This window comes from Schistocerca cancellata, unplaced genomic scaffold (genome assembly GCF_023864275.1).
Source record: "Schistocerca cancellata isolate TAMUIC-IGC-003103 unplaced genomic scaffold, iqSchCanc2.1 HiC_scaffold_1106, whole genome shotgun sequence".
Lineage (NCBI taxonomy): Eukaryota > Metazoa > Arthropoda > Insecta > Orthoptera > Acrididae > Schistocerca > Schistocerca cancellata.
In genome coordinates, this window is record NW_026047105.1 from 414254 (window position 1) to 702611 (window position 288358).

Sequence of the window (288358 nt, forward strand, 5' to 3'; positions counted from 1 at the left end):
ACCAATGTCCTCATATGACGAACGGACCACCTTCAACAGTGTCACCTGCCATCACTCCATGAGACACTACGGAGAGGTTTGGAATGTAACCGAGGAAATTGGCGCAACGTTTAGAGTCAGGAACTGTATGCCATCACCTTCCCTCCCCTTAGCGACCAGATACTGGTGGTGAAAACTACTTCAAGCACCAAGAACCGAACTGGATATCTCCATGCCGATGTCCCGTCTACGAGCGTTGAATAAACGACAGGTTAAAAAATTTTTCAAGTTACAATAACATGTCTTAGATCTAAAAATCTTTCTTCATAAGACTGATACATGCTATTTTGTTGAGTGACAACAAAGCAAAAATTGATGTTGAAGAGCAGCACATTTAACATACATTGACTTTCAAGGATAATTCATAGAACGTTTCATATGAATGTTGTGTAATCAACAATCGTTCTGTCCGAGAATCAACATGCAGTGTTTACAAATTGTTTCCTGACGTTGCTGAAACTTGTGACAGAGGTGTTTTGTTTTCTGTTAAATTATCTATACATTTGGTTCTTTCCTGTGAAAATATGTACGTAAATAATTAATTTGAAGTTTTGTTGGCGATGTGTGTAGACTGTGTGACGAGAGAGGGGTAGGGGTGGGAGGGAAGATGCACACCTAACCTAATCTAACCTAGAGGAGGGCAGAGGGACTGTCTTTGTGTCTTTTAGTTTCAGGAGTGCATTCCACAGATCTCACACCAGAGCGTGATCACGTTATGCAGTGTCCTGATTAGCGAACCATCGACTGTGGAGTGGCCTTCTGCATAAAGTCGAGGAAATTACACATTTACTCAGTTTCAAAATTAAACTTACTGCTCATTCTTGAAATAATTATAGCTCTTCATTTACTTCTCATTCAGTGTCTTGACATTTTTTAACACCCTGCTTCCCATTTTTTTTTCAATTTCTCGTTTTTGAATGATTTATTACTACCTGCAAGTGTTAATTTTCGGTTTGTTTTCCCTGCTACTGTACAATTCCTGCTTTAAGCCATTTTCAGCTTCCTAGATACATTTACTAGCCGCTGATCGTAAAAAAATCTGCGATGGAAATTATTGCCATACGTTTCCTTGTACGTGTTGTAAATTAAGCACGCCAATAGACAACCACTTCTGAGCGCAGATGTCACAGACACGATTAAAACATTGTTAACGATCACCACTGGTATGGTTGCGTGTAGCATGGAATCATTCAAAAATCTCTTACCAACTGTGGACCCTGGTTCAAAGAAAATCGTCCTTTTCTTCTATTTCCTTCTCTTTGCAAGTTCCTGTTTTCTACGAGGGCAGTTCAATAAGTAATGCAACACATTTTTTTCTCGGCCAATTTTGGTTGAAAAAATCTGAAATTTCTTGTGGAATATTTTCAAACATTCCCGCTTCGTCTCGTATAGTTTCATTGACTTCCGACAGGTGGCAGCGCTGTACGGAGCTGTTAAAATGGCGTCTGTAACGGATGTGCGTTGCAAACAATGGGCAGCGATCGAGTTTCTTTTGGCGGAAAACCAGGGCATCTCAGATATTCATAGGCGCTTGCAGAATGTCTACGGTGATCTGGCAGTGGACAAAAGCACGGTGAGTCGTTGGGCAAACCGTGTGTCATCATCGCTGCAAGGTCAAGCAAGACTGTCTGATCTCCCGCGTGCGGGCCGGCCGTGCACAGCTGTGACTTCAGTGGACTGTTCTTTCTCATGCACCCTACAGCCCCGATCTCGCACCGTCGGATTTCCATGTTTGGCCCAATGAAGGACGCAATCCGTGGGACGCACTAAGCGGATGATGAAGTTATTGATGCAGTACGACGTTGGCTCCGACATCGACCAGTGGAATGGTACCGTGCAGGCATACAGGCCCTCATTTCAAGGTGGCATAAAGCCGTAGCATTGAATGGAGATTACATTGAAAATTAGTGTTGTGTAGCTAAAAGATTGGGGAATAACGTGGTGTATTTCAATGCTGAATAAAACAACCCCTGTTTCAGAAAAAAAAATGTGTTGCATTACTTATTGAACTGCCCTCGTATTAATAAAAAATCTTTTATAATATATATATCGATTACATATTCTCATGTAGTCATTTAGTGTTATGTAAAGTATTTATGTCTACGTTGTAAAATGTTCAGTGCCTGCGCTAAGGGCAAGTACACTCTTATTTGGCTAGTACGCGCAACAGAATAAGCGAAGAACTAAATCTCGTGTTGCTTAACTACACCGTGAAATATGATGTCTCGGGTGACATGTTGTGTAACAGTATTACCCGAAAATCACTAGCAAAATAAATTAGAGCGTGAATCTTTACGAAGGAAATATCCCTAAAGACTTGCAAATTTGAGCTGCTTTTCTGCCCGGAATGTCCAGTTCGTTACCCATCAGGAGATTTGTTGAAGCTTTGGGGCCCTCTCTCTCTCTCTCTCTCTCTCTCTCTCTCTCTCCGTGTTACCCGAGACTCCCTTCCATTTATTCACATCATGTACAGTATTGTGTTTAGACGCTAATTCCAGTAGACAGATATAAAGCAAGAAATGAAACGCTAAAGGCATTACCTGGATTTCCTGAGAAATTATAATGTGCTTCATAACGAAGGAGTCTGCATCGGAGCGTAATGCTCTAGATGACTGTCTCATAAGGCGTAACGAAGTAACTAAAACGAAATACAGCACACAGGACTGCTTATAAGCCGAGTGATAAACTACACATAAGGAAAGAAATGACAACTCGAATCTGGTAAAATTTGTTGCGAGATTCATGGCCCACAACAAAGGAAACAAAAGGAACAATTTGTTTTGCTACAGATTCTACTAACGATGGTCCATGCCCGTAGTTCTACATAACCTTACTGTAGTAACAAAAGATTCTGCCCCCAACCGACAGAAAAATCGTACATACACGCCTAGCCTTCAGGAGATATAAACTTCAAGTGTGTGCTCAGGGAAGTGTGTTACTACCTTCGTTGTTCATATTGTATATTAATCATCTGGCAAACAATATTAATAGTAAACACGGACTTTGTGCAGATGATGCAATTATCTATAATGGAATAATGTGTGAAAGAAGATGCATAGTTGGCTGATGCATAGGCAGCTGCCTGAGTGTTGGCTTTAGGTGGCTTTCCATGCTTGTTTAGGCAACTACTGGGCTGGTCTCCATAGTCCGCCTTACGATGTTGTTGTTATTGTTGTGGTTTTCAGTACAAAAATTGGTTTGATGCAGCTGTCCATGTTACTATATCCAGTGCAAGCCTTCTCATCTCCGAATAACTGCTACAACTCATATCCATTTGAAGCTGTTTGCGGTAATCCTCTTTTTGTCTACCTCTGCAAGTTTTGCCCCCTTATTTCCCTCGAATACTAAATTGACGATTCCTTGATGTCTCAGAATCTGTCGTATCAACAGGTCAAGTTACGCCACAAATTTCCTTGTGACACAACTCTGTTCAGTAGCTCCTCACTACTTTCGTGATCTGGCCATCTAATCTTCAGCATTCTTCTGTAGCGCCACATTCCGGAAACTTTTATTCTTTTTTAAACTGCTAATTGTCCACGTTTCACTTCCATCCAAGGGTAGACTCCAAGCAGACACCTTCAGAAGAGACTTCCTGAGAATTAAATTTATATTCGATGTTAACAAAATTCTCTTCTTCAGAAAAGCTCTTTTGCCTTTGAAGCTGTACATTTCATATCCTTTCTACTTTGACAGTCATCAGTTATTTTACTCCCCAAACAGCAAAACTCATCCACTATTTTTAGTGTCTCATTTCCTAATTCCTTCGGCATCGTCTTGTTTACTTTAACTGTATTCCATTACCCTCGTTCTGCATATGTTTATGTTCATCTTCTATCCTATTTTCAGGACACTGACCATTCTGTTCGACTTCTCTTCTAAGTTCTTTGCTGCCTGTGACAGAATGGCGCCATCTGCAATCTTAAGAGTTTTTGTTACTTCTCCCTGTATTTTAATGCTAACGTCGACTTTTTATTTCTATTCCATTTTCTGGAGTTGGCAGCAGTCGCAGCTTCCGAGCGAGTGCACCAAATATTTTATTGTTGCGCGCTGTGTAGGTATAGTCTGTTTCGCAACTTCTTGCATTAGATACACTCTGTTCGCAGTTCTCTTGGAAAGGCTCTGCGTGTTCTTATTACCACGTCTTTAAGCTACTGTACGGAGAACATCCTTTCATTCTATGTAAAATTTTCAGCACTCTAGGAGCGTCTTTGAGTTCACTGATACACGTCATTCAATGTGGTTAATCAGTCACTCACATGTTTTGCACTGCACTGGGTAACACATAATTTGAGGTACACTTCAGTGTTCGTACTTCAATGTACTTATAGTACATATATGCCGATATTTTAGTCAGTTCATTTCATTGTTTCGATCCTGTATACGTCTTAGAAATTCTTATTGTAGATGCATATTGTTAACAAGAATTGACTTATGCAGTCTCTGTAAAATAACAACCTTCTATCAGTTATTGTCAATTGTCCATTACCGGACGACAACTGCCATGTATGTTTTACATAGATGTTTCATTCATTCTCATTCATACCGTTATTTAGTTGACATATGATATGAATGATGGCATTTATGCATGTATTTTCACCTTAGCTAAAAACAGCAAACGGGAAAATTGACAGAAATCGCAGTCTTACAGTGTCCTAAAAAAGAAAATACTCACAGCAAAAATTGGACTCTAAAAGTCCTGATATATGAATTTAAAATCCGGTCTCATTAAGTACGAGTATCAGCGTACCTGGCATGCAAGTATCTTAACCGATAACGTTCTCTCTCTCTTTTTGTTTTTTTCGTTTTTTTTCCCTTAATAGCTGAGAACATGTTGCACGGTTTAAATATGACATCACATATATCCGTACACATTAAATAAACATTTACATAGAAAGAATAAACACTTGCCCTAATTAACAATTAGTGAATAATTGTTCTCATTTCAAATATGACATCTGAGGGTAATTTCAAATCAGGGCTCTTATTCGTTGCAGTTAATGTTCTGCCAGAAACAATGAAAGTAATGCTACACTAATCACTAAAAATGTACGTAAAAATTAACGCAAAAAACTTAACGACTACTATGTACAAAGAAAAGTATTTAACTTATATTCCAGGAGGATGGTTCAGTTTAGGTATAAAACTTCTTAATGTCAACATGTGGCTACAAGACTTTTACTTCGTCATTGTCGGGATTTCCCAGTGCAGAGCACCCTCATGTGGCTAGGGTGACCAGATGCAATTGTTTAAAAAGGAGGACAATGGAAGAAAAAAGAGGACACATCAAATGGGTCAACTGCAGATGAGGATACCACCCGTGACTGCCAGGAATTACCGGTAAAACTAGTAGTTAATTGTTACTGGTGGTCAGGTGGTGATTCCCAGAGCAATATTTCTTTATTTTTAACTAAAAACATTGAATGTGGTGACAGTGTGGCATCAATTGTTTTTATATTTACTCGTAGTTTTAAGATTTAACAACGACAGTTGCCTAAATGCCACTCCTGATTGGCTACTATCATGTGACTTGTCCAAAGCTGTCGGGTGGTATCCTCATCTGCAGTATTCCCCATCAAACATACGTTCAATTTTAATAAACGAGTTTATTATTTACAGACATAACATACATAAATTCCTTAACAATTATTGATACTTCTCGGAGGAACCAAGTTTTTGCACAAGTTTAGGCTTACTTAACAGATAATTGTAAAATGACACACATGAAAATTCTTTTAAATTATATTGGACCATCAACAGACCTTTCACTGATTCAAGGTTTAATCTATTCCTCTCATCAGTCCACTGTGTGGTAATTAGAGAAAATATTCTTTCGGCATTAGCATTATGCCCTGAAATACTGAAAACGTTTTCAGCAAGTTTCAGCAACTCTGAGAGACAGTCAACTGACTTAGTCACAAAAAAACTTTGCCCATTTTTTACTGCAATATGAAGTCCTAAATTCTGGATCATCATTATTCCTTTTTAGAAACAGCCTGAAATTGCAGAACTGATCAAAACATTTTACATCTTCAATTACAAAGGCTTTATGTTTCTCCTGCAAATGCACAAGGCTTTTCTCAACATCACTGTAACAAAAATCATTTTTAAGTGACATCTAAAACATGAGAAGTCCTCAAACATACAGAGCCACCGTTTCAGATATTCATGGCATGATTGATAAAGTAAAATAGCTTTCTCCATAAAAAGTTTGACGTCTTTCTCGAAGCCTTCCTCTGTTGCAATCTTCAGGATCTGCATGACCTTAAGGCAAATGAATTTTTCACTTAATCGGTCTTCAAGCACCTTACATACTGACTCTAAAATTTCTATGACATCAACCACAGAGTTTTCCTCCTTTTCTAATTCCAGAATACTTGTACTGAACAAAGACATCAATGAATGCAAATACCATAAGTAAGCTTCACTCAACCTTTTCTCAAAAAATTGAAACAAAATCTTTGGTGGTTTGCTTTCAGAGAGAAAGTAAGCTTTAAGAGCAGCAGACATTTCCAGTACCCTTTCAATGGCTGGAAAAAGAGACAGCCACCTAGTCTTCACATGAGACAGGACTTGTTTGTAATTAACTTCAACAAATTCACAGAAAGATCGCAACTGTTCTGTTCTAACTGTGTAAATAGAAAAATAATTATGTATTTTTACAATAATGCACTCTGAATCAATAGAAAGACAATCAGCTCCATGCTGAATTGTATTGTGTAAAATGTGAGTTGGATATCCCACTTCAATTAAATGCTCATTTTTCAGAGATGTCTTTAATCTGCTGTATGTATTATTGCCTTCCTTGCGGTTAATACCATCAAAGTTTGTGTTTGCATTATCACCAGTAAATGACACACACTTATTAACAATACCCAAATGCTGTAAAGTTTCTGTAATGTACTCTGCAGCTGTCTTAGACGTTCCATTTGGAGTAGATTTTAGCTCGATTATATTTGTTTTTAAACCACCCTGTTTGTAGTCAAAATATTGTATAAAAATCCGAAACATTTTTATATTGCCATGGTTACTTCCATCAGTAGAGACACCAAAACTAGATATGCCACTCAAATCTTCCATTGTTACAGTCAAGGCATGCGGAGCAATCACATTATTTACAATACTTTGAGTTTTTTTCTGGCTGAAAAAATCTTTTTAGCAACATCCGAGTCAAAATAAATTGCTTCATTTAATTTTGGCGTACAATCCATTGATCTGTAGCTAAAATGATGCCTAACATTATGGAATACTAATGCTCCTTTTCCAGCATGAGCTCTGGGGCTTATAGCAGAAGTAGATTGTTGTTGCTGAAATAAAGTCTGTATCCTAGATATTGAACTGGATGCCTGAAGGTTTTTTTTATGCTTCTGAGCGGCAATGTGATGTTCAAGATCTTGGCCACCTGTGCAAGAAATTTAACATTTCAGTGACAAAGCAACATGCATTTCGTTTTATAGCGTTCAGGCAGCCAATAAGATTTCGTGTTTCTGCCGGGAATTTAGTTGTCAATTGTTACTGTTGGTCAGGTGGTGGTTAACTGAGCAATATAAAAAAATTAAAAACATTGATTGTGGTGACAGTGTGGCGTCAATTGTTTTGTCATGTCAACAACACGAAAATGTTTACAAAGCGAAAAACGTAAGACCATTCACCTCCCTTCATTCGACTCATCGCTACCAACATCTACTATTCAAGCAGCAGCTGACGACATGTAAACTGCACTTTAACCTTCCGAATACAGATAAATTGAATGACTATGAAACAATGAAATAAAAACATGACAGTTAATTTGTCGAGTTATTTCTTACCTTTATTGGCCACTGAGACGTACGTTCCAGCTCCACGTATCTTACACTCCGCTTCAAATTCATTTCTCCCTTTCTTAAAAGCCGGATATTTGCAGGAAAGGACATCAGAAAACGTACACTTTCGTTTAGGCATAGCCAAATATCATACGTAACGCACTCAGTTAAAAATTACACTCACAAATCACACATGCGCTACAGGAAGCCAAACCAATACAAAGCGATGATACGAAACGAAAATTTTAAATAATCGATACTTGCTTTCGCTTATAGGTCGATCAACGATAACATCGACGATCCTGGTGCCACCTACTAACACCGCCTTCATGCGTGTTTCTCACGATGGCTGTGCCAATAGTTAAAGTACTTAAGAAAAGATCAATAGAACGGGACGAATTGTAAATTTAACTGTATTACGCTCAACTTTGGGAAAAAGCCGGACACTGTAAAAATCCGCCCGGACCTCGGACAAAGAGCTAAAAAGAAGGACATGTCCGGATTAATCCGGACGTCTGGTCACCCTACATGTGGTATACTCAGAATTTTGTATGGTCCATTATGTAACAGATGCCATTTCTTTATGAGTTAGGCAGCTTTTTGTAAATTGTTTCTTGCGGAGCCTCTCTCTCTTCGCAAGAGTGACTACAGCTTGGTTTATTTTGTCTTCCTGACTTGCTTCCTGATCAACAATCTGAGAAAGGTGGTCTACCCATTCGCTATGCTCAGTGGTTGTGAACATTAGTTCATCAGGTGTAAAGCCTGTGGGCGTGTGTGACAGGTTATTATAATACACTGTCTCAATCGGAGCTTCGTATTCGATCCATTATGTTTGGTTGCCATGAGCATATATTGTGATAAAAAGGTTCAGTTCCCAAGATATCTTCTTAATTGGATTAATACTCGGACTGAAGCATGATATTAAAATATGCTTTATGCCCTGCGTTTGCATAAAGCCATTTCCTACTGGCAAAGTATGAAGCGTTTTCTAACAAGGTGGATATGGGTTTGCCTACCATTGGTAGATAATCAGAGATGATCTTATTTATAATTGAGGTGGATGTTACAGCTTTTGCTGGTTACATTTTTACGTTATTTGCTGAGTATGTCACACACAGCCACTACACAGGGCTGTCCATTGATCGTGACCGGGCCAAATATCTCACGAAATAAGCGTCAAACGAAAAAACTACAAAGAACGAAGCTCGTCTAGCTTGAAGGGGGAAACCAGATGGCGCTATGTCTGGCCCGCTAGATGGCGTTGCCATAGGTCAAACGGATATCAACTGCGTTTTTTTAAAAATAGGAACCCCCATTTTTTATTACATATTCGTGTAGTACGTAAAGAAATATGAATGTTTTAGTTGGACCACTTTTTTCGCTTTGTGATAGATGGCGCTGTAATAGTCACAAACATATGGCTCACAATTTTAGACGAACAGTTGGTAGTAGGTACGTTTTTTAAATTAAAATATACAACGTAGGTACGTTTGAACATTTTATTTCGATTGTTACAATGCGATGCATGTACCTTTGTGAACTCGTCATTTCTGAGAACACATGCTGTTTCAGCGTGATTACCTATAAATACCACGTTAATGCAATAAATGCTCAAAATGATGTCCGTCAACCTCAATGCATTTGGCAATACGTATAACGACATTCTTCTCAACAGCGAGTAGTTCGCCTTCCGTAATGTTCGCACATGCATTGACAATGCGCTGACGCATGTTGTCAGGCATTGTCGGTGGATCACGATAGCAAATATCCAACTTTCCCCACAGAAAGAAATCCGAGGACGTCAGATCCGGGGAACGAGCAAGCCATGGTATGGTGCTTCGACGACCAATCCGCCTGTCATGAAATATGCTATTCAATACCGCTACAACCGCATGTGAGCTGTGGGCCGGATATCCATCATGTTGGAAGTACATCGCCATTCTGTCATGCAGTGAAACATCTTGTAGTAACATCGGTAGAACATTACGTAGGAAATCAGAATACATTGCACCATTTAGATTGCCATCGATAAAATGGGGGCCCATTATCCTTCCTCCCATTTATTTATTTTATTTAGCGTATGGCTCATAACATCACAGTAAAAATTACAGAAACAACACGATTTAAAAAATATGTATAAACAGAGCAATAAATAACAGTTTGTATGTAAGGGTACACCAATTGTATATTTACACCATACATTAACCCGCCAAGGTCGCTGATGTTCCACTTGTCGCAGCCATCGTGGATTTTCCGTTGCCCAATAGTGCATATTATGCCAGTTTACGTTACCGCTGTTTGCGAATGACGCTTATCGCTAAATAGAACGCGTGCAAAAAATCTGTCATCGTCCCGTAATTTTTCTTGTGCCCAGTGGCAGAATTGTACACGACGTTCAAAGTCGTCGCCATGCAATTCCTGGTGCATAGAAATATGGTACGGGTGCAATCGATGCAGCAATCGATGTACCATTCTCAACACCGAGGTTTTTGAAATGCCCGATTCTCGCGCAACTTGTCTGCTACTGATGTGCGGATTAGCCGCGACAGCAGCTAAAACACCTACTTGGGCGTCATCATTTGTTGCAGGTCGCGGTCGACGTTTCACATGTGGCTGAACGCTTCCTGTTTCCTTAAATAACGTAACTATCCGGTGAACGGTCCGGGCACTTGGATGATGTCGTCCGGGATACCGAGTAGCATACATAGCACATGCCCGTTGGGCATTTTTATCACAATAGCCGTACATCAGCACGATATCGACCTTTTCCGCAACTGGTAAACGGTCCATTTTAACACGGGTAATGTATCACCAAACAAATACCGTCCACACTGGCGGAATGTTACGTGATACCACGTACTTAAATACAGCGGAAAAAGTGGTCCAACTAAAACATTTATATTTCTTTATGTACTACACGAATATTTAAGAAAACGCAGTTGATATCCGTTTGACCTATGGCAGCGCCATCTAGCGGGCCAACCATAGCGCCATCTGGTTTCCCGCTTCAAGCTAGACGAGTTTCGTTCTTTATAGTTCTTTCGTTTGATGTTTATTTCGTGAGATATTTGGCCCGGTCACTATCAATGGGCCACCCAGTAAACTTACACCACTTCTTGCTGTTGGGTGGGGTCCTGTTACGTCCACTGCAGTGACTTGCAGTGGCTTCACAGGTAATATCGAATGTAATTCAGTTTTGTTGCATACGTTCGTTGGCTTTGCGTTTGGCAAATGAGACAAGTTCTCAGTTCGCGTTGTATCTGTTTCTTTAGATTTGGGTAGTGACGATATTGCGCTATTTTGTCAGTATACTTTTTAATCTCAAAATATCGCTAGGTGTTATGGGTATACCAAATAAAATCTTCTAGGTAACTTGGAGGCACACAAGCACGCCATTTACCTTGGTCAGACCTGTGTTTATAGAACAATACTTCGTTCTGAAGTTGGTAATGCCGACTTAGGACATGTTCAGGGTCACCCTTTCACGTTTCCTTAACATTTGACCAAGTGGGATCTGCAGCTTGGAATTGCCATATATCTTTATACATACTCAGACATCTCTGCCTATAAGTAAGGTCTTTTATCAGGAGTACCTTGGAGGATTTTTCTACAAAGTCGGCGAAGTCCGATTTCCCTTGGGGCACGCGACTGCTACGGTCGCAGGTTCAATCCTGCCTCGGGCATGGATGTGTGTGATGTCCTTAGGTTAGTTAGGTTTAAGTAGTTCTAAGTGCTAGGGGACTGATGACCACAGAGGTTAAGTCCCATAGTGTTCAGAGCCATTTGAACCATTTGCCAACCTTGGGGCAGCCTGGATAAAACATCAGCCACGATGTTATCCTGTCCCTTGTCCCTTTTTGTAATGGAGCTCAAAGTCATATTCTTACAGCACTAATGTCCATTGAGTCAACTGAGGATGCACCAACTTGCATGACAGCAGAAACCTGAGCGCCTGGTGGTCGCAGAATACCTTAACGTGTTTTCCGTAAATGTAATAATGGTATTTACTTAAGCCCCACACAACTGATAATGCCTCAAGCTCTGTCACTGAGTATGACCGTTCACACACTGACAGGCGTCTACTTGCGAATCCAGTGATTCGAATCTCTGTCTTCCCAGATGTTTCATCTATCTGGAAAAGGCAGGCCCCCAAGCCATTGCTCAAAGCGGCCGTCGCCAGGCAGAAATCGTTACTCATATCTGGATGATGTAACGTCTCTAAATTTACTAGCACCTACTTAATATTATCGAATGCGACCTTGCATTCTTCTGTCCAGTGCCAATGAGCGTTTGTTTCTCAAGAGGCACATAAGGCATCGTTGTTCAGCAGTTGCGCCGGTACAAAGAGGCGAAAAAATGAAGCAACCCCTAAGATGCTTTTAATAGTTTTTTGGTCTTAGGGTAAGACCAATCGCATCCACCTTCCCTGGCTCAGGTACATTCCCTTCAGGTGATATGATATGCCCAAGAACTTTATCCTTTGTTGACAGAATTGAGATTTTTTCAGGTTGACAGTTAGTCCAGCATTCGAAAACTTATTCAGTACTCTCTCCACTAATTCCACATGCTCTTGCCATGTACTGGTGGCAACAAGTAAGTTATCAACGTAAACATTAACATTGTCTAGCACCTCAGGCTCTAACACAGCATCAAGACAGCAGTAAACACACCTGCACTTACATTAAGACCAAACGGTAGTACCTTAAATTGCTAACTACGTCCTGTTAGTGTATATTCTGGACGATTCAGATTATGCTGTTTGCCAATACGATGACAGAACATCAATCGAGGTGAGAGATTCCATACCAAAAAACTTTTGTAACTGTTCCTCTAAATTCTTGGATCTAGTCCGCACCAGGATTATTTATATTCCGAGCGTCGAGTACCAAGCGAATGCTACCATCTAATTTCATAACAGCCAGTAATAGGCTACTATATGAGGAAAATGACAATTCTGCTATACGCCAAGCCAGCATTTTCCTTATCTCCTTCATGACAGCTTCTTTTCGGGTCCACAGCACCGTGTAGGCTGGTCGACAATACGTTTGATGCTCGTAAACTTGTATGTCATATATGTATCCCCGAACAACGCCTGGTATTTTCCAAGAATACGGCTTCATATTGTTTCAAAAGGTGTGATAATTCACCTTGCTGTGCCGGTCTTAGGTACTGAGATTCTTTAACCTTCATTTCTATTAAGTCAGGTATTTCCTGTGCTTCTGGCGCTTGATCATTCCCAACATGACAATAACCCTCTTGTGATTGATTATTGTCTAACCACAATATTTTCGTTCGGATCTGTTGGATACGAACTGCCTGATAAAACTTGATATGACTTTCTACGGTTTTCACCATCTCCAGGATCAATTATGTATCATGGTCCCTGAGGCTAATGAGTCCATGGGAGAGGTCAATTTGTGTGTTTCTCTCTTGTATAATATCCGAACCTAGGATCACTAAAAGAAAAGTGCACAATATTGTTCCTTTTCCGAAAACCACCTCGGTCTGCACCTGGTCCTTAATTACTTGACTCTTCGCTCCAGCCGGCCGAAGTGACCGTGCGGTTAAAGGCGCTGCAGTCTGGAACCGCAAGACCGCTACGGTCGCAGGTTCGAATCCTGCCTCGGGCACGGATGTTTGTGATGTCCTTAGGTTAGTTAGGTTTAACTAGTTCTAAGTTCTAGGGGACTAATGACCTCAGCAGTTGAGTCCCATAGTGCTCAGAGCCATTTGAACCATTTTCTTCGCTCCAATAACACCCACTATTTTTCAATTCTGTAGCGGCAGGGAGGGTAGCCTCTTAACTTGGTTCATACTTCTGTAGAAATTGTTATCTATAACCGAAACCGATGCGCTGGTATCGATTACTAAGTTCACTTGAATACCATTTTAATTGCCGATTTTCGCAGCTTGTACCTTTTCGACACATTCCATTTTGCATTTGCGGTTTTCCTCGGACAACTCTTGCCTGAGGTCTTCGCCGTCATTATATCTAACCATGTTGATGAGATTATACTGTGTGCCTTCACGTTGCGCCGTGACCTCCTGCCGAAGGGACAGCGCATAGTTTGACGTATGTGAATGATGATTTTGATTGTTTTTCGTTGCCTGCACAATATGTATACTATGCAGCTGTATTTAATTTTGTTCGCTGCAGTGCGAAGGGTGCCAATGCGACTGATATGTCGCAGGCATGGTTTAGCAGTAACATAGTTTATCAGTACAGTTTGTTGTTGTTGTTGTTGTTGTTGTTGATGTCCTGAATTAGGGTTCCAGCGACTGGGTCGGGGATTCTGCCAAGACCCGTTTGAAGTGCGCGTGCTCTTATTCCAGTTGGAATTAAATCTATTGTCACTTCGTCTTCTGCGATTTGGATTGATGTAACTGTTTTGGTAGTTCCCATTATTGGGATTGTCTTTTTGAACTCATTAAATGTCTGGAATTGCCAGCGCTTAGTCAAGCTCTCCTACTGCATCAAACTGGTCAATGTTTATACTACTGGGCCTAAGCTAGCAGTCATTCTGTTTACGTCGGGGAAGTGTGTACTCACACGACCTGCATCTCCATGAAACACAGTTTAAATGGTGATGTATCTAAAGGTGTGTCTCGTGCTGAGATGGTGAACGAAACACGTTCCTTTTTTTGTAATGTCTTTCACATTTTATTTCTTGTTCAGGTTCTCTGACCTGCTTTCTACTTTGATTCTGCCACGCTGCAAATTTGGACTGAATTAAATTCTTAAGACTATCAAATTCCTCTCGCAGTCCTTGGCTGGTATCATCCTTGCCAGACGCTACGTCTGATGCTACATTCGCCACTTCTAACTTAACCTCCTCCTTAATTATCTCTTTCACGTCTTTGTTTTATTTCGTCTAACGATGGGTTCAGCTTTTTCATCTTTTCTTCTAACTGGTCGTGATTCAGATGCAAACTTGCCACATCATCAATAAGTTGTCCCACAGTTTATGGTAGGTCTTTGCAACTTGTTTGCAAAGCGCTAATGTCACTACGTATACGCGACAAATCTTTCTTGATACTATCCGCGACAGCCTTGTCGCGAGCATCAGCACTTCATTTAGCCTTACTACAATCTCTTCGTCACGCTTAACTAAAGCTTCATTGAGCTATATTACCTTTTGTTTTTCTCTAAGGATTTGTTTCTCTTCTCGCTGTTTTCAAACTCAGCAAGAAGTCTCCCTGTTTTACTTTGCATTCCTGTACTGAGATTTTCTGTTTTTCTTCGCGTTCACGTTCTACGATTTTCTGTTTTTCTTCGCGTTACTGTTCTAAGATTCTTTGTTTCTCTTCTCGTATCCGTTCTCGTATCCGTCCGCTTTCCTTTTCACGCAATTCTAACTTCCGTAGCAATACAGAAATTAGATTCTGTTCCTGCCGTTACTGGTAAAGGATCAGTCATGGCTGCCCCCTGCCCCGAAACATCGACAGCGTTATTATTACATAACACCGTACGTACACTCACTTTTACTAGACAGGTTTCCGTGTTCGGGATTTAGTGTCTCAAAACGTTCTCCACGTCCTTTCCCACATATCTGGGCTTCAGAAGGCCTTCTGTCCATGTTAAGATCACTGTGTAAATCTGATAAACTGTAGCGGTGTTCCGCACTGGTAATTCCTTCCACGTCAGTTCTGTCTTTTCTCTTTAGCCTAACCATAATGATAGCCAATGACAACACAGTACACACGATCACACAATATTGTCTAGTAAAACTAACTACACACAAATACATAGACAAAATTCTTTCTCTGCTATGTGAAAATTATGCTCTTGCCGTTAATTAACAGTCAAACAGTTGATGCTACGTAGATTATTTAAGAATTGTCTACGCAAATCTGTTTAGCTACATGCCCTCCAGTCTCACTGATGCGTGACCTGTAAATTGCAAAAACATCCACACAGCTCCCTTTCTTGTGTAGACAACTGACTCTGTTTCTATCGTTTAATTTTACTGGTTCTGTTTTCTGAATGGTTGCTTGTTTTGTCTTTCTCGTTCAAAGTTCTCGATAGCTGTACATGAAAGAGAAATTACAATCCCATTAACACACAGAAAAAGCCGTATACATTTACAAAAGTTCAGTTATCTTCAAATATTGTAAAATGTTAATTATTGTACACATAAAGATTATGATTCTCGGGCCCCAAAGTTGGGCGCCACTGTAATATATCGTAACTTATTAAAAATGTGTATGATAAGAATGAAGGCTAAACAATTGTTGTCCTTTCATTTCCCTAAACTTGATGGAAAATATAAAAGGAGAATGGTTATTGTTAATCTTTAAAGGTGTGCTTTGAAAGTTCCTTAGGCTTCCTTAAGGTTCATATAAGTTGGATTATACAACACGGTTAAGAGAACGATGTCCATTTCACGTAATAGTGCACGTAGTTAAAGTCGAACGTCTCACGATAATTATGGTGTTTGTGTTGTCCTCATCATCATTCGGGTAGTGGCGACACTGGAAATGAAAAGACCATAACTTATACGGGCGCAGGTTTCGTCATTATCATTATCATCATCATCATAATCATCATTACGATCTGCTTAAGGGGCTCCGGAAAGGCTCAAAATCATGAAAAGTTCAATTTTTACTTTTTTGCGTTTACTGAATCTGCAGACTATTACCTTTTAGTAGATATATAATTTATTCAATTCCGAAGACTACAACTATTTTTAAATTTTTTTGAAATGTGTTCTACATGGGCGTGACCCACTGTGGCGCTGTTAAACTGCTGTCAAATGGTGTTATTATTAACGTCCGTGTTCATCAGGTACATTTTAGTGATGTGAGATAAAGTATGTGTTGTGGCTAACCTGTGATGGTTCAATATATATCGCTGGTGTGATTGTCGATTGTTTCATGTTTATTTACTCTGTCGTTATCTCGAAAATATTCGTAATTAATTCTGTTTCTTGAGTCTCTGTTCTGTTGAGTAAAAGTAATAATGAGTAAAAGTAAAGTTATTAGAAATCCTCTGAAGGCTTTTAAGAAAAGGAGAAATGTTGGAAAGTCAAAGGTATGTGTTATTACTGTAAATAATAACATTCTAACATGGTACGAGCGATGCTTGCTTTAGACAAGGAACGCCTTCGGGCTGCAGACAGGGCTGTAAAGAGTCTAGAAATACAAGCAAGAGTAAACAGGAGGAGGAACAAGAGGAAGCTGGAGGAGGAGTTTGCAGAGGATGAAGATAATCCATCCTATGAACCTGGAATGCACTAAAAAGTTAATCCAATCTTTGTCGCTCGAGTCCCAAAACTTTTATTTTCTCATACTAATTACGTGTTTTCTAAGGATCTTCCAAACATATTTGTTTCAAACTTTCAGTAAATGTTACACAGTACCTTCTGCATAATTTAACACAGCCTTTTTCCAAAAAACTGTATATTTTTGAATATATAAATAAAAAATTGCAAAAAAATGTTGTGAATTTTCATTACAATTGAAAAAAAAATCATCTTTAATAACTGAACTAAAATTTTGTAAAATCCTTGTGTTAAGTTGTAGTCCATATTCCAATAAATAATCTGTAAAAAGTTCAACTTCCTACCTCAAATACTTTGTGAGGAAAGATGTAATTTATAAGCGTTATTTTAACATTGCAAGTATAGGGCGTTCCGGAGCCCCTTAAAGATGTGGCTAGCTTCTCAAGAGTGTGGCGACGGCTATTCTCTTAAACAGGAGAACATGAGCTATCGTATTTTCAGGCTAAATGTGGTTTCTGCATGCAGGATTGCTGATGACTTAGGAAACATTTATAAGTAGCTGCAAACAGTACAAGAAAATGAACTGCATCGTTGTTTAGCATATGCATATGCGGCTGGCTGCGTCCTGGTGTACATCTAATAATTTAAAATTCTGACTATATGCGCTTTTATTCCTTGCACATTTTGCTTCTGTTGATTAATGAAGCCAGTTTTTAGCGTAAAAGTGGGCGCCGCGCCCAGCTTAAGGAGAATTTAGAGAATGTTGCAGCACTGGCGGCCGACAATTGACGTGTATCTGCTACACTGAAAATTGCAGTAACTCGGAGGATAGGTGCTTTACACACATGTGGACATTAAATAAAATCAGTTATGTTGTATTAACGAACGATAATTATATTCTGAGATAACAAAAAGAAATTATCGCATCACAGACCTTTCCACCCAAGTAATAAACTGTTAACGTGCAAGTTTTCGTCTTATTTTTCCAAGGACTCGAACAGAAGTAAGTTTTACTAGTATCACAATAAACGTCGTATTTCTGATGTTTTGCATCGCAGATACGACTATTATCTTAGTTTATCGGATTTTGCGTTTAAGTCATTTCGTGTCTTTTCACACTCAAGAAAATATTTATTTAGCACATTTTCCTTTTCTATGCGACGATACAACGTGCTCTTCATAACATTCTGTACTCGACATTGGATCGTATAACTCATCCTTCGTTATAACGCCCCTATTCCATTCCGCCACCGATATCCGGGAGCAGGATAGGATCGCTTTTAGTTTGACGCCTGATTTCATTGTTGAGGTAGCTAATCGGTAACCTCAACTATTTGTACTGGTTGGTTATTATATCCGGCTTGATGCTGCTGGTCTTGCCAGCCAGGAGGCGGCTGTGAAATATTTGCTGGCGGTGGCCGCCGAAAATTGGGCTGACAGTGAACCCCCGTTTTGGTTTTAGTTTTGCCCTCAGCATGCCTGATTTTACGAGTGTCTGTTCTTCTGATACCCGGGATGATGTTGTTGTTGTGGTCTTCAGTCCTGAGACTGGTTTGATGCAGCTCTCCATGCTACTCTATCCTGTGCAAGTTTCTTCATCTCCCAGTACCTACTGCAACCTACATCCTTCTGAATCTGCTTGGTGTATTCATCTCTTGGTCTCCCCCTACGATTTTTACCCTCCATGCTGCCCTCCAATACTAAATTGGTGATCCCTTGATGCCTCAGAACATGTCCTACCAACCGGTTCGTTCTTCTGGTCAAGTTGTGCCACAAACTTCTCTTCTCCCCAATCCTATTCAATACTTCCTCATTCGTTATGTGATCTACCCATCTAATCTTCAGCATTCTTCTGTAGCACCACGTTTCGAAAGCTTCTATTCTCTTCTTGTCCAAACTATTTACCGTCCATGTTTCACTTCCAAACATGGCTACACTCCATACAAATACTTTCAGAAATGACTTCCTGACATTTAAATCTATACTCGATGTTAACAAATTTCTCTTCTTCAGAAACGCTTTCCTTGCCATTGCCAGTCTACATTTTATATCCTCTCTACTTCGACCATCATCAGTTATTTTGCTCCCCAAATAACAAAACTCCTTTACTACTTTAAGTGTCTCATTTCCTAATCTAATACCCTCAACATCACCCGACTTAATTCGACTACATTCCAATATCCTCGTTTTGCTTTTGTTGATGTTCGTCTTATATCCTCCTTTCAAGGCACCATCCATTCCGTTCAACTGCTCTTCCAAAACCTTTGGTGTCTCTGACAGAATTACAATGTCATCGGCGAACCTCAAAGTTTTTATTTCTTCTCCATGGATTTTAATACCTACTCTGAATTTTTTTTGTTTCCTTTATTGCTTGCTCAATATACAGATTGAATAACATCGGGGAGAGGCTACAACCCTGTCTTACTCCCTTCCCAACCACTGCTTCTCTTTCATATCCCTCGACTCTTACAACTGCCATCTGGTTTCTGTACAAATTGTAAATAGCCTTTCGCTCCCTGTATTTTACCCCTGCCACCTTTAGAATTTGAAAGAGAGTATTCCAGTCAACATTGTCAAAAGCCTTCTCCAAGTCTACAAATGCTAGAAACGTAGGTTTGCCTTTCCTTAATCTTTCTTCTAAGATAAGTCGTAAGGTCAGTATTGCCTCACATGTTCCCATTTTTCTACGGAATCCAAACTGATCTTCCCCGAGGTCGGCTTCTACTAGTTTTTCCATTCGTCTGTAAAGAATTCGTGTTAGTATTTGGCAGTTGTGGCTTATTAAACTGATTGTTCGGTAATTTTCACCTCTGTCAACACCCGCTTTCTTTGGGATTGGAATTATTATATTCTTCCTGAAGTCTGAGGGTACCTCGCCTGTTTCATACATCTTGCTCACCAGATGGTAGAGTTTTGTCAGGACTGGCTCTCCCAAGGCCGTCAGTAGTTACAATGGAATGTTGTCTACTCCGGGGGCCTTGTTTCGACTCAGGTCTTTCAGTGCTCTGTCAAACTCTTCACGCAGTATCGTATCTCCCATTTCATCTTCATCTACATCCTCTTCCATTTCCATAATATTGTCCTCAAGTACATCACCCTTGTATAGACCCTCTATATACTCCTTCCACCTTTCTGCTTTCCCTTCTTTGCTTAGAACTGGGTTTCCATCTGAGCTCTTGATGTTCATGCAAGTGGTTCTCTTATCTCCAAAGGTCTCTTTAATTTTCCTGTAGGCAGTATCTATCTTACCTCTAGTGAGATAAGCCTCTACATCCTTACATTTGTCCTCTAGCCATCCCTGCTTAGCCATCTTGCACTTCCTGTCGATCTCATTTTTGAGACGTTTGTATTCCTTTTTGCCTGCCTCATTTACTGCATTTTTATATTTTTTCCTTTCATCAATTAAATTCAATATTCCTTGTGTTACCCAAGGATTTCTACTAGCCCTCGTCTTTTTACCTACTTGATCCTCTGCTGCCTTCACTACTTCATCCCTCAAAGCTACCCATTCTTCTTCTACTGTATTTCTTTCCCCCATTCCTGTCAATTGTTCCCTTATGCTCTCCCTGAAACTCTGTACAACCTCTGGTTCTTTCAGTTTATCCAGGTCCCATCTCCTTAAATTCCCACCTTTTTGCAGTTTCTTCAGTTTTAATCTACAGGTCATAACCAATAGATTGTGGTCAGAGTCCACATCTGCCCCTGGAAATGTCTTACAATTTAAAACCTGGTTCCTAAATCTCTGTCTTACCATTATATAATCTATCTGATACCTTTTAGTATCTCCAGGGTTCTTCCATGTATACAACCTTCTATCGTGAGTCTTAAACCAAGTGTTAGCTATGATTAAGTTGTGCTCTGTGCAAAATTCTACCAGGCGGCTTCCTCTTTCATTTCTTAGCCCCAATCCATATTCACCTACTACGTTTCCTTCTCTCCCTTTTCCTACACTCGAATTCCAGTCACCCATGACTATTAAATTTTCGTCTCCCTTCACTATCTGAATAATTTCTTTTATTTCATTATACATTTCTTCAATTTCTTCGTCATCTGCAGAGGTAGTTGGCATATAAACTTGTACTATTGTAGTAGGTGTGGGCTTCGTATCTATCTTGGCCACAATAATGCGTTCACTATGCTGTTTGTAGTAGCTTACCCGCATTCCTATTTTCCTATTCATTATTAAACCTACTCCTGCATTACCCCTATTTGACTTTGTATTTATAACCCTGTATTCGCCTGACCAGAAGTCTTGTTCCTCCTGCCACCGAACTTCACTAATTCCCACTATATCTAACTTTAACCTATCCATTTCCCTTTTTAAATTTTCTAACCTACCTGCCCGATTAAGTGATCTGACATTCCACGCTCCGATCCGTAGAACGCCAGTTTTCTTTCTCCTGATAACGACGTCCTCCTGAGTAGTCCCCGCCCGGAGATCCGAATGGGGGACTATTTTACCTCCGGAATATTTTACCCAAGAGGACGCCATCATCATTTAATCATACAGTAAAGCTGCATGCCCTCGGGAAAAATTACGGCCGTAGTTTCCCCTTGCTTTCAGCCGTTCGCAGTACCAGCACAGCAAGGCCGTTTTGGTTATTGTTACAAGGCCAGATCAGTCAATCATCCAGACTGTTGCCCTTGCAACTACTGAAAAGGCTGCTGCCCCTCTTCAGGAACCACACGTTTGTCTGGCCTCTCAACAGATACCCCTCCGTTGTGGTTGTACCTACGGTACGGCTATCTGTATCGCTGAGGCACGCAAGCCTCCCCACCAACGACAAGGTCCATGGTTCATGGGGGGGGGGGGGGCCCTTGATGATATCTACGCACAAATCCGGCGATTCCTACCATTGCTGTTGTTCGCGTTATGTTGGGGCCGTCACTACGGCTGCCATTCATACTTTTCACGTCTTCTTGAATTAAATAAGTTGAATCTACCACAGGTAAAAAGTTTTCCAAGGTGTCTTCGTGCGCATGAATTAGCTTTTGCTGAATACTGATTGGCAATTTATCTCTTAAAATTCATACCACATCTTTGTCTGATGTGGGATTGTCCCAATACTGTCTTTCCAACTTATTTTTAAAATATTTCCAAAGATTTCCTTGCTTGGCATTGTAAGTCACCCACCTGGTTGAATACTTCACGTCTTAGACGTGCTTGAATATGTGGTGACCAATATTTGTTTAAAAATGTCTGTTCCAACAGTTCATACGTCGATAAGAATTCTGCTGTTGCCGCTGTCCATAACGTGGATTCGCTCTGCATGAACGAGGCGGCAAACTGAATTTTCTGATGTTCGTTCCACGTCTTTGGCAGTATGCCTTTAAAACTGCGTATAAATATCACCGGATGTGGCAACCTTTTTGTGCAATAAACACCTGAAACTGGCTGCGCTTAAGAAGGCTTTCTGCCAGAAGGACGGCTGCAAATGGCGGTGTTGCTTCCGCAGAGTCGTAACTGCATCCTGCGCCAATACCATAAGATCTTTATTCAGTTTTGCACTTGCGGGGTTGTACTTCGGTACATTTCCGTGCGTTTGCGACATGTGTTTGGGCGCCTGTATTGTGTCACGCGGCATGTTCACAACTCTTTCGACCTGTTGTTTGAGGTCGGTTGTTTGAGCGAGCCGTTGGGGTAAATCTTCTACTAAAATTTTCCACTGTGCGAATAGTTTCGTCTGCAGTTCGTGGCTCGGACACAATTTGAGGGCTTACAACTTGCATCGCAGCACGTATTACTTGTTCAGCCTTATTCGTTATTTCGGTGTCTCTTTTAGAAACCCATCACTGAAATGTTTTATAATATTTCTCTACCTGAGCAGTTAGCTCTTGTGTCACCTTCTGACCCCGTTCAAGAGACAACTTATTTATCTCGCTGGTGAGGTCCCAGCTTTTAGTCTCTATTTCGTATTGCTTGTTTTTTTATTTTTATGACATCATTTGATAATATATTTACGGTACCGGGTATCTCGCATTGCGTCTTAATCCGATTTGAAATTTCTGTTTTGACTACGCCCAATGTCGTAGTGATCCGCGTATTTATATCTTCCACTACGCCATAGAACTGTGTATCCAATGTTTTGCACTGATGTTTAGCGATTGAGATATTTTTCTGTTTTAAATTTTCCGATTGTTGTCCGAATTTATTTTCATGGCTTTTAGTTTGTTATCTGAATTTATTTTCAATGATTTGATATTGTTTTCTGGCAAAATCTAAACCTTGTTCTTTGACAGCTGACTAACTGGTTTCACCCAGTTCGCCGTATTTGCTCTGCTGTACATTCTCCTCATCTTATGCTGTCTTTTTGCATTTTTACAAAATATCTGCCTTTAGAAAGTGATACACTTTTGTGCACTTTAATTTTGCAAATCCTGCAAAAGGGTTTAACGTTTTGTTTTGAAATTCCAACTGTTTCCCGGAGGAAAAAGTTTACAGCACACAGCACAAGGCCGTCTGTAAGACGACGGGGTGGCTGGAGTGAGGCGATAAGCCTCTGAGAACTTTACAGTAGCAGCTCGGCTTATTATGGGCTTATCATGACGTATTCACGAGATAGACAGCGGTATTTCATTTTCACCACGGAACTGTGCTTACTGCGTCAGTATAACCATGCAGCATAGAGGTGAAGAGTTTCCATTTTACGTGTTTATCTTTGAGACTGTGTTTCCTGTTCTTTGAAATGTGGAAACAAAACATGATGATCTCATAGAGGTGGTGAGACAACACCTAAATTTTACATAGCGTCACATTTCCCTTGATTATGCATCTCTGAAGGACACATATGTCCGAGATCATGTTCTTTGAAATGTGGCAGCGAAATATGAGGCATAAGGTAAGACAAAACTGATTGTAGTTTGCTGGCTAATGGCTTTTATGTCTTTTAGAACAGGTTTGAACATGTCTGGAACTGATGGGACTTGCAGACTAGGCATTTCACATAAGATGCAAATCTTTCATTTGGCTTGCGTTCACAGACTCTCTCCTTACCATTTGCTCAGGCAGCAGTAATGCGTGTTATAAAAGACTCTACGCAAGGTATTGATGTCATGTCATAATAACTGTAATTGTCGTTCGACGTTTTCCTTTCAAGGACACATGTGCAACCCTCAAAAAAAAAAAAAAAAAAAAAAAAAAAAGAAATAAAAAGTGAGAGTGACATCTACACTCTAAGATACAAAAAGGACGAACCACGAAGGAATTATCAGAAAGGGGCCGAAATCAGTAGATGTGATGTACATGAACAGAGAGACAAATGATTACAGTTCCCAAAAAAATGGATAATTTGTTCAAGAGAAATAACTTCAGAAATTCAGCAAGTCAATAACCCGTTGGTCCACCTGTGCCCCTTATGCATCGTGCCAAATTCTGTCTAACTAGTGCGTTAGAACATCAAAACATTGAGATGTTTGGATGACCTTGCTTATAATGTTGCTTGGTCATCGGGGCTTAATTCGGAGCGGGACGAATCACTGAAGACAATACTTCTCCAGTCAATGAGGTTCCAGGCCGAAAACGTGCATGGAGAAGCCTACAAGCCCCTGACGGTGGTCGAATTCCACCCTGACTGTTGCCCGTCACACACCCCAACAACCAGAAGTAATGGTCTCAGGTGTCATTACTTTTCATAGCACGACCCATTTGGTTGTCACCCTTGGGATCCTTAACAACATTGCGGTACGTTGACGATATTTTACGCTCCGTTCTGTTGCCCTTCATGGCAAGCCATCATGATATTGCATTTCAAAAAAAATAATTCCCGCCCGCAAATGGCAAGAGTTTTTATTGCTTGTCTCCGTGCTTGCCAAACCCTACCTTGGCCAGAAAAGTCCTTGGATCTATCCCCAGTTGAGAACATTCGCAGCGGAATGAGCAAGGCCTTTCAACAAGATATCCCTAAAGAGGCCATCCAATAACATCAATGCCAAGCAGAATAACAGCTTGCATAATGGGCAGACGTGGACCAACGCCTTACTGACTTGGTCAAATTGTGAAGCTCTTCCTCTTGAATAAATTATCCAATTTTTCTGAAACCGTAATTATTCATTTGTCTGTATATGTTCATCCATCTACCGGTTTTCGTTCCATTCGGATAATTCCTTCGTTGTGCGTAGTTTTTTTTCCCTTAGAGTGTGTATTACTAGTAACAGTTTTACATCTTTCAATTACAATGATGCGTCAAAGGAACTAGTGTAGGCATGCGGATTCAAATACCGAGATATGTAAACAGGCAGAAAACGGCGCTGCGATCGACAACGCCTATATGAGACAAGTGTATGGCGCAGTTGTTAGATCGATTGCTGCTGCTAGAACGGCAGGTTGTCAAGATTTACTTGAGTTTGAACTTGATTTTATGGTCGGTGCAAGATTAATGGGACACAGCATCTCTGAGGTAGCGATGAGATGGGTATTTTTCCGTACGACCATTTCACGAGTGTACAGTTAATATCAAGACATCGGTAAAACATCAGATCTCCGACGTCGCTGCGGCCGCAAGAAGATCCTGCAAGAACGGGACCAACGACGACTGAAGAGAATTACTCAGTGTGACAGAAGTGCAACCCTTCCTCAAATTGCTGCAGATTTCAATGCTGTGCCATCAACAAGTGTCGGCGTGAGAGCCATTCAACGAAACATCGTCGATATGGGCTTTCGGCGCCGAAGGCCCGCACGTGTACTCTTGATGACGACACAAAGTTTTACCCCTCGCCGGGGCCCATCAACACCGGAATTGGACTGTTGATGACTGGAAACATGCTGATATGGTATCCAACAGTCTCACTATGAATGGATGATTGTAGACGACAAGAGAGATAAGAATGAGTTTCGGGTTGTGCAAAGCACCATCATGAGAAACACGTAATACTATTAATTTTGCATGTTGCTGATACAGGTACATATCGTTTCTAATTCATAAAAAGACTGGTTGAGGGTGGCACATGGTAGCATTGCTGCTTAAGAGCATTCAGTTTTAATATGTGATAGTTGTAGGTGCTATTCTGATTCCAAAGAAGTGTTAGATGTGCTATAGTTGGCAGCACATGTTATATGTTAGCCAGCAGTCTCATGCCTAGTAGCAAGAACGAGTATGAAAAATTTAGCAAGTTTAGCAGCACACTGAAGCTGTAGTTTATGTTGATGCAAAATGAGGAAGGTGATATTAAATACAGAGACAAATGCCAGTTCATTGTCGCATATCAGGGCACTGCACATACCGACTACGACGTGAACTACACTGTACAGCACCAGTTGTAATCCACAATTTGTGCAATTACGACGGTCATTTCTTGATCATGAACATGAGGATACAATCGACGACAGGCGACGATGAAAAAGTTGAACTAAAAGCAGGTCTCGTTTCTCTCCTGCCATCTAATATGGAAAAATTTAAATCGTTTATTAAGAGTATCGCACCAATGCCGCCAAGAGGCGAAGTAATATAATTTTCCAGTTTATCGATTCCCTTAATATCTTGATGTGCTCCCTTGAAGAGTATTGATTAAGAGTATTGGTTATTCTGGAAATCAGACGAATGCAAGATGAAGAGGACAAAAATTCTTGATGATCACGAGCCTAATCTAATTAATACGAAGGGAATTTGTCTATATCAATAAGTGAGCAGTGTATCAATTTTATTGGATGATCATTAGACCCCTATTGAAAAGTTTGAAAAATTTCAGCAGGTTTGAAAGATTTTAACGAGGGGAGTACCAAACAATGTATTCAAGTTTCTACATCTACATCTACATCCATACTCCGCAAGCCACCTGACGGTGTGTGGCGGAGGGTACCTTGAGTACCTCTATCGGTTCTCCCTTCTATTCCAGTCTCGTATTGTTCGTGGAAAGAAGGATTGTCGGTATGCCTCTGTGTGGGCTCTAATCTCTCTGATTTTATACTCATGGTCTCTTCGCGAGATATACGTAGGAGGATATATATACTGCTTGACTCTTCGGTGAAGGTATGTTCTCGAAACTTTGACAACAGCCCGTACCGAGCTACTGAGCGTCTCTCCTGCAGAGTCTTCCACTGGAGTTTATCTATCATCTCCGTAACGCTTTCGCGATTACTAAATGATTCTGTAACGAAGCGCGCTGCTCTCCGTTGGATCTTCTCTATATCTTCTATCAATCCTATCTGGTACGGATCCCACACTGCTGAGCAGTATTCAAGCAGCGGCCGAACAAGCGTACTGTAACCTACTTCCTTTGTTTTCGGATTGTATTTCCTTAGGATTCTTCCAATGAATCTGTCTGGCATCTGCTTTATCGACGATCAACATTATATGATCATTCCATTTTAAATCACTCCTAATGCGTACTCCCAGATAATTTATGGTATTAACTGCTTCCAGTTGCTGACCTGCTATTTTGTAGCTAAATTATAAAGGATCTATCTTTCTGTGTATTCGCAGCACATTACACTTGTCTACATTGAGATTCAATTGCCATTCCCTGCACCATGCGTCAATTCGCTGCAGATCCTCCTGCATTTCAGTACAATTTTCCATTGTTACAACCTCTCGATACACCACAGCATCATCTGCAAAAAGCCTCAGTGAACTTCCGATGTCATCCACCAGGTCATGTATGTATATTGTGAATAGCAACGGTCCTATGACACCCCCCTGCGGCACACCTGAAATCACTCTTACTTCGGAAGACTTCTCTCCATTGAGAATGACATGCTGCGTCCTGTTATCTAGGAACTCCTCAATCCAATCACACAATTGGTCTGATAGTCCATATGCTCTTACTTTGTTCATTAAACGACTGTGGGGAACTGTAGCGAACGCCTTGCGGAAGTCAAGAAACACGGCATCTACCTGTGAACGCGTGTCTATGGCCCTCTGAGTCTCGTGGACGAATAGCGCGAGCTGGGTTTCACATGACCGTCTTTTTCGAAACCCATGCTGATTCCTACAGAGTAGATTTCTAGTCCCCAGAAAAGTCATTGTACTCGAACACAATACGTGTTCCAACACAAAACACAAAACTGACATACTACCCCTTCCTGACGTGTTCGAAAACTTTCGTGGTCTGTGCCTTATAAGTTATGAACCAATCCTACTCATTACATTCCTTCAGCTCGCTTGGCATTACATGCTTCGCAGAAAAATTACTATATCAGAACTGTAGCTTGTTACCAAACTTGAGCAACACCATTTATCAAAAGTGGCTTTTAGACGGACATCCAGACATGCTGCCGGAAGCAACAGATTTATTGAACAATTTGATCCAAAAATCGACGAATCTTACGTTATATGTCGCGTTGCGAGTTTGCAGAGGAGCGATGGTACAGTATCTTTCGATGTCCAATTTTGAATGGCTTTCTCCAGAGAGTGTTGAAACTTCTGACGTGAGAAACATGGCGGATGATTTTGACATAGGGTATATTTTAGAAGTGATTCTTGTATAAACTGAATTCACGATTTTCATTAAGATTTGGCCTTATTTCCTGTGGTAATGTTATCACCATCTAATACTAAGAAACCAAAGAAATTAATTTCGGGAATATATGAGTAGGAAAACTATTCTATTCAGAATAGTAACACACCATGCTATTCAGAACAGAAATCTGGAACATTGTTTGTAACATAAATTAGTTTTGAAATAGATTCACAGAATTTTATCATTTAGGCTAACTACTTGATGGAGCTCAAAGTTGAGAGTGATGCACAAAATCGTAGGAGTGCAAACAATGATTTCGAGAAAATTCCTTTCTACTGAATAATAACAGTAAGTTTGGAAAATGATGTGGGACGTAAGACTAGCGACATCATGGGAACAGGGAGATGGAAAAGCTGCATTAATTACCAAACCAAATCGTCAAAGAAGTGTTATCTTTAACGCAATTTTATTGAATTGAACAGGCTTACAGTAATCTTTGACAAACGCACTCCAGTAAAAATTGGTATTTTGAATATTTCAAAAGCCCTGCCTATAGAATTTCATTATGGACATATATTACAGAAGGCCGGCCGGAGTGGCTGAGCGGTTCTAGGCGCTACAGTCTGGAACCGCGCGACCGCTACGGTCGCAGGTTCGAATCCTGCCTCGGGCATGGATGTGTGTGATGTCCTTAGGTTGGTTAGGTTTCAGTAGTTCTAAGTTCTAGGGAACTGATGACCTGAGAAGTTAAGTCCCATAGTGCTCAGAGCTATATTACAGAAGGTTCATCAAAGAAGTGTTATTGTTATCGAAATTCTATGAAACTGAAGAGGTGTAACGTAATCTTTGATAAACTCACTGTACCAGGAATCGGTATTTCGAATATTTCAAAAACCCTGCGTACAGAGTTTCTATATGAATATATATTAAATAAGTTTCCCGAAAGTTACATAAAAGTGTGCCACGCAGACACCGATAGCTTAGCATTAGAATGGCAGAAGGAATCAAAATGACCAATGTCATAGTTTTTCCTTCGATGTTACATCCAGTCCTTTTACTTCTTTCATAAAATCACATACATTTCCTTAATTTCTTATCCTCTTAGAATGATGAAATAGGACTAGACAATATTTATATTTTCTTGGGCATTTCGTTCGATACACCTAGAACGGTGGAAGGGGTCAGTTTGAGAATGCTGTTATTTCTCTTCTTCATATCTACAGATTATCCAATAATGAAGTGGCAATAATCAGTAACCATGCAGAGTTGTTACTGATTCTTACATCTAGGCACAGGCACATCTTAGTCTGTTACAGTTTATCTCGTTTATTCAGAAGTATACTTTGTCTATGAACAATGTTTCCGAATATATCATATCTGCGTGGACTGTTATGAAGAAATTTTACGTCTCGTAGAAAAATTCGACGTTGAATGAATGAAGATGAGGATTGAGGAAATTGAAGATGGAGATGAATTGAAGATGAAAGTGTGAACAAGAAGAGATTGTGGGATTAGTGCGCCAGACTGGCAACACAGACTGTACCATTATTGTATACAAATCAAAGAAAAATGAAAACATTACTGTTCTGAGTACATTACATGCTGAAACAGCAATAAGCAAAGATGGAAAGAAGAAACCTGAAACCATAAAGTTCTATAATGCAACCAAGTATGGTGTGGATGTGGTTGATCAAATAGCTGTAAAAAAACCATGAAGATAACATGTAGGTGACGGCCGATGCATGTCTTCTACATCTTTGACATGGTGGAAATAAATGGAGAGGCCTTATATATACTATTATGGCCTTCATAAGAATGTTGTGTATGTATTTTAAAAGAATCAGGTTTAATTTAATTATTGTTATATTTATATTTATGAAAGTAGTTTGCTTCTTTACTAACATTATAATCTTTATGAGCTTACGTAATGCTCTGGGTAAAATGTTGTCTACACTGCGGCTACAAATTACTTGAATAAAATGTCAGAATTGACATCATACGTAAACCAGAGCAGTACAGAACTATGGATGGAGGGAAAGCTACACACTGTGATGGCATAGCACAATCATTGGCTAATGGCCAGCAACAGTCGTGTTGTATTTTAAGAATTTAAATGTAAATTTTCCCAAATATGGTTATATCTAAAGCGGAGGTTCTAGTCGCTGATACACTTTCCAAACATGCACCCGACCCGTTAGCTGCACATACTTAGGAACATGCATCGGGATAATGGTAATAAGAAATCGTCGAAGTAATGACCTCACCTCGACATTTGTTTTGGAGAAAATACAATGTTCCTATAACACAATTTCAGGGACTTCACTGGTATGAAACGTATTTGATTTCAGGTATACAGGGTGAGTCACCTAACGTTACCGCTGGATATATTTCGTAAACCACATCAAATACTAACGAATCGATTCCACAGACCGAACGTGAGGAGAGGGGCTAGTGTAATTGGTTAATACAAACCATAAAAAAATGCAAGGAAGTATGTTTTCTAACACAAATCTACGTTTTTTTGAATGGAACCCCGTTAGTTTTGTTAGCGCATCTGAACATATAAACAAATACGTAATCAGTGCCGTTTGTTGCATTGTAAAATGTTAATTACATCCGGAGATATTGTAACCTAAAGTTGACGCTTGAGTACCACTCCTCCGCTGTTCGATCGTGTGTATCGGAGAGCACCGAATTACATAGGGATCCAAAGAGAACGGTGATGGACCTTAGGTACAAAAGAGACTGGAACAGCACATTACGTCCACATGCTAACACCTTTTTATTGGTCTTTTTCACTGACGCACATGTACATTACCATGAGGGGTGAGGTACACGTACACACGTGGTTTCCGTTTTCAATTACGGAGTGGAATAGAGTGTGTCCCGACATGTCAGGCCAATAGATGTTTAATGTGGTGGCCATCATTTGCTGCACACAACTGCAATCTCTGGCGTAATGAATGTCGTACACGCCGCAGTACATCTGGTGTAATGTCGTCGCAGGCTGCCACAATACGTTGTTTCATATCCTCTGGGGTTGTAGACACATCACGGTACACATTCTCCTTTAACGTACCCCACAGAAAGAAGTCCAGAGGTGTAAGATCAGGAGAACGGGCTGGCCAATTTATGCGTCCTCCACGTCCTACGAAACGCCCGTCGAACATCCTGTCAAGGGTCAGCCTAGTGTTAATTGCGGAATGTGCAGGTGCACCATCATGCTGATACCACATACGTCTACGCGTTTCCAGTGGGACATTTTCGAGCAACGTTGGCAGATCATTCTGTAGAAACGCGATGTATGTTGCAGCTGTTTGGGCCCCTGCAATGAAGTGAGGACCAATGAGGTGGTCGCCAATGATTCCGTACTATACATTTACAGTCCACGGTCGCTGTCGCTCTACGTGTCTGAGCCAGCGAGGAGTGTCCACGGACCAGTAATGCATGTTCCGTAGATTCACTGCCCCGTGGTTTGTGAAACCCGCTTCATCGGTAAACAGGTAGAACTGCAGCGCATTTTCTGTTAATGCCCATTGACAGAATTGCACTCGATGATTAAAGTCATCACCATGTAATTGCTGATGTAGCGACACATGAAACGGGTGAAAGCGGTGACGATTCAGTATGCGCATGACACTACTTTGACTCAGTCCATCGGCTCTCGTAATGTCCCGTGTACTCATGTGTGGGTTCATGGCAACAGCAGCTAACACACCAACTGCACCCACTTCTCCTGTGACGGGCCTGTTACGGACCCGTCTGCGTGCTACGACCATACCTGTTGCATACAGTTGGCGGTAGATGTTTTGCAATGTGCGGTACGTTGGATGCTCTCTGTCCGGGTACCGTTCTGCATACACCCTGCAGGCTTCAGCTGCATTTCGTCGACACTCGCCATAGATGAGTATCATCTCCGCCTTTTCAGAGTTCGAATACACCATGGTCACAGTTCCTACAACACTACACTATCACAGACGTCTGGTAACACGATGTACTACAGTTGGTCTGCGTGCGGACACGAATGCAGAATAACAATAGCAGCAAGCGCTACATGCGGACACTGCGACAGCTAGACCAAACCACAACAATGCACTACAGCCACACTCGTAAACACGGTCGTCATCGTAAACATGTCCCTGCAGATGCTGCTCGCCGACCGTGGCCCGTGTTTGTTACAACACGCAACTGAACGTCGGAGGTTTCAAGCGTCAACTTTAGGTTACAATATCTCCGGATGTAATTAACATTTTACAATGCAACAAACGGCACTGATTACGTATTTGTGTATATGTTCAGATGTGCTGACAAAACTAACGTGGTTCCATTTAAAAAAACGTAGGTTTGTGTTAAAAAACATACTTCCGTGCATTTTTGTATGGTTTATATTAAACAATTACACTAGCCCCTCTCCTCACGTTCGGTCTGTGGAATCGGTTCGTCGGTATTTGATGTGGTTTACGAAATATATCCAGCGGTAACGTTAGGTGGCTCACCCTGTATAGACTGAAACGGCAAGTGAAAATTTGTAACAAGGCTAGGGATCGAATCTGGGTCTTCTGCTTACCAGGTAGGTGAGTTAGCCACTAAGCCACCTTGGCGCGGCATTTCACACAACTATACGGATTATTCTGGCGGGCCTTCCTCCTTGATCCAAATTTTCCCTGCTACCCCAGTTTACCTTCAATTCTCCGTTACACACGAACAGAATTGCGGTGGCTCACCCTGTTCTCCAATAGCACCTTGACATCGAACGTAAATGTGGAATGCAGCCTGAAACCCAGTACAGGCTAATGCACCTGCCTAGTAAACAGGAGTCCTGTGTTCGATCTGCCGGGTCTTATAACGACCATCTGATTTCTCATATACAAGCCATAGATAGCCTTTCGCTCCCTGTTTCTTATCCCTGCTACCTTCAGAGTTTCAAAGCGTGTATTCCAGTCAGCATCGTCAAAAGCTTTCTGCACGTCCTCAAATGCAATAAATGTAGGTTCGCCTTTCTTAAACTTAAATTCTAAGATAAATCGTAGGGTCAGCATTGCGTAGCGTGTTTCTGCATTTCTCTGGAAACTGAACTGATCTTCCCTGAGGCCGGCTTCTGCCAGTTTTTCCATTCTTCTGTAGGGAACTCGTGATAGTGTTTTGCAAATATGGCTTAACAAACTGATAATTCGGTAATTTTCATACGAGGCAGCACCTGCTTTCCTTGAAAGTGGAATTATTACATTCTTCTTGAAGTCTGAGGGTATTTAGTCTGTCTCATACCTCTTGCAGAACCAGATGGAGGAGTTTTGTCGTTTCTGGTTCTCCCGAGGCTCTGAGTAGTTCTGATGGAATGTCGTCTACACCTGGGCCTTGCTTTGACTTAGCCCTTTCAGTGCTCTGTCAGACTCTTCTTGCAGTATCATATCTCCCATCCCGTCTTTATCTACGTGCTTCTCCAATTCTGTATGTTGCCTTCGAGTTCACCTTCCTCGTACTCCTTCCACCTTTCATCTTTCTCTTGTTTGCTTAGGACTGGTTTACCATATAAGCTCCTGATATTTATTCATACGCTTCTCTTTTCTCCAGAGACCTCTTCAGTTTTCCTGTAGGTGGAATCTATATTTGCCCTAGCGCAATATGATTCTAAGTCCATTGCTGCTTAGCCATTTTGCACTTCGTGTCACTCTCAGTTTTTAGGTGTTCGCCTACTTCATTTGCCGCATTTTTATATTTCCTCCTTTCATCAGTTAAATTCAGTATCTCCGGGCTTATCCAAGGATTTCTGCAAGGCCTTGCCTTCCTATCTATTTGATCTTCTGCTACCTTCACTATTTCATCTCTTTAAGGTATCAATTAATGTTTCACTGTCCGTAGGCGTTCCATAAGTTGTTTGCATGGAGTTGTCCAGGTAATAAGTGAGTTCATATAGGCTAAAATTGATAGATCAACAGTATTGCAATAATACAAATTACATCTCTGAAATTAAAATCTATAAATATTAAGTGTTCACTAATAATTAATTAAGCAAAATTCTCACAGGCAGATTGTGTGCCTGCAACCAGTAATTAACTGTAAGAATAGGGATACTATTTTGATGAGGTAAGGTAACAAAGCCACATAGCACTGTCAAAGACAATTTTTCTTTTCTTGAGGCTTAGATCATAAATACAATTAAGATTAGTAAGTCGTCTTTAAGGCCTGAAAAGAATTACTCATTTGTACGGAGAATGACTTAGAGATTGTAATTCTTAATGACTGTAAATAATTAATATTCAAAGAGACATTTGTTCTGTAATATCGAATTAAGAGAACAGTCCCTGTATGAAGTAATGGGACATGGTGTAACTGATGTGATATGATAAGTAGACAGAACGTATGTTTCTAAATATGTAAATTTACATGCAAACATTTGTGTCTATGTATCTAGTTGCTGGGTAATATAAGAAGGAATTTGTGAGAGACTTAATTGGCTCTGAGCACTATGGGACTCAACATCTTAGGTCATAAGTCCCTTAGAACTTAGAACTACTTAAACCTAACTAACCTAAGGACATCACACACACCCATGCCCGAGGCAGGATTCGAACCTGCGACCGTAGCAGTCCCGCGGTTCCGGACTGCAGCGCCAGAACCGCTAGACCACCGCGGCCCCTTAATTAACAAAGTTTTAGTTAATACATATTTTCTGTTCCAAGAGGAAAAGTATTTGTCTCTAGGTGTATTAAATAATTTGTACACAATTAATTAAAGTAAATAAATTTCTTTTTGTGTTACAAGAGCAACTGATTTCCTCTTCATGTATTCCAGGCTAAGTCAACAGTGGGACCAGTGTATGTGAAAGATTAGTTGGGAAACCTTCCATTACACCAAAGTATTTAAACTACAAGATAAAGCATAGTGAATTTCCTATTAGTTATTACTTTATGCACAATAGGTTTAAGAACAAGGAATAGTGGACTGTTTTAAGAGCCACTGAAATTACAAAATAGGAGTAGTTCTTAATATAAAGAAAAAATACATGGCTTTTATCTGTTACGTAAAAATCGTATTCTTCTTTTTCTTCTGCTGCTGCTTATCCATTAATGGATGTTGACGACCACATGCTGCATCTTTCTTTTGTGAACTGCAGTATGTAATAGCTGGTCTACACTTTGCAGTCCTGTCCACTGCTTTATATTGTCCAACCAGGATGTTTTCTTCGCCCTTGTCTTCTTTTTCCTTCAATCTTCCCTTCTATTATTAACTGCAGGAGCATATATTTGGTGTTCCATATTATACGTCCTAGGTATGCAGTTTTCCTTCTTTTAAGCACTGTCAACATTTCTCGCTGCTTGTTCATTCGTTCCAGTACTTCAGTGTTGGTCATTCTTGCAGTACACGGTATTTTAAGCATTATGCGATAAATCCACATTTCAAACGCCTCTAACCTCTTCGTTGTTGTCACATTTAGTGTCCATCCTTCAGAGCTATATAGAAGCATGAGCCAGATGTAGCATTTTACAAATCGGACTCTAAGGTTTAGGTCTAGGTCTGTGCGTGTAAGAATATTCTTAAATTTAATGAAGGCATTTCGGGCGTTCTCTATTCGAAAAGTTATTTTCAAGTCTGTTCGCCAGTCTTCACAAAGCCAGGTTCCGAGGTATTTAAACTTGTTGACTCTTTGTATTATAGGCCCTTGAAATCGTAGATTTGCATCTTTAAATGAGTCGGACTCTCGTGTCACAATCATAAAATTAGTCTTTTTGATGTTAATATTCAGACCTAGAGTAGTGCTCTAACCTCCCACTATGTTGACTAGTTGTTGAAGGTCATCTAAATTATCACCTATCAATACCATGTCATCAGCATAGCGAATGTTGTTGATATACACTCAGTTAACCTTTATGCCTTTTTCTACATCATCAAGTGCCTCCTGAAAAATACTCGCAGAGTATAAGTTACATAACAGGGTTGACAGTATGCATCATATTCAGTTACTGTTAATTGTTCATACTGTATCATGTGATGCTGTACCACTGTCTTAGTTTGCCTCATCCATGATGTATGGTGAAGTCAGCTTTACAATTTCTTTTTTGTGCATGTTAAGGAATTCTGTGTTGCTAATTGTTAATGACAAAGAGCTACGAAATGTTTGTCAGTGCATTTTAATTGTTTACATGCTCAACATGAAAACTAAGTATAAGTAGAGGGATCTTCTGTGCATGGTATGGAGGTTATTTTTTATTTATTTATTTATTTTTTTTGAGTCATTGGTTACTAGATTGCAGCGCTTGCTTGGGAGAGCTTCCCAAAGTTTTTCTTAGTTAAATTTAGAAATGTTAGTAAATCTATGTGATATCTGTATGGATTCTGATTGATCCACAGTTGCTTTTTCATAAGTGTTATAATTGGAATTAAAGTTTTTAATATAGGGTGTATATTGTACACAGTCATGAAATTAGACGAACTTGGATTTGTAAACTGAAAAAAAAATTGTATTACTGAGTGATTTGTGCTGAAAATAATCAAGTGAAATCAAACGAAAATTTGTGTACTGGTTGGGTACATCATCAAACTGATGTTAACAAACTAAAACTAAAAATAATACTCGATGCCAAACTGAAATAATTCAATGATCTCTGGCATTGATACATTATGAATGTCCTCTTCCCCTCTCTAACATCATCTCCTCAACCCCTCTAAGTGAATCCCTCTGTCTCTTCAGCTCGTCCTCACTCTCTCTCTATCAATCTCCTCATCACCCCTCTCTCCGTCCTTTTCACATCCTTCCTTCTCTCTCTATCTCATTCGCTTCCCTTTTTCAGTCCATTTCTTCCTGCCCTCCCTGTCCACCTCTTTCTCCGCCTATCTGTGTCCATCTGCTCCTCTCCCCTATCTATCTCCTCCTCCTGACCTTCTTTCTCCATTATCGAGTTATCATTCCTGCCCCAACAGTAGATTCTCATCCACACAGTATTTCTTTACAGATAGATATGTAATATTTCCCCCAACTTCAGTCGAAAACGACCCTGGGATTTAGGAGGAGGTTTTTACCCACGGATTCGCCAGAGTACACGTATGCCACATGTATTTCACGCATATTTAACATATTTCAGACATACTTGCATACATATTTCACATGTGTGTGTAGTGACTTTCGTCCCGCAGTTACGTTTTCGTGCAGTTCAATCTTTGTGTTGTATTATCTCCTGAACTACCTTTAGTACAATAATACAATTTTGCAGGTACATCAGTGTGGTGTCACAGCCAGACACCACACTTGCTAGGTGGTAGCCTTTAAATCGGCCGCGGTCCGTTAGTATACGTCGGACCCGCGTGTCGCCACTATCAGTGATTGCAGACCGAGCGCCGCCACACGGCAGGTCTAGAGAGACTTTCTAGCACTCGCCCAGTTGTACAACCGACTTTGCTAGCGATGGTTCACTGACAAAATACGCTCTCATTTGCCGAGACGATAGTGAGCATAGCCTTCAGCTACGTCATTTTCTACGACCTAGCAAGGCGCCATTACCAGTTACTATTGATGCTAAGTCATGTACAGTCAAGAGCGACTTTCTCCATTAATGGATTAAAGTTAAGTATTCCACCAGCTGCGTCCGTTTTTCTAAAGTCTAATTTCCTTGTCCTGTTCCAGACCTCACGCCAGCCTGCGTGAGCTAAAACGCGTGCCTTTCGGCTTCCTCTAGTACCCGGTGTTGGCTCTCCTGCCAACCCACAACAATCAGTGCTACATGTCACTACTGTCTACGAAAAGTGGTTGAAATAGATCTGGTAATAAAGAAGTAGTAAATTAAAACGTCATGCATGATGTGGCAATTTGTAACGCATCTCGGTTTTTATGACGTCATAGCTCCTGATTCATGTGTCATACCATGGTACGAGGGAGGAACAGAAAGTAATGCACAATAACTTTTTCTCTTCTGGTACCGCACTTGGAATGTTGAAATTTCACAGCGGTATAGTTTGAAGTTTGCGCTACAGAAGGTACTTTGTTTTCAAGTGCACCTCTAGCGGGAGAAGTCTGCACTACGAAAGAAATACGGTACATGTGTTACTGCTGTCAACATGTCAAGAGCAGTGAAGAGTAGTCAGATATTTTTGGGCTAAAGGGCAGAAACCGAATGAAATTCACAGGGACATGCTTGACGTGTATGGGGACAATAGTATGGACTGTAGCAATATCTCCAGGAGGTGTGCATTCTTTCAGGGGGGTCGTGTGAATCTTAGTGATTCGCCACGCTCTTGGCGGCAGGTAACAGGTACAACCCCACAGGATGTCAGAGGCATTGAGGCAGCAATTTTAAACGACCAGTATGTGTAACTGCGAATCTTGAACCTGACAGACAACCACAAGACCAGTGAATGATGACAAGGTCGGATCACTTAACAAGTTACACCGCAGAAGGACATGACTTTCTGAAAGGAAATGTTACTGGTGATGAGTCGTGGTCGTAACTCTACACGACCGAAAGCCAACAGGTCTGTACCGAATGGAAAACACCCGGATTCCCCAGAACGAAAACATTCAGACACAGTCTGCTAGGAAAGCGCTTGTGAGAGTCTTCTGGGATATGCATCGTATGTTATTGGTGGACATTGCTGAACACGGGACCACTGCGAATGATGCAGTCTACATTAAATCATTGGTTAAGTTGCGTCTTGCGCTTCGTGACAAACGCCATAACATTTATGCTGACGGTGTCAAACTTCTTCATGACAATGCTCGCGCCAAAATTGCTGCTCCTGTTGGTGAAAAAATCAAGTTTGGGTGGGAGATGTTCCTGCATTTACCATACAGTCCTGACCTTACACTATCAGAGTTTCATCTGTTTGGTCCCTTGGAGAAATTCCTGACCAGCCAACACTTTGAGACAGATGCAGAAGTGAATTCAGCAGTCTGCGAATGCCTGTACTCCGACCAAGCGGACTTCTACGAACAGGACATACTGAAAGTGGTACCACAATGGGATAAATATGTTGAGAACGTTGGCGACAAAGTAGAAAAGGGGGTAAGAGAAGTAAGTTCATTTGTGACTTTTTTGTTTTGTTACCTATTAAACGTTTAGGTAATAACATCATTGTACGTTACTTTCCGATCTTCCCTCGTATAATTTTGCTGGCTTATTGAGTGGTATATGTGAATATTGTCTACAAAACGTGTCGCGAATGCAGCTGGTAGTAAAGAAGTAATAAATTCAAGTCGCATGCGGTAATTTTACTGTATGAACAGCGAAAATAAGGTAAGTGATAAACTTTTCCCCTTTCATTAATTTATGGGCATTTCAGGGAGAAAAAGTTTCGTTAGAGTTTGAAGTTAAGTGTAAAGGTTGTTACATGTCACAGAGTCCTCTCATTCTCAAATTCTGGATGAATAAATTGTGAGTATTCTCTCGTCGTAGGCTACAGTGCTTTTCCACTTCCACCCACGAACCTCTGATAGGTGGTTCTTATCGTCACAGAGATTCTTTGCGGACAGTAAGTGCTACGTGAACCAAGTATGGTGAAAGGCAGTTCATTAGTTTATGCTAAGATGTGGAACATACATGTATACATACATTTTTGTAACGCATATGAATTATCTTATAATTTCTGGAAATAAAAGAGCTTCCAGGTAATATTTTTCTTAATAAACTGGATAGTGATTAGAGTGAGAAAAATCGCTAAATAAGTCTGAGTGTAGTCGAAACTACAATGAAGCGCCAAAGAAACTGGTATAGACATGCGTATTCAAATACAGAGATATTTAAACACGCAGAATACGGCGCTGCGGTCGGAAACACCTATATAAAACAACAAGTTTCTGGCGCAGTTGTTAGATCGGTTACTGCTGCTACAATGGCAGGTTAACAAGATTTAAGTGAGTTTGAACGTGGAGTTATAGTCGGCTCACGAGCGATGGGACACAGCATCTCCGAGGTAGTGATGAAGTGGTGTTTTGGCGTACGACCATTTCACGACTGTACCGTGAAAATCAGGAATCCGGTAAAACATCAATTCTCCGACATCGCTGCGGCCGGAAAAATATCCTGCAAGAACGGGACCAATGACGACAAAAGAGAATCGTTAAACGTGACAGCAATGCAACCCTTCCCCAAATTGCTGCAGATTTCAATGCTGGGCCATCAAGTGTCAGTGTGCGAACCATTCCACGAAACATTATCGATATGGGCTTTCAGAGCCGATGGCCCATTCGTATACCCTTGATGACTACACGACACAATGCTTTACGCCTCGCCTGTGCTCGTCTACACCGACATTGGACTGTTGATGACTGGAAACATGTTGCCTGGTCGGACGAGTCTCGAGTCAAATTGTATCGAGCGGACGGACGTGTACGAATATGGAAACAACCTCATGAATCCAAGGACCCTGTGTGTCAGCAGAGGACTGTTCAAGCTAGTGGAGGCTCAATACTGGTGTGGATCACGTGCGGTTGGAGTGACATGGGACCTCTGATACATCTAGATGCGACTCTGACAGGTGGCTCATACTTAAGCATCATGTCTGATGGCCTGCATCCACTCATGTTCATTGTACATTCCGACGGACTTGCGCAATTCCAGCAGGACAACGTGACACCCCACGCGTCCAGAATTGGTACTGAGTGGCTCCAGGAACACTCTTCTGAGTTTAAATATCACCACTTGCAACCTAACTCCCCAGACATGAACATTATTGAGCACATGTGGCATGCCTTGCAACGTGGTGTTGAGAAGAGATCTCCACCCCCTCGTACCCTTACTGATTTATGGACAGCCCAGAAGGATTCATGGTGTCAGTTCCCTTCAGCACTACTTCAGACATTAGTCGAGTCCATGCCACGTCGTGTTGCGGCACTTCTGCGTGCCCACGGGGGATCCTACACTATATTATGTAGGTGTTCCAGATTCTTTGGCTCTTCAGTGTAATTGCTGTCGAGGTTAATGAACGTTGCTGCACGACAGCGTTGTCTTAGATCTGATTCATATAGCAACAGAGAACTAAATATGCAGATATTACAAAGACATTTAATTGAAATACATTGCTAGATGTTTGTCTGTTTTGGAAATGATAAACGTTTTCAACGAACATCAAACCAAAACTAACTACAAAGACAATGTGATGTATAATCCATAGGCACCAAAGCTAATTAAACTTTGAGCATCGAATGCTAACTCAACACAACTACTTTTACGCTTTAACATAGCATTAACAGTTAATGAAAAAGTTCTAGCTTTGCGTTCGCATGAGTGTTTTGTTTCTAAATATTTACTTAAAGTTGTTCTATATACAACGTTGGAGAGACAGGATTATTTTAGAACTGTCACATGTTGCTGAGCTACTTAAAACAAACAAAGCATAACTGGAAACTGACATTTGAATGTTTCCTCAGAACGGAGTTCCATCATTTGGCTAGTTGCTGGTATTGGATATTTAGTAGCAGTATCATAAAAATTGGCGATCATCTTCCCCACAAGAAGTAGTTAGGCTCTTGCGATGTTTTCTTGATTCCACAGCAGCTGGTTCAGTTGACGACTATTTTCTACGTATAATGCCTACCGGTAAGGTGGCATGAATATTCTTTGGTGGTGTAAGATCACGTGTGAATGTGCGGTTTGATGAGCGGTTCAGTGAGATGGAGGGCAGCAATGAACGCTGTTGATGTCAAACCAACATGTAAACTGAATGGTGGGTAGGGACTATGAAGGGGCTGTAACATTAAATGAAAATCTGCCCATTCGTCCCAGTTGAGATATTTTATATTGAGTGTAGTGATTTGAAATATTTGTATTGAGGAAGATTACTGTTACTGAAATCTATAGATATTGAAGAAATCTCTTCCATTGTTCTATAAATACTCACCATCCAATGCTTAAGGACACAGTTTTACGTCGCTTATAGTACGACTACATGTAATGGGTCAGCAGTGAAGACTGGCGACACAGTATGTCACTACTTTTCCAAAAAACGTTTCAGTATTATCTGGTGACGTGGTCGATAAACAGTTCCTTCATTTCTTAAATTCACTCGTATACTCTTAAAAAAATCGTGAAACTGTACTCCGACACTCTCCCATCCCTCATTCGCATTATGAATGCAAGAAGCGAATGCCCATAATCGATTTGTTTCTCCTATACTCATAAAACGTTATCCGTTGGCTGTCAGACAACAATATTTAGCTCTTTCAGGCGGCAGAAAGAGAGCGTGGGTGAGTGAGTCGATGTCTCAGAACATTTCTCAAGCAGTTTGTTACACTCCCGTTTCCAGTGGAATGTACACTCCTGGAAATGGAAAAAAGAACACATTGACACCGGTGTGTCAGACCCACCATACTTGCTCCGGACACTGCGAGAAGGCTGTACAAGCAATGATCACACGCATGGCACAGCGGACACACCAGGAACCGCGGTGTTGGCCGTCGAATGGCGCTAGCTGCGCAGCATTTGTGCACCGCCGCCGTCAGTGTCAGCCAGTTTGCCGTGGCATACGGAGCTCCATCGCAGTCTTTAACACTGGTAGCATGCCGCGACAGCGTGGACGTGAACCGTATGTGCAGTTGACGGACTTTGAGCGAGGGCGTATAGTGGGCATGCGGGAGGCCGGGTGGACGTACCGCCGAATTGCTCAACACGTGGGGCGTGAGGTCTCCACAGTACATCGATGTTGTCGCCAGTGGTCGGCGGAAGGTGCACGTGCCCGTCGACCTGGGACCGGACCGCAACGACGCACGGATGCACGCCAAGACCGTAGGATCCTACGCAGTGCCGTAGGGGACCGCACCGCCACTTCCCAGCAAATTAGGGACACTGTTGCTCCTGGGGTATCGGCGAGGACCATTCGCAACAGTCTCCATGAAGCTGGGCTACGGTCCCGCACACCGTTAGGCCGTCTTCCGCTCACGCCCCAACATCGTGCAGCCCGCCTCCAGTGGTGTCGCGACAGGCGTGAATGGAGGGACGAATGGAGACGTGTCGTCTTCAGCGATGAGAGTCGCTTCTGCCTTGGTGCCAATGATGGTCGTATGCGTGTTTGGCACCGTGCAGGTGAGCGCCACAATCAGGACTGCATACGACCGAGGCACACAGGGCCAACACCCGGCATCATGGTGTGGGGAGCGATCTCCTACACTGGCCGTACACCACTGGTGATCGTCGAGGGGACACTGAATAGTGCACGGTACATCCAAACCGTCATCGAACCCATCGTTCTACCATTCCTAGACCGGCAAGGGAACTTGCTGTTCCAACAGGACAATGCACGTCCGCATGTATCCCGTGCCACCCAACGTGCTCTAGAAGGTGTAAGTCAACTACCCTGGCCAGCAAGATCTCCGGATCTGTCCCCCATTGAGCATGTTTGGGACTGGATGAAGCGTCGTCTCACGCGGTCTGCACGTCCAGCACGAACGCTGGTCCAACTGAGGCGCCAGGTGGAAATGGCATGGCAAGCCGTTCCACAGGACTACATCCAGCATCTCTACGATCGTCTCCATGGGAGAATAGCAGCCTGCATTGCTGCGAAAGGTGGATATACACTGTACTAGTGCCGACATTGTGCATGCTCTGTTGCCTGTGTCTATGTGCCTGTGGTTCTGTCAGTGTGATCATGTGATGTATCTGACCCCAGGAATGTGTCAATAAAGTTTCCCCTTCCTGGGACAATGAATTCACGGTGTTCTTATTTCAATTTCCAGGAGTGTATTTCATATCATTAAAGCGTATTAACTATAAGAAACGAATGCCTACCTCTTCGTGTTGTTACAGAATCTTAAATTATTTGTGACAAATTCCGATATAGTGCACGGTGAAATCAAATGGAATAGATTTGTTGTTGTTGTTGTTGTTGTGGTCTTCAGTCCTGAGACTGGTTTGATGCAGCTCTCCATGCTACTCTATCCTGTGCGAGCTGCTCCATCTTCCAGTACGTACTACAGCCTACATCCTTCTGAATTTGCTTAATGCATTCATCTCTTGGTCTCCCTCTACGATTTTTACCCTCCACGCTGCCCTCCAATACTAAATTGGTGATCCCTTGATGCCTCAGGACATGTCCTACCAAACGATCCCTTCTCCTAGTCAAGTTGTGCCACAAACTCCTCTTCTTCCCAATTCTATGCAATACCTCCTCATTAGTTATGTGATCTACCCATCTAATCTTCAGCATTCTTCTGTAGCACCACATTTCGAAAGCTATTCTCTTCTTGTCCAAATTATTTATCGTTCATGTTTCACTTCCATACATGGCTACACTCCATACAAATACTTTCAGAAACGACTTCCTGACACTTAAATCTATACTCGATGTTAACAAATTTCTCTTCTTCAGAAACGCTTTCCTTGCCATTGCCAGTCTACATTTTATATCCCCTCTACTTCGACCATCATCAATTATTTTGCTCCCCAAATAGCAAAACTCCTTTACTAATTTAAGTGTCTGATTCACTAATCTAATTCCCTCAGTATCACCCGACTTAATTCGACTACATTCCATTATCCTCATTTTGCTTTTGTTGATGTTCATCTTATATCCCTCCTTTCAAGACACTGTCCATTCCGTTCAACTGCTCTTCCAAGTCCTTTGGTGTCTCTGACAGAATTACAATGTCATCGGCGAACATTAAAGTTTTTATTTCTTCTCCACGGATTTTAATACCTACTCCGAATTTTTCATTTGTTTCCTTCACTGCTTGCTCAAATACAGATTGAATAACATCGGGAATAGATTTAATAAGTTAGATTATTTCAGCCATGTTATCGACACACTGGGTGATGACAAGGAAAAGGCAGTGGACTATAACAAAATATAAAAATGCATAAAATAAAGCAGAAAAAGGACATCCTGATGTCTACAAAACAGAATTAGCAGGAGGTCGAAATGTCAAAGTAAGCATCGCTAGACAACAAATACAACAGTACAGACCAACTGGTTGGTACAAACACAACAAATTACTGAGGACGTGAGGTGTAAATACTGCTCTGACACGAGGAGGTTGGCACCAGAGAGAAAGTCACATAGGACTTCATCAAGTTATCCACATGACGCTTAAGGTCCGATCTCCACTCTCCTTATGTCATTCAAAGAATATCATGTACACTAATAACTGCTGTCATCGTATGAAACTTACAGTATAACAAGTTCTGTGGTAGTTACCTCTTTAGCTAATAACAGCAATCATCTCTGGCATGAATATAGGTATAAACATGCTGTATTGCTGTGTTATAATGTACTCAATCAAAATAAATTACGGACACCAACAGCCATCTAATTTTCCACAAGTTTTCAGGCTGCAGTGCAAGTATCCCGCGGAGGAAACGTTGCTATGATGCATCCGTATATTTCAGGCGTCTGTATACTCAAAATTCCCATGCGGAGCCTCATACATTAAAATATTTCTCGATCCTTCTTAAAGTTGCTGAGCCATTTTGTTGATTTTGTGCTTAATTACAGTGGTTAACTGCTGAATAGAACCTCCAGTCTGGCATCTTCTTACTTCTCTTCTACTCACCTAACCCGTTCTGCTACCTAGGATCCCATTTATTTGGTCACATTCGGAAACCTCTTCTGAACTCTCTTCTCCGTCTCTTCCTTCACATCCTCGATTTTCTTGTCAGCATCTTGTAATACAGTTTTGAGTTAATTCTTCAATTCCGACACAACTTCGGTAATGGCGCTTTCTAACTTAACCTGTTCTGAAGTGTTAACCTGTTCTAAAGTGATCTCTTGTTCTAGTTGGCTTTGTCCGGCCTTCATTTCGGTTTTCAGTACACTTTGATCCCTTTGTATTTTGATTTATACACGTTATCTAACTTTTATAATTTACTCTCAACTGCTTATACTTACGTTCCGATTGTTATCTACTTTTTCCTAACTTGGCCATTTCTGTTTTTATCTCTTTCTGATCGGCTACAAATTACTGTTTGATATGTTCTTTCATCATGTTGAAAAAATGAACTGACACTATATTAACACTCATGTCTCCTAACGGACCTGCTTCTACTTTAACATTTGTAGCTACTGATTGAGTTTCGGATTCTGTTGTTGCCGCCCTGCCCTCTTCTTGCATGGCGCTAGTTCTAACAATCTGCTCACTTGTCTAGTCAATGAAAGCCATCTTGATACCTTTCAATATCGTTTGAGCTCTAATAAGTATTAACAGTCACCTAATCAATACTCCTTGCCAGAATTTTGCTGCGCAGGTGCTTACATATAATAAGAACAGGAGCTCTCCACATGATGGCCATGTAAAAAGTCCTAACTACTACCTCCTGCTGGCTAACTGTCTCGGCTGCTATTGGATATGTTGTGAAACGTTCTCAACATATCCAATAGCAGCCGATTCACAAGTTTTAATGAAGACCGAAATTCGCTGACATACGCCAGTGTAACTAGTTAGGATAGCCAGTTTGAATACTCTCCCTTCGCTGCCCAGAATGCATCGATACTAAGAGACTGCTATAGCAGCACCAAAATTCATCACTTTAATGCACAATGTGCCAATAAAAAAACCTGTCTCATCAAAATTAATCATCAGCACCACGCTTCTATCTGACTGATTCTGCTTGACAGAGGATATTTCAAACCAGAATGCTTGTATCTACGAAATCGTGTTGTGGCTAGCTTTATTCTTACAGCTGACTGTGATGAGCGTGCCGACGCACTCACACACTCATATACGGGGTGAGTCACCTAACGTTACCGCTGGATATATTTCGTAATCCACATCAAATACTGACGAACCGATTCCACAGGCCAAACGTGAGGAGAGGGGCTAGTGTAATTGTTTAATACAAACCATACAAAAATGCACGGAAGTATGTTTTTTAACACAAACCTACGTTTTTTTATATGGAACCACGTTAGGTTTGTTAGCACATCTGAACATATAAACAAATACGTAATCAGTGCCGTTTGTTGCATTGTAAAATGTTAATTACATCCGGAGATATTGCAACCTAAAGTTGACGCTTGAGTACCACTCCTCCGCTGTTCGATCGTGTGTATCGGAGAGCACTGCGACATACATCGCGTTTCTACAGAATGATCTGCCAACGTTGTTCGAAAATGTCCCACTGGGAACGCGTCGACGTATGTGGTATCAGCATGATGGTGCACCTGCACATTCCGCAATTAACACTAGGCTGATCCTTGACAGGATGTTCGACGGGCGTTTCATAGGACGTGGAGGACGCATTAATTGGCCAGCCCGTTCTCCTGATCTTACACCTCTGGACTTCTTTCTGTGGGGTACGTTAAAGGAGAATGTGTACCGTGATGTGCCTACAACCCCAGAGGATATGAAACAACGTATTGTGGCAGCCTGCGGCGACATTACACCAGATGTACTGCGGCATGTACGACATTCATTACGCCAGAGACTGCAATTGTGTGCAGCAAATGATGGCCACTGTTATGTGTCGACAGAAGTGCCGACACAGTGTTATTTAGACGGGCCGAATAGGCACGCTATCAGCTCACCCAGAATATCGTGAAGTCTGAAACAGGATACTTCATAAATGCTATAAAGAAAAGAACGGAGCTTCTCGTATACTCAACTTTATTCTCCTGTGTGGTACATCTCTATGGTGAATACAAGTAAGACTCTCTCCAGATATGGTTAACTGCGCCTTGCTAGGTCGTAGCTATGGACTTAGCTGAAGGCTATTCTAACTGTCTCTCGGCAAATGAGAGGAAGGCTTCGTACGTCTAGTCGCTAGCAATGTCGTCCGTACAACTGGGGGGAGTGCTAGTCCGTCTTTCTAGACCTGCCATGTGGTGGCGCTAGGTCTGCAAGTACTGATGGCGGCGACACGCGGGTCCGACATGTACTAATGGACCGCGGCCGATTTAAGCTACCACCTAGCAAGTGTGGTGTCTGGCGGTGACACCACATTCCTCCCCCGCAAATCGGCGAACGGTCGTGTTATAAGGCTTCCGCCCGCCGTGGGGAGGGCCCCATGTTGACGTATGCGATGAGGTGGGGAGCCTAACAACAGGCGAGGCTGTGCCACCCGCACCCGGCCATTCGGTCCGAGGGGAGCTAGGAAACGCCTGGAAACCTACTCCAGGGTGCACGTCAACATGCGGCGTATGCGCCCGTAATGAGACAGGGTCGACCTCCATTGCGTCGGGGTATACGACACGCGATGACGCCATGTGGTCCGGAGCGGGCCAGAGGTCCAGGGCGGACGACAGCTGGTCACGGGAAGCGATCGGCGGCGCGTGACCCAGGGAGGCGGTTGGCGGCTGCAGCGAAGCGTCCTCTGCGGGCGGCAGCGGCGGCGGCTGCAGCGGCGGCTGCGGCGGCGCGACGCCACGGGGCAGAATGGAAGGCATCGTCGGTAACACCTGGGGATGAGGCGAGCCAGTAGAAGGGTCCCCAGGGCGCTGACCGGACGGCTCCGTCGCTGAAAGCAGACGGGGAGCGGCAGAACCCAGGCGACGACAGAGGCGCAGCTGATTGAGATGCCGACGCACCTCACCAGAGGCCCCCAAAACCAAATACATCGCGCGGCCGAGGCAGCGAAGAATGCGCCCTGCGAGCCAACGCCGTGAACCGCGATAGTTACGATAGAAGACAACGTCGCCAGGAGCAAAAGCAGGAGTCTGCCGCTGCACAGGAACCTGATGCGGCGGATGCAGCAAAGACAAAGGTTCGATGAGGACGACCGTGAAGCAACTCAGCCGGCGAGCGACCATCGCGGGGCTGAGAGCGATACGAAGACAAAAAGAGCAACAACGCGTCCTCCCGAGAATGCGACTCTTTCAATTTCAACATCTGTGACTTGAAAGTCCGGACCAAACGTTCAGCGGCACCGTTTGACTGAGGCGAAAACGGCGCGGATGTCAGATGTTGAATACCATTGGCCTTGCAGAATGACTGAAATTCTGCGGACATGAATTGTGGGCCATTGTCGGAAACAATAGTCTGTGGAAGACCTTCAATGCAAAAGATAGCAGACAACGCTTGGATGGTGGCAGAGGACGTCGTGGAAGACATCCGGACAACAAAAGGAAAATTACTGAAGGAATCGACAACAACCAACCATCGAGCATTCCAGAATGGACCAGCAAAATCTATGTGTAAGCGTTGCCAAGGGGAAGCGGCTTTCGGCCAAGCAAAGAATTTCCGCGGCGGTGCGGATTGTTGTTCGGCACACGCCATGCAAGAAGAGCACATATTCGTAATCGCAGCATCGATTCCGAACCAAGTACAGTGCTGACGAGCAAGTTGTTTCGTACGCACTATACCCCAATGTCCTTGGTGGAGAAGCTTTAAGACAGATGACTGTAACGAACGTGGGACCACGACCCTAGACTGATCATTATCAGAACGCAACAACAAAACACCACGTCGTACAAAAAGTCTCTCCTTGTGAGCAAAAAATCTGCGAACCAACGGATCCTCGATCCGCGACTTCGACAAGGGCCATTGCGTAGCAACAAAACGCAAAACGGTAGCAAGGACAGGGTCAGCAGCTGTGGCGGTAGCTACACGACGAAAATCAATCGGAAACGAGTCGACCACGTCATCAGTTTCCGCATCAATGAACATGCAATCAAGTTCGGAAGAATCGAATGCTTTATCCTCGGCAACAGGCAAACGGGACAACGCATCAGCGTTGCCGTGCTTAGCAGTGGACCGGTACAAGATATCGTAGCGGTACTGCGAGAGGAAAATAGACCAGCGAATGAATTTCTGCGCTGTACGTGGAGGTACAGGCTTGTTCGGATGAAAAAGCGATGTCAAAGGTTTGTGGTCTGTGATGATGGTAAAGTGACGACCATACAAGAAATCGTGGAACTTCGTAACACCAAACACGAGAGCCAAAGCCTCTTTCTCTATCTGGGAATAATTTCTTTGCGCTGACGAGAGCAATTTGGACGCAAAGGCAATAGGGCGATCATGCGAACCATCTTTGTGAGCAAGCACAGCACCGATCCCGAAATCCGAGGCATCTACCATCAACAAAAGGGGTTTCTGGGGATCGAATGGCGTAAGGCAAGTAGTTGAAAGCAACGCCGATTTCAATTGGCGAAAGGCGCGTTCGCATTCCGTCGACCAGACGAACGGAACACCTTTACGGCGTAAGCGATGAAGCGGAGCTGAAATGGAAGAGGCATGCGGAATAAAGTTATGGTAGTAATTTATTTTTCCCAACACACTCTGTAGCTGCTTCAAATTTTGCGGCGAAGGCAAGTCCTGTATGGCACGGAGGTGCTCTGGACTCGGATGGATGCCTTGGGCATTAATTACATGGCCCAGATATGGCAAGTCACGAGCAAAAAACACACATTTGTCCTTCCTCAAACGAAGACCATTCTGTCGCAAGACCTGAAATAATGTTCGGAGATTTTGTAAATGTTCTGCTTCTGTCTTTCCGGAGATCACTATATCGTCCAGATAGTTTGCTGCAGTAGGGACCGACGCACAAATAGTTTGTAAATATTGCTGAAATAATGCAGGGGCGGATGCACACCCGAATGGCAGTCTTTTGAATCTGTACAATCCAAGATGCGTGTTAACCACCAATACGCGCTGGGATTCTTCGTCCACCGGTATTTGCAAGTACGCATCTGCTAGGTCCAACTTTGAAAAATATTTTCCCGGGCACAGTTTGTCAAAAAGATCTTCCGGGCGGGGCAAAGGAAAAGTAGCAGGCACTAGTTGTGGATTCACAGTTGCCTTGAAGTCCACGCAAAGTCTCAATTGGCCGGAAGGTTTTTGCAAAATTACTAAGGGTGAGGCCCAAAGAGAAGCCTGCACACGTTCAATGACACCTTGGGATTCTAGATCATTTAATGTTCTTGCGACCTCGTCACGCAATGCATGGGGAACATTGCGCGCTCTGAAAAATTTCGGTTGCGCGTTGACTTTTAGTTCCAAATGTGCTTCATAGTTCTTAGCGCAACCAAGGCCCGGTGCAAAAATGTCTGCAAATTCCTCACATAGACTAGAAACACTGGCTGAAGGCACAGTCTGGTTCACTGATAGGACCTGATTCACAATAGACAAGTTAAACAACTGAAATAAATCTAAACCAAACAAGTTCACTGCAGCAGAAGAACGAAGAACGTAAAATGACAAGTTTTGTTTGTTCCTTGTATGTGGCAAGAAGGCTGCACTGTCCTAACACAGGGATATGCTGTCCTGAATAACTAGTGAGCTGAACTTTTGCGGCACGCAACGGCGGTGCGCCCAGTTGTTTGTACGTGGCGTGATTGAGCAATGAAACTGCAGCTCCGGTATCGAGCTGGAATGGTATCACTTGTCCGGCAAAGTCCAAATCTACAAAAAGTTTATTGTCCTGCTGACGACAAGAGCGACTGTTTTGTGCAACTTGAACAGACACTGGTACAGAATCACTTGCGACGTGACGGGATTGCCTTCGACGTCGACGCACACTTTTTGTGGGACGAACACAGTCACTATTAGAGAGAGGAACACTGGGCGGAGTGGCATTAACTACATGAATGTCCATGGGCGAATGTTCCCGAGCCTGAGTGTCCTTGGTTCGATTCCGGCGCGAAGCAAAGGGCCTGGAACGGTTGTGATTGTCTGATCTGAGCTTTTTCTGGCAAACACTTTGAACATGTCCTTTCTTGTGACAGTAAAAGCAAATAGCTTGGCGTGACGGGCAATTTTCACGCGAATGTCTAGTAGCACACCGCGGGCATGATTTCACTGCATTTGCGGGCCGGCGAGGCACACCTGGTTTAGAGCGCGGCGTCAGCTGCGTCGAAGTGCGCGAGGGCCGGTTACCGGGCCGCGCAGCGCGTCCAGCGGGCCGGTTAATGTTACACACTGCTGGCGAAGCTACAAAAGATTCCTGAGCACAGTCAAGTGTGTCTTGCCTATCTAATATGTCTATCACTTGTTGAAGGGAGGGATTGACTAGTTTTAAAATCTGTTCCCTTAGGCGAACATCAGAAACGTTCTGTGCTATTGCATCACGCACCATTGTATCTGAATAAGGAAGGCCACAGTCACATTCAAATGCGCAGTCCCTAGTAAGGCCTTGCAAAGTTGCAACCCACTCCCGATTAGTTTGACCGGCCGTACGTTTTGTACGAAAGAACGTATACCTTTTGGCAACGACATTTACTGTTTCTTTGAAATAGGCATCTAAAGCCGACACAATTTCTTCGTAGGACAGAGTTGCTACGTCGCGTCGGGGAAACAATTTCACTATCACACGGTACGTTTGCACGCCGACACAAGACAATAAGTGAGGCTGCCGCTCGTTACCTTGAATTCTGTAGGCGGCGAGATGGAATCCAAATTGGCGTGACCACTCCGGCCATGTTTCCTGCGCCGCGTCAAAGTTGCGAAACGGCGGTGCAACTGCATGTTGTGGCCGCGGGAGCGGCGAAGCGGCGGCGGCCGCATCGTTTTGCAGCGCACGTTGACCCTGGACGAGCTGTCCCAGGGCATCCAATAACGCCTGCGTCTGCTGATTCTGCAAGCGATAAAATTCGGACAGTACATCTGGAGATTGTGGCGAAGCCATGACACAAGTAAATGTAAGCAATTAGAAAGAACAAAACCCTTTTTTAACTCGTCGCCAATGTTATGTGTCGACAGAAGTGCCGACACAGTGTTATTATGAAGGGCCGAATAGGCACGCTATCAGCTCACCCAGAATATCGTGAAGTCTGAAACAGGATACTTCATAAATGCTATAAAGAAAAGAACGGAGCTTCTCGTATACTCAACTTTATTCTCCTGTGTGGTACATCTCTATGGTGAATACAAGTAAGACTCTCTCCAGATATGGTTAACTGCGCCTTGCTAGGTCGTAGCTATGGACTTAGCTGAAGGCTATTCTAACTGTCTCTCGGCAAATGAGAGGAAGGCTTCGTACGTCTAGTCGCTAGCAATGTCGTCCGTACAACTGGGGGGAGTGCTAGTCCGTCTTTCTAGACCTGCCATGTGGTGGCGCTAGGTCTGCAAGTACTGATGGCGGCGACACGCGGGTCCGACATGTACTAATGGACCGCGGCCGATTTAAGCTACCACCTAGCAAGTGTGGTGTCTGGCGGTGACACCACAGCCACCACATTGAACATCTATTGGCCTGACATGTCGGGACACACTTTATTCCACTCCGTAATTGAAAACGGAAACCACGTGTGTACATGTGCCTCACCCCTCCTGGTAATGTACATGTGCGTCAGTGAAAAAGACCAATAAAAAGGTGTTAGCATGTGGACGTAATGAGCTGTTCCAGTCTCTTCTGTACCTAAGGTCCATCACCGTTCCCTTTGGATCCCTACGTAATTCGGTACTCTCCGATACACACGATCGAACAGCGGAGGAGTGGTACTCAAGCGTCAACTTTAGGTTACAATATCTCCGGATGTAATTAACATTTTACAATGCAACAAACGGCACTGATTACATATTTGTTTATATGTTCAGATGTGCTAACAAACCTAACGGGGTTCCATTTAAATAAACGTAGGTTTGTGTTAGAAAACATACTTCCGTGCATTTTCTTATGGTTTGTATTAACCAATTACACTAGCCCCTCTCCTCTAAAGTGGACTATTTGGTGGATTTTTCTTCTTTCCCAACGAACTTAACTTAAGCTTTCTAGGAAAAAATGTTAATATCCTCGAGGTTGAGAGGACAGGTTAAGCTACAATTAATAGAACTGCAGCTGTGGGTAGTACGAATACAAAACAATGGCTATTCATCATTTCCAGCGCTCAAGGATTTTACTGATTCTTTACGTGAAAAACCTCTGCTGAAGAGCACAAAACACTTGAAGGACACTTGAGAGCATTAGCTGCAATTTTTCGAGAATATTTCCGTTCTCACAACCTGGTAATTGTGTTGGATTGAAAAACCTTTAACTGAGTAGAAATGCATGATATACAAGGTATAAACCCCTCTGACACAGAACAAGATTAGCTACTGGAACTGTTCTGCGATACTTAATGGAAAAACGTTTTCAAAGAAAATAACTTTGTAGCCTTTTGCCACATGTATTTTCTATATTACTGTACTATTACTATATAATTCAATTGAAATTTCGCTCACTAGAAAAAATCATTTATCTTTAGAATAAATTACTTATTTCATTGTTCTTCTTGGTGTTTTACTTGTCAGTGGTAATTCTAATTTGTACGTTTTTTAATATTATGGCCGGCCGCAGTGGCCGAGCGGTTCTAGGCGCTTCAACCGGAACCGCGCGACTGCTACAGTCGCAGGTTCGAATCCCGCCTCGGGCAAGGATGTGTGTGATGTCCTTAGGCTAGTTAGGTTTAAGTAGTTCTAAGTTCTTGGGGACTGATGACCTCAGATGTTAAGTCCTATAGTGCTCAGAGCCATTTGAACCATTTAATATTGTGTGAAATTTCATAGAGCATTGCAAGAGGGGCCACAGATAACTTTCCAAATAAACAGGGGTCTGTGTCATCGGGAAGTTTGAGAATCACTATCCTGGATGGTACCTCTGATCAAAAAAGACGAGAGTTAGAGAGTACACTGCATGGCAATGCAGATTCGAAGTGAAGAACATAAACCATTCATGATTCCACCCTATACCATACCATTATGTTACCGAAAACAAGTATTTATCGAGTTACGTAAAATGATGGACGTTAGGGTGGTAGAATTAGCATGGTTCATGTACAATAGATCACTACAAATTGTTAATAAAAAGATGGATGCATGAGACTTGTGCTTGACTCTAGGGAGATAAATGCGGCAATAATGACTGAAACAGATACATCATAAAAGTTACAAGAGTTAATACAGAAATTTCGTGAGGTCACAGTGTTTGCATTACTATACACGAGGTCCAGCGTTTGGCAAATTGAGTTAGCATCAGAGTGTGATAGTACATTGCCCTCATTGCATTTGGTAGATGCTACCAATTTAAAAGGATTCGATATCTCTTCAGCTGCGTCTATAAGGGCTTGGGAACAATTCTAGACAGGAATTGCAACAGAGATTAACTTGGTATGTCGATGATATTTTGATAGCAGAGGAAACCTAGGATCAACAAAACCAAATATTAAGTAAACTCCTTCAAAAGTTAAAAGATCATGGGGTAACAGGAAAAACAGACACAGTTTCTGAGACATATCATTTCAGCAAAAGGACCTGCTCCAGAGCCAGACAAAATGGAAGTAGTTAGACAACATGATACACCCAACAATGGAAGAACACTGCGAAGATTTTTAGGGATTTTAAATCAATAGACACATTGGCCACAACATGCTTATCTGCACTGAGCAGGTCGTGGGTACGCAGAAGTGACTGTAACACACCACCCTGGCTGAGCACTCAAGTCCACAAACGAAGCACAGTGATGTCATGGATACACAAAGACGCCGTCATATTGGTGACAAAGTAGTGTGTCACAAGAAGGGCCAGACACAACGCAACAGTAACTTTTCAGCCACTAAAGAAGAAGAAAGGAGCATCTGAAAGACGAAGTTACGAAAGTCTGAAGTCCCCAGGAGAGCCGACCAAACAGGAAAACTAGTACACATCAAGTCATTGTTAGCCCCGCTGCAGTAGTGCTCATTGGAAGTGCCAACATAAATACGACACCTTTCTTAATCACTTAATCAATTATCTCAGTTGTAACCGTCCTATGGAGGCGAGGGGAGGTGCTATTTCAGTCCACTCTCTGTGCATTTAATTGTCTACAGTCATCTATAGAGCTGCAAGTTTTGCTGGAGAGTCTCTACCACTGCGCCACTGCACGCTGAAGTGCCAATTTATTGGTCATCACTGATGGGGTGCAGATACCGCCACATCAAGCTGCTGGCTTGCTTGACCAGTGAGGACAAGTAACTGTTCGCTGTTCGCAGTTGTGCAGGGGAGCCACTGTTAATGCTTGTCCCATTTCTACAGCTGACACTGATGCAGCCAGGTAAGGCAATGAGCACTTCGGGTTGGAATGGAGGGAAATTCTCCTGGGCACATACCTTCAACATCAATGACATCACTTCAGAGGTCACCCGCAGAGCTGTTGTCACCATCGTCCATTGTGGGTAGCACCAGCTACGATCTGGAGGGGGGCTGGGCCCTGACTGGCCATGACCTAACGGATGGTACATGGACCATCCACTAAGCAGCAATACTGCTAGGAAAATGGGTGTTGGCTGTTGCTGATGGAGCCAGAAAACCCCTGGCCCGACTGAGCAACCAACGTCCATGTAAAACAGTTCTGTATTTTTGAACAATAAATATGTTACTGTGAATAGCATTTTCTTGATGCTCTCGAACTTAAACCGATCATCATCATCACCACACAATGCTAGGGACAATACTGACTACTGTAAGGGTCTTGGACCAGATCCATATAGCAGTAATGTGAGCGAACAATAAGTGACGTTGATTGATTTTCAATATTTCGTAACCTTATGCCATCATTACTTCCATTATTGATATTCCACAGTAGCAACAGTGTAGCGTGCTTTGCCCATATACGAATTTTACAGCAACTCATTCATCTGCATTTGCCAGAACTGTTAAACATCCTATTTAATTACTCAGCCTATATTTTATGACTACCGACTGTACTGCTTACCTCGATCTGAGGACGTAAAACATGGGAATGTTGCTTTCGGTCTTGTAGCTGCACTCTCACTCTGTAGGAGCACAAGATCCCAAGTTTCAGCATCATCTTATATGTCATGTATTTATGCGTAAGACACCACATTTATTTTCTTAAACTTTTATTATCACTTTTATAGTCAAAGATATTACATTAAACACACGAAATAGAACAAAGTATTTATTATAATCATGACAGTTTTCAGAACCTTTCTGCAAATTAGGTCTATGTTATTTATGTTTTCCATGACAGACAAAATGTTTCTAGTAGGCACTACAAGAGCATGCATATCAAATAATTGAAGAACCTTTTCATTATGATGAAAGACTACATATCTAACATTAGGCACAAAGAATCACTTGTCAATAAAAACTGAAACAAGACCTAAAGTTGAGAAGAATAGTCGTTTCACAACTGCTATTTAACGATGAGATGATGTACTGAGAAATTTAGGAAGATGTAATTTCTGGGTTCGACTAGTGAAGACAACGCCCAACAACACATTGCTCGACCGTTGGTAATCTCTTATGTTTTCTGTGTGCTGGCATTACCTGCAACAAAAGAGTGACATACATCATTTTACGGAGTAATGCAACTTATTTTAAGGACGTTTTATTTCTTAAGTAATTTCTGCGAGAATTTAGATATCTTATTCAGTATTGCTCATTATTTACTATATTGAGCCACTACATATTCTAAGCGATTGTGAGGTATTCGATGGGTTGTATTGGAAGAGCACTATCGTTGGGATAAACAATGTGGTTAAAGGTAGGTATTGGCTCTGACAGTGCTTACAAACTGTACAGATGGTTTAGAACAGTGGCAACGTCGCTGAGCTGCAACACAACATTCTTGAAAAGTGATAACATTGGTCAATCATCAGCTGTGTGTGTGTCATTTACTATGACAATGGCTGCCACTGTGTCAAGTCTGTGGAGGTGAGTAGTGTCTCATGTGATGACAGTACATTTCACTCATTCCAAGACCTTGTGAGCAAAGAGTATATGTGAAAGAAACTAAATTTCATAGATTAGGACTGCCAAAAACGGAAATTAGTTGTCAAAAGAACCATGAAACTAAAATATAACAAATGCTGGTTCACTCTCGGCATCTCAAATGTTTGTTACTGCTACGTGAGTAACTATACAGGAGTGAAATATCAGAGTTCTTTATAGATTTAAAGGGATTTGGTTTAAAGGGACTCAATTTGAAGGGGTGTGATTTAAAGGCGCAGTAGTAGGTTATCAGTGGGAATTCACACCCAAGGTCAGTTATAATTGGTTTCTTATGTCATGGTCACAGGTAAATATTTCCAGTGTCAGGTTACGTACTTGGGATATCTGTGTTCGACGTCACCCCCCCTCCCCCCAGGGAAACGCTGACATATATATGTGGTCATCTGAAGGAACCGCCTTCCTTCGCCTCCCCCTTGGACAAATGAGATGTAAGTATCCCCTCCTCATCTTTGTCTTTTATAACTACTGCACTTTAGTGGGCAGAGATCATTTGGGATCTGTGCATAATAGGAAATGGCTCATGCTATGTCTGTCCTAGCAACACGGTCTATTCATTAACAAAAGTTTAACATTACATGATTTTTGTCATTCGAGGCACCAGCAGATACCACATCCAGGCATATATGTAAGTACTCTCATTATTCCATAATTATAAGCATACACCTGAGTTATTTATCATTGCTAAGCACCATTACATTACTAACATGTATGTGTTGTGTGTGTGATGTAATTTGTTATTAATAAATAGATGCAGCCTAGTCCTTTCCCTATGATGTACGGCTCCAGAGTGAACCCCACCCACTCAAGTGTCCCTGTTAGAAAAGATGAAGATCAGGTGAGGGTGGGGGTGTTTCATTCTTTTTGGTCCAGGGTGGCCTGGGAGGGGAGGCGCAGAGGAGGGGCTAGGGGTGCCCGTGGATGACCTTGAATGTACCACATTCATGTACCAGTGATTCCCCATGGGGGAGGGGAGTCATGGATGACATTTAAATTAAATGCCCAAATGTTTAACCTGACACTGGATGTCCTTATCAGTGACCTTAAGAAAAGAAACGGTTATAATCGATCCTTAGGTTGAATGTCCACTGATAACCTACTACTGTCTCTTTAAATCTTCCCCCTTTAAATCATGTTAATTTCAATTGCATCCCTTTCAGAGGCGATTCTAAAAGTCGGTCAAGGGGGGGGGGAGACTAATGGGGGCAGGGGGTTTGGGGGAAAGGAATATCGCTTAACAAAAGGAGAGCTGGGGTCCTCCACTGACAAATTCGTAAAACTTGGTTTTGCTTAAAGTACTTTCTGATAACTGTTTTGGAGTTCAAGGTAAAAAAAGTGCTTTAATAAATAATAAGACGCCCTTTTTAAGTTAAATGATATTTATTGGTTTAGATAGTAAGCTATTTTCTGCTATTATTCTTTTCTTAAAATGCGTTTGAAATACATTGCAACCTATATTGCTACATAATTATTAAAAAAGTGAATGAATCTGTTGGAGTAATATATTCACTGATCTCTGAAGTCATTTTATCCAGTGTAATACGATACTCTATTGGCGGGCAATAGCCCCCCTCCCCCCCTGCCACCTCAGCTGATCCCTTTAAATGTAGAAAGTTGCCTGCCATCCTACTTACAAGGTGGTAAGAATAGTACTCCACATGCTGTTGTGAGTACTGATGTAAACTAGAAAAAAGTTTGATAAACATCTGGAAACTTATACTTGTTGACATATGGAACAATCTGTGGTATTATCGTCACGTACCTGTTGATGCAATCAGTTTTTTCAAAAGTTTTCGGGAAAGCACTGTAGGGCTGAATGTTGTAGCTTGGTAGACTTCTCAGAATTCCACCTCTAGCCAGCTATGAAGTTTGATAATTTTCTCCGTTTTTAAATTATGGTATTTATTTCTTATGCGGTGCTCTCTTTCTCTGAAGTTTTAAAAATTACTCCAGAAAATTAAGGTTTTTCCAAATGTGAAAATATGTTCTAAGGTATACCATGGACATGTACCTACATAACAAATATCAGACTGAAATTTAAGAGTTTCAATTGAGAAAATCTTGTCAGTACTGTCTTTAATAAACTATATGTTACGTTATTACTCTACTACACACCAATAATTCGTAGGTTAAATGAGATTATGCAGAAGTATTATCAAAAAGCAGTTAGAAATGAAATGCATTTTTAAATACAAGGGTTTGGAAACTAACACAAATTTTGATTGTCTCAGCAGGTAAAATTGTTTAGACATTAAATAATCTCTGTTAATTCGAAAGTATTGTTTGTTCCTTGATAAAAGAGCTACTTCTGTTTCAAAGTACAACGTGGTGTGTAATAGACATGTTATAAAAATACTTGTAGCTCTAACAACACATACATTATACTCACCATAAAATTTTGTACTAAGGAATTAAGAATATATTCCAAACAGTTTTAATATATTATGTGCCACTTAAGCTTGTGGACCCCCCCCCCCCCCCCCCATGAACCATGGACCTTGCCATTGGTGGGGAGACTTGCGTGCCTCAATGATACAGATAGCCATACCGTAGGTGCAACCAAAATGGAGGGGTATCTGTTGAAAGGCCAGACAAACGTGTGGTTCCTGAAGAGGGGCAGCAGCCTTTTCAGTAGTTGCAGGGGCAACAGTCTGGATGATTGACTGATCCGGCCTCGTAACACTAACCAAAACGGCCTTGCTGTGCTGGTACTGCGAACGGCTGAAAGCAAGAGGATACTACAGCCGTAATTTTTCCCGAGGGCATGCAGCTTTACTGTATGGTTCAATGATGATGGCATCCTCTTGGGTAAAATATTCCAGAGGTAGAATAATCCCCCATTCGGATCTCCGGGCGGGGACTATTCAAGAGGACATCGTATCAGGAGAAAGAAAACTGGCGTTCCGCGGATCGGAGCGTGGAATGTCAGATCCCTTAATCGGGCAGGTAGGTTAGAAAATTTAAAAAGGGAAATGGATAGGTTAAAGTTAGATATAGTGGGAATTAGTGAAGTTCGGTGGCAGGAGGAACAAGACTTTTGGTCAGGCGAATACAGGGTTATAAATACAAAGTCAAAGAGGGGTAATTCAGGAGTAGGTCTACTAATGAATAAAAAAAGAGTGCAGGTAAGCTACTACAAACAGCATAGTGAACGTATTATAGTGGCCAAGATAGACACAAAGCCAATGCCTACTACAGTAGTACAAGTTTATATGCCAACTAGCTCTGCAGATGACGAAGAAATTGAAGAAATGTATGATGAGATGTAAGAAATTATTCAGGTAGTGAGGGGAGACGAAAATTTAATAGTCATGGGTGACTGGAATTCGAGAGTAGGAAAAGGGAGAGAAGGAAACATAGTAGGTGAATATGGATTGGGGGTAAGAAATGAAAGAGGAAGCCGTCTGGTAGAATTTTGCATAGAGCATAACTTAATCATAGCTACCACTTGGTTCAAGAATCATAAAATAAGGTTGTATTCATGGAAGAATCCTGGAGATACAGAAAGGTATCAGATAGATTATATAATGGTAAGACAAAGATTTAGGAACCAGGTTTTAAATTTTAAGACATTTGCAGGGGCAGATGTGCACTCTGACCACAATCTATTGGTTATGAACTGTAGATTAAAACTGAAGAAACTACAAAAAAGGTGTGAATGTAACGAGATCGGATCTAGATAAACTGACTAAACCAGAGGTTGTACAGAGTTTCAGGGAGGGCATAAGGGAGCAATTGGCAGAAATGGGGGAAAGAAATACACTAGATGAAGAATGGGTAGATCTGAGGGATGAAGTAGTGAAGGCAGCAGAGGATGAAGTAGGTAAAAAGACGAGGGCTAGTAGAAATCCTTGGGTAACTGAAGAAATATTGAATTTAATTGATGAAAGGAGAAAATATGGAAATGCAGTAAATAAAGCAGGCAAAAAGGAATACAAACGTCTCAAAAATGAGATCGCCAGGAAGTGTAAAATGGCTAAGCAGGCATGGCTAGAGGACAAATGTAAGGATGTAGAGGCTTATCTCTCTAGGGGCAAGATAGATACTGCCTACAGGAAAATTAAAGAGACCTCTGGAGAAAAGAGAGCCACTTGTACGAATATCAAGAGCTCAGATGGAAACCCAGTTCTAAGCAACGAAGGGAAAGCAGAAAGGTGGAAGGAGTATATAGATGGTCTATACAAGGGCGATGTACTTGAGGACAATATTATGGAAATGGAAGAGGAAGTAGATGAAGATGAAATGGGAGATACGATACTGCGTGAAGAGTTTGACAGAGCACTGAAAGACCTGAGTCGAAACAAGGCCCCGGGAGTAGACAACATTCTATAGAACTACTGACGGTCTTGGGAGTGCCAGTCCTGACAAAACTCTACCATCTGGTGAGCAAGATGTACGAGACAGGCGAAATACCCTCAGACTTCAAGAAGTATATAATAATTCCAATCCCAAAGAAAGCAGGTGTTGACAGATGTGAAAATTACCGAACTATCAGTTTAATAAGTCACAGCTGCAACATATTAACGCGAATTATTTACAGACGAATGGCAAAACTGGTACAAGCCGATCTCGGGGAAGATCAGTTTGGATTCCGTAGAAATGTTGGAACACGTGAGGCAATACTGACCCTACAACTTATATTAGAAAATAGATTAAGGAAAGGCAAACGTACGTTTCTAGCATTTCTAGCATTTGTAGACTTAGAGAAAGCTTTTGACAATGTTGACTGGAATACTCTCTTTCAAATTCTAAATGTGGCAGGGGTAAAATACAAAGAGCGAAAGGCTATTTACAATTTGTTCAGAAACCAGATGGCAGTTATACGAGTTGCGGGGCATGAAAGGGAAGCAGTGGTTGGGAAGGGAGTGAGACAGGGTTGTAGCCTCTCCACGATGTTATTCAATCTGTATACTGAGCAAGCAGTAAAGGAAACAAAAGAAAAATTTAGAGTAGGTATTAAAATCCAGGGAGAAGAAATAAAAACTTTGAGGTTCGCCGATGACATTGTAATTCTGTCAGAGACACCAAAGGACTTGGAATAGCAGTTAAACGGAATGGACAGTATCTTGAAAGGAGGATATAAGATGAACATTAACAAAAGCAAAACGAGGATAATGGAATGTAGTCGAATTAAGTCGGGTGATTCTGAGGGAATTAGATTAGGAAATGAGACACTTAAAGTAGTAAAGTAGTTTTGCTATTTGGGGAGCAAAATAACTGATGATGGTCGAAGCAGAGAGGATATAAAATGTTTGCTGGCAGTGGCAAGGAAAGCATTTCTGAAGAAGAGAAATTTGTTAACATCGAGCATAGATTTAAGTGCCAGGAAGTCGTTTCTGAAAGTATTTGTATGGAGTGTAGCCATGCATGGAAGTGAAACATGGACGATAAATAGTTTGGACAAGAAGAGAATAGAAGCTTTCGAAATGTGGTGCTACAGAAGAATGCTGAAGATAGATCGGTAGATCATATAACTAATGAGGAGGTATTGAATAGGATTGGGGAGAAGAGAAGTTTGTGGCACAACTTGACTAGAAGAAGGGATCAGTTGGTAGGACATGTCCTGAGGCATCAAGGGATCACAAATTTAGCATTGGAGGGCAGCGTGGAGGGTTAGAATCGTAGAGGGAGACCAAGAGATGAATACACTAAGCAGATTCAGAAGGATGTACGTTGCAGTAGGTACTGGGAGATGAAGGAGCTTGCACAGGATAGAGTAGCATGGAGAGCTGCACCAAACCAGTCTCAGGACTGAAGACCACAACAACAACAACAACAACAACAACAAGTTTGTGGAAACTGAAATATCTACAAATGCTGCCCAAAGCAGAACATTTTGTGTTACAACGACAAAACCTGTAGAAAATCCCCGAAACTGCTTATGGTGGTCTCTAGTGCACATTCCTTGATGTGATTCTAAAATCAATCCCTCGATTGAAGTGCCGACTAAAGAACGCTGTGTGTTCTTTGGTAGGTACGACACTCCCCCCTGTAGGACAGTGGTCACACAATTCACTATTCAAAAGTTTGTGTCCGAGTCGCAGTTTGCCTTCAGAATATGAGTATCCACAGAAAAGGCAATTCGTTCTTTTGTGTGTGAGGCGTCATCAGGATTAAGCGATAGGTTGAGAACAATAAATATTTTCGTTGAGTTAACAGAAATTTTCAATCTGTAAGCCACATAATACTTTTGCATAAGTTAGAATATTGTGGGATTAGAGAAAAAGCAAAACAGTTGTTCACATCATGAACACACAGGGAACAAGTTTGACTCTGACAGGCGTAATGTGCAGTGTGAGTTGCGACATGGTTCTGATTTGAGTCTGTTGCTTTACTTGAAATATGTCAGTGATCTGCCACTGGACCTGACAGAAAAAAAAGCACTCCGTCTTCAGGCCACGAGTGGCCTACCGGGACCATCCGACCGCCGCATCATCCTCGGTGGAGGATGCGGATAGGTGAGGTGTGGGGTCAGCACACCGCTCTCCCGGTCGTAAGATGGTATTCTTGACCGAAGCCGTTACTAGTCGGTCGAGTAGTTCCTCAATTGGCATCACGAGGCTGAGTGCACCCCGAAAAATGGCAACAGCGCATGGCGGTCTGGATGGTCACCCATCCAAGTGCCGACCAAGCCCGACAGCCCTTAACTTCGGTGATGTCACAGGAACCGGTGTATCCAGATCTCACGGGAACCTGTGTATCCACTGTGGCAAGGTCGTTGCTTACTGAACCTGACAGATTACTCAAAAATTTCTTGCTTTAAAGACGACAAGTGTTACTGCCAAAGACACAGAATGTAATAAAGATCACGTAGTTAACAGCTTGATCTGTAACACCTTCATGTGGCTTTCAAAAGACAGATTGACACTTAACAGCAACAAAATGCAATGCATACTCTTTTCAACACGAAAGCTTCATGAAAGCGATAATTTATTGTTATGAGGTTGTAAAAAAATAAGTAAAGTCGTTCATTTTAAATTACAATGACTGAGGATAGAAGGAGGACTTTCTAGGGAGTATCACATTCAGGGTCTTGTGCAGAAACTGATTACTGCCATCTTCACGATAAGAATGGTGTCCTCTGTCTCTGGCACTGAATTGACTTACACTCTATTATCTCATGTGACGTTATATTTTTGGGCAGGCCTGTACACTCTTCAAGAATATTCTGGGGTCAGAGAACAGTGGTCAGTTTGGCGTACAGTGTCAGTTCGTGAACTTTGTGAGGATCGTTGTTCTAACTATACCATCGCTGTATATAAGAGGGATATTCAGAGGGTAAGGAACGATTGGTCGCGAAATAGAAGCGACTGCAGAAATTGGAAATCCAGTGAAACTTTGCACACAAGTGTTACTCAATGCCTTTAGTATGCCATAGATAACACCAAGTCACACTTATCATTCCTGAGTGCACAGTGAGAGCGTACAAGTGCCTAGAAAATAGTGTCTTCTGCCAAGTATGGGCATCTGCCAGAGATTTCGCCTGATTTCATGCAACTCCACATAACATACCTGTTATGCCGTTCCTTCTTCATGACAGTTCCTGGCCATGCAGTGCAGGGGCAATGAGGACGCTCCTGCAGCGTTACCGATGAAAAGTGTTGGATCACCCACCATACAGACTGGACTCAGCATCATCTGATTTTCGTCTCTGGTCAAATGGACCACTGGCAATGAAGGCAACATTTTGGCACAGACGACGAGTTGCAGTCAAGCGCAGAAAGTAGAAAGAAAGCACAGGAGGCTGCATTTTATGGTGAGGGTATTGGAAAGTTCGTACAACGCTACGATATATAAGTGGTGTCTGTCCGAAGGAACAGACATTACATATATATAATAAGGCGAGGACGACCAATGATCACTCCAGTGGGAATGCATATTACGCTCGAACTCTTACGGGTATCGGCGAAATGCTGCGAGTAATGAGGATAATGGACAAAGGGCGCTACATCAGCATTGCATGGATAAGTTGAGAATTTGCGACTGACGAGAGTCATGCTCGGATAGCCTGTGCAGCTGCAATGACCACTGTGTCTGTGTGGTGCAGTAGTCAGCGTATCTGCCAAGTAAGCAGGAGACCTATGTTCAAATACAAGGGTGCCACAGATTTTCAACTTTCCCCATTGATTTATCTCAGTGCCCACTGGAATCCTTGGTGTCTTGCTGCGACAGATGTCTAAGTCGGAGCGGCGACTATGTAGAGAAGTTACTGGAAGATGAAGCTAACTATTCCAAGTAAAAAAATTTTGACTTCCACTATCGTTTCTATTTCGCGACCGATCGTTCCTTACTTTCCAAATAATCCTAGTGTATTCCCTTATAGGATTTGTAGTTGACAGTAATGAATCTTTTGGAAGAAGTTGCTGCACTAGACAGAAGAACGATCACACATTTTAAAGTATTGTACAGAAAGCTGTGTATCAGTCAGAAGGTTTTATTTTCAATACGTTTCCAAGGCCCAGGTTTGATTCCTGGCTGGGTCAGAGATTTTCTCTGCTCAGGCACTAGGTATTGCGTTGTCCTAATTATCATCATTTCATCCCCATCGACGCGCAAGTCGCCGAAGTGGCGTCAAATCGAAAGACTTGCACCCAGTGAACGGTCTACCTGACGGGAGGCCCTAGTCACACAACATTTACATTTAGTCACATTTTGCATTTTCCGCAATCCTTACCACATGACAAGCTCAATGTTAAACTGGCTCTCACGGTTTCTGTAACCAGATGTAGACCCATCGACCCATCTATTATACACTTCTTGATCTACTCGTTATTCTTTATTTCCTCCATCTTCACAACATTCTCCTTATCGGACGTCCTTCAAATAAGTCCAGTTTCTTGCTACACAACTTTCAAGCTGGCTATAGCTTAGCAGTGATGAGTACATCGCAGGCTGAAAAAAGTATCTTCTCTTTCGAATAATGCTGTAATTTACAGTATGTTTCAGAATATGCTCCCAGGTAGCATGATATTCTCCAGCTATCTGAAACTTAATCCTCGTGGAATCAGTTTTATCTTGGGCATCAAATTGTCTCTTGCTTTAAAGGATCAAATATTTTAGATGTAATATAGCGCACAAGCAAAACATGTTCACTGAGTTATCTGCCATGCTGGCAGTTATTGGTCTCATTTAACTATTGTTTTATATTGGATTCACTGCTAGTGTGCATTCTGCAGTGTGGCTGTCTAGGAAATACTATAGTGAAATGATCGATATCAGAACTGGTGTATGTCTCAAAAACACTGTCCTGGACAGAGCAAATGTTGTTTTTATTAGTTTTATCATTGTCATTCTGAATTTTACTAATATATGAGCTTACAACTTTTGTTACTCTTAAAAAAGGGTTACTGCTGGATATAAAATTAACATTTTACTTAAAATTAATTTCTTAGAATATTTTAGAAAATTTATTAAGATCACTTCCTTTTTATAGCAGCTTGAAATCGTTTATTTCTGAAACAACAGTTGCATAATTTCGGTTACCATAACAGAATTCTATAAACATGTAAATTTTATATTGAAATCGTACAGCTGTTACAATTTGGTTTAAATATAGCATATCATTATTTTTTAAAAACATAACTGCATATCTAGACCCTCACACAGTTTTAAAAATGTTTGTTAAGCTATTTATGCTAAATGCTTAATAATGTAATATGTAAATTGCCTTTACAATGTGTTGTGAAGTATTTGGCATTGAGCCTGAGTGGTTTTGTACAAATGACTTGATGTGGATGTTACATCATGTCAGTTATATTGAGTGTTAGAGCAACATGCAATACAAGTTTGTTTAACAGAATTGATGTATTTGTCATAAGTTATAATATGGATTTAAAACTGGTCAAAATCAATATAATTATTGTTAATCAGATTGTATATATGACATTCTAAATGCTTGAAGAACCAGGTTTACTTGTACTGGAGTGTAGCAAGTTAAAAAAACACACTGACTACAAAATGTGAGACAAAGGTAGGTAACTATCTGTTAGAATTTAGGTTAATATTTGTAATAAGCTTGTTCATTCTGCAGCCACTTTTAAGACATTGTATGTTATTACTCATCAAATGAACACATTTGGATTACAATCTACTCTGTCAATACAGAAATTACCTCACAACATAGATGTTCCCTAATTTATATATGATTTCATTGGTTCATATGTACGCCAAATTGAAAAAGTGGCCAGTGCAGAAATGATGATGAATATGTATCTGCAAATATTACTTGACAATGGCGTAGGAGCTGTAGCAGGCTTTTGCTGAATAGCAATAAATCTCTGATTTTGATAACATTTTACACACAAATGGAAAATGGCTTTAACTTTTTACAAATTCTTAGTGTTTTTGGAACTGAAAGTAAAGAGACTAGTTAAATGTCAAGTCAAATAGCCTGCATCGTTCAGAACTGTGATAACCTGTTCTGACAAGAGATGCACCCCAGATATAATGACTAAAATGGAACAAAACTGTTTCTAAAACTGGGATATGGGTATGTTCTACCGCTCATCTGCAATAATTTTCATTTCTGCGCAATTGATGTCGAAGGTTAAAGAACATAAAAACAACAGAACCAGAAGTCACTGAAGACAAAATGCTGCTTGCACACAGTTGGACTAGCAGATGCACAAGAGTAATAAATTAGGAATTATTTGGCAATAAACTAAACCATTTGCTTAAACACTGCAATTTAATGCCTGTTGTTATTTCTTACTAAGCCATATTCTCAATAAAGAAATTTCTGTAGAGTTGCACATTCTTCCCTCACCTGTCACCAGGGTACAGTAAGTTTTGACAAAGAGATTATGACACAGTGGAATGGAGTAGTAAACGCTCTTAACAAGAGCGACATGTAGACATGACAGATATTTTTCAGGGAGTCGACATTGGTGTAGGCCAATCTCAAAAGCCATAGTGATCACAACAACCAGATCTTTGACATGAGCTTTACCTCCACTGTGGTTTAATAACTTCATTGAAACTACATTTCGCTCTTCAATGAAAAATTGGAATAAATAATAAGATAACACTGAAACTTTTATTTTTGTAAATCTAACAATAAGTTACTGCAAGCCTTATTGTATATTATCTGAAGCCAACATTTATCTTTTTGCCAAATAATAAATCATTCATGACACTTGCGAATCAGCTGGAGTAAAACACCTATCTACTAGCTGACACTTAGTTCATGCAGCTACGGTTAACTAGCCCTGCAAACAGAAGAAAATCCAAGATACCATTGCTGGGAAATTCAGAAATACAAGATGGTGGTAGTGGGATGTCAGTAGATGGTGGCAAGAAATTTAAAAAACTGGAAGCTCACAGAGCTAGCTCCATTGTGCAAGTTGAAATTAAAAAAAAGTATCAAAGAGGGGGGGAAGCAGCTCACTTGTGCAAACAGCCAGGATGGCATCATGTTCCAAGATAGGCAAAGAATCTGCATTTAAAGTCATGTTCAAGAGCATCCAGATGACCTGTGTCGAAAATACATAAGCATATATCTCAAGTAACACAATGTTATTTCCATGTTGAAAATATCTATCAATATTACCACCTAAGACGTGACTTTGGACTCTCAGATTAATTGACCCAGTGCTATTTCCACATCAAAATTAATGTTAAAAAAAATGTTAAGCAGATTGCTGACACTTTAGTTGAGGGGTAGAGGAGACTGTGTATAAAAATGAAGATGATCAACCATGTTGTTGTTGTTGTTGTGGCCTTCAGTCCTGAGACTGGTTTGATGCAGCTCTCCATGCTACTCTATCCTGTGCAAGCTTCTTCATCTCCCAGTACCTACTGCAACCTACATCCTTCTGAGTCTGTTTAGTGTATTCATCTCTTGGTCTCCCTCTACGATTTTTACCTTCCGCGCTGCCCTCCGATACTAAATTGGTGATCCCTTGATGCCTCAGAAAATGTCCTACCAACCGATCCCTTCTTCTAATCAAGTTGTGCCACAAACTCCCCTTCTCCCCAATTCTATTCAATACTTCCTCATTAGTTATGTGATCTACCCATCTAATTTTCAGCATTCTTCTGTAGCACCACATTTCGAAAGCTTCTATTCTCTTCTTGTCTAAACTAGTTACCGTCCATGTTTCACTTCCATACATGGCTACACTCCATACAAATACTTTCAGAAATGACTTCCTGACACTTAAATCTATGCTCGATGTTAACAAATTTCTCTTCTTCAGAAACGCTTTTCTTGCCATTGGCAGTCTACATTTTATATCCTCTCTACTTCGACCATTATCAGTTATTTTGCTCCCCAAATAGCAAAACTCCTTTACTACTTTAAGTGTCTCATTTCCTAATCTAATTCCCTCAGCATCACCCGACTTAATTCCACTACATTCCATTATCCTCGTTTTGCTTTTGTTAATGTTCATCTTGTATCCTCCCTTCAAGATACCATCCATTCCGTTCAACTGCTCTTCCAAGTCCTTTGCTGTCTCTGACAGAATTACAATGTCATCGGCAAACCTCAAAGTTTTTATTTCTTCTCCATGGATTTTAATACCTACTCCGAAATTTTCTTTTGTTTTCTTTACTGCTTGCTCAATATACAGATTGAATAACATCGGGGAGAGGCTACAACCCTGTCTTACTCCCTTCCCCACCGCTGCTTCCCTTTCATGTCCCTCGACTCTTATAACTGCCATCTGGTTTCTGTACAAATTGTAAATTGCCTTTCGCTCCCTGTATTTTACCTCTGCCACATTTAGAATTTGAAAGAGAGAATTTGAAAGAAAGATCAACCATGTAAGTTTACAAAATACATTTTGACTAAAATATCACGCTAACCAGGGAAGTAGTGATAGTTGGCTCAAATAAATTAGCAGAGTGAATTGCTGTTCTGTAATTGACAGCAACTGCAAAGGTGCAGTTAATGTGCAGCTTAACTGTAGATGGCTAAAAGATGACTGTGGACTCTCAAATAAAGTACCGGCATGATGATTACATGTCTAAATTTTCTATAATATTTATCAGAATGTGTAAAGATATTTACATTTCGATCTTAGTCACATCTGAAGCTTTGTTACTGTGCAGTCCCAAGGCATCGACTGCACGCCGACCAGAAAAGCTCTACGCAGTGGGATCATGAACGCATTGATGTGCACGACAGTGGAAAGAGTGAGCAGTGCCACACCTCCAAGAAGACAGAATTGAGCGCCCTGTGTCAACGCTGACTTAACCAGCTGTCCAACGCTGATGGGCCCCTAATTCAGTAGCAGACTTCGAGAGCATCAGTACTGAGTGATAGGAAGACAATACTTAGCCTGCGTTCTGTGAGTAATAATAGGGTGTCAGTGTATTTGCACAGGAACCACAGGAAGACAATAACGAGAAGTTATGTTTGTTTCCTTCTTAGAAACAAAGAATTCAGTTTATCTGAGAGTGTTATGTAGAGATCATTTTGGATTCCTGCCAGTGGCCATCGAAACTTCTCTCCTTTCTCGTCTGTGGCAGTGCTGATTCCCACAGCGGTCGAAACAAAATATCTGGCGATGAGGATTACAGAACCAACGCTGCCTTCGCTCTTCGCTGCTCCATCACTGCACGTCACTAATATTTCTCTCTTTTCTTTCAGAGCAGCATTGCTATTAATTCTGTTGTGGCGTAGCAAGACAGCCACGCCACTCGGAAGTAGCCGAAATGCACGCGTTAACTCACGCCGGCTTGCGTGAGGTCTGAAACAGGATACGGAATGAATGCTATAAAGAAAAGTACGTAGCTGCTGGAATACTTAGCTTTAATCCATCATTTGTATACAGCGTTCTTGATGATACAAGTGAGACTCTCTCTAGAAATGGTTAATGGCGCCTTGCTAGGTCGTAGCCATGCACTTAGCTGATGGCTATTCTAACTGTCTCTCGGCAAATGAGAGAAAGGCTTCGTCAGTGTAGTCGCTAGCAAAGTCGTCGTACAACTGGGGTGAGTCCTAGTACGTCTCTCTAGACCTGCCGTGTGGTGGCGCTCGGTCTGCAATTACTGACAGTGGCGACACGCGGGTCCGACATGTACTAATGGACCGCGGCCGATTTAAAGCTACCACCTAGCAAGTGTGGTGTCTGGCGGTGACACCACAAATTCCGTTCTTTCTTGCAGACTAACCGCAAAGCTTCCCTATTTGTGTAGTTGCCTTGCTTCTCATTATTTTGTTGTGACGCTTCTCTCATTAAAATGGCTTCTAACCTGCGTCCTACACCATCTGTGCCTATGCCTCCGATTGCTGCCAACTTTGATCTAATGCAGTTTATTCAGTTCTGTCTGTCCAATTATGGCCAGCGGACATCGGCTGGCACGTACTTCTCAATTCAATAAACTTTACCAAACAGCCGTGTACTTTAGGTTATTTTATTTTATTTCGAACGCAACCTGTTTCAGCAATTCAATTTGCCTTCTTCAATCCCCATGCGGTTTTTTCGAATCAACGAGCTTATCGTATACCACCATAAAACTGGATACCGTGAATCCCAACTGGTTCATACGAAAGAGTGTATACGATAAGCTCGTTGATTCGATAAAAGCGTATGGGGCCTGAAGATGGCAAAATGAATTGCCCAAACTGGTTGCGTTCGAAATAAAATAAAATAACCTAAAGTATACGGGTGTTTGGTAAAGTTTATTGAAATGAGAAGTTTCTTATATCTGGTACAGAAGTTTACTGCCTCGCTCAGAGGCAGCATGTCATTCTCAGTGGAGAGAAGTCTTCCGAAGTAAGAGTGATTTCAGGTGTGCCGCAGGGGAGTGTCATAGGACCGTTGCTATTCACAATATACATAAATGACCTGGTGGATGACATCGGAAGTTCACTGAGGCTTTTTGCAGATGATGCTGTGGTGTATCGAGAGGTTGTAACAATGGAAAATTGTACTGAAATGGAGGAGGATCTGCAGCGAATTGACGCATGGTGCAGGGAATGGCAATTGAATCTCAATGTAGACAAGTGTAATGTGCTGCGAATACACAGAAAGATAGATCCTTTATCATTTAGCTACAAAATAGCAGGTCAGCAACTGGAAGCAGTTAATACCATAAATTATCTGGGAGTACGCATTAGGAGTGATTTAAAATGGAATGATCATATAATGTTGATCGTCGGTAAAGCAGATGCCAGACTGAGATTCATTGGAAGAATCCTAAGGAAATGCAATCCGAAAACAAAGGAAGTAGGTTACAGTACGCTTGTTCGCCCACTGCTTGAATACTGCTCAGCAGTGTGGGATCCGTACCAGATAGGGTTGATAGGGGATATAGAGAGGATCCAACGGAGGGCGGCGCGCTTCGTTACGGGATCGTTTGGTAATCGCGAAAGCGTTACGGAGATGATAGAGAAACTCCAGTGGAAGACTCTGCAGGAGAGACGCTCAGTAGCTCGGTACGGGCTTTTGTCAAAGTTTCGAGAACATACCTTCACCGAAGAGTCAAGCAGTATATTGCTCCCTCCTACGTATATCTCGCGAAGAGACCATGAGGATAAAATCAGAGAGATTAGAGCCCACACAGAGGCATACCGACAATCCTTCTTTCCACGAACAATACGAGACTGGAATAGAAGGGAGAACCGATAGAGGTACTGAAGGTACCCTCCGCCACACACCGTCAGGTGGCTTGCGGAGTATGGATGTAGATGCAGATGTAGAAGTTATTACCTACTAGTAGGCTGGAGTTGCTAGTTTTTGAAGATTTAGTTTTTGCTGTCACAAAGTATCATGAGTATCAGGTACAAATCGCTGCAGCTCGTTACAAGTTCTTCTGCTCGCAGTAAAAGGCAGACAAGTCACGCCGTCCAGGGATCACTGAACTTCAGCGTTTAACAGGACAGTGTCGTCTTCAGTATAGCTGTGCACAGTACCACAGTGACGCAATGATTCATAAGGCAATTACATACAGAATGCCAGACAGAAGGATTCGTGAACAAATTCTCAATTATCCTGATCCTACTTTGAAAAAAGTGTTACAAATTATTGAACATCAGGATTCGTGTGAGAGTCTTCGTAAACTTTGAGGTAGCTCCCATGCGCACTGCAACGCAAGTGAACAATAGGTGTGGCCTAGCAACCGACCTCCGCATGAAAAGAGGTCACCGCGCCATGGACAAATTGAGGAAGTGTCAGCGCAAGTTTCTGCTATGAAATCGTGTCCCATCTACTTTCCCACGCATAAAAGACAACATTGCCCTTCGCAGAACGTTACTTACTTTGGCTATGGAAAGAAAGGTCATGTACAGTCTTTGTACAGGGTGTTTCAAAAATGACCGGTATATTTGAAACGGCAATAAAAACTAAACGAGCAGCGATAGAAATACACCGTTTGTTGCAATATGCTTGGGACAACAGTACATTTTCAGGCGGACAAACTTTCGAAATTACAGTAGCTACAATTTTCAACAACAGATGGCGCTGCAAGTGATGTGAAAGATATAGAAGACAACGCAGTCTGTGGGTGCGCCATTCTGTACGTCGTCTTTCTGCTGTAAGCGTGTGCTGTTCACAACGTGCAAGTGTGCTGTAGACAACATGGTTTATTCCTTAGAACAGAGGATTTTTCTGGTGTTGGAATTCCACTGCCTAGAACACAGTGTTGTTGCAACAAGACGAAGTTTTCAACGGAGGTTCAATGTAACCAAAGGACCGAAAAGCGATACAATAAAGGATCTGTTTGAAAAATTTCAACGGACTGGGAACGTGACGGATGAACGTGCTGGAAAGGTAGGGCGACCGCGTACGGCAACCACAGAGGGCAACGCGCAGCTAGTGCAGCAGGTGATCCAACAGCGGCCTCGGGTTTCCGTTCGCCGTGTTGCAGCTGCGGTCCAAATTATGCCAACGTCCACGTATCGTCTCATGCGCCAGAGTTCACACCTCTATCCAAACAAAATTCAAATGCGGCAACCCCTCAGCGCCGCTACCATTGCTGCACGAGAGACATTCGCTAACGATATAGTGCACAGGATTGATGACGGCGATATGCATGTGGGCAGCATTTGGTTTACTGACGAAGCTTATTTTTACCTGGACGGCTTCGTCAATAAACAGAACTGGCGCATATGGGGAATCGAAAACCCCATGTTGCAGTCCCATCGTCCCTGCATCCTCAAAAAGTACTGGTCTGGGCCGCCATTTCTTCCAAAGGAATCATTGACCCATTTTTCAGATCCGAAACGATTACTGCATCACGCTATCTGGACATTCTTCGCGAATTTGTGGCGGTACAAACTGCCTTAGACGACACTGCGAACACCTCGTGGTTTATGCAAGATGGTGCCCGGCCACATCGCACGGCCGACGTCTTTAATTTCCTGAATGAATATTTCGATGATCGTGTGATTGCTTTGGGCTATCCGAAACATACAGGAGGCGGCGTGGATTGGCCTCCCTATTCGCCAGACGTGAACCCCTGTGACTTCTTTCTGTGGGGACACTTGAAAGACCAGGTGTACCGCCAGAATCCAGAAACAATTGAACAGCTGAAGCTGTACATCTCATCTGCATGTGAAGCCATTCCGCCAGACACGTTGTCAAAGGTTTCGGGTAATTTCATTCAGAGACTACGCCGTATTATTGCTACGCATGGTGGATATGTGGAAAATATCGTACTACAGAGTTTCCCAGACCGCAGCGCCATCTGTTATTGAAAATTGTAACTACTGTAATTTCGAAAGTTTGTCTGCCTGAAAATGTACTGTTGTCCCAAGCATATTGCAACAAACGGTGTATTTCTATCGCTGCTCGTTTAGTTTTTATTGCCGTTTCAAATATACCGGTCATTTTTGAAACACCCTGTATTTGCAACAGAAAAAGAACTCCAACCACGTTCGCTCTAACCATGTTGTAAGCGCGGAGTACCTCCTACTTAACGAAAGCAGTATTTTCTAAATCGACTACCGGTACTAGTAATGACCAATTTCAGGATGTACCTTCACCCCACCTGAGGGCTGTGCAACGGCAGCCAAACAAACTCCCTGTAAACTTATTCATCGTCAGATGCTGTGTACGAGTCCGATTAGACAATGGCGCTTCCATGTCGTTGCTTAAAGGTGCCACTTATGAACTGTTTGGCTCGCCACAGTTGACAAAATCGTGGACACAACTTGCTGCAAATAACAGTCAGGACATTCCAGTGCTTGCTACATGTAGTTTGATGCCACATTCCAGTCTCACACAAGAACAGTACGGGACTGAAAATATTTTTGGGTTAGATGCATTTTATTTATTTGGTAGTGCAGTCAGTTCTCTGGAAGATGACATATTATATCCGATTTATATCCAATGTAGCCCAGATTGCAACTCCGTTGCATCGTTTGCGCCTGAAGAATGCGTCTTTAGGTTGGTCCAAAGAGTATCAGGGCGCGTTGGAGAAACATAAAAATGCCTTGTTGTGTGACCGAATGCTTGTTCATTTCAGTCCCTCTAAGCCCGTGGTTTTGGCAGTGGAAGCGTCTTCGCACAGTATTGGAACAATGTTCTTGCACGGATTTGGTTCACAGGACAGGCCGATCGCTTACGCCTCCAAGTTATCATCAAGACTCAATGTAACTATTCCCAAATCGAGAAGAGGGCGCTAGCTGTTATCTATGGCGTGACAAAGTTTCACCATTATCTGTTCGGCCGGAAGTATTACCTACTGAAGGACTACAAGCCGCATCAGCCTCTGTTTCATCTGTCCAAACCTGTTCCGCTGTGCGCTGCTCAGAAGCGGCAACTTTGGGCTTTGTTAATGTCACAGAGTCACTACGAAATACTGTACCAGCCCACGTCGAGGCATGCAAATGCTGACACCCTTTCTCGCTCACACCACATCTTGTTGTCGGATCGATGCCCCGAACACTGACTTTTACAGATTTTTCCACCGTACTGCAGGAAAATTGCACAGGCCACAGAATCACACACTTTGGTGGACTGCACCCGTATTGCTTGTCCTCGTTCGGTGAAACAGTCAGAATTCTTTTGTGCCTCGATAATTTGCTCGTTGGTATAGCCTCTTCGTCCAGGCCGGCAGCTGGTAGCCGAGCGGTTCTAGGCGCTTCAGTCTGGAACCACGCGACTGCTACGGTCGCACGTTCGGATCCTGTCTCGGGCATGGATGTCTGTGATGTCCTTAGGTTAGTTAGGTTTAAGTACTAGTTCTAAGTTCTAGGGGCTGATGACCTGAGATGTTAAGTCCCATAGTGCTCAGAGCCATTTGAACCATCTTCGTCCAGCATGGCGTGATGTTATTGCAAACTGACTGTGGGCAATCGTGTGATTATTCCTAAAGCACTGCAAAAAGATGTTTTTCGAGTGCTCGACCAAGGACATTAGGGAACTTTACGCCCAAAACAGGACGCTGGCACTGTACTTGGCTGGGTATCGATGTCCACACTGAACAGATAACGGCCACGCGGGATTAGCCGAGCGGTTTAGGGCTCTGCAGTCATGGACTTTGCGGCTGGTCCCGGCGGAGGTTCGAGTCCTCCCTCGGGTATGGGTGTGTGTTTGTTCAAAAAATGGTTCAAATGGCTCTGAGCACTATGGGACATAACTGCTGTGGTCATCAGTCCCCTAGAACTTAGAACTACTTAAACCTAACTAACCTAAGGACAGCACACACATCCATGCCCAAGGGAGGATTCGAACCTGCGACCGTAGCGGTCACGCGGTTCCAAACTGTAGCGCCTAGAACCAGTGTGTTTGTCCTTAGGATAATTTAGGTTAAGTAGTGTGTAAGCTTCGGGACTGGTGACCTTAGCAGTTAAGTCCCATAAGATTTCACACACAGTTGAACATTTTTTGAACAGGTGACGTCACTGTGTTGCGCTTTTGTTGAAACTCTATTGGCCACATCGCAAACGTTTCCAGACTCAATTGCTGTGACAACGGTCTCTTTTGGAATACTCGTTGGCTTATTGTTGTAGACTATTTTAGCAAATATCCATTTGCAGTGCCCATGAACTGGACTACATCGCGTAGCACCATTCAAGGTTTCTCATCTATTGTTTGCTTGGAAGGCTTGCTGAAGTGTTGGTTACAGACAATAGCCCACAGTTTACGGTTCGCTTCTATAGAGCCAAGGGTACTACTCACCTTACCAATGCTCCATTTCATCCTCAGTCAAACGGAGAAGCTGAACGATCTGTGCGTCTGTCAAGCAACATATGACCAAACTACACTACTGGCCATTAAAATTGCTACACCAAGAAGAAAAGCAGATGATAAACGGTGATTAATAACACAAATATATTATTCAAGAACTGACATGTGATTACATTTTCACGCAATTTTGGTGCATAGATCCTGAAAAAATCAGTATCCAGAACAACCACCTCTGGCCGTAATAACGGCCTTGATATGCCTGTGCTTTGAGTCAAGCAGAGCTTGGATAGCGTGGACAGGTACAGCTGCCCATGCAGCTTCAACGCGATACCACAGTTCATCAAGAGTAGTGACTGGCGTATTGTGACGAGCCAGTTGCTCGGCCACCATTGACCAGATGTTTTGAATTGGTGAGAGATCTGGAGAATGTGCTGGCCAGGGCAGCAGTCGAACATTTTCTGTATCCAGAAAGACCCATACAGGAGCTAAAACATGCGGTCGTGCATTATCCTGCTGAAATGTAGGGTTTCACAGGGATGGTATGAAGGGTAGAGCCACGGGTCGTAACAAATCTGAAATTTAACGTCCACTGTTCAAAGTGCCGTCAATGCGAACAAGAAGTGACCGAGATGTGTAACCAATGGCTCCCCATACCATCACTCCGGGTGATACGCCAGTATGGCGATGACGAATACACGCTACCCATGTGCGTTCACTGCGATGTCACCAAACACGGATGCGACCATCACGATGCTGTGAACAGAACCTGGATTCATCCGAAAAAATGACGTTTTGCCATTCGTGCACCCAGGTTCGTCGTTGAGTACACCATTGCAGGCGCTCCTGTCTGCGATGCAACGTCAAGGGTAACCGCAGACATGGTCTCCGAGCTGATAGTCCATGCTGCTGCACATGTCAAAAAAAAAAAAATGATTCAAATTGCTCTGAGCACTATGGGACTTAACATCTGAGGTCATCAGTACCCTAGATCTTAGAACTACTTAAACCTAACTAACCTAAGTACATCACACACATCCATGCCCGGGGCAGAATTCGAACCTGCGACTGAAGGAGTCGCGCTGTTCCAGACTGAAGCGGCTAGAACCGCTCGGCCACCGCGGTCGGATGCAAACGTCATCGAACTGTTCGTGCAGATGGTTGTTGTCTCTGTTGACTCAGAGATCGAGACGTGGCTGCACGATTCGTTACAGCCATGCGGATAAGATGCCTGTCATCTCGACTGCGAGTGATACGAGACCGTTGGGATCCAGCACGGCGTTCCATACTACCCTCCTGAATCCACCGATTCCATATTCTGCTAACAGTCATTGGATCTCGACCAACGCGAGCAGCGATGTCGGGATACGACCGCAATCGCGATAGGCTACAGTCCGAGCTTTATCAAAGTCGGAAACGTGATGGTACGCATTTCTTCTCCTTACACGAGGCATCACAACAACGTTTCACCAGGCAACGCCGGTCAACTGCTGTTTGTGTATGAGAAACTGGTTGGAAACTTTCCTCAGGTCAGCACATTGTATTTGTCGCCACCGGCGCCAGCCTTGTGTGAATGCTGTGAAAAGCTAATCATTTGCATATCACAGCATCTTCTTCCTGTCGGTTAAATTTCGCGTCTGTAGCATGTCATCTTCGTGGTGTAGCAATTTTAATGGCCAGTAGTGTATTTACCTCTCACACACGGGAACAAGCACTGCCGCTATTTCTCGTAACATGCTGCTATCAGCCCCTCTACGGTCCGTCGCCAGCAGAGCTTTCACGTGACCAGCACCACCGCAAGCTGCTCCAGCTGCTGCATCCGCCGTAGCGGACAGCGCTTCGCACCCTCAGAAAGTATCGGTCTGCGCCTAACGATTCTATTCCTTTCAGAGTGTTCAGTCGCACCAGGCGCTGGAAGAGTGGAACTGTTCTTCGAAATTTGGGCGCTTGCTTGTATTTAATTCGAGACCCCGCTGGGTTGCTGCGTCTCACTCAGAACCAGATCCGCGATTGTCAAGATTCTTCCGCAGCTATTCTCTCCCCAGCTTCGCATCCTACCTGGATCTTGCGGCCGGAGCAGCCTAACCTGGGTGCCTCTTCGGCGCTGGCTGTGGAAGCAATGGGGCTGGACGCATCTTATTGGCCACTGCAGCAGTTCAACTTCCCGGCGCCCGCCGAGTACCCACCGCTGTCGTCATCGCCGCCCTGCCCACTTCTCATTGGACCGTCTCCGGAAGAGGGTGGGCGCCATTGGGGGGTTCTCTGATGACGGATGGTCTCCTCTGAGCGCCCGACGGATGTCGGGCCGCGGTCGGGGGTCCGGCGTCGGTTCCAGCTGCGGCTTCCAGGTTCCTGCCTTCCTCCCCGCCCCCCCCCCCCCCCCTCCATTGTCGTAACATGGCTGCCTACACGATAACCGTATTTTGACAAATAATACAATTTTTGTTTCTCTAAAGCATGGTACAAAGATAGATAAGGGCTGCTCACATCAGTAGTGCCAACATGAGAGACTTACATATTTTCCCACTGTTATAGAATGAGCATGTTATGACAGTAGTACCAAGTGCATTTTGTTCTCAACATCTTTCCATAGTTTGGTATACACGGTGGTCCATTGATCGTGACTGGACCAAATATCTCACGAAATAAGCGTCAAATGAAAAAACTACAAACAACGAAACTTGTCTATCTTGAAGGGGGAACCAGATGGCGCTATGGTTGGCCCGCTAGATGGCGCTGCCATAGGTCAAACGGGTATCAACTGCATTTTTTAAAATAGCAACCCTCATTTTTATTACATATTCGTGTAGTACGTAAAGAAATATGAATGTTTTAGTTGGTCCACTTTTTTCGCTTTGTGATAGATGGCGCTGTAATAGTCACAAACATATGGCTCACAGTTTTAGACGAACAGTTGCTAACAGGTAGGTCTTTTAAATTAAAATACAAAACGTAGGTTCTTTGAACATTTTATTTCAGTTGTCCCAATGTCATACATGTACCTTTTGTAAGTAGCCACGTAGCGCTCTGTATGAAAATCACTGGCTGTGCTGTGTGCAGTCTGTGGCTGGTTTGCATTGTTGTTGGCTATTGTAGTGTTGGGCAGTTGGCTGTTAACAGCGCGTAGCGTTGCGCAGTTGGAGATGAGCCGCCAGCAGTGGTGGATGTGGGGAGAGAGATGGCGGGGTTTTGAGAGCAGATGATCTGGACGTGTGTCCATCAGAGACAGTAAATTTGTAAGACTGGATGTCTTGAATTGATATATATTATGACTTTTGAACACTATTAAGGTAAATACATTGTTTCTTCTTTATCAAAATCTTTCATTTGCTAACTATGTCTATCAGTAGTCAGTGCCTTCAGTAGTTATAATCTTTTATTTAGCTGGCAGTATTGGCGCTCGCTGTGTTGCAGCAGTTTGAGTAACGAAGATTTTTGTGAGATAAGTGATTCATGAAAGGTATAGGTTATTGAAACTTCCTGGCAGATTAAAACTGTGTGCCCGACCGAGACTCGAACTCGGGACCTTTGCCTTTCGCGGGCACGTGCTTCGGTAGCTCAGTTGGTAGAGCACTTGCCCGCGAAAGGCAAAGGTCCCGAGTTTGAGTCTCGGTCGGGCACACAGTTTTAATCTGCCAGGAAGTTTCATATCAGCGCACACTCCGCTGCAGAGTGAAAATCTCATTCTGTATAGGTTATTGTTAGTCAGGGCCATTATTTTGTAGGGATTATTAAAAGTCAGATTGCGTTGCGCTAAGAATATTGTGTGTCAGTTTAAGCACAGTCATTTATTATTTTTCTAAGGGGACGTTTCACTTTGTGAACTTATCATTTCTGAGAACGCATGCTGTTACAGCGTGATTACCTGTAAATACCACATTAATGCAATAAATGCTCAAAACGATGTTCTTCAACCTCAATGCATTTGGCAATACGTGTAACGACATTCCTCTCAACAGCGAGTAGTTCGCTTTCCGTAATTTTCGCCCATGCATTGACAATGCGCTGACGCATGCTGTTAGGCGTTGTCGGTGGATCACGATAGCAAATATCCTTCAACTTTCCCCACAGAAAGAAATCCGAGGACGTCAGATCCGGTGAACGTGCGGGTCATGGTATGGTGCTTCGACGACCAATCCACCTGTCATGAAATATGCTTTTCAATAGCGCTTCAACCGCACGCGAGCTATGTGCCGGACATCCATCATGTTGGAAGTACATCGCCATTCTGTCATGCAGTAGAACGTCTTGTAGTAACATCGGTAGAACATTACGTAGGAAATCAGCATACATCGTACCATTTAGATTGCCATCGATAAAATAGGGGCCAATTATCCTTCCTCCCATAATGCCGCACCATACATTAACCCGCCAAGGTCGCTGATGTTCCACTTGTCGCAGCCATCGTGGATTTTCCGTTGCCCAATAGTGCATATTATGCCGGTTTACGTTACCGCTGTTGGCGAATGACGCTTCGTCGTTAAATAGTACGCGTGCAAAAAATCTGTCATCGTCCCGTAATTTCTCTTGTGCCCAGTGGCAGAACTGTACACGACGTTCAAAGTCGTCGCCATGCAATTCCTGGTGCACAGAAATATGGTATGGGTGCAATCGATGTTGATGTAGCATCCTCAACACCGAAGATTTTGAGATTCCTGACTCTCGCGCAATTTGTCTGCTACTGATGTGCGGATTAACCGCGATAGCAGCTGAAACACCTACTTGGGCATTATCATTTATTGCAGGTCGTGGTTGACGTTTCACATGTGGCTGAACACTTCCTGTTTCCTTAAATAACGTAACTATTCGGCGAACGGTCCGGACACTTGGATGATGTCATCCAGGATACCGAGCAGCATACATAGCACACGCCCGTTAGGCATTTTGATCGCAATAGCCATACATCAACACGATATCGACCTTTTCCGCAATTGGTAAACGGTCCATTTTAACATGGGTAATGTATCACGAAGCAAATACCGTCCGCACTGGCGGAATGTTACGTGATACCACGTACTTTTACGTTTGTGACTATTACTGCGCCATCTATCGCAAAGCGAAAGAAGTGGTCCAACTAAAACATTCATATTTCTTTACCCACTACAAGAATTTGTTATAAAAATGGGGGTTCCTATTGAAACAAAAAAAAAACGCAGTTGATATCCGTTTGACCTATGGCAGCGCCATCTAGCGGGCCAACCATAGCGCCATCTGGTTTCCCCCTTCAAGCTAGACGAGTTTCGTTCTTTGTAGTTCTTTCGTTTGATGCTTATTTCGTGAGATATTTGGCGCGGTCACTATCAATAGACCACCCTGTATAACACAATATAATTTTTGTGTTAAGTACTAACTTTCGTTAATCATCAAAAATATACAGCTACACTTGCATATTACTGTCAACAACCTGCATGTGTTTTGTACTCCTTACATACTTCATAAATAATTTTATTTCGTTGCAGAGATAGTATTTTCGACACATCAGACTGTTCTCTCTGTTGAAAACTAGTCCACCATTTTTGTTGGCAAATATATTTCATATTTGCATCATTACTGAATTATCGTTGCATATAATGGAAATATGTAATTTAAGTGATGCAGTACACTAAATTTTCCAGTGAAAGCAATCATTTTGGTATAGTCTGTTGTGCTAAAATATCAGAGCAAACGTTATTGGATAAACATTGTGCCACAGATTTGTCCAATATCAAAAGTAACAAAATATCTATATTAGCCAGTCAGTAACATAAATTATATTTTTCTAGTGTAGAAGGTACTACATTGTTTCTTGCTCTCATAAAATGGTGCTTGGTGAGATGAAGCATCACCGACAAACTAATATAAACACTAGATGACGAAAGTTCGACCTATGTACCACAATTAACAAAAGCTCGGATGAGCCTAAGATCAGCTGAAAATGTATTTATGCGTTTTCATAAATAGTACATTTAAATATGGAAATAGCGTTATGGTACTTAGTTCACAGTTATGTTTTAAGGATCAGATTTTGACAGATGTGTTAGATGTGGAAATAACACTACGATCCTTGTGTTTGCGTCTGATCTCATAATGGTGTTAGTAACAACCATTATGTATTTTTCGATGCTGTGTTGAACATGTGAGGTGGGTGACAGATGTCGTTTGACATGAATATCATGGCTACTCCCTTATTACCCTGTTTGAGTGTAATATTTGAGCTGTGACTGGCTCTTTGGTTTTCATGACTTGCAAAATACCGAGCTGTGAGTTAGGGGAGGGGGAGGGACGGCAGTACATATCTGTGTGTGTCCGTTTGCGCTTTTTTATTTCTGATAAATAATCCAGATTGTCTGGATATTTTTGAACTTGGTTCAAGGAATGAGATCGTTCAGGTAAATTTGAACATGAAGTCGCAATGGGACCTACATTTAACTCACCACTCTCACGTTAACCCCCAAAACCGGGTTAAAATTTTCACTAATAAACATCCTGCAGTAAGTAAAAGAGTTTCAAAACACTCGCAGGTCCGACCAGTGAATTGAAACACAAGCGTCGTAAACCGTCACCAATTACTTTCCAGCAATACCTGACGGTAATCTCTTCACTAAACAAAGTAGGAAAAACGTCTAAAGTCTAAAAGGAGAAGGATAAACATGTATGCAGAAAGTCTGAAGTTTCCATTGGAACAAAGGAATAATTTTACTCACTCTTCCGCCATTCCTTGGTACAAGAAATCCATAATTATAAACGAAAGCAATAAATTGAAGATGTTCTACAGATACTATGGAAGAGATGATATTTATTGTCTTTTATTAGTCCTTGCCAAGTCGCCCTCACCCATAAAATACCTATGAGTGGTAACTAATAGCTCCAAGCTCGGCTACGCATACCGAGTTCGTGTACGGCACAAAGCAGTAAAACTCGCCTAGAAAATCAGTAAACGAGCAAGCTGGATTCCACGCTCCCTAGAATGCGCTGAAAATCTGTTCCAAAGCTTTCTGCACATGAACAACAACTTTATTGAGCAAAAAGGATCACTCACTTCCAACATGATACACTCAATCAGCTTGAATCATCATCTCTGTCCTATTGGCCCCACGACATCATTCCTTCAGCCATAATGAATGCCCACCAGCCGACCGGTGTGACCGAGCGGTTCTAGGCGCTTCAGTACGGAACCGCGCGACCGCTACGGTCGCAGGTTCGAATCCTGCCTCGGGCATGGATGTGTGTGATGTCCTTAGGTTAGTTAGGCTTAAGTAGTTCTAAGTCTAGGGGACTGATGACCTCAGATGTTAAGTCCCATAGTGCTCTAGAGCCATTTGAACCATTTGAATGCCCACCATTCAAACCCGATTTAGACTTCAAAACACCACCTGCACTCCAGATATCACAAAACGTAGGTAATACACGCCTCAAGGGCTCCAAACCTCTCTACGACATTGCTTTACTTCCAAGCCTTTCCACCAGTCACGTACAGGAGCTGAATACTGGCATCCCAGTGTGATATTTCCTGCTCCCACCAGTAGCACTACTCTGTAACGTGCCGCATCCTCATTTGCTTACTCACAAGTTTCTTTCCAAAAGGTGCTATAAATCACTTGAAGACATTAGAAAGTTACTAGACCTTAAGCCTGCCTCATAGGCCTCAGTAACAACCAATTTAGAAGGATTACAGGAAGACGAGCCCAACATCTCCACGTCGTACAAAAGCCCCCGTCCTGCAGATGCAGCAAACCATTTGTAGCAACCACAACAACGAATGTGACGAGCACGCTGATGTGGCCAGCAGATGATAAGTCACGGCATATCGGTATTTTACAGCTAATTTTAATTGGTTGCAGCCACTGGATGTGGTGTACATATTAGTACAGTGTTAAGGGAGGTAGGACGTCAAACGGGCCGACTTCGAGAAGGAGAGGCACCACAGGACATTTTAATTTGTACTGTCTATACTTTTACAAATAAATTCATAAACTTTGTCAGCATGACCAGGATCGATTCAGGATTCACCCTCATAAAAGTGGAAGTTTAAAAACACGAAAAAAATTTTTAAATGTGAAATTTCATGATTTTTTCACTTACTGTTGGCTGTATTTGTTGCTATAGGTACACTTTTCTTCATAAGTAAGAGAGATTCTTCGATGAAGTTTGTTCAGCTTACAATCCATACTTACAGGTGTATGAAGCTCTAGAATTTATTTAATCTATGGAAAAATGAATGGGCTGTTGCGTTTTAAACTTCGTGTTTAGAGAAAACTCGAATTTTATAGTTGTTGTTGTTGTGGTCTTCAGTCCTGAGACTGGTTTGATGCAGCTCTCCATACTACTCTATCCTGTGCAAGCTTCTTCATCTCCCAGTACCTACTGCAACCTACATCCTTCTGAATCTGCTTAGTGTATTGATCTCTTGGTCTCCCTCTACGATTTTTACCCTCCACGCTGCCCTCCAATGCTAAATTTGTGATCCCTCGATGCCTCAGAACATGTCCTACCAACCGATCCCTTCTTCTAGTCAAGTTGTGCCACAAACTTCTCTTCTCCCCAATCCTATTCAACACCTCCTCATTAGTTACGCGATCTACCCACCTTATCTTCAGCATTCTTCTGTAGCACCACATTTCGAAAGCTTCTATTCTCTTCTTGTCCAAACTAGTTATCGTCCATGTCTCACTTCCATACATGGCTACACTCCATACAAATACTTTCAGAAACGACTTCCTGACACCTAAATCTATATTCGATGTTAACAAATTTCTCTTCTTGAGAAACGCTTTCCTTGCCATTGCCAGTCTACATTTTATATCCTCTCTACTTCGACCATCATCGGTTATTTTACTCCCTAAATAGCAAAACTCCTTTACTACTTTAAGTGTCTCATTTCCTAATCTAATTCCCTCAGCATCACCCGACTTAATTCGACTACATTCCATTATCCTCGTTTTGCTTTTGTTGATGTTCATCTTATATCCTCCTTTCAAGACACTGTTCATTCCGTTCAACTGCTCTTCCAAGTCCTTTGCTGTCTCTGACAGAATTACATTGTCATCGGCGAACCTCAAAGTTTTTACTTCTTCTCCATGAATTTTAATACCTACTCCGAATTTTTCTTTTGTTTCCTTTACTGCTTGCTCAATATACAGATTGAATAACATCGGGGAGAGGCTACAACCCTGTCTTACTCCCTTCCCAACCACTGCTTCCCTTTCATGTCCCTCGACTCTTATAACTGCCATCTGGTTTCTGTACAAATTGTAAATAGCCTTTCGCTCCCTGTATTTTACCCCTGCCACCTTTAGAATTTGAAAGAGAGTATTCCAGTCAACATTGTCAAAAGCTTTCTCTAAGTCTACAAATGCTAGAAACGTAGGTTTGCCTTTCCTTAATCTTTCTTCTAAGATAAGTCGTAAGGTCAGTATTGCCTCACGTGTTCCAACATTTCTACGGAATCCAAACTGATCTTCGGCGAGGTCGGCTTCTACCGGTTTTTCCATTCGTCTGTAAAGAATTCGCGTTAGTATTTTGCAGCTGTGACTTATTAAACTGATAGTTCGGGAATTTCACATCTGTCAACACCTGCTTTCTTTGGGATTGGAATTATTATATTCTTCTTAAAGTCTGAGGGTATTTCGCCTGTCTCATACATCGTGCTCACCAGATGGTAGCGTTTTGTCATGACTGTCTCTCCCGAGGCCATCAGTAGTTCTAATGGAATGTTGTCTACTCCCGGGGCCTTGTTTCGACTCAGGTCTTTCAGTGCTCTGTCAAACTCTTCACGCAGTATCTTATCTCCCATTTCATCTTCATCTACATCCTCTTCCATTTCCATAATATTGTCCTCAAGTACATCGCCCTTGTATAAACCCTCTATATACTCCTTCCACCTTTCTGCTTTCCCTTCTTTGTTTAGAACTGGGTTTCCATCTGAGCTCTTGATATTCATACAAGTGGTTCTCTTCTCTCCAAAGGTCTCTTTAATTTTCCTGTAGGCAGTATCTATCTTACCCCTAGTGAGACAAGCCTCTACATCCTTACATTTGTCCTCTAGCCATCCGTGCTTAGCCATTTTGCACTTCCTGTCGATTTCATTTTTGAGACGTTTGTATTCCTTTTTGCCTGCTTCATTTACTGCATTTTTATATTTTCTCCTTTCATCAATTAAATTCAATATTTCTTCTGTTACCCAAGGATTTCTATTAGCCCGCGTCTTTTTACCTACTTGATTGTCTGCTGCCTTCACCACTTCATCCCTCAGAGCTACCCATTCTTCTTCTACTGTATTTCTTTCCCCCATTCCTGTCAATTGTTCCCTAATGCTCTCCCTGAAACTCTCTACAACCTCTGGTTCTTTCAGTTTATCCAGGTCCCATCTCCTTAAATTCCCACCTTTTTGCAGTTTCTTCAGTTTCAATCTGCAGTTCATAACCAATAGATTGTGGTCAGAATCTACATCTGCCCCAGGAAATGTCTTACAATTTAAAACCTGGTTCCTAAATCTCTGTCTTACCATTATATAACCTATCTGAAACCTGTCAGTATCTCCAGGCTTCTTCCATGTATACAGCCTCCTTTCACGATTCTTGAACCAAGTGTTAGCTATGATTAAGTTATGTTCTGTGCAAAATTCTACAAGGCGGCTTCCTCTTGCATTCCTTCCCCCCAATCCATATTCACCTACTATGTTTCCTTCTCTCCCTTTTCCTACTGACGAATTCCAGTCACCCATGACTATTAAATTTTCGTCTCCCTTCACTACCTGAATAATTTCTTTTATCTCGTCATACATTTCATCTATTTCTTCATCCTCTGCAGAGCTAGTTGGCATATAAACTTGTACTACTGTAGTAGGCATGGGCTTTGTGTCTATCTTGGCCACAATAATGCGTTCACTATGCTGTTTGTAGTAGCTAACCCGCACTCCTATTTTTTTATTCATTATTAAACCTACTCCTGCATTACCCCTATTTGATTTTGTATTTATAACCCTGTAATCACCTGACCAAAAGTCTTGTTCCTCCTGCCACCGAACTTCACTAATTCCCACTATATCTAACTTTAACCTATCCATCTCCCTTTTTAAATTTTGTAACCTACCTCCCCGATTAAGTGATCTGACATTCCACGCTCCGATCCGTAGAACGCCAGGTTTCTTTCTCCTGATAACGACGTCCTCTTGAGTAGTCCCCGCCCGGAGATCCGAATGGGGGACTATTTTACCTCCGGAATATTTTACCCAAGAGGACGCCATCATCATTTAATCATACAGTAGAGCTGCATGTCCTCGGGAAAAATTACGGCTGTAGTTTCCCCTTGCTTTCAGCCGTTCGCAGTACCAGCACAGCAAGGCCGTTTTGGTTAATGTTACAAGGCCAGATCAGTCAATCATCCAGACTGTTGCCCCTGCAACTACTGAAAAGGCTGCTGCCCCTATTCAGGAACCACATGTTTGTCTGGCCTCTCAACAGATACCCCTCCGTTGTGGTTGGACCTACGGTACGGCCATCTGTATCGCTGAGGCACGCAAGCCTCCCCACCAACGGCAAGGTCCATGGTTCATGGGGGGTTAATTAGTTAATTATCTCAATTTTTACCACAGTGTTTAACAGATTTGGGAAATTCTAGAGTTTCATACACCTGTAAGTATCGTTTGTATGCTGTGCAAAATTCATCGAAGAATCTCTCTTACTTATGAAGAAAAGTGTACCTACAGCAACAAATGCAGCCAATACCAAGCGAAAAAATGATGAAATTTCATATGTAAAAAAATTGTTTTGTTATGTTTTTGAACTTCCTCTGGTATGAGTGTGAATCCTGAACCCTTCCTCGTCATGCTAACAAAGTTTCATGAATTTATTTGTAAAAGTATAGACAGTGTAAATTAAAATGTCCTGTGGCGCCTCTCCTGCCCGTTTCACGTCCTACCCCCCTTAAGTGAAGACGAATGGTGAGAAGGCAAGTAGCGTACCTGTTGGCTGGAAGGTGAGGAGCACTGTGCAGTAGGTTGTGACGGCCGAGATGAAGGTGCCGACGAGGCGCAAGTCCACGGGGACCGTCCGCAGCAGTAGCGCCTCGGGGCGCCTAGCGGCCACCTGCCGAACTAGCAGCCGCAGCTCGCGCTCCGCTGCACCGAGTCCAGACCGGGAACCCTCGAGCAGCAGCTGGGAGCTCAGTCGAACCGACCGCTGCCCCTCCGCACTGGCCAGGTGGGCAGGAACCAGCAGCAGTAACAACACGCTGAAATCGAACGCCAGCCAGTACCGTGCCCGCCAGAAGTCGTCACTAATGCCCAAGAAATTCTCGTTTCTGAACACCATGCACAGCTGTGTGACAACTATTAGTATCAGTGTGACCAGGAGGATATACAGAAAGTTTTCGTGAGCCGAAGTCACTACGAGAGACAGCTCACAAAGCTTAGCGTGTGCTGTTCGTAGCGATCGAATGTGGGACGGGAAGTATGTAACATCCCCAACGCCAATGCGAAGCTCCCCATTTACAGCATATCTTTTCATGTAAGGTACTCGTCTGCGTAATGTCTCTCGCACTGCATCTCTCATGCTGAGCAGACACATGTTGAAAATCGACGTTCTGTTCTGTATGATCAGCTGCAGGTTTGAAAATCTGAAAATCGTCAGTAACAACGTTACTGAAGTATTTGCAGTAGATAAAAACTGAAACACTTCGACGCAACTAGCATTCTTGCTGAACAGAAATTTCGAACAACAAAAATAGGAACTAAGTAATAAGAACAATTGCATTTTTATGATCTTCTCTACCCTACCGTCCACCAGTCTGCTATATGTAGCCATAGTCCTGTCACATGACACGATGAGTTTAAGCAATTCCTCGTATCGCCGTTTGTTTAACAATTGATCAGAAGCCACAGAGATAACACATAAGGCAGACGTACTAAAAACTACTAGAACCTGAGCAACGGTTATCAAAGACTGCCATCCTATAGCAGGCAGAAAAAAATATACGTGTGTACAGGCTGAAATTATCTGATACGTGCAGGCAATCACAGAAATAACTGTGTCGCACTTCGTTGTCTTCAAGGAGGCAGAAGCTGTATCCACTGTGAATGGCATTAGTCCAAACATTTTGCACGCCACGAAGAATGATTTGCTGGCCACCAAAAGATGCCTCGTGTTTTCTTCTATAGGGAGAGACATTCCAGTAGATGACACCATCTGTAAAAAGTAATTCTTCGCTAAAACTCATGCAATGCTAACTGCATCACTACATGATTAATGTATTGTACAAGTATGTCACAATGGAAATTACTGTCATGTCCGAAGGATAATAAAGTCCATTAATATATTGAAAGTAACTGTTATGTGAGTTTTTTTATTTGCTTTCTGTTATACTTAGTTTTTAAGTATTACAGAAGTAGACACTGGCATCCAGTAAAGGTAGGTGATAAAGGTCTTTGTATGATATTTAACCTCCATCGAATATTTGGTGCATGTAGTAGTTCAGCATGAAAGTGCAGCAGATGTTAATGTAGTCACTTTGCTTACGTACTCCTCCGATTTTCACACAGTAAAAACATTTCTAGGTCTATAAGACTACGCCACGTTGTTTTATCAACTTATTTTTTCGTCATAAGCTACACTTCCCCTGTGAAAAAAGAACAACTAGCAACATTCGTTTCGGATGATATTTTTTAGTTTCATAAAATTTCTCAATCGAACTTAAAAAATCTTATTTTTCCACATATGGTACTTTGAGTTTTTATTTCCTTATAAACTAGGGTCGCTTTACGTCCCAGTTGTTGGTGTAAGTCCTGATTTTTCACTTTAAGTGTGCCTACTTTCAAGTAAGGGAAAGAAAAAGATTTCTGTTCTACTGGTTCAGTATACAAGTATTAATATAGATTAATGTATAATGATGTGTTGGCAGAAGAGCCAACACCGTGTAGCTAGAGGAGGCCGAAATGCACGCGTTTAAGCTCACGCAGACTGGCGTGAGGTCTGGAACAATTAAAGGAGTTGACTCTAATAAATGAAGTACGTAGTTGATGTAATACTTAACTTTAATCCATAATTGGAGAACATCGGTCTGAAGGTACAGGCATCACTAGTTAAATATCTATTGATAATGGCGCCTTGCTAGGTCGTAGCAAAAGACGTAACTGAAGGCTATGCTAACTATCGTCTCGGCAAATGAGAGCGTATTTGTCAGTGTAGCTTCGCTAGCAAAGTCGGCTGTACAACTGGGGCGAGTGCTAGGACGTCTCTCTAGACCTGCCGTGTGGCGGCGCTCGGTCTGCAATCACTGACAGTGGCGACACGCGGGTCCGTCGTATACTAGCGGACTGCGGCCGATTTAAAGGCTACCACCTAGCAAGTGTGGTGTCTGGCGGTGACACCACATATAACATATAAGCAACCGCCAGCGGCTTACTTTCACACTACGTCCAGTTAATTTGATTGAAGTTGGCAACGCTGCATAAAAACCATTATTCACTTCTTCACATTGTTGAATAACTTCAGGTAGATAAACTCGTTTACCGTTGCAGTGCCTGTGTGTGTTATTATAGTTTTGTAATGCCAAAAGCGAGCTCTTTCAGTGACGTATACATAGAAATATGGCCTTTAATAAGGAGAGGCAACGCAGATGGAGAAGCATTCTGCAAAAGTTGTTCCTGTTATTTTTGAATCGAGCATGATGGGAAATCTGACGTAAATCATCATGTCGAGAGCCAAAAGCACAAAACAAGTATTTAAGGAGAGGCATCCAGTACAAAACATTTTTCTACAACCGCATACAAGAGAAGAAATGTTCATTGCTATCACTGAACTGACAACCGCAAATATCACTGTAAAACGTCACCTCTCATTTAAGTCACTTGGTTGCACGACGACACTAAGTTCTGTTATGTATCCCTCCTATGTGATTACAAAAAATTCAAAGTGTCGCAACAACAAAAGCCACTGAAATAATCAAACATATCCTTGCTCCTCATTCTCTATCCATATGCACTTTGGACTTGAAAAATCTCCCTTTTACGGATTAGCAGGGCTTAATTTCGGCCAGAACACCATTCTGGCACCTCCAAGAGAATTTTATTTGAACTCACTGGAACAAGTCCGCACCGGAGATTTAAAACAGTACAAGTGTATGGAATCGCAACGTGACTATAATTTGCTGATCCAAACTGGGAGCATTACGTGATCGATAACCTTCGTGTCGACTGTCTTTTGTTTACGACTGCCAGCAATTTCATACATCTATAGTATTAGGTTGGTGCATAAGTGCGTAGCGTTCTTGTATTGCATGTCGGTATTCCGGTTGCTGTGGGTATATTTATCGACTGTCATTTTTTATTTGTAGTTCACTGTTGCTACTTGAATTTACATTTAGTCATCTGGAGATTGTGAGTAGAACTGTGAACGCTAGAAAATGGAGTGGCAAATGAGCTCATTTTCCACATATTCTTCTGTTTGAGTTCGATGGAGGCGTGACGGCAGTGGAGGCAACAAAAACATTTGCGCGAAGTATGGGGATCCACTGGGGCACCGTCCTGATTTAAGCTAGATTAGTTGACCTTCGTTCCAACGTTCTGATCGGTATATATCGCCTTTTGTTTACGACTCAGCGATCTAGTAGCATGGCGATTTATCTTGTTACGTGTGTCAGTGAGGGATAAGTAACGTAAGGATTGTTTAAAAATGGGCGTCTGTATAACGTACTTCCACGAAATCTTGTTTCTTCCTTATTGTAATTTATGCCATACCTGCTGATCAGCTGCGCGCAATGTGCACCCATTTCTAATAGCTGGCAGTCTATCGAGCCGATACATAAACATCCTTCCCTTCACAGGCTCCCCCGCGGTATGTGGTGTACAGAGTTTTTGTTCAGTGCAGAATTCTCATCCACTTCTAGAGGTGTTTTCCAGTGATCCCACAAATCCTCCCGCTTAGACAATTGTAGCATTATATGGCTGATAGTATCTTAGAAGAAAGATAGTATCTTAGAAGAAAGATTAAGGAAAGGCAAACCTACGTTTCTAGCATTTGTAGACTTAGAGAAAGCTTTTGACAATGTTGACTGGAATACTCTCTTTCAAATTCTAAAGCTGGCAGGGGTAAAATACAGGGAGCGAAAGGCTATTTACAATTTGTACAGAAACCAGATGGCAGTTATAAGAGTCGAGGGACATGAAAGGGAAGCAGTGGTTGGGAAGGGAGTAAGACAGGGTTGTAGCCTCTCCCCGATGTTATTCAATCTGTATATTGAGCAAGCAATAAAGGAAACAAAAGAAAAATTCGGAGTAGGTATTAAAATCCATGGAGAAGAAATAAAAACTTTGAGGTTAGCTGATGACATTGTAATTCTGTCAGAGACAGCAAAGGACTTGGAAGAGCAGTTGAACGGAATGGATGGTGTCTTGAAGGGAGGATATAAGATGAACATCAACAAAAGCAAAATGAGGATAATGGAATGTAGTCGGGTGATGCTGATGGAATTAGATGAGGAAATGAGACACTTAAAGTAGTAAAGGAGTTTTGCTATTTGGGGAGCAAAATAACTGATGATGGTCGAAGTAGAGAGGATATAAAATGTAGACTGGCAATGGCAAGGAAAGCGTTTCTGAAGAAGAGTAATTTGTTAACATCGAGTATAGATTTAAGTGTCAGGAAGTCATTTCTGAAAGTATTTGTATGGAGTGTAGCCATGTATGGAAGTGAAACCTGGACGGTAAATAGTTTGGACAAGAAGAGAATAGAAGCTTTCGAAATGTGGTGCTACAGAAGAATACTGAAGATTAGATGGGTAGATCACATAACTAATGAGGAAGTATTGAATAGGATTGGGGAGAAGAGAAGTTTGTGGCACAACTTGACCAGAAGAAGGGATCGGTTGATAGGACATGTTCTGAGGCATCAAGGGATCACCAATTTAGTATTGGAGGGCAGCGAGGAGGGTAAAAATCGTAGGGGGAGACCAAGAGATGAATACACTAAGCAGACTCAGAAGGATGTAGGTTGCAGTAGATACTGGGAGATGAAGAAGCTTGCACAGGATAGAGTAGCATGGAGAGCTGCATCAAACCAGTCTCAGAACTGAAGACCACAACAACAACAACAACATGGCTGATAGCAGTGAGGCAATATTATAGCAATTACTATTCTCTCCCTTTAGAAAGTGTAACGCCAGGCAATCGAGTATGGATCAAAGGCTTCATTCGTTGTGAGTCATTCTCCCTTTCGTAAGAATGAGCACTCTACTGTACTGCGGATAACACGAATGCGGAAAAAAAGCCACTCTTGTATGCCCTGCTGACTTCCTTTATAGGCTTCTTCGAAGCACTGTTGTCAAGCTCCATATGAGGCATATCCCAACTTTAGCGGGCTCTGATTTCCCCATCACAGTCTCCAACAATAGCTAAAACCAGCGCATCGTGGAGCATACTTTGACTCCACAGAACGCCATGTGTGGTACCTTGTCCACTGTGCTTTCGCACCATCTTTGTTGTCTTCCTCATGAGAAGACATTCAAGAGTACGTTTTATCATTTCTTTTGATTTGCTGGCTTTCGGAATGTGTCTACTCAATCATTTCAACACTGTTTGTTTTGACAATTCTGAATATACATTACTTTAAGTCATACCCTGGTACGAAGTTAGATGGGGTTAACAAAGGACAGATTCGGACATAAATCAAATTTAACATCCACAGTATGCTAAAACGAATACGCAAGATGGAAGTAGAACAAAGGATGTATAGAGGTGGTATGCTACGAAAATTCTGCAGAAACAAGAAATGATAAATCGCCATTAGTACACATTTGGGATATTCCTAATTTCGCTTTTTCATAACGCTGGAAGGAAGTGTAGCCTGTTTAAGGAAGGTTGATTAGATTAGATTAGATTTACTTTCATTCCAATTGATCCATAGTGAGGAGGTCCTCCAGGATGTGGAACATGTCAGAAAAACAACAATACATGACAAATATTTACAACTAAACCAAATAAGCTAATGTACCATTCCACAGGTACCAAGTGGAATGATCGTCATTTTTTAATGAACACTAAGAGTCATTTTACAAATACTAATGCACTGAATTTAAAATAAAAAAGTTTTTTATTTATTTATAAGGTAATAAACATGTAATACAACTACTGTAATACTTATTTACAATGAACACATTACTGCACTGAAATGGTGCAGAAGTTAGATTATACTTACACACTTACACACACACACACACACACAAACACACACACACACACACACACACACACACACACACATTTTCAGTGAACACATTACTGCACTGAAATTGTGCAGAAGTTATGTTGTACTTATATACAAATCAGTTGGTTTTACTAAGAAATTCATCAATGGAGTAGAAGGAGTTGGCCACCAATAAATCCTTTAGGCTTCTCTTAAACTGAATTTCATTGGTTGTTAAGCTTTTTATGGCTGCTGGCAAGTTATTGAAAATGTGTGTTCCTGAATAATGCACACCTTTTTGTACAAGACTAAGTGACTTTAAATCCTTGTGAAGATTATTCTTATTTCTAGTATTGATTCCATGAATTGAGCTGTTGGTTTGAAAAAGTGATGTATTTTTAATGACAAATTTCATTAAGGAATAAATATATTGGGAAGCTGTAGTTAGTATCCCTAGTCCCCTAAACAGGCTTCTGCAGGATGTTCTTGAGTTCACACCACATATAATTCTTACTGCACGTTTTTGTGCCCGGAAAACTTTAGCTTGGCTTGATGAATTACCCCAAAAAATAATCCCATATGACATTATGGAATGAAAGTAAGCATAGTATGCCAGCTTTTTCATTTTTATATCCCCTATGTCTGACAAAATTCGCATTGCAAACAGAGATTTGTTAAGACGCTTCAGCAGTTCTGTGGTGTGCTCCTCCCAGTTGAATTTATTATCAAGCTGTAATCCCAAGAATTTAACACTGTCCACTTCTTCTATCTTCTTGTCATCGTATGTTGGACATATACTCTTGGGATACCCCTTACAAGTTGGTGAGCTAGTTTATTGTATTGCATTTGTTTAAAAACAAGGGAACGCTACTGCCAGTTCAAAGTCGAAATGAGGCTAATCCCGTGGACTTACATAGGCTGAAGATGAAAGTAAAACTCACTCACATTTTTCAGGGGTGGCGTGAGTCAGTGAGTGATGTTTTAAGTAGTAAGCAATTCGTGACTAGTCTTCAGATGAATCCATCTCCAAATAATTCGAACTTATAGAAGAAGGATATATACCTCCAGTATAATCAAATGACAGAGCCGTCAGTTTTACACTATGTCGAGAATTCTCCAGCAGTTCCTTCCTCTTTTGTGAAAAAAAAAGATGTTTCGACACGCATCTTCGCGTCTTCGGATATTCTCTGTTTTCGTTGGGGGCTGAAGGCTGCAATTTTGTACAAGTCACTGACATCTGGATCAAAATATTGATTACATTCACTCTGCAATTTTCTACTCGTATATGAGATCTGGATGTGCAGTGATGTTGCGTACGGATATTTCTCTGATCGAAACTATTCCCAAGAAACTCCCTGGCATATTGAAACAGTGCCCTGGACGTAGACTCAGACTCAGGATCTTTGCTTTTCACTAGTAAGTATTTCTACACACTGTGTCGTAGGTACTTGATAACTTACAGCTCGGCAAATCTGTTTCCTGGGCCCAAGCTCAGTTGATACGTTCTTATCTGAAACGACGCTGTGGAATGATTACTGTTCTATGAGAGCACAAATAGCTAGAAATCTATCAACCACTGATATTATTGATAGAGATACAGAGTTTTCTCCTGCTATGAAAAGGCTGTATTAATTGCTCTTGCTTTGCCTGTTACTACGTGTAGATAACAATGATCCTTCAGTATTCTGGGAAGAGTAAAACTGTGTTTTTTTTCCTGCAGAGTGAAAACAGGTTATGTGAGTTGCACACGCTAAGTGTTCACACAAGGAAAATGTCTGAAAAATCTGGTTTTACTAATTTGGTTATTGACAAATTTGGTTAACAGCCTCTGCTATTTTTCTTTCAAACACGATCAGGAGTAATATTACATTTTGTACAATTTCATGTCACATGTGTCAATGTGTAGACGACGATGACGTCTAATTCATTTACTAAACATCTAACTTTGTGTCTTACGTCACATCGTGTTCTGTTTTTCCTAACTCATTGGGAAGTCGGAAATGTACGTGACCCTGACGGGCCAGGAATATCTTCATTGTTATTGATCACTAAATGTTTTCAATTAATTATTACTGGATGCACTTTCAGCGGGCAGATACAATGCAACTGTTTGAACAGTGTGTCTGGCAGCTAATGGAAACATAACGTCGCAGTCATGGAGACTACCAACTAGGACCGATACGTATCGAGCAGAATTTACTATACTCCATTCGCCGAATCGAGACAGTGCGGGTAACAACGCCACATACTGGGCTGACCTGCGGAAGCACAGCGCACGGCCTGATCATGTGTTCAGCGAAGGACGAATAAATGGAAGGCGGGGTGTCTCGACAGCCAAGGCGCTTAGCAAGCGTAACACATCGGAAATGAGGAACGAACATGAGAATAAAATTTGTAGTTATCGACACAATTACATAGTCTTTCCTGCTCCCTACGACACAACCGCTTTAGTTGGATTTGGAGAGAAAAATGGAACAAATAACATAAGTCACCTGTAATTTTTCGACTCGATTGTTGACAAACACTCCTCTACAAAACCTATCTCGCTCCAAAAAATGCATTATTATTAGTCCTTTTCCTTTCCAAAAAGATGCTTTGTTCCCTATAGACCACCCAGACAGAAAGCCTTCCTCAGTTAATTTTACTAAATAATCTATCCAGATTCTCCTATTTGGCACTCAATCCGTTTACATTTCTTTCCCACTGACATTACTTTCGTTTTGGAGATGCTAATCTTCATACCATAGTCCTTACATTTCTGATCTAGCTCTGAAATATTACTTTGCAAACTTCGATTGAAAGTTTGCAAAGTAATATTTCAGAGCTAGATCAGAAATGTAAGGACTATGGTATGAAGATTAGCATCTCCAAAACGAAAGTAATGTCAGTGGGAAAGAAATATAAACGGATTGAGTGCCAAATAGGAGGAACAAAGTTAGAACAGGTGGACGGTTTCAAGTACTTAGGATACACATTCTCACAGGATGGCAACATAGTGAAAGAACTGGAAGCGAGGTGTAGCAAAGCTAATGCAGTGAGCGCTCAGCTACGATCTACTCTCTTCTGCAAGAAGGAAGTCAGTACCAAGACTAAGTTATCTGTGCACCGTTCAATCTTTCGACCAACTTTGTTGTATGGGAGCGAAAGCTGGGTGGATTCAGGTTATCTTATCAACAAGGTTGAGGTTACGGATATGAAAGTAGCTAGGATGATTGCAGGTACTAGTAGATGGGAACAATGGCAGGAGGGTGTCCACAATGAGGAAATCAAAGAAAACCTGGGAATGAACTCTATAGATGTAGCAGTCAGGGCGAACAGGCTTAGATGGTGGGGTCATGTTACACGCATGGGAGAAGCAAGGTTACCCAAGAGACTCATGGATTCAGCAGTAGAGGGTAGGAGGAGTCGGGGCAGACCGAGGAGAAGGTACCTGGATTCGGTTAAGAATGATTTTGAAGTAATAGGTTTAACATCAGAAGAGGCACCAATGTTAGCACTGAATAGGGGATCATGGAGGAACAGTATAAGGGGGGCTATGCTCCAGACTGAACGCTGAGAGGCATAATCAGTCTTAAATGATGATGATGATGATCTATCCAGACTTTATTCCGTGTTTGACCTGCATTTAGCCAGCTCTCGTTCAAGTAATATATTTTCCTGCACTCCTGGCCTGCTGACTTTATTGTCCTTAAATATGGCCTTTCCCATAGAGTGATCTCTTCTTCGCCGACCAGCATGCTTTTACGTTCACGTTTAACATACCTGTAATTTACCTCCTTCAATAAGGAGTAAAATGTTGTTCTTCTGAAATCCAGGAGATCAGGATCTTCGTTACGGAAGCAAGGACTTTATCACTGGCAGGCCACTCAATTGCGAAAGAAAAGCTCCTTATGACATTTCTGTCGAAGTCGTCAACATTTTCACCTATTTTTTCTGTCTTTGGTGATTTCAGGATGAGATTAGCTTTATGTTCGCGGAGCATTGGGTATAAGGACGAGCCGCTGACCGCAGTGGAACGCGCAGTTTATCAACAGTTTCTGATCTTATTGTTGAAGGATATACATAGCATACATATACATATTCAGGATCTTTTTTTTTCTGAACTGCTTAATGCCCAAGTTTTCATTTGTTTCTTAGTTGGACTGAGAATGCCATCGTGTTCTGCAGTTTCGGCACAACTTGACATTTTCATGTTTAACACTGGCGGAGACAGAAAAGATAATAGCGCAGAAGACGTAGAAAACAAAACGCACAAACAAGAAACTGTATTAAATGAAGACAATAATACACTTTCATTGTAAATGTACAAATTCTACCTACACAATTTCACCGACACGTTTAACAGTAGACCGCAAGGAGACAATAGCCTGTACTGAAAGAATCGCGCGCTTGTGTCTGCCACTGGTAACAGCTGCTAATGTGACGTCACCAGCTTAGACTGTATCCCTGCGAATGAACTACAGGAAGCAAAGCGTCACTGCTATGTGGACAGACATAGTAGCAACTGTTGTTTACATTAAGTGTTGCGGTTTTATTGTTTTGATTACAAGAAATTATGCTTTAAAAACTTGAATTTCTAAACAGTGTTTTGTAAAAAGATCACTCTTTGTACGTTTTATTTGAAGTTTCCAAAAATCGAAAGTTGTGATTTTTATGGCTAAACTGGGGGGGGGGGGGGGGGGGGGAGGGATGCGTGTGTACTTGAAGAGATGCGTTCCATAACACAAAACTTTAGAAATTAAGCAATATAGACTATAAACGAATGGCAGCAATAAAAGGATTGAAATTATTTACTATACTTGTTCAGTATTTTGATGCAGCTGAAGGGATGAAAAGTAGACTAATTAATATGGATTCTGTACAAAACGAAGCATCAGAGACTATATCCAATACTTCAGCGCTCACACGTCTTAAATGTAGTTTAAAATGTTTTTCAGCGTTTTGCGGAGGCAGTGCAACACGAATACCGGAGGGGTAAACCATAGAGGTGAAAACAACATATTCAGTCGCATATTCAGTGGGGTGTCCAGCAAACATTTCACATAACACTGTCTCAGCTGCTGTAAATATTTTATGTGTTGCTATAGAAATAATTGTGGTGAAACTTTTTAACTACTTTTTCATTTACCCAATCTGAAACTCAAGACTTGCTGGCTTTTATGAATTTGTGGACACCTGCTATAACAGAACTTTGGCCACACTGAAAAACTACAGTATATGGCTGTCTTAAATACCTGCAGTCAAGAGAATCCTACAGCTGTGGGATGTGCAGAAAACTTTTTTCTTCCCATAAGAAAAACCATCAAACATTGGTAGAACCTTCCTGACAGATTAAAACTGTGTGTCGGATCGAGACTCGAACTCGGGACCTCAGCCTTTCGTGGGCAAGTGCTCTGGAGACATTGGTAGAACTTTTCTGTGCTTCTTTAAGGGGGGGTTACTTTTGGTGTATCCACTGTCAGTTGAGTTTGTTTAGTAGGGCAAATAAAGAAACTTGAGAATAGTAACATATCTACGATTGAAGTGTGTAATGAATGTTATCTCCTCAGAATTTTTGTACATCATTTGAAATGTTCGGTTCCACAAAAATTTTAGCCAGACTTGAGTTAAATTATATATTCTACAACCAAAGACATGTTTGCATATATTTGGCCGCCAAAACACTAGTTCTTGATAACATAATTTTATTTTTATATTGATTCATTTTGTAATATCGATCTTGAACGATGACATTTAGTAATCACAGTTGTCAACTTACATGATTCAAGAACTACTTTACAATAAAGATAATATTATTAAGCCTCAGTTTTCATATAAGCAGAATTTCTGTTTTCATTATAATTTTTGTAATTTTACTATCGTTAATACAATCGACTGCGTACAATTATGGAAAGCTGCTATTTTTCATATTGTCAAGATTTGAAACCTTTGTTATGAAACTTTAGGTTCATAATGTTTAAGTAAACAATTATTTCCAGAAACATTATTTAAGTTGTATCTGAAACGCAATTTTAATTAAGACAGTCATGTTAATACTATGAATCTGGAAGCTATGTAGGTAATAATAATAGTTTATATAGGCACCAAATGCTCTGGATTGGTTTTAGTAGCCGTTGAATTTGTCCATGTGACTATCTGAGAAATTATGTTCTTTGACTTGTGTATTTGTTTAAGATGTGGTGTTGTGTAAGTAGGCTGTTTATGTTTTCTTATTGGCAACGTTACGTAGCGCTCTGTATGAAAATCACTGGCTGTACTGTGTGCAGTCTGTGGCTAGTTTGCATTGTTGTCTGCCATTGTAGTGTTGGGCAGCGGCAGCTGGATGTGAACAGCGCGTAGCGTTGCGCAGTTAGAGGTGAGCCGCCAGCAGTGGTGGATGTGTGGAAGGAAATGGCGGAGTTTTGAAATTACATATATTATGACTTTTGATGATATTAAGGTAAATACATTGCTTGTTTTCTATTAAAATCTTTCATTTGCTAACTATCCCTATCAGTAGTTAGTGCCTTCCGTAGTTTGAATCTTTTATTTAGCTGGCAGTAGTGGCGCTCGCTGTATTGCAGTAGTTCGAGTAAGGAAGATTTTTGGTGAGGTAAGTGATTTGTGAAACGTTTAGGTTAATGTTAGTCAGGGTCATTCTTTTGTAGGGATTTTTGAAAGTCAGATTGCGTTGCGCTAAAAATATTGTGTCAGTTTAAGCACAGTCGTGTATAATTATTCTAAGGGGACGTTTCAGTTGCAGTAAAAACAATGTAAGAAAAGTTTATATGGTGATAAAAATTAACAATATTCCAGTGACTTGTTGTTGCAATACCTTGGGCTTATTAGCCGCAAAGCATGAGCAGGAACAAAGAAGACAGCTTAGACAATGAGACAGCCATAGCAAGATAAGTTGCATTTATCTGTTAACATAAGTTTTATTCCCTTCAAAAATTATTTAAATGTCGACAACTGTAGAATAGTCAAATAAACAGTTTAAAATTTCATAATTTGTAAGTCATTATGTAATGAAGCTGTTTCTCAAGCTCATGAAAATGACTGACAAATCTTGTATCGAAAAAGTGTCATAGCGTGCAACCTATGAGTCGCTATGTTTTAGACCATACAATGAGTGAAAGATCACTCAAAATGCAAAACAGTTTTATAGAGGGTAGTGACACAGATATCAATCTTCTCTCACAAGTAAACGGCATCAGTGCTGCGATAAGAAACCGATGGAGTTCGCGAAAGTTTAGCGTAGTGTGAGACAGTGCAGGAGAGAAAAACGAATTACTATCTGTAGATGCAGGCGTAGCATCGCATTCTCGTGTGATCTGAATTGTCCATGTTTTGAAAACTACAAACATGTATGAACGTTTCTATCAATGACGACAGATTACACGGATTATAGTCTTACACTAGCACATATGTTACGCCATGAAAGCAATTAATTCTTGTCCATTTCTTATGACGTTGCTAAAATAGATCCACCCAAAGTGTTTCTGCCTCTTTCGCCTAAACCGACGTAGCAGACCATTCCTTTCGCTAACTGGTATGCCAATCGATGCAGACCACCATCTGTGAAGTCACTTGTTACAAGTTTTCTTCCAATTTTCAATGAAATTAATTTTGAAGGAGAACGATGTCTTTATAAACACTTATAGTGGCCACTGTGGCACGTTAAATATTTTAGCAGCTGTTAATTTCCGTAAAGTTTTATCTCTGACTGCGCGAATCGCCTACGCTATCTGTTTGCGTAAACTGGGATGCGACGCGACGGTGATGCGACATCCGCAGTGCCAGGTCGCGTGGCGTTGTGGTTGTGACACAGTTTCTCACACCAGCACTGCGGGAGAGGTAAGGCGGGTAGCAGGGAAGCAGTCCTCCGGTTTGCTCCCTTCGGCACCGCCCATATGAGCAGTGGTAGAGTTGGCTGTCCGAAAAATATGACCTTACTACTGAACTTTATTGTCATCGAATAGTGGTTCGTTATTCGCCAGTGAAGCTCACGAACTTTTTCATTACTACATTATCTTTTTCAGTTATTTATATTTGTACAATTTTGCTGCTTGGTTTCGTTATTACTTTTATTTTGTCAAGAACAGTGCATAATTCAGTCTTGGTGAGCCATTGGCCTATGGGATTGTATTTTATGCATCCTCAAATGTCTTTACCTAAAAAAGGACAGATGATTCATCGTGAGCATAGTGGAATAGGAAGGATGTTATAAAATCATGAGATCAAGAGACAGGGCAGGGAATTTTCAATATTATACAGCGAAACAAGGTTGTATACATGCTGTCTATTATGCTGGCATATCTGTACGATCATTTACAAAAATTCGAAAAGTGGGAATTTCCACAGCTGTATTCTGTTCGTGCTCCTGCTAAAAGGCATCCAACATCTGAAGTACGTAAGAAAGCGACATTACATCACATGCATGCGGACATCACATTCTCACTATAAGCTAGATCAGTTGAGAAATCCACATGAATGACAGACTTTCAATTGCATAGTTACCAGAAAAAGCATTTCAGTGATTGAATACAAGGTTTCAGCATTAAGAAACTAAGTACACAACAGGCTACACAAACGAAGAAAACAGTCAGTATTATTCCGAAAGTATGAGAATCCTGAAAGAGTGAGGTGATTTGATACATTTTATTTGTTGAGAGGCAGTGCTGACAAAGCAGGCCTAGATTCATGACAAGGTTTTTTGAATGACGTGAATTCTCCATCCCAACGAGCCTGACCATCATGTTGTGCAGTGGATCAATTGTTTACTTTTTTCAGTAATAAATCTTTCGTTTGTATATTACAGGTTGTCAGTTTGTCAAGCAGTAGTTGAGTAACGAGGAACTGGCATGTGCATGTCACTCCGCCTGAAGGGCGTACTGATTGTTAATCCCATATTGCTTATGTGAAGAACAGGAAGAAAATCCTTTGATAAGTTTCCATTTCAGTGGTTCACTATTAAAAAATACGAAGGGTTGTGGGAATCCGTCCAAAATTGCAACAGAATTGGTGATTTACTTTGGTGTGAATTGTTAACCTTTTCTTATTTGAAGAAACATAATCATTTATGAGCAATGGCTACATTTGCCATGTTGACAAGTTTAATTGCACTTCTTTTACCATAAAACAGCATCATCTGGTGAAATTCACCTTTCAGTAGCTATTGAAACAGAATTATCAAACAGAGTGTTTCATTAAAAAAGCAGCTGGCGACTAGAGGCGTCAACAGCTTATGGAAAACCTCATGGTGTCGGCTTGCAGTTACGAAAGAGAAGAAATTTCATGTTTATATTCATACTAGGAAATTCTGTGTTCACTAGCCGTCCATGACTCTTAAAAAATTGCAGCTCTAGATTGAAAAAATAAAAACTATAGCGTCTGCTATATCGCCATAGATAAGAATATTCCATATGTTAACAATATGGCAAATTACTCTCCTCTTTGTGTGCTACCATTAACGAAAATCTCGTTTCGATTTCTCGACCGGTTTAGAAGGTATGATATGAGCGATGATATGAATATTTCGTTCTTGCGTATGTATGATCTCTTTTCTTGAGATCGGAAACAGAGACCTCCAAAGTCTAAAGAAAAATTCAGTATGTTAGCCAAATTTTGTACACGGCAACATATAGTGTAATATGCACCAAACGCAAAATCATAGTAACACTTATTTTTCATTGCAAACCTTTCGAATTTCATGCAGTATCTTATTTAAATGTGAATATCACAGTAAGTACAGGGTTATTACAAATGACTGAAGCGATTTCACAGCTCTACAATAATTTTATTATTTGAGATATTGTCACAATGCTTTGCACACACATACAAAAACTCAAAAAGTTTTTTTAGGCGTTCACAAATGTTCGATATGTGCCCCTTTAGTGATTCGGCAGACATCAAGCCGATAATCAAGTTCCTCCCACACTCGGCGCGGCATGTCCCCATCAATGAGTTCGAAAGCATCGTTGATGCGAGCTCGCAGTTCTGGCACGTTTCTTGGTAGAGGAGGTTTAAACACTGCATCTTTCACATAACCCCATAGAAAGAAATCGCATGGGGTTAAGTCGGGAGAGCGTGGAGGCCATGACATGAATTGCTGATCATGATCTCCACCACGCCCGATCCATCGGTTTTCCAATCTCCTGTTTAAGAAATGCGGAACATCATGATGGAAGTGCGGTGGAGCACCATCCTGTTGAAAGATGAAGTCGGCGTTGTCGGTCTCCAGTTGTGGCATGAGTCAATTTTCCAGCATGTCCAGATACACGTGTTCAACCGTTTCTTCGCTCACTGCAGGCCGACCCGTTGATTTCCCCTTACAGAGGCATCCAGAAGCTTTAAACTGCGCATACAATCGCCGAATGGAGTTAGCAGTTGGTGGATCTTTGTTGAACTTCGTCCTGAAGTGTCGTTGCACTGTTATGACTGACTGATGTAAGTGCATTTCAAGCACGATATACGCTTTCTCGGCTCCTGTCGCCATTTTGTCTCACTGCGCTCTCGAGCGCTCTGGCGTCAGAAACCTGAAGTGCGGCTTCAGCCGAACAAAACTTTATGAGTTTTTCTACGTATCTGTAGTGTGTCGTGACCATATGTCAATGAATGGAGCTACAGTGAATTTATGAAATCGCTTCAATCATTTGTAATAGCCCTGTATAGACATTAGCAAGATGATGGGCACCTCACCAAGCAGTTGACATATAACATGAAAATCAAATTTTTTACCAGAGAGTTTCTTGAAAACCGTTTGAGGAAGACTGCAGGGCGTGCGCCTACATTCTATCAGTGCAGCGCATTGCAAACTGGCATGGGCATAGAATGTCTATGCATCTCAATATGTGGAGGACTTGTGCAGCATGTACATAATGTGACACTGTGCTGCCATGTTGTATTACTTCACACATGCTCTGTATGTCTCAATTTGTGCCTCACTGCTGACAGAAATGTACAGGTAACAAGCATGCATATGCCTTATGCAACTGCAACAGGGCATGTAGGTGACTGGCAGGTGGTGCACTTCAGTGTGAGCCAATGGTGGAAACTGCTATGAGTGACTGGAAACAGGAAGCAAGCAGTGCTGAAGACATGGATAATTCACTTGAAGTTCCGTAAGTGGAGACTGACAGTGTAGCTGAGAAAATCACTCCTTCTTTAATCGACCTAACCTAATTTGATTGCTTCACCACGAGAAGAAGAAATTAAATTATGTCACAAGAGAGAAAAGTTTCACAAAGTTTATTGCTATTGAAAGGTTTAATCGAAGAAAACAAATGACAGACAACAGAAGGACAAGAAACAGCGATGGTAGCTGTCCTTTTTTTTATGAAACGGCTTTTGCATCTGACATGGATAAAAAGCATGTGAATGTGCTGTTTTCTGTGTGGTTCGGAGCATACCATTTTCACCAACTTCCTGAGATGATGGTTGGAGGATCTCATGCTGCACCAAGCAGCAGTTTCACATCAGAAGTCCGAGATGTTCTTGTTGTTTCTGCCACTCACATTCGCACGATTATTCGACCCTTGTAAATTGTTTACAACAAATTGTTAATTTATTTTTTAAATAACTAATTTGGATATCCTCAACAACTATATTAACCAGACACTCACGTCTTGTGCTATGTGCAAATGCTCCACCTAGAGATGGCAAATAAAACGAAATACTTGTTGGGTTGTCACAACTTCTTTTTCATAAAAAAAACTGCACAAAAGTGAATAATAACAGTTTAAGAAAACAAAAGAAAACAATAATAACCATTTAAACGTAAATTTCCCCAAACAGGGCCATATCCAAAGCGGAGGTTCTAGTCACTGATCCACTTGCGAAGACGCATCCGATACGCAAGCTGGATATACTTATGAACATGGATCGAGATAATGGTAATAAGAAGTCGTTGAAGTAATGACCTTTTGGAGAAAATACGATAATCCTATTGAAGTGGCATAATTTCAGAGCCTTTACAGGTCGGTGACAGATATAATTTTGTGTATATAGACTGAAAAGGCGAATGAAAATATGGACGAAGGCTGTGAATCGAACCCGAGTCTCCTGCTTACTAGAGAGTTGTGTTAGCCACTAAGCCGCCTGCACACAGCGATTCACACAACTACACTGATTACCGTGGCATGCCTTGCTCCTCGCTCCCAATTCTCACTGCTGGCATAGTTTACTTTCAGTTACCCCTTACAAATGAACAGATTTGCCGAGACTGTCCATGTTTTGGAATAGCACCTTTGCAACGAACGTAAATGGAGGATCAAGCCAGAAACCCAGGTGCAGGCTAACCCACCTGCCTAGTAAGGAGGTGACCTGGGTTCGATTTTCTCGACTCTTATAACGGCAATCTGGTTTCTATACAAGTTGTAAATAGCCGTTTGCTCCATGTTGTTTATCTCTGCTGCCTTCAGAATTTCATAGTGAGTATTCCACTCGACACCGACAAAAGTTTTCTGAAAGTCTACAAATGTTATAAATGTAGGTTTTTCTTTCTTTAACCTATATTCTAAGATAAGTTGCACGGTTAGGATTGCCTTTCAATTTCCTACTGTCTCCAGAATCCAAGCTGATCTACCTTGAGGTCATCTTCTGCTAGTTTTTCCATTCGTCTGTAAAGAATTCGTGTCAGTATTTTCCAACCTTGAGGCACTAAACTGATGATTCGGAAATGTTCATACATGTCAGCGCCTGCTTTTCTTGGAATTCGAATTATTACTTTCTATTTGAAGTCAGAGTATTTTGTCTGTCTCATACATCTTGCACGCCAAATGGAAGTGTTTTGCCCTGGCTGACTTAGTAGTTCTGACAGAATGTCATCTTCTCCTGGGGCCTTGCTTCGGCGTTGGGCTTGGTCAAATTCTTGTCGCAATGTCATATCTCCCATTTCCTCTTCATCTATGTTCTCTTCCCCTTCTATAATATTACCTTCAAGTTCACCTTCCCTGTATAGTTCCTCGTATCCTTCCACCTTTTATTTTTCCCTTCTTTCATTAGGACTGGTTATCCATCTGAGCTCTTGATATTCATACAGCTGCTTCTCTTGTCTCCAGAGGCCACTATAATTACCCTGTGGGCGGCATCTATCTTTTCCCTAGCGAAATATGCTTCTAAATCCTTACATTTGCCCTGCAGCCATTTTGCACTTCATGACGTTTGTATTCCCTTTCGCCTGCTCCATTTTCCATATTTTTATATTTCCTTCTTTCACCAGTTAAATTTAGTGAATCCTGTGTTATTCAAGGATTTCTACCTGGCCTTGCCTTCCTACCTATATGGTCGTCTGCCACCTTCACTATTTCATCTTTTAAAGCTACCCACTTGTTTTGTTCTGTATTCCTTTTCCCTATTCTAGTCAGTTGGTGCCCAGAGCTCCTTCTGAAAATCTCAACAACCTATAGTTATTTTAACTTTTCCAGGTCCCATCCCCTTAATTTCCTTTTCTTTTTGCAATTTCTTCACTTTCTATTCTACAGTTCATAGCCAATAAATTGTGGTGGGATTCCACATACTAGCCCAGAAATGTCTTTCAATCTAAAAGTAGGTTCTGAAGTCTATGTCATGTAATCAGTTTGAAAACTTCTGGTGTCTTCAGGTCTCTTCCATGTATTTAACATGCTTTCTTGATCCTTAAACCAAATGTTAGTGATAATTAAATGATCTGTGCAAAATTTTACCAGGCGGCTTCCCCTTTCATTCCCTTACCCGAATCCATATTCAGCTACTATTTTTCCTTCTCTTCCTTTTCCTACTATCGAATTCCAGTCCCCCATCACAATTACATTTTCGTCTCTTTTAAGCCTAACTATATGAATAATTTATTTTGTCTCATCATACGTTTCTTCAATATCTTCATCATCTGTGGAGCTAGTTGCCATATAAACTTGTGCTACTGTGGTACATGTGGGCTTCATGTCTATCTTGGCTATGATAATGCGTTCAGGATCCTGTTCATAGTAGCTTACCCCATTCCCATTTCATTATTTATTATTGAACCCCCTCCCCTATTTAACTTTGTACTTATATCCCTTTATTCACATGACCAGAAGTCATGTTCATCCTGCCACCGAATTTCACTAATTCCCACTACATCTAAATTCAACCCATTCATTTCCCCTTTCATCCAAGAGGACGCCATTTTAATTTAATCATATAGTAGAGCTGCGTTCCTCAGAGGAAATTATGGCTGTAGTTTCCCTTTGCTTTCAGCTGTTCATGGTACCATCACTGCAAGGCTGTTGTAGTTCATGTGACAAGGCCAGATCAGTCAATCACACAGACTGTTTCCCCTAAAACTGCTGAAAAGGCTGCTACCCATATTTCGTGTCTCCTTAACAGATGGCCGTCCAATCTGGTTGGACATACAGTACAGGTAGCTGCATTGCTGAGAGATGCAAGCTGGCCCATAGGCGGGAAGGTCCGTGGTTCATGGGGGAGGGGGGCGGGGCGAACAAGAGGATACAGCTCTAAAATCATCTAGGCAGTGGAAGACGTGCCAAATCAGCCTTTGTAAAGAAAAATAATGCAAAGACACCTGAATAAAGTGTGACAAAGCCATGCGAGGAAAATATAGCAATAAAAAGGAGGTAATGTGTGCTTAATGGTTGCAGCAGATTGCAGTAACTTGAGTGAAAAATGCAACAAAGCTGTCTGCAGAACACATTCTAGTATAATATGTACCACATACACTACATGTTTCTAAAGATTCTACAAATATTTAGTATATGAGAGTCTACACTTTAGGTAACTTGTTAGTGTGAGCAACAGTAAAAAGGTAAGGTATTATTTTGTTGAAATGAGTAAGCATTGTGTTAATTATCATGTTTAACAATTATCATTGCAACTCACAAAGAGATAGGGATTAACATACATTAAAAAAGACGTTGTTTAAGCCATCATCATCATCATTATCATCATTTAAGACTGATTATGCCTTTCAGCGTTCAGTCTGGAGCATAGCCCCCCTTATACAGTTCCTCCATGATCCCCTATTCAGTGCTAACATTGGTGCCTCTTCTGATGTTAAACCTATTACTTCAAAATCATTCTTAACCGAATCCAGGTACCTTCTCCTCGGTCTGCCCCGACTCCTCCTACCCTCTACTGCTGAATTCATGAGTCTCTTGGGTAACCTTGCTTCTCCCATGCGTGTGACATGACCCCACCATCTAAGCCGGTTCGCCCTGACTGCTACATCTATAGCGTTCATTCCCAGTTTTTCTTTGATTTCCTCATTGTGGACACCCTCCTGCCATTGTTCCCATCTACTAGTACCTGCAATCATCCTAGCTACTTTCATATCCGTAACCTCAACCTTGTTGATAAGGTAACCTGAATCCACCCAGCTTTCGCTCCCATACAACAAAGTTGGTCGAAAGATTGAACGGTGCACAGATAACTTAGTCTTGGTACTGACTTCCTTCTTGCAGAAGAGAGTAGATCGTAGCTAAGCGCTCACTGCATTAGCTTTGCTACACCTCGCTTCCAGTTCTTTCACTATGTTGCCATCCTGTGAGAATATGCATCCTAAGTACTTGAAACCATCCACCTGTTCTAACTTTGTTCCTCCTATTTGGCACTCAATCCGTTTATATTTCTTTCCCACTGACATTACTTTCGTTTTGGAGATGCTAATCTTCATACCATAGTCCTTACATTTCTGATCTAGCTCTGAAATATTACTTTGCAAACTTTCAATCGAATCTGCCATCACAACTAAGTCATCCGCATATGCAAGACCGCTTATTTTGTGTTCACATATCTTAATCTCACCCAGCCAGTCTATTGTTTTCAACATATGATCCATAAATAATATGAACAACAGTGGAGACAGGTTGCAGCCTTGTCTTACCCCTGAAACTACTCTGAACCATGAACTCAATTTACCGTCAACTCTGACTGCTGCCTGACTATCCATGTAAAGACCTTTAATTGCTTGCAAAAGTTTGCCTCCTATTCCATAATCTTGTAGAACAGACAATAACTTCCTCCTAGGAACCCGGTCATATGCCTTTTCTAGATCTATAAAGCATAGATACAATTCCCTGTTCCACTCATAACACTTCTCCATTATTTGCCGTAAGCTAAAGATCTGGTTCTGACAACCTCTAAGAGGCCTAAATCCACACTGATTTTCATCCAATTGGTCCTCAACTAATACTCGCACTTTCCTTTCAACAATACCTGAGAAGATTTTACCCACAACGCTGATTAAAGAGATACCTCTGTAGTTGTTACAATCTTTTCTGTTTCCATGTTTAAAGATTGGTGTGATTACTGCTTTTGTCCAGTTTGATGGAACCTGTCCCGACTCCCAGGCCATTTCAATTATCCTGTGTAGCCATTTAAGACCTGACATTCCACTGTATTTGATGAGTTCCGACTTAATTTCATCCACCCCAGCAGCGTTATTGCACTGCAATCTATTGAGCATTTTTTCCGCTTCCTCAAATGTGATCCTATTTCCATCATCATTCCTATCCCATTCTACCTCGAAATCTGTATCATTACTGTCGCATTTTCACCTACATTGAGCAACTCTTCAAAATACTCCCTCCATCTGCCCAAGGCATCCACAGGATTCACCAGCAGTTTTCCTCACCTGTCCAAAATACTTGTCATTTCCTTCTTACCTCCCTTTCGAAGACTGCTAATTACACTCCAGAATGGTTTTCCAGCAGCTTGACCCATAGTCTCCAACCTGTTTCCAAAGTCTTCCCACGATTTCTTCTTGGATGCTGCAATTATCTGTTTGGCTTTGTTTCTTTCTTCAACATAACTTTCTCTGTCTATCTGGGTTCTGGTATGTAGCCATTTTTGATACGCCTTCTTTTTCCTTTTACAGGCTGCCTTGACTGTATCATTCCACCAAGCTGTTTGCTTCATCCTACTTTTACACACTACTGTTCCAAGACATTCTTTAGCCACTTCCAGTACTGTGTCCCTGTACCTTGTCCATTCCTTTCCCAATTACTGTAACTGACTACATTCAACTCACTGGTACCTTTCTGAGATCGCTGTTATGTACTTGTGCCTGATTTCCTTATCCTGAAGTTTCTCCACTCTTATACTCCTACGTATGGACCTGACCTCCTGCACATTCGGCCTCACAATCCCAATTTCACTGCAGATTATATAATGATCAGTGTCATCAAAGAATCCTCTGAATACACGTGTGTCCCTCACAGCCTTCCTGATTTCCTGATCTGTTATTATATAGTCAATGACAGATCTGGTTCCCCTGCCCTCCCAAGTATATCGGTGAATGTTCTTATGTTTAAAAAAGGAGTTTGTGATTACTAAGCCCATACTGGCGCAGAAATCCAAGAGTTGTTTCCCGTTCCTGTTGGCCTCCATATCCTCTGCAAATTTACTCATAACCTTTTCATACCCTTCTGTTCGATTTCCAATCCTGGCGTTAAAATCACCCATGAGCAGAACACTGTCCTTGTCTTTTACTCTAACAACTACATCACTGAGTGCCTCATAAAAACTATCCATCTTATCTTCATCTGTCCCTTCACAATGCGAATATACTGACACAATCCTAATTTTCTTGCTAGACACTGTCAAATCTATCCACATCAGTCGTTCGTTTACATACCTTATTGCAACTACGCTGGGTTCCATTTCTTTCCTGATGTAAAGCCCTACACCCCATTGTGCTATTCCTGCTTTGACTCCTGACAGGTAGACCTTGTATTCTCCCACTACCTCTTCTTTCTTACCCCTTACCCGAATGTCACTAACAGCTAAAACGTCCAGCCCCATCTTACTTGCAGCCTCTGCCAGCTCTACCTTCTTCCCAGAGTAGCCCCCATTGATATTAATCGCTCCCCATCTCATTACCATTTGTTTGCCAAGTCGTATCTTAGGAGTCCCTGGTTTGTCAGTTAGAGGTGGGACTCTGTCACCTCCAAAGGTCCGAGGCATTTTGCTCTGATTGTTGCCAGCATCATATTTGAAGTACCAGGGAAGCAGGTTGCTAGCCTTACTTGCCCCGAGTCCCATTGGGTTTTACCCCTAACGGCTGAGGGACTAACCGGTGGATTTGGTAGTCTTTGCCGTATGAGCACAAAGGTGACCACGACTCAGAATATGTCCGAGATGCCCAGCCTTATTCCAAAGTAACTGGTATCCCGACTGTCGGGACCACTTACTTGGCCACTCATACGTTGCCCGTGGTTCATGAACTAGGACATGACTACAGGAACCCACACCATTTAAGCCAAATGTGACATATTTTATGCAGGATCAAAATGATCCCTTTCCATCATTTTAGGGATACGAGAAACGCTGATGGTCTAGTGTTAATTTATTGCATTAAAACTACAAGTGTTTATGAGGATATCAGGATTTATGTCCGAATGTGGTTTCATATTTCAGGTTTATCGTAAATAACTGATTCAATATTACAATGATAAATAAAAAAAGGCACAGGATTAATGAAAGACGAACTGAATGGTGAACCTACTGAATATGTGAGTCTAGAAGCAAAAATGTATGTAGTCGATACCATATCATCACACATAATGAACAGAGTAAAGTCTTCCTTTCAACTGGTTAACCAAGTAAGATTACATGCAAAGTGTGTTGGATTCTGAAATTAAAACAACTGTGCAATATGTAATTCTATCAAAGACTCATGTAGTTTCTACTGTTAGAGACCACACCACACCAACTTCATTTCACAGAAGCCCAAAGCCTCTCTCCAACATTCCAAGAGCATTCGAATGGGTAATACGTTTGTTAGATGTTTGTGTGCTTTATATATATATTCTGATCATGGGAATAAATTCATATCAGTACTATTTTGCACATGAAGCAAAATTCAGGTGGTGTGTGCACGTGTGTGTGTGTGTGTGTGTGTGTGTGTGTGTGTGTGTGTGTGTGTAGAACTGATATTACTTTTTACACAATTGAAGTGAAGCATAGGTAATTTTTTTGAACATGACGCTGCTTTATATACACTCCTGGAAATTGAAATAAGAACACCGTGAATTCATTGTCCCAGGAAGGGGAAACTTTATTGACACATTCCTGGGGTCAGATACATCACATGATCACACTGACAGAACCACAGGCACATAGACACAGGCAACAGAGCATGCACAATGTCAGCACTAGTACAGTGTATATCCACCTTTCGCAGCAATGCAGGCTGCTATTCTCCCATGGAGACGATCGTAGAGATGCTGGATGTAGTCCTGTGGAACGGCTTGCCATGCCATTTCCACCTGGCGCCTCAGTTGGACCAGCGTTCGTGCTGGACGTGCAGACCGCGTGAGACGACGCTTCATCCAGTCCCAAACATGCTCAATGGGGGACAGATCCGGAGATCTTGCTGGCCAGGGTAGTTGACTTACACCTTCTAGAGCACGTTGGGTGGCACGGGATACATGCGGACGTGCATTGTTCTGTTGGAACAGCACGTTCCCTTGCCGGTCTAGGAATGGTAGAACGATGGGTTCGATGACGGTTTGGATGTACCGTGTACTATTCAGTGTCCCCTCGACGATCACCAGTGGTGTACGGCCAGTGTAGGAGATCGCTCCCCACACCATGATGCCGGGTGTTGGCCCTGTGTGCCTCGGTCGTATGCAGTCCTGATTGTGGCGCTCACCTGCACGGCGCCAAACACGCATACGACCATCATTGGCACCAAGGCAGAAGCGACTCTCATCGCTGAAGACGACACGTCTCCATTCGTCCCTCCATTCACGCCTGTCGCGACACCACCGGAGGCGGGCTGCACGATGTTGGGGCGTGAGCGGAAGTCGGCTTAACGGTGTGCGGGACCGTAGCCCAGCTTCATGGAGACGGTTGCGAATGGTCCTCGCCGATACCCCAGGAGCAACAGTGTCCCTAATTTGCTGGGAAGTGGCGGTGCGGTCCCCTACGGCACTGCGTAGGATCCTACGGTCTTGGCGTGCATCCGTGCGTCGCTGCGGTCCGGTCCCAGGTCGACGGGCACGTGCACCTTCCGCCGACCACTGGCGACAACATCGATGTACTGTGGAGACGTCACGCCCCACGTGTTGAGCAATTCGGCGGTACGTCCACCCGGCCTCCCGCATGCCCACTATACGCCCTCGCTCAAAGTCCGTCAACTGCACATACGGTTCACGTCCACGCTGTCGCGGCATGCTACCAGTGTTAAAGACTGCGATGGAGCTCCGTATGCCACGGCAAACTGGCTGACACTGACGGCGGCGGTGCACAAATGCTGCGCAGCTAGCGCCATTCGACGGCCAACACCGCAGTTCCTGGTGTGTCCGCTGTGCCGTGCGTGTGATCATTGCTTGTACAGCCCTCTCGCAGTGTCCGGAGCAAGTATGGTGGGTCTGACACACCGGTGTCAATGTGTTCTTTTTTCCATTTCCAGGAGTGTAGTTTGAGTGAAGATTACTTTGTTTTTCAGTATGAAAATCTTCGAGTATGGCGCCATTTTTATCCAATACAAGTGAAGTATGTGCATTTTGACAACTAAGTTATTAAATAGTTAAATTGCTCAAAACAGTCCACTGTGATTGGCTGCAGAGGGGGCGACAATGATAGAGGAGTGCATTGAGTGGCTTTTCATATTTTGATGAAGATATCAGTGATAAGGGTGATCACCTCATAGTTAAGGGCGATACCATAATTCATAATGAGAACACAGCTTGTGACATATGTACAACACTATCCTGCTTATGAGACATTACAAATGGAAAGAAAGTGGGCTGGAATCGCTATGGGCATGCTGCGAACACTACAGCAAATCAGAAGAAATTGCTGATACTTTAGTTGTTAATAGATGCGAAGCAAAACTAAAACGCTGAAGGTGGATGAAGGACACTGATAAAGGATTGAATACAATATGGTAATAATGGATTCCCATATTAAAGGGTTAAAGATAAATAATTAATGAACAAAAAGATACAGACAATGTAATTTTGAGATCAAATATAGTAAAGTCCCGGAGAAAAGTGTCCGTGAAGTTTAACATATGGCAGATGGCAAAATAAGGTCATTGAGAGAACAAATAGCTGATAAATTGAATAAAATAAGATATGACAGAGATAAACTGCAGGGGGATGACATTACAAGGATAGAAAAAAACGGTAGCACACATATGAGGGCAAGTTCAAAGTATTAAAGGACGAATAGAAATCCATACATTAGTTGTAGAGAATGTAGTGTCAGAATTTAAGGATTTTTGTCTTTACATGGATAGGGAATGTCGGTATTCTAATCCAAAATTTGATAAAGAGGGTGGGGAAGCCACATAATGGACAGTGTTCTACATACATGAATTTACTGTCTGGAAGAAGTTTTGTTGGCTATTTAAGGAGCACTATTACTCTTCAGGAGAACATCAAAGTCTCACTGTAGAATTGTTAAATACAAGCCCAGAAGGAAGGATATGGATGGGATATAGACGAAATTTTGAGCGGCATATTGATCAAGTGAAACTATTAGATGAGCCTGTTAATGGAAAAAGTCTTATGAAGGCACTAATGAGTCATATTCCCAAGTAAATACGGGAAAAATGGTAGGACGGGAATGAACTAATTTCAACGATATCCTAAGTTACCTAGAACAGCTTGACATTCTGGTAAAGGATAGAGAAGACGAATGGATTAATAGAAATAAAGACTTTTTCTTAATGAAATAGGAAATATGAAAAAAGGTTTCGAAATAATAACCCACCAGTACTCTGTGATACTGCAAAACTTGATACTTACACAAAGAGTCAAGTTTAGAGAGAGAAAAGATTTGTCAAAAATTATGTAATATACTTTAACAAGCCATAAATCCTATGTTTAAGTGTAATAAGGACAAATAACCAAATATTACCAAAGTGAAGCGCATAATATGTGGAAACATAAATTTAATGACTGGAGAATCGCTGGAGGTAGTAGGTGAACTTAAATCCAGCACTAGTAAACTACATGAAGTTCATGTTAACTGTGTAGAGAAAATAGTGGGAATTCCATCAGGTGAAGCCGAGATTCTAAAACAGCAGAGCAAAACTGATAAAACTGAATCAGGTGCTGTGGAGTAAGAATTAGTGGATTTATCTACCACTGTCAGGAAGGTGTAAATAGTATCTTAAAATCTTATCAAGAAGAGGAACAGTTATGTGTGTCAGAAGAAACAGATAAGCCAGTACCACTCATATCATCGTGGATAAGGGTGTAGAAATATTAAAAAGCTAACAGACAAAACTCTGTTGTCAGTGCTGAAGTTTTCACCATATAGTCCAATGGTGTAGTTGAGCGCCAACAGAAAACATAGCTCTTGATACGAATGAAGATAGGCTTACTGTTTGTGAGAGTATAAGTGACATGGAAGTAGGATTACAAGATTTAGTGCTTTACTTAGATCCAACAGTAACAACTGTCTGCACATGGTGTTGAAATTGAAGAAGAAATTAGTAAACCAACAGCTAATGCTGTTACCATTAAATTATCCTTGGAAAACAGTATTGGTTGTTCTTTAAGTATGAGTAATGACAGCATTACACTAATGTTGGTCATTATAGAAATTGTAGGATGAGGAGATGTGCCTGCACTTTCTGCTAAGGAATGAAGAGAAGAGACACCACAAGAAATTAAAACAGTATTTAATATACTGCATCACCAAAGTATAGGGTCAGCGCCTTAATGCACTGTTAGGAACTAAAGTAATTGATATAAATTCGTTGTCCAAATTAAAATGTTCACCACATAAACAATAGAAACTAGTCACTTCCATTAGTTTAGTTAAATGCTGATGTGAAAGCTAGTGTTGGAAACCGGATGGATGGTCATAGTGGGCGTGTCCTCAAATGTAAGTTAAATATTGTCAGACAGTTAATATCAACAGTCACTTAATATAAGAATGTGCAAACCATGCTTTAACACTGTAAAGTTATGTCAAAATTTCATGTTTTAAATATGAAGACGAACACAATAAGACACCATGCAGGTAAAGTAAGAAAAGGGAAAAGGAGTACGGTATGTGGAACTATCGACTATTCCAAGTCACAAAAAGGAAAGAAGGCGTATGTTGGTATGAGTATTTATATGACAAAGAAAATATAAATCTTTAATGTTCGGAGCTCACATTGTTGTAGAACATTTCGCCCTGATAATATTTGCTATGTTTTTTGATATTTTTGTAAGCAGTATACTGGCTCCAGTGTGAGACTTTTTTCCTTTTTGAGTGGAATGTGTAGCTACACTCAGCTCGTGGATCAGTAGGTATGATCGGCCACTCCTGATTGTGAAATGTCCGCTGATACGTCGTATTATCCAAATGTTTGGCCTTTTCACCTAATGTAATAGTCTAGGCCATTAATAAGAATTTACATAATTGTTAAGATCAGGTAAATTGTATGTCAGTTATATAGATGATAGTATAGAGTTATGAGAATGTGTTATGTAGTCATTAAACTTGGCTGGACCAGAGGCAGGGCTTTCCTGGAAGACTTAGGGAAATGTAAATTTAATATTGGGATAATCAGAATACGTTGCTGTATTGATAGTAATGTATGGCATTGCACTACATGACCTTAAGTTATGTGTACTACAAGAACATGCAATAGGCTAAAAGTGGAAAATAGTAAGTATATCTCGCTAGGTGAGAAAAGGGTTATAACTATAGCAATGCAGTACAGGTTATTGGGGATCCAACACAATAAGCAAATTCTGTGACTTCACTTTTAAGAAATAATACATCTTAGGATCAACGTGTTCTCGAGTTTGGGCTGAAATAGGCTGATAAAATATACTTGTGATAATTGAGGGAAAGGTTCACATAAGTTTAGTTAGACTCATAACATATGTTAAGTTGTACCTATGTGCCAGAGTCAAATATTCTTATTCCATGTCTGTCATCTGAGGCCTACAAAACCAGGTATTATTGAGTAGAATTGTAGCGGTGCGAAATTAATCACTTCACAATGGGTGGCAGTTTTCCTAAGTGGATTTTACTTCATTCAGGCAGAACACATTAATAATGGGAGTTAAAATAAGTGCACTGACATCCTGGTGCTAAAACGCATGTGAGTAACTTAGTAAGAATAATGGATTATGGCAGGACCACTACATTTTAACGTTTGCAGCAGCATGGACTATCAGCTCGGAGACCATGGCTGCGGTTACCCTTGACGCTGCATCAAAGACAAGAGCGCCTGCGATGGTGGACTCAACGACGTCCCTGGGTGCACGAATGGCAAAACGTCATTTTTCCGGATGAATCCAGATTCGGTTTACAGCATCATGATGGTCGCATCCGTGTTTGGCGACATCGCGGTGAACGCACATTGGAAGCATGTATTCGTCATCGGCATACTGGCGTATCACCCGGCGTGATGGTATGGCGTGCCGTTGGTTACACGTCTCGGTCACCTCTTGTTCACATTGACGGCACTTTGAACAGTGGACGTTACATTTCAGATGTGTTACGACCCGTGGCTCTACGCTTCATTCCATCCCTGTGAAACCCTACATTTCAGCAGGATAATGCACGACCGCATGTTGCAGGTCCTGTACAGGTCTTTCTGGATATAGAAAATGTTCGACTGCTGCCCTGGCCAGAACATTCTCCAGATCTCTCACCAAATGGAAACGTCTGGTCAATGGTGGCCGAGCAATTGGCTCGTCACAATACGCCAGTCACTACTCTTGATTGAAGCTGCATGGGCAGCTAGCTGTACCTGCACACGCCATCCAAGCTCTGTTTGACTCAATGCCCAGGCGTATCAAGGCCGTTTTTACGGCCAGAGGTGGTTGTTCTGGGTACTGATTTCTCAGAATCTATGCACCAAAATTGCGCTAAAATGTAATCACATGTCAGTTCTAGTATAATATATTTGTCCAATGAATACCCGTTTATCAACTGCATTTCTTCTTGGTGTAGCAATTTTAATGGCCAGTAGTGTATATATAACGTCGGAGAAACAAGATTTGCTTACAACTGTGTCGTGTTGCTGATCTGTCAAAAACAAACAAACCATTACTGGAACATGATATTTGAATGTTTCCTCAGAGCGGAATTCCAGCATTTTGCTAGTTACTGGTATTGGATATTTTGTGTCAGTAGCATAAAATTTGGCGATCGTCTTCCCCACAAGAAGCAATTTAGATTTTGCGATATATCCTTGATTTCACAACAGTTAGTTCAGTTGATGGCTGTTTTCTACGTATAATACCTACCGGTAAGGAGCTATGAATATATTCTGGTGGTGTAAGAACACTTGTAAACGTGCGGTTTGATGAGTGTCTCCGTTGGATGAAGTGCTGCAATGAACGCTGTGGATATTAACACAATGTCTAAACTGAATGGTCTGTAATGACTATGAAGGAGGAGATGTAACATTAAATGAAAATCTGCCGATTAGGCCCAGTTGAAAGAACCGCGCGACCGCTACGGTCGCAGGTTCGAATCCTGCCTCGGGCATGGATGTGTGTGATGTCCTTACGTTTGTTAGGTTTAAGTAGTTTTAAGTTCTAGGGGACTGATGACCCTAGATGTTAAGTCCCATAGTGCTCAGAGCCATTTGAACCATTTTTGAATCCAGTTGAGATACTTTATATTGGGTGTAGTGACAAGAAATATTTGTACTAAGTATCGTTACTGTTACTGAAATCGATACTGAATAAACTAGAAATTCTTAAAAAAAAAAACTCACGCACTGCACTACAAATACTCACAACCCGATGCTTAGTACTCTGACTGACGCCTTGCAGAACAGAGCTTAACGTCACTTGTAATACGACTACATGTAATGGGACAGCAGTGAAGACTGGCGGCACAATATTTCGTTGCTTTCTTTCCGGACTACATTTCAGTATTATTTGATGACGTGATCGATAAACAGTTCATTTCTTAAATTCACTCGTCTAATCTAGAAAAATTCGTGAAACTGTACTCCGACACTAATTTATCCTTCATTTTATGTTATGAATGCACAAAGCGAAAGTCGATAATCAATTTGTTTCTTCTACTCTCACAAAATGTTATCGGTTAGCTGTCAGACAAGAAAGGTTCGCTCTTTCAAGTAGCAAAGGAAGAGCGTGTGGGAGCGAGAGGACGCTTCAAATAATTTCTCATACAATTAGACTCGTAGTTCCGATGCAAAATAGTTCATGTCCTTACAGCGCATTAACTTTAAGAAACGGACGCCTACTTCTTCACGATGTTACAGAGTCCTAAAATACTTGTGACAAATTCTGACAGAGTGCACAGTGAATTCAAATGCAACGTATGTAATAACTTAGATTATTTTAGCCATTTTATCGAAACATTGGATGATGGCATGGAAAAGGCTCTGAACTATAAAAAAATACCAAAATGCATCAAGTAAAGCAGAAAAAAGGTAATCCTGATGTCTACGAAACAAGATTAACAAGAGATCAAAATAGCAAAGTAGGGATGGCTAGACGACAAATGCAATGGTACAGACACATGCATAACATGGGGAAGATGGAAGCTGTCTTTAACAAAATTAAAGAGACGTTAGGAGTGTAATGGTCATCTCTCGGGTCACGAGGCCAATGGCCGTCGATGTTGGACAGGTGAGGCGGTGACGTTACAAGTGTCACAGGCCGATCTGCAATGGCTGGTGGATGTTCCAGTCTTACACCCGTAGGCGTCAGTGAAACGATGGTAACAGTAATAACATCTTATTAACGTGATTGATAAGATGAATATTGTCTTCACCAGCCGGGTTGTGCTGGGTTACCCGCTCAGGAGCCAGCAAGGAGTGCTAGGCGCAGCACTCCAGAAGCTCATGTAGCTTGTGGCAGGTCAGGAGCACTGTTCGACAGCGAGGCGGCCCGGGGTGCAGGAAGAGGGTCGAGCGAGGCGGTCTGCGGACGTGTACCTATGGGTACCACGAGCCCCTGTGCTCTTGGAAATGGACACGTGCTTAGACCTGTATTCATAGCATCTTTGGGGTGGCACAGGGCTCCCCAGCGCACACAGAATCATATATATATATATATATATATATATATATATATATATATATATATGTGTGTGTGTGTGTGTGTGTGTGTGTGTGTGAGAACGCGATGGCTCCTTGATGTTTGTTTTAGCGTAGATATACTAAATGTCGTCCGAGCTGCCATGAGAATGAATAATTTCGAGTAGGAGGTTAATACACAATGGACACTGCGTTGCAGCATGCGATAAGCTGGAAATTCGAGTTGGTCAAGGACCGTTTCAGGATGGCGAAACGGTAACTCCGTCTTCGGATCATGGTCCAGCACAAATTTTCATCATTCGCCACTGCATTACCACAATTCCCAGTGCGTTTGGAAGTCACGAAACCCTACCCATCACTCCCCTTTCTTTCCCGTCAGATTTTATGTTGCTTATGCAACAAATATAACACCATTCTTATCCATCAGAGATCATTGGAACACCGGAAAGTTCCACGGGGCTGGAAGGAGGCCCAGATTATACCAATCTATAATAAGGGTAGAAAATCGGATACACATAATTACCGGCCAATTTCACTCACATCGATTTGTTTTAGAATCATGGAACATTTTTGTGTCCAGACATAATGACCTTTCTAGACTCTGAGAAGCTCATCTGCAGAAACCAGCACGGTTTTAGGAAACAGCGGCCATGCGAGACACAGCTGGCCCTCTTTGTGCATGATATACAACAGGCTCTAGATGCCGGCTCCCAGGTTGATGCCATATTTCTCGACTTTCGAAAGGCGTTCGAGTCAGTTCCGCACTGTCGCTTGCTCCAAAAAGTGCCCGCTTACGGTCTATCCGATGACATAAGCGGTTTGATAGAACGTTTCCTAACAGACAGAGAGGAGTATGTCGTCCTGAATGGGGAGACTTCAACAGAAACAAGCGTAACATCAGGTATGCCCCAGGGCAGCGTAACAGGTCCGCTGCTTTTTACGATTTACATAAACGATGTGGTTGATGGTATTGACAGCGGCATTAGACTGTTTGCCGATGGTGGTGTAGTCTACAGGAAATTAGTATCACACGAAAGTTGTGTGAGCAAATTAATGAGGATTTGCAGAAAATAAATGCGTGGTGTAATGACTGGCAGTTATGTCTCAGTATTAGTAAGTGTAACCTACCGCGTATAACAAAGCGCAAATCCCCATTAATATACGAGCACAAAATAAACTCACCGTCTTTGGAAGCGGTAACATCCGTCAAGTATCTGGGTGTGATTATTCGAAATGATCTCAAATGCAACGATCAAATTATACAAGTAGCGGGTAAGGCGAACTCTAGATTGCGGTTTATTGGCAGAATCCTGAAGCGATGCAGTCCTTCTACAAAGGAAATAGCTTACACTACGTTAGTTCGTCCAGTCTTAGAGTATTCTTCCTCTGTATGGGATCCTTACCAGATGGGTCAGATTCAAAAGATTGAAAAGGTCCAAAGAAGATCGGCGACATTCGTGACTGGTACATTTAGCCATCTCGAGAGCGTTACAAATCTCATAGAAAGTTTGAAGTGAGACACACTTGCGGGTAGACGACGATCTAAACGGAAGGGCTGCTCACTAAATTCCAAAATCCGATCTTCGCTGAGGATGTAGAGCATATATTATTACTACCAACTTTCATATCGCGCAATGATCATCATTCAAAGATAAGGGAAATTAGAGCTCGTACTGAGGCGTTCAGACAGTCGTTTTTCCCTCGCGCTATCCGCGAGTGGAACATAACTGGGGCGGGGGGGGGGGGGGGGGGGGGAGGGGGGGTGAAGGGTGAAATATGACTTTGGCTCGAATAGTGTCCTCCGCCACACGCCGCTTGGTGGCTAGCGGAGATATGTAGATGTATATGAAGATACACATACAGCCTGGATTTCGGTACCTAGGTGCCCAAACAACAAGCAGACGATGCCAGCTTGCAGGTAGCCGTTTGGCTCTTCACCAGCTCTGGCAGGAAAGCCCAGTAGTTCTATAACTTCTATCAGTCACAGATGTGACCTGTCGGTAGCGGCAACGTTGAACAATAAAATCTAACCACAGCCTATAACACTCCTGTCTGCTGTACCATAACTTCGAAACTGGAGGCAGTTTGCAAAACAGAATTATTTTGTTAGAGTGATAATGGTATAAAGCAACAGAGCAGTGTTACCCTCTGAGAGGAATTTTGTTATGTTGACCGTGTTGTACCTAATGGAGGTGGCTTATCGGCAGTGAAAGTCAGAATTACGTAAATATTTGAACAGTAACAAACAAAATTTTGCCTATCTGCACTGTTTAACTGATAAAGAAAACGGTCGCCAGCCTAACTAGGCAAGAGAATGATTAACATTCTCGTTCAAGAAAATAGTTATTAGTAACTTCAATGGATAAACACAACCTATACTTTGTCACACGCGAGTGCAGTGAACTCTGACACATACATATGTTACGGTAAGATTGAAACTAACAGTTAGAGCAGCACAAACTATTTGCAAAATTATAACATTATACCGAAACACACTATTACTTTCAGGGCTTACACAAAGTGAATGGTCTTTATAACATTACTATTAATATGCACTTCTAATACACAAGAGAGACAAACACTTAGCAGACATGAGTATATAACGTTTCACACTGTAGTTTTCCACTTTCACTACATTGAGAGAAAATTAACATATATGTGAGATATTGACTCACCTTTTGCGATTTACAACAGGCAGTAATGTGATCATTTACTAAGCAAAACTTTATAAGCCTCAGTCTTAAGAACTTTTAATTTGAAGTTGGCAACAACACATTAATAAGCAGTTTTACTAGGAAAATTATATTCAGCAAGCATCATTGACTTTAACTCACTCTCTTGCCACATTGACTTTAACTTTCTCTTTACTATGTTCAAGAGGCATTAATTAAAAAAAAACACTGGTTTTTAATGTTCTTTCAGTAGGGGCACTCGGTAATCACTTTAGTTCAAACGGAGAGGACCCTGAGAGGTGTTATGATAAGGAAAAAATCAAGGTAGATACTTAAATTCAGATATAAATTACCTTATATTTGATCACACTAACACATCCATTAAGCTGATCCTTCACTGTACATCATTGTAGTATTCCGATGCAATGATTGCGCATTGTGGTGGCAACTGCATGTTGGTAGGTGGAATTGCAGGTAGAATTGCTGGACTCTGTCATTTCTTGGTGGCGATGATAGATACAAATTCCAGAATAGTTCCAGCTATTTATCCATCCATCCGAGGCATTGGAAAGCAGCAGACAAAGCCTCTCTCGGAACCAGCACAAAATGCATCTTTTACATGGCAGTGCATAGTTTGGTAGCTCATCCCCGACTCGCAGCTTGTCCCCGACTCATAGCTTGTCCCCGACTGACTATCAGTTCCACCTTTTCTACCTAGGCCTACCACAATTTGCGCGCGCTACACAGTTCCGTTCCCGAGGGGAACCATTGCACCTTTTACATACAAACTCACTAAAAACCCTAAGTGAGAATCAGCAGTTTACATAACAGCAACCAAACACATTAAATAAAACAGAACATTTTCACATATTGACATTTCTACCAAAAATTATTCACACAAAATTACAATCACATACAGTAAGTTCTGTTCCCTCCAAATGGGACAAAGCATTTAAATGACAGATACACTACATTGCATAGAATCAAACCATGACTCAAAGTTTTTACAAAGAAAGGAGTATACAGTTTTATGTTATCGTTCAATCAAACAATATTTACAGAAGCTTAACGATGTAATATTTAATGAAACAAAAGCAAAATAAACCAGTAGAGCATTACAGCTATGGTGTTACAAGCCGCAGGTTACACAGTCTCGTAGTGGAAGTCTTCCAACAAGCAGCAAGCGGCATATCATGGTTCTCCAGTAGAGTTAATCTTTAGCGAGACTGTAATTCCGTAGGGATGCAGCTGGAATGATTAGAAACTGAGTAAAATGTATCAGGAATAGGGATATTTAAAGCCAGATATCATGTCACTGTATAGCAGGTTAGGCGGTCGTTTACACTCATTTGACCAGAGCGGTCCCATCCAAACCGTGATGTCTCATTTACGGACGGTTCTCCGTGCCTGGGCATCTCTTAGCAGCACAAGAATGTTTTGGAGTGGCGGAGCTCGGATTTCGCTTGTTTTAGAGTTTGTAGAATGACGTTCTGGGTGCTCGTATGTTGCACCATCTGCGTTCCTTGCCACGAATCTGCTCGTTGTGTGGCAGTGAGTTTTGGGTGTCGACCGGCCTTTGCAATATTGGCACTCCTCCATGTTTTGGATTATGGTTGTGACACATGGTCTCAGTCGGACTTGGTTCTTTTAGCAACAGCTTCGAAAATTTATTGATGTACCTAGAAATACGGTTGCTGTGCTACACGAGAAAATAGAAGCAACTGTATGAATTCCAAGAGCTCATATAGCAGGCTAGTACTAAGCAAAGATTGGAAAGCTGAGAGCTGGTGTAGATGTATTGAATGGAGATGAACTTGAATGTAATATTATAAAAACGGAATAGGAAGTTGATGAGAATCAGGGAGAACCAGTTATGACAAAACCATTCCACCTGTTGTGCAAGATATATGAGACCGACGAAATACTCTCAGGCTTTAGGAAGAATGTAACATTTCCGGTTCCAAAGAAGGCACACGCTTATAGGTATGAATACTACTGAAACATCAGTTTAAAAAAATATAGCAGTAAAATACTGATACGAATTAATTGCAGAAGAGAGGAAAAACTGAAGAAACTGGTCTTGTGGAGGATCAGTTTGGTTTCCAGGAAATGTCGGAACATGTAAGGAAATACTGACCCTATGACTTATCTGGGGAGCTAGACTGGAAGAGACAAACCTACTTTTACAACATTTGTAGATATAGAGAAAGCTTTTACCAATGTTCAGTGATGACACTCTCTGTAAGTCTAAGGTGTCAGTAGTAATATACCGGAAGCAAAAGGTGCTTTACAAATTTTACAGCAACCGGACTATAGTTATGTGCCACAGAACAGGAAAGGGAAGCAGTGTTTGAGAAGCGAGCAGGCCTGTCCCCAGTGTTATTCACTTTGTAGGTTGAGCTATCAGTAACGGAAACGAAGGAGAAACTTTGAGAGGGAGTTAAAGTTCAGGGGGATGAAATAAAACCTTTGAGATTTGCCAGTAACACTGTGATTCTGACAGAGACCGAAAATGCCTAGGGAGAGCATCTGAATCGGTGGATAGTCTCTTTAAACCAGGTTACAAAATGAATTAATAGTTATATTGTAACAAATAAGCCCTCGGTCACAAATATTAAGTCAAAATTGACCTGGTTTCGACGCTACTATGAGCGTCGTCTTCAGAATTAGACTAACTGACTAAAACATTAGGTATATAGTACATTAATAAAATTAAAGTTTGCACTGACTCGAAAAGATGCAGTACTTACAAGTCACATATTAAAAAAGAACTAAGCCGGAAAGGCGACGTCATGAACACTTGTTGGAACCCTTGTTCACAGTACGAGCAGCCCTTAGCGGCTCGCCATCTCACAAGTGTTCATGACGTCGCCTTTCCGGCTTAGATCTTTTTCAATATGTGACTTGTAAGTATTGCACCTTTTCGAGTCAGTACAAACTTTAATTTTACTAATGTGTTATATACCCAATGTTTTAGTACAGTTAGTCTAATTCTGAAGACGACGCTCATAGTAGCGTCTAAACCAGGTCAATTTTGACATAATATTTGTGACCGAGGGCTTATTTGTTACAATACAATTCTGACACGGTCACTGAATCTTAGAAGCTATGTTCAAAGTTTTTTTTGTGAATTGATAGTACTAAAAGCAAGGTTAATGGGCTTTACACAAATAAAATCAGATGACGCTGAATGATTTATATTGGGAAATGAGACATTAAAAGTAGCACATGAGTTTTGCTATATTGGAATCAAAGTGACTAATGATGGATGGAGTAAGAGAGGATATAAAATGGAGACTGGCTATTGCACGAAAACTATTTCTGACACAGAAGAATTTTTTAACATATGATATAAATTTAAGCGGTAGGAAGAAAGTATTTGTCTGGAATGTAGCCTTGCACGGAAGTGAAACGCGTACAATAAGCAGTACAGATAAGAAGAGAAAAGAAGCTTTTGAAATGGAATGGTACAGAACACTACTGAATGTTATTTGGTAGACAGAGTAAGCAATGAGACGGTACTCAAACGAAATGGAGAAAAAAGGAATTTTCTGCATAACTTGACTTAAGAAAGGGATGGTCTATTTAGTAATGAAGAGAGGTATGAGGGGTAAATATTATAGAAGGCAACCAAGGTATGTACACATTATGGAGGTTCACTTTGATACACTTTACATTGGTTATCTGGAGGTTCCCCCCCCCCCCCCCCCCCCACCCCCCACCACTCCATGAACCATGGACCTTGCTGTTAGTGGGGAGGCTTGCGTGCCTCAGCGATACAAATGGCCGTACCGTAGGTGCAACCACAACAGAGGGGTATCTGTTGAGAGGCCAGACAAACGTGTGGTTCCTGAAGAGGGGCAGCAGCCTTTTCAGTAGTTGCAGGGGCAACAGTCTGGATGATTGACTAATCTGGTCTTGTAACACTAACCAAAACGGCCTTGCTGCGCTGGTACTGTGAACGGCCGAAAGCAAGGGGAAACTACAGCCGTAATTTTTCCCGAGGGCATGCAGCTTTACTGTATGGTTAAATGATGATGTCGTCCTCTTGGGTAAAATATTCCGGAGGTAAAATAGTCCCCCATTCGGATCTCCGGGCGGGGACTACTCAGGAGGACGTCGTTATCAGGAGAAAGAAAACTGGCGTTCCGCGGATCGGAGCGTGTAATGTCAGATCCCTTAATCGGGCAGGTAGGTTGGAAAACTTAAAAAGGGAAATGGATAGGTTAAAGTTAGATATAGTGGGAATTAGTGAAGGTCGGTGGCAGGAGGAACAAGACTTTTGGTCAGGTGAATACAGAGTTATAAATACAAAATCAAATAGGGGTAATGCTGGAGTAGGTTTAATAATGAATAAAAAAATAGGAGTGCGGGTAAGATACTCCAAACAGCATAGTGAACGCATTATTGTGGCCAAGACAGATACGAAGCCCACACCTACTACAGTAGTACAAGTTTATATGCCAACTAGCTCTGCAGATGATGAAGAAATTGATGAAATGTATGATGTGATAAAAGAAATTATTCAGGTAGTGAAGGGAGACGAAAATTTAATAGTCATGGGTGACTGGAATTCGAGAGTAGGAAAAGGGAGAGAAGGAAACATAGTAGGTGAATATGGATTGGGGGAAAGAAATGAAAGAGGAAGCTGTCTGGTAGAATTTTGCACAGAGCATAACTTAATCATAGCTAACACTTGGTTCAAGAATCATAAAAGAAGGTTGCACACATGGTAGAATCCTGGAAATACTAGAAGGTATCAGATAGGTTATATAATGGTAAGACAGAGATTTAGGAACCACGTTTTAAATTGTAAGACGTTTCAGGGGCAGATGTGGACTCTGACCACAATCTATTGGTTATGAACTGTGGATTAAAACTGAAGAAACTGCAAAAAGGTGGGAATTTAAGGAGATGGGTCCTGGACCAACTGATTAAACCAGAGGTTGTACAGAGTTTCAGGGAGAGCATAAGAGAACAATTGACAAGAATGGGGGAAAGAAATACAGTAGAAGGAGAATGGGTATCTCTGAGGGATGAAGTAGTGAAGGAAGCAGAGGATGAAGTAGGTAAAAAGAAGATGGCTAGTAGAAATCCTTGGGTAACAGATGAGATGATGAATTTAATTGATGAAAGGAGAAAATATAAAAACACAGTAAATGAAGCCGGCAAAAGCGAATACAAACGTCTCAAAAATGAGATTGACAGGAAGTGCAAAATGGCTAAGCAGAGGACAAATGTAAGGATGTAGAGGCTTATCTAATTAGGGGTAAGATAGATACTGCCTACAGGAAAATTAAAGAGACCTTTGGAGAAAAGAGAACCACTTGTATGGATATCAAGAGCTCAGATGGAAACCCAGTTCTAAGCAAAGAAGGGAAAGCAGAAAGGTGGAAGGAGAATATAGTGTGTCTATACAAGGGCGAGGTACTTGAGGACAATATTCTGGAAACGGAAGAGAATGTAGACGAAGATGAAATGGGAGATACAATACTGCGTGAAGAGTTTGACAGAGCACTGAAAGACCTGAGTCGAAACAAGGCCCCCGGAGTAGACAACATTCCATTGGAACTACTGACGGCCTTGGGAGAGCCAGTCCTGACAAAACTCTACCATCTGGTGAGCAAGATGTATGAAACAGGCGAAATACCCTCAGACTTCAAGAAGAATATAATAATTCCAATCCCAAAGAAAGCAGGTGTTGACAGATGTGAAAATTACGGAACAATCAGTTTAATAAGCCACAGCTGCAAAATACTAACGCGAATTCTTTACAGACGAATGGAAAAACTAGTAGAAGCCGACGTCGGGGAAGATCAGTTTGGATTCCGTAGAAATACTGGAACACGTGAGGCAATACTGACCTTACGACTTATCTTAGAAGAAAGATTAAGGAAAGGCAAACCTACGTTTCTAGCATTTGTAGACTTAGAGAAAGCTTTTGACAATGTTGACTGGAATACTCTCTTTCAAATTCTAAAGGTGGCAGGGGTAAAATACAGGGAGCGAAAGGCTATTTACAATTTGTACAGAAACCAGATGGCAGTTATAAGAGTCGAGGGACATGAAAGGGAAGCAGTGGTTAAGAAGGGAGTAAGACAGGGTTGTAGCCTCTCCCAGATGTCATTCAATCTGTATATTGAGCAAGCAGTAAAGGAAACAAAAGAAAAAATTCGGAGTAGGTATTAAAATCCATGGACAAGAAATAAAAACTTTGAGGTTCGCCGATGACATTGTAATTCTGTCAGAGACACCAAAGGACTTGGAAGAGCAGTTGAACGGAATGAACAGTGTCTTGAAAGGAGGATATAAGATGAACATCAACAAAAGCAAAACAAGGATAATGGAATGTAGTCGAATTAAGTCGGGTGATGTTGAGGGAATTAGTTGGAAATCAGACACTTAAAGTAGTAAAGGAGTTTTGCTATTTGGGGAGCAAAATAACTGATGATGGTCGAAGTAGAGAGGACACAAAATGTAGACTGGCAATGGCAAGGAAAGCGTTTCTGAAGAAGAGAAATTTGTTAACATCGAGTATAGATTTAAGTGTCAGGAAGTCATTTCTGAAAGTATTTGTATGGAGTGTAGCCATGTATGGAAGTGAAACGTGGACGATAAATAGTTTGGACAAGAAGAGAATAGAAGCTTTCGAAATGTGGTGCTACAGAAGAATGCTGAAGATAAATCGGTAGATCACATAACTAATGAGGAGGTATTGAATAGAATTGGGGAGAAGAGGAGTTTGTGGTACAACTTGACAAGAAGAAGGGACCGGTTGGTAGGACATATTCTGAGGCATCAAGGGATCACAAATTTAGCATTGGAGGGCAGTGTGGAGGGTAAAAATCGTAGGGGGAGAACAAGAGATGAATACACTAAGCAGATTCAGAAGGATGTAGGTCTGGGAGATGAAGAAGCTTGCACATGATAGAGTAGCATGGAGAGCTGCATCAAACCAGTCTCAGGACTGAAGACCACAACAACAAACATCTGGAGGAGAAGACGCTTGCACAGGATAGAGAAGCGTGGAGAGTTGCAACAAATCAATCTTCAGACTGAAGAACACAACAACAGCAACAACAACATCTTTCAAAAGGTGAAATGATTAGCCTGAGTCTGCAGTAGTGTTACTTAAACATCGATTATGGACACCCGATATTATGGATGATATATTGTCCTTTAGTCTGTTATTTAAAATACAACATTAAAAGATACATGTAAGGTGTTTAAATTCTTTCATTTAGTCTGTTGTGTTTTGCGTAATTATTTATAATGTCATGGAGAAAACCCTCTCTCCAGGAACTGAAGTCGCTGGACACCACAAAAATGTTATAGTCATTACACGCAACATAGACTACTATTAGATTCTGCACAATATTCTAATACACAAGCTTGCTTGTCTATTGCAGGTTTTTCAAAATATTGATGTAGGTCAGTTATGGAATCACTGACTGGTATATCGTCGTCGACGTTAAGCTGTTGCTAATTGGGCCAAAAAAAGCAGATCATCCGATTTCCAACTGTTAGACATATCAGGAAACGTATTAGCACAGTTCATGGATGCTTCCGTTTCAGGTATTATTCTTGTAGTTGATGCAATGATGGCAGCATACTCTTTCTGAAGTACTTGTGCAGCGTTCTGTGCCTCTTGAAATGTTCTGAAGCAAGTTTCTTAAACCTAGGATCTAATAATATCACAAGCATATTAACGATCAATGTGTTAAATGTTTTCACTCTTCCACTGACTGATTTAATCAAAGAATCCAGAACGCTTCGTCCTTTATTAGTTATTAGGTGCTTTACAAGTCTGAAAACTTAGCAGCAATAGCTCATTTTAAAATATTTTAATTATTGCTTAGTTAATTACAGATATTCTTTATTTATAAATATTCTTCATGTGTGCTTTTATCTTAGTTATTGGTTTAGTTATTGGTTTTAGTTTAGCTTAGTGCCTTATTTCCTTTTATCGTTACTCTCCTAAAAGCCTAGAAAATATAAAGAATTCGTTTTAAATACCACAGGAGCGCAAGAGATGTCTCCCGCAGCCGCGATCTCGCGGAAATTCCTCGTCGTTATCTGCTCCACCTGAAATCTCTAAAACTTTACTCGCCACGCAGATCTCTCGACACAACTGTGTGCTATGTTGTTTGATGTGTCTGGACGATAGGTCCAACAAATCAGCGACCGTGGAAGATGCAGGTTCGCACTATAGTTCCAAACTTCACCTCCGAGCGATCGTAATATCTGTACCGTGATAATTAACTAATTTCGGTATGGAGATATACACACCTTGAATACTTGATGTTAGTTATTGGATTTTCTTTTGTGCAAAAAACTATTTGAACATTTACTATATACCGAAACGGCGTCCCGCAACAATACAATCTCTCGCCTCCTCTCACACGTCCGATGTCTCCATTTTCTTCAGAAAGAGTTCCGATAACAAAATCTTTGGTTCGGTAAGACACAGAGATACGTTCGTAACACGGAACGTCCGATTCTCGCAGTCCGTATATGCCGTTCACCAAAATATCAATTCGTCACATACTCATTACAGTTTTGCATACATTGGTACACAATCTTGCTCTTACTGGGGGCGAATTTTCATTTCTTAGCGAATTTGGGGCCAAAATTGCAACAAAGATGACACTACTCTTTTACTGTCCGCCCGTGGTAGCTGAGTGGTCAGCGCGACAGAGTATCATACCTAACGGGCCGGGCTGGATTCCCGGCTGGGTCGGAGATTTTCTCCGCTCAAGGACTGTGTGTTGTCCTTATCATCATTATTTCATCCCCATCGACACGCAAGTCGCCGAAGTGGCGTCAACTCGAAAGACTTGCACCAGGCGAACGGTCTACCCGACGGGAGATTACTGAGTGGAATGTGCTTGTGGCGGTTGTCAAGTTTTGCCCCTTACATTATCTGAAAAGCTTTTATAATCACTCGCTACTGATGATAAGGTTAAATAATTTGACATTGACCGTCTAAGTAACTCTGTAAGCGGCTGATGTGGTCATGGACTTCCGATCAGAATAGCCTTCCCAATCGGGCAAGGGTTCCTAAGGGAAACCGTGGGAAACCTGGAACAAGGCTAATTTAACCTTATGTTCCACCCAGTAATTTACAAAAATTATTTAAAATTTTAACTGCCAGATCTGATAGTTTCTTTATATAACGTGTTCTCGCATTTGTGGAATAAGGTATAAATAAATGTGAAGACATCTTGGTAGCGACGTCAGCACGACGTCTCGTGGAAGGTGCAGGACAGGTGTGGGGATAGATGAAGGATGATCCTCTTGTTACTGTGTGTGGGATGGTAGGGATGGTCAGGAACTGGGTTCATCATCAAGTAAAAGAAAGGCTGGGGTCAGACCCTCATATCACCACTCACAGGGCGGTGATGTGTGAACATGTAACATACGATAGAACAAGTATCAATGCTAATCATTGCTGATGGAAAAGCGCTGTGAGAAAACGGGTTAAAACATATACTTTTCATTCTGAGTCTACTGGTCTGAATTTAGAGATTCAGAAGAAGTAGCACCCAACTTTATTAGTCAGAATTTAGGTAATCTTTCGTAACATTTACCAATTTTTGTCTTTATATAGTCACTTACGAATATCAGAGTACCATATCAACATACTCAAATTGCCCATCGTTAACTCTGGTTAAAATAGTATGTGAAGACATTAAAGTGAATTATTATGAAGCACAATAATCATTATTGTATATGTCGCACGTGAGTATATCTTTGCTATTTGGCGCACAGATAATCACTCTTGCGTCTCTTAGCTAGTTCTTTTTTATGACACTGCACCAACATGTGTTCATACCTTATTTCGCACCTGGTAACACGCAACACTTCGTTGGAAGTTCGTTGTTATTCACAGTATACGTCACTAATCCGCACTTCTGTCAGTCTTCAAAACTGATTCTAACTTCTACCGAATTCAATTACAAATTTATTTACTACCCCAAATCTATATAAATTCAGCTCATTCGGTTCTCTTAATCTGTTGTCATAACTTTTACTTTAAATAATGATAATTTAATTTCAAACACCCCACAACGATCACGCATATCTCTCTTAACCTGTTCCAGCACTATCCTTCCTAATATCCTCGTTTATAATCTATCTCAACCAAATTTCGTAAAAACTCCACCAAATGAACTGACTTTTGTCCTTAAAATATTTAATCATCTGTATTCATACGCCTTGAGTATATGTAGTCATATGCTCCTGACGTGAATATTCTCATGTACCTAATACTAACATTTTGATAAAAAAACAGAAACAGATACCCACTAATAATTATAGTCTTAACTGAAATTAAGAAACATCATAATTAATTTTTCCTTACTAAAATTAAAAATCATCTTGCTGAAACACATATGTGTTTACATAATCACAATGAATCATCTCTTATGCATTTCTGTTGAATCATCATACGCCTATCTGGAATTATAAAAAAAAATTGCTTATATTATTCTTAGCTGAAATTACTTTCTTTCTCTGTCATTCTTTCGTTCCTTCAGAAATGAAACTTTTTAAAATTATGATGGGGATATAATCCTATCATATTTTTTGTTTCAGGATCTCCTAATACGTAAGTACCTGGATGTGGTATCCAAATTACCTCAAATGGCCTTTCGTACATTAATTACTATTTTTTGTTTGTTTTGTTTAGTGATGACGACGTGGATGTGTACGTAATAATACTCTTTCCCCAATGTCTTCGTAATATCCTCTTGTCAAAATCTATCTTCTTTTTTCTTTCCAAAAAGTAGTATGGACCGTTTGAAAGTTCAATCAGATTCCAGTCCAACATCCTCTGTATTTCTTGGTCCACTGCATTGCGTTGTTTCCAAGGAGCGGGATAGAAACTACAGCAGTATGTTCTGTGCGGCTTGACGTTTAGATGACATGTATAACCCTTGATGATACCTGGTTGCTGTTTGAATACTCTCGTGTACTTGCATAACAGAGCAGATAATTGTGTCCTTTGCTCTTCCTTAAGGTACTGTGGCTCACTTAACTTGTGTTATATCTGCTCGGATACTTCTACTACTTGCATTACTCTAATCGAACTTGTCTCGAATTGGCGGCGCTCTTTCATTATTAATGATAACTTTACCCCTCGGCAGTGTCTTCCATGTTTTCCCTTTTTCCTTAGCAAGTCTACCTTGGCTAGGGCTCTGCCGATCCAAAAATTTACCTTCCCGGTAGAGGAATCTAATTTTGGAGCCTTCTTGGCAGAAAATCCTAAGAAATTTTGGTCTTATGTCAAAGCGGTAGGTGGATCAAAACAAAATGTCCAGACACTCTGTGACCAAAATGGTACTGAAACAGAGGATGACAGAATAAAGGCCGAAATACTAAATGTCTTTTTCCAAAGTTGTTTCACAGAGGAAGATTGCACTGTAGTTCCTTCTCTAGATTGTCGCACAGATGACAAAATGGTAGATATCGAAATAGACGACAGAGGGATAGAGAAACAATTAAAATCGCTCAAAAGAGGAAAGGCCTCTGGACCTGATGGGATACCAGTTCAATTTTACACAGAGTACGCGAAGGAACTTGCCCCCCTTCTTGCAGCGGTGTACCGTAGGTCTCTAGAAGAGCGTAGCGTTCCAAAGGATTGGAAAAGGGCACAGGTCATCCCCGTTTTCAAGAAGGGACGTCGAACAGATGTGCAGAACTATAGACCTATATCTCTAACGTCGATCAGTTGCAGAATTTTGGAACACGTATTGTGTTCGAGTATAATGACTTTTCTGGAGACTAGAAATCTACTCTGTAGGAATCAGCATGGGTTTCGAAAAAGACGGTCATGTGAAACCCAGCTCGCGCTATTCGTCCACGAGACTCAGAGGGCCATAGACACGGGTTCCCAGGTAGATGCCGTGTTTCTTGACTTCCGCAAGGCGTTCGATACAGTTCCCCACAGTCGTTTAATGAACAAAGTAAGAGCATATGGACTATCAGACCAATTGTGTGATTGGATTGAGGAGTTCCTAGATAACAGGACGCAGCATGTTATTCTCAATGGAGAGAAGTCTTCCGAAGTAAGAGTGATTTCAGGTGTGCCGCAGGGGAGTGTCATAGGACCGTTGCTATTCACAATATACATAAATGACCTTGTGGATGACATCGGAAGTTCACTGAGGCTTTTTGCAGATGATGCTGTGGTGTACCGAGAGGTTGTAACAATGAAAAATTGTACTGAAATGCAGGAGGATCTGCAGCGAATTGACGCATGGTGCAGGGAATGGCAATTGAATCTCAATGTAGACAAGTGTAATGTGCTGCGAATATACAGAAAGATAGATCCTTTATCATTTAGCTACAAAATAGCAGGTCAGCAACTGGAAGCAGTTAATACCATAAATTATCTGGGAGTACGCATTAGGAGTGATTTAAAATGGAATGATCATATAATGTTGATCGTCGGTAAAGCAGATGCCAGACTGAGATTCATTGGAAGAATCCTAAGGAAATGCAATCCGAAAACAAAGGAAGTAGGTTACAGTACGCTTGTTCGCCCACTGCTTGAATACTGCTCAGCAGTGTGGGATCCGTACCAGATAGGGTTGATAGAAGAGATAGAGAAGATCCAACGGAGAGCAGCGCGCTTCGTTACAGGATCATTTAGTAATCGCGAAAGCGTTACGGAGATGATAGATAAACTCCAGTGGAAGACTCTGCAGGAGAGACGCTTAGTAGCTCGGTACGGGCTTTTATTGAAGTTTCGAGAACATACCTTCACCGAAGAGTCAAGCAGTATATTGCTCCCTCCTACGTATATCTCGCGAAGAGACCATGGGGATAAAATCAGAGAGATTAGAGCCCACACAGAGGCATACCGACAATCCTTCTTTCCAAGAACAATACGAGACTGGAATAGAAGGGAGAACCGATAGAGGTACTGAAGGTACCCTCCGCCACACACCGTCAGGTGGCTTGCGGAGTATGGATGTAGATGTAGATGTAGATAGTCTCTAATCCAAGAACACAATCGACTATTCATTTATCAACTACTAGGAAGGCGGATGTCATCGCTGCATTTCCTAGATTCAGTTTTAGCATCATCTGCATCCTCACGAGTTGGGATCGCGTGTCAAACGGAATGTCGTGCAGGAAAAGTCGGAAACTGGGACTTCGTCTTTGATTTATTAAATGGTTTCAGAGATACTGCATTTACCGATGCGCCCATGTCCAAAATTACTCTCACTGGAATACCGTCTATTATAACTTTAATTGCAGATGTGGATTCTGATGAGTATTCTCCTGCCCATTTGGTTGTGTCAGCACAAAGCTCCTCTTCTATTAACTTTCCCTCGTTATATCTCAGCATACGAACTTTCTGTCTATAGCCCCTATGCCTTTCCTCACCCGCTCCTCCGTGGCACGATTCGGTCGGAATTAGTTTTCCGAGCGCGATTCATTTTCATGAATAGCACTCTCTCCGACTTCTGTGATAAGCGGTGTCTGTTGTCTTCAGTCGTTATTCATTGGTACAGAAGACTGCGTCTGTCTGTTATTGTTTTGCCAATTCGTAGTTCTGCATCTGTACACCATCAAGTATAAGAAGTATAATTCAGGACGTAGTGATGTATGACTCCTCTGAGATTGTCGTTGTTGCTACTTCAAATGGTTCAAGGAGATCTATTATCTCTTGTATAGCTAAGTAATTTTCTGCTGTGATGCTAGGCAGTGCTTTTGAACTTTCATTAATCGTAGCCTCAGGCTCACTTTTGAGCGTGTGGCATGAGTTGTTCCATCGAGTTGGGACTTCTTGTATCAGTCTCAGTTCTTTTTTGTTTGCTCTTTTTTAAACACTGTGCAGTTTCACTGGCTAGTGTAGTGTTATGAAAGAAAGTCGCAATAGCCTTTCTTTTCAATAAAAATTTGGAAAACGTTTCTACTTTGGAACATTCTTGTACCGTTTTGTTGATATAATGGGCGAGACAGGATGAATGTGGAATCCTTAAGATTTAGGTCACCTTTCTCTTATCTGCAACGTTGTCTGTAATCACTACTACTGTCTTATAACGGATACTGTATTCTAGTAAGATCTGATTGATAACCTGAAGAAAATGTAATGTTAAAGTAAACTGCCAGCATGTCTGAAATTTTGCATAATATTGCCAAAAAGTTTTTTTTTTTCAACATCCTGTTATTTGAAAAATTACTTTCATATAAAAAAGAAATAGTTGTCATAAAAATTGGGCCAGTATATTACTTATCGATGTTGCGTTGAGCTTCAGCATCTTAGAAGCACGGGGAAAGCAGGAAGAGGAAGAAGAAGAAGAAGAGGAAGGTCACCATAAGAAATAGGTATGCGAGAGGAGAAGTGTTTATTGGTCTACCATGCAATGCTGCTACCTTAGGTGTGCATACTTGCTGACGAACTGCAGCAGATACGGTATAAACTGCACACAGGAATAACAAGATTGAAACTGTGGTGTCACCGCCAGACACCACACTTGCTAGGTGGTAGCCTTTAAATCGGCCGCCGTCCGTTAGTATACGTCGGACCCACGTGTCGCCACTATCAGTGATTGCAAACCGAGCGCCGCCACCGCCACACGGCAGGTCTAGAGAGACTTCCCAGCACTCCCCCCAGTTGTACAACCGACTTTGCTAGCGATGGTTCACTGACAAAATACGCTCTCATTTGCCGAGACGATAGTTAGCATAGCCTTCAGCTACGTCATTTGCTACGACCTAGCAAGGCGCCATGTTCAGTTACTATTGATATTATGACTCGTGAACAGTCAAGAGCGACGCTCATCATTAATGGATTAAGTTAAGTATTCCACCAGCTACGTCCGTTTTTTGCTAAAGTCTAATTTCCTTGACCTGTTCCAGACCTCACGCCAGCCTGCGTGAGCTAAAGCGCGTGCCTTTCGGTTTCCTCTAATAGCACGGGGTTAGCTCTCCTGCCAACCCACAACAGAAACTGCATTGAAAAGATCAAGTGTGGCTTCTTCACTTGTGTTTTTTCTCAGTTGAGTTGTCATTCAGAACAAAACAAAAGGGCCATCACTCCAATGCAGAGCAACAGCTGCTACATCGCTGAGATCGGCAGCACTTGTGATCTTAGTACAGTCGACATACAGTGTGTAGCTTGTAGAAGTTTTGTTTGGTGTTTTGCCTTTCGTCGGGGGAAGCGCAAGGAGCGGCATAAAGAGCACAATGCGGTATTAATGAAGGATAAGGAAAGGTTCGGCGAGAGACAGCAGTGCTGGTACCTTCAACCATCATACCGATGTATTGCTATAATATACCAGCGCCACTCAAAGTTTGCGCTTGACAGAACCTGACAGATACCGTCTCGTCGGCTTCACTATAGTGGCGATACAACAGCTTCCATTATACAATAGCTGAGAGTTCTCAGTTACCACTGGAAAGCTCCGATTCGGATAGTAAGCCCTATATTTACTATTTGCTATGGTTAATCTTTTTTGACAAATATTTGCATTAATAGTGACGCTGCTCTGTAAGCAAGTTTTAATTCTGTTCCGATTCGCTAACACAATGGCACTTCCGCATAAATCACCAGAAAAGTAAGTTGTTTACACACTTGGAAGACGGGGAGACAGTAATTGTAACGCCACTGCCAGCTGATTTTACTATGCTGTATTAATTTTGCTTCAGACGGTGTTGAGGATAGCATTCGTTTCTCACTTGCTACTCTGCTACTGCACAAACTCTCAAGTGATAACTTTGGTCGCGGAAGTAGCAACGTTTTGAGAGAGCACATTATAGAGACATCTGTGTTCAAATGCGTTGCTTATTTGTAACAATGAATAAATAAATATATTAAGCCCGTTATAACGCAGTTATTCAATGATTTAGGGGGGTGAAACTGCCAAGAAAAACCTTACAAGTTACACCCACTTGACTTACATCGACAGGTGCCGATCACAAGAATGAAATGAAACTCAGCATGGCATCGAGGAGTTAAAAAAAGAAACATTTTAAAAAACGTTTGTTACATGTGCATAGATTCTGTGTTGTGATGACCTGCAGTTTTTGTCACTTTTAATATGGGTGAAACTAATTTTTCATCTCTAATAAAGTGGCACGTCAATGGCAGTATGCCTTCATTCGCGTTGATTTTCCACATGTGCGTTGTAACACTAAAAATATTACATTTCCTAAGGGCTTTCTCTACTTTATTTCTTATCGCCTCCTATAGTTTTGAGATCAGTAAACATTTAAGTGTGGTTTTATCAAGTTCTTTCTTATTTTTAAACTGGCATAGTAAAGCTAATTTCTGTTAAAATAATTTTTATAGAGCTTCTCGATTCTTCTGGTTGCACCTCTTGCACTTTTCCTAGCTCACACGTTGCTCCCTCACCTTTCAGTTCTATTACTAATTCGTGGTTCCTAGTTCTTCACCATGCTCTCTTTTTAGCGGTCTCTTAAATTAGTCCTATTCCGTGATCATGTATATAATCGTTAATGCAGGTGGTACACTTTACAAACTGACTACTATCCGGCACTTTCTTGAAAAAATTCCGTACAGATGACTGATTTTTACGGTACATTTTCAAAACATGACAAAAATCTCTATTTACGCACTTCTGACATGAACAAAATAATCTTGGAAGTGCGGAATTTCCTCAGCCAACAGACTATCGGTGGCATGGGTAAGTACTGATGGCTTCATGTCGGCACAATACGGAACACATCTTTGCTTTTGTACTCTTTGTCTTACTGGTGCCAACGAGAGCGAATCACCGGTTGTGGCACTATAGTTGCGTGATGAAGAATAATCGAATTGCTGTGTGACTTTTACATAACCTAATGAGTGACGAAGGAGCCATTGTTGGCACACTGAGGTCATCTCCTACGATACCCCGTAGAGCCAGAGGCTTTAGAGGTAGAATTGTTCCTCGCGACGCTCGATAAATTATTAATGTTTGCAGTATGATGCAAACTTGAAAAAAATAATGGTGAGCTTATTCATCCTTTGCACAAGTTTCAAACAAGGGGTTTCAGCATTAACCTGCAAGAACTTAAGAAAAATCTACAGTTTTGCGAAAACATTCCCGGACATTCACAGTCAACTCTTGGCAAAGAAGAGATTAGTTTTGTCTCACATCCACTGAAATATTTACATTTCGCCCGAATTACTTATGAATGTGCACTGCAATACTGTGAGAGCAGATAGCATGTAAATATTTTAATGATGTCCAGCCACCATACAAATAAAAAGGCTTGACACTCTACGAGTTGTGCTTTTACTGTATTCAGTTTTCCGGGAGCTGGTGTCTCCTTGAAGGAACAAGATCCGCTACTCGACCACAACATGGGTAGCCAGTATATGAATGACGTTTGTGCTTCTGCAAAAGCAGAAGTGATGCGGAGGCATTAGGATTGCTTTAGTGTATTGCGTTTTCCAATCGCTTCAAACATTAACTTGTACAACTAAAAACTCTTGTAAGCGCAATGAGGACTCAGAAACAGAAGAGGACTGAATCAGGACAATAATTGTATTTATTTGTAAATGCATTATACAGTACAATCAGAAACACTTAACACATTTTTTCCTCTACTAACTGCGTTGTATTACAACATACTTATTTACATCTGAATTCCTTGTTACAAGAAAGCAAGCTCACAAAATTGAAGATGAAAATCAGTATAAACCACATTCACGAATCCATGTTATTTAGGTGTTTAGTTTTTGCCATAAGCAACTGATCGCTACGGGATCGCACGGTAGTGAGTTGTCATCACTAGAAGACAAACAAGAAAATTCAGTCTTTCACGACCCCTCCCCCACAACGACCAGTCTTTATAAACAATTTAGACTGGCTAAGGCGCCATCATATTTGTTGTGTATTAAATACCTCCATACAATCTATTTTCTCTCTGCACTCCAAACGCCACGGAGGTAATAGGAACAGACAATTTTTCAAGCACCAGTTCAAGAAGAATTACAGTAAAAGCGACGGGACTATCGATAATTAAACCAGGCTACCGATAGTAACGATAGTGCGGGTACTATCGATTAATTTATAGTTTATCGATGTTTAAGTAACACTAGTCTTCGGGCATCACTATAGCCAGCTTTTTCTCTATGTAATTTTACAGGATAGGAATATTTTCCATTTATGCCAACAGACCATTTGATTCAAATGTTGTAAGAGAGATGGACAACACTGCGAATGTTCTACAGTATTAATTTAATTTGTTCAATTGGTTGAAATGGCTCTGAGCACTATGGGATTTAACTGGTGAGGTCATCAGTCCCCTAGAACTTAGAATTACTTAAACCTAAATAACCAAAGGACATCACACACATCCACGCCCGAAGCAGGATTCGAACCTACCACCGTAGCGGTCGCGCGGTTCCAGACTGTAGCGCCTAGAACCACTCGGCCTCCCGGCCGGCTTTAATTTGTTAACTGGTTTTCAGCTTAGAAGGCTATCGTCAGATTTAACTGACTATCAACGTCAAAGACGGTACAAAAATAGGTAAAAACAATAAAAAAGATGTTACTCTTCAGGAGTGAGGTTGTTGTTGTTGTTGTGGTCTTCAGTCCTGAGACTGGTTTGACGCAGCTCTCCATGCTCTACTGCAGCACATATCTTTCTGAATCTGCTTAATGTATTCATCTCTTGGTCTCCCTCTACGATTTTTACCCTCCACGCTGCTCTCCAGTACTAAATTGGTGATCCCTTGATGCCTCAGAACATGTCCTACCAACCGATCCCTTCTTCTAGTCAAGTCTCATTTTTGAGACGTTTGTATTCCTTTTTGCCTGCTTCACTTATTGCATTTTTGTATTTTCTCCTTTCATCAATTAAATTCAGTATCTCTTCTGTTACCCAAGGAGTTCTACTAGCCCTCGTCTTTTTACGTTCTTGATCCTCTGCTGCCTTCACTACTTCATCCCTGAGAGCTACCCATTCTTCTTCTACTGTATTTCTTTCCCCCATTCCTGTCAATTGTTCCCTTATGCTCTTCTTGAAACTCTGTACAACCTCTGGTTCTTTCAGTTTATCAATGTCCCATCTCCTTAAATTCCCGCCTTCTTGCAGTTTTTTCAGTTTTAATCTACAGTTCATAACCAATACATTGTTGTCAGAGTCCACATCTGCCCCTGGAAATGTCTTACAATTTAAATTCTGGTTCCTAAATCTCTGTCTGACCATTATATAATCTATCTGAAATCTTTTAATATCTCCAGGGTTCTTCAATGTATACAACCTTCTTTCATGATTCTTGAACCACGTGTTAGCTATGGTTAAGTTATGCTCTGTGCAAAATTCTACCAGGCGGCTTCCTCATTCATTTCTTACCCCCCATCCATATTCACCTACTACGTTTCCTTCTCTTCCTTTTCCTACTGTAGAATTCCAGTCACCCATGACTATTAAATTTTCGTCTCCCTTCACTACCTGAATAATTTCTTTTATCTCATAACTATCCGTTTTGACGGTGCAGTGGTTATTCAGGTAGAAAAAATGGTTCATATGGTTCTGGGCACTATGGGAGTTAACTTCTGAGGTCATCAGTCCCCTAAAAATTAGAACTTCTTAAACCTAGCTTACCTAAGGACATGAGACACATCCATGCCCGAGGCAGGATTCGAACCTGCGACCGCAGCGGTCGCGCGGTTCCAGACTGCAGCTCCTAGAACCGCTCGGCCACTGGGGCCGGCTTCAGTGAGAAACGTGATAGTCAAAAAGTAAATAAAACAAAGGGAACATACCGTAATAACGTTAACGTTATGTCGAAAAAACATTCCTTATACAGGATGTTTGAAAAAGAACTCCCTGGTTTTAAGTATAAATTTAATGGGGAAATTAACGAAAAATTACATCAATGAGTATATATCATGAAAGAGGATTCCTTCAAGTTTTGTTTAATATTAGCAGATGACAATGTGGGATGTATTTGTTGCCCTGCACACGTCGACACGATATTCCACTTCTCACCACGTATTCACCAACATTTTAGGTGTAACTGTCCCAACCGCCGCAACGATTCTTTCCCATAAACGATTAATGTCTCCTGTCTTTTCACTGTACACGACATTTTTTGTGTGGCGCCAAACGAAAGCCAAAAATACATTGCTCTTTCTGTTGCGGAGCACTCATTGTTGTCTGGATGAATGATTCATCTGGCCTTGTAACACTAACCAAAACGGCCTTGCTGTGCTGGTACTGCGAATTGCTGAAAGCAAGGGGAAACTACAGCCGTAATTTTTCCCGAGGGCATACAGCTTTACTGTATGGTTAAATGATGATGGCGTCCTCTTGGGTAAAATATTCCTGAAGTAAAATAGTCCCCCATTCGGATCTCTGGGCGGAGACTACTCAGGAGGACGTTGTTAGCAGGCGAAAGAAAACTGGCGTTATACGGATCGGAGCGTGGAATGTCAGATCCCTTAATTGGGCAGGTAGGTTAGAAAATTTAAAAAGGGAAATGGATAGGTTAAAGTTAGATATAGTGGGAATTAGTGATGTTCGGTGGCAGGAGGAACAAGACTTCTGGTCAGGTGAATACAGGGTTATAAATATAAAATCAAATATGGGTAATGCAGGAGTAGGTTTAATAATGAATAAAAAAATAGGAATGCGGGTAAGCTACTACAAACAGCATAGTGAACGCATTATTGTGGCCAAGATAGATACGAAACCCATGCCTACCACAGTAATACAAGTTTATACGCCGACTAGCTGCGCAGATGACGAAGAGATTGATGAAATTTATGATGAGACAAAAGAAATTATTCAGATAGTGAAGGGAGACGAAAATTTAATAGTCATGGGTGACTGGAATTTGATAGTAGGAAAAGGAAGAGAAGGAAACGTACTAGGTGAATATGGAATGGGGGTAAGAAATGAAAGAGGAAGCCACCTGGTAAAATTTTGCACAGAGCATAACTTAATCATAGCTAACACTTGCTTCAAGAATTATAAAAGAAGGTTGTATACATGGAAGAAGCCTAGAGATACTGACAGGGTTCAGATAGATTACATAATGGTAAGACAGAGATTCAGGAACCAGGTTTCAAATTGTAAGACATTTTCAGGGACAGATGTGTACTCTGACCACAATCTATTGGTTATGAACTGCAGTTTAAAACTAAAGAAACTGCAAAAAGGTGGGAATTTAAGGAAATGGGAACTGGATAAACAGAGAGAACCAGAGGTGGTACAGAGTTTCAGCGAGAGCATTCGGGAACGATTGACAAGAATGGGGGAAAGAAATACTGTAGAAGAAGAATGGGTAGCTTTGAGAGATGAAATAGTGAAGGCAGCAAAGAATCAAGTAGGTAAAAAGACGATTGCTAATAGAAATCCTTGGGTAACAGAAGAGATACTGCATTTAATTGATGCAAGGAGAAAATACAAAAATGCAGTAACTGAAGCAGGTAAAAAGTAATACAAACGTTTCAAAAATGGGATCGACAGGAAGTGCAAAATGGATAAGCAGGGATGGCTAGAGGACAAATGTAAGGACGTAGAGGCGTATATCACAAGGGGTAAGATAGATATTGCCTACAGGAAAATTAAAGAGTCCTTTGGAGAATAGAGAACCACTTGCATGAATATCAAGAGCTCTGATGGCAAACCAGTTCTAAGCAAACAGAATGGTGGAAGGAGTATATAGAGGGACTATACAAGGACGATGTACTTGAGGACAATATTGTGGAAATGGAAGAGAATGTAGATGAAGATGAAATGGGTGATATGATACTGCGTGAAGAGTTTGACAGAGCACTGAAAGACCTAAGTCGAAACAAGGCTCCGGGAATAGACAACATTCCATTAGAACTACTGATAGGCTTGGGAGAGCCAGCCCTGACAAAACTCTACCATCTGGTGAGCAGACGTATGAGACAGGAGAAATACCCTCAGACTTCAAGAAGAATATAATAATTCCAATCCCAAAGAAAGCAGGTGTTGACAGATGTGAAAATTACCGAACTATCAGTTTAATTAATAAACTACGGCTGCAAAATACTATCACGAATTCTTTACATACGAATGGAAAAACTGGTAGAAGCCGACTTTGGGGAAGATCAGTTTGGATTCCGTAGAAATCTTGGAACACGTGAGGCAATACTGACCCTATTACTTACCTTAGAAGAAAGATTAAGGAAAGACAAACCTACATTTCTAGCATTTGTAGACTTAGAGAAAGCTTTTGACAATATTGAATGGAATACCCTCTTTCAAATTTTGAAGGTGGCAGGGGTAAAATACAGGGAGCGGAAGGCTGTTTACAATTTGTACAGAAATCAGATGACAGAGTCGGGGGACATGAAAGGGAAGCAGTGGTTGGGAAGGGAGTGAGACAGGGTTGTAGCCTCTCCCCAATGTTATTCAATCTGTATATTGAGCAAGCAGTAACAGAAACAAAAGATAAACTTGGAGTAGGAATTAAAATCCATGGAGAAGAAACAAAAACTTTGAGGTTCGCTGATGACATTCTAATTCTGTCAGAGGCAGCAAAGGGCCTGGAAGAGTAGCTGAACGGAATGGACAGTGTCTTGAAAGGAGGGTATAAGATGAATCAACAAAAGCAAAACGAGGATAATGGAATGTAGTTGAATTAGATCGGGTTATGCTGAGGGTATTAGATTATCAAAGGAGACGCTTAAAGTAGTAAATGAGTTTCGCTATTTGGGGAGCAAAATAATTGATGATGGTCGAAGTAGAGAGGATATAGAATGTAGACTGACAATGGCAAGGAAAGCCTTTCTGAAGAAGAGAAATTTGTTAACATCGAGTATAGATTTAAGTGTCAGGAAGACTTTTCTGAAGGTATTTGTATGGAGTGTAGCCATGTATGGAAATGAAACATGGACGATAAATAGTTTAGACAAAAAGAGAATAGAAGCTTTCGAAATGTGGTGCTACATAAGGATGGGAAAGTTGTGGCACAACTGGACTACAAGTAGAGATCGGTTGGTAGGACATTTTCTGAGGCATCAAGGGATCACCAATTTAGTATTGGAGGGCAGCGCGGAGGGTAAAAATCGTAGAGGGAGACCAAGAGATGAATACACTAAACAGATTCAGAAGGATGTAGGTTGCAGTAGGTACTGGGAGATGAAGAAGCTTTCACAGGATGGACTAGAATGGAGAGCTGCATCAAACCAGTCTCTGGACTGAAGACCACAACAGACAACAACATACTTCTTATCTATCGTTTTCCATATGTAAGAAGTGTTCTAGCTATTATACAATACTCTTGTCAAGTATTAGTTTTGTTTAAGTGAGATTGTTAATTTAATTTAAACTGTTATATACGCACTGTTCTTTAGAATTAGTGTTTTTCTGATTAGTTCCCATTATCTTTATTTATTGTTTACTATTAACATTTTAATTGAATAACTGGTGAAGAGTCAAGTGTAAAATTAAGTATGTATTCATACCACACCTTTGATGTACAACATCGTATCCAATGTTGTTCTCTAAAAATGTACAGTCTTTTATGATGGACGCCGTTAAAGTCTGGTAATAGCCTTATAAGGCGAAACCAGGTCCACAAAATAAATTAATAGTGTAAAACGTGCACAGTACCGCGCTGTTCATCTATAATTATTATGTTGCTCTACCAAGAAGCAACGGGAGAATAAGTTAACGTGAATTTAATGTATTGATATTTCTTAACTTTGTAGTCGACTAGTGTGGATAATTCTAATGAACTAATATAACATTTTTTGTTGCTAGTGATTTACAAAAAATGTTAAGTCTCGTTTCATCATCCTTCTGAGAAAACTCTAAGTTGTGTTAACTTCTACTCTCGAGAATGATACACTAATGGCCATTAAAATTGCTACACCAAGAAGAAGTGCAGATGATAAACGGGTATTCATTGGACAAATATATTATACTAGAACTGACGTGTGATTACATTTTCACGCAATTTGAGTGCATAGATCCTGAGAAATCAGTACCCAGAACAACCACCTCTCGCCGTAATAACGGCCTTGATACGCCTGGGCATTGAGTCAGAGCTTGGATGGCGTGTACAGGTACAGCTGCCCATGCAGCTTGAACACGATACCACAGTTCATCAAGAGTAGTGACTGGCGTATTGTGACGAGCCAGTTGCTCGGCCACCGTTGAGCAGACGTTTTCAGTTGGTGAGAGATCTGGAGAATGTGCTGGCCAAGGCAGCAGTCCAACATTTTCTGTATCCAGAAAGGCCTGTACAGGACCTACAACATGCGGTCGTGCATAGTCCTGCTGGAATGTAGGGTTTCGCAGGGATCGAATGAAGGGTAGAGCCACGGGTCGTAACACATCTGAAATGTGGCGTTCACTGTTCAAAGTGCCGTCAATGCGAACAAGAGATGACCGAGACGTGTAACTAAGGGAACCCCTATACCATCACACCGGGTGAAACGCCAGTATGGCGATGACGAATACACGCTTCCAATGTGCGTTCACAGCGATGTCGCCAAACACGGATGCGACCATCATGATGCTGTAAACAGAACCTGGATTCATCCCAAAAAATGACGTTTTGCCATTCGTGCACCCAGGTTCGTTGTTGAGTACACCATCGCAGGCGCTCCTGTCTGTGATGCAGCATCAAGGGAAACCGCAGCCGTGGTCTCCGAGCTGATAGTCCATGCTGCTGCAAACGTCGTCGAACTGCTCGTGCAGATGGTTGTTGTCTTGCAAACGTCCCCATCTGTTGACTCAGGGATCGAGACATGGCTGCACGATCCGTTACAGCCATGCGGATAAGATGCCTGTTATCCCGACTGCTAGTGGTACGAGGCCGTTGGGATCCAGAACGGCGTTCCATATTATCCTCCTGAACCCACCGATTCCATATTCTGCTAACAGTCATTGGATCTCGACCAACGCGAGCAGCAATGTCGCGATACAATAAACCACATTCTCGATAGGCAACAATCCGACGTTTATCGAAGTCGGAACAGTGATGATACGCGTTTCTCCTCCTTACACGAAGCATCACAACAACGTTTCACCAGGCAACGCCGGTCAACTGCAGTTTGTGTTGTGGTTGTCGCCACCGGTGGCAACCTTGCGTGAATGCTCTGAAAAGCTAATCATTTGCATATCACAGCATCTTCTTCATGTCGGTTAAATTTCGCGTCTGTAGCACGTCATCTTCATGGTGTAGCAATTTTAATGGCCAGTAGTGTACAAAGATAACGCTATGGAGCAATTTTAGTGTTGACCTTATGAGACAGTCTAGAGTGAAGTTCTTTTCAACAGTGTATTTCCTTACGAGAAAGCGACAAAGCAGAAGTAGGAAATACCTGGACACACACACTCTACGAGACAGCGCTCACCAGGTGTACGTTGTACTCATGCAGGAAGAAGTTGTTTTCATCGCTGAAGACCACGGCGTTCCAGTCCATTTTCCAATCGATCCTCTGCCGGCACGAGTGGAGCCGTGCACCTAGATGCTGTGGCGTGACTGTGAGACGGGCAGGAGGCGTGAGTGCCCTTAGTCCCACTGCTAGCAACTGGTTTCCAACAGTTGGTGTTGACACATCTGGGATCACAAGCTCTTTCATGTGTGCTGCAGTAAGTGTAGGGTCTGCCACTGCTGCCCTCAGTCGCACTGCTAGCAACTGCTTTCCTACAGTTGGTGTTGACATATCTAGGATCACAAGCTCTTTCATGTGTGCTGCAGTAAGTGTAGGGTCTGCCACTGCTGCCCTTAGTCCCACTGTTAGCAACTGGTTTCCTACAGTTGGTGTTGACATATCTGGGATCACAAGCTCTTTCATGTGTGCTGCAGTAAGTGTAGGGTCTGCCACTGCTGCCCTTAGTCCCACTGCTAGCAACTGGTTTCCTACAGTTGGTGTTGACATATCTGGGATCACAAGCTCTTTCATGTGTGCTGCCACTGCTGCCCTTAGTCCCACTGCTAGCAACTGGTTTCCTACAGTTGGTGTTGACATATCTGGAATCACAAGCTCTTCCATGTGTGCTGCAGTAAGTGTAGGGTCTGCCACTGCTGCCCTTAGTCCCACTGTTAGCAACTGGTTTCCTACAGTTGGTGTTGACATATCTGGGATCACAAGCTCTTTCATGTGTGCTGCAGTAAGTGTAGGGTCTGCCACTGCTGCCCTTAGTCCCACTGCTAGGAACTGGTTTCCTACAGTTGGTGTTGACATATCTGGGATCACAAGCTCTTTCATGTGTGCTGCAGTAAGTGTAGGGTCTGCCACTGCTGCCCTTAGTCCCACTGTTAGCAACTGGTTTCCTACAGTAGGTGTTGACATATCTGGGATCACAAGCTCTTTCATGTGTGCTGCAGTAAGTGTAGGGTCTGCCACTGCTGCCCTTGGTCCCACTGCTAGCAACTGGTTTCCTACAGTTGGTGTTGACATATCTGGGATCACAAGCTCTTTCATGTGTGCTGCAGTAAGTGTAGGGTCTGCCACTGCTGCCCTTAGTCCCACTGCTAGCAACTGGTTTCCTACAGTTGGTGTTGACATATCTGGGATCACAAGCTCTTTCATGTGTGCTGCAGTAAGTGTAGGGTCTGCCACTGCTGCCCTTAGTCCCACTGCTAGCAACTGGTTTCCTACAGTTGGTGTTGACATATCTGGGATCACAAGCTCTTTCATGTGTGCTGCAACTGCTGCCCTTAGTCCCACTGCTAGCAACTGGTTTCCTACAGTTGGTGTTGACATATCTGGGATCACAAGCTCTTCCATGTGTGCTGCAGTAAGTGTAGGGTCTGCCACTGCTGCCCTTAGTCCCACTGTTAGCAACTGGTTTCCTACAGTTGGTGTTGACATATCTGGGATCACAAGCTCTTTCATGTGTGCTGCAGTAAGTGTAGGGTCTGCCACTGCTGCCCTTAGTCCCACTGCTAGCAACTGGTTTCCTACAGTTGGTGTTGACATATCTGGGATCACAAGCTCTTTCATGTGTGCTGCAGTAAGTGTAGGGTCTGCCACTGCTGCCCTCAGTCACAATGCTAGCAATTGCTTTCCTACAGTTGGTGTTGACATATCTGGGATCACAAGCTCTTCCATGTGTGCTGCAGTAAGTGTAGGGTCTGCCACTGCTGTCCTTAGTCCCACTGTTAGCAACTGGTTTCCTACAGTTGGTGTTGACATATCTGGGATCACAAGCTCTTTCATGTGTGCTGCAGTAAGTGTAGGGTCTGCCACTACTGCCCTCAGTCGCACTGCTAGCAACTGCTTTCCTACAGTTGGTGTTGACATATCTGGGATCACAAGCTCTTTCATGTGTGCTGCAGTAAGTGTAGGGTCTGCCACTGCTGCCCTTAGTCGCACTGCTAGCAACTGGTTTCCTACAGTTGGTGTTGACATATCTGGGATCACAAGCTCTTTCATGCGTGCTGCCACTGCTGCCCTTAGTCCCACTGCTAGCAACTGGTTTCCTACAGTTGGTGTTGACATATCTGGGATCACAAGCTCTTTCATGTGTGCTGTAGTGAGCGTAGGCTCTGCCACTGCTGCCCTTAGTCCCACTGTTAGCAACTGGTTTCCTACAGTTGGTGTTGACATATCTGGGATCACAAGCTCTTTCATGTGTGCTGCAGTAAGTGTAGGGTCTGCCACTGCTGCCCTTAGTCCCACTGTTAGCAACTGGTTTCCTACAGTTGGTGTTGACATATCTGGGATCACAAGCTCTTTCATGCGTGCTGCCACTGCTGCCCTTAGTCCCACTGTTAGCAACTGGTTTCCTACAGTTGGTGTTGACATATCTGGGATCACAAGCTCTTTCATGTGTGCTGCAGTAAGTGTAGGGTCTGCCACTGCTGCCCTCAGTCGCACTGCTAGCAACTGCTTTCCTACAGTTGGTGTTGACATATCTAGTATCACAAGCTCTTTCATGTGTGCTGCAGTAAGTGTAGGGCCTGCCACTGCTGCCCTTAGTCCCACTGTTAGCAACTGGTTTCCTACAGTTGGTGTTGACATATCTGGGATCACAAGCTCTTTCATGTGTGCTGCAGTAAGTGTAGGGTCTGCCACTGCTGCCCTTAGTCTCACTGCTAGCAACTGGTTTCCTACAGTTGGTGTTGACATATATGGGATCACACGCTCTTTCATGTGTGCTGCCACTGCTGCCCTTAGTCCCACTGCTAGCAACTGGTTTCCTACAGTTGGTGTTGACATATCTGGGATCACAAGCTCTTTCATGTGTGCTGCAGTAAGTGTAGGGTCTGCCACTGCTGCCCTCAGTCACAATGCTAGCAACTGCTTTCCTACAGTTGGTGTTGACATATCTGGGATCACAAGCTCTTTCATGTGTGCTGCCACTGCTGCCCTTAGTCCCACTGCTAGCAACTGGTTTCCTACAGTTGGTGTTGACATATCTGGGATCACAAGCTGCAGTAAGTGTAGGGTCTGCCACTGCTGCCCGTACCGAGCGAGGTGGCGCAGTGGTTAGCACACTGGACTCGCATTCGGGAGGACGACGGTTCAATCCCGTCTCCAGCCATCCTGATTTAGGTTTTCCGTGATTTCCCTAAATCGTTTCAGGCAAATGCCGGGATGGTTCCTTTCAAAGGGCACGGCCGATTTCCTTCCCTATCCTTCCCTAACCCGAGCTGGCGCTCCGTCTCTAATGAACTCGTTGTCGACGGGACGTTAAACAACACTAACCTAACTGCTGCCCGTAGTCGCACTGCTAGCAAGTGGTTTCCTACAGTTGGTGTTGACATATCTGGGATCACAAGCTGCATTAAGTGTAGGGTATGCCACTGCTGCCCTTAGTCCCACTGCTAGCAACTGGTTTCCTACAATTGGTGTTGACATATCTGGGATTACAAGCTCTTTCATGTGTTCTGCAGTAAGTGTAGGGTCTGCCACTGCTGCCCTTAGTCCCACTGTTAGCAACTGGTTTCCTACAGTTGGTGTTGACATATCTGGGATCACAAGCTGCAGTAAGTGTAGGGTCTGCCACTGCTGCCCGTAGTCGCACTGCTAGCAAGTGGTTTCCTACAGTTGGTGTTGACATATCTGGGATCACAAGCTGCAGTAAGTGTAGGGTATGCCACTGCTGCCCTTAGTCCCACTGCTAGCAACTGGTTTCCTACATTTGGTGTTGACATATCTGGGATCACAGGCTCTTTCATGTGTATTGCAGTAAGTGTAGGGTCTGCCACTGCTGCCCTTAGTCCCACTGCTAGCAACTGGTTTCCTACAGGTGGTGTTGACATATCTGGGGTCACAAGCTGCAGTAAGTGTAGGCTATGCCACTGCTGCCCTTAGTCCCACTGCTAGCAACTGGTTTCCTACAGTTGGTGTTGACATATCTGGGATCACAAGCTGCAGTAAGTGTAGGGTCTGCCACTGCTGCCCGTAGTCGCACTGCTAGCAAGTGGTTTCCTACAGTTGGTGTTGACATATCTGGGATCACAAGCTCCAGTAAGTGTAGGGTCTGCCACTGCTGCCCGTAGTCGCACTGCTAGCAAGTGGTTTCCTACAGTTGGTGTTGACATATCTGGGATTACAAGCTCTTTCATGTGTGCTGCAGTGAGCGTAGGCTCTGCCACTGCTGCCCTTAGTCCCACTGCTAGCAACTGGTTTCCTACAGTTGGTGTTGACATATCTGGGATCACAAGCTCTTTCATGTGTGCTGCAGTAAGTGTAGGGTCTGCCACTGCTGCCCTCAGTCACAATGCTAGCAACTGGTTTCCTACAGTTGGTGTTGACATATCTGGGATCACAAGCTCTTTCATGTGTGCTGCCACTGCTGCCCTTAGTCCCACTGCTAGCAACTGGTTTCCTACAGTTGGTGTTGACATATCTGGGATCACAAGCTGCAGTAAGTGTAGGGTCTGCCACTGCTGCCCGTAGTCGCACTGCTAGCAAGTGGTTTCTTACAGTTGGTGTTGACATATCTGGGATCACAAGCTGCAGTAAGTGTAGGGTATGCCACTGCTGCCCTTAGTCCCACTGCTAGCAACTGGTTTCCTACAATTGGTGTTGACATATCTGGGATTACAAGCTCTTTCATGTGTTCTGCAGTAAGTGTAGGGTCTGCCACTGCTGCCCTTAGTCCCACTGTTAGCAACTGGTTTCCTACAGTTGGTGTTGACATATCTGGGATCACAAGCTGCAGTAAGTGTAGGGTCTGCCACTGCTGCCCGTAGTCGCACTGCTAGCAAGTGGTTTCCTACAGTTGGTGTTGACATATCTGGGATCACAAGCTGCAGTAAGTGTAGGGTATGCCACTGCTGCCCTTAGTCCCACTGCTAGCAACTGGTTTCCTACATTTGGTGTTGACATATCTGGGATCACAATCTCTTTCATGTGTATTGCAGTAAGTGTAGGGTCTGCCACTGCTGCCCTTAGTCCCACTGCTAGCAACTGGTTTCCTACAGTTGGTGTTGACATATCTGGGATCACAAGCTGCAGTAAGTGTAGGGTATGCCACTGCTGCCCTTAGTCCCACTGCTAGCAACTGGTTTCCTACAGTTGGTGTTGACATATCTGGGATCACAAGCTCTTTCATGTGTGCTGCAGTAAGTGTAGGGTCTGCCACTGCTGCCCTTAGTCCCACTCCTAGCAACTGGTTTCCTACAGTTGGTGTTGACATATCTGGGATCACAAGCTGCAGTAAGTGTAGGGTCTGCCACTGCTGCCCTTCGTCCCACTGCTAGCAACTGGTTTGCTACAGTTGGTGTTGACATATCTGGGATCACAAGCTGCAGTAAGTGTAGGGTATGCCACTGCTGCCCTTAGTCCCACTGCTAGCAACTGGTTTCCTACAGTTGGTGTTGACATATCTGGGATCACAAGCTGCAGTAAGTGTAGGGTCTGTCACTGCTGCCCTTATTCCCACTGCTAGCAACTGGTTTCCTACAATTGGTGTTGACATATCTGGGATTACAAGCTCTTTCATGTGTGCTGCAGTAAGTGTAGGGTCTGCCACTGCTGCCCTCAGTCACAATGCTAGCAACTGCTATCCTACAGTTGGTGTTGACATATCTGGGATCACAAGCTGTTTCATGTGTGCTGCCACTGCTGCCCTTAGTCCCACTGCTAGCAACTGGTTTCCTACAGTTGGTGTTGACATATCTGGGATCACAAGCTGCAGTAAGTGTAGGGTCTGCCACTGCTGCCCGTAGTCGCACTGCTAGCAAGTGGTTTCCTACAGTTGGTGTTGACATATCTGGGATCACAAGCTGCAGTAAGTGTAGGGTATGCCACTGCTGCCCTTAGTCCCACTGCTAGCAACTGGTTTCCTACAATTGGTGTTGACATATCTAGGATCACAAGCTCTTTCATGTGCTGCAGTAAGTGTAGGGTCTGCCACTGCTGCCCTTAGTCCCACTGTTAGCAACTGGTTTCCTACAGTTGGTGTTGACATATCTGGGATCACAAGCTCTTTCATGTGTGCTGCAGTAAGTGTAGGGTCTGCCACTGCTGCCCTTAGTCCCACTGCTAGCAACTGGTTTCCTACAGTTGGTGTTGACATATCTGGGATCACAAGCTGCAGTAAGTGTAGGGTCTGCCACTGCTGCCCGTAGTCGCACTGCTAGCAAGTGGTTTCCTACAGTTGGTGTTGACATATCTGGGATCACAAGCTGCAGTAAGTGTAGGGTATGCCACTGCTGCCCTTAGTCCCACTGCTAGCAACTGGTTTCCTACAGTTGGTGTTGACATATCTGGGATCACAATCTCTTTCATGTGTATTGCAGTAAGTGTAGGGTCTGCCACTGCTGCCCTTAGTTCCACTGCTAGCAACTGGTTTCCTACAGTTGGTGTTGACATATCTGGGATCACAAGCTGCAGTAAGTGTAGGGTATGCCACTGCTGCCCTTAGTCCCACTGCTAGCAACTGGTTTCCTACAGTTGGTGTTGACATATCTGGGATCACAAGCTCTTTCATGTGTGCTGCAGTAAGTGTAGGGTCTGCCACTGCTGCCCTTAGTCCCACTGCTAGCAACTGGTTTCCTACAGTTGGTGTTGACATATCTGGGATCACAAGCTGCAGTAAGTGTAGGGTCTGCCACTGCTGCCCTTAGTCCCACTGCTAGCAACTGGTTTCCTACAGTTGGTGTTGACATATCTGGGATCACAAGCTGCAGTAAGTGTAGGGTATGCCACTGCTGCCCTTAGTCCCACTGCTAGCAACTGGTTTCCTACAGTTGGTGTTGACATATCTGGGATCACAAGCTACAGTAAGTGTAGGGTCTGTCACTGCTGCCCTTATTCCCACTGCTAGCAACTGGTTTCTTACAATTGGTGTTGACATATCTGGGATTACAAGCTCTTTCATGTGTGCTGCAGTAAGCGTAGGGTCTGCCACTGCTGCCCTTAGTCCCACTGCTAGCAACTGGTTTCCTACAGTTGGTGTTGACATATCTGGGATCACAAGCTGCAGTAAGTGTAGGGTATGCCACTGCTGCCCTTAGTCGCACTGCTAGCAACTGGTTTCCTACAGTTGGTGTTGACATATCCGGGATCACAAGCTCTTTCGTGTGTGCTGCAGTAAGTGCAGGGTCTGCCACTGCTGCCCTTAGTCCCACTGCTAGCAACTGGTTTCCTACAGTTGGTGTTGACAAATCTGGGATCACAAGCTGCAGTAAGTGTAGGGTCTGTCACTGCTGCCCTTATTCCCACTACTAGCAACTGGTTTCCTACAATTGGTGTTGACATATCTGGGATTACAAGCTCTTTCATGTGTGCTGCAGGAAGCGTAGGGTCTGCCACTGCTGCCCTTAGTCCCACTGCTAGCAACTGGTTTCCTACAGTTGGTGTTGACATATCTGGGATCACAAGCTGCAGTAAGTGTAGGGTATGCCACTGCTGCCCTTAGTCCCACTGCTAGCAACTGGTTTCCTACAGTTGGTGTTGACATATCTGGGATCACAAGCTGCAGTAAGTGTAGGGTCTGTCACTGCTGCCCTTATTCCCACTGCTAGCAACTGGTTTCCTACAATTGGTGTTGACATATCTGGGATTACAAGCTCTTTCATGTGTGCTGCAGTAAGCGTAGGGTCTGCCACTGCTGCCCTTAGTCCCACTGCTAGCAACTGGTTTCCTACAGTTGGTGTTGACATATCTGGGATCACAAGCTGCAGTAAGTGTAGGGTATGCCACTGCTGCCCTTAGTCGCACTGCTAGCAACTGGTTTCCTACAGTTGGTGTTGACATATCCGGGATCACAAGCTCTTTCGTGTGTGCTGCAGTAAGTGCAGGGTCTGCCACTGCTGCCCTTAGTCCCACTGCTAGCAACTGGTTTCCTACAGTTGGTGTTGACATATCTGGGATCACAAGCTGCAGTAAGTGTAGGGTCTGTCACTGCTGCCCTTATTCCCACTGCTAGCAACTGGTTTCCTACAATTTGTGTTGACATATCTGGGATTACAAGCTCTTTCATGTGTGCTGCAGTAAGCGTAGGGTCTGCCACTGCTGCCCTTAGTCCCACTGCTAGCAACTGGTTTCCTACAGTTGGTGTTGACATATCTGGGATCACAAGCTGCAGTAAGTGTAGGGTATGCCACTGCTGCCCTTAGTCGCACTGCTAGCAACTGGTTTCCTACAGTTGGTGTTGACATATCCGGGATCACAAGCTCTTTCGTGTGTGCTGCAGTAAGTGTAGGGTCTGCCACTGCTGCCCTCAGTCACAATGCTAGCAACTGGTTTCCTACAGTTGGTGTTGACATATCCGGGATCACAAGCTCTTTCATGTGTGCTGCAGTAAGTGTAGGGTCTGCCACTGCTGCCCTTAGTCTCACTGCTAGCAACTGGTTTCCTACAGTTGGTGTTGACATATCTGGGATCACAAGCTGCAGTAAGTGTAGGGTATGCCACTGCTGCCCTTAGTCGCACTGTTAGCAACTGGTTTCCTACAGTTGGTGTTGACATATCCGGGATCACAAGCTCTTTCGTGTGTGCTGCAGTAAGTGTAGGGTCTGCCACTGCTGCCCTTAGTCCCACTGCTAGCAACTGGTTTCCTACAGTTGGTGTTGACATATCTGGGATCACAAGCTCTTTCATGTGTGCTGCAGTAAGTGTAGGGTCTGCCACTGCTGCCCTTACTCCCACTGCTAGCAACTGGTTTCCTACAGTTGGTGTTGACATATCTGGGATCACAAGCTCTTTCGTGTGTGCTGCAGTAAGTGTAGGGTCTGCCACTGCTGCCCTTAACAATGATCTTGGCGGGAGATGTGCTGTGTGGACTTGCAGAAACTCGTTTATAGGCGTGGGAAGGTTGACGTGACCACTGTTACCAGCATCACTGCACAACTGACACAGCATGTGTGTTATAGGTCTCCGAAAGGACCTCGAGCCATTCTGGAGGACACAGTTTAACCCTTTTCAAACTCGCTCAGTTGGCTATAGGAAACCCGAGCGTGTCTTCATGTAATTGTTGCGCGCTTACTTCGTACATTTACACTGTAATGAGCCTTCTGGTTGTGAGCATTCTCTATTAAAGGGTAGACACAGATGGCGCTCTGGTAGCTACGCCACCACTCTATCAGTTGTGGACGACGTTAATCATTATCAGTAGATCTGTTATCTCCCAGGTGGCGTATACCGTCATCGGATCATAATCGACGTCGTCTTTCCAGGTGTGTTGATTTTTTTTTCCAACAGTGTATTTACGTCGATGTGCGTTGGAGGAGATATGTAGTGTGCACCCCGTTAGTAACAGGATATCTTATCATAGCGCATTACTCTCAGGACTGGGCGATATCAAGAACGAAGTGAGGAGTACAATGTACATGTTGTTCTTTTAGACCTATCTCCCACCGCCCAGCGCCAACTGTAATATGGCATACAGTCTGTGTTTGAGACAGTAATCAAATTATAATTTATACCCGACCAGACACTTAAAGCATCTTCAGTGCTCACTGTAAGAACTGCGAATTATTTGAAGATGTATATTATCATTCCAATGTTTCCGCTACTGCAACGTCGGAAGGATAATGCTCCTTTTACAATACGTCGAATTTATTGCAATGGGCACTAAGAAATGCTTCTGGTCTGAATAAGGCACAAGACTAAACGTATCCCATATTATGTGTACAGCTTCTACCGTCCGTATTCGTGATTGGTCAAAATATATATTTCCTTTTTTTATGATATAATAAAGGGAACGAATTTTTATGCACTCACATATTGTTCCTATGGGAACTTATCCACATTTTCACTGGAAACAAATCGTTGTTGTTGTCGATGTTCGTTATATTCCGAAGCGCCAAAGAAACTGGTATAGGCACGCGTATTTAAATACAGAGTTACGTAAACAGGCAGAATACGGTCTATATAGGACAAGTGTCTGGCACAGTTCTTAGACTGGCTACTGCCGCTACAATGGCAACTATCAGGATTTAATTGAAACTTCCTGGCAGATTTAATTGAGTTTGGACGTGGTGTTATAGTCGGCGCACGAGCGATGGAACACAGCATCTCCGAGGTAGCGATGAAGATCAGATTTTCCCGTACGACCATTTCACGAGTCTACGGTCAATATCAGGAATCCGGTAAAATATCATATCTACGACATCGCTGCTCCCGGAAAAAGATCCTGCAAGAACGGGACCAACGACGACTGAAGAGACTCGTTCGGCGTAACAGAAGTGCAAACCATCTGCAAGTTGATTCAGATATCAATGCTAGGCGACCAACAAGTGTCAGCGTGTGAACCATGAAACGAAACAACATCGATATGGGCTTTCGGACCAACAGCAGCACTCGTGAATCCCTGATGACTGCATGGCACAAAGCTTTACACCTCGCCTGGGCCCGTCAACACCGACATTGGTTGACTGTAAACATCTTGCTCGGTCAGACGAATCTCGTTTTAAATTGTATGGAGCGGATGGACGTGTACGAGTATGGAGACAACCTCATGAATCCATGTACCCTGCATGTCAGCAGGGCTCTCTGTTCAAGCTGGTGGAGGCTCTGTAATGGTGTGGGACGTGTGCAGATGGAGTGATATGGGATCCTTAATAGGTCTGCATACGACTCTGACAGGTGACACGTACGTGAGCATGCTGTCTGATCATCTGCATCCATTCATGTCCATTTTGTATTCCGACGGACTTGGCCAATTCCAGCAGGACAATGCGACACCCCACACGTCCAGAATTGCTACAGAGTGGCTCTAGAAACACAATTATGAGTTTAAACACTTCCACTGGCCACCAAACTCCCCAGACGTGAGCATTATTTAGCATGTCTGGGATGCCTTGCAACGTGCTGTTCAGAAGAGATCTCCACACCTTCGTACTTATACGGATTTATGGACGGCCCTGCAGGATTCATGGTGTCAGTTCCCTCTAGCACTACTTCAATCGTTAGTCGAGTCAATGCTTCGTAGTGTTGCGGCACTTCTGCGTGCTCGCGGGGACCCTGCACGATATTAGGCAGGTGTACCAATTTCTTTGGCCCTTCTGTGTATATTTTCCCGCGTTCTGCCCTGGAAATCTATATCTACTTCCATATTTTTCAAACCACTTCGAAGAACGTGGCAGGATTACTTCCTATTCCTCTGTCAATGCTGTAATTAATCCAGACGTCACAATCATTCTCAGAGCGATGATCAGGGCATTGTAGTACGCCGCTAGATTCATCACTTAAAGCTGGTGAGTGCAGAAACTGAAAAACTGTGAGGAACTCTTCAAATGTATATAGGAAAAATTTGTACGTAGACCCAGTGAAAGAGTCTGACTTGATTTCAATCATAATGCTTAAATTCGACCCCAGTAATAAGCAAGCCACCATGTTTTGCTATAGCTTAAAACTTGTTAGTACTCCTGGTCTACAAATTTATAAAATTTATTAAGGTTTTCAACGCTTACAGTATAAACATAGAAATAAGAATATATTTTAGAAACAATGCCTTCAATATCAATAGGAAGGACATCACCATCTATCTGAATATTATTGTGGATTATATGAGCAGAAAACCCAACCCCAATAAGTTATGATCTAAATTTCCTATCAGTTTTATGTAGATGTTATTGACACCCTTTCTAGGTACACTACCAAAACTCCATTTCATACTATTTGCACAAAGAGTGATTGCCCTCTCTTTCAAGTTATTGTATTTCAAACACTTACTAAAAAGTGTAGCAATGATTTCTGAAGTTCCTCCAAGTTATAATTTCTGATCCCATATTTTAACTTGAGCCCTCTCAGTAGGATTAAAGTACCCAACAAATAACTGAAATACTTTTACGTTCTTGTGGTTTGATGCACTGTCCATAATGGCGTGGGCTGTGTTTAGGTGGAATGGACTGATTTTTTGACTGGAAATGGTTATGTTCGTGATTGGTTTGAGCAACATTCTAGGCAATTCAGGCAAATTATTTTGCCAAGCAGATCAACCAGCATGAGTCCCAAATTCATGGGAAGTAATTCCAGGTCTCCTTGCTACCAAAACGTATGTACATGCAAATGGGAAAAGAAATTTCTTAGTATCATATTTCTATCAGCCAAATAACTTTCATTACCATTTGGTATCCTAATTAAGTCTGTTATACCAAAAGCATGGCGTGTGATGTATCATCCGTATCGTATCGTCGAGGATATGCCCATGGAAGGTTTTAATATGGAATGTCATCTTATCTGTTGCCCATAAAAGGTAGTAAAATGGACCGCCACTTTACAACACTTTTTCCCCCTTTTTTCTCCCCTTTTCAACATTTTAGCATAATATGTTAATTCATCAACGAATATGTACACGTGGAATCACAAACTGCTCTTTGCAGCTATGGGTGTACTGGATGTGCAGGAGTGCCACGTACCAAAGGCGATCTAAGGCGAGTGCCTCTACTCTTCAGCCAGTCAGCGCATGTCACTAGTTGTGTACGTGGCAGACTCTGTAGGGTCCAGTGCCCCATTTTACATTGTAATGTCATACCTAGACAAATATTTCAAGCGGCATATTACGCGGCCTTGGATCCATTGTCAAGTGGGTGGTATTTAAAAAAAATTAAGACAAAGCTATGACTTTTGAATTATGTATATTAAATACTGATTAAGTACTTAAATACTGATTACGTAGATCACATACACATGTGTTAGACACAGTCAACATCTCCCACATTGCATATGGATAATGTGTTATTCTACGTGACTATGAGTCACTAAAATTATTTGTAAACAATTCCTGTAATTTTTTATTGTAATTTGTAGAACAGATGTGGTATGATCTACATCTGTTCTACAAATAATGTCTAAATATTTTGTTATTAGGAACGAATCCTTCTTCAGAAAACAGTTTTAAAACTGTTGAAACCATGGTCAACGTTGAATAAACCAGTTTGTTGCAACTGGCTGGCGGTTATTTAAAATCCATAAAGCTCTTGCATGCACAGTTGCTGAAATGCAGCCATGTTCAGAATCATAAAAGATGAAATTACTTAGGAGCAGCAGAAATAAAATTAACGTTTAGCATTGGATTAGTACTGGGACCACATAGGAGACGAAGTGAAGTACTTCTCACCTAGGCACATTGTCTTAGGGAAACAGTGACGAGTTACTGTTTGACGTGTTCAGATCATCTAATGCTAATTCGGTAACAAGTCGAACATACTAATTATATAACTTGTGTATCCTGAAGGTGAAATACAAGATTTTAAAAATTAAAGAAGTGATTCTAATTTCGAAGTAAAATAATGCACTATAGGTGAAGTAGTGAAGGTGTATGCACATGTAAAAAACACTCTACGCTAAAAGAGTAAACATAGGCCCTAACTTGTGAAACTAATTTCTGAGAATGTACGTCTGGAGTAAGGTGTTGTATGGAAAACTGGAAATTTTTCAGATGTGGTATTCAAGGAAGCTGCTGAAAATTAAGCAGACGAAAAAGAAAAAGAGGAATTTTTCCCCAGAATCGGCGAAAAGAGGAATATAGGTAAAACACTGATTAGGAGGAGGGATAGAATAATATAGTATACATTAAGACATCACAGAATAATTTTCATTGAGCTTTAAGTGCCCGTTGATGATAGAATTTGCAGTGGAAGACAGAGATAAACGCCTGACACCGTTTCTGGTGCACAATCCCAGTTGCATGTTGCCTATCTAATAACTTCCAGACCAAAAAAATATTAAGTACGGTATTTCATATAATTACTAACCTAATTTTAAAATTAAATGCTCTCATAATCTATTCATTAAGAAGTGTTATTTTATGTTAAACGTGTAACACAGTAACACAAGTATTACAGCTAGAAACTAAGTACACTGAAGTGATGAAAGTCATGTAATTGTTCCTAATATTGTGTAGAGCCTCCTTTTGCCCTGAGTAGTGCAGCAAATCGATGTGGCATGGATTAAACAATCCGTTGGAAGTCACCTGCAGTAATATTTAACCATTCAGCCTTTATAACCGTCCATAATTGCGAAAGATTTGCCGGTGCAACCACCTCAACATATTTAAACTTACTCGCCCAAAGATGCGCAGTACTCACATGAACAAAATATCCATCAACTGCTGTCATTCTCTGAGAATCTCCTTTGGGGTGACACCTTCTGCCCTCAAGAATTCAGTAACTGCACCTTGCTTAAATCACATTAACCGACCGTCTACGTAGGATTCCTTACTTCACACTGTAACAACACAACCATTCAGTGCTAATGATTCCCACCAACTGGAGCTGTAGAGAAGAGGCTATGGAACAAGCTAGTACCTGCCGCATACCACTGCTGCCAACTGTTGAAGAGTTACGAAGGTGGAGGCATTACTTTTCAGTCAACCCTCGTATGTATACTCCAGTTTTGGAGGGAAGCAGTATTCTCTACACAGAGAGGCGAGAGGTAGCTCGATATACACAGTTTGCAAACATGAAAGAAGCTCTCTCTCTGATATTTTTTGTTGATACATGGAGTGCTTAGAGCTCCCTGGAGCATGGAAAGAGGTTTATTCTGTGGTCATTTTGTCAACAATGTGATAATAAAAACAATATAACAGGACAGGGAATAGGTTGTTTGTCCTAAACGTAGGCTGCCTGCCCTTACTAAATTAAATTACCTGGTAGAGGAACCCTTTCAGGAATCCACATTATATCAGTTCTTCTGATGTCTGACCAATTCCGTGATTCATGTATCTGTTAGGGCCAGAACATAAACACTTTTACACATTGTCAGAGCGATCCTTGCTTGCCAAGTTGTGGGGAGCAGACTATAAGAATCGCCAGTATATTAGATAATGGCGACCCTGCCAGGCTAATAAAAATAGTAGTGTTTCTTATTAGCTGGTTGTAATTCTGATACGAAATCGTCATTAGATAAAACTGCTAGGATATTAGAAAAAGGTAGTGATTATGATAAGCAATTGTAATTAGATGAAACTGAAAGGATACAGAAAATGGTACTGATTCTGATTAGTAGATGTTATTAGATGACTACAGCAATTATTTTGACGATGTTTGTAGAGTAAATATTTTGCTCGAAAGTATTCAAAACATTGAGATCACTTTCAATCCAAGGAAAAAAAAATTCTTGAGCTGATCCACAAGAATAAAGTAAATGTGTGACACATCTAGACTGGGTAGAAACATTAAACTTACGATACTGCATTCTACTGGCTGCTTGGGCATTTCAGGTTTTTTAAAACTTTTGTTTCTTCTGTTCCACCATGAGAACTGCATTTCATTATCAGGGAAAGTAAAATTAACTGCAGATAATTGTAAAATTAAGTCCCCTCAAAAATTTTGGAAGATCACAGATGTCAGATATGAACATGAATGATTTTTTTGGAGGGACAAAGAGCGCCATTCCTCGTCGACATGGCAAACAGTGGTAGGTCGCAATAGAATTGCAAGGTAGGTAGTGTTGTACCAGAACAAGAATGATGAGCAGCTAGGCACTGTCCTCCGCATGATGTGGGTCAGGAGACTAGAAATGTAGCGAAGATACAAAGTAAACAACAAGAGTCACATCATGGAAATGAGAGACGTGGAGAAGTAGAAGTAGACGATGATGAATCACATGGGAAAGTAGCGGAAATCATGAGTGATGATGAGCAGGACGAATTAATTTAAGTGGAACCGAACTCTATATAGAGGGTCCATTCACAACGTCGTAACGAACATAATACCGAAAGGTTACATGTACAGAGGAGGGCGAATCGGCAGTTGACAAACGACACAGGGAAAGATTGCATGCAAAGATAACAGGTAAGAAGGACACTAAACACGACGGCGAACTTGACTTGTTCGAATTTTTGCAGGAACTGAGACAGAAAACTACCCTAGGCCAAAAACAACCCTGTCAAGAAACATCAAAAACCTGTCAACAAATATCAGATTGTCAAAAACAAACCCGAAAAGAGAAAACCAAAAAGAGATTCGACAGACAAAAGAGGCGCTTAATCAGCAGTTAGATCATATCTGACATGACGTGAAGGCAACCCGCGACGCTTTTGAGAAACTAACATCACAAGAAGAACACATGGAGAAAAATATCCTTGACGTGCGGAAAGAAGAGACAAAAATCCGTGGTGAGCTGAACACCTTACGTGAAAAAACAAAAAAGTGTCGAGAGCGCGGACAAAGACGTACATAACGTCAAAATAATCGCAACTAGGGCTTCGCTGTGGGCGAGAGAAGCAATACAAGAAACGATTGCGCGACAAAAAGCAACATGCACTACGCTACGGAAATTTAACAATAGAATTCTCACAATTGAATCCACAGACAAAGAACAATTAGAACGGTTGAAATTAGAAACACTGCAAAGCATAGAGGAAAGCAGTGACAGCTGAAGAGTCCATAAACCGCCCTGTAACCTCACAAGATTTGACTAATGCACTTCTTGAAGTAAATACGAGTAAGGCACCGAATGTCCAAACTGTGGAGAGTGACCGAAGACCACCGCACAGTACTATTGAAAAACGGGATATACGAAGTGAGAAAGAATGCGAAAAGGCATCTAGATCTGAAATTGGATGTAATGTAGGTCGCACAAAATCTCCAATTGGCGTATCATGAGAAAGAGCAAATGATCAAACTTAGCCTACATAAAAGAAACAGACAATGTGCACTCAAAATATCGCGAATTACGAGATGTAACATCAGCAATGATAATGGCGCTACAGAACCCGGTGGGACACGCGCACACGGTAACTCAAGCAGGCAAGAGTCATAGGTAAGCAAGTACCAATGCAATGTGTATCAAGAGGCAGTACAGAACAGTCTATGGCGTTGGCAAGGCAAGACACAGAACCAATGACGGTGTAAGTCAACTACCTGAAAACATATCTGGAATACACAAAATGTCAACTGCAGGGCAAGTACACACAGGTAATTGCCTACCGCTCAGACAATGCAGTACCCTCCTAGAAAGTGTGCAATATCTGATAGCTATACAACAAGCAGAAAGTAACAATACTGACACACCCGTCGAAGATGGAGTGCAATAGTTCAGGCAGCTCCACATGGTGGAACAACAAATTCTGATAATGAAAGTTTCAACATTATAAAGAAGATGGAAACATATTGCATCGATGAACCTTCGTACATAATTTTCTAATAGGTTTACCGGAGAATTCTCCACTAGCTTGTAGATTGGACTTCATATGCGCTCACATGCAAGATATTGTAGCAGAAACCGTGCTGAGAGTGACAAGGAACTGCACTTCATGTGACGATTTTAAAACTTCCTGTCTTAGAATGTACCGGCCAACTGATGCAGAAAATCGTATAAAGTATGAGTTGTACCAAAAGACCGTTTCTGAACATTCTGGGGAGAAGAGTCCAGTGAAATATTTTGAGTGTGGACACACCATACAGTGATGGGGAGCTGATTCATCTCTGTACCGTGAAACTCCTGGTTCAGTGTCAACAGTCGTTAGTGGGAAGAAACGGAGATAACAAGCAAACGTATAAGGGGACTCTGAGGAAATTGGAATTCATGTTTAGTGAAGAAGAAGCATGTAAACAAAGGTATCAGAGTGAAGGTAACCGTGCTAGACAGAGGAGCGATAATACCTGTGGGTACGGAAGTGCAAACACGTGACAAAAGTCAGAGTGGGATAGTTAGGATCTGTTACGGGTTCAATTACAATAGAAGCAACAACGGAAACAGGAACTCAAATACATGTGGGCGCCATTGGAATAGACAAGGCTGACAAAATAGTATCCAATCACGCAACCAAAACTTAAATGGTGCTCCACGTTTTGTTCGAGAACAACAGAATCAAGGCTATCAAAGGAATAATGTGATTAGATAAGAAAAACAAGGTTTAACTGCCCTTCAGCTTTTCAAGTTTTTATTGTCACTTTACAGTTTTAACCCATAGTGTTTTGGAAACTAGGTATAATAATAAGCTTTATGACGCGCATTTTTTTTCTATTAACTCGAGTGAGATTTCAGTATGACGTCATCGCACACATCTCCAGCCTCAGCGAACTGAGTTAGTCTTGGTTTCCCCTTCAATATTCCACCAAACAACAGACGAGGGAATAGTTATTAGAGACAGTCATAGATGTCACGTATTCATGGCATGACACATGCCACGTGAGTGGAAAGGAGTGTACACACGTTGATTTGTCATCAGTCTGTCGTTTTCTGAGCTGCTCCATGTGCTTTTGTGTGGCGATATTTGTTCAGTCCGCATTGGATCGATGGTTGTATTCGTCTGTAGTGAAGGGAAAAGCTACTGGTAAATCGGACACTGCCTCTGAGCGTTCGTGTCCCCAAACTACTATAAGAGAACGTGAAGGAAAGAAGAGAAAACTACACAGGTACTGTGATGAATACCTTCACTATGTATTTACGTACATAGACAGGGGTGACAGCCAGCAGCCGCCGTCTGTCTTGTATTATGAAGTACTGAACAACAAAAGCATGAAACTCGTTAATCTTTGAAGAAATTTGAATAAAAAACATGAGCGACACGATAGTAAGTCGATAAATTTTTTTTAATAATCAAACTCAGGGAGATAACACGCAGTAAATGTATAATGTCAAAGACTGTGGTGGTTGTTAATGCTACCGCAAAATTTATCTTAGCGTCATATCATGTGGCGATGCTGATTAATTTGGGAAACCCCACACAACTATGGAAAATGAATCCCACCAGCTGCGAAAGTTATGTATGAAACTATGGTTAGTGATGCAGCTGCTAAGGAAATAAACTCACTTCCCCTTTCCAACAATACAGTTGAAAGAGGAAAGGACAGTATTTCTTTCTGTGAAAGAACAATTAATTTCAAAAATTAAAGGTAGCTGATTTTATTCCTTACAACTTGATGAAAGTACAGACATAGACAGAAAATCAAATATTCTAGTTTTCATATGTTTTGAGTGCAAAGAAAAAATTTGTGAGGAGCTTATGTTCTGTACAAAAATTCCTGAACAATGGCAAAGATGTGTTTTGTGCACGTAATGAGTTCATGATAAACAGTGGGATAATAGTGGAGCTAAGACAGGCCTAAGGGCTCGAATGAAATCTTTAGCGCCAGAAGAAAAGTGTACTCGTTGCTTCCTACACAGAGAAGCTTTAGCACCGTGAGAAATCCCCGAGGAATTGAAATGTGGACGAAATTATAAAACATGCTAATCTCATCAAGTCACGTTCTCGAAACTCACGTCTTTTCACAGTTTTAGGTGGTGTAACTGTCACTGAACACACTCAACTTTTCGTACACATTGCAGTACATTGCTTGTCAAGAGGGAAAGTTTTATGTTTTTTTTTTTTTTTTTTTTAGCTGCACGATGAAGTGTGCTTGTTTCGTTTAGACAAGCAACATTTTTTTTCAAGTGAGAAATTGTGTGATTTTGATTAGTAGTGTAACGTGTCCTATTTATGGATATTTTCTCCTTTCTCGACGAACTTAACTTAGGCCAGCAAGGACAAAATGTTAGTATATTCCAGGTTGAGAATAAAGGGGGAGCTACAATTAAGAAATTACAGCTCTGGGCAGTAGGAACACATAACAATACCTATTCATCATATACAGTGCTCAATAATTTCACAGATTCTTCATATGAAAAACTCTCTGCTGATGTGCACGAAACACTTGAGAGCATTAACTGCAATTTTTTTGACATTATTTCCCTGTCCCACAACCTGGTAATTGTAGGATTGAAAATACTTTAACTAATTTAGAAATCCATGATATACAAGGTAGGAACCCATCTCACACAGAAGAAGAACAGTTGATGGATCTGTCTTGCAATACTACATGGAAAAACGTTTTCAAAGGAAATAACTTTATAGCTTTGTGTCGCGTGTGCGCTGTGAGTATGAAGAGTTATCTAAATATTGCAACATTTGATGCCTTTCGCTACCAGTAACTTATGTGAGCAGACCTTGTCTGCTCTTTGCAATATGAAAACCTTAAAGTGAAATCGTCTTAATGAGGAATCGGACCTAAGATTGATGGTGATAACACTTACTCCAGATTTCAATGGTGTTATGGAAAACTACAAAGAATTTCATTCCTCACATTAGTTACTCCATGTTTGAGAACATTGTTTATCAAGTGAATTCCATTAAAAATAAATAGATTTTAAGTATTTGCTGTATTACTGTACTGTTACTATATCATTCAACTGATTTCGTTCATTAGAAAAGATTCATGTACCTTTAAAATAAATAACTTATTGCATTATTTTTCTTGACCATTTTTCTTGATCTTTAAACTAAATAACTTATTACATTATTTTTCTTGATCTTTTTCTCGTCAGTGGTAATTCTAATTAGTGTATGTTTTATTACCTTTTGAAATTTCAGACAGCATTGCAAGGGGGTCCACACATCGCTTTCCAAATAAACAGGGATCTGTGTTATTGGGAAGTTTGACAATACCACTGATCAAGAAAGAGGAGAGTTAGAATGCACATTGCACAGCATTAGAGAGGTATTCCTACCCAAGACAGGTGTGATTAAGAACTGCCAATACAAGTTCAAAGTCAAATAACACAAACCATTCATGGTACCACCCTATACCATGTCATTATGGTACAGAAAACAACTATTTCTCGAGTTAAATAAAATGATGGATGTTAGGGTGGTAAAATTAGCACAGTTAATGTACAATAGTCCACTACAAATTGTTGGCGAAAAGATGGAACCTTCCGCCTTGTGCTTGGCTCTAGGCAGATAAAAACACTGACTATGACTGAAAGAGATACGTCAGAAAAGTTACAAGCATTAATACAAAAATTTCATGAGGTCAAAGTGTATACATCATTATATATTAGGAATTTTTGAATTATTGAGTTAGCACCAGAGTGTGACGGTTCACTGTCTTCACTGCGTTTGGTAGGCGTTATCTGTTGTGGATTGGCAAGACAGCCAACCCACTAGGGCAGGAAGCCGAAAGGCACGCGTTTTAGCTCACGCAGGCTGCCGTGAGGTCTGGAACAGTTAAGGGAATTGAGACTAGTAAAAAAAGTACGTAGCTGCTGGAATACTTAACTTTAATCCATAATTGGTGAACATCGCACTTGACGGTACATGTTTTACAGCATCAATAGTAACTGGTAATGGCGCCTTGCTAGGTCGTAGCAATTGACGTAGCTGAAGGCTATGCTAACTATCGTCTCGGCAAATGAGAGTGTAATTTGTCAGTGAACCATCGCTAGCAAAGTCGGCTGTACAATGGGGCGAGTGCTAGGAAGTGTCTCTAGACCTGCCGTGTGGCGGCGCTCGGTCTGCAATCACTGACAGTGGCGACACGCGGGTCTGACGTATACTAACGGACCGCGGCCGATTTAAAGGCTACCACCTAGCAAGTGTGGTGTCTGGCGGTGACACCACATTACCAATTTAAAAGACGTACTTTTGGACTCGATATCTCCTCAGCGGCGTTTATAAGGATCTTGAGAACAATTCTAGAAAGGAACTGCAACAGAGATTAACTTGCTGTATCGATGATATTTTGATGGTAGAGAGGGAACATGGGCTCAACACAACCAAACATTAAGTAAATTCCTTCAAAAGTTAAAAGATCATAAGGTAATAGACAAAAAAAGGCACAGTTTCGGGAACAGGCCATGTCAGCAAATCCAGACAAAATGGAAGCAGTTAGACAGTATGATACGCCCTACTATCGAAAATTGATTGTAAATTTTTACAAAAAATTATATCAGTTGACACGCTGGCCACGTCATCCTTACGTGTACTTACATATGTCCAGGCAATGGGACGGACATGCCGACGAAGAATTTAAGAAGTTTAAGGCAGCGTTATTAGCAGCGCTGATTTTATCACATCCACACCTAACGCAGGATTTATGCATGGCAACAGACTTGAATACCGCCTTGATACCCTCAAGGAAGTATTCAAGAAACACGCCACACGACTATACAGGAACTCGAGACACTCGAACAATCCTTTCATCCTCACTCTGGGAAACTACGATCACAACCACAGGTGGAAACACAAGCGACCAAAGACACTGCTAGCTAGGGCATAACCACCTATGGTAAACTAACATACGCAAACAGCGACAAACGTCGGTAAGCCCCTGCATATCAGCAACACTGACTGGCAACTACCAGCTGCTATTAGAGCCGACCAACAGGCCACAGCAGGGACACCGACGAGCTCGCCCACAAACGCACGAACAATCTCCCAACACTCCCTCACACTGTGCCTCCGGTATATGACCTATCGGACACAAGACCGATAACAAACATAACTGTTGCAGGTTGCAGGACGCTGAACGAGGACTCTGTACCAGCACCCAGCGCCAGCCGCCGAGCAGCATAAACGCACAACGTCAAGGTATCGACATGCATGATACCCACTACTAACAAAGCCTATCCTTGCACAACCTATCGCAGGCAGCAAGACAACCGCTACTGCTCTTGCCGCCCGACCTAACTTTCGCAGAGGTTTTTTTCCCTTGGCTCTTGCCTTGGCACTTTTTTTCCTCTGCCCTTCAAACCGCTACCCTTCGTCAGATTTCGACCAATCTATCTCCAGATGAGCGCGTATTAATGGTTAATCCTAACCAGACGTACGCAAACATCGCAGTACCCACATCCTGCGACACCTCACTTTAGTGAATACTAACCCTTATGCAGAGATGGCAGTAGACCTTTTGTGTTGGCCATCATGCCGGTGTGGGCGTGGAGGGGCTCCACCTCTATTTAAAAAAAAAAAGCGTCAAAACAGGACTGCGAGTGTTCATATATCTACAATTTGAACAAGAAGGGGAAACGGTTCATAAAACCATTGCATTTGAAAGCATGGTTCTATCGAAATACGAAGGAAACTACTCCATAACAGAGCTAGAAGCTTTAGCTATATTATGAGGATTTCAAAAATTTGATTTCTTATTTTTGGCAGAAAGACCAAAGTTTACACCAATGCCAAAGCATCAGAATGCTTACTGACGGCGAAACTGACGTATAACGACTCATTTGGCGGGTGCTTACCCTACAATAATACGATTCCACAGTGATTTATGTACCTCGGGCAATAAATATAATAGCAGATGTCTTATGACGTTCACCAAGGTGCAGCAAAGACGACACAAGGCAAAATACACATGAGAAACATATCGCAATCTACTGTAAGAGAATCGTTCCATTTGGAAACTTGATCACTGACACTTTTAACAGTATCAAAACAGAACAAGACAAGGATTCAGAAATCATAAAGATCTAATACAAGTGGAAGGATGAGAATGAAGTAGGCAACATTGTTAGTTGCATAATGACATCTTGTTTTATCGCCAAATTAAAATGCAGTACCTTATGGAACATTTTTCTACCAAATGAATTAGTTAACAGATACATTTGGTACATCCATCCAAGCTATGGTCATTTTGGACCACAAAAATGCATTCTCAAACTGAAACGGTCATGCCGTCTCAATAACATGGAAAGGCGATTTAGAACGGTACTAGCAAAGTGTAGGAACTGTCAATGAGAAAAACATGTAGCATGCTAATCAAGGGCAACCATGTACCCTATAATATCTAGTAAATTGAAATAATTAGCCCCAACATTCCTGGTACTCTTCACCGTACAACAAAGGGACACAGGTCCTTTTTTGTGATGACAGAACTTACTTCAAAACATGAACCGCTCACATATTTGAACAAAGCAACGGGAAGGAACATCAGTAAATTACTGATGGAGAATTTTCTGAAGCAAGTAGGATGGATCGACAAGCTGTTGCCAGACAATAGGTCACAATACAGATCAATTCAATGGCGACCCACACTAAAAAGGCGCAGAATCAGACCTATATACATTTCGAAGTATCACCTAGTTCTAAGCCATCGTAACACCAGATGGAAGATTTAGGGGCCTTATGCCGCCTATATTGGAACGAAAGGCATAACACTTGGGATGTCCATTTACGACACTTCCAAGACATGATACATGAATTGCCTCATAGCACACCTCAACTACCACCCACAACTATTCTACAGAACTAACAGACACCCAGAAAATTGGAGAAATAATTAAATTCCTGTTAAGCCCGAGACAACAACGCAGAGAGCTCACAGTACACAGAATACTTAATAATCACTGAGCGGGAATGATTTGAAAAAGTAGTACTCAAAACACATTGCCTGTCAAATAAGCAAAAAGAAAAGTGTCACAAATTCATTCTTGCATATGGGGGACTGATCAAAGGCTGTCATATTGCCTAAGCAAATGCAGCAAATGCAGTGGGTCTGGTTAACAACAAAATACAAAGGCTATTGAGAGTGCACTATATAAATCACCTTCAGGCACATCAAGAGTAGTAATGTAAGCTATGATTAGCGATGTTAATAGAGAATAAATTCTGGTGAAAGAGAAAATCATTGCCATAGGTTTAAGGTACAGCATTTCGTAATATACTTTGGATAGCAGACAATAAGCGATCATTGGCCATCAGAAAAACAGGCCATATGCAGTATTTTGAAATAGTAGCGAAAGAACCAGCTGGAAAAAGGGAAGCAGACAATCCTAACAACATAATGGGATAAAGTAACTTACAAGCTGCAGTATTTGTTAATGAGATGTGTAATGTTGCTTAAGGGCTATATGTTTGTATACACAAAAAGGAGACTAGTTGTGAATAAGAACAACCCAGAGAACAGTAAGATTATTGTCACAATTTAATGGATGTGTAACTAAGCTAAGATTGAGAGACCAAAGTAAAGAGCTCATTAGTGAAAAGGTAGTAAGCATATTTTCTACGGAGATAGTGACGAAAGGTGTAAAAGAATTATGGGCTCGAAGTAAATGATTTGAGAGCCCCGTACTTAATAGAACTCTTCATGATTTGTGGATTTTAATTATTATTAATACGTTGAGCACAATGGACCGCAAATTAAATGTTGTGGTTAAGGGAACATAAAGTGGGATTAATACGGCTGCAAAACTGTCTTACATAATGGGAGATGGAGACTGAGGAGAATTAGTGAGGAGCAGCAACTGAGAAAGGAAACCAAATACAATACATGACGCCACAGGTGCATCTGTAAGTGAAAACACATAATGTATGCAAATATAATCGATTTCTGTTTTATAGTTGGACGAGAGTGAAGAAGAGAATGGAAAAAAGGGAGATGTGTATATAAATATGAGAGGAAGGAAACTAAATAATAGACGCAACCAATGTTTTTTTTTGGTCATCAGTCTACTGACTGGTTTGATGCGGCCCGCCACGAATTCCTTTCCTGTGCTAATCTCTTCATCTCAGAGTAGCACATGCAACCTACGTCCTCAATTATTTGCTTGACCTATTCCAATCTCTGTCTTCCTCTACAGTTTTTGCCCTCTACAGCTCCCTCTAGTACCATGGAAGTCATTCCCTCATGTCTTAGCAGATGTCCTATCATCCTGTCCCTTCTCCTTATCAGTGTTTTCCACATATTCCTTTCCTCTCCGATTCTGCGTAGAACCTCCTCATTCCTTACCTTATCAGTCCACCTAATTTTCAACATTCGTCTATAGCACCACATCTCAACTGCTTCGATTCTCTTCTGTTCCGGTTTTCCCACAGTCCATGTTTCACTGCCATACAATGCTGTACTCCAGAAATACATCCTCAGAAATTTCTTCCTTAAATTAAGGCCGGTATTTGATATTAGTAGACTTTTCTTGGCCAGAAACGCCTTTTTTGCCATAGCGAGTCTGCTTTTGATGTCCTCTTTGCTCCGTCCGTCATTGGTTATTTTACTGCCTAGGTAGCAGAATTCCTTAACTTCATTGACTTCATGACCATCAATGCTGATGTTAAGTTTCTCGCTGTTCTCATTTCTACTACTACTCATTACCTTCGTCTTTCTCCGATTTACTCTCAAACCATACTGTGTACTCATTAGACTGTTCATTCCGTTCAGCAGATCATTTAATTCTTCTTCACTTTCACTCAGGATAGCAATGTCATCAGCGAATCGTATCATTGATATCCTTTCACCTTGTATTTTAATTCCACTCCTGAACCTTTCTTTTATACCATCATTGCTTCCTCGATGTACAGATTGAAGAGTAGGGGCGAAAGGCTACAGCCTTGTCTTACAACCTTCTTAATACGAGCACTTCGTTCTTGATCGTCCACTCTTATTATTCCCTCTTGGTTGTTGTACATATTGTATATGACCCGTCTCTCCCTATAGCTTACCCCTACTTTTTTCAGAATCTCGAACAGCTTGCACCATTTTATACTGTCGAACGCTTTTTCCAGGTCGACAAATCCTATGGAAGTGTCTTGATTTTTCTTTAGCCTTGCTTCCATTATTAGCCGTAACGTCAGAATTGCCTCTCTCGTCCCTTTACTTTTCCTAAAGCCAAACTGATCGTCACCTAGCGCATTCTCAATTTTCTTTTCCATTCTTCTGTATACTATTCTTGTAAGCAGCTTCGATGCATGACCTGTTAAGCTGATTGTGCGATAATTCTCGCACTTGTCAGCTCTTGCCGTCTTCGGAATTTCGTGGATGATGCTTTTCCGAAAGTCAGATGGTATATCGCCAGACTCATATATTCTGCACACCAACGTGAATAGTCGTTTTGTTGCCACTTCCCCCAATGATTTTAGAAATTCTGATGGAATGTTATCTATCCCTTCTGCCTTATTTGACCGTTAAGTCCTCCAAAGCTCTTTGAAATTCCGATTCTAATACTGGATCCCCTATCTCTTCTAAATCGACTCCTATTTCTTCTTCTATTACATCAGACAAATCTTCACCCTCATAGAGGCTTTCAATGTATTCTTTCCACTTATCTGCTCTCTCCTCTGCATTTAACAGTGGAATTCCCGTTGCACTCTTAATGTTACCACCGTTGCTTTTAATGTCACCAAAGGTTGTTTTGACTTTCCTGTATGCTGAGTGTGTCCTTCCGACAATCATATCTTTTTCGATGTCTTCACATTTTTCCTGCAGCAATTTCGTCTTAGCTTCCCTGCTCTTCCTATTTATTTCATTCCTCAGCGACTTGTATTTCTGTATTCCTGATTTTCCCGGAACATGTTTGTACTTCCTCCTTTCATCAATCAACTGAAGTATTTCTTCTGTTACCCATGGTTTCTTGGCAGCTACCTTCTTTGTACCTATGTTTTCCTTCCCAACTTCTGTGATGGCCCTTTTTAGATATGTCCATTCCTCTTCAACTGTACTGCCTACTGCGCTATTCCTTATTGCTGTATCTATAGCGTTAGAGAACTTAAAACGTATCTCGTCATTCCTTAGTACTTCCGTATCCCACTTCTTTGCGTATTGATTCTTCCTGACTAATGTCTTGAACTTCAGCCTACTCTTCATCACTACTATATTGTGATCTGAGTCTATATCTGCTCCTGGGTACGCCTTACAATCCAGTATCTGATTCCGGAATCTCTGTCTGACCATGATGTAATCTAATTGAAATCTTCCCGTATCTCCCGGCCTTTTCCAAGTATACCTCCTCCTCTTGTGATTCTTGAACAGGGTATTCGCTATTACTAGCTGAAACTTGTTACAGAACTCAATTAGTCTTTCTCCTCTTTCATTCCTTGTCCCAAGCCCATAATTCCTGTAACCTTTTCTTCTATTCCTTCCCCTACAACTGCATTCCAGTCGCCCAAGACTATTAGATTTTCGTCCCCCTTTACATACTGCATTACCCTTTCAATATCCTCATACACTTTCTCTATCTGTTCATCTTCAGCTTACGACGTCGGCATGTATACCTGAACTATCGTTGTAGGTGTTGGTCTGCTGTCGATTCTGATTAGAACAACTCGGCCACTGAACTGTTCACAGTAACACACCCTCTGCCCTACCTTCCCATTCATAACGAATCCTACACCTGTTATACCATTTTCTGCTGCTGTTGATATTACCCGATACTCATCTGACCAGAAATCCTTGTCTTCCTTCCACTTCACTTCACTGACCTCTACTATATCTAAATTGAGCCTTTGCATTTCCCTTTTCAGATTTTCTATTTTCCCTACCACGTTCGCCGGCCTGTGTGGCAGTGCGGTTCTAGGCGCTACAATCTGGAGCCGAGAAACCGCTCCGGTCGCAGGTTCGAATCCTGCCTCGGATATGGATGTGTGTGATGTCCTTAGGTTAGTTAGGTTTAATTAATTCTAAGTTCTAGGCGACTGATGACCTCAGAAGTTAAGTCGCGTAGTGCTCAGAGCCATTTGAACCCTACCACGTTCAAGCTTCTGACATTCCACGCCCCGACTCGTAGAATGTTATCCTTTCGTAGATTATTCAGTCTTTTTCTCATGGTAACCTCCCCTTTGGCAGTCCCCTCCCGGAGATCCGAATGGGGGACTATTCTGGAATCTTTTGCCAATGGAGAGATCATCATGACACTTCTTCAAATACAGGCCACATGTCCTGTGGATACACGTTACGTGTCTTTAATGCAGTGGTTTCCATTGCCTTCTGCATCCTCATGTCGTTGATCATTGCTGATTCTTCCGACTTTAGGGGCAATTTCCCACCCCTAGGACAAGAGAGTGCCCTGAAACTCTATCCGCTCCTCCGCCCTCTTTGACAAGGCCGTTGGCAGAATGAGGCTGACTTCTTATGCCGGAAGTCTTCGGCCGCCAATGCTGATTATTTATCAAAATTTAGGCAGTGGCGGGGATCGAACCCGGGACCGAAGACGTTTTGATTATGAATCAAAGACGCTACCCCTAGACCACGGGTAGTAGGTAAAAACACGGGTACGTGAATCAATTGGATGATTAGACTCAAGGAATGGAAAAACAACCAGTTCTACTAATATACTAGGAAGAGACGTTAGCGAAAACCCTGATTCACATAAAAAACGTACGGGCTGAGAGCTAATGAACGATAATCGATGTGGATTGATTGGAAACACGATCAAAAGTAACTAAGAACTTATAGAGCACAAACAGCTAATAGTTAAGTACGAGTAGAAACTAATAAACAAACAGCTAATAATTAAGTAGAAACGAATAATAATAGCATGCAAATTATAATCCTAAACCCATTCATTGTGAACACCTTACAATATTCACTATGAAATAGGAAGATAAAGAAAACTGATAGCATTATATGGTATGCAAAACTTGAAGAATCAACCACTCTATGTAACAGAGTTAAGTTCTTTACAACAATTTTACATATAACATCTTATGAAAGTCTTTATTTTTTAGTGTGACGTGTAACTTAAAATTAGATTATCGCATAGATTACACAACATTATAAACATGAGATGTAGATGCCAGCAAGAGGACATCGCTGTTGGAACATTAAGTCAAGGGCGCATTGATTGCGGGACAACAGAATTGAACATCAAGGAGGCAGTGCAGGTAAAAGATGAAGACATCGATGACTGATGATGGATGGCATTGAGATGATAGTTTACAAACCGTTAAATACAAACAATGCCTCATAAAGGGGCGGTCTGAAGCCAAGAATGAGCAGCATGGAACCTTACGTCAAGTAGGAACCAGACCAGGGAATAGCTATCTTCGGCAACTGATGAAAAACGATGCATTCATGTAATATCAGACATAGGAACAGGAGCGCAACCTGGCAAAGTTATTCAATACCGTCAGGTCACATATTAAACGTCCTTTCAGATAAAAACGGTGTGCCACACCGAGACTCGAATTCGGGACCTGTTGCCTTTCGCAGGCAAGTACTCTACCATCCATCTAAACTACCGAAGCTGGACTCACGACCCGTCCTCACAGCTTCAGTTCCTCCAGCACCTCTTCTCCTACATTCCAAACGTCGCAGAAGCTCTCCTGCAGGCGTTGCAGAACTAGGTCCCGAGTTCGAGTTTTGGTCCAGGAGACAGTTCTTCCAGGAAGTTTCATATCTGCGCATACTCCTCTGCAGAGTGAAAATTTCGTTCTGGAACTCACATATTGTGAGACAACACTTTACCATAGCCCAAGAAGAAGAAAACTCTAGTGAGAAGAGCAGAACTTACTCCAAGAATAGAGGAGAAGACCGTGACGGAGGGGAAACAAAACCTGACCTAGAAGGATGAAGATTCACCTTCCACAAACGTTCCCTGAGATCTCATAAGTCTAATATGTCAAAATACCATGCAAAAATTCCGTAACACTTCAGCTTAATGCTCAGCCAATAGTATGAACACGTAGCACTCTGACTGTCAAATAGTAAAAGTCAACACAGAACTACTGTTAGCCTTCACGCAATGCAAACGTGGGCAAATCACCAAGAACGAGGCCCTCCGATGTCTAGCAAAACGATGATTTACTACATTACCAAAGTGGAGACCTTGGTAATACAGTACTAACATGGAAGATCAGGCTGATGTATGTACACGCAGTTGTAGCAGCACACGGCACTCATGTGAATAGTGCATTACGTATGATATTAATAAAGACCTGGACCTCTCATAGAATCCTCTTCCATTGGTGGAACAATCTGAAAATTTCGAGGGAATGGAGATTGCACACTTTACACATTTGTTTATGGAGGTGGAGGTAGCAGATAGGACAGTAATGTTTTGCGAGTGGGAGAAGTAATTCCTGTATGTAGCAGTTTGGTTGGCAGACTCTAATTCTGCAGGGTGGCAATGTTCTGCTTAAAGAGGGGAGAGGTAGCTCGATATGTGCAATTTGCAGACGAGAAAGAAGCTCTCTCTCCAAAATGTTGTGTTGATACACAGAGTACTCAACGCTCTTTTGGGCGTGGTGAGAGATTTATTCTATGGACACCTTGACACAGTGGACTCTAAATAGATCAGCGTTAAATAAACTGAGAGTCTCATATATTGTCTAAGTGGACAGACTGAGAAGAGTTGTGTTAGTTAAAATGTTCTTGCAACAACTGCGAGGACATCACGGTCCATATCGCCCCACCGACAAGGCAAGTGTACACAGCCATTATAGACAAACTAGTGACAAACAGTCCTCTGCTTCACAGAAAAACTCGGTAAGGGTATGTGACTGAGACATCTCTCAAGAGTAAGCAGTTTCACATGTTGACAGGCAGCACAGAGCAGATGCAGTCGTCTGGCGTTCTGCACATCTAACGACACACTATTCGGCATAGGTAAATGATGCATTACTGTCACGCAGAGAGTACATTACATACAGGGCTATTACAAATGATTGAAGCGATTTCATAAATTCACAGTAGCTCCATTCATTGACATATGGTCACGACACACTACAGATACGTAGAAAAACTCATAAAGTTTTGTTCGGCTGAAGCCGCACTTCAGGTTTCTGCCGTCAGAGCGCTCGAGAGCGCAGTGAGACAAAATGGCGACAGGAGCCGAGAAAGCGTATGTCGTGCTTGAAATGCACTCACATCAGTCAGTCATAACAGTGCAACGACACTTCAGGACGAAGTTCAACAAAGATCCACCAACCGCTAACTCCATTCGGCGATGGTATGCGCAGTTTAAAGCTTCTGGATGCCTCTGTAAGGGGAAATCAACGGGTCGGCCTGCAGTGAGCGAAGAAACGGTTGAACGCGTGCGGGCAAGTTTCACGCGTAGCCCGCGGAAAATTGGCTCATGCCACAACTGGAGACCGATAGCGCCGTCTTCATCTTTCAACAGGATGGTGCTCCACCGCACTTCCATCATGACGTTCGGCATTTCTTAAACAGGAGATTGGAAAACCGATGGACCGGTCGTGGTGGAGATCATGATCAGCGATTCATGTCATGGCCTCCACGCTCTCCCGACTTAACCCCATGCGATTTCTTTCTGTGGGGTTATGTGAAAGATTCAGTGTTTAAACCTCCTCTACGAAGAAACGTGCCAGAACTGCGAGCTCGCATCAACGATGCTTTCGAACTCATTGATGGGGACATGCTGCGCCGAGTGTGGGAGGAACTTGATTATCGGCTTGATGTCTGCCGAATCACTAAAGGGGCACATATCGAACATTTGTGATTGCCTAAAAAAACTTTTTGAGTTTTTGTATGTGTGTGCAAAGCATTGTGAAAATATCGCAAATAATAAAGTTATTGTAGAGCTGTGAAATCGCTTCAATCATTTGTAATAACCCTGTACTATGCTGTCACAGGTTGCCTCTTCGTCCAATTCAGTGTTTAGTTTGGAATAGTATACTAAACCCTCCTTCTTGTTGTGTTCAGCCAACCAAGTAAGAAGCAACGGTTGTCCAATTACGTTGTTAAGCATAGTATATTACAGAATCCATTTCAGCTGAGTTTACTTCTGTTCTTACTTGTCTGTTTTAACTTATTGGATACAAAGCATTGTCATCTACGACTATCTGATACTTGTATCAAGATTCGTGTGTCCTTCTCTAAATTTAATTATCAGTAAGCCATTTCTGTTCTGAATCATCTTGTAAACAACATGATCAATAATAACAATATAATAGTACAGGGAGTGGGATTTTTGTCCTAAAAGTAGGCTACCTACTCTCCTTAAATTAAATTACTTGGTAAAGAAACTCTTTCAGAAATCCAAAAATAGCCGTTCCTCTCATGTCTAACCAATTCCGCAATTCGTGTACCCTACCTATCAGGGCCAGAACATAAACATTTCTACACACACTCAGAACGATCCTTGCATGCCAAGTAGTGGGGAGCAGATTGTAAGAATCGCTGTGCGTTACAGTGCGCCATTAAAGTCATAGTGCTTATAAAGAGCTTTTAGGCATACATACACTGCATAGCGCGCCTTAGTTTATTCGTTATGCCCCATTCTAGTATATTTGTTCACATACTATGCTTTATCAGTACATTCGTTTAGCATGATGTTGCACAAGTGATTTACCCCCTCCCCCCCCCCCCCCCCCCACAGTCCCCCTACCCTTCTCTTTCTCCAAGTTGAACTTGTCTTTCAATATTTGCAGTTTCTCCGTCACAGTATGAGCTTTAACAGTATCCCCTCATGTCAAAGGTCAATTTAATACGTCAATTATTGGACCTCCTATATACTGATAGTATTTCCTTGTTACTAGTGCTTTCGCGCGTTTTCGTGATAATGTAGAGATTGCTATGTTTACTTTACCCTGTAGGCTCTTTATACGACACGTGACTTCAATGGCATACGTTTTACCACCTTCCCCTCTCCCCCTTTCCACATTTTAATTACTATGTTAATGATAGTAATGACTATACACTTGTGAAATCACCCAAGCTGCTCATCGCAGCTACGCACAGAAAAGTCACACGGGAACGCCACCTACCAAAGGCGACCTAAGGCTATGCCTCTTCTCTTCAGGCAGCTGGCGGACGTAACTTTGTACATGGTATACTAACGCTCTGTAGGGTCCAATGGCATGGTTTATATTGGAATGTTATATACATGTACAAATCTTTCAAATGGCACTCTTCACTGAAATTATATATAAACATTTTCTGTAATTTTGTTTATGGTAATGATACCATATCTCTTCTATACACAATGTAATACTTGTTAACAGGTACAATACCCTCTGAAGAAGACAGTTTCAAAACTTAAAAACCACTATCAAGATTTCATAAAACTTTATTTTTCAACTGGTTGACTGTTATTTCCAATTCACTGAATTTCATCTTTCTTTAGCTTGCACTCATTCATATTCAATGCCCATCAGACTCTTCATTCAGCAATTTCCACAAGTCTTCCTCACATTCAGAGAGAAAGACCAAAATTTTAATTCCACCTATGTCCCTTTCTTTCAATTACTTTAACGATTCTTCTACACTTGTGCTCATAAATTAAGGATAATTGCAGAATGTGGTGCCACACAACATGGCACTACACAAAACTGGCGATAAGAGCATAAGCACATAGGGAACACACACGACACAGATCTGTAAGTCCACGGTATTGGTGATAAGTTGAGGGAACCGTACCGAAACACATGTGCTACAAAATGCCACTGTTTCCTGCGCATCTACCCCGACATCAATAATGGCATACTCTGGATCAGGTGGTGGAGCAACTGCTGGGGTATAGCCTTCCACTCTTGCACAGTGCCTGAGCTCCTGAAGTGTCGTAGGGGTTTGAAGACGTGCAGCGATACGTCGACCGAGAGCATCCGAGACGTGCTCGATGGGGTTTAGGTCTGGATAACAGGCAGGCCACTCCATTCGCCTGATATCTTCTGTTTCAAGGTACTCCTCCAAGATGGCAGCTCGGTGGGGCTGTGCTTTATCACCCACCAGGAGGAAGGTGGGACCCACTGCACCCCTGAAAAGGCAGACATACTGGTGCAAAATGACGTCCCGATACACCTGACCTGTTACAGTTCCTCTATCAAAGACATGCAGGGGTGTGCGTGCGTCAATCATAATCCCACACCACTCCATCAAACCACGACCTCCATACAGGTCCCTTTCAAGGACATTAAAGGGTCGGTATGTGGTTCCTGGTTCACGCCACATGAAAACCCAGCGACATTCACTGTTTATACCTGCACTCTTCCGTGAACATTACCTGGGACCACTGTTTCAGTTACCATGTACTGTGTTCTTGACACCAGGCTTTACGGGCTGTCCTGTGACCAGGGGGCAGTGGAATGCACCTTGCAGGTCTCCGGACGAATAAACCATGTCTGATCAGTCGTCTGTAGATTGTCTGTCTTGAGACAACTGTTCCAGTGACTGTGGTAAGGTCCTGAGCAAGGCTACCTGCTGTACTCCGTGGCCGTCTGCGTGCACTGATGGTCAGTTATCGGTCTTCTTGTGGTGTTTTACAGTGTGGATGACCCGTACTGTAGCGCCTGGACACGTTTCCTGTCTGCTGGAATCGTTGCCATAATCTTGAGATCACACTCTGTGGCACACAAGGGCTCATGCTACGACCTGCTGTGTTTGACCAGCCTCCAGTCGCCCTAGTATTCTAACCCTCATAACGTCATCAATATGTGTCCTTTGAGTCATTTTCAACACACAGTCACCATTAGCACGTCTGAAAACGTCTGCACACTTACTCGCTGCACCGTACGCTGACATGCACCGACACACCTCTGCGTATGTGGAATGCTGCCAGTGCCACCTCGCGACGACCGCAGGTCAAATGCACTGCATGGTCATACCCAGAGGTGATTTAAACCCGCAAATCGCCCACCCGAGCGTTGTTTCACCATGTATCAGCATTACCCTTAATTTATGAGCATGAGTGTATATACAGATATCAGAGCTACCCCTCTTTTATCTTTACCGTCCATTAAGCCTAACAAACAGGTTCGCTACTTTCTTTTCAATTCTTCTGTGTATTATTCCAATCAGCATGATCTGTCATGCTGGTTATTTCGATAGTTCCTTTCTCTGACCTTGTTGTCTTCGAGACTGATTGTGTTTTGTATTCTTCCATAAATCTACATTTTCATAGGTTTCATACACTAAACTGAATTATGGTTAGATTACTACATGCCCGAGTGTAATTAGAAACTCCGAAGGAATATTATCCATCCTTCAGCCTTGCTCAACAGCAAGTCTTCCATAGCTTTACCAACCTCATACTCCAATACTGATCTCTCTTTGCCCTCCATATCGACTCTCACATCTTCCTCTATTGTGTTACGTATAGTTCCTCAACTAAAAGAGAACCTCAATTTGCTGTCTCCATGTGTTCTCTGACCTCTACACTAAGGAGTGGAATTCAATTTCTCTTTGTCTGGCCTCTCTTTGGAGAAAATTATTTAAAGTTCTTCACTGGCGTCACCAGAAGCCAAGCCACCCGAGTCAATGATCGGTAGACTGCCAGCTATGATTAAATGCCGAGCAAGTCAGGGTGAACGCAGAAGTGCTTGTAACACACCAGTCTGGCTGAGCACTTAGGTCCACAAACGAAGCACAGTGATGTCATGGCAATACAAAGATGTCATCATACTGGTGACAAAGTAGTGTGTCACAAGAAGGCCCAGATACAACGCAACAGTAACTATTGAGCCATCCAATGAAGCGGAAAGGAGCGTCTGAAAGACTAAGTAAGGAAATTCAGAAGTCACCAGAAGAGCTGACGGAACAGGAAAACTAGTACAAGTCATTTCATTGTTAGCCCCGGTGCAATTGGGCACAGGGGAAGTGCGAGCATAAATACTACGCCTTTCTTAATCAATCAATGATCTGACTTTTAGCTGTGAGGTGGAGATGAGGGGAAGTGTGTTATTTCAGTCAATTCTTTGCACACCTAATTATCTACAATGATCTATATAGCTGCAAGTGTTGTTGGAGGGTCTCTGACACTGCACGCTGTAGTACCAACTTCCTGGTCGTCGCTGATGGGGTGCAGAGACCGCCATCAAGCTGCTAGGCTGTTTGACCAGTGCGCCCAAGAAGCTGTTCGCTGCTCGCCATTGTGCAGGGCAGCCACTGTTGCTGCTCGCTCCTTTCTACAGCCAACACTGTTGCTGCCAGCCCCTGTCTCCTAACTGGTGACCACAGATCGAGCTCTCCAAGGTAATGAGCACTTCAGTTTTGGATGGAGGGCAACTCTCCTGGGTGCACACCTTCAACGCCAATGAGAGCATTTAGAGATCAGCTGGCAGAGCTGTCGTCCTCTATCGTCCAGTGCGGACAGCACTGGCTACGACTGGGAGGGGGGGGGGGGGTGGAAGAGGGCACCGACTGACCATGACCTAATGGCTGTTACATGGACCATCCACTAAGCAGCGGTACTGCCACGCAAATGGATGCTGGCTGCTGCTGATGTAGCCCGCAAACCACTCGCCCGACTGAGCAACCAGCGTCCAGCTAAAACAGATCTGTATTTCTGAACAATAAATACGCTCCTGGGAATAATGGTTTCTTCGTACTCTCGACCGTAAACACCACACCATGTTAGGCACAATCCTGACGGCTGTAAGGGTCTTGGATTGGATACTGTGGGGCGGCGAGTGAGTATAAGCCAATTGCTTGTGAAATAAAGTTTGTTATTTAAATGTGGGAAAAACACTGCATTTCCCGGCTTTTAGAATGTTGTATAATTCTGTCTTTCGCCGTTCTCAACACTGGCTCTCTCTTTACTTTTTGGCACCCAGAAAGTGATTTAACGAAACGTGGAGCCTGTAATGAGAGTTCCTAGTGCCCACTTAACCTGAGAATATTATTATAGCTGCAGCTTATAGCTCTGAAGAAGAAGGAGATTGTTCGGGATTTCTAATCAAAAACAATTTTCCAAAATAGTTGAGTATATTCTGAAATTCACTGATAACATCACAATTATCCCAACAACCTAACAACCAGAGCAGTTCAGAGTCTAATGCGCTGATGCAACTATAAAGGTCCGAATTAAAAGTCAAAAGAATGCTCGCCAAAATTTGATGAGAAAATCTCATCAAACGCCACGCTAAAATGATTGGTAGAATGTCTGTCCCGCGACGGCACGTGAAAATACAACAACACGCAAACTGAAGCTAGATAATGAAAATCATTCCAAAATAATCCTTCATTTGACATGTTTTCACAGTTACGCGTATACATCGTAACTCAATACGGCACCCGAGGCAGTTTGTAGCAGCGCTACCGTAGCGAAGCGACTCCCGACACAGCTGACGTGCTATTCAGCGTCTGGAGAGAACTGGGGCCTTCCTTACTCGCGCAGTGCTCTTATATATATAGCCTCGGTGCGGACGGCTAAGAGAACGCCGGCTCTAACTTGGCTCTCACGACTGGCCGCTGGGCTAGTAACGCACCGCTTCAAGTTACATAATAATTTATAGCTTCTTTTGCTGATGGCTTATGAAGCTGTTAATTTAATCGTGCATTTAGCACGCAGGTAAGTATTTATAATAAAATTATGACGTGGCTAAGTTAAATATCTTGGGCGAGAGAAATAATTAAGTTACGCTGCACGTAGCCGATTAGCTCTGAACTGGTCCTTTTGAGATCCGCTATCGCTATAATTTTATAGGTATTCAAAAGAAAATTTTCACATCTTCATAGTCATAGCGGACCTCCAACCTATTTAAATCTAAACAGCCTAGTCTTATTCATTAGCCTACTTAATCTATCTTGCTTCCTTCAGTTTTGAGACGAAGACCAGAAAATCATGAATTTCCACTAAAGTCTTAACCTGTGAAATCCAAAGTACTGTTTTTATTAAATCATTATGAAAGATGAGTCTAAATATAAATTTTGAAGTCTCTAGCTCCTTTCTGTTGCGCCAATTATTTTTTTAGAAAAACGTCCAAATTACAAAAATGGCTGAAGTTATCGAACTGATATTTAAAACACATTAATTTAGTATTATTCCTTACATGCTGGAAAAGTTTCAGATCATTTGCTTGAATTTTAAGGTATTGCGCAACATTTATGACGTCAGAGCTAGTTACAGCAGACTGGCTGGCACACAATGGAAACTGATGTGAATTTACTACAGCGTGAGTAGGCTGCTTCCCTACATCACCCTCTACTTAAATTTTTTGTTTATGAATGTAAATGAATGAGAAAAAAAATTTAATTACAAAAAGGGAAGCAAGAGTACAATTTAACTCCCTATAAAAATCAAAATTGAAATATAAACATGTAGAAACATTAAAGAAAACTGATTATCTACATTAATTATTTAAATTGTGGGCATGTTCACTGCCTTTTAAACAATGTCAGTACTCAAAATTTTAAGCGAAGTCACTGAAATATTTCGGCATACATATTGCCTTAGACCAACAAACACATAATAATTGAAAAATTATGAAAATCTTAGACCCATTAAATACATTAAATACACTTTTACATACACAAATTCAAAGAAAATAACATGATACATAAACAGATGATTATCTCTTAGCAGTCTTTTCTAAACCTGAAAGAAAGTTCACAAATAATTTTTACACACGTGGTTGTAGCCGCTTTGGCTGGCGTCCTACACTTCCATTCACAAGGGTAGAAGAGGGGAAGTTGCTATGGTGTGCGTCCTTCACGTTCTCTCTAACTTACATGGGGGAAAGGGGGGGGGGTCACTGTGAGTTGTGTCCAAGTCACTCCACGCTTTCACGCAGCTACCAGGCTGCCATTATCTGGTTTGTCCTGTAGAACAAACAAAAAAGAGTGCCTCAGACTCTGTTCACTTAACTTCTAAGGGTGGGTCACAATGAAATGGGGATATATACATTTTAACTTCCAATATATTACTGGAACAAAGTTAACAGAACTTTTTTTTTTCAACATTACTCTTGCGGTTACTTAAATGTCATAAAATCGGTAAATAAATGGCTCAAAACGCCGTTAGTCACGTACTAGAGAAAATCTATGCTTATGGCATATAATCATGAATCCTATTTAACGTCAATTTATTATTTCTGGGCCGGAACACTGAACCAATGCTCGGTACATTCCTGACATTTGTATATTAAGCACTTAACTGAATCATCTTTGATTATCTTATTCTTAGAGATAGTATGAGTATGATTAGTGGTTGTTTTCTCAGCTTCTTTGTATATGTGAGTAACTTTTGGTAATAGTACAGTCCTGAGTGTTCAAAACACACTACGTTTAGTTGCCTACAAAATCCACTTATTGGTCCTCTGCTGTTGTCAGTTCCACATCTGCAATTAGGGTCTTACTTACTTTGAAGTGTATTTATGCTGAGCTAAAATTAATGTTTCACGTCTGTCAGTATGTTACTTATTTATTTTGCTAGTGTATGTACTTATTTAACACTCACTCTATTAATATTTAAAGCATAGGATAGCACATTTATTTCATATTCATAGTGTATTGCAGCTGATTAGTTTGCTCACGTGGCAATCCATTTCCACTCGATCGGACGCTGAAACCTCAGGTAGTCTCTCTCAGACCTACCACTAAAGTGCATCAAATAATTATGGACGAGCGTAATGCTAAATTCCTTAAACCTATAGGACACCATGAGCTGCTCTGTCTCATCTAACATAAGGGTACCTATGGTCGCATTCACGCTTCCAACTCATAACCTCAATACGCGTAGGTGTATCCTGTCACACACTACACTAAAATAATGGCCAGCTCCAACCTTATAAATACTTCAGGGACGTGTCCTTCACGACTCAACCACAAACACTGCTCACTTCTATTACACTGCGTTTCCTTGCTACATCAGGTGAGTTTAAACTTACAACTTATTTGCATATTTTTCATAACACTTAGCAATCTCTTTCTTATTATTTATTAGTTAGCTCTAATGTATCCACTAGGTTTCATTACCACTTCAGATTCTGCTTGTACACGAATTCATACATCTTTTTAAATTACTGTTGATGGACCATTTCCAACCAAACAACACTTTGTACTTACTATATTACCAGGGTACTACACATAATTGTTACTCAAATACATTTGTATCTTAATTACGTCCTACTTCTCTATTGTTTGTCACTATTCAGTTTATCACATTAGGTATCTTTCTTCACTGATCGGTAGATAGAATGGTAACATAACTCATGGCCTGATAGTCATGACAGAAAAATTTCATGTCTGAAAGAAGAGATCTAAATTTTGGTGGATAGGAAAGATGAAGAATGAGTGAGACCTGAAAGGGAAAGAAGATCTCACACAGCTGGGACTGCACAGCTGCCACACTGTGTAGAGGTTACAGAACAACCTCCTCCCTACAGCAGTCATTGGCTTAATGCTGGCTTGATAGTCATGACGGAAAATTTTAGTATTTGGAAAGAAAAGGTCGAAATTTTTGTGGATAGGAAAGATGAAGAATGAGTGAGACCTGAAAGGGAAAGAAGATCTCACACAGCTGGGACTGCACAGCTGCCACACTGTGTAGAGGTTACAGAACAACCTCCTCCCTACAGCATTCATTGGCTTAATGCTGGCATGATAGTCATAACGGAAAATTTTAGTATTGCAAAGAAGGAGTGGAAATTGTTGAGGACAGGAAAGAGGAAGAATGAGTGAGACCTGAAAGGGAAAGAAGATCTCACACAGCTGGGACTGCACAGCTGCCACACTGTGTAGAGGTTACAGAACAACCTCCTCCCTACAGCATTCATTGGCTGCCTATGAATTTCTTTAGGTCAATCACGTTCCTTAGACCTAATGGCTTCTTACTTTTAGGGTACTCTAGCCTATATGCATTGGCATGTGGTTTTCCTATGATCCTGAAAGGTCCTTGGTATACGAACATGAATTTCTTTGTTTCTGCATTTACCTTCTTGGATTTTTCTTTGGTTTTAACCAGGACTAATTGACCTATTTCAAAGCTAGTAGGTACAGCTTTTGCGTCATGCCGCTTCTTCCTTTCCAACGCTCTTTTTCTCATATTAGCCCTAGCCTTTAGTTTCTTTTCGCCTGTGGATATTTGCGTTAGAATAGGGAATTCTACCATATCTGCTATCACATTGTGAGGTTCTTGGCCAAACATCAATTCGCAAGGTGCAAAACCAGTTGCATCATGTCTTAGGTTGTTAATTACATTCTCGAAATACTTAATGTGCTCTGCCCAACTTGAGTGTTTTCGAGCACAATAAGTTCTGCAAAGCATATTCAATTCCCTCATAATACGTTCACTCATATTTCCTTGGGGAAAATACGCAGATATTTTCAGATGTTTCACTCCGGCCTTATCTAGACATTCCTTAAATCTATCAGAAGTAAATTGAGGCCCATTGTCTGACAGCAAATTCTTCGGAACGCCAACGTTCACGAAGAAGTCTTTTTCCAACTTTTCAACTAATGTTTTTGCATTCGCTCTTTTAATTGGGTATAGCTTAACATATTTACTGAATCCATCCACAACAACAAAAACATGGGTACAACCACCTCTCGAAACAGGAAGAGGGCCAAACAAATCACAAGCCAGTAATTCTAGGGTTTCAGTGGGCTCTACTGAATGCATATCCCCTTGTATTCTGCTGTTAGCAGCACGGACCTTCTGGCACACTACGCAAGATGCTAGACGCTTGGCCACACGGCGGTACATGTTGTCAAACACAACCTTTTCCTTTAATTTTGCAATGCACTTCTTTGCACCGTAGTGCCCATACCTCAGGTGTACATAGTCGATTAGCAAGTCTACATGTTGTGAGGGAAAGCACAGCTTCCACTCAGAAACACCTATCTTTTTCCTCCTAAACAGAATACCTTTATGCAAACAATAGTATTGTGAAACCTTAGGATAGTTCGCATTTCCTAAATAGCTCTTCACTAATTTCAGTTGGTCATCTGCATTCTGCTCACGTCTCAAGTTCTTAATCACTCTCTTTAATGCACCTTCTTCCTTTACTTCGTGCAATGCAAACATTCGGACTTCATTTAGGTCTGTTGCTGTAATCCCCGCGTCATCACAGAGCTCCGCACTTCTAGATAACCCATCAGCTACCAGATTGTCTTTCCCTTGAATATATCTAACCTCAAGGTCAAACTGCTGGAGATACAATGACCATCTTACCAACCGAGAATTCCTCAACTTACAGGTTTTTAAAAAGGTCAACGCCTTATGGTCACTGTAAACAATTATCTTGTGACCTAATAAATACTGCTCAAACTTTTGTACTCCAAATACAATGGCTAATGCTTCCAGTTCGGAGATGCCATAATTTCTCTCTGCTGCCTGTAAAGATCGACTTGCGAAAGCTATAGTCTTGTGCACCTCTTGCTCGTTCTCTATTTCTACCTGGAATATTTCCACAGCTATACCATAGCCACTAGCATCAACAGACATACAGAATGGTTTTTCAAAATCAGGATGATGTAAAATTGGACTATTAATTAAAGATTGTTTAAGCACCTCAAACGCCTGTTGACATTCTGCTGTCCAAACCCAAGGGGTATTCTTTTTCAGCAGGAGGTGAAGACAGGGAGAATTAAAAGCCTGGTCACTAACAAAACGCCTATAGAAGCCGAAAAGACCGAACATTGATCTCAACTGCTTCTTGTTTCTGGGAGCCTCAAATTTTTCAATGACTGCTAGCTTGCCTGGGTCAGGCAGAATACCTTTCCCACTTATCCTATATCCCAAGAAACCTATTTCCTCTTTAACGCACTCTGTCTTTTCAATCTTTAGTTTCATGCCACCTCTCTCAATAGCCTCTAACACTTCCTCTAATAAAGCTATGTGTTCTTCCCAGGTAGGAGTTGCTATTAACAGATCATCTACGTAGACTGTTATTTTATTATTTAAAGCTGGTCCTAAAACATGGCACATCACACGTACGAAAGCACAAACAGAGATATTAAGTCCGAAAGGTACCACACGGTATTGGTAACAAACTCCTTCGTACAAGAAAGCTGTGTACTTTCTTGAACTCTCCGCCAGTGGCAAGTTCCAATATCCACACGTGATGTCCATAGAAGTTAAGAATTTTACTCCCCGGAATTTTTGCAATAATTCGTCCATATTCTGCGGTCTATCACTTTCCCTAACCACTATTTCATTTAACCAACGAGCGTCCAAGACCAATCTGACACTCCCGTCTCTTTTTGGTACAACAACAAGAGGATTATTGTACTCACTGACCGCTTTCTCAATCACACCCCACTCCAGCATTCTCTGTATCTCTTTTCGAACCGCCTCCTTCCTAGCTACATGTATTTGGTATGGCTTCCTGAAAAACACTTGGCCGGGTTTCACCTTTAATTGACACTCATAACCTTTGACTATGCCAGGTCGATCTGAAAATACCTTATGATGCCTTTTTAGAACCTGTCTCAGTTCTTCCTTCTGATTGTCTGAAATCTTATCTATTTCCTGCAATTTAGCTTCTATTTTGTCCAAAATAATTGCTTCTTCTTCTTCTGTGTTCAGCTTATTGTTACTAAGATTAACACCTTCGTCCCAATACCTCCTATTTTTCAAAATTCTTATAGGCAACTCCCAAGTTTCATGATCAGTTACTACATGCTTATCACTAAAAGGGACTGTAATTACTCCGGTTATTGGCAAGACCATTTTTAACTGGCTTCTTTCAAAGTCAACAACACTCTGATATTTTGACAAGAAATCTATGCCAATTAAAACCTCAATACTGAGATTGTTTACAATTAAACATGGATGATCAATTAAATTACCATTAATGTTAAAGGGTAGTAAAGCTTCTTGCTTTACCGTTTTTGAAACCTTGCCAGTAGCACCAATTATTCTTAGTCCTGATACCCTCATTACTGTAAGCTTGTCTTTACCAGGTAAAGCATCAAAGAAGGACTGAGATATTGCACTCACCTCACTTCCACTGTCTAAGAGACAACGTACATTGATACCCAACATATTCACTATTATTATAGGGTGGCTTATTCTAGGTTGTACAGGTGGTTCCTCAAATTCATCTAGTAGTTCCTTTTGGATTTGTCTCCAACTAAAGTGATCGACATCTGTCTTCATTACCTTTAGGTCACAGTGTGTAGGGGTTTCCTGAATTATATTTTCAGCTGCCTTTTCCAGTCTGTCTATTAATTTTAAATCGAAACACCTCACGACTTCATTACATTTAGTTTGCTGAACATAACCCAAATTACTGTAGTCTGAGCGATTCTGCGTCTCCAGACCGGGCATAACACTAGTTACAGCTAAACTATTTTCACCATTATCGTCGGTTTCCTTCTCAAGTGACAACTGGTCACAGCTACTGGGTTCATTGACCCTCAACAGCCTACCCTCTACATTCTCACTTATCTCCTGTCCTAAGTCTATTAGTACATTATCAACATCCTGCACAGGCACTTTAGATAAGAGCACATCATCCTCATCGTAAATATAAGCATGAATTTCTTCTGCTTCTTCACCTGTCAATTCAATATTTTGTAGCTCTTCCCTATTGTTACACTGCTGCGCCTTCTCTTTCTCTTCCCACTTAGAAAGCGTTTCTAATACGGTATCTATCAAATACTGTGAGTGATCTAATATTTCTGTTGTATCTTTAGATGCTACCGACTCTTCATCCACATGTTCAGTTTGAGTATTCTGATCTGTCTTACCAATTCCCTTAACTACTGGCTTAGGAAAAGTAACCGCCTGGTGAGCGCCAGTGTCCTCATAGACGGGAACTAGTTTTCCTGCCTCGGCCTATTGCTGTTTTCTTTAGTTTCATTATAATTGACTGGCACAGCATTGCTTTCCGTACTGTTGTTTACATGCATATTTCTGTTCGGAACAAAATTATTATCTCTTGGACGCCATTGTTGGTTCTGATAATTATTTCCCCAATTCCTACCTCTCTTAGGATGGCGAATACCTACTGTTCTGATGTTTACATTACCATTTTGCTCATTCCTAAAATTACTATTATTGTTAGTGGCATTTCTGTTATTACGTGCCTGCTCCTCATTGGCAGCAACACGTTCTACACGTTCCAAATATTCAATGAAACGATCAAGATTGTCTCTAGGGGCCGATATAATTCTGGTTTGCCAATACCATGGCAGTTTGGCTTCAAGACCTAATATAATCATTTCTGGCTTTAGCTTTTCCGCTAAATGTGACAAACGTGAAATCCATGACCTAGCAAATTCTTTAATTGATTCCTTGCCTGCACTGAAGCGTTTTCCACTCCAAAATTCTCTTAACACTTCATTTTGCTTATTGCTAGACCAATATTCATTAATGAAAGCTGTTTTAAACTCCGCTAAAGTTTTACACTTCAACATAACATCAGCGGACCAGCGCATGGCGTCACCTGCTAAATGGCTTCTAATAAATGAGATTTTCTCTCTTTCAGACCAAGTTGGTGGAATTACATCCTCAAAATCGTTCCAGAAATCTAGCGGGTGGATATTTTTATCTGGATCAAACCGCAAGAACTGCCGACACCCGATAAAAGCGGCGTTTGCAGCTACAACTTGTTGTACACTACCATTACCAGAAGTTACTGAAGCTACTTTACTCTCAATGTTAGCAATGTTAGTACTGATATTTTCCACTTTCATTTCAACATTATCTACTCTTTGTACAATATGAGTAGTATCACTTTTGATTGCATCCACATCTGCTTGACATATGTTTACTTTTATGTTAACATCTTTAAATCTGTCTGAGCAAAGTTCAGATTCCGCCTCGATCTTTTCTGTTAACTTGTGCTCCAGTTTCGCATCTTCCATTTGGAAGTCTTTGCGAACCTCAGCAACTTCGGATTTAACTGTTTTATACATTTCAGAAAATTGTTGAGCAACCTTTTTCTTAATATCCTCATGGTTGTAGTCAATTTTATAATTCAAACTGTCTAGATCCTCTTTCAACTTATTGCAACCAGCCTTGAAGGTATCGTCCATTACCTCCAATCGTTTATTAAAATTTGTTTGGCTGGCCACAATCTCAGACTTTAATTCAGCATTACTGTTTTTGACCTCAGTTATTTCAGACTTTAATTCAGCTGTCATTTGTGCATTACTGGCAGCTATTGCTTGTAATATAACATTTAAATCAATAGCCCCAGCATTTTTGGGTTGCTCACTAGCTGGCTTTTTATCACACTCAGGTGACGAAAAACTAGCTCCAACACCAGAATCATCAAAATTAAATGAAACTTCTGATTGATTAGTCCTATCTAACTTCTCCTTCTTAAACTCTACCATCTCTGATGACTGTTTCATTTTTAATTCATCAGAGAAACTATCATCCAATAAATTTACAATTTCTACTTTCTGCTTTACTACAGGGGTCTCTATTATTGAATCATTACCCCTTCCCACACTACTGTCAAGAGATAATACTTCATATTTAACTTTAACATTACCCCTTTTATGCATATTTACACTTGAAACGTTGTCTGGATTTACAGTTTGCTCAACAGACATAGGTTCTGATTTAAGTTTAACCCCAGTTTCTTTTGGCGGTTCCATCGCCGACAGTCTTTTAGTGCAGGTTAGTAAAATTTTTAACAGCTTTTCACTTAACTTAGTTCCTTCTGCACGACGTTGCCGTAGCCGGCGCGGCGTACCAGGATTCCTGATGCGACGTGGCACGTTGAACTGCAGACGGCACTCCGACGGCTGTTGTGTGTTCGCGTGGCCCGCAACTGCAGGCGCGGCCCCGGCTGCTGTGGCGGACGACTGCGGTACGGCGAAACTGGCTTCTCGCGATGCCGGCAGCACCGCTAGACTCAGTGCCAGCTCCGTCAATCTAGATGCATTGTTGATTCAACTGCGTTGTCCACCTGCCTATGTAACACTTTCACTGTTCTATACTCAGTTGCGTGTCGCATTTCACTCGCGAATCCGAATAGTTAAAAATCACTTTCACTTAGTTGATTTCCCGGCCGATGCACCATATGTGGGGCGGCGAGTGAGTATAAGCCAATTGCTTGTGAAATAAAGTTTGTTATTTAAATGTGGGAAAAACACTGCATTTCCCGGCTTTTAGAATGTTGTATAATTCTGTCTTTCGCCGTTCTCAACACTGGCTCTCTCTTTACTTTTTGGCACCCAGAAAGTGATTTAACGAAACGTGGAGCCTGTAATGAGAGTTCCTAGTGCCCACTTAACCTGAGAATATTATTATAGCTGCAGCTTATAGCTCTGAAGAAGAAGGAGATTGTTCGGGATTTCTAATCAAAAACAATTTTCCAAAATAGTTGAGTATATTCTGAAATTCACTGATAACATCACAATTATCCCAACAACCTAACAACCAGAGCAGTTCAGAGTCTAATGCGCTGATGCAACTATAAAGGTCCGAATTAAAAGTCAAAAGAATGCTCGCCAAAATTTGATGAGAAAATCTCATCAAACGCCACGCTAAAATGATTGGTAGAATGTCTGTCCCGCGACGGCACGTGAAAATACAACAACACGCAAACTGAAGCTAGATAATGAAAATCATTCCAAAATAATCCTTCATTTGAAATGTTTTCACAGTTACGCGTATACATCGTAACTCAATACGGCACCCGAGGCAGTTTGTAGCAGCGCTACCGTAGCGAAGCGACTCCCGACACAGCTGACGTGCTATTCAGCGTCTGGAGAGAACTGGGGCCTTCCTTACTCGCGCAGTGCTCTTATATATATAGCCTCGGTGCGGACGGCTAAGAGAACGCCGGCTCTAACTTGGCTCTCACGACTGGCCGCTGGGCTAGTAACGCACCGCTTCAAGTTACATAATAATTTATAGCTTCTTTTGCTGATGGCTTATGAAGCTGTTAATTTAATCGTGCATTTAGCACGCAGGTAAGTATTTATAATAAAATTATGACGTGGCTAAGTTAAATATCTTGGGCGAGAGAAATAATTAAGTTACGCTGCACGCAGCCGATTAGCTCTGAACTGGTCCTTTTGAGATCCGCTATCGCTATAATTTTATAGGTATTCAAAAGAAAATTTTCACATCTTCATAGTCATAGCGGACCTCCAACCTATTTAAATCTAAACAGCCTAGTCTTATTCATTAGCCTACTTAATCTATCTTGCTTCCTTCAGTTTTGAGACGAAGACCAGAAAATCATGAATTTCCACTAAAGTCTTAACCTGTGAAATCCAAAGTACTGTTTTTATTAAATCATTATGAAAGATGAGTCTAAATATAAATTTTGAAGTCTCTAGCTCCTTTCTGTTGCGCCAATTATTTTTTTAGAAAAACGTCCAAATTACAAAAATGGCTGAAGTTATCGAACTGATATTTAAAACACATTAATTTAGTATTATTCCTTACATGCTGGAAAAGTTTCAGATCATTTGCTTGAATTTTAAGGTATTGCGCAACATTTATGACGTCAGAGCTAGTTACAGCAGACTGGCTGGCACACAATGGAAACTGATGTGAATTTACTACAGCGTGAGTAGGCTGCTTCCCTACAATACCTACGGCAGTAACGTGAGCGAACAACAAATGGCGTTGCTTGCTTTTCAATATTTCGTAATCTTATGCTATCATTACTTCCATTGTTGATCTTCCACATTAGCAACAATGTAGTGTGCTTTACCCATATATGAACTTCACAGTAAGTCATTCAATGTGCATTTGCCAGAGCACTAACATATCCTATTTAATTGCTGAACCTATATTTTATGGCTGCAGGCTGTTATGCTGTATGATGTCTCCGCTCTTACCTCAATCTGGGGATGTAAGACACGCGAATGTCGTTTTTCTGCTTGCAGCTGCACTCTCAGTCCGTGGGATCACGGGATCCCAGGTTTCAGCATCATCTTTTATGTCAGGTATTAATGCACAAGACATTGCGTGTATTTTCTTAGATTTTTATTATCACTTGTTTAGTCAAAGATATTACATTCAAGATAAGAAAACAAACAGAGTATTTATTTACAATCATGACAATTTTCAAAACCTTCTTATACATGAGATGTATGTTATTTATGTTTTCATGACAGAAAAGATATTTCTCGTTTCATTTGTGATTAGTTGTAGGCACTGCAACAGCATGCATCTGAAATAACTGAAGAACTTTTTATTTTTGCTGAAGGACTACGTATCCAACATTAAATATGAAGAATCACTTCTCAAGAAAGACTGGAACAAGACTTAACGTTGAGAAGAAAAGTCGTGTGTCACAACTACTATTTAACAACTACACAAGTGCTAAAAAATTTATGACGACGTATTTCCTGGATTCGACTAATGGAGATAACGCCCAGTATCACATTGCTACACCGTTGGCACACTCTTATGTCTTTTGTGTGTTCGCATTACCTGCAACAAAGAATTAGACATATCATATTACGCTGTAATACAACTTATTTTAAGAAAGTATTATTTTTTATATAATTTCTGCTAGAAGTTCGGTACCTTATTCAGCATTTATCACTATTTACTACACTGAAGCGCCAAAGAAACTGCTTATATGCATGCGTATTCAAATACAGATATATGTAAAGAGGAAGAATGCGGCACTGCGGTCGGTAACGCCTATTTAAGACAAGTGTCTGGTGTAGTTGCTGCATTGGTTACTGCACAATGGCAGGTTATCAAGATATAAGTTAGTTTGAACGCCGTGTTATAGTCTGCGCACGAGGGATGGGACACAGCATCTCCGAGGTAACGATGAATTGGTGATTTTCCCGTATGATCATTTCACGAGTGTACTATAAATATCAGGAATCCAGTAAGACATCAAATCTTCGACATCGCTGAGGACGGAAAGAGATCCTGCAAGAACGGGACTAACAGCGACTGAAGAAAATGGTTCAATGTGACAGAAGTGCAACCTTTCCGCAAATTACCGCAGATTACAATGCTGGGCCATCAACAAGTGTGAGCCTGCGAACCATCCAAAGAAATATCATCGATATGGGCTTTCGGACCCGTGTATCCTTGATGACTGCAAGACACAAAGCTTTACGCCTCGCCTGTGCCCGTCAACACCAACATTGGAGTGTTGATGATTGGAAACACGTTGCACGATTACCTCATGAATCCATGGACCCTGCATGTCAGCTGCGGACTGTTCAAGCTGGTGGAGGCTCTGTAATGGTGTGGGGGAGGGGGGGTGCAGGTGGAGTGTTAAGGGACCCATGATACGTCTTGACACGATTCTGACAGGTGACACGTGCATACGTATCGTGTCTGATGACCTGAATCCATTCATGTCCATTGCGTATTCTGACGGACTTGGGCAATTCCAGCAGGACAATTCGACACCTTACACGTCCGGGGTTACTACAGAGTGGCTCCAGGAACACTGAGTTTAAACACTTCCGTTGGTCAGCAAAATCCCCGGACATGAACATTATTGAGCATTTCTGGGATACCTTGTAAAGTGCTGTTCACAAGAGATCTCCACCCCCTCATATTTTACGGATTTATGGGCAGCCCTGCAGGATTCATGGTGTTAGTTCCCTCCAGCTCTACTTCAGACATTAGTCGAATCAGTGCCAAGTCGTGTCGCGGCACTTCTGCGTGCTGGCGGGGACCCTACACGATATTAGGCAGGTGTAACAGTTTCTTTGGCTCTTCAGTGTGTACTGAGACACTAAATATTCAAAGCGATTTTGAAGTATTCGATGCATCTTATTGGAGAAGGACTATCGTTGGGATAAACAATGTTGGCTAAAAGTAAGTATAGTCTGTGACAGTGTGTATAAACTGCACAGATGATTTAGAATGGTGAAAAAAAAAAACACTACGCGGCAATGCAACATATTTGAAAAGTGGCAACATTGATCGTTCATCCACTGTGTGTGTCAGTTACTATTGCAATGGCTACTACTGTGTCAAGTCTCTGTAGGTGAGTAGTGTCTAATGTAGTGATTACATTTGACTCATTTAAAGATCTCATCAACAAAGAGTAAATGTGGATGAAAACTAAATTTTATAGATTGGGACAGTGAAAAATGGAAAATAGTTGTCAAGTGAACCATGAAACTACGACGTTGATTACCTGTCATTGTCTCAAATGTCTGTTACCGCTAAGATACACTCATGCACATAAATTAAGGATAATGCTGATACATGGTGAAACAACGCTCTGGTGGGCGGTTTGCGGGTTTAAATCACCTCGGGGTATGACCATGCGTTGCATTTGACCTGCGGTCGTCGCACGGTGGCGCTGGCTGCAGTCCACATACACAGAGGTGTGTTGGTACATGTCAGAGTACGGTGCAGCGAGTAAGTGTGCAGACGTTTTCAGACGTGCTAATGGCGACAGTGTGTTGAAAATGGCTCAAAGAACACATATTCATGACGTTATGAGTGGTAAAATACTAGGGCGACTGGAGGCTGGTCAAACACAGTTTCCCGGGTTCGATTCCCGAAGGGGTCAAGGATTTTCTCTGCCTCGTGATGACTGGGTGTTGTGTGATGTCTTTAGTTAGGTTTAAGTAGTTCTATGTTCTAGGGGACTGATGACCATAGATGTTAAGTCCCATAGTGCTCAGAGCCATATGAACCATTTTTTCAAACACAGCAGGTCGTGACACGGGCCTTCCGTGTGCCACAAAGTGTGATCTCAAGATTATGGCAACGATTCCAGCAGACAGGAAAAGTGTCCAGGCGCTACAGTACAGGATGTCCACAGTGTACAACACCACAAGAAGACCGATATCTCACCATCAGTGCCCGCAGACGGCCACGGAGTACTGCAGGTAGCCTTGCTCGGGACCTCACCGCAGCCACTGGAACAGTTGTCTCCAGATACACAGTCTACATATGGCAGAACAGACATGGTTTATTCGCCCGGAGACCTGAAAGGTGCATTCACTGCCCCCTGGTCAGAGGACAGCCCGTAAAGCCTGGTGTCAAGAACACAGTAGATGGTCATTGGAAAAGTGGTCCCAGGTTATGTTCACAGACGAGACTAGGTATAGTCTGAACAGTGATTCTCACCGGGTTTTCATGTGGCGTGAACCAGGAACCAGATAATGTCCTTGAAAGGGACCTGTATGGAGGTCGTGGTTTGATGGAGTGAGGTGGGATTATGATTGGTGCACGTACTTCCCTGCATGTCTTTGACAGTGGAACTGTAACAGGTCAGGTGTATCGGGACGTCATTTTGCAGCAGTATGTCCGCCTTTTCAGGGGGTGATAATGCACAGCCCCATCGAGCTGCCATCGTGAATGAGTACCTTGGAACAGAAGATATCAGGCGAATGGAGTGGCCTGACTGTTCTCCAGACCTAAACGCCATCGAGTACGTCTGGGATGCTCTCGGTCGACGTATCGCTGCACGTCTTCAAACCCCTACGACACACCAGGAGCTCCGACAGTCACTGGTGCAAGAATGGGAGGCTATACAACAGCAGCTGCTTGACCACCTGATCCAGAGTATGCCAACCCGTTGTGCGGCCTGTGTACACGTGCATGGTTATCATATTCCATACTGATGTCGGGGTACATGCGCAGGAAACAGTGGAGTTCTGTAGCACATGTGGTTCGGGACGGCTTTCTCAACTTATCTCCTATGCTTTTAGCGCCAGTTTTGTGTAGTGCAACGTTGTGTGGCACCACAGTCTGCAATTATCCTTAATTTACGAGTATGAGTGTAGTTACTGTACAGGAGTAAGATACCAGAGTTCTTTCTAGATTTAAAGGTACTCGAGTTTGATCGAAACAATTTAAAGCGACAGTAGTAGTGCAGAGAGTCAGAATATGAGAGTGATAAATTTAGTTAAAGGTAGGAGTTTTGCAGTAATAATGTTAGTTAAAATGTGAAGGAATATTGCGAGCCATAAGTCGTATGTGTGTTACATACGGATGCCCAGTTCAGTGCTACGATACCGTGGCGTAATTGGGTCGGAGGAGTGCTGAGTTTAGCAACACGAAGGAGAGCGCTGTGTCAACGGCCATCTCCCTGCACGGTACAAGACGTGACAAGAAGCAGCTCGCCGCATGCCAGGGTGTCGGCATCGAGGGCGGTAATCCGGCCAGCTGTGTTAGCCGAGGAATACCAGAATATTCCACACTGCACTGAAAAGGTGTTTGAACGTTGTGCAGGTGTGGTTAAATTTAATGGAGCTAAATTTCTAACTGTTGTTATTTATAGATCCCCAGACTCTGATTTCACAACATTTTTGCTAAAGCTAGAGGAGGTTCTTGGTTCACTTTATAGGAAATACAAAAAGTTAGTTATATGTGGTGACTTCAATATTAATTGTATAAGTGAATGTGCAAGGAAGAGGATGCTGGTGGACCTCCTTAATTCATATAATCCTATGCAAACCGTATTCTTTCCAACGAGAGTGCAAGGGAACAGTAGAACAACCATAGACAACATTTTTGTTCATTCCTCATTGCTAGAAGGGCATTCTGTTAGCAAAAAGGTGAATGGCCTTTCAGATCATGATGTACAAATTTTAACTCTAAAAGATTTTTGTGCTGCAACACGTGTTAAATATAGTCATCAGCTGTTTAGGAAAGCTGATCCAGTTGCTGTAGAGAACTTTGTAAACCTTATCAAGGAACAAGAGTGGCAAGGTGTTTATAGCGCTGATACAGTAGACGATAAATATAATGCTTTTCTCAAGACTTTTCTCGTGCTCTTTGAAAGTTGCTTTCCGTTAGAACGTTCAAACCAGGGTACTAGCACAAACAGGCAGCCTGGGTGACTGACTAGAGGGATAAGAATATCTTGTAGAACAAAGTGGCAATTATATCAATACGTTAGAAACAGTCAGAATCTAAATGGAGCAACCCATTACAAACAGTATTGTAAGGTGCTTAAAAATGTTATTAGGAAGGCAAAATGTATGTGGTATGCAGATAGAATAGCTAAGTCTGAGGACAAAATTAAGACCATATGGTCAGTCGTAAAGGAAGTGGCTTGTCTGCAGAGACAGGTCGAGGATATAGCAGGTGAATATAGCAGGTGAACTAAATAGAAATCTAGTCCCAACAAGGAATCATATAGCGCTCTTAGAAAAAAGTGTTCCGACACTGTTACCTGAAATGCTCCTCCAGGATACTGACAAGAGGGAGATTGAGTTAATAATTAAATCAATAAAGACCAAGAACTCTTATGGATATGACGGGGTATCTAGCAGAATACTGAAGTATTGTTCTATGTATGTTAGCCCAGTACTTAGCCATATCTGTAACTTTTCCTTTAGGTGTGGTCGGTTTCCTGAAGCCACTTTATAAAAAGGGAGACATTGATAATGTTGACAATTTTAGACCTATTTCTATGCCATCGGTGTTTGCTAAAGTTATCGAGAAGGTTGTATATACAAGGTTACTGCAGCATTTAAATTCACATAATTTGCTGTCAAATGTTCAGTTTGGTTTTAGAAATGGTTTAACAACGGAAAATGCTATATTCTCTTTTCTCCGTGAAGTTTTGGACGGATTAAATAAAAGGTTGCGAACGCTAGGAGTTTTCTTTGATTTAACGAAGGCTTTTGACTGTGTTGACCACAAAATATTACTGCAGAAGTTGGACCATTATGGAGTAAGAGGAGTAGCTTACAATTGGTTCGCCTCTTACTTTAAGAACAGAAAGTACAAAGTAATTCTCCGCAATATTGAGAGTGGTAGTGATGTTCAGTCCCAATGGGGCACTGTTAAGTGGGGCGTTCCCCAAGGGTCGGTGCTGGGGCCACTGCTGTTTCTTATTTATATAAATGATATGCCTTCTAATATTACAGGTGATTCAAAAATATTTCTGTTTGCTGATGACACCAGCATGGTAGTGAAGGATCTTCTGTGTAATATTGAAACAGTATCAAATAATGTAGTTCATGAAATAAGTTCGTGGCTTGTGGAAAATAATTTTATGTTAAATCACAGTAAGACTCAGTTTTTATAGTTTCTAACTCACAATTCAACAAGAACCGATATTTTGATCAGACAGAATGGGCATATTATAAGCGTGACGGAACAGTTCAAGTTCCTAGGCGTTCGGATAGATAGTAAGCTGTTGTGGAAAGCCCATGTCCAGGATCTTGTTCAGAAACTAAATGCTGCTTTATTTACCATTAGAACAGTATCTGAAATAAGTGAGACTTCAACACGAAAAGTAGTCTACTTCGCGTATTTTCATACGCTTATGTCGTATGGTATTATTTTTTGGGGTAATTCTTCTGATTCAAAAAGGGTATTTTTGGCTCAAAAACGGGCTGTTCGAGCTATATGTGGTGTAAGTTCGAGAACGTCTTGTCGACCCCTATTCAATAGTCTGGGAATTCTGACATTGCCCTCACAGTATATATTTTCTCTAATGTCGTTTGTTGTTTGCAATATTAGCCTATTCCCAAGAGTTAGCAGCTTTCACTCAGTTAATACTAGGCAGAAATCCAATCTGCATGTGGAATGCACTTCCTTGACTCTTGTGCAGAAAGGAGTGCAGTATTCTGCTGCATAAATTTTCAATAAGCTACCACAAGAACTCAAAAATCTTAGCAGTAGCCCAAACTCTTTTAAGTCTAAACTGAAGAGTTTCCTCATGGCTCACTCCTTCTATTCTGTCGAGGAGCTCCTGGAAGATCTAAAAAATTAAGCAAATTCCAGTGTTACATTGTTGATTTTCTTTGGTTCAAATGGTTCAAATGGCTCTGAGCACTTAGGTCATAAGTCCCCCAGAACTTAGAACTACTTAAACCTAACTAACCTAAGGACATCACACACACCCATGCCGGAGGCAGGATTCGAACCTGCGACCGTAGCAGTCCCGCGGTTCCGGACTGCAGCGCCAGAACCGCTAGACCACCGCGGCCGGCTCTGATTTTCTTTATTTAAACTTACTTGTCACCTGAATATGTTTTTTATGTTTCATTTTATCTGTTTCTAATATCGTGTTATAATTTCATGTATTGACTTGTTCCATGACCATGGAGACTTCTCCTTAATTTGGTCCCACGGAACAATAAATAAAAAAATAAAATAAAATAAATATTTCACAGAAATCAACTGCAGAAAGCCATGTTTAAGGACCAATAGCCAGCTCGTCAACATCGTCCGTCGTGAGGTGTTGGAGTGACGGACCACTTCGTAGTCGTCACTGCCATGGCAGTCATCGTAACGGTCACTGTTTCAGTGTTAGTCATCGCATAGAAGGCGCCAGAGTGACGCCGCCGCCGTAAGCATCGTCGGACGCCGTCAACAGGCAGCTGCCTGTCTTTGGAGTCATTGTTTGGTTTTTTTTTGTGATAACGCACTGTCGTGATCATCCTAGGACGCTGCCAACACGAATGCTGTGACCAGGGACCCACCGACACCAGACTGCCACTAACACAGGGTGTACGGCCAGTGTAGGAAATCGCTCCCCACACCATGATGCCGGGTGTTGGCCCTGTGTGCCTCGGTCGTATGCAGTCCTGATTGTGGCGCTCACCTGCACGGCGCCAAACACGCATACGACCATCATTGGCACCAAGGCAGAAGCGACTCTCATCGCTGAAGACGACACGTCTCCATTCGTCCCTCCATTCTCGCCTGTCGCGACACCACTGGAGGCGGGCTGCACGATGTTGGGGCGTGAGCGGAAGACGGCCTAACGGTGCGCGGGACCGTAGCCCAGCTTCATGGAGACGGTTGCAAATGGTCCTCGCCGATACCCCAGGAGCAACAGTGTCCTTAATTTGCTGGGAAGTGGCGGTGCGGTCCCCTACGGCACTGCGTAGGATCCTACGGTCTTGGCGTGCATCCGTGCGTCGCTGCGGTCCGGTCCCAGGTCGACGGGCACGTGCACCTTCCGCCGACCACTGGCGACAACATCGATGTACTGTGGAGACCTCACGCCCCACGTGTTGAGCAATTCTGCGGTACGTCCACCCGGCCTCCCGCATGCCCACTATACGCCCTCGCTCAAAGTCCGTCAACTGCACATACGGTTCACGTCCACGCTGTCGCGGCATGCTACCAGTGTTAAAGACTGCGATGGAGCTCCGTATGCCACGGCAAACTGGCTGACACTGACGGCGGCGGTGCACAAATGCTGCGCAGCTAGCGCCATTCGACGGCCAACACCGCGGTTCCTGGCGTGTCCGCTGTGCCGTGCGTGTGATCATTGCTTGTACAGCCCTCTCGCAGTGTCCGGAGCAAGGATGGTGGGTCTGACACACCGGTGTCAATGTGTTCTTTTTTCCATTTCCAGGAGTGTATTATGAGTGGAATAAAATCTCGCCCAGAGGGCCCACCACCAATGTATTGCAACTGATTAATAAATGTTGTTATTCTCTCATCAGGAGCCATCCGTGGGCACACCTTCACTATCCTCTTCATCAGGCCTAACAAAGGACACAAGTTCGAATCTGATGACAGGTAGTGCCGTCCTGACTTGTTGACACGGCCATTTACACTGGTATCAGGTAGACTGCTGGGCGTTGTGGAGGGTGGATCTCGTGGAGTTAAGAGTGAGCGGTATGGAGCACCTACTGCGATACTGTACCACGCAGCGTAGAAAGTAAGTGCAGATTTCATTTGTTTGGTTTCGACCCTGTTGGGTTGTCCCTTTTCCTGTATTTTGCTCGGATCATTTTATTGTAGTCCTCAGGTATACTTTTCTCTTGATTAAATTTAGCAAAGGAGCTTTCAGCCATTGAGGTTATCGAGCAACTTAGGGGTCAGCTAGAGAGATCACAGAAAGAGGTAAATAAGCTAAAAGCTATGGAGCAGTCACGTCCCAACCCATCCGCTCTTAATGGCACTGCTGCGACATTGGTTACCACATTTTCAGGGAAACAAGGGGAAGATGTTTTCATTTTTTCGGACAGTTTGGCTACAGCCGCGAAATCAAGGGGATAGAGTAAGGAGGATTTATTAAGTGTAGCTGGATTGAACTTAACGGCAGAAGCTAGAGCACATGGTATGTGTACTGAGAATCTGAGGGAGGCTAAAACATTTAAGGGGTTTCAGGAAGGGCTAATAGAGGGATATCGGAAGAAGAACGCAGCCAGATATAGCCGTAAACAACTCACTAGGGTTTTTCGCAAGCGGGATGATTTGATAGAAAGTTTCGTCGACCGCATTCGAAAAATCGATGTTGATACCTGTAATCTCACGGATGATGATAGGGTTAAGTCGGTATTTTTGCAGGAAGCAAAGCAGAGGGCTCTTGAAGCATTTTTGGGGGCGTTACAACGGGAAATGTAAAGAGAGGTTCGTTTAGAATTTCCTAAGTATTTGAGTGAAGCAATGGATATTACACTACCGTTAGACGAAATTGAGTCATTGGCTAGGTCACGTGAACGTCGGACTGTGTTTAGTACGGACATAAATTATTTTTGGTGTGGGTGAAAGGGTAATGTACAAATAGATTTCAGACAGCAACGTTGCAGGTATTGTAGGAAATTTGGGCACTCGGATCAGCAATGTTGTAACAGGAGTCAGCAACAACAGAAGTTTCAGTCTCAGAGTAGATCTTACGGGCAGCAGTTAAACTGCTCAAGGGGTGGGGTTTCCGCTGTGCGACGTTCTCAGTAAGGGTTAGCGCACATGTCTGAAAGCAGTGGCAGACTTTTTTCTGACCAACTATGTGGAGGATAAATTATGTAAAACATTCTTAGATACCGGTTCTCAGGTGTCGGTCGCAAGTAAGAGAGTATTTGGGGGAAACAGTTTAAGTGTACCAAGCTGGACGTTAAGTGGTGTAGGAGGAGGATGTGTAAAGTCACTGGATGCTGGAGTGTTGAAGTTCCGAGTGGGGGAGGTTAACTTCCACGTGGATGCAGAAGTTCTTCCCGTGGTCAGCGGTAGGCACGATGCAATTCTCGGACTTGATTTCCTGGTTGCAGGTCGCACCGTAATTGACCTGGAACGGCGTACGGTAGAACGTGATGGAACTTAGATGCAGCTAGGCTCTGCAGCCGGAATACCTTCACTGTCGCAAGGTTCGCCCCATGGTCAGGGGAAACCCACTAAACTCAATAGAAGGTCCCTTAAGGTTAATTCGCCGGATCGCATACCGAAGGGTACAAGAAAGATAGTCTGGATTGATGTTGGTACTGACCTTCCAGTCAACTCGCTGTTTATCGTTGAACCTTTGGCGAATAACGAAGTATTAGATGCAGTTGATTGCTTCATACGACATAGAGTATCCTATGTTCAGGAGGTAGATGGCATGAGGGTAGGGCCTGTTAGTCTTGACAGTCTTGACGCTGAGAATGTAAAGTTGTTGTAAGGTATCTTAGATGCGAATTTAGAAGCGTTAGATGAAGGTGAACTACGATTTTACAGCAAACTACACAATTCTGGGAGCATCTGTCGACTGGTCAGCTCTAAGAAGTAAGGTTCAAATGGTTCAATTGGCTCTGAGCACTATGGGACTTAACTTCTCAGGTCATCAGTCCCCTAGAACTTAGAACTACTTGAACCTAACTAACCTAAAGACATCACACACATCCATGTCCGAGGCAGGATTCGAACCTGCGACCGTAGCGGTCTCGCGGTTCCAGACTGTAGCGCCTATAGCCGCTCGGCCACCCTGGCCGGCTAAGGAGTAACGTAGCACACCTGGAAGCACAGGATAGAGCAAAACTGTTGAATCCGTCCATTACCCGCAACACTGCTTGTTGAGCACCAAATTCCAACGGGAAGTGAAGCAACCATCTACACTTGCTAACCGACAGGAAGAAGTTGCTGTGATATGCAAATGATTCGTTTTTCAGAGCATTCACACAAGGTTCGCGCCGGTGGTGACACCTACAACGTGCTGACATGAGGAAAGTTTCCAACCAACTTCTCATACACAAACAGTAGTTGACCGGCGTTGCCTGGTGAAACGTTGTTGTCATGCCTCGTGAAAGTAGGAGAAATGCGTACCATCACGTTTCCGACTTTGATAAAGGTCGGATTGTAGCCTATCGCGATTGCGGTTTGTCGTATCGCGACACTGCTACTCGCTTTGGTCGAGATCCAATGACTGTTAGCAGAATATGGAATCGGTGGGTTCAGGAGGGTAATACGGAACGCCGTGCTGGATCCCAACGGCCTCGTATCACTAGCAGTCGAGATGACAGGCATCTTATCCGCTTGGCTGTAACGGATCGTGCAGCCACGTCTCGATCCCTGAGTCAACAGATGGGGACGTTTGCAAGACAACAACCATCTGCACGAGCAGTTCGACGACGTTTGCAGCAGCATGGACTATCAGCTCGGAGACCATGGCTGCGGTTACCCTTGACGCTGCATCACAGACAGGAGCGCCAGCGACGGTATACTCAACGACGAACCTGCGTGCACGAATGGCAAAACGTCATTTTTCGGATGAATCCAGGTTCTGTTTACAGCATCATGATGGTCGCATCCCTGATTGGTGTGCGGTGAACGCACATTGGAAGCGTGTATTCGCCATCGCCATACTGGCGTATCACCCGACGTGTTGGTGTGGGGTGCCATTGGTTACACGTCTCGGTCACCTCTTGTTCGCATTGACGGCATTGTGAACAGTGGACGTTACATTTCAGATGTGTTACGACCCGTGGCTCCACACTTCATTCGATCACTGCGAAACCGTACATTTCAGCAGGATAACGCACGACCGCACGCTGCAGGTCCTGTACGGGCCTTTCTGGATACAGAAAGTGTTCGACTGCTGCCCTGGCCAGCACATTCTGCGGTATCGTGTTGATACTGCATGGGCAGCTGTACCAGTATACGCCATACGAACTCTGTTTGACTCAATGCCCAGGCGTATCTAGGCCGTTATTACGGCCGGAGGTGGTTGTTCTGGGTACTGATTTCTCAGGATATACGCACCCAAACTGCGTGGAAATGTAATCACATGTCAGTTCTAGTATAATATATTTGTCCAATGAACACCCGTTTATCGTCTGCATTTCTTCTTGGTGTAGCAGTTTTAATGGCCAGTACTGTATAAACGACGGTATCGAATTCCAAGTCATTTACAACCACTTTGGGAAGAGTTTATAGATGAGCAGCTTAGAGACGGCACCATAGAACTTACTGGTAGTCCTTGGTATTCTCCCAATGTAATTGTAAGCAAAAAACCACCAGACTGTGGCAAAGCATATAATTTCTGTTGTGACTAACGGTTCCACAACCAGAAAACGGTGCCGGATGCGTATTCTATGCCTGATATAACAGAGACATTGATCAACTTGGTCAGTGTCGGTAGTTCACAACCCTGGATTTACGTATTGGTTACCACCAGTTGGAACACTAGAGGACCGACTGAAAACTGCGTTCTCAACGACGACTGGGCACTTCCAGTTTCGCCACATAACTTTTGGACTTAAAATCGCACCGGCAACCTTCCAGCGTTTGTTGGATACTGTGTTGCAAGGATTAAAACCAAAACAATGCATGGTAACCCAGGATGACATAACTGTTTATTCAAAGAATATTGCTGAACATCTGTAGCGGTTGCAGGAAGTGTTTGATCGTCTGTGCGCAGCACGGTTAACGTCGAGTTTAGAGAAATGTCATTTTGTATTTCAAGAGGTTCTGTATTTGGGTCACGTGATAGGACAGAACGTAATTCGTACCGATACAAAGCTAATTGAGGCTGTTCAAAATTTTCCAACACCCACCAAGGTAAAGGAACTGCATCCTTATTTGAGGCTCGCGAATTTTTCCCATTGGTACGGTCCAAAATTTTCTGAAATTGCAAGACCTCTCATGCAATTGCTACGGGAAGGAGTGAAGTTTCATTGGACAGCTGAGTGTGAGGTGGCGTTCCAGAAGTTGAAAGATTTGTTGACGTCTAGTACCGTCTTGGTCTATCTGGATTTTGAAAAACCGTCCATTTTTTCTTGTGATCCGACAGATTTTGCGTTAGGAGTTATTTTGAGTCAGGAAGTTGATGAACATGAGCACACTATTGCGTACGCTTCATGGCGCCTCAATAAGGCTGAACGAAAGGAGAAGGAAATACTCGCAATGAATTGTGGAAGTGGGTACTTTCTTTATTACCTCTTTAGTAGATGATTTAAAGTGGCGATTGCTCATGTAGCGCTTAAGAGGCTTTTAGAACTTAAAGATCCAGCGAGTAGATTGCCGAGATGGGCCTTGCAGTTAAGCAAGTTCGATTACGAGGCAGTACATCGGCGGGGTAGGTCGCACGCTAATGTGGATGGACTCAGCCATAAGGTATGCGCTATGGAAAGCGCAGGCATTGACGTAAGTCAACGGAGGACAGAACAGAGTGCTGATCCAGGCTGTCAGCGATTTGCTAAACAGCAGCAATTCTGCGCTGAGGACGAAGTACTGTACTGCTCAAGGCGAAATGGGCTGCAGTTAGTAGTACCACAGAGATTGTGTGACGAAGTGTTGAGGCACATGCGTGATGCTACTTTAGTGGGACATTCAGATCGAAGAGGAACAGAGAGTAGGGTAGTACACGAATATTGGTATATGACATGTAGGCAGGACGTGGGTCTATGTGTTCTATGTGTTCTATGTGCTCAAAGAGCAGAGCATAACCACCAGAAAATTAAATTACAAAGTTTACGAGAAGCTGATAATCCCTTCCAAATTGTAAGACTGGACATCCTTGGACCACTAGCACAGACGCCAGCAGGGAACTGTTACAGATTAAACATTATTGACCATTTTTATTGGTACGTTTCTGTGATTGCTTTACCGGACCAGCAAGCCATGACAGAAACTCAGTCACTAGTAAGCCAGTGGATACTTCGGTTTAGGACACCTGAAACCATAATCACGGATCAGAACACAAATTTGATGTCGGAATTAACGCAGCAACTACCTGTATGAACGCTGTTGTGCACTGTAAAATTATGGACTAATGCTCTGCACCGTAAAGCTAATGGACACACAGAACGAGTCTACAGGACTATTGCAAAAATGTTGAGCTTTTAAATAAATTCCGCATAACAATTAAGACGTGCTATTGCCCTACGTCATAGCTGCATACAGCTCTAAACTTTACCATAGCACAGGATTACTTCACATGAAGTAATTTTTGGGCGCAAGATGCCGTCACCCTTTGAGTTTTGCAAAGCGACGCAACAAGGAGACATCTGGTCAGCGAAGGATTTCGCTAGGAGAGTGAAACTTATCTGGAGGCAAGTACAAAAGATGAATACGAAGCCGTTAGAGAAACAGGAAAGGGTGCATGATGTGAAAGCAGTGTTACGTAAGTGTCATATGTGTAAGTGGATTATGCTGTGGCCGAGCGGTTCTGGGCGCTTCAGTCCGGAACCACGCGTCTGTTATGGTCGCAGGTTCGAATCCTGCCTCGGGCATGTGTGTGTGTGATGTCCTTAGGTTAGTTAGGTTTAAGTTCTACAGGACTGATGACCACAGCAGTTGAGTCCCATAGTGCTCAGAGCCATTTGAACCAGTACTCAGAGCCATTTGAACCATTTTTTTGGTAAGTGGATTATGCTAACGAATCCTTATGTGCTGAAGGGGGAGAATGAAGAAGTTTGTGTCACAGTATAATGGCTGTTACCAGATGATAGAGATGAAGTCGCCAGTTAACGTTAAATTGCAGCTCCCCACCCACCCTTCGATAGCCCATGTAAGCCGTATTTTGCCGTTTAAGGGGGATATGGATAATTTGATACACGTGACCACAGTTGCTGTAGAAGGTGGGATAGAAACAGTGGACAAGGAGAAGAAAAAGGAAAAAGCGAAGTGAAGGAAACAGGATAATACGGCGAATCATCAGTACATGTAAGACCTAGAGCAGTGGAGCGAGACTGACGTTAGGATTTTCTTTTCTCTTATCAGCTATGATAAAAGGAACTATAGCCATCAGTATAGTCCATTCCTTAACTTATGTACCTGACCTACCTTCCTAGGTTTTGTCACCTGAACGCATTTCGTTTCTTAACGATACCATGCATGAGGACCTGCACACTTCTCTGGATCGGATGATTACCACTGAGCGTGGTATGTTGCCATGGAACATCTCTTCTAGCACTTGAAAATCAACAGAATTAAGCAGCAGCAGGAATTGCTACTCATTGGTTTATCAACATAGCCACTTGCGAATTTACTGTGGTTATTGGATTAATGTATTTCTTGTTCAAGAGAAACATTTCCCAAATTCCATCCCTCCCAACATTCAGCCTACGAGTTTCATCCGATCAGAACGGCATTCCCCCTGGCAAGGCAATGTAATAATCGATCAGTCATGGAGTCACAGACTAAATGTGCTCGAAAGACCATAAGGAACAATTGTGTATGAGAGGGAGAACTGTAGTGTTATTAGCAGTGACAAGCTACAGTCTCAGACGAAGTGAACTGTGTAAATACCGTACAATTCCGGTAATGGTAGAGTGTTTAAATCCATTTGAACAGAGTTGGATGTAAGTAGATGTAGAGGCAGAATGCGAGGATGCATTCTTTCCATAGGAGGGGGAGTGTAGAGACTCGAAAGATGAGAATGGTTAAGTTAGTTATAGGCAGTGCTGTTTTTCTGGGGGAACGCTCATTGACTGTTTCAAGCATTTCTAAGCTGCGGCAACCGTTATCGACAACTGAATCTCTGGCAGCCAGTTCAGCCCGCTAATAGTGGGCGATGGTAGTGCTAAACGGATATGCGTACGCTCAAACGCCGAGCTACCAATAGATGTCTCTACGGTCGCGCTACATGATGTTGATGACGTCATGGCTAAAAGCAGATTGGTGGTACCCGATGCTTCAGTTATAAGTAATTTTCTCTACATTATATCCAATGTTGGAGTACCCTCAAACTTTTTTTTTTAGAAATAAAGCACTGGTTAAAGGTAGGAGTTCCTCAGTAATCATGTTACTAATAGTTAAAATATTCGGTAATATTGGAAGCCAGAATTCATACGTGTGTTTCACTCGGTTGTGCAGTTCAGTGCTGTGGTACCGTGGCGTAATTGAGTCGGTGGAGTGCGAAGTTCAGCAACATGAAGGAGAATGCTGTGTCAACGGCCAGCTCGCTGTACTGCAGAAGACGAAACAAGAATCAGCTTGGCACACGTAAGGATGTCGACATCGAAGGTCCGGCCGGTTACGCTAGCTGAGCTACACCAGAATATTTAACCAACCTACTGGAGAAGAAGAACAGCAGACACCAGCGGCAGAAAGCCGTATTTAAGGTTCGGCAGCCAGCCCATCAAATCGTTCATCTTGAGGTGCTGGACTGACACAGAGCGTGTCACTGAGCGCCTCCACCAGTCTGGAGCCATCGTAACAGTCTACATCTACATCTACATCTACATTTATACTCCGCAAGCCACCCAACGGTGTGTGGCGGAGGGCACTTTACGTGCCACTGTCATTTCAAGTAGGGGGAAGCAATACAGGGCTATTACAAATGACTGAAGCGATTTCATAAATTCACTGTAGCTCCATTCATTGACATATGGTCACGACACACTACAGATACGTAGAAAAACTCATAAAGTTTTGTTCGGCTGAAGCCGCACTTCAGGTTTCTGCCCTCAGAGCGCTCGAGAGCGCAGTGAGACAAAATGGCGACAGGAGCCGAGAAAGCGTATGTCGTGCTTGAAATGCACTCACGTCAGTCAGTCACAATAGCGCAACGACACTTCAGGACGAAGTTCAACAAAGATCCACCAACTGCTAACTCCATTCGGCGATGTTATGCGCAGTTTAAAGCTTCTGGATGCTGCTGTAAGGGGAAATCAACGGGTCGGCCTGCAGTGAGCGAAGAAACGGTTGAACGCGTGCGGGCAAGTTTCACGCGTAGCCCGCGGAAAATTGGCTCATGCCACAACTGGAGACCGACAGCGCCGACTTCATCTTTCAACAGGATGGTGCTCCACCGCACTTCCATCGTGATGTTCGGCATTTCTTAAACAGGAGATTGGAAAACCGATGGATCGGTCGTGGTGGAGATCACGATCAGCAATTCGTGTCATGGCCTCCACGCTCTCCCGACTTAACCCCATGCGATTTCTTTCTGTGGGGTTATGTGAAAGATTCAGTGTTTAAACCTCCTCTACCAAGAAACGTGCCAGAACTGCGAGCTCGCATCAACGATGCTTTCGAACTCATTGATGGGGACATGCTGTGCCGAGTGTGGGAGGAACTTGATTATCGGCTTGATGTCTGCCGAATCACTAAAGGGGCACATATCGAACATTTGTGAATGCCTAAAAAAACTTTTTGAGTTTTTGTATGTGTGTGCAAAGCATTGTGAAAATATCTCAAATAATAAAGTTATTGTAGAGCTGTGAAATCGCTTCAATCATTTGTAATAACCCTGTATATTCGATACCTCATCCAGAAACGCACCCTCTCGAAACCTGGCGAGCAAGCTACACCACGATGCAGAGCGCCTCTCTTGCAGAGTCTGCCGCTTGAGTTTGCTTAACATCTCCGTAACGCAATCACGGTTACCAAATAAACCTGTGACGAAACGCGCCGCTCTTCTTTGGTACTTCTCTATCTCCTCCGTCAACCCGATCTGGTACGGATCCCACACTGATGAGCAATACTGAAGTATAGGTCGAACGAGTGTTTTGTAAGACTCCTCCTTTGCTGATGGACTACATTTTCTAAGGACTCTCCCAATGAATCTCAACCTGGTATCCGCCTTACCAACAATTAATTTTATATGATCATCCCACTTCAAATCGTTACGTACGCATACTCCCAGATATTTTACAGAAGTAACTGCTACCAGTGTTTGTTCCGCTATCATATAATCATACAATAAAGGATCCTTCTTTCTATGTATTCACCGTCTTAATGCAGGTCGTCGCCTAGGAGGTGCCAGAGTGACGCCGTCGCTGTAACTACCGTCAGATGCCATCAACAGGCAGCCACCTGTTCTCAAGTTCAAATGTGTGTGACTTCCTAAGGGACCAAACCGCTTAGGACATCGGTCCCTACACTTACGCACTACTTAAACTAACTTATGCTAAGAACAGCACACACATCCATGCCAGAGGGAGGACTCGAACCTCCGGCGGGAGGAGCCGTGCAGTCCGTGACATGGCGCCTCAAACTCCGCGGCTACTCAGCGCGGCTGCAGCCGCCTGTAATAGGGGTGATTGCTTGGGATGCATTGTGGTAACGCACTGTCGCCATCAAAAAAATGGTTCAAATGGCTCTGAGCACTATGGGACTCAACTGCTGAGGTCATTAGTCCCCTAGAACTTAGAACTAGTTAAACCTAACTAACCTAAGGACATCACAAACATCCATGCCCGAGGCAGGATTCGACCCTGCGACCGTAGCGGTCTCGCGGTTCCAGACTGCAGCGCCAGAACCGCGCGGCCACTTCGGCCGGCTGTCGCCATCATCCTGGGATGCTGCCACCTCGGAAGTTACTGCCGGGGATGTCCGCTGAGACAGGGCACTGACCTGTTCAACTGGCAGCACGACAGAGGCCCAGGGTGCATGGTTGCAGCTGCCGCAGTAGATCGATGCAGGGCTGGAACACCGCTATCGAGGCAGCAGATTCGAGTTACGCCGGCACAGCTTCAGACGCAGCAGCGAGCGCATGTGTGAACGTCTGTTGGTCACCTTCGTCCCCGCCAAGAGTGTTATGAGTGGAAGCAAACCTCGCCCAGAGGGCCCACAACCAATGTATTGAAGCTGACTAATAAATGTTGTTACTCTGTCATCAGGAGCTATCAGTGGACGCACCCTCACCATCCTTTTCGTCACGCCTAGCGGAGAATCCAAGTTCGAATCTGGTGATGAGCAGAGTCCCCTGCCAGTTAACACGGCCTGTCTGTACTCGTATCAGAGATGGCGTTTTACAATGGTTATGAGTGGGCATTCATGCCCAAGATCGGTTATAACCAGTTTCTTATCTCATGGTCACTGATAATGGCTTCTGGTGTCAGACTACACACTTGAGCTACCTATATTGAAGGTCACCCCCACTTCCTTTCATCCTCCCTCCCCTCCCCAGGGAAACAGTGGCATGTGTATGTGGTTCATTCAGGGTCATCTAAGGGACCTTGGACTAATGAGATTTAAGCACCCCTCCCCATATTCATTTTTTACAACTGATGCACTGTAGTGGTTGGAGGTCACACTGGATCTATAAATCACAGGAAAAGCATCAGGCTGTGTTTGTTAGTAACAAATGACTTTAAGTCTTATCACTCAAGGTCGATTTGTCAAAAAAAGTTTAATACTACATGATTTTCGTCATTTGAAGCAATAGCAGAGACAACATCCAAGCAGATATGTGAGTACTCTCATTATCTCATAATTTTATGTATCTTTCATATTTTCTGTATTTTCCACCATTTTATGTATTTTCCACATTCTTTGTATTTTTGATATTTTCAACAATTGTATTTTTTCACAATTTGATCCAAGTACGTTAGTTCCATCCCACTGTTCTCAACATCACATCAACATCATGGTGGTGTTGTGTTACATCATGTTGACAGTACAACACTCTCAGCCAGTGACAACGGAGTACATACCTGAGTTATTTGTCATTGCTAAGCACCATTACATTTTTAATATGTGTGGCTTGTGTTTGTGTGTGTGTGCATGTGTGTGTGTGTGTGTGTGTGTGTGTGTGTGTGTGTGTGTGTGCGTGTGTGCGTGTGTGTGTGTGACTTTGGGATGTCATAGCGTATAAGTCAGAAATAATGTAATTTTTTATTAACAAATAGACACAACCTGATCCTCTACCTATGATGTACAGCCCCAGAGTGAAACCCTCTCACTATGCCCCAGTTATAAAAGATGAAGATAAGGTGGGGGTCCTTTAACATCATTGGTCCAGGGTGGCCTGGGACTAGAGGGGGTGAGGAAGAGCTGGGGATGCCCCTGGGGTGACCTTGAATGTACAACATACATGTACCAGTGGTTACCCAGGGGGGGGGGGAGGATTGATGGATGACCTTGAAAATAAGTCACCCAAGTGTGAACCTGATTTGGAAGTCCTTATCAGTGACCTTGATACAAGAAACCGGTTATAATCGATCCTGGTCTTGAATGCTCACTGATAACCAACTACTGTCCCTTTAAATCATGCCTCTTTAAATCATGTTCCTTCAACTGTATCCAGTTAAATGTAGGAAGAAGCCTGCTATCTTACTTACAGACTTTTAAGAATAGTACTCCATACTCTGACATGAGTACTGATCAAAACTAGAAAAAAGTCTGATAAACATCTGGAAACAAGTACTTGTTGACATATGGACCATTCTACTGTGTTATCCCCACCTGCCTGCTGATGTTACTGGAGGTGCTCAATGTTGTTACCAAGTCCTGGGCTCGTTCCTACACATCAGGGACTCACAGTTCGCTGTTTATCATCTTCTGAGTAGAATAATACAGCTCTGTATTAGTGTTTCCGTTATTCACACTAGGAGGACCCACTGATACTGTTCTTACGGTACCATTACCTCAAGCAATAACACAGGTTGACTGACGTAAGAGACCGATGTTATGTATCGAAGTATCGAACACCAGCACCATAGTCGGAGGACTCAGTACAGAAACAAACACAACCAGTCAGAAATGACCCAAGAATGTCAACAAGAAGATAGGCCACACCACTGGCTACTGGATGTCCTGGACGCAAGTGAAGTATTAAACAATGTACACTCTTAAAATCTTATTTTTCCACATATGGTACTTTGAGTTTTTATTTCCTTATAAACTAGGGTCGCTTTACGCCCCAGTTGTTGGTGTAAGTCCTGATTTTTCACTTTAAGTGTGCCTACGTTCAAGTAAGAGAAAGAAAAAGATTTCTGTTCTACTGGTTCAGTATATAAGTATTAATATACACTCCTGGAAATGGAAAAAAGAACACATTGACACCGGTGTGTCAGACCCACCATACTTGCTCCGGACACTGCGAGAGGGCTGAACAAGCAATGATCACACGCACGGCACAGCGGACACACCAGGAACCGCGGTGTTGGCCGTCGAATGGCGCTAGCTGCGCAGCATTTGTGCACCGCCGCCGTCAGTGTCAGCCAGTTTGCCGTGGCATACGGAGCTCCATCGCAGTCTTTAACACTGGTAGCATGCCGCGACAGCGTGGACGTGAACCGTATGTGCAGTTGACGGACTTTGAGCGAGGGCGAATAGTGGGCATGCGGGAGGCCGGGTGGACGTACCGCCGAATTGCTCAACACGTGGGGCGTGAGGTCTCCACAGTACATCGATGTTGTCGCCAGTGGTCGGCGGAAGGTGCACGTGCCCGTCGACCTGGGACCGGACCGCAGCGACGCACGAATGAACGCCAAGACCGTAGGATCCTACGCAGTGCCATAGGGGACTGCACCGCCACTTCCCAGCAAATTAGGGACACTGTTGCTCCTGGGGTATCGGCGAGGACCATTCGCAACCGTCTCCATGAAGCTGGGCTACGGTCCCGCACACCGTTAGGCCGTCTTCCGCTCATGCCCCAACATCGTGCAGCCCGCCTCCAGTGGTGTCGCGACAGGCGTGAATGGAGGGACGAATGGAGACGTGTCGTCTTCAGCGATGAGAGTCGCTTCTGCCTTGGTGCCAATGATGGTCATATGCGTGTTTGGCGCCGCGCAGGTGAGCGCCACAATCAGGACTGCATACGACCGAGGCACACAGGGCCAACACCCGGCATCATGGTGTGGGGAGCCATCTCCTACACTGGCCGTACACCACTGGTGATCGTCGAGGGGACACTGAATAGTGCACGGTACATCCAAACCGTCATCGAACCCATCGTTCTACCATTCCTAGACCGGCAAGGGAACTTGCTGTTCCAACAGGACAATGCACGTCCGCATGTATCCCGTGCCACCCAACGTGCTCTAGAAGGTGTATGTCAACTACCCTGGCCAGCAAGATCCTTGGATCTGTCCCCCATTGAGCATGTTTGGGAGTGGATGAAGCGTCGTCTCACGCGGTCTGCACGTCCAGCACGAACGCTGGTCCAACTGAGGCGCCAGGTGGAAATGGCATGGCAAGCCGTTCCACAGGACTACATCCAGCATGTCTACGATCGTCTCCATGGGAGAATAGCAGCCTGCATTGCTGCGAAAGGTGGATATACACTGTACTAGTGCCGACATTGTGCATGCTCTGTTGCCTGTGTCTATGTGCCTGTGGTTCTGTCAGTGTGATCATGTGATGTATCTGACCCCAGGAATGTGTCAATAAAGTTTCCCCTTCCTGGGACAATGAATTCACGGTGTTCTTATTTCAATTTCCAGGAGTGTATGTCCTAGCCGTCACGAACTGCTGCAGCATTGGACTACCTGAATACAGATGTGACTCAGACAGTGTGGACGGCACATCCATGGCTTGCACCTGGATGTATTCCTACTCTCCAACGCTGAATTGCAACCAAGAACTGTTAGCGAATTTTGGCTAGGCAAGAGCAACGAGTGTCCCTACTTCACGATGAAAATTTTACAGTTAAGTGTCCTAGGGCTGTTCGTGCATAGATTGGCGGCTATGGAAACGAACTCCTGCAGCTGCCCCGATTCGACCTCATAATCGATCTTCTCGAGCGTCTGTGGGTATCACAAAAAAGAGAACATATCGTTAAAAAGTCATGCACATGGATGCAGATCTTTCTGACATACTGCTTACTGTGTGTACCAACAGCCCATACTTGTGCAGCATTGATACTAAGTACTGACAACAATACAGAATTGAGTATTATATTATTATCCTGTTTATCTGAAAGTGTTCTAAGCAAAGAAGGGAAAGCAGAAAGGTGGAGTTCTAAGCAAAGAAGGGAAAGCAGAAAGGTGGAAGGAGTATATAGAGGGTCTATACAAGGGCGATGCACTTGAGGACAATATTATGGAAATGGAAGAGGATGTAGATGAAGATGAAATGGGAGATACGATACTGCGTGAAGAGTTTGACAGAGCACTGAAAGCCCTGAGTCGAAACAAGGCCCCCGGAGTAGACAACATTTCATTGGAACTACTGACGGCCTTGGGAGAGCCAGTCCTGACAAAACTCTACCATCTGGTGAGCAAGATGTATGAAACAGGCGAAATACCCTCAGACTTCAAGAAGAATATAATAATTCCAATCCCAAAGAAAGCAGGTGTTTACAGATGTGAAAATTACCGAACAATCAGTTTAATAAGCCACAGCTGCAAAATACTAACACGAATTCTTTACAGACGAATGGAAAAACTAGTAGAAGCCGACCTCGGGGAAGATCAGTTCGGATTCCGTAGAAATACTGGAACACGTGAGGCAATACTGACCTTACGACTTATCTTAGAAGAAAGATTAAGGAAAGGCAAACCTACGTTTCTAGCATTTGTAGACTTAGAGAAAGCTTTTGACAATGTTGACTGGAATACTCTCTTTTAAATTCTAAAGGTTGCAGGGGTAAAATACAGGGAGCGAAAGGCTATTTACAATTTGTACAGAAACCAGATGGCAGTTATAAGAGTCGAGGGACATGAAAGGGAAGCAGTGGTTGGGAAGGGAGTGAGACAGGGTTGTAGCCTCTCCCCGATGTTATTCAATCTGTATATTGAGCAAGCAGTAAAGGAAACAAAAGAAAAATTCGGGGTAGGTATTAAAATCCATGGAGAAGAAATAAAAACTTTGAGGTTCGCCGATGACATTGTAATTCTTTCAGAGACAGCAAAGGACTTGGAAGAGCAGTTGAACGGAATGGATGGTGTCTTGAAGGGAGGATATAAGATGAACATCAACAAAAACAAAACGAGAATAATGGAATGTAGTCGAATTAAGTCGGGCGATGTTGAGGGTATTAGATCAGGAAATGAGACACTTCAAGTAGTAAAGGAGTTTTGCTATTTGGGGAGCAAAATAACTGATGATGGTCGAAGTAGAGGGGATATAAAATGTAGACTGGCAATGGCAAGGAAAGCGTTTCTGAAGAAGAGAAATTTGTTAACATCGAGTATAGATTTAAGTGTCAGGAAGTCATTTCTGAAAGTATTTGTATGGAGTGTAGCCATGTATGGAAGTGAAACATGGACGATAAATAATTTAGACAAGAAGAGAATAGAAGCTTTCGAAATGTGGTGCTACAGGAGAATGCTGAAGATTAGATGGGTAGATCACATAACTAATGAGGAAGTATTGAATAGGATTGGGGAGAAGAGAGGTTTGTGGCACAACTTGACTAGAAGAAGGGATCGGTTGGTAGGACATGTTCTGAGGCATCAAGGGGTCACCAATTTAGTATTGGAGGGCAGCGTGGAGGATAAAAATCGTAGGGGGAGACCAAGAGATGAATACACTAAGCAGATTCAGAAGGATGTAGGATGCAGTAGGTACTGGGAGATGAAGAAGCTTGCACAGGATAGAGTAGCATGGAGAGCTGCATCAAACCCGTCTCAGGACTGAAGACCACAACAACAACATATCTGAAAGTTGCACTGGAGAGTTTCAAGTACCAAGGAAAAACATTTTCATTTTGGGCCTCTAGATGTACCTGAGTCCAGAGTACAGGATTTTCCTTTCCATCCTTAATCTGCTGGGTTCCATTATTAAGAAAGACATGAAGTTGGTTGTGTGTCGAGATTTCAGTTTAAAGGTTATGACTGACTCTCCAGAGAAAAGAATATTAACTGGAAACTTACAACTTAATAAATGTAGTATGGTTTTCAACTAATGTTCAGGGAAACAGAAGGACAGCCATAGACAATATCTTCAAAGATTGTTATCTATTGGAGCAGCACATTGTGAATACTGAAAGGGCTCAAGGAATATCTCAAAGTAACGAATAAAAAGTTTGGAGATATGAGTCCACTTTCAATGCAGTCATTTACGACCGATATCGACAGGGAGATTTGGTAAGAATTCTACACCAGAGACGACCTGAACGACGAACTAAAACATTTCTTCAGACCTTTATCACTTTATTTGACAGCTCTGTCCCACTAAAAAAAGGTGCAGCCATGTATGTAGTATTAATAAGCGATCGGTTAGGATAACTGGTAGCATCCGAATATCATGTACGAGGAAAAGAGATCAGTTTTATAACAAACACAAGCAGGACTGGTGCACAATTTCGATACTGATACCATTGTAAAGTCCTGAGCCAGGCTAAAATGTTAGATTACACGAAGAAAACAGAAAACTCTTTGATCAAAACGAAAACTGTGTGGTCAATTGTGAAAGAACTATTAGAGATGAATCTGGGCGCTCAACATATTACAATACGCTTGTGTGAGAATGCAACTAATAGTGATCCACCAGAGTTCTGCAGGATATTTAATAGTCACAGCTCGTCAATGGTCGGCAAGATAAATAAAATATTTTTCGTACATTTTCATATTGAGAATATCTAGAAGCCAATGTTCCAAGGTAACTACATTGTACGCAAACAAGCAAAGATAAAACTGAATCAGTTATTACGCTTTAAAAAAATAAAGACTTATAATTAAATTCCAAGCCGTATTATGGCTATGAACCCACCATGCAGTTGTTCTTTTTTCAGTCAACTGTACAATCTGAAATTGCAAAAATTACTCTGGCAAACTAAGTTTTTCCAAATGTGAAAACATGTTCCAAGTTAAAACATGACCACGTACCTAGGAACAAATATTAGATTGAATTTTAAAGGAATTGCAAACGAGAAAATCTTGTCAGTGCTATATTTAACAGTCTATAACTTACATTATAACTCTACTACACACTAATAATCGGTAAGTGAAGCCAAATTAAGTAGAAGTATTCTCAGAAACCATTTACAAATTAAAACACGTTCAGTAGTAACCATTGTGTGCTAAAATAAATTTGCATTTTCTAGACAGGTAAAACTGTTAAGAGATTAAAGAAAATCAATTAATTACGAAATCTCACCTGTCCATGGTAAGAGAGCTGCAACTGTTCCAAGACACTAGACAGTGCATTAGCCACAAAGATCGCTCAACTGTCCAGATGTTATATAAATAATTCTAACAATATATAGCATTGTACTCAAAATTATGTACCTGAAGAATTAACATCATATACCAAATAGCTTTAATACATTATACAGCACTTAAATGTGTAGAACTCAAATATTTACAAATGCTATACGCAATACAACCTCATGTCTAATAACATGTAGTTAACAAGTGAATGGGTAACATCGGTATGTGGCTTGTGGAGAACAGATTGGCACTTAACTGCAACAAAATGCATTGCGTGCAGTTTAACACAGAACCGTTAGAAACCAATATTTTATTGGCGCAAAGTGATCAAAAAGTTGGTGAAGCTGACCATGTTAAATTCTTAATGTTGACGGTAGAAGAAAGTATCACGTTGAAGATATTGTATGTTAACAGGGGGCCTAGAAACGACGGAGAGACTCCGTCCCCGCCGCAGCCGCAGTGGTCCGCGACCCCACGACGACTACCGCAGTCCACTTCACCCCTCCGCCGCCCCACACCGAACCACTCTTTCAGGGTTATTGTGCGGTTCGGCCCCCGGTGGACCCCCCCAGGGAACGTCTCACACCAGACGAGTGTAACCCCTATGTTGTCATGGTAGAGTAATGGTGGTGTACGCATACGTGGAGAACTTGTTTGCACAGCAATCGCTGACATAGTGTAACTGAGGCGGAATAAGGGGAACCAGCCCGCATTCGCCGAGGTATATGGAAAACCATCCGTAGACTGGCCGGTTCACCGGACCTCGATAAAAATCCGCCGGGCGGATTCGTGCTGGGGACCAGGCGCTCCTTCCCGCCCGGAAAGCCGTGAGTTAGACAGCATGGTCAACCGGGCGGGCTATTGTACCAATACTGAATGTTGCTGTTTTCACTGTGAGAATGATGTCTACTGTCTGTGAGACTGAAACGCGAGTGTTGCTTCACTTTGGTTACATCCGCTCTATTTTCTCGTAAGGTGTGATCTTTTGAGGAAAGTCCGTACATTTACCGAGAATATTCTCAGCTCAGACTGATCTATGGTGTCAGACCGTGAAGATCACGTATGCAATGGCGTACCATGTTGTTTCAGTGTCTGAGGCTATTTAAAATACTGCGCCTCTTCATAAGGCGTTTCAAATCACAGTTTTAAAATAATTAATTTTTCAAACCTACAATTACAATTATAAAATCACATTACTCCTCGCAAGTCGTTAATGTTAACTTAGAAACTGAAACAGTTTATGGGTAAACAGGAAACATCAAATTGCACTTATTTAAAATCTTCTGGATTTAATTCTTGCAAATTGTTCAATTACATGGTTAAAATTTACGTTAATTTTTCCTTAAATTGATAAAGTTGGAAGGTTACTTAACCTTTGCTGGCTCATAGTTGATACCTGATAGGTATTTATTAGCTTTAGTTTGGAAATACTTTCTTCACTAGTAGCATTTAACACAATGATTGTTAAAAAGTTCTTCGTGCCTCGAAAATGCTAATTAAATTCTTAAAAAATTCTTAGTGCCTCAAAAATGCTAATTAAACTCTCTTGCATCTTTCGCTTAGTTTCCAGGTTATTAATTTTAAAGCTCACCGTACAAAAATGTTATCTTTTGTGTGAAGATCTTCAAATAAAGAAATGTGGTGTCTAGTACGAGGTATGTACTTCAGCAATTATAGATGAAGCATCCAGTTCGTAATATTTTTAACGTAAATGCTGAATGTTTCGAACAATGAATTTATCATTTTCTGTATCCAGTAGGATTAGAATTTCAAGGAAGTATACCAATTTACACTGTACGATGATCAAGTCGAAATCCTTATTTCTGTAGGTGCAGCTGAGCATCGTTCACTTCAGTAAGCTCTGGACTTCAAAAATAAAGGAATGAAAAGATAGGAATGCAGATTCAAAAATGGTTCAGTGCAGAAGTATTGACGCAGATGTATATGCAAGTATTACTCGGCGATGGCTTACAATCCGTCGTAGACTTACAGAGAATGTCAATAAATTTTTAGTTTTTGGTGTACATGTGTCCACATCAGCTATGAATTTCTTGAATGAAGTAATTTTTCTGATTAGGCTATTGTTATTTTTTTTAAAAAAAATAGCGGTATTTCATGACGTAGGTCTTAAGCAATTTCGACACCTTCGGTATTTTCGAGCTAACTCTGTTACTTGCACCTCTCTAATGAGTTTTAATCGTATGGGATCTTATATTCCACACGTATCTGTATGGAGGAAGCAACATTTGACGGTGTACTGAGTATCATTGAAAGTGCTGCAGGCTGGTACTGTGACAAAACGCTCATAATGGTCTTATTTTTCTCTTTCTGCATACGAATACACGCATGAGATAGTTGTACCTGTGACTACCATGATTGTAAGATAACGTTATTAATGACGCTTTCAGATGTCGCTTCCTCCACACAGGTATGTGGAATATAAGGTGCTGTATGATTACAATTTTTGCTGTGGTATTAGTAACTGAGGTACCCTGAAAATGCCCAAGGGTACGAAATTAGCTGAGAGATGAGTCATGAAATAGAGTGATTATCTGTATGAATAAAAATGTAAATATTCGTTTGTTCAAAATCTGAGATCTCAGAAAGCTCTTCAGCGATAGCTTTGAAATTTTGACACAACTTCGCATCCGGATACGCTCGTGTTTATATTTATCTTGGGGGCGCCATCTTGTACTATATAAATACATATTTAATACATTTTTGAAAGAATAAACCACTATTCGGCTATATTACTGTATTTTTCTTCTATGCCACCTAGATTTCGGCTTTTGTGCTATTTTCGAGCTCAATGCAAAAAATTCTTAGACGATTAACACGTCATATCTGGTGAAGTCAATCCAAAGCAGGTTAACAAGACAGAGTGTTAATGGACTAAGAACTTTTAGCATTTTATTCAATAATATCATAAAAATCGAAAGCTAGATAGTACAAGAGAAAATACAGCAATATACACTCAAATGGCGGTTTATTCTTACAAAAAATACTGCATGATGGTGGCTCAGTACCACCGAAAATTTTTTATGTTCAATATAGAAAGGTAAAACGAGGTAACCAAAAATGTCTAAAATTACTTCATCAACTAACTTCAAATTTTTACTCGATACGGCAATGAATATTCGGACGGACACAGGCTACATATTTTTAATACTTAAGTAATATATAAATATACACGTAGAATGTAAAGGAGAGACTTTGTTACCAAAAATCTCTTAAAGTTCTTGAGCGACTTATTTCAAATTTTTGCGCGTTACTCTTGTAAACATTCGGATGAACAAAGGCTATGTAATTTTTAAATATATATAATATACAAATGCATATATAATAAATGATGGTGGACACTCAAATGTTCATAAGGACATGGGCTATATTTTTTAAACAACGATGTAGAAGTTTTCTGTTAAAACCGATTGCGAGAAATCAAATGCTGTGCTTTGCTCTGCTGTGAATACGTGCCGTGAGGTTTTGTTTTCTCTCAGTTTCAGTTAAGTTGAAGGGCATTAAAGTCATTAGGAAACTTGTTTCTCCCGAACTTGTTCATTCTCATTACACATATTTTTAATAAAAAAATGTATACACAAGAATGTGTAGTTTTGTTTTCTTCCTCGCAGCCGGTTTTCACAGAAAACAGACAAGATGTATTTATGTTTGTCAACATACGATTAGAATTCTACTACGGAATCTGAATTAACAGTAACAATAAATAAGGCTCAAGATCAGAGGGCGAGGAGTAGATGGAGAGAGTAGAGGGGGAGGAGTAGATGGACAGAGACGGGGGCAGAGATGGACAGAGTCAGGGGACAGCAGGAGATTATGACATGCATCTAATTACTATCCATATTTAACAATTACGAAGCATTGTCGGGTTTCCTAGTTTCAAAAATAAAAACAACTAGTCCAGGAAGATGACTTCCTTCAAGAAACAAGTTTTTGATTTTGATAACACTTTATAGCTCCAGTGGAATAGTGGTTTTAACGTTCAACAGATTCATAGCTACTGTGGGTGTCGAAGTAAAGAATACGATTAAGCGCTGCCAAGTCGAAGAGTCTAAAACTCACAGAATTTTGATTAATTCTTCTGATAAGGGAAGTACCCGAGCTCGAATGGCTAAATCCGAAAAAAAAAAAGTTTTTAAAACACAGATATGGGTCTGTTCTACCAAACATCAAGGCCATATTTCGGAAAAAATTTTCATTTGTGAGCAATTAGTGTGTAAAGACTACAGAAGCACAAGTAACTCAATAAATAATTCTACGCAGTTAAGACCAGCAGATACTCGACAGTAATAAATGAGCAATTATCTGGCGAAAAGCTACTGTAAATTGGTACGTGGAATACTGCTTGTTGACACTTGCAGTTGTTGTTTAGTGTGTCAAGTTTTTCAATATTGAAGTTTCTGTGCTAGGGGACGTTCTTCGCTTATTCTGCATCTGAGTGTAATAAGTTGCGATGAACAGATTAGAACACAGTCGAGTGGAACAGTATGCACTCTTGAAAAAAATGGTTCAAATGGCTCTGAGCACTATGGGACTTAACATCTATGGTCATCAGTCCCCTAGAACTTAGAACTACTTAAACCTAACTAACCTAAGGACAGCACACAACACCCAGCCATCACGAGGCAGGGAAAATCCCTGACCCCGCCGGGCATCGAACCCGGAAACCCGGGCGTGGGAAGCGAGAACGCAACCGCACGACCACGAGATGCGGGCTATGCACGCTTCACAAGTACATGATGTCAACATGAGACGTCTTTTTTGGTGGATGTACACTGCAATACTGCAATGTCAAAAGTCATAGTGATCACATGTACCAGATAAATACCTCAAGATGTTTAATTCCGATACGTTTCAATCATTTTCTCGAAACTTCACATTTGCTCTTTGTTGACTGATTAGAACAGGACCTACGACAAAACTGCAGTCTTTGTTTCCGGAAATATGACTGTAAGTACTACATGTGATTTATTATATTTCATGCTAACGTTTAGCGTTATGCCAAATTATAACTTGAAAGTTTTCTGTCGTAATTGCCAACCTCCAAGTGTTATGTTTTACGCGTCTGTTACTCACGAGTAATATTTACTGTTATATATGCAGCCAATAGTCGATTATCTGCGTACTCATTCCCGATTCTTCTGCTCCGGTTTGTCTTCACTAAGACATTTTAGGCGAGTGTGGACTCGTCCAGTGAAAACTCAAGGCGGCGATAAAACTTGCATGTTCGAAGGGAACAAAGCTTGCTCCGTCCTATTCTATTCTGTATTCTGTTCTGGTTATGATGGTGTCTAATTTGCTTGTGTGTATAACTGTGTGGTAATAAGCGTTACTCGTTTGTGCTTGTTAGTTGATCCGCTCTGTCGTATAGTAAGAAAGGAGGTTGCCCAGAAACATATTGAGAACGAAATAGAATGATGTGCAAATTGCAGCCAGGAATTGTATCATTGGCAATAATGACATGACTGCGAGCAGAATTCCCTGTGATGTGGCTCTGTAAACTTTCCCGGCGTAGTAACTGATGATACTCATATCGTGTCTCTAGCCGGAACATAACATCAACTTGATTCAATGTTTCGGCGGCCCACCTGGCCGCCATCTTCAGGTTGAGTAAACCGTCGCACTAACTCGCCGGAACTGAAATCAAATCGTAGCGGCGGATCCTTTATACACATCCAGTAGTTCCACCGCACGTACGGGAAAGTAACAGCCCCCTAGGGCAATGCACGACAGCTCACCGGGAATTTTCAAAACTTTCATAACAAAAGGTACCGAAGGAACCAGCCCCAGTCACAACCAATTTAGAAAGATTGCACGAAGACCAGTTCGGCATCTTTAGGCTGGGCAAAATCTCATGTCCCGCAGGGTTCCTTGAACTGGTAACCCCAGCAGTGAACAGCACGAGCACGCAGGTGAGGCCTGGAAATCATACATTACAACAATTCAGTATTGTACAATCATTTTAATCTACCTGATGGAAATACACTTTCCTCGAGACGTATGAGTCTATGAGTCGCAACTTTATCTTCGATAAGGATAGAAGTTGAAGCAATGAATCGAAGTTTGTACTATGGGCAGGATCTGAACCCAGATTTCCTGCTTATTAGGCAGATGTGCTAACCACTACATCGCTGTAAGATTGTGGTTAACACAACTGCGTGGATTACACTAGCCCAATGCACTCCCTAACACAAACTGCAGGTCACACCTTCACCCAGTTTTCCCTTTCTTAAAATGTCAGTATTGCTGAGGCTTTTTGATATTAGACAAGCACCCCAGCTTTGGATGCAATGGGGAAATTCCCCTGTTCCTCACACCTAGGTGATCTACTGATGTGATGGAATTACATTTTCCTGGAGACATATGCATCAACTTTTTCTTTGGTAAGGATGCAATAACACATAAAGCCTAGTTCTGTCAGATCAATACATTGCTTATGCCTGAGATACAGTCACTATGTACGAAACTGGGGTCCTGTTGCTGTGTTGTAGATCCTCGGCAGTACTGACGATTTAAAAAGGGAAATATGTACTGAAGTTGTGAACTGAAATTTGAGTTAAGGAAGGCATTGGACTATGGTGGTCCATCTTTGGTGATGTAGTGGTTCAAATGGCTCTAAGCACTATGGGAGTTAACATCTGAGGTCATCAGTCCCCTAGACTTAGAACTACTTAAACCTAACTAACCTAAGGACATCACACATATCCATGCCTGAGGCAGGATTCGAACCTGCGACTGTAGCAGCCGCGCGGACTGAAGCTCTTAGAACCACTCGCCCACAGCGGCCGGCAGTGGTGTAGTGTTTAGCACATCTGCCTGCTAAGAAGAAGACGCGGGTTCAAGGCCCAGCCATGGCATAGATTTTGATTCATTGCTTCAGCTTGCTTCCATCATTGTCGAAGATAAAGTTGAGACTCACATGACTCCAGGAAAATGTAATTCCATCACATCAACAGATAACCTACACTTGAGGCACAGGCAGGATTTCCATATTATGTGAAAAACTAGGGTGCTATTCCAGTGTCAGAGTACCATGACAGTAGTCACAATTTAAGAAGGGAAAATTGTGATGAAGTTGTGAACTGAAGTTTGTGTTAGGGAGGCCATTGGGCTAGGGTGCGCCGTGCAGTTGTCATACAAGCAAAACTATGGCGGTGTGGTAGTTAGCACGTAGGCCTAGTAAGCAGAAGATATGGGTTCAAGTTCCGGCAGTGACACAAATTATGATCCATTGCTTCCGCTTCTGTCACTTTTCATCGGTTATAGCCTCTGGAACTGGGGTACCTGTCAATAAATTGATATATGCAGACACATAATGAGATGGCGAGCAGAGCGCACCTGGTGGCAGGAAGGTGAGTAGGATGGTGCAGTAGGTGGTGACTGCGGAGACGAAGGTGAAGACGAGGCGCAAGTCCATGGCGACCGTCCGCAGCAGCAGCGCCTCGGGGCGCCTAGCGGCCACCTGCCGAACTAGCAGCCGCAGCTCTCGCTCCGCAGGAGTAAGGCCGGACCGGGAGCAGTCGAGCAGCAGCTGGGAGCTCAGCCGAGTCGACCGCCGCGCCTCCGCCCGAGCCAGGTGGGCGGGAACCAGCAGAACGGACAGTGTGCACGCGTTGTATGTCAGCGTGTACCACACCAGCCACATGTCTGGCCCCCTGTCCAAGACACCCTCGTTTCTGAAGGTAATACACAGCTCCTTGACAACTATAAGGATCAGCGTGACCATGAAGACAATTAGAAAGTTTTCGTGTGCCAAAGTCACCTCGAGAGACAGCTCACATATCTTGGCGTGTGCTCTTCTTAGGGATCGGATGTGGGACGACAAGTAGCTAACACCTGCAACGCTGGTGTTAAGCGGCCCGTTTACTGCGTATCTTTTCGTGTAACATACTCGTCTGCATAACGTATCTCGTATTTCATTTCTGACGCCGACCAGACAACTGTTGAAAGTCGAAGTTCTGTTCTTTACGATCAGTTGCAGGTTCGAAAATCTGTAAGTCGTCAGTATCACAGTTGCGTAGGCATTTATGCCACATAAAATGCACGTAGCACTATAGGAACTAGTATTCCCACAGAACAGGTCCAGCAAAGTCCAAACATAGGGACTGAGTAAAAATGCCAGTTGAATTTTTACGATTTTTCCTACCCTTGCATTCAGCGGCCTGCTATACATCGTCATAATCGTGTCACATGACACAATCAGTTTAAGCATTTCTTCGTATCTGCTTTTGTTCAATTGGTCAGAAACCACAGATACTCCACACAAGGCAATTATATCTAAAATTAGCAAAAACTGCATAATATCCATCCCGGAAAGCGAGCCTGTAATATGGAGAAAGAAATATGCGTATGCACAGGCGGAAATTAGCTGGTACACGCAGGTGATGACAGATACCACCATGTCGCACTTCGTCGTCTTCAGGGATGCGGTAGTTGTATCCACTGTGAATGGCATTAGACCAAACAGTTTGCATGCCACGAGGAACGGTTTGCTGGCCACCAGAAGATGCCTCGTATTTTCTGGTATTGGAAGAGACATTCCAGCAGATGACGCCATCTGTAAAAAGTCGTGCTCTGCTCAAAACGCACCCCTTGCTGTCTATAGCAATTTATGCTTAATGTGTTAGACACTAGGCGACAGAAGTCATGAGATAACGGTATGCAAATATACAGATGGCGATAGCATGGTGTACAAAGAAGTATAAATAGGCAGTGCATTGATGCAGCTGTCATTTGTACTCAGGTTATCCATGTGATAAGTCCTCCGATGCGATTATGGGCGCACGATGGCAATCAGCAGAGTTTTAAGGCGGAATGGTAGTTGGAACTACACTCCTGGAAATTGAAATAAGAACACCGTGAATTCATTGTACAGGAAGGGGAAACTTTATTGACACATTCCTGGGGTCAGATACATCACATGATCACACTGACAGAACCACAGGCACATAGACACAGGCAACAGAGCATGCACAATGTCGGCACTAGTACAGTGTATATCCACCTTTCGCAGCAATGCAGGCTGCTATTCTCCCATGGAGACGATCGTAGAGATGCTGGATGTAGTCCTGTGGAACGGCTTGCCATGCCATTTCCACCTGGCGCCTCAGTTGGACCAGCGTTCGTGCTGGACGTGCAGACCGCGTGAGACGACGCTTCATCCAGTCCCAAACATGCTCAATGGGGGACAGATCCGGAGATCTTGCTGGCCAGGGTAGTTGACTTACACCTTCTAGAGCACGTTGGGTGGCACGGGATACATGCGGACGTGCATTGTCCTGTTGGAACAGCAAGTTCCCTTGCCGGTCTAGGAATGGTAGAACATTGGGTTCGATGACGGTTTGGATGTACCGTGCACTATTCAGTGTCCCCTCGACGATCACCAGTGGTGTACGGCCAGTGTAGGAGATCGCTCCCCACACCATGATGCCGGGTGTTGGCCCTGTGTGCCTCGGTCGTATGCAGTCCTGATTGTGGCGCTCACCTGCACGGCGCCAAACACGCATACGACCATCATTGGCACCAAGGCAGAAGCGACTCTCATCGCTGAAGACGACACGTCTCCATTCGTCCCTCCATTCACGCCTGTCGCGACACCACTGGAGGCGGGCTGCACGATGTTGGGGCGTGAGCGGAAGACGGCCTAACGGTGTGCGGGACCGTAGCCCAGCTTCATGGAGACGGTTGCGAATGGTCCTCGTCGATACCCCAGGAGCAACAGTGTCCCTAATTCGCTGGGAAGTGGCGGTGCGGTCCCCTACGGCACTGCGTAGGATCCTACGGTCTTGGCGTGCATCCGTGCGTCGCTGCGGTCCGGTCCCAGGTCGACGGGCACGTGCACCTTCCGCCGACCACTGGCGACAACATCGATGTACTGTGGAGACCTCACGCCCCACGTGTTGAGCAATTCGGCGGTACGTCCACCCGGCCTCCCGCATGCCCACTATACGCCCTCGCTCAAAGTCCGTCAACTGCACATACGGTTCACGTCCACGCTGTCGCGGCATGCTACCAGTGTTAAAGACTGCGATGGAGCTCCGTATGCCACGGCAAACTGGCTGACACTGACGGCGGCGGAGCACAAATGCTGCGCAGCTAGCGCCATTCGACGGCCAACACCGCGGTTCCTGGTGTGTCCGCTGTGCCGTGCGTGTGATCATTGCTTGTACAGCCCTCTCGCAGTGTCCGGAGCAAGTATGGTGGGTCTGACACACCGGTGTCAATGTGTTCTTTTTTCCATTTCCAGGAGTGTAGATCAGGGGCGGGCAAACGTTGCACGCGGTTCATGAGCACACAGCGCTGCACGTGTGCTGCTCGCGTGCAGGCGTCGAACGAAGCAGTGGCGACAGCCGGCAGGTTGCCGCAGTGTAGTTCCAGGCTAAGCTGCGGACGTTGAAGCAAAGCGACCACTACGTAGTGAATTTCAGTAACCGGAAAATGCAGAGTGAATCAAGGAAACGGAGAATTGGAGATTTGCTATCTTTTAAAAAGGAATGGGAGAATCATTTTTTCTCTGTGCAAAAACGTGAAAATTGGAAATGTATAATATGTGACAGTATTCTCGCTGGTCAGCGGAAGTTTAATATTGAACGCCATTATAATAAATTTCAGTATGTTGCCGTTCTTAGTGCAATAAAAGAGGAATTTCTCAAGCGATTTGGGGATATATCTTACTTATCCCAAGGTTTTGAATAGTTCTCGAGACAGTCTGCTGTTTCTGTAGATTTCATCCCAGTTTGCAAATGGAATTAATAGGTCTACAGCGTAATTCTCGTCTGAGAGACAGGTTCCTTTTGGCAAGACGTGTGATAGATTTTTATCACGACTTTCCACAGCAAATTTGCTCGTCTCCATCGTGAAGCCGCGAAGATAATGTCAATGTTGGGCTCGACATACGTTTGTGAGAGATTTTTTTCTGTTATGAAAATTAATAAGTCTCGGTTAAGAGCAAACATCAGTAATGAAAATTTGCGTAACGGTTTGCGTTTGTCTGTATGTAGAAATTTTGTTCCAGACATTAAACGTATTGTAAACTCCACCTGTGATAATTAAATAAAACGTATCGTAGGTAACAGGTACTCTTTCAAACGATGATTACTTTCAAGCACTCCTACTACCCTTATTCCTTCATTCAATAAAGCAGGCCAGGAAACAAAACGCATTACAGAGGAAGAAGCGGAGAGATGGAATGGCGGGGAGGGGAGAGAAGCGGGTGGCCAGCTTGCCCCTGTGTGCACGCAGAACAACTGTTAACTGCACACGTGCATGTGCACCGCACACGTGCAGAATTCCTGCCCGCCCCTGAACTAGATGCTGGGACATTTCATTTCGGAAATCGGCAGGGAATTCTATATTCCGAGATCCACAATGTCAGAGTGTGCCAACAATACCAGATTTCAGGCATTACCTCTCACCGCAGACAGCACACTGCCGATAGTCTCCACACAACGACCGACAGCAGAGGCGATTGCGTAGAGTTGTCAGTGCAAGCACGCAAGCAAAAATGCGTGAAAAGTGCAGAAATCAAAATGTGTCGTACGACGAAGGTATCCGTTAGGACGATACAGAGAAATGTGGCATTAATGGCCTATGGCAGCAGACAACCGACATCGCCTGCAGCAGCCCTCCTGGGCTTGTGACCATAACGGTTGGACCATAGACGACTCGGTGAGATAGGTCCCGATTTCAAATGGTAAGAGCTGATGGTAGGGTTCGTGTATGGCACGGAGCCCCCAAAAGCGAAGGACTCAAGTTGTCACTAGGCACTAGGAAAGCTGGTGGTGACTCCCATAATACTGTTTACTTGGAATAGACGGGGTCCCGTGGTCCAATTGAACCGATCATTGACACTAAATGGTTATGTTCGGATACCTGAGGACTATTTTCAGCCATTAATCGACTTCATGTTTGCAATAAACGATGGAATTTTTATGTATGACAATGCGCCATGTCATCGAGCCAGAACTGTTAGCGATTGGTTCGAAGAACATATTGGTCAGTTCGAGCGAATGATTTGGCCACCCAGTTCGGTCGACAAGAATACCATCGAACATTTATGGAACGTAATGTAGAGGTCAGTTCGTGAAGAAAATTCTGCACCGGAAGCACTTTCGTAATTACGGATAGTTGTATAGGCAGCATGGTTTTGTACTTCTGCAGGGGAATCCAAAGATGTGTTGAGTCCATGCCCCGCTGACCTACTGCGCTCCGCCCGTAAAAAGGAGCTCCGACACGATATTAGGAGGTATACCATGACTCTCGTCGCCTCTGTGTATGTCACAATGAAAGTTAATGTCGTTGTCTCGAGGGCCATTAGAAACTATTAATTTAATAAAAGGAAATTTTGCTTTGGTTTTCCATATGCTTTAAGGAAAATATCCGAACTGGCGGCCTTTATTTAAGAGACACCCTCTGAGCCAACGTGTTTGTGGACCATCTTGGTTGGAGCAATGTGTACCTACTTTAAATTTTTGAATAGATCCATTGTGTCGGCCTTAGTTTCCAAATATTGCCAGAGTAGAAACTGGTAGACATTCAGACTAGAAGACAATGTGCCCCAGAAGACGTCAGCAGGTCACAGTCTAAAGGAACTAGGAGAATTTACTTTGACATAAAGAACGAGGAACGAAAATTTTAGGCTATACAGCACATAAAGTTTCACTTGGAAAGTTATATACTCGGCACAATAGCCAACAGAAGTAACAATTAAAGTTGTGTTCTCTTTTTTTTTTGGTTACTTTTTAATTCGTTACCTAGTGTTCATTGGGGAAACTTAGTTTTGTTTGCGGCATTACATAGAAGAATGGTGAATAGACAACACAAGAAAAAGATCTCACGAGTTTTCTTCACTCCGGCAGCTATTCCACTGATTTGTCGTTATTAAATAGGCAATGTCACCTTCGCAACAAGTTGATGTTGTCGTGTACCAGCCTCTGCTCCATCTCGGTGAGACCTACTTATACACATCTACATACTATTTCGCAGCTTTATGACCCAAGTACTAACTTTTCAAGGAACACTCCCACGCTACTAAAATCAATTAACACTTCTTCCCTACCCCAAATAATGAAACGTAAGTCACTGTAATAATGTCATTGTTGAAATAAGTAAATAACTGTTGCTAGAAACAACATTATGTTGGCTCTTGAGGAATACACTTCTCCCCTGTATGTGATTCAATTTTACATTCATGCATTTGTGCGTCATGTTTAATTCCATCTGTTATTAGTGTTAGGACACAAAGGAATTACAAATATTGGCTGCGAGTGGGTATTGATTGAGATCAGTGGAGAAAGTTGAAAATTTGTGCTGGACCGAGATTTTAAGCTGGGTCTCCTACTTACTAGGCAGATTCTCCGACCGCTAAACCATCCAGATACAGTGGGCACTGGAACTGCACGCACTACCGTCAGACCCAAATTCTCAAGTTATCCACGCACTACTAATGTAGTGTCCCTGCCCATTATGCTCATTACTTAAGGCATTTCGTCAATACCCTTCAGAGTTCGAGCTTGCTGTGCGTTTGCACAGAACATTGGTCAAGAGCCGACAAGTGCGGGAATAATCGCACAGTCAATTTAACAGTTCACCCATTCAAATTGCTTAAAAGAATAATAGCTAGAGGAATGGAATAGACAATTGAAGACATATTACATGACGACCAGTTTGCCTTTAGGTTCAAATGGTTCAAATGGCTCTGACCACTATGGGACTTAACATCTGAGGTCATCAGTCCCCTTGAACTTAGAACTACTTAAACCTAACTAAGCTAAGGACACCACACTGCTCCAGACTGAAGCGCCTAGAACCCCTCGGCCACACTGGCCGGTTTTGCCTTTAGGGAAGGTAAAGGCACCAGAGAGGTAGTTGTGACGTTGCGGTTGCTAATGGAAGCTAGAATGAAGAAAAATCAAGACACGTTCATTGCGTTTGTCAAGCTGGAAAAAGAATTCGACAAAATAAATTAGTGGAAGATTTTCGAAATTCTTAGAAAAGTAGGGGAAGGCCATAGGGGAATGCGGGAATATAAAATATGTAAAAGAACCAGGAGGAAACAATAAGAGTGGAAGACAAAGAACGAATGCTAGGGTTAAAAATGGTGTATGGCATGGGTGTAGTCTTTCTCCCCTACTGCTTAATCTGTACATCGGAGAAGCAATGAAGAAAATAAATGAAAGGTTCAAGAGTGGGATTAAAATATTTTTACGAGGTGAGATAATAATGAAGCAAATTGCTTCATTTGCTTTAAAAGTTTAAAGACATGCCTGTCATCTCTACGAAATAATGAAAGAGGAAGGACATTACGTTTTTTTTTTTTTTTGCTATTATTTCCCAGAAAAATGTTAGAAATCGAACAAGTGCTGAAAAATTTTGACTCTGTCAGTTTCAAGACACATAAAACCTAAATATTAACTTAACAGGGCAATGGGAATATTATTGTCTCAGCAATAATGTACCAATTCTTATCCCATGTGTTTGGTATTCGTTTCTGTAAGCATTGTCATTAAAATATCACTGACTGCTTTTTCCATTTTCTGTAGACTTAATAATCAAAGCAACGTAAATTTTAGGTGTAAAAATTACTTCCTTTTTTTTTAAAAAATAGTCTGTTTGCAAACGAAAAATTTTAGCACTACTGCTATATCTAATTGATATTTTGTTATTTTTGCTCTGTCATTAGTAAAAAATAAAAAACACCGATTGTAACCGAGACCAAACAAACACCGAAAAATGCAGGTCATACAGAACTGAAATACCCGTTGGTTTTTCCCATCTATACTGTTGGTTCAATCAAGCACGTCCTTTCCATGTTTCGCCCCAAAAAAGCAAAGTTACCCCGCAGAACAAGTCGAAGTCTATTAGAATGAAAAGTAAAGCAAGACCAGCGGAACTAGCATCCACATCTGATGCTGGAGATTTGGAAACAGAAGTGCTCAATTTAAAGGACGCGCCAAACCCTCTAGTCCGCTTGCATTAACCCCGTTATTTCCCACGAGTGTTCAAAGACAAAGAGAACGAAAACCTCACCAACAAATGGTGGACATACTGCAATTTGATTTAAATTTCTTCGGAAATAATGTGGAAGAACTAAACCCTTAACACAGGGTAGAACTGTGTGTATATGCCGTCAGGAAACATATTTCACTTACACCCACGCGCTACAGGGCTATCGCCTATATCGAAAAGATTAGCTAAGTGGCAAAGGGCTCACTGGCAAAGGGCTAAGGGAGGTGCGACAGTGTTTGTCACTGACATACTTTATCCCTTTACTCCTAGTGTACTGTCTTCTGGTTAGCATTTACTGCAGAACAGACAGAAAATATTTTGATCTGGATGATAAATTGAAAGTACTGTAGGAAACAAAAGAAATCGTGTGAAGCTGTAAGGTGGCAGAATAAATGGTCAGGTTAGCATCTTACATAAAACCTTTACAAATTGCAATGAGAAGGTGAAGATGACGCCTAATGTAAATCGACAGTTATGAGAACATTTCCCTATCAATATGTAATGCAAAAAGGGATGACAGTCAATCGACGGTAATTAACACACCATTCCTATACAATGCATGTCTTTGAGCAGAAGATAGAACAGGGAACGCGAGTCGAGTCGCTTTTAGTTTTGAAAAGTCAGCTTCACAACAGCATAGCGAAGCCATGCTGTGGGGGTTAGGCTGGCAACCACTTAAAGGGGTGGCAGGAAGGAGCACAGCGAACCTGGGCCAGGTGATTCATGCTGGAGGGCTCCTTGTAGCTAGGGCATCGGTACAAGACCAGAGAAGAAGCTTTAGAAAACTGCATTTCAAAGTTCCAATGGGATATGAACGAAAGTGAGTGATGCATTTTCGTCCAGCGAGTGCGACACATGGAAAGGCCAATCTACTTTAGGCATCAAGAATGGGCACAAAACGTCTGATTTGCGGAAGCTCACTAGGAAGCAGAAAACTACTGAAGTTCTGACGCAGTTTGATAGAAGGGACGTTGCGGTATAAGAGGAATGCTCCTTTTGGCCGAAAAAAGCCATGACATGAAAAAGAAATCCAAGTGGAGTGTGGCAGTTTTGCCATGAGAGGACAAGAGAGAAATTTTGGTGTGGACTCTTCTCTGAAGTGGCGTCAAGTGCAGAACGGAGCACTTAACGCTCCGTACGACGCAGAGAAGAAATTGGTGTAGACACTGTGTTCATAGCGGTTGCACACCAGCTAAAATTAGCTTTAGCAACGTATAGCTCCAACTGTGGAGAAGTGAACCAGCCAAATTAGTTAATTGTTCTTGTGAGAACTGAGAGGGCACTACAATATGCATGCTACACTCCAGGAAATGGAAAAAAGAACACATTGACACCGGTGTGTCAGACCCACCATACTTGCTCCGGACACTGCGAGAGGGCTGTACAAGCAATGATCACACGCACGGCACAGCGGACACACCAGGAACCGCGGTGTTGGCCGTCGAATGGCGCTAGCTGCGCAGCATTTGTGCACCGCCGCCGTCGGTGTCAGCCAGTTTGCCGTGGCATACGGAGCTCCATCGCAGTCTTTAACACTGGTAGCATGCCGCGACAGCGTGGACGTGAACCGTATGTGCAGTTGACGGACTTTGAGCGAGGGCGTATAGTGGGCATGCGGGAGGCCGGGTGGACGTACCGCCGAATTGCTCAACACGTGGGGCGTGAGGTCTCCACAGTACATCGATGTTGTCGCCAGTGGTCGGCGGAAGGTGCACGTGCCCGTCGACCTGGGACCGGACCGCAGCGACGCACGGATGCACGCCAAGACCGTAGGATCCTACGCAGTGCCGTAGGGGACCGCACCGCCACTTCCCAGCGAATTAGGGACACTGTTGCTCCTGGGGTATCGACGAGGACCATTCGCAACCGTCTCCATGAAGCTGGGCTACGGTCCCGCACACCGTTAGGCCGTCTTCCGCTCACGCCCCAACATCGTGCAGCCCGCCTCCAGTGGTGTCGCGACAGGCGTGAATGGAGGGACGAATGGAGACGTGTCGTCTTCAGCGATGAGAGTCGCTTCTGCCTTGGTGCCAATGATGGTCGTATGCGTGTTTGGCGCCGTGCAGGTGAGCGCCACAATCAGGACTGCATACGACCGAGGCACACAGGGCCAACACCCGGCATCATGGTGTGGGGAGCGATCTCCTACACTGGCCGTACACCACTGGTGATCGTCGAGGGGACACTGAATAGTGCATGGTACATCCAAACCATCATCGAACCCATCGTTCTACCATTCCTAGACCGGCAAGGGAACTTGCTGTTCCAACAGGACAATGCACGTCCGCATGTATCCCGTGCCAGCCAACGTGCTCTAGAAGGTGTAAGTCAACTACCCTGGCCAGCAAGATCTCCGGATCTGTCCCCCATTGAGCATGTTTGGGACTGGATGAAGCGTCGTCTCACGCGGTCTGCACGTCCAGCACGAACGCTGGTCCAACTGAGGCGCCAGGTGGAAATGGCATGGCAAGCCGTTCCACAGGACTACATCCAGCATCTCTACGATCGTCTCCATGGGAGAATAGCAGCCTGCATTGCTGCGAAAGGTGTATATACACTGTACTAGTGCCGACATTGTGCATGTTCTGTTGCCTGTGTCTATGTGCCTGTGGTTCTGTCAGTGTGATCATGTGATGTATCTGACCCCAGGAATGTGTCAATAAAGTTTCCCCTTCCTGGGACAATGAATTCACGGTGTTCTTATTTCAATTTCCAGGAGTGTATTCCAACCATGTGGGTGTATATCGCCACATAATAAGACTAGGGTTCAGTACATGTTTTCTCACATTACGGAAACATAGGGAAAGTTTCTGCTGAAAAGTTCAGCAAAGGCCATATTAATTTTGCAGGAATTTCAGTGGGAGGGAGTGGCCTTGCAGACAGCAGTAGGTCGCAGCTTAAGGTAAATACAGTGTGCAGAGGCGTAAACTTTGTTGGTTCACCAGCTTGCGCTCACTGTAAACTCGAGCGGCCTTGGGTAATCTTGCGCTCAAATTTGTCACTTGACTAACCATCCATCGAAGACGTGATTGTAATCCTAAGTAGTACCGACCGTTGAACCGGAATCGGATGATCTTCGTAGTACTGACCAAAATCATAACGTATGTGTAGGTTCAATTTTGTAAAGAAACGTCCAATTAAACTTTCATAGTATTGTGCTTAGGATTAATGTAAAGAAACTTCGAATTAAACTTTCGTAATATTGTGCTTAAGATTAATGTTCTTTCAGAGAATTAACATTTAACATTGTTGTGTATAAACTTATTTCAGTTTTGATGTTGGCAAGCTGCATTATCCATTGCGCTGTTTCTATGTTGGCGAGTTGAAAACTGTGTGAAAAGCTGTAATGTGATGAGGAATATTGTGACATTAAACTTGTCATTTCACCTCACACAGTTGTTCTCAATTCAAGAATAAGCAAGCAAAAACAAACCCCCACAACCTTACAAATGGCGAACCTGCCAAAATGGCAATTGATCTGGCTGGATGACAATTAGTCAAATTAGTAATGAAACGAAATTTTTCAATTTTGAAACAAAAAAGAATTTTAATATTGTTTTGTCACGAGGTTACCCAATGTATGTAAATGTATAGTGGACAAATACAGTAAATGTGTGATCCAAAGTGTACAAAGGTTGTATTGACACATAGAATCAAAGTATCATTGAATAGATGTAGATTGTGCCTGACCTCACTGGTGTGCACAAAGATATTCATGGCATCGTTGAGTGTGGCTGAAATTCCAAAAACAGTGAATAGTGTTGCTAATGTTTTGTATGTAGCCTAAGAAACTTTCTATGATATTTTGGAAACGTGTAAGGTCCCATAACTTGATGATGACGAGAGCGCAGGCTCACGTGGTTCGAGAAAGAGAGAGGTTAGCTAAATGAACTGAAATGGTGGAAGAACGGAGGGTATCTCAGATAGATCAAACTCAAGATTTTGACTGGATTGATGCAGAACAAAAGGTATCGAGTACAGGTCACAAAACGGAAGGTAGTGATAGTGCAGAGGGAATGGTAGCAGTTTCAAGATTGCTATTACAGTCAGCGAATGTGGAAAAACAAAGTAATGACAGATATAGTGGGTCGGAAATAGAGTGAGAGGATGAGAAACTTGGGTATGTTGAACCGAATATAGTAATTTTGAATCAAACGGGACAGTTTCCAATAGAAAGAATGTGTGTAGGTGCGTCCGCACAAATAGTGGGACTCAGTTCATACGACACCAGTTAGCATTATTGCTAAATTTATTCAAGATGGAGGCGATGACGTCATCCAAGATGGCGGTATGTAGACTTGGCAACTGCGCATGACGTCATCCAAGATGGCGGCTTTTGGCGGGAAAATAGGCCAATTGTGCTACGTCCACTAACCTAACCCCCAGAATAAATTGCGGGTATTTTCAATTTTGGCGGGAAAATAGGCCAATTGGGCTATGTCCACTAACCTAACCCCCAGAATAAATTGCGGGAATTTTCAGTTTTGGTGGGAAAATAGGCCAATTGGGCTATGTCCACTAACCTAACCCTCCAGAAAAAATTGGCGCCAAATTCAAATTCTAATAAGATAATGTATACAAAACCCTACTTGTCTTTATTATTAGTCATTATTATTGATTATCATTTATTAACATTCATTGTCATTCATTATCATTCATTATTATTTATTATTATTATTGATTACTATTGGCCTACCTCCACTAGAAAATTCACTCCAAATTCAAATTCCAAAACGATAATGGCTGCAAAACCATACTTGTCTTTATTATTATTCATTATCATTCATCATTTATTATTATTTATTATTATTATTTATTATCATTTATTATTATTGGCCTACCTCCACTAACATAGAAAATCGCAGCATGTTCAAATTCACACGCCATAATCTCTGGAAAACCGTACTTCTATTATTATTATGATTTACTATTATTTATTAACATTTATTATTATTTGTTATTATTTATTCAAGTTGGTCGGTTTTTGTGGCAAGAAAGCCAATTCCCTTACATCCATAACAAAAAATCTGTCACAAATTCAAATTCAAACACGGTAATCTGTCACACCTACGAAAAAAAAAAGAGACCAATTGGGCCATGTGCACTAACCTAAGTCCACCTCATCCTACGAAGTTTGAATTTTCCGCCGTCACTTATTGTTTCACTCCTAAGCTATGAAAATCGCGTCAAATAGTAATAAAGTGCACTTTTTCCCACGAATTCACCTCCTGTCAATTCGTGGGAAAAGGACTGAAGTCTTTATTCCAAACAGTACCGTCATCACTTGTTCTCCAACAGAGTTAGTACACATCTTAGAGATCGCAGTCCAGCCGCCACGAGGCCCCCAGTCCAACTGAATTAGTTCATATGGTCGCCACCGCCCCGCGCCGGACCGCGCGCCACCGGCAAGCGAGCGGTCGCCTCACGTGACGGCCGTCAGTGCCCGCTGCCGGTCCAGCGGCCGCTCACGTCACAGCCCACTGCCGCCGGCTCGCTTCGCAGGCCTGCGCAGGTCCAGCGATGTAAACATGTTTTCGTGGACAGTGGAGTCCGCCTCCAGCGACCAGTTGGCGCCAAAGCTGTTCGCTGGACAGGTTGGAACCTGCCGACTTCATACTGGTAGGTCGGTTGATCGAGCACCTGATCGTCGAAGAACGCCCTGCCACACGTTTGGCGCCAAAGTTTGCTCGTGAGTGGAATCCGCCATGACGTCACAACAGGTGGTCTAGCAAATGCGCTCGCCACGGTGTCCCTCGCTAAGTTAATTGATCACCCGACGCCCATTATTCAATCCGTATTCTGTGCTTACCTAATCCAAGATGGTCGCGAAAACACACGCCCGTACACATGAGCCATCGCGCGCGCCTAGCTTAACACCTCCACAAGTGAATGTAACAAAGTTCGCATGACTACTTAATTAAAGTGATCAATTAATTAACTTCTCTGATGCGGAAAAGTGCCACGTCCACCTAGACTTGGAATCAATTTTCGCCAGTGCCACGCCCACCTGGAAATGAAGCAGATGAAGTCCCTACCGATCACCACGTCCCCTTAACGACCCATATTCGTTGGCTAACATGTTCTAATGTGTACTGCCGTTTACTAACGTGCACTAACGTGTAATAACCGACATTAACTTATATCACATTTTGTCTATACAAATAAGCCAAGTTTGAATTCTGATGGTCAGTTCGTGTTACACTACCAACACAAGAAAATTGTGCCAAACAAAGCCACTAACCTAAGTCACCTGTGATGACTCAAAATCGTCTGCTTTGCCTCTCTCACACACCACGAGCGCAAGACCGCCCACGTCACAGCCTGGACTTTTATACTCGCGTCGGACTTACTCCTCTGAAAATATTCTAGCTAAACTATGACCCGAATACTGTTGTTCAATCCACACGGTCCAGGACATGGCCAGAGCACACGCCCAGTACCTAAGCCGAGAACATCGCTTGCCCCACCTGTAGTTAACTGCTGAGAGACGGAGATACGCTGCAATCACATCTCTCCCGCTCTCGTAGCTACTTGCCTCAGCAATTCGATCTAACAAAACCTCCAAGTAGAAAAAATAAGAACCAACTCGAACTCTCTCATATTCTATATCGTCCCACACATACTTAACGGACATTTTATTTAGGCATCGAGTATATCTATGGCTGTCATACAAAAAACACTCGCCCTGATGTACCTGGTGTCATGTTGCACAGTCGGCAGACACGCAAACAGCTCCTAATTTCGGTGCACAATATCAAACTGCTCCTAAATACAGGGTTATTACAAATGATTGAAGCGATTTCACAGCTCTACAATAACTTTATTATTTGAGATATTTTCACAATGCTTTGCACACACATACAAAAACTGAAAAAGTTTTTTTAGGCATTTACAAATGTTCGATATGTGCACCTTTAGTGATTCGGCAGACATCAAGCCGATAATCAAGTTCGTCCCACACTCGGCGCAGCATGTCCCCATCAATGAGTTCGAAAGCATCGTTGATGCGAGCTCGAAGTTCTGGCACGTAGGGGAGGTTTAAACACTGAATCTTTCACATAACCCCACAGAAAGAAATCTCATGGGGTTAAGTAGGGAGAACGTGGAGGCCATGACGCGTTCAACCGTTTCTTCGCTCACTGCAGGCCGACCCGTTGATTTCCCCTTACAGAGGCATCCAGAGGCTTTAAACTGCGCATACCATCGCCGAATGGAGTTAGCAGTTGGTGGATCTTTGTTGACCTTCGTCCTGAAGTGTCGTTGCACTGTTATGACTGACTGATGTGAGTGCATTTCAAGCACGACATACGCTTTTTCGGCTCCTGTCGCCATTTTGTCTCACTGCGCTCTCGAGCGCTCTGGCGGCAGAAACCTGGAGTGCGGCTTCAGCCGAACAAAACTTTATGAGTTTTTCTACGTATCTGTAGTGTGTCGTGGCCATATGTCAATGAATGGAGCTACAGTGAATTTATGAAATCGCTTCAATCATTTGTAATAGCCCTGTAATGCAGTACACATAACTGTAAACACGATCAGTACTCGTAATCTGTTCAAATAACGCATAGTAAAATGACTCAACAGTCGAGCGCAAACAACCTGTCGCACACTAAGACACACGTCCGACAGCTCTCAATTCGCTCAAAGGTCTCTGTTTGACCCCTCAAACATGACTTGATGACAGCCGCATTCACACCTAATACCTGAGAAATCATATCACCTAGACGCAGAACATGACTATCCAAGCCAGACCGCGCGCGTCGTTCGTCATCGTCTTAACTCAGTGCGGTCCAACACACATGTTAAGGCCGCATCCTATTGCTTGCCGGCCTATTTGCGACACACATCTCTACCTTCACGTCTGTTGTCAGAATATCCGAGAGCAACTTCACACACACACACACACACACACACACACACACACACACACACACACACACACACCGTCCGCACACATCCCAGTGCTTCCTTCCCCTCACAATCTAAAACGATCATCTGACAATGTAAAAAAAGAAAAAAAATAAGAGCCAAGTCAACCTCTCCGAAATCGTATAGTGCCCCCAGAAATAGTGTTTTCTCAGCTTATCTGTAAATTCAAATTCTTACCCTAACAGAACTTGTTCACGAAATTCATGAAAATAATACTGAATGCGCTCCTAACCTCCTACCTTTCCATCTCTCAACACACACACACACACACACACACACACACACATACACACACACACACACACGGTCATCCTCTCTACTCATCCCATAACATAAGCAATAGTAACTTTACCATCCATTATATACAAACCCTACACAACGTACCATACAGGATTTGTGGAAGATACTACAATCTGATATTGAAATAGATATATACACTCCTGGAAATGGAAAAAAGAACACATTGACACGGGTGTGTCAAACCCACCATACTTGCTCCGGACACTGCGAGAGGGCTGTACAAGCAATGATCACACGCACGGCACAGCGGACACACCAGGAACCGCGGTGTTGGCCGTCGAATGGCGCTAGCTGCGCAGCATTTGTGCACCGCCGCCGTCAGTGTAAGCCAGTATGCCGTGGCATACGGAGCTCCATCGCAGTCTTTAACACTGGTAGCATGCCGCGACAGCGTGGACGTGAACCGTATGTGCAGTTGACGGACTTTGAGCGAGGGCGTATAGTGGGCATGCGGGAGGCCGGGTGGACGTACCGCCGAATTGCTCAACACGTGGGGCGTGAGGTCTCCACAGTACATCGATGTTGTCGCCAGTGGTCGGCGGAAGGTGCACGTGCCCGTCGACCTGGGACCGGACCGCAGCGACGCACGGATGCACGCCAAGACCGTAGGATCCTACGTACTGCTGTAGGGGAGCGCACCGCCACTTCCCAGCAAATTAGGGATACTGTTGCTCCTGGGGTATCGACGAGGACCATTCGCAACCGTCTCCATGAAGCTGGGCTACGGTCCCGCACACCGTTAGGCCGTCTTCTGCTCACGCCCCAACATCGTGCAGCCCGCCTCCAGTGGTGTCGCGACAGGCGTGAATGGAGGGACGAATGGAGACGTGTCGTCTTCAGCGATGAGAGTCGCTTCTGCCTTGGTGCCAATGATGGTCATATGCGTGTTTGGCGCCGTGCAGGTGAGCGCCACAATCAGGACTGCATACGACCGAGGCACACAGGGCCAACACCCGGCATCATGGTGTGGGGAGCCATCTCCTACACTGGCCGTACACCACTGGTGATCGTCGAGGGGACACTGAATAGTGCACGGTACATCCAAACCGTCATCGAACCCATCGTTCTACCATTCCTAGACCGGCAAGGGAACTTGCTGTTCCAACAGGACAATGCACGTCCGCATGTATCCCGTGCCACCCAACGTGCTCTAGAAGGTGTATGTCAACTACCCTGGCCAGCAAGATCCTTGGATCTGTCCCCCATTGAGCATGTTTGGGAGTGGATGAAGCGTCGTCTCACGCGGTCTGCACGTCCAGCACGAACGCTGGTCCAACTGAGGCGCCAGGTGGAAATGGCATGGCAAGCCGTTCCACAGGACTACATCCAGCATCTCTACGATCGTCTCCATGGGAGAATAGCAGCCTGCATTGCTGCGAAAGGTGGATATACACTGTACTAGTGCCGACATTGTGCATGCTCTGTTGCCTGTGTCTATGTGCCTGTGGTTCTGTCAGTGTGATCATGTGATGTATCTGACCCCAGGAATGTGTCAATAAAGTTTCCCCTTCCTGGGACAATGAATTCACGGTGTTCTTATTTCAATTTCCAGGAGTGTAGATTGAAATAGAAATATGAGGGAAATAAGTAAAAGAAGTCGTTAGGAGGTAATTATTAGGAAAGAGAATTGAAATATTAAGCTAAGCAAGAAACATGCTATTTCGTGGCAGGAGGTAGAACAGTAGGAGCTTAAGTTCACCCAAAAAAGATTTCTGTATGGAAGAGTACAATGAGGGAAGATAGGAATGTAAAAGTTTCCGATCGAAAAAATAGGAAGAAGTGATAAATACGAAGATAAAAACAATACAACAGATAAATAGATTCGGTTTTCGCAGGGTAATAACAAAAAAAGTGTATTTTGAGATTTTGTCACAGCTAAGGACAAAAAGAAGAGCTTGCAGAGAGAAAGGCGCTGTAGTCGGATTCAAGGTGCGAAGTTTTCAAAACAACATAATGTACCTGTAGATAAAAAAAGGGGTTTACTAACATACTAACCGTCATCACCATCAATCTCATTCTTACTATCTATCAAGATGAAGATGAGGAAACCATGACCTTTATCTTATAGTAGAATTAAGTTACATGAAAAAAAAGGGGAAGCTAATTTTGATAGAATTAATGACACTTTTTGTAAAGTTATATGCAAAAATTTGTTTAATGTTTGTAAAGTTGATAGTGTAAAGTTGATAGCGCAATCTAGGGATGTAAGGAAATGTCACATATTGAAGATGAAGTCAGCAGCCAACGTGCAGCATCACTGTGGCCAGATCGACGACTAGACTGAGGAGAGTGGTTAGGCGTGAGAGGAAGGGACACTGAGTGTGTGTGCCTGGCACGTCAGCTTACAAGATAACAAAAGAAGGGGCCTTGGTGGGAAACGACGTTCCTAGAGAATAACTCCTCTGTGTAAAAGTTTGGAGAGATACAACACAGCCTGAACGCAAGCAACTTGCACTCTGAAGTGAGCTTGATTCCTACCTATTCAAAGCTGCATATGAAGGGATAAAGAATGTCTGCCGAACCGGAACGGTGGTGGACATATTACGGCGAGAACGAGCGGAAACTTAGATTCACCACAGGAAGAACAAGAAACGCGTTTCTGTAACTGAATGTACAGAACAGCAGAAACTGTCATCAGACCATACGAAATTCAATGTCTGCTTGACACTAGAGCTCCAAACCGCTCTACAGAATGGTTTTATGTCGAGATCTTTGTGTCTATCAGATTCAGCAGCTGAATACAGCCGTTTCAGTTGGTCAGTTTCGTACTCCCACCAACAGCGCTAAACTGTAAAAAGCTGCATCCTTCCAGAATTTTCAAAAGTTTCGTAACAAAGGGTGTGCGAGAAACCCAGCCTCAGAGGCCTCGACACAAGCAATTTAGAAAGACTGCACAAAGCCCAGTCCAGTATCTCCAGGCTGGACAAAAGATCACATCCCGCAGTGTATCTTGTTCTAGTAACCAAAGCAGTGAACAGGACGAGCACACAGGCGAAATCCGGAAATCATGCGTTACAACATTTCGGTATTTTACGATCATTTTAATCTGTCTGACGGAAATACACTTTCCTGGAGACGTATGAGTCGCAACTTCGATAAGAATGGAAGTTTAAGCAATCAATCCAAGATTGTACTATGGGCATCACTTGAAGCCAGGTTTCCTGCTTATTAGGATTGTGGTTATCAGGCGAGAATGTATGCACTCTTTTGTGTTGTGCCAAAAATTTACGGAGGATCCTGATTAAATCCTCAATGCTTGCTTAATATGTGTCTCCAGCCTTGCTTTGACCAGTGAGATAGAGGTAATGTTGCCCCTACTTCTGCATCGCTAATAAGTATGCTGCAGCAATGCAACAACTTTGCCGTCACCCAAATTTCCCCTTCTTAAATTGTAAGTATTACTGAGGCTCTTTGATATTAGACTAGCACCCCAACTTTGTATGCAATAGGGAAATTCTCCTGCTGCTCAAACCTATGAGATCTATTGATGTGATGAAAGTACATTTTTCTGGAGACATATGCTTCAACTTTTTCTTTGGTAAGGATGTAATAATACATAAATCGTAATTCTGTCAGATCTATAGATCGCTTATGCCTGAGATACAGTCATTATGTACGAAACAAGGGTCCTGCTCCAGTGTCGTAGAGCCCCGGCAGTACTGACGATTTAATAAGGGAAAAATGTGCTGATGTTGTTAACTGAAATTTGTGTTAAGGAGGGCATTGGACTAGGGTGTGCGATGCAGTTTTCATACAAGCAAAGCTATGGTGGTGTGGTAGTTAACACATAGACCTAGTAAGCAGAAGATATGGGTTCAAGTTCCGGTGGCGACACAAATTTTGATCCATTGCTTCCGCTTCTGTCACTTTTCATCGGTTGTAGCCACTGGGACTGGAGTACCTGTCAGTAAATTGTTATGTGGACAAATGAAGAAATGACGAGAACAGCGCACCTGGTGGCAGGAAGGTGAGTAGAATGGTGCAGTAGGTGGTGACTGCGGAGACGAAGGTGAGGACGAGGCGCAAGTCCATGGCGACCGTCCGCAGCAGCAGCGCCTCGGGGCGCGTAGCGGCCAACTGCCGAACTAGCAGCCGCAACTCTCGCTCCGCAGGAGTAAGGCCGGACCGGGAGCAGTCGAGCAGCAGCTGGGAGCTCAGCCGAGCCGACCGCCGCGCCTCCGCCCGTGCCAGGTGGGCGGGAACCAGCAGAACCAACAGTGTGCACACGTTGTATGTCAGCCACATGTCTGGCCACATGCCTGGTCCCCTGCCCAAGAAACCCTCGTTTCTGAAGGTATTACACAGCTCCGTGACAACTATAAGGATCAGCGTGACCATGAAGACAATTAGAAAGTTTTCGTGTGCCAAAGTCACCTCGAGAGACAGCTCGCATAACTTGGCGTGTGCTCTTCTTAGGGATCGGATGTGGGACGACAAGTAGCTAACACCTGCAACGCTGGTGTTAAGCGGCCCGTTTACTGCGTATCTTTTCGTGTAACATATGCGTCTGCATAACGTATCTCGTATTTCATTTCTGACGCCGACCAGACAACTGTTGAAAGTCGAAGTTCTGTTCTTTACGATCAGTTGCAGGTTCGAAAATCTGTAAGTCGTCAGTATCACAGTTGCGTAGGTATTTATGCCAAATAAAATGCACGTAGCACTATAGGAACTAGCATTCCCACAGAATAGGTCCACCAAAGTCCAAACATAGGGACTGAGTAAAAATGCCAGTTGAATTTTTACGATTTTTCCTACCCTTGCATTCAGCGGCCTGCTATACATCGTCATAATCGTGTCATATGACACAATCAGTTTAAGCATTTCTTCGTATCTGCGCTTGTTCAATTGGTCAGAAACCACAGCTACTCCACACAAGGCAAATATATCTAAAGTTACCAAAAACTGCATAATATGCATCCCGGAAAGCGATCCTGTAATATGGAGAAAGCAATAAGCGTATGCACAGGCACAAATTAGCTGATACACGCAGGTGATGACAGATACCACCATGTCGCACTTCGTCGTCTTCAGGGATGCGGTAGTCGTATCCACTGTGAATGGCATTAGACCAAACAGTTTGCATGCCACGAGGAACGGTTTGCTGGCCACCAGAAGATGCCTCGTATTTTCTGGTATTGGAAGAGACATTCCAGTAGATGACGCCATCTGTAAAAAGTCGTGCTCTGCTCAAAACGCATCCCTTGCTGTCTATAGCACTTTATGCTTAATGTGTTAGACACTAGGCGACAGAAGTCATGAGATAACGGTATGCAAATATACAGATGGCGACAGCATGGCGTACACGAAGTATAAATAGGCAGTGCATTGATGCAGCTGTCATTTGTACTCAGGTTATCCATGTGAACACTCCTCCGATGCGATTATGGGCGCAAGATGGCAATCAGAAGAGTTTTAAGGCGGAATGGTAGTTGGAGCTAGACGCATGGGACATTTCATTTCGGAAATCGGCAGGGAATTCTATATTCCGAGATCCACAATGTCAGAGTGTGCCAACAATACCAGATTTCAGGCATTACCTCTCACCGCAGACAGCCTCCACTTAACGACCGACAGCAGAGGCGATTGCGTAGTGTTGTCAGTGCAAACACACAAGCAAAAACGCTTGAAATAACCGCAGAAATCAATATGTGTCGTACGACGAAGGTATCCGTTAGGACGATACAGAGAAATGTGGCATTAATGGCCTATGGCAGCAGACAACCGACATCGCCTGCAGCAGCCCTCCTGGGCTTGTGACCATAACGGTTGGACCAAAACCGTGGCCTGGTGAGATAAGTCCCGATTTCAAATGGTAAGAGCTGATGGTATGGTTCGTGTACGGCACGGAGCACCCAAAAGCGAAGGACTCAAGTTGTCACTAGGCACTAGGAAAGCTGGTGGTGACTCCATAATACTGTTTACTTGGAATAGACGGGGTCCCGTGGTCCAATTGAACCGATCATTGACACTAAATGGTTATGTTCGGATACCTGAGGACCATTTTCAGCCATTAATCGACTTCATGTTTGCAATAAACGATGGAATTTTTGTGTATGACAATGCGCCATGTCATCGAGCCAGAACTGTTAGCGATTGGTTCGAAGAACATATTGGTCAGTTCGAGCGAATGATTTGGTCACCCAGTTTGATCGACGTGAATACCATCGAACATTTATGGAACGTAATGTAGAGGTCAGTTCGTGAACAAAATTATGCACCGGAAGCACTTTCGTAATTACGGATAGCTATATAGGCAGCATGGCTTTGTACGTCTGCAGGGGAATCCAAAGATGTGTTGAGTCCATGCCCCGTCGACCTACTGCGCTCCGCCCGTAAAAAGGAGCTCCGACACGATATTAGGAGGTATACCATGACTCTCATCGCCTCAGTGTATGTCACAATGAAAGTTAATGTCGTTGTCTCGAGGGTCATAAAAAACTATTAATTTAATAAAAGGAAATTTTGCTAAGGTTTTCCATATGCTTTAAGGAAAATATCCGAACTGGCGGCCTTTATTTAACAGACACCCTCTGAACCAATACTTATCTACGTGTTTGTGGCTTATCTTGGTTGGAGCAATGTGTACCTACTTTAAATTTTTGAATAGATCCAGTGTGTCGGCCTTAGTTTCCAAATATTGCCAGAGTAGAAACTGGTAGACATTCAGACTAGAAGACAATGTGCCCCAGAAGAAGTCAGCAGGTCACAGTCTAAAGGAACTAGGAGAATTTACTTTGACATAAAGAACGACGAACGAAAATTTTAGGCTATACAGCACATAAAGTTTCACTTGGAAAGTTATATACTCGGCACAATAGCCAACAGAAGTAACAATTAAAGTTGTGTTCTCTTTCTTTTGGTTATTTTTTAATTCGTTACCTAGTGTTCAGTGGGGAAAGTTAGTTTTGTTTGCGGCATTACATAGAAGAATGGTGAATAGACAACACAAGAAAAAGATCTCACGAGTTTTCTTCACTCCGGCTGCTATTCCACTGATTTGTCGTTATTAAATAGGCAATGTCACCTTCGCAACAAGTCGATGTTGTCGTGTACAAGCCTCTGCTCCATCTCGGTGACACCTACTTAAACACATCTACATACTATTTCGCAGCTTTGTGACCCAAGTACTAAGTTTTCAAGGAACACTCCCATGCGACTAAAATCAATTAACACTTCTTGCCTACCCCGAATAATGAAACGTAAGTCACTGTAATAATATCATTGTTAAAATAATGAAATAACTGTTACTACAAACAACATTATGTTGGCTGTTGAGGAATACACTTCTCCCCTCCATGTGATTCAATTTTACATTCATGCATTTCCGCGTCATCTTTAATTCCATGCATTATTAGTGCCAAAAGACAAAAGAATTACAGATATCGGCTGCGAGTGGGCACTGATTGACATCAACGGGAAAAGTTGAAAATTTGTGCTGGATCGGGATTTGAAGATGGGTCTTCTGCTTACTTGGCAGATTCTCCGACCACTAAACCATCCAGACACAGTGGTCAGTGCAACTTCACGTACTACCGTATCACGCCTCCCAGCAGACCCAAATTCTTAACTTATCCACACACTACTAATTTAGTGCCCCAGCCCGTTATCCTCATTACTTGAGGCATTTCGTCAATACCCGTCAGAGTTCGAGCTTGCTGTGCATCTGCACAGAAAGTGATCATTGGTCGAGAGCCGACAAGTGCGAGAATAATCGCACAGTCAGTTTACCAGTTCACGCATCCAAATCGTTGACAAGAACAATGGTCAGAGGAATGGAAAAGAAAACTGAAGACGTATTACAATGGCGATCAGCTCACTTTCAGGGAAGGTAAAGGCACCAGAGAGGTAGTTCTGACGTTGCGGTTGATAATGGAAGCAAGAAGGAAGAAAAATCGAGACACGTTCATTGGGTTTTTTGGAAAAAGAATTCGACAACGTAAATTGGTGCAAGGTTTTCGAAATTCTACGAAAAATGCGGGTAAGCCACAGGGAAAGGCGGGAATATACAGTATGTACAAGAACCAGGAGGAAACAATAAGAGTGGAAGACAAAGAACGAAGTGCTAGGGTTAAAAATGGTGTACGGCAGGTGTGTAGTATTTCTCCCCTACTGCTTAATCTGAACGTCCAAGAAGCAATGAGGGAAATAAATGGAAGATTCAAGAGCAGAATTAAAATATTTTAACGAGGTGGCATAATAATGAAGTACATTGCTTTATTTGCTTTAAAAGATTAAAGATGTGCCTGTCCTCTCTATGAAATAATGAAGGGGGAAGGACATTCGTTAACAGTAATAAATTGAAAACTTAACAACAGTTCATTCATATTATACATAAAAAATAGGAAGTAGCTGATTTGCTGCCTCTGTCTACATAATCTGCCTTTACCTGCTTGTAGCCTTGAAAACGCATAAATTAACACGAAAACCAGAGTTCTTTAACTTCTGTTTTGCGTCCTTTACCAGTGACTATTCGTAATGCCCAAATAGAGGTATGATCCACGATTACAAGATGATTTTAGAAGAGTTTCAAACAATTAAAGTCTGTATGAGAATACTAATGTTTTTTATGGTATTCATCCACTTATCACTTTTCGATAAAAAAGCAAATGGAAAGGATATCAATAAAGAGATTCGCTGATGAGATTGCTATCCTCAGAGAAAGTGAAAAAGAATTACAGGGTATGTTGAATGGCATGAACAGTCTAATAGGAACAGAACATGGGAAGAGTGTAAATTGAAGACAGACAGATGTAATGACAAGTAGCGGAAATGCGAACAACGAGAAATTTAACATCAGAATTAGGGATCACGAAGCAGACAAAGTTATGAATTTCTCCTATCTCGGCACCAAACTAACCCATGTTGGGCGGGGCAAGGAGGACATAAAAAATAGATTAGTAGCGGCAAAAAGGTCATTTCTGGCCAAGAGAAGACTGCTAGTACCAAACACAGGTCTTAATTTGAGGATGAAATTTCTGAGAATGTATCTCTGGAGCGCAGCATTGTATGGTAGTGAGACGTGGACTGCGGGAGAACTGGAACAAAAGAGAATCGAAGCATTTCAGATGTGGTACTACAGAAGAATGGTGAAAATAGGGTGGACTGATAAGGTAAGGAATGAGGAGGTTGTGAGGAGAACTGGAGAGGAACGAAACGTATGGAAATCAATGACACGAAGGAGGGACAGGATGGCAGGGCAACTGTTAAGAGGGAGCTGTAGAGGGAAAAACTGTAGAGGAAGGCAGAGATCGGAATACATCCAGCAAATAATTGAGGACGTACGTTGAAAGTGCTACTCTGAGACGAAAAGGTTGGCACAAGAGAGGAATTCGTGGTGTACCTACGCTACAATTGATACGCTTCAATGGATGACCGTCGTAAATCACGTGGGAGCAAGTCTTGCGCACTTCACATCCACACGTATCTAGGCGATGATAGCTGAAATTACCGGTTTTCGGTTATAGTATTTTTTTTAAAGCCATCTTAACCTGACCGCTCAAGATAACCAGTTTCTGAAATAATCGATCTTTGTTTTTTTTTTTTTTTTGCTATTATTTCCAGTAAAAATTTTAGAAATCGAACAAATGTCGAAAAATTTTGACTCTCTCAGTTTCAAGACACATAGAATCTAAATATTAACTTAAATAGGCAACGGGGATATTATTGTCTCAGCAATAACGTACCAATTCTTATCCCATGTGCTTGATATTCGTTTCTGTTAGCATTGTTATTAAAATACCACTGATTGTTTTCTCCATTTTCTGTAAACTTAATAATCAAACCAACGTAAATTTTAAGTGTAAAAATTAATTCCTTTTTTTTAAAAGAAATAGTCTGTTTGCAAACGAAAAATTTTAGCACTACTGCTATGTCTAATTGATATTTCGTTTTTTTTGCTCTGTCATTAGTAAAAAATTAAAAATACCGATTTTAACCGAGACCAAACAAACACCGAAAAATTCAGGTTATACAGAACTAAAATACCCGTCGGTTTCTCCCATCTCTACTGTTGGCTCAATCAGGCTCTTCCTCTCCGTGTTGCAGCCCAAAAAAGCAAAGTTACCCGTACAACAATTCGAAGTCTATTAGAACGAAAAGTAAAGCAAGACCAGCAGAATCAGCAGCTACCTCTGATGCGTGAGATTTGGAAACAGAGGTGCTCAATTTGAAGAACGCGCCAACCCTCTAGTCCGATTGCATTAACCCTGTTATTTCCCACGAGTGTTCAAAGAGAAAGAGAGCGAAAACCTCACCAACAAATGGCGGACATACTGCAATTTGATTTAAATTTCTTCGGAAATCATGTGGGACAACTAAACCCTCAACACATGGTTGAACTGCGTGTATATGCCGTCAAGAACCACATTTCACTTAGACCCACGCGCTACGGGGCTATCGCCTATAACGAAAAGATTAGCTAAGTGGCAAAGGGCTAAGGGAGGCGTGACAGCGTTCGTCGCTGACACGTTTTATCCCTTTACTCCTGGTATACTGTTTTCTGGTTAGCATTTACTGAGGAACTGATAGAAAAAATTTTGATCTGCGTGATAAATTGAAAGTACTGTCGGAAATGAAAGAAATCGTGTGAACCAAATGATAAAAATTGATCAGCGGTGCTGATGAACAATTACATATGACTGTGTGAACTCTGATTCTGACTACAAGAGACATTAATAATTACTGTTCTTTGCTTCTTTGGTCCGGCGAACGAAGACTGACTCTGGCTCCCGTCAGATTACCGCTGGCTTAGACAGACGTGACTATAATAGCTCTTATTAAAATACAGGCCTCTTAACAAAGATTGTATAAATTATTTACGTAGCCGCTTTGAGAATGCAGTAGCAAATTTTTCAGTTATAAAAAGCTTCTTTTATTTGTAATATAGCGCCCTCAGCTGAGATATTTTAGGTAGTTTTACATAGCTTCATTTCTCTTTTCGAGCCTATTTACTTATGAAAAAGTTTATTCAGTCTATATTCAACAGTATAGGTAAATGTTTAATAACAACATTTATTTTTTATTTTTTGTGAAAACTGTAATCGTACCGGACATATGCTCCCGAGTACGTTCAGTTTACCTTTTTCGCCATCACAGTATTCACGGAATATTAATTGAAAATACAGGCTGGTTGCAAAGTGAATATTAACAACAGTGTAATATACCCTTACAAACGAATCCGAGTGAAACCCCTGAGAATTGTACTAATTCATGCTTCACTGAAATTTATTCCTCTGATGTGTCTAGAAGTAATTAACGCAATCTTTTTGGGCGTTTGCCCACAAATAGTTAAAACATTGACGTAGTATCAGAGTGTTGTTGGCGTCATAATTGTGTTTGAGTGTTAATGTGGTTTTCTGGAAATAACATCAGTTTTTAAAGCAATGATTACCGATAGTAAGTTTACAATTCATTTGTATTTGAAGCATATTTAAAGATCGTTGAAACCACATCGCAATATACAGGGTGACAGTTATTAAACTACAAGAAATAAAATCGTAAAAATTTCTGAATGGTTTGCGTTAGGACGTTCAAACTGCATGGTTGGCCGCGGGGCATGGTGGGAATTAGTATGCGCACTACGGTTTGGTTAAGCGACGAATCCCACATTCATTAGGATGGGTTCGTCGATAAGGAAAATTGGCGCATATGGATGACATCGGAAGTTCACTGAGGCTTTTTGCAGATGATGCTGTGGTGTATCGAGAGGTTGTAACAATGGAAAATTGTACTGAAATGCAGGAGGATCTGCAGCGAATTGACGCATGGTGCAGGGAATGGCAATTGAATCTCAATGTAGACAAGTGTAATGTGCTGCGAATACACAGAAAGATAGATCCTTTATCATTTAGCTACAAAATAGCAGGTCAGCAACTGGAAGCAGTTAATACCATAAATTATCTGGTACGCATTAGGAGTGATTTAAAATGGAATGATCATATAATGTTGATCGTCGGTAAAGCAGATGCTAGACTGAGATTCATTGAAAGAATCCTAAGGAAATGCAATCCGAAAACAAAGGAAGTAGGTTACAGTACGCTTGTTCGCCCACTGCTTGAATACTGCTCAGCAGTGTAGGATCCGTACCAGATAGGGTTGATACAAGACATAGAGAAGATCCAACGGAGAGCAGCGCGCTTCGTTACAGGATCATTCAGTAATCGCGAAAGCGTTACGGGGATGATAGATAAACTGCAGTGGAAGACTCTGCAGGAGAGACGCTCAGTAGCTCGGTACGGGCTTTTGTCAAAGTTTCGAGAACATACCTTCACCGAAGAGTCAAGCAGTATATTGCTCCCTCCTACGTATATCTCGCGAAGAGACCATGAGGATAAAATCAGAGAGATTAGAGCCCACACAGAGGCATACCGACAATCCTTGTTTCCACGAACAATACGAGACTGGAATAGAAGGGAGAACCGATAGAGGTACTGAAGGTACCCTCCGCCACACACCGTCAGGTGGCTTGCGGAGTATGGATGTAGGTAGGCAGACAGACTGAGAATCCGCATTTCGCAATCGAGAAGTCTCTTCACCCACAACAGGTGACCGTGTGGTGTGCAATGTCCAGTCACGGAATAATCGGTGCGAAATTCCTTGATGGCACGGTGACTAACGAATGATACTTGAAGGTTTTGCAAGATGATTTCATCCCCATTATCCAAAGTGACCGTGATTTCGTCAAGATGTGCTTCATGCAAGGCGGAGCTCGACCCCTTCGAAGAAGGAGAGTGATGTGCTGCAGGAACACTTTGGGGACCGCATTCTGGCCCTGCGGTACGCATAGACCACTGGTGTCGTCCTCGATTGGCCTCCATATTCTCCGTATCTGAACACATGCGACTCCTTTTTGTGGGGCTGTACTGAAGACAAGCTGTACAGCAATAACCCCAAAACCATTGCTGAGCTGAAAACGGCTATTCAGCGGGTCATGCAGAATTTCGCTACTCGTCTGCGCCGCACCATCGCCGATGATGGCAGGCATATCGATCAAGTCACAACCTAAATCCGAAAATATGTAGTGACTTTTACACGTTGAATAAAGTGAGTGCACACCGATGTTTGTAGCTAATTTACGTTTTTCCCGCACGGTTCAGTAATTGTCGCTCTGTACTCCGGAAACCCGATACGGCACGTCACGTTGGCTTGTCAGCCTAATTACCAGACTACAAGTATATGCTGTCACCGTACCTTATGCGTCTGTTCAGGAAACACTGTGTTCCGTTTATCTCCCGCCACGCTTTGAGCGCGTGCCCCAGCTTCCCTAATGTTCCTCCTTTTACGTGTGCTCATAGAACTCTAGAGGGCTACGACTCCACCTGTTCTAGGGATCGAATGATTGAAAATATATTAAGATCGGAGACCATATGGCTCTTGACTGCAGGGACAATAACACATTTGTGCTCAGCATCAGGGTCATTCTCTGCCACTGATCTGACAGTCTGCTCTTTCGCTCTTGCGGTTTCTGTTCAGTGAGAGTGGTAGACGATCTCCCCCCCCCCCCCCCCCCCAAGCAACCACATCTATATTTCGGTCCACCTTATACAGAGAGAAAGTGAGAGAAAACCTCGCAAGTGGATGATATGCGAAGTAAATTGGATGCCGTAGAGTCAGTTTAAGCACAAAGACAGCCTCCAAGATTGAATGGATGACATTACCAATCTAATCCACTCGACCCTTAATGCACCTGCACCAAAATCATCAGGCCAACACAGACTGCAACTTGTTTCTTGGTGGAACGATGAGTGTCGTTGAGTAGTAATGAACGGGCCGACGGTGCTGAGAAAATTCAAACACAATCCATTAGCGAATAACCTTGTAAGGTTTCGGCTAGTGAGAGCGAAAGCTCGACAGACCGTGAAGGAGGGCAAGAACCGATGATGCCACGAGTTTCTGAAGTCAATTAACCGGCCAAAAAAAGAAAAAAAATGGTTCAAATGGCTCGAAGCTCTATAGGACTTAATATCGGAGGTCATCAGTCCCCTAGTCTTAGAACTACTTAAACCTAACTAACCTAAGGACACAACACGCATCCATGCCCGAGGCAGGATTCGAACCTGCAACTGTAGCAGCAGCGCGGTTCCGGACTGAAGCGCTTAGAACCGCTGGGCCACAGCGGCCGGCAATTAACCGGTCTAATTCCGCCACCGTGGTACGGGACAATGGAGTCCTGAAAGACACACGCATGGAGATAAAGCACACCGTCGAGAGATACTTTTTCGGCGTAACACCGACAGTCCATCAGTATAGTTTCAAGTTTCCAAGCCTGTCGCCAAGTTAGAGAAGCGGAGGATTCATTTCAGTTCCAACAATAATGAGGTCTATAACCTACGCTTCTGCATGTATGAATTCAACACAGCGCTACTTGCAACTAGAGAGACTGCTCCCTGGTCGACTTGATACATTACGGCATGGTGGTACGCCTTGATGTTAAGAAATACTGGTTGAGTCTTTTATTAAAATATGGTGTGATGGCCAGTTATCATGACTCTCGTTGGGAATCAATAACGAGTTCCATTGTTAAACAAGGGGAGGACCGAACACACTTAGCACCTATCGTAATGTTGCTCCTATCATCTGCGTAGGAAAAACACTAGAGCAGATCCACAACTTCCCGCCTTGTATGGGCTGGAGTCTAAACTGTGTTCATCATAACAATAAACCCCATGTAAACATTCACCATGTATTTTTCTGTGTTTGCTGGAATCTCATTGGATTTAGTTTCACGTGCAGCGGAAGCCAAGCTGTCTCAACTACAGTCAAGAACGATAGTAAGGATAAGTTTTATGCTGCGCGTTACGCGCACATCGGCTGAGCGATAACACCGGACAATAGCTTGCTTTACCGGTGGATTTAACTTGGACAGCACCCGCCACCTACAGTGAAGTTACCACTTGCAGTTACGACGTAAGAAATGACGAGCAGAGAAACAATATAGCTTCGATTGTCATTTATTTTTTAAGGAGAATGAAATAATATTCGGCAAAACTCCAGCGCCGCACGCTTCTTCAGGGACTGGATGGAAACAATGCTATCGTTCTTAGGTAACATAGTCCTGTAATAAAAAACAAGAATGATGAAAATTCCCAACTTAAACATAGGGTAATTTTCCTGACGCAAAAACAATTGCAGGTATTTCTCGGTATAGTTACATATCGAAGCGACTGAAGGTGTTATTTATAGCCAGTTGTCTGGTAATCTCTGAACTCCTTCCATATCCAAATCCGTGAAATACATTTCAGAACTGGGACTGCCATCTGCTATGTTGATAACGAGTAGACCAATAGCAGAATCCACGGAACCATTCAAGCGCCAGATTTTTTCCTCTTCTTTTATGACGCACCGTTCTGTATCCCTCCAGCGTTCGGTAGCGGCGTGTGACAAAGCTTCTTGTTATCAGTTCCAGTACGTCTGGCAGCTTAAATGCCTTATTGTTTCTGGCGGCAGTGCCCTTAACTTGGTTTCCGATCAGTTGTGCTCTGCTAGGTTTATATTGCAGTGGTACGGTAATGTGTTGAGTCTGGAATCGCGCGACCGCTACGGTCGCAGGTTCGAATCCTGCCTCGGGCATATGTGATGTCCTTAGGTTAGTTAGGTCTAAGTAGTTCTAAGTTCAAGGGGCCTGATGACCTCAGTTGTTAAGTCCCAGAGTGCTCAGAGCCATTTGAACCATTTGAACGGTAATGTGGCGTGCAGTATGTTATCAGAAACAAAAGACATGCGTTTCTCATTAAAATGATGACTAGAGTTTTGTTAATTAGCATATATTTGATGTATTTTACATTTAAAAGATTCAAGTATTCCAAACTGAGCTCAAAAATAGACCAAAGCGAGTTTGTACATTCGATCCATGATTTGTGCTGAATTATCATTCTGCAATGCTATCGATTAAGCTATACATCCGGCGTTTGAAATCTCTCTTAACTTCAAAAGCGAATTTTTTCTGTAAATCTGTGAAAAAAGTCATGCTTCTCGACACTTTTTAGCGGTATTTCACGCGTGTTTTTCACTACGGAGCAGGTAGCAGCGTCGGCCATTTTCACGGCACGTATTAACAACGCGACAGTCAGAGCAGAACTGTACAGAGACCGAGACTGTACACGATTTTTGAAATAAAAACTATGCAGCTAAAGTATGATTAAGAAAAACGTTGCTGGCTCTTAATACATTAGAAAATCTTAAAGTTTCATTTACTGTAACACAGTAATAATATACGCAATACATAAGTAGGATCTACTTCCGAGAGCGTAAAGCCACCAGTATACGTGTGCCACGGCTGCTGACCAATCAGGGCGATTGTATTTCTTTACATCTGGTTCATTCTTATGATGAGCGATTTATGGAAATCTCATAATCTCCTTTCAATGTGTATTCAGAAGGTACTGTTACATTCTTGTTAGACCAAACCTACTGCAGGTGGCCATACACGATGCGTTCCTACGAAAGCAACATTAGCTTTTTACCGACAGAAGTCGTACGACCGTACGCGAAGCACTGTGCAAGGTGGTGATGGCTACAATGGTGTGGGCTGTGTTTACATGGAACAGGCCGGGTTCTCTGGTCCAAGTGAACTGATCACTGACTGGAAGTGCTTATGTTCGCCTAGTTAATGATCATTTGCAGCCATTAATGGACTTCATGTTCCAAAAAAAACGATGGAATTTTCCTGAACCACGTCATCAGGCCACAACAGTCCGCGATCATTTTGAAGAACATTCTGGACAATTCGATCGAATGATTTGGTCACCCATACTGCGCGATAATAATTTCACGGAACATTCATGGGACGTTATCGGGAGGTCAGTTCGAGCACAAAATCCTGCAACGGCCACACTTTGGCAGTTATGGACGCCTATAGGGGCAGTATGGCTAAATATTTCTCCAGGGAAGTACCAACGACGTGTTGAGTCGAGTTACCGCACAACGGCGCCCAAAAGGAGATCCGACACAATTTCACAACGGATCTCATGACTTCTGACCCTCAATGTATTATGTTCTGTGTATATGAATGTCCAGTGCATAGGTATTCCTAATTTATAGGCAGGCAGCATTTGGTTGAAAACGTTTACTTAAATTTGATCAACTTGACATACAACGCTGAACAAAAAGTCTGTAATCTGCTTACGACTGTCTCGCGTCTTTGAGATGCAAAACAAACAACCCAAGATTGGAACCTGAGATCTGAATATTTCCTTAGAACAGTGTTCCTGCATTTTACTAATTTTTCAATGGGCAACAGGTAACTAGTTGCAAAATACTGGTTCATTAAATCTTGATCCTGGTTTTGACAGTTTTAAGACTGTCTTCTTCAGAATCACATTATCTGTATCCGATGTGGGGGTCTCTGAATCTGTATAGCACACGTGCGTGTCATCCACTTAATCACCATTTGAAATACACGATTTAAAAGTAATAGCTCTCTACTGTAGAGTTTGTCCTAAAACCTTTTAAAATAGCACATATTTGACAAAGGATCCAACAACGTATAGTGTGCCACTTGGAAGCTTTGTATATAGATGACATTTAAGTATAAAATGTGGCATGGGATCCTAAGGAGCCTAAGTATATCCCGTACAGAGCTAGTGACACGCGCCGACTGGCTAAAGAATAGACTCACTAGCCTTAGGTAGACTTTAGTAGGTAACGCTATAGTTTGCCTTGTATGCGCGTTGCTGCAATGGGTAGCATGTGTGGTTTGACAAATACGTACTCATTGCTAGAATTAACATATTAAAAAAGTTGAGGGAAGAGGCGTAGAAAGCCATATGGCTTTAACAGCACACTTTTTAACCCCTCACCTTCCCTTTTATTCGACTTCTTATTTTTTTATTTGTATTTATTTATTTATTTTTTATTTGAGTCATGAGCCATCTGACTGGGTTGATGCACCCCACGACGAATTCCTCTCCTGCGCCAATCTCTTCATCTCAAAGCAGCACTTGCAACCTACATCTTCAATCATTTGCTGCATGTATTCCAATCTCTGTCTTCCTGTACAGTTGTTACCCTCTACAGCCCCCTGTAGTACCATGGAAGTCATTAATTGATGTCTTAATATATGTCCTATCATAGGTCCCTTGTCCTTGTTAATGTTTTCGACAAAATCCTTGCCTCTCCGATTCTGTGCAGAATCCGTTCGTTCCTTACCGTATCAGTCCACCAAATTTTCAACATTCTTATGTAGCACCACATCTCAAATGCTTCGATTCTCTTCTGTTCCTATTTGCTACTGTCCATGTTTCACTACCATACAATGCTGTGCTCCAATCGTAGATTCTCAGAAATTTGTTCCTCAAATTAAGGCCTGTGTTTGATGCTAATAGACTTCTCTTGGTCAGGAATGCCCTTTCTGCCAGTGGTACTCTGCATTTGATGTCTGCTTGCTCTGTCCGTCATTGGTTATTTTGCTGCCTAGATAGCAGAATTCTTTAACTTCATTCCTTAACTTCATTAATCCTGATAATCCTGATGTTAAATTTCTCGCTGTTTTCATTTCTCCTACATGTAATTACTTTCGTCTTCATTCGATTTACTCTCAATCCATATTATGTACTCATTAGACGAGTCCATTCAGCATATCCCGTAATTATTCTTCACTTTCAATCAGAATAGCAATCTCATCAGCGAATCGTATCATTGGCATCCTTTCACTTTGAATTTTAATTCCAATCCTGAACATTTCTTTTATTTCCATCATTGCTTCTTCGATGTAGAGATCGAACATGTCCGCAGCTCGTGGTCGTGCGGTAGCATTTTCGTTCCCCGCGCCCGGGTTCCCGGGTTCGATTCCCGGCGGGATCAGGGATTTTCTCTGCCTCATGATGACTGGGTGTTGTGTGATGTCCTTAGGTTAGTTAGGTTTAAGTAGTTCTAAGTTCTAGGCGACTGATGACCATAGATGCTAAGTCCCATAGTGCTCAAAGCCATTTGAACCATTTTTTTTTTAGATCGAACAGCAGGCCAAAGACAAAATCCCTTTTTAATCCGAGCACTTTTTTCTTAGTCGTTCACTCTTATTATTCTCTCTTGCCTCTTGTACATATAATATTACCCGTCTCTCCCTATAGCTTACACACATTTTTCTCAGAATTTCGAACATATTGCACCATGTGACATTGCCGAATGCTTTTCCCAGGTCGACAAATTCTATGAACCTGTCTTGATTTTTCTTTAGTCTTGCTTCCATTACCAAATGTAACGTCAGAATTGCAGAATTGTCTCTCTGGTGCCTTTACCTTTCCTGAAGCCAAACTGATCTAACTTTTTAAAAATTTTCGGAAGTTTGTGGTAAGGACTATGGGAGCAAACTGCTGAGGTTATTGGTCCCTAGGCTTACGCAGTACTTAATCTAATTAAACTAACTTACTATAAGGACAACAAACACACCCATGTCCGAGGGAGTACTCGATGATGATGATGATGATGATTGGTGTGTGGGGCGCTCAACTGCGTGGTTATCAGCGCCCGTACAATTTCCCAACCTTTTCTCAGTCCAATTTCGCCACTTTCCTGGATGAAGATGAAAATGATGAGGACAACACAAACACTCAGTCATCTCGGGGCAGGTGAAAATCCCTGACCCCGCCGGGAATCGAACCTGGGACCCCGTGCTCGCGAAGCGAGGGAGTACTCGAACCTCTGACGGGGGGAAGCCGCGCGAACAGTGACAAGCCGCCTCAGACCGCACGGCCTAACCTTTTAATTAACTGTTAATTCTGGTAATGAATATGTATTTATGAAATAGCACACGCTCCCCATTGCAGCTACGCACATACAGGAGGCGCTGGAGCATCACCTACCACAGTCGAGCTATGACCCGAAGCCACGTTTTGTATTTATATGTCATATGCGGGGGGTTTCACAGTTCATGTTACACACTTCTAGAGGTTGTAAAGGGAACTCAGTAGATCAAGTTTTACATAGGAACCACTGTCCGAAAATGCAATCCAATGACGCCACAGAGAGTGAAAGTTACAGGCGCCGGCGCCTGAAATGATGATATGTGGAGTGATTCCGTGCTGATGTTATAAACTTTGTAGGATGATGGAGAAGGATAAACATATCAGTTTGAGGTAAGGGTCTCTGTACCGGAAAGGAAAGAGTTGGAAGTTATAAACGAAAGCCGTTCTGGAACATTCGACAGTGGATTACATGTACTGGTAGAGTTGTTGCTAAGATGTTAGGGTAGGCAACTTTCAGATGTAGCAGTATAGACCGAAACAAGAACAGATGTCCAGTACACATGGGCTTTAAAGCGCATACGTTAAGGGCTATGAGCACTTGTTCAGTAGAGGAGATGAACAACTGCTTATAGCTCCTAAGGTGTGCATTTTAGGGCCCTTGTTTAATAATCATTGCTTCTTGTTATGGTCCATACTACAACGTGTGAAAATTGCCTACCTTAACATCTTAGTAACAACAGTACCAGTAAATATAATCCACTGTCGAAGGTAGCAGAACGGTTTTTGCTTATAACTTTCAACTCTTTCTTTTCAGGTACAGGGACCCTACCCCAAATTGTAACATTTATCATTCTCCATCACGCTAAAAAGTTTCGAACATTATCACGGAATCACCCCGTATATACAGGGTGTTTCAAAAATGTCCGGTATATTTGAAACGGCAATAAAAACTAAACGAGCAGCGATAGGAATACACCGTTTGTTGCAATATGCTTGGGACAACAGTACATTTTCAGGCAGACAAACTTTCGAAATTACAGTAGTTACAATTTTCAACAACAGATGGCGCTGCGGTCTGGGAAACTCTATAGTACGATATTTTCCACATATCCACCATGCGTAGCAATAATATGGCGTAGTCTCTGAATGAAATTATCCGAAACCTTTGACAACGTGTCTGGCGGAATGGCTTCACATGCAGATGAGATGTACTGCTTCAGCTGTTCAATTGTTTCTGGATTCTGGCGGTACACCTGGTCTTTCAAGTGTCCCCACAGAAAGAAGTCACAGGGGTTCATGTCTGGCGAATATGGAGGCCAATCCACGCAGCCTCCTGTATGTTTCGGATAGCCCAAAGCAATCACACGATCATCGAAATATTCATTCAGGAAATTAAAGACGTCGGCCGTGCGATGTGGCCGGGCACCATCTTGCATAAACCACGAGGTGTTCGCAGTGTCGTCTAAGGCAGTTTGTACCGCCACAAATTCACGAAGAATGTCCAGATAGCGTGATGCAGTAATCGTTTCGGATCTGAAAAATGGGCCAATGATTCCTTTGCAAGAAATGGCGGCCCAGACCAGTACTTTTTGAGGATGCAGGGACGATGGGACTGCAACATGGGGCTTTTCGGTTCCCCATATGCGCCAGTTCTGTTTATTGACGAAGCCGTCCAGGTAAAAATAAGCTTCGTCAGTAAACCAAATGCTGCCCACATGCATATCGCCGTCATCAATCCTGTGCACTATATCGTTAGCGAATGTCTCTCGTGCAGCAATGGTAGCGGCGCTGAGGGGTTGCCGCGTTTGAATTTTGTATGGATAGAGGTGTAAACTCTGGCGCATGAGACGATACATGGACGTTGGCATCATTTGGACCGCAGCTGCAACACGGCGAACGGATACCCGAGGCCACTGTTGGATCACCTGCTGCACTAGCTGCGCGTTGCCCTCTGTGGTTGCCGTACGTGGTCACCCTACCTTTCCAGCACCTTCATCCGTCACGTTCCCAGTCCGTTGAAATTTTTCAAACAGATCCTTTATTGTATCACTTTTTGGTCCTTTGGTTACATTAAACCTCCGTTGAAAACTTCGTCTTGTTGCAACAACACTGTGTTGTAGGCGGTGGAATTCCAACACCAGAAAAATCATCTGTTCTAAGGAATAAACCATGTTGTCTACAGCACACTTGCACGTTGTGAACAGCACACGCTTACAGCAGAAAGACGAGGTACAGAATGGCGCACCCACAGACTGCGTTGTCTTCTGTATCTTTCACATCACTTGCAGCGCCATCTGTTGTTGAAAATTGTAACTACTGTAATTTCGAAAGTTTGTCCGCCTGAAAATGTACTGTTGTCCCAAGCATTTTGCAACAAACGGTGTATTTCTATCGCTGCTCGTTTAGTTTTTATTGCCGTTTCAAATATACCGGTCATTTTTGAAACACCCTGTACATACATCTACCAGCGCCCGCGCCTATAACATCCTGTAGCGTTGCTGGATGACGCTTGAGGACAATGGTTCCTGTGTAAACCGTCCCCTCTACAAGCTCTAGAAGCGTGTGTCCTGAGTTGTGACACACCCCGTATGTACAAATATTTCTAGTGACACAATGCACGTTATTGGATTCATTGTCAAATGTGTGGTATTTTAAAAAGTTTTAGGACAAATTTCTACAGTAGAGAGGTACTACTACTTTTAAATCACGTATTTTATATGGTGATTAAGTGGATGATACATACATGTACTAGATATAAATAATCTGATTCTACATACTGTACCATCTGAAGAAGACAGTCTTAAGACTATCGAAACAGTGATCAAGGTTTAATAAACATGTACTTTGCGACTCGTTAGCTGTTATTTTCAGTTCAATGAAGCTCTTTCATTCGTAGTTGCTGAAGCGCAGGCACATTCTAAAACTAAAAAATTGCTAATTATTTGTATTGATAATTTAGCGACAGAAACGTAAAATTTGGAGATCACCTCCGACACAGTTTGGCTTTTGTGATGTTTCTCTGGTTCCACAGCTGAAATTAAGCTTCAAATGACGGCTGTTTTCTACATATGATGCCTACTGGGTGCGAACACTTTTAAACGTGACGTTTGATCTACATCTAAATCTACATGGATACTCTGCAACTCACAGTTAAGTGCCTGGCAGAGGGTTCATCGAACCACCTTCACAATTCTCTATTATTCCAATCTCGTATAGCGCGCGGAACGAATGAACACTTAAATCTTTCCGTACGAGCTATGATTTCCCTTATTTTATCGTGGTGATCGTTCCTCCCTATGTAGGCCGGAGCCAACAAAATATTTTCGCATTCGGAGGAGGAAGTTAGTGACTGAAATTTCGTGAGAAGATTCCGTCGCAACGAAAAACGCTTTTCTTTTAACGATTTCCAGCCCAAATCCTGTATCATTTCTGTGACACCCTCTCCCATATTTCGCGATAATACAAAACGTGCTGTCTTTCTTTGAACTTTTTCGATGTACTCCGTCAGTCCTATCTGGTAAGGATACCACACCACGCAGCAGTATTCTGAAAGAGGACGGACAAGCGTAGTGTAGGCAGTCTCCTTAGTAGGTCTGTTACATTTTCTAAGTGTCCTGCCAATAAATCGCAGTCTTTGGTTAGCCTTCCCCACAACATTTTCTATGTGTTCCTTCCAATTTAAGTTGTTCGTAATTCTAATATCTAGGTATTTAGTTGAATTTACGGCTTTTAGATTAGACTGATTTATCGTGTAACCGAAATTTAACGAGTTCCTTTTAGCACTCATGTGGATGATCTGACACTTTTCTTTATTTAGGGTGAACTGCCACTTTTCGCACCATTCAGATATTTTTTTCTAAATCGTTTTGCAGTTTGTTTTGATCTTCTGATGACTTTATTAGTCGATGAACGACAGCGTCATCTGCAAACAACCGAAGACGGCTGCTCAGATTGTCTCCCAAATCGTTTATATACACAAGGAACAGCAAAGGGCCTATAACACTACCTTGGGGAACGCCAGAAATCATTTCTGTTTTTCTCAGTGACTTTCTTTGAATTACTACGAACTGTGATCTCTCTGACAGGAAATCACAAATCCAGTCACATAACTGAGATGATATTCCATAAGCACGCAATTTAAATACAAGCCGCTTGTGTGGTACAGTGCCAAAAGCCTTCCGGAAATACAGAAATACGGAATCGATCAGAAATCCCTTGTCAATAGCACTCAACACTTCATGTGAATAAAGAGCTAGTTGTGTTTCACGGGAACGATGTTTTCTAAACCCATGTTGACTGTGTGTCAATAGAAAGTTTTCTTCGAGGTAATTCTTCGAACGCAATATATGCTCCAAAATCCTGCTACATATCGACGTTAACGATATGGGCCTGTAATTTAGTGGATTACTCATACTACCTTTCTTGAATATTGGTGTGACCTCTGCAACTTTTCAGTCCTTGGGTACAGATATTTCGACGAGCGAACGGTTGTATATGATTCTTAAGTATGGAGCTGATGCATGAGCATACTCCGAAAGGAACCTAATTGGTATACAGTCTGTACCAGAAGACTTGCTTTTATTAAGTGATTTGAGTTGCTTCACTAGTACGAGGATGTTTACTTCTACGTTACTCATGTTGGCAGCTGTTCTTGATTCGAATTCTCTAATATTTACTTCGTCTTCTTTTGTGAAGGCATCTTGGAAGACTGAGTTTAGTAACTCTGGTTTGGCAGCATTGTCTTCCATAGTATCTCCATTGCTATCGCGCAGAGAAGTCATTGATTGTTTCTTGCCGCTAACATACTTCTCATACGACCAGAATCTCTTTGGATTTTCTGCCAGGTTTCGAGACAACGTTTCGTTATGGAAACTGTTGTAAGCATCTCGCATTGAAGTCCGTGCTAAATTTCGAGCTTCTGTAAAAGATCGCCAATCTTGGGGATTTTGCGTCTGTTTAAATTTGGCTTCAAACGGTGAAGACCAGCAATGAACGCCGTGAGTATTAATTCAACATTTAAATTGAATGGACGTTACTAAGAGAGCACTATGGTAGGATTTTTTTCTTCGTCAGAGGATAACAAGAGAGTAATTTAACATTAATTCATGTTCGGTGGCGTTGAATCCTAGTAGGGGTGTGCTGTTTTAAGTATAGTGACTTGAATCATGTGTACTATGTGCAGTTACTGCTCGACGTATGCAAATGAAGCCAATAAATACTGAATAGAATCCTCTCCCACTCTTCTACAAATACTCACCACAAGATGCTTATTACTCTGTCTGACGCCTGGCAGAGCAGAGTTACAAAATGTTCGGCGCTCTGCAGAGGTGCTGGTACGAGTAAACGTAATGGGGTCGTCTGCAAAGACTGGTGGCAAAGTGCTTCGGTTCTTATTTTAACGAACTGCGTTTTCAGTATTATGTAATGACGTGGTCGATAAGCAGTTCCTTCATTTCTTAAATTTACTCGTCTCACCTAATAAATATTCATGAAACTGTACTCCGACGCTCTCTCACGCTTCATCTTACATTATGAATGCGAGAGACGAATGCGCCTTGTCGAGTTGTTTCTCTTATTCCCATAAAATATTTTCCGTTCGCTGTCAGACAAACAAAAAAAGTTCTTTTAGGTCTGAGGAAGAGGGTGTGAGTGAGAGAGGAATTGCCTCAACGCATTTCATTTGTCAAGTAATTTGTAAGACTCCTACTTCCAGTACAAAATATTTTATGTCGTAAGGGCGTATTAAATGTAACAAATGAATGCCTATATCTCCATGGTGTTGTGAAATCCTAAGAGCATAGCGACAAGTTCTGAAAGACAGCACAGTGAATTCAAATGCAACAGATATAATAAAAGACTTTTCAGGAATTTCTTCGAAACATATGAGGACGCCAAGGAAAAGGCACTGAATTATCCAAAACTCTTAACTGCTTTATCCTGTTTAATTTTCGAACTGCCGGAAGGAGGAAACACAGAAATGAAGCGGACAAAAGGGGATAAAGACGTCTACAAACACTAAACTCCTGGAAATTGAAATAAGAACACCGTGAATTCATTGTCCCAGGAAGGGGAAACTTTATTGACACATTCCTGGGGTCAGATACATCACATGATCACACTGACAGAACCACAGGCACATAGACACAGGCAACAGAGCATGCACAATGTCGGCACTAGTACAGTGTATATCCACCTTTCGCAGCAATGCAGGCTGCTATTCTCCCATGGAGACGATCGTAGAGATGCTGGATGTAGTCCTGTGGAATGCCATTTTCACCTGGCGCCTCAGTTGGACCAGCGTTCGTGCAGGACGTGCAGACCGCGTGAGACGACGCTTCATCCAGTCCCAAACATGCTCAATGGGGGACAGATCCGGAGATCTTGCTGGCCAGGGTAGTTGACTTACACCTTCTAGAGCACGTTGGGTGGCACGGGATACATGCGGACGTGCATTGTCCTGGTGGAAAAGCAAGTTCCCTTGCCGGTCTAGGAATGGTAGAACGATGGGTTCGATGACGGTTTGGATGTACCGTGCACTATTCAGTGTCCCCTGGACGATCACCAGTGGTGTACGGCCAGTGTAGGAGATCGCTCCCCACACCATGATGCCGGGTGTTGGCCCTGTGTGCCTCGGTCGTATGCAGTCCTGATTGTGGCGCTCACCTGCACGGCGCCAAACACGCATACGACCATCATTGGCACCAAGGCAGAAGCGACTCTCATCGCTGAAGACGACACGTCTCCATTCGTCCCTCCATTCACGCCTGTCGCGACACCACTGGAGGCGGGCTGCACGATGTTGGGGCGTGAGCGGAAGACGGCCTAACGGTGTGCGGGACCGTAGCCCAGCTTCATGGAGACGGTTGCGAATGGTCCTCGCCAATACCCCAGGAGAAACAGTGTCCCTAATTTGCTGGGAAGTGGCGGTGCGGTCCCCTACGGCACTGCGTAGGATCCTACGGTCTTGGCGTGCATCTGTGCGTCGCTTCGGTCCGGTCCCAGGTCGACGGGCACGTGCACCTTCCGCCGACCACTGGCGACAACATCGATGTACTGTGGAGACCTCACGCCCCACGTGTTGAGCAATTCGGCGGTACGTCCACCCGGCTTCCCGCATGCCCATTATATGCTCTCGCTCAAAGTCCGTCAACTGCACATACGGTTCACGTCCACGCTGTCGCGGCATGCTACCATTGTTAAAGACTGCGATGGAGCTCCGTATGCCACGGCAAACTGGCTGACACTGACGGCGGCGGTGCACAAATGCTGCGCAGCTAGCGCCATTCGACGGCCAACACCGCGGTTCCTGGTGTGTCCGCTGTGCCGTGCGTGTGATCATTGCTTGTACAGCCCTCTCGCAGTGTCCGCAGCAAGTATGGTGGGTCTGACACACCGGTGTCAATGTGTTCTTTCTTCCATTTCCAGGAGTGTAGATTGATAGGAAATGCAAAATGGGAAAGGGGGGATCACTAAACGAGAAATGCAAGTATGTAGAAGTAAGCATACACGAGGAAAGATAGAGGACGCCTGTAAGAAAATTAAAATGAAGATTGAGATAAAGAGAAGCAGTTATTTGAATATCAAGAGGTCAGATGGCAAGCCAGAACTAAGCAAAGAAGTGTGAGGAGAAGGCTGGAGGAATTTGGTAATTTTATAGAAAGGGGAGAGGAAGCAGATGAAGATGAATTGGGAGATATGAGACTGCGAGAAGAATTCCACTGAAAGACCTAAGTCGAAACAGTGCCCCTTGGGAGAGCAATCCATGACAAGTCTCTTCAACCTGGTGTGCAAGTTATATGTGACAAGCGAAATACCTTCAGACCTCTGCCAACGATTGCAATTTCAAAGAAGGCATGTATTTTATTTCTTTTTTTATAAGTCATGGTAACAATAAAAAAAATTTACACGAATTATAGGCAGAACGATGGAGAAACTAATGAAGGACAAGTATGGGAAGATCAGTTTCGGTTGCACAGAAATTTAGGAACTCACGAGGCAATACTGACCTTACGACTAATGTAAGAAAGACAGACTGAAGAAAGGGAAATCTAGATTTATAGTGTCGACTGGAATGCACTCATTGAAATTGTGAAGGTAGCAGTGATAAAGTGCAAGGAGCGAAAAGTTATCTAAACTTGTACAGAAATGTGAAAAGAAAGCAGTAGTTGAGGAAGGAATGAGAGAGGGTTTTAGCCTATTGATGATGTAATTCAGTTTTCACAATGAGAAACACTCTCGGAAACCAAGGAGAAAATCTGAAACTGAATTAGAGTTAAGAAAGGAGAAATAAAACCTTTGAAGTTTGCTGACGACTCTGCAATTCTGTTAGAGACGGCTTGGAAGAGCAGCTGAAGGGTATGGATACTGTCTTGAAAAGAGGCTGTTGAATGATCAACAAAAGTTAAAACGAGGATTATGAAATGTCAGGTGATACTGAAGGAATTAGATTTCGAAATACACTAAAAGTACCCCCCAGGGGGTCTACAACTCTTTTGTGGATACGTGCGTAGCGAGCACGGGACTCCGAGCTAATGTGGCCTTCCTTCCTTTCCGGGCTGCATACCTTCCCTTTCCGCATCCTTCCCCATCCCCCATCTTCGCCCCTCCTCCCCTCACCTCTGGCTCTTTCCTTCCCTTTCTCCCCATCTGGGAGTATGGTTTGTGCCTACGTCCGGAGACGGACGCTCGAAAATGTAACGCATTCTTCGCCTTCTTTGCTTGTATGTCTTCTTCCTTCCTTTGTCCTTCTCTTTTCCTTACCTCTTCTCTTTACCCTTTTCTCCGCTGCGGCGTTTGAGACCTCTCTTCTTTCCTTTCCTTTCTCTTTCTTCCTCCCTGTGCGTGTCTGAAGGCCGACCTACGCATTTTTGTGTGTAGCCGGTGATGGGGTAACTCGTAATTCCCCGCCCCGGGCAGACAGGTAGGACACGTACGTACCCCCTGGTAACGGCCAGGCCCAGGGAGGGGTGATTACCCGAGCTGATACCTTCCGAAAGTGCCGATTGGTCCCTCCGTCCGTTTGTCGGGAGGTGTGACCTGAGGTGTGAACAATCACCTAAGGCGGGAGTGCCCTCAGAGAGGGCCCCCACAAGGGAGGAGCGCGCCGTCAGAGACGCCGGTAATCATGGGGGATTCTTCCGCAATGGTTTCCTCACCTTCCACTATGTCTGCTCACAAGCGTAAGTATACTGAGTCTCAGCTACAGACGGTTCTTCCATCGTTGCCACAGTTTCTTGTCGTTTCTCGGTCTGACGAAGGTCACGACTTCTCCACAGTCAACCCTTTCATTATTCAGAAAGGTGTCGACGCAATTGCAGGTCCTGTAAAGTCTTGTTCCAGATTACGGAATGGCACCTTGTTGTTAGAAACAGTCTGTGCCCTCCAGGCACAGAAATTGCTGCGCACTTCACTGCTCCACACCTTCCCTGTCCGGGTTGAAGTGCACCGTACTTTAAATTCCTCGCGTGGAGTCGTTTATACACGCTCCCTCGATGGATTGTCAGACGAAGAAATTCAGCACTACCTGTCTGATCAGGGCGTAACGGCTGTTCATAGAGCTATGAAAAGGGTTGACACGAACATCATTCCAACCCGCACTGTCTTCTTGACGTTTTACAAAGTTCAACTTCCATCGAAAATCAAAGCAGGCTATGAGATAATTTCCGTTCGCCCTTACGTCCCAAACCCTGCGCGTTGCTGTCGGTGTCAGCGGTTCAATCACACCAGCCAGTCCTGTTCCAATCCGGCCAAATGTGTTACGTGTGGCAAGGATGCCCATGAGGGTGCTTGTCCACCTCATCCCCTCGCTGCATCAACTGTATGGGTGACCACGCTGTTTCCTCTCGAGATTGCCCCGTTTTTAAGGACGAAAAGCGCATCCAGGAACTCAGAGTGAAGGAAAAGGTGTCGAACTTTGCTGCTCGAAAATTATTCGCCAGTCGACAGCCCACCGTGCCTCCGACAGGAAAATACAGCACTGTCCTTGCTTCTCCTCGGCCAACAAAGGAGGCGGCCACGCAGACTTGCGACCTCACCTTTAGTGCCACGATCGTCCGATCGGCCAGCGCAAAGATCGCCCGTTCAACCTCACCACTTTCGCCTGCCCACTCTATGGCTCACCCTTCATCGGGTTCTGCTAAATCTCGAGCCCAAAAGTCAGACACCAAGACTTCGACAAAAGAGTATACTCGTGAAGATTTTTTACGTACCCCAACTTCACAACCATCGGTTCCTCCTTCATCTAAACGTCATAATTCCAAGAAGGCTACAAAGAAACCCAGTTCATCTCCTTCTCCGCCAAAGCGTGTCCCATCCACAGCACCACCTGGCGGAAATCGCCCTCGGCCGTCTTCTGTGTCGCCGAGGCGCACTGCTGGCGGCCGATCAACCGCCCGATCGCTGGTGGCAGGAGCTGCTCCCGAACAACCTATGGATCAGGATCTTCTGCCTTCGGCTGAATGCCATTCCCTGCTGTCGGTCGCAAGCTCTGAGCAGTCGTTGAGTTGACAGCAACCGTGGTCACATTCCTCCATTTTCTGTTCACCCTATGTCCATTATCCACTGGAATATCCGCGGCATTCGAGCCAATCTGGATGAATTGTCGATCCTCTTCCAATCCTACTCGCTGGTCATCTTCTGTCTTCAGGAAACAAAGCTGCGTCCCCATGACCGCTTTGTTCTCCCTCATTTTCAGTCCATCCGATATGATCTCACCTCTGTTGAAGGCACTCCAGCCCATGGAGGACTCATGATTCTTCTCCATGATACTCTCCATTATCACCCAATCCACTTAAACACTTCCTTCCAAGCTGTCGCCGTCCGTCTTTCCCTTTCTGGATACACGTTCTCTCTTTGTACTGTATACATTCCATCGTCCACACCAATGGCACGAGCTGATCTCCTTCATCTTCTTGGTCAGCTTCCACCCCCTATTTGCTGGTTGGGGACTTCAATGCCCACCACCCGCTTTGGGGATCTCCACATCCTTGTCCACGTGGCTCACTATTGCTAGACGTCTTCCACCAAGTGGATCTAGTTTGCCTCAACACTGGGGTCCCTACATTTTTGTCTGCCTCCACAACAAATTTATCTCATTTGGACCTTGCGGTCGGTACTGTTCCGCTAGCTCGGCGCTTCGAATGGTTCGCCCTTGATGATACACACTCGAGTGACCACTTTCCACGTGTCCTTAGACTGCAGCCTCAACTGCCATATCAGCGCCCGTGACGCTGGAAGTTTGCCCAGGCCGACTGGACACTTTTTTCGTCTCTAGCGACATTCGATGACCGTCACTTTCCCAGCGTCGACGATGAGGTCACACACATTACCGACGTTATTCTTACAGCTGCGGAACGTTCAATACCACGCACCTCCGAATTGCCCCGGCGCCCCCCAATTCCTTGGTGGAACGAGGCATGCCGTGACGCAATACGTGAGCGGCGACGTGCTCTCCACATTTTCCGCCACCATCCTACTTTGGCCGACTGTATCCGCTATAAGCAGTTCCGAGCGCGATGCCGTCGTGTCATCCGCGAAAGCAAGAAGGCAAGCTGGAAATTCTTTATTAGCTCATTTAACACCTTCACTCCCTCCTCGGAAGTTTGGAGTCGGCTTCGACGGTTCTCCCCGGTCTCTGGGCTCACTGTCGCGCTTCATACATTAGTGGACCCCGTCGCAATTTCTAACTCATTGGGTCAGCACTTTGCTGAGATTTCGAGCTCTTCAAATTACCCGCCAGCGTTTCTCCCGAAGAAACGTGCAGCGGAAGTGCGACCTCTTGCTTTCTCCTCTCAAAATCGCGAAAGCTACAATACTGTTTTCTCCATGCTGGAACTCCAACATGCACTCTCTTCTTCTCTCTCCTCCGCCCCAGGACCGGATGGTATCCACGTCCAAATGTTGCTGCAATTATCCACCCATAGTCTGCGTTACCTCCTTCGCCTTTATAATCGCATTTGGACCGACAGTACTTTTCCCAGACGATGGCGGGAAGCTATCGTCGTTCCTGTTCCGAAACCTGGAAAGGACAAACATCTCCCCTCTAGCTATCGCCCCATTTCTCTCACGAGTAGTGTCTGTAAGGTTTTGGAGCGTATGGTGAATTACCGTTTAGCTTGGTGGTTGGAATCCCGCAGTCTTTTAACACCTGCCCAATGCGGATTCCGAAAGCATCGTTCTGCAGTTGACCATCTTGTTGCTCTCTCCACTTATATCATGAATAATTTTCTCCGGAGACGCCAAACAGCAGCAATATTTTTTGATCTGGAGAGAGGATACGATACCTGTTGGAGGACAGGTATCCTCCGCATACTGTTCTCTTGGGGCTTTCGAGGTCGGCTGCCCCTTTTTCTTCGCGAATTTATGGCAGAGCGCACATTTAGGGTGCGGGTGAACACTACTCTCTCCCGTACTTTCTCCCAAGAAAACGGGGTACCCCAGGGCTCCGTGCTGAGTGTCGTACTGTTTGCCATTGCCATCAATCCAATTATGGATTGTCTCCTTCCTGATGTCTCGGGCTCCCTCTTTGTGGACGATTTTGCGATCTACTACAGCTCTCAACGGACCAGCCTTCTTGAACGACGTCTTCAAGGCTGTCTCGATCGCCTCCACTCTTGGAGCATCGACACCGGCTTCCGTTTTTCTCCCAGTAAGACCGTTTGTGTTAATTTTTGGCGACGTAAGGAGTATCTTCCGCCCTCCTTACATCTAGGTCCTGTCAACCTTCCGTTTTCAGACGTCGCTAAATTCTTGGGTCTTATGTTTGACAGAAAACTGTGGTGGTCCTCCCACGTTTCCTATCTTTCGGCTCGCTGTCTGCGATCCCTCAACACCCTCCGTGTCCTGAATGGTACCTCCTGGGGAGCGGACCGAGTGGTCCTTCTCCGCCTCTATTGCGCCTTAGTGCGCTCGAAATTGGACTACGGAAGCATAGTCTACTCCTCTGCTCGGCCGTCTATTCTTTGGCGTCTCGACTCTATCCACCACCGTGGGTTACGGTTAGTGTCTGGAGCTTTTTACACCAGCCCTGTGGAACGCCTTTATGCTGAGACTGCTGAACCTCCGCTGTCCAATCGGCGAGCAGTCCTTCTGAGTCGTTATGCAAGCCATCTGTCTTCCATGCCTGCTAATCCAGCCCATGACATTTTTTTCGACGCCTCCTTTGATGTAGGGTATGCAGGCCGCCCCTCCTCCCTACTACCACTGGGAGTCCGCTTTCGTCAACTGCTCCATTCTCTTTCCTTCCGCTTTCCTAAAACCTTCTTGACAACTTGGAGTGCAGCACCGCCTTGGCTCCGTCCCCGAATCTGCCTGCTCCGAGACCTTTGTCGATTTGCCTTCACTTGTTTATCGTCGGGCATTTGCTGCTCTATGTGCACAAATGACGGGCGCCACATTTATTTACACCGACGGCTCGAAAACATCGTTAGGTGTAGGGAGTGCCTATATTGTTGGCGACACCCCAAATCACTTTCGGCTTCCCGACCAGTGTTCAGTTTATACTGCGGAGCTTTACGCTGTTCTCCAGGCTGTCCACTACATCCGCCGCCATCGGCGGATACAGTACGTTATCTGCTCCGATTCTCTCAGCTCTCTCCTCAGTCTCCAAGCTCTTTACCCTGTGCACCCTCTGGTCCACCGGATTCAGGACTGTCTGCGCTTGCTCCACCTGGGGGGCGTCTCGGTGGCGTTCCTCTGGCTCCCGGGGCACGTTGGTATCTGCGGAAATGAGGCGGCCGATATTGCAGCCAAGGCTGCAGTCTCTCTTCTTCGGCCAGCAATTCAATCGATTCCCGTCGCCGATCTCCGGAGCGTTTCATATCGTCGTGTTGTTCATTTATGGCACGCGCATTGGTCGACACTTTCCCAAAATAAATTGCGGGACGTGAAAACTCTTCCTTGTGCTTGGACCTCTTCCTCCCGAACGCGTCGTCGGGAGGAGGTAATTTTAACTAGAATCCGGATAGGACACTGTCTTTTTAGCCATCGACATCTTTTAAGCGGCGATCCTCCCCCACTCTGTCCCGACTGCTCTCAGCTGTGGACGGTAAGACACCTTTTAGTTGAGTGCCCCTATTTTAATCCGTTACGCGCCCGTCTACAGCTGTCGCCTGATATATCGTCAATTTTAGCAGATGACACGCGCTCGGCCGATCGCGTTCTAGAGTTCATTCGTGCCAGTGAAATGACGTCAGTAATTTGAATTTTTTTTTGGGACAACCAACCCCCTTCTGTAGTGGATTTTTAAGCCTTCCTTCTGCTTTTAGTTTCTCCAATTTTATGACTTTCGTTCCCATTGCTGCTGGTTTCCGTTTTCGGTTTTTTACTGCTTCCTAAGTCACAGACCGGGCGCTAATGACCATAGCAGTTTTGCGCCCTAAAACCAAAACAAAAAAAAAAAACAAAAAAAACCACTAAAAGTAGTAGCTGAGGTTTGCCGTTTGGGCAGCAAAATAACTAATGATAGGTGAAGCAGAGAGGGTATAAAATGCGCACTGGGTATAGCACGAAAAGAATTTCCGAAAAAGAGGAATTCGTTAATTTAACCTCAGGAAATTTCTTTTGAAAGTATTTATTAAGAGAGTAGTCGTGCACGAAAGTGAAATGTGGACAATAAGCAGTTCAGATGAGGACAAAATGGACTATTTCGAAATGTTGTGTTACAGAAAAATGCCGGAGATTACACGGGTAGATCAAGTAACAATAAGAAGTTACTGAATCGAACTGAGAGAAAAAAATATGGCACAACTAGTCACTATCGATTGATAGGACACATTCTGAGCCACAAAGGAATGGTAAGTTTGTTAATGGAGGGATGTGTAAGAATTGTCGAGGGAGACCGAGGTTTGGCTACAGTAAGCAGGTTCAAGTGGATTTAGGTTGCAATAGCTATTTGGAGACGAAGTGGACTGCGCAGGTTAGGGTAGCGTGGAGAACTGCATCAAACCAGTCTACACACAACAATGTCTTTGAAAAAGCGAAATCGCTAGCCTCCCTCCGCAGTCATCACTTCAGTCAACTTCTCTGTTTAATCTTACAAGATGGGAATAGTTTTCATTTATGCCAAAGATAATTTGTTTAAAATATTACGAATGAAAAGAACAATATTGTGTGTATTCCACAGTATTAATTTATTTGGTTAACTGGCTTTCGGTTTACAAGGCCATCATCAGACTTTAACTGAAAGTATAATCAAAAAAGGTATAGTCTTCGGGAACAACATGATTAAAGATAGCAAACCAGGCAATGCTTCACAATTGCTAATTATTATGAATCTCCTTTCCCTCCTCTCTCTATTCATCTCCTCCTCGTCCATTCCCTCTTTGTCCATCTCCTCCTTCTCCCCCCTCTCACTGTCCATCTCCTCCTCTTCCCCCAATCCCTCCCCAACTCCTCGTCACGTCCCCTCTCTGCCCATCACCTCTCCCTCCCCCCCCCCCCCACCTCTCTCTTTCTCTCTCTCTCTCTCTCTCTTCATTTTCTCTCTCTCCACCTCTCTGCCCATCTCCTCTTCCCTTCTCTGTCTCTGACCTTAAGCCTATGTTGTTGCAAACGAAAGCTCAGTTGGGAAATGAAGTCACTTAAACAAATGGATGAATCGCAATCTATAATATGATGGGTGGAGGAGAGAACTCTTTCTTCTGGATGTTTGAGGATAGTATCTTCAGTGATAGAATTTCTCATGATTTTTATTTCTGAACTGGCAGGACTGCAAGGTTTCAGATGATTCAGATTCCATAGTAATATTTTAATCATAAATCGATGAGCTATAAATACAACATACCTCTCTACTCTTAAAACTGGCTGTGATGAAGGAAGCAAAACAGAACACTACTATTTATGCAACTATTGTTTAAAATTATATATAAGGACAAATAATATATGAGGAAAAAAAGTTTTTGTAATGTTTTAAATGACCTGATACCTAAGTTAAACCTGACTGCAAGAAAGAAAACCAAGAAGCACATTTTCACTGCGCAGCATTTAATTTCTTGTAGTCGGTGTTAACTGAAAATATATGCATTACTCTTTAGAAAATATGTAGTTTATGTCCATCTGAATGCTAGTAGAGGATTGGGCAATAATTTGAAGTAATACACTCAAGAACTTTCCGAGAATTTTGCTAACAACATTTCCCCTTTATATATTTCATATATTTAAAAGATATACAGCCAATGTCTATTCAAATATTTATTAGAGACTTATGTAAAAATTTGAAGTAAAATGTAACAGTTTGAAATAAATCGGCTAGGTACTTTTTGTGCCAATGTTGTTCAATGACGCGTCCTTATAATGTGAGTATTGATATATTCACTTATATGTTGGACATATTTCAAATATAGGTAGCCCGTGTCCATCCAAATGTTTACTGGGAGCATCGTGTGAAAATATGAAGTAAATCGATCAGGAAATTTTCGAGACTTTTTGTAACATTTCCTCCAGTATATAAGATACATATTTATGAATCCTATATATTAAAAATATAAGCGTATATTCATTATAGCATCGTGAAGACAACTTTAAACAACGATTTGTTTTTGTATAGTGGTATAGATTTGTGTACAGCATAAATTATGAAAGTATGTGGCCGATGCCTATCCGAATGTTTGTTGGAATATTCAGCAAAAATTTGTAGTAAATCGGTCATGAACGTTGCGAGAGTTTTGGCAACAATTTTAAAAGACGACCTGATTTTATACTGGGTGTTTCACCATTCATGTTACACACTTTGAGAGGTTGTAGAGGAGACATAATAGTAGGAACCCATTTCCGGAAACGTCATGCAACGACGCTATAGAGAGTCAAACATATAGGCACCGGCGCCTGTAAATGTATGTAGATACAGTGTGATACCATGATGATATTATAAACCGTCTAGGATGATTGTGATGGGCCCATCAACACTGAGATTGGACTGTTGATGACTGGAAACATGTTACCTATTCGGACGAGTATCGTTTCAAATTGTATCCAGCAGATGGACGGGAACGGGTATGGAGACAAACTCATGAATCCATGAATCGTACATGTCAGCAGGGGACTGTTCAAACTGGTGGAGGCTCTATAATGATATGGAGCGTGTGCAGTTGGAGTGATATGGGACCCCTGATACGTCTAGATACGACTCTGACAGGTGACACGTACGTAAGCATTCTGTCTGATCACCTGTATCGATTCATGTCCATTGTTCATTCCGACGGACTTGCGCAATTCCAGCAGGACAATGCGACACTCCCACACGACCGGAACTGCTACAGAGTGGCTCCAGTAAGAGTCTTCTGAGTTTAAACACTTCCGCTGGCCACCAAACTCCCCAGATATGAACATTATTCCGCATATCTGGGATGCCTTGCAACGCGCTGTTCAGAAGTGATCACCCCCTCGCACTCTTATGGATTTATGGGCAGCCCTGCAGGGTTCATGGTGTCAGTTCCCTTCAAATTACTTCAGACATTAATCGAGCTGCGTGCTCGCGGGCGCCCTACACGATATTAGGCAGGTGTAAAAGTTTCTTTGGCTCTTCAGTGTAGCAGATCTGCTATCAGGATGCAGACAAGATTTGCTTTAAATACGTGCTGTAACGGTGTTTAGCGTTAGTTGCCTTTGAGATGGACCTGATGAGCTCATGTTAGTCAAGAATGCCGTTTCGGTTCCCGCGCTGTAGTGGAGTGACGCAACTGCGCAGACCGTGACTGCTCGTAGGGCGGCTGCCTCTGCACTGTAGTGGTGGGCAGGAAATCGCGTATCTGTTAGAAATCACAGTGACTGAGAAGTCACAGATATCACAGTAGCAACTTTACAGAATCTAACTGCGATTTCAGTCACAGTTAGCAGTCGCAAGTAGTATTTCATATTCAAAGACGTGAGCCATCTATTGGTCGAATTTAGCACTGCTTTTGCGATTTCAGTGACAAGTGGCAACTAAGAGTCACAAGTAGCAGCTAGAAAGCGCGGTTAACAGTGCCATCTGTGGGTCAAAGTTCGTACTACGCCCCTCTCTGCGATACACTATTGAGTCCAACTGCGATTTCCGTGACAAGTCGCAACTAAGAGTCGCAAGTAGCAACTAAAAAGCGCAGTTAACATACTTTTCCTAGTGTCATCTGTTGACCGACGTACGTACGTCGTTATGAGAGCCTTGTGCCTCACGAGATCGATGTACTGTGTGTGCATATGAAGGGCTTATTTCAATAGTGGTACAAGTCCATTTTTGTTCATTTTGAGATACAGAGTCGTAAAGTTAAATGAGCGCTGACAAATCTGCATTTGAGATACCAGAAATATTCAAGCATATGGCTTCTTGCTAGAGATGAACCTTTATTTATGTTTGTTTGGATCACTAATTTCAGAAGCATTATAGACAGGAAAGGTGGAGGTAATGGACTTGTACCACTATTGAAATAAGCCCTTCATATTATATGACGACATGCACATTCAGCATCAGTTATGGTTGGTCAAATACTGCTGTGACTCTGAATGTATTATATTAATAAGAAGCAACATTGCCTTTTTCTCCTGAAAATATCAAGTAACGTAACAAATGTGTTTGATTCTGCTTCCAATATGACAGTTTCGGTTAATACTCCACATGCCTACAGGACTTTGCTATGTTAACACAGGAGAACTCAGACATCTGTATAAGTGTAGAGAAATGAAAACAGTCATATGAATGCCTCACTTTTGTTCCGACACAGTTCAAGACTCGGGAGAAAAATTTTACACCTGGTGTTCTACATGGCAACTTCACACACAAGAACTTTTTGCCGACACTACTACCACCTACATAAGTAAGCTTTTCCTGTGTTACTTTCAAGTAATGCACTTAAGCTATTCCTGATTTAACTGGAAGATCTGTACTTCTCACTTTCATATCAACAGCCTCAAAATGCATATTGTAGACTTCGGGATATGTTACAGGTCAGTGTCACACAAAGATCGTGGAGAAAGGAGGGGGGGGGGGGGCGGCATGTCACTCTCCAACAAGTGTTTACCAATAAGTAAGTGGCGGAAAAATATGGTTATAGGACGGCTTAAACATGTGGAAAATGAGATTTTTATTATTCGCTCACTGTATTTGACATTTATTATTCCTTTAAAATCGCACAACAACTTCAATAAAACACAGGTTAATCATTCACACACTTATTTCACTTTTAAACTGCAAATCCTCTAAGAGCTGTCTTGAATCTTCACGAGTCTCTCTCAAAAACAGCCTTGATGTGGATAGATACGTACAGCAACCAGTAATCAGAGTCAGAACTGTGTCTGCAAAAACACAAGGATTATTAAACAATTTTTGCTGTCATTAATTACTAGCAATATA

General features: G+C 42.6%; 1 long non-coding RNA gene across 1 annotated transcript in view; it reads right to left on the minus strand.

Annotated features, from left to right (window-relative positions):
- Window positions 1-288131: 288131 nt before the first annotated feature.
- Window positions 288132-288358, minus strand: part of LOC126156204 (uncharacterized) — a 664-nt gene continuing 437 nt past the window's right edge. The window contains exon 3 of the long non-coding RNA XR_007533591.1: window positions 288132-288300. This is a non-coding gene — a long non-coding RNA (uncharacterized LOC126156204). The remainder of the gene's footprint in view (window positions 288301-288358) is intronic.